The sequence below is a fragment of the Schistocerca cancellata genome, chromosome 5 (assembly GCF_023864275.1).
Source record: "Schistocerca cancellata isolate TAMUIC-IGC-003103 chromosome 5, iqSchCanc2.1, whole genome shotgun sequence".
Taxonomy (NCBI): Eukaryota; Metazoa; Arthropoda; class Insecta; order Orthoptera; family Acrididae; genus Schistocerca; species Schistocerca cancellata.
In genome coordinates, this window is record NC_064630.1 from 119,266,649 (window position 1) to 119,544,653 (window position 278,005).

At 40.6% G+C, this 278,005-nt stretch overlaps 1 protein-coding gene across 2 annotated transcripts; it reads right to left on the reverse strand.

Moving 5' to 3' along the window:
• Positions 1–29,899: 29,899 nt before the first annotated feature.
• Positions 29,900–149,015, reverse strand: LOC126187922 (PMS1 protein homolog 1-like). 2 transcript variants are annotated; one of them, XM_049929284.1, is made up of 14 exons: positions 148,736–149,015; positions 148,523–148,643; positions 132,937–133,101; positions 132,541–132,821; positions 117,307–117,432; positions 102,926–103,072; positions 76,367–77,332; positions 72,699–72,837; positions 72,307–72,616; positions 64,503–64,697; positions 43,688–43,815; positions 43,444–43,601; positions 43,041–43,139; positions 30,584–30,718 (listed from the first exon to the last, which is right to left on the reverse strand). In XM_049929284.1, the coding sequence occupies exons 1-13, from the start codon at positions 148,871–148,873 to the stop codon at positions 43,083–43,085; spliced, it is 2,931 nt and encodes a 976-aa protein (XP_049785241.1). In that variant the 5' UTR covers positions 148,874–149,015; the 3' UTR covers positions 30,584–30,718; positions 43,041–43,082. The 2 variants fall into 2 exon arrangements, with proteins under 2 accessions (XP_049785240.1, XP_049785241.1); XM_049929283.1 differs by lacking the exon at positions 43,041–43,139 and having other exon boundaries at positions 29,900–30,718; positions 148,736–149,014.
• Positions 149,016–278,005: the final 128,990 nt, after the last annotated feature.

Consider the following 278,005-nt stretch of genomic DNA (forward strand, 5'->3'; position numbering starts at 1 on the left):
ACAATACATTTTACTATCAATAAATCACTAGAATTAAGTTTTAAAAGACCAAGGAGCTCTGCTGAAATCTAACCTGATACATTTACCCAGGATACTTTTATAATCATCAGTTGAAATTTCCTTTAAAATATTGTTAGGCATATACAATTTACAGTGAAGATATTTACACTGAGCTTTTAATTAAAACACAATTCTGAGAGAGAGATTTAAATAACAACAATTAGAGCACAATACATACAGAATTAAGCCACCTCACTATCCAGTCTGTAGTAGCTGTCTCTTACCAAAATTGCTCGTTTTGGTTTGGGCGCTGAACATGAACAAGAAATTGGGTCCCTGGACATGCCCCTTATACACATAAAAAAGATTATCTTCTTAGTTAAGTGTAGAGTGTCTCTGAAGCACAAGTACTTTGGCATTAATTCAAGTGATTAGTTTATACATACCCACAACACAAGTTTCACTATAGATTCCTCCAACAAGTATCATACTCCAATAACTGGTCACCATTGCGAAAACAAAGCCAGAAAGAACATGAAAAAAACACACAGTTCATAATACTAGTCTAACAACGCTGCATCCATGTTGGAAGAATCCATAACTACAACTGCCCTACATACACCCATTAAATGTCACAGTGCTGAAAATATAAAACATACCATACAAATATGGACTCATGTTGAGTCCACTTATAATGTGCATCTGTCACCCAATGCTCAACACACCCTCACATGCGACAGATTCCCAAGGCTCTGCTTAATAGCAAATGTACTTTGTACTCACATCTTTATTTGCGGCTGTCATACGGGTTCCACCTGAAAGAAATTGCGCTCTGTATAATAGTCACTTCAGAAACATAGGTAATTCATGTAAACAACTGCCCAGCAGGTAACCTCTTTCAGCGTGAAGAATTATCACTGTTCCATCCAGACACTGCTGAACATAGGCGCCTCGTACACTACTACTCAGTCGCTGCCAGTAAAGAGAGACAACCACACCATGCGACTGCCCAGAACTACTAACTTTCCTCTTCACTCCATAGATATGCCCGCTCCAGTTGCATGACGCATTCCACCTCCCTGCATCAGCGATCCTTTTGCACAGTGGTGCCTAATTTTGGTGCATACAATACACATCAGTTTTTTTTATTATTATTACTGTATCCTTAGGTCCACTGTGTTCCTCAACTGAGCTAACTTCGAATAAACCTACCATCCAGCCACCTATAACCCTATTTTGCTTAATCTTTTCTTATCCCATTTCTACTCCAATAAACCCATACCCATGGGGAGAGCTGTAGGTCAAAGTGGATGACACTTTGGTGACTCAGTCACAGTGAAGAGAACCAAGCTGAACCACACTTGTGGCCTTATGGCCCCAGCAGTCTTAGCAGAGTGATCAGCTTACTTCTTTTAACTCAGAAGGACCTCATCCCCAATAAGTTTGCCTCATTAGTTGCTAACAAGATGAAAACCAACCTGTCAAACAAGGGGAAATATATGAGCTTCAGTTCTTGATCTGTAGCAGGCTGATGGTGAATTCTTCTTAAGCACGAAGTCGTTTTTTGTGGGGGAAATTGAAGACAAGTCCAGCAAGGTCACTTGAAGAATCAAAATTTGGAATGGATCCATACTGTTTAAAACTGCCTCCCACCACTCACTAACTTGCAACATCCCAGTCACAATTACCCCTCACAGGGATCATATAGAGGGCTACTCCAAAAGAAGGAACATATTTCAAACATTTATGGCTTCCAAACTACAAAAGATAGAAACACAGTTCCAATGTTCCTGGAAAGAGAAAAGTTCAAATTTATAGGCATTCAATGTGAGCACCATGTGTTACATAACAAATATCAAAATGATGGCTCATTTCCTATCACACTCAAAGCAGCTAGTCTCTCATTATCGAATTCACAGCTGCAATATTGTCATGTTCCAGACTTTCAAGACTGTCAGGCAAAGGGGGAGATAAAAACTAAAAGTCACAAGGTGTGAGGTCTGGCAACATCCTGGAATGGTGTCAGTCAAGTAACGTCGGACGTGCTTGGAGAATTTCTCTAAGGACATCCAACATTACCTGAATGACACCATTCCAGGATGTTGCATTAAAAGAGGAGGAGCAGAGAATTTCCCCCCTCATTGGAAGCCAATTCCATGGTAGATTGAAGAGACTGTAAAGACTATTAAGTGCTGTAGAAGAGCAATGTGACAGTATTAGTGCCATCTGTCAAAAGACACTCATATCATCATTAAAAATCTTCAAGCCATAGTCTACTACCTTATAAAAAGACAAAAGAAGGAATTGAAATTTGTATATTTCCCACAGACATGGACCAGATTCTGGTGTATCTTTGGTCAAGAAAGAATGACTGATATCACAAGCAATTGTAAGGATGGTATACTGATATCTTAGCCTACTGTCTTCACCAGCTATCTATGTCCAAGCTCCAGTGCCTGAAATCTACATTCCCCCTCCCTGCCTTCTGTCTCCACAAAAGGCTAGCAAGAAGTGCCACCGTGTCTTTAAACACAAAATGTTTGGCTCCCTAGATATACCCTTATTCTGAATAGGAACAACACAGTGCACTTAATAAACTGCTGAAATACAGTTCTGGACCTTGATCAAGTACAAGATGAAATGTTATGGCATCAAGCCATTAAATGCAAGCACTACATCCTTGCAGTTTCTAATCAAATCTGCCTTGAGGACCAGTTCCCTCCCCTGTGGAGGGAAGCATGATTACTCTGCTTTTCAAACCAGGGAAGATCTCACAGGAAGTAGATAGCTGCACACCAGTCTGTCTTATCAATGCCCTTCGCAAGAGGTTTGAGCACACGGTAAGCCAATGACTGGTGGGCCCTAGAGATGAAGAGTGTATGGCCTAACTTACAGTGTCATTGGTCTGCAAGTGGTCACCTAGTTTGCCTGGAGTCTGTTATATCTGCTTCTACCTTTTGTCCCATCTTATAGCTGTCATCTTTGACCTAAATAGGACCCATGGCACCACCTTACATGAGAGAGGCTTCCATAGCTCCCTCGCAATCTACAATTTTCTCTCAGTGATTCTTCACAGTCCAAGTTGTTAATTCCTACACTGTTTCTCATTTACAGGAAAATGGAAATCCACAAGGCTTTGTTGTGAATGTGACTCTCTCCTTAACAGCAGTCAACGAACTTACACAGACAGTGGGATCTATAGTATCACCATTCTTATATGACTTCTGTGTGTACTACAGTTCTCCCAACCTTCCAAAATAAGGGTTGCTGAACAAAAAATACAGAGCACTATCAGGAAAGCAGAATATCGGCATTAACTGAAGTGTTCAATACAGCTTCGCCAGCTCACAACCAAACTGCAACCTTTCAACCTAACCTAGACCTCAGACTGTGCTACAGATCAGTCAGTCACCACAACTTTCGTTCAAGAAAATAATATAGGTGCAACAGAAATATTGACAGTGATGTGTTCTCTTTCTTTTTGTACTTTAAAATGTTACGTAACACAACACCACTACTTTATGGGATGAAACTGACATCCAGAATAGGTAAGTTCAACGGCCCAAAATATTGGGCAGTTAACATCATGATGATCTTTCCATTGGCAAAATATTCTGTATTAGTCCTCCATTCATGTCTCCGAGAGGTTACTGCTAAAGGGGAGGTAACCCGGAGAAAAAGATTAATTATTCAATGAGAGGGTAACACTGTATGAGATGAAATGAGGAATGTCAAAATTTGAATGTTGTAGGAATGCAGAACAATATGAAAAGGGACATGCAGTTCTACTGTATGCCGTTCCAGGTTAACTTTTGCGTGATGCGCGACCAGGAAATCTAATCCAAGTATGACATCATAGCTGCTGCCAACAACTGGAAGAACTTCTACCTTCACCTGGAAGTAGTAGGGGTCATTGGAGTGAAATGGAGATAAGGATTTTTACTCTCATGGATATAAGGTAATATCAACAGCAGCAGAAAATGGTATAACAGGAGTTGGATTCATTATGAATAGTGTAATAGGATGACTGGAGCGGGTGACGTGGTTGGGGTTGTAGGGTGTGGCTACGTAGAAGAAGGTGGCTGTTTTTAGCAATCTTCCTCTTTACTATTGGTTCTTCCAATACATTTTCTGGTAGCTCAGCCCCACCGCTTGTGTCGTGGTGGAGACGCGCTGATGCGCGCAGCCCGGGGAACGCGACACCGTGCTTGGTCAGCGGCTGCGCAGGCGGTAGGAGGTTAGCAGCACGAGGCCCAGCCTAGCGCACCTCTTGCAGATGCTGCAGCTTGTGATGACGCCGGGAGTCACCGGTGCAGCAGTGGGCAACGCCCTCCGCCGGCCGGTCCTCGGGGATAGCGTCACTGATGACGACGACGTAACAGTGACTGAACGCCCAATCGTTCGAGCCGATGTCGACGCTCACCTCTGATGCCCTGAAATAGTGCAGACCGCTGCTGAATCTGCTGGTTACGCGGCGGCGCCATGTTGATTACAACGTTCTCAATGAGTTGGCTAACGCAACTGCGCCACATGCGGCCCGCGCCTGCGTAATTCTGCTAATGCTGCATTCTGGCTGTTGATGGCTGCCGCACACGTACACACATACCGACGCTCGTTGCAAAACTGTGTCACCTGCATAACGCGCCGGCCAACCTTTGTCCGCCGTCTGCCGTGAGGCTGGCGCATCGTACGCTGAAACACACTAAATCACAATTTCACACCATATTTCCTAAAAATAACCCCTTGTCCTCTACAATTCCTCCCTCATACGCAAAGAATTCGTCTCCGAATTCAACCAAAAAGTCAAAAGAACTACAGTTCACTTCACAAACATCACAATATGCAATTGATTCACTATTTACACTGTGTTCATTCACTTCTATCCGCAGTCTAATATTTGTTCATAAACATTACTCAGTGTTCTGCTGCAGTGCCTCACAACTGTTCAGTGATTTTGTCTGGACCCTTAGGTTAAAGGTTGGAAGGGGTGGGATTTGGGCTACCTTCCTCTTGAGCCGATAGTACACTGATCCTACGACAAAGATAAAAATACAGGTGGCGGTGGTTGATGATCCAATAACTAGTAACCGTTGCTTTTGCTCATTACAGTACTCATGCACTCATTGAAAAAGATGTTCCATAGTTATAAGTCTATCCTGAGATGCTAGCATCTGGCCCAAAGAGGCGAGCAAAGTCAGGTCTAATGTGCTATTCAAAAGAGTGAGATTTTCTTTTGTGACGAATTGCACCGGTTGGTCGGGTACATAGATCGATGTGCGTGTTATGTTCATGATTGTAGCTCCAGTAATCACGGCTGGTAAACGGAAAGTTGGCCCTGAAATGTCACACTGTGTGCCGTTAATTAACAGTCCCTGCCCCTGCAATTCTATTCTTTGCGTACTCCCTTGCTTACCCTGTTCGTAACAAACGCAAATAATGACTGTGTTTTCCATTACTGAAAATAGTCAGTGTGGACCCACTTGCTGAAAGAACTGCACCGTGCCTGCTATAATTTCCTTAGGGCACTCCGCGACTGGTTCTTCAGAGTGGAATAGAGAATACTCACAAGATTTGGGAACAGTGTGTAACAATTTTGCGGGGCAGATGGTAACTGGACCTATTCGACAACGCAGCAAGTCTTGTGCAGTGAGGAATGCGTGAGCTTGTCTGTTACGTGCCACTAACAGTATTTCCCATATGATTAATTGTATGAATTTCTGCAAAATTTACCACTTCGCTGGATACGTATGCAAGGCGTAACACTCAAATTTACAATCCGTACATGTTAATGGTATTATGATATGAATTCTGAGCAGGGTACCCATCCGCATACTGATAACAGTGGCCATTTTGTAGTACAGAGATAAGTGTCCGTGTGTTAATGTCACCAGTAGCTCCAGGGATGCGAGAAATTCCAATTGAACTTTCCGTAATCCTTCCCAAAGTTGTTCCGAAGGTAACAGTACCGGGGTTAGGTGCCCACGCATTGCGTGCAACAAAGCCTCCTGTAGTTCCGTGGCTTCTATGCGTGCTTCCGTAATACTACCAGCAAGAAAACGGAGCAGCTTAGCGATTATCAGCTGTGAATCAATGTTATCCAACCGTTACTTGATTGTACCCAAGTCGTGATTGGTTGTGTCGGCTGTGGCCTTAATGTGGAACATCAAGGTTGTGGCCAAAGCTCACAATTGGCGCGTATTATTAACTACATCTTTCTCCAAATTCTCTAATTGGGTTGTGTGAAGATCTAGCATTCCCTGATTGTTATTCACATTATCCTGTACCTGCCGTAGCGTTTCATTAATACTTTTAATATCTTCCATGTCAGCGGTCCCAAAAACAGTTTTTAGGATATGGCCACCTGAGTCTAACCATCCTCTTGTCCTACGGACGTGTGGGATTAACCCTGCAGTTTGCCGCAACTGAGCTTGTAAGCGTGCAAAACCTGATCATAGTAGCTGATATTCCCCCTGTGCGTCATTAAATCTTGACTGATTAGCCACCATGGAATGAAGTTCATTAAATGTATCCTCTAATTTACAGATTTCGTCTTCAAGCACCCAAATATTGCAGTCCACCCTTAAGGTCCATTGATGTCCGGACAGAATAACTATGCTGAGAGATAGTGCACACCTTCCCTCTTCAGCGCAACCCATGACGCTGGAACTGCTGGCCTTACCAGAACGTCATGCCTCCTGAGAAACAAAAGAAAAACAACTCACATTAGCTCTTCCTTTTTACGTGTGGCCTAAGAGCATAATAGCATGTCTGATCGCTTCCACAATTAACTTGGTTCTCTTGTTTATCTACTCCTTTCTTAGTCTTTTTCTTAGATTCATCTTTCTCTCCACTAGAAGTTACTGCAGACAGTGAAGGAAGTTCCTCAAAATTCCCCTTGAAAGGCCTAATTCGGCTCACATGCACAATAGTAGGGCGAGTTGGAAGCTGTAATTTTATATTCACCGGCGATGTCATCTCGATCACCTAGAAAGGACCTTGATAACGGGATACAAATTTTTTCGTTTTGCCTTTTGGCACATACGGATTAGTCGTCACCACCCATTGTCCTAAATGATATTTGGGTAAAGCCACCTTTCTATTGTGAACTTTGTTCTGTCTCTCTAATGCTTCAGTGATCATTTTTTTCACCTGCCGCCAGATTGTTTTCAACTTTGTGGATAAATCCTTAACAGCCGAAATATCGGTTCCTGGTGGGTCTTGAGCAATTCAAACAGAGATGGCATCTTCCGACTGAACAGTACTTCATAAGGAGACAATCCTGTACTTTCATGCACTTTTGAGTTATACGCCGCGGTTACAAACGCCAACAGGGTATCCCAATTGTTGTGTTGCGAATTTACATAATAACTTAACATCTTAGCTATTGTACGATGAACTCTCTCGGTCCAACCATTAGCCTGCGGGTGTAATGCGCTCGTTCTCAATTTCTTTACATGCAACAACTTGCATAACTGTTTCATCAAATTGGACATAACGTTTGTCCCTTTATCTGTAATTATAGTTTCAGGTGTTCCGAAGCTCAATATCCATTGATGTACCATGGCGTGAGCCACTGTTTCGGCTCACTGGTCCGGAATAGCTTTCATAGACACATAGCGTGAAAAATGATCTATTATTGTTAAAACATAGCAATCACCTGCTGGTGTTTGTACAAACGGTCCCAGGACGTCTAAGCCCAGTAATTGGAAAGGTCTATCTGCTCCCGGTAGTCATTGCAACACAATTTTCTGATGACCGAATTCTGCCCATTGAGCACACGGAATGCAATTCTTTACGTGCTGATCAACATCTTGCCTATGCGTTGACCACTGATAACTCTGTGCTACCCTCCTTTCCGTTGCTCTTTGACCCGAATGACCAGAAAACATTGAATCATGTGCTTGCCTTAAAATTTCACTTCCAAATTTTTCTGGCACGACTGTGTGAAGACCATTCCTAGTTTTACGGTACAATATCCAGTCTTCCACGACGAACTGTCGCTGCGAGGTAAATCGTTGACAATCTGTGTCGGCAGTTTGTGCCTCCTTCCATTCGTTCTCATTTATTCCTGTGCATTGCATGGCGCATACTTTACGACTCAGACAATCCGCGTTTCCGTGCGATTGACCCGGTCGATGAATCACTTCAAAATTGTACTCACTAAGACGCAAAGCCCACTTAGTTAATCTACTCATTGGGTCTTTAAGCCTTAACAACCACTTAAGTGCTGCATGGTCAGTAATCACCTTGAAACGCCGTCCATAGAAATAACACCGGAAATAGGTTATTCCGAAAATTAATGCCAATAAGTCCTCGGTTGTTGAGTTATTTTTTTCTGCATTGTTTAGCTGTCTGGAAGCATATGCTATCGGGTGTTCCTGCCCATCTATTTCCTGAGATAATACAATACCCAAAGCAAAATTGCTAGAGTCACAAGATAATATAAACTGTTTACTAAAATCTGGAAAAGCCAAAACCGGACTAGATGTTAACAAATTTTTTAACTTTTGAAAAGCCTCTTCGCATTCTGCTGACCAGTGCAATTTTTCTCCCTTCTTCAACAACTGCGTGAGGGGCCTTGCAATTTCCACAAATTTTGGAATATACCTCCTTTAAAAATTGGCGAGACCTAAATAAGACTGTAACTCTTTTACTTTTGTGAGTCGGAAAATTCATTACCGCCTCTACAAGTTTTGGATCCATGCGGACACCCTCCTGTCCTATAATATGACCTAAATAATGGACTTCTTGCAACAAAAAATGACGTTTTTCCATATGAAGAGTTAACCGCGCTGCTTTCAGATGATCGAAAACTTTGCGCAAACGGCGCACATGTTCTTGCACGTCCTTTGAGAAAACAATTATGTCGTCCAAATATACCATTCTGATTAGGTTTCAGTCTTCAAACACGCTATCTAGTAACCGTGGGAAGGTTGCTGGAGCATTTTTGAGTCCGAAAGGCATTCGCCGATACTGAAAATGACCTGTAGGTGTTGAAGAAACTGTCTTCGGTCGGTCTTCCAGGGTGACCTCTAACTGGTGGTACCCACTTCGAAGATCCAAGGTCGTGAAGTACCAACACTGACCCAAATTATCCAGAGTTTCAGTGATATTAGGCATTGGGTATGCATCCGATACAGTTTTTTGATTCAGGAAACGATAACCACAACAAAAACGATATGCCTTGTCCCCATCAGGTGATTTTTTACCCACTATTACGACAGGAGCGGACCAGGGACTACTACTGATTTCTATTATGCTACCCCTAAGCTGTTGATTAATAAATTCTTCCATGACAGGCTGTAAATTTTTTGGAACATGATATGGACGTTTATACACCGGTGCTTCATTCCCAGTGGGGATGTAATGCTGAACTAACGGTGTGGCGGACAGTGGACCATGAGAATTAAATAACTCTTTATATTCCGTCAAAAGGTTCTCCATGACTTCTCTGTCTTCCCCTTCTAAATGTGCTACTTTACCCCTCAGTGCGGACCAGCTGACAGACTCTCCCGGCATTGTGTAATCTGCTGAGAAATCCTTATCCAGTTCATCTTCCCCTGTTATCTACCCCGTGCTAACTGCACCTCTTCAAGGCCAAAATTATCAATACTGACAGGCACAACCTTTTTTCCTTCTGTCTCCTGCACATAGGACACGCTACGGCACGTAAAACACTTCATTTTATTCAGCGGCTCATTCTCAGACAAAGGTTCAACGACACACAACGAATTTACCGGCACACTAGCTCCAACATCAGCCCACATTATTTTCCCTGTACCCTTCGGTATAGTATCCCGCAAGTTAACCCTAAGGGACCTTGTACGCAGTTTAGGTGGCCCACCCGACGTCTGGGCAGTTCCTTGCGACAGTAATGGTTTTTCAGCGGCAGAACCTAGGTGAAATTGCAATCCGTCCAGTTCTACTGTACGCCGTTCCAGGTTAACTTTTGCGTGATGCACAACCAGGAAATCTAATCCGAGTATGACATCATAGCTGCTGCCAACAACTGGAAGAACTTCTACCTTCACCTGGAAGTTCCTCATTTTCACTCGGAAGTTTAACACTGCTGATCCGAGTGACTTCACCTGTCCCCCACCTACGCCACTTAACGCCCAGCATGGTGGTTTTAATTCCTCTTTACCGAGTACATTTCTACTCGCCACGGGTACCTGAGACCCGGTATCCAATAAAAATTTGCACGATCTGCCCCTCACCAAGCCGGTCAGAAAAAAGTCTGCCACTGAATCTGCATTAGCATTAATCCTTAATGGTTTCCTATCATGTTTCTGCCAGGACCCATTGCAATTATGCTCCCGATGCCCCAACGACTGCATTTCCTGCACTGCACTTCCTTGCAATCGCATATAATGTGTCCCATCTGACCACATCTGAAACATTTTATTTCTGGATTAAACACTGCTTTCCTGTCCCGCGTCTTTGTTTCTGCTTCAACTTCCTCTAATGCCACAGCGATTCCGACTGCCTCATTGAGAGTCTTACGGAATTCTATCCAAATCTTGCGGGAGGTTTCGGGTTGTATTCCCCGCAAAAATGCATCTAGTGCCCTCTGCTCAGCTTTCTGCAGAATGGCTTCATTAACCCTATCGGAATCCGTTAGCTCATAGGTATTAACATTAATTTTTTGAATTCGATCTACAAAAGCTTCTGTTGATTCCCCATTCCTTTGATACATTCTATTCAATTGTTCCCGATAATATCGAGACATATTTTTCCTCCGATACCTTTACAGGAACCCTTTTTTGAATACTTCAAATGTCCGAGCATCCCTTAATTCTTCATGGCATTCCCGTTACTTTCAACTTAGCCACATGCAAAAGTGTTTCTGCACCCCAATTTCGCAATTTAGCAGCCGTGCTAAGGTTCTAAAAAAAAATCATAACATTCTCCCCAGCTTTTCCCGAGAAAGGGGTGACCAAAGACGCAGAGTTAGTGTCAAGAATTACTGCATTAACAGAAACCGTTCCTTGCTTGCCTCTTTAGACCGAGCAAGCTCTATCTCTAATTCCAATACTCGCTCAAGTAGCTGCTGAATAGCCACCTCGGCTGACACAGACTGCTCTATCACTACCAGCTATCGAATCAAGACTACAGTAAGCCCAGAAAGAAGAACAGGAAGGGAAGACGGACTATGCTACAGGTTCAGACAAACCACCAAACGAAAAATTGTTACTTACTTGTCATGTTGCAGGAGTTGCTGATCCATTGTTGCCCTTCTCAGGTGCCACATATCCTCGTCGATTACCAGCCACAATTTCCTCCAAATTCAGGGAGTCCACGACTGTCACCAATTGTAACAGGAGTGTATGATGCGCAGGTTGCCCGACTGACACCACTTGTAATAGGATGACCAGAGTGGGTGATGTGGTCAGGGTTGTAGGGCGTGGCTGGGTAGAAGAAGGTGGCTGTTTTTAGCAAACTTCCTCTTTATTGTTGGTTCTTCCAATACATTTTCCAGTAGCTCAGCCCCACCGCTGGTGGAGACGTGCTGATGCGCGCAGCCCGGGGAATGTGACGCCGTGCTCGGTCAGCGGCTGCGCAGGCAGTAGGAGGTTAGCAGCATGAGGCCCGGCCAAACGCGCCTTCTGCAGACGCTGCAGCTCATGACAACGCCGGGAGTTGCCGGTGCAGTGGCGGGCAACGCCCTCCGCCAGCCAGTCCTGATGATGACGACATAACAGTGACCGAACGCCCAAGCGGTCAAACCAATGCCGACGCCCACCTCTGATGCCCTTAAATAGTGCAGACCACTGCTGAATCTGTTGGTTACATGGCGCTGTGTTTATTAGAACGTTCTCAATGAGTTGGCTAACGCAACCGCGCCACACGCAGCCTGCGCCTGCGTAATTCTGTTAATGCTGCGTTCTGGCTGTTGATGGCTGCCACGCACGTACACGCATACCGACGCTCGTTGCAAAACTGTGTCACCTCCATAACGCGCCAGGCAGCCTTCGTCCGCCGTCTGCCGTGTTTGGTGCATCTCGCACTGAAACATACTAAATCACAATTTCACACCATATTTCCTAAAAATAACCCCTTGTCCTCTACAATAGGAAGGTAGGTAAGAGAGTGAGTAAAAGTGAACAGTTCTGTGACAGGTTGTTATCATCAAAATTAACAGCAAACCAATGCCAACAACAATAGTTGAGGTATATATGTCAACACAACAAGCATAAGTTGAAGAGGTAGAAGTAGTATATGAGTATACTGAACGAGTAGTTCAGCATGTGAATGGCAATGATAATCTAATAATCTTGGAGTACTGGAATACAGAAGAATGAGTTATTGTAGAATGTGGGCTAGGAATGAGAAAGGCAAAAGACTAATTGAATTCTGCAATAAATTTCAGCTAGTGATAGCAAAAACACTATTCAAAAATCACAAGAGGAGGAGGTACACTTGTAAAAGGTGCAGAGACATGGAAAGATTCCCACTGGATAACATAATGGTCAGACAGAGATTACTAAATTAGTTGTCTTGTAAGGCATGCCCAGGGCAAAATAAAGACCCAGATCACAATTTAGTAACAATGAAGAGTAGACTGCAGTTTAAGAGGATCATTGTTGAAAAAAGTGGGACGCTGAAGTACTGGGGAGTGATGAAATGCATATGAAATTCATTAAGGTCATAGATGTTGTGATAATGAACATCGCAGTATGCAGTTCAGTTGAAGAGGAATGGACAGACAAATGTAGGTACAAGGAAGGCAGTGATGAAGAATCCTGGGTAACGTAACTGTTCCTTCTCACATTTTCTTGCAGGCATCCAACACATTCCAATAGTACCACTGATTAACAGTTTGTCCCTAATCCTGCAAAGTCAAAGAAAACTATCAGCATGACTTGAGAACCTTTCCTGACTCATTGTGAAGATCGAACCTTGGTTTCAACATCATAACCATAGACCCATGTCTCATCACCAGTTATGATTCTCCTGGGGAATATCTCGTTCTCATTTGAGCGATCCAAAAGCTCTTCACAAATTGCAAGGCGAAGTTCTTTCTGGTCTTTACTCATGAGTCATAGGACGAACTTGGCAGCAACACAGTGCATTCCAATATGCTGTGTCAGGATTTCACGACACGATCCAACTGAAATTTTACATTGTTCTGCAATCTCTTGTACAGTCAGTCTTTGATTGGCACACACAGTTTTGTTGACGTTCCTGACATGAGCGTTGTACGTAGATGTCGAAGGGCTTCCTGAACAAGCGTCATCTTTAACTTCTCTCCGGCCATTTTTAAACCGTGTGAACTATTTATAACTCATCATCGTAGACTTCCTGCATCATTTGGTGTGCCTGTGTAAAGGTTTCCTTGAGTTTCATGCAAAATTTAATGCAAACGTATTACTCCTCTCACTCTGCCATTTCGAAATTCTCAAACTGTGCATAACAATGTTCTGCTCAGTACAGCACTGAACAATAACTAACATACAACACTGAAACTTCCAGCAGTTACACATTAAACACGTATGCGGGGATACCAATTGCATTTTGCTCCATGAAATTACGGATGTTCCAGAATTTTTTGGACAGACCTCATTTTAAAGTTAGGAGCACTTGTTTGTCTTCACTATTGCGAAACAACAGCTCCCACATAGCTCTTAAGGTATGCATTGTAGAAACCATGTTCACCAGACAATTTTTTCTTGTTTTGCTTCATACTACCCCCTTCCAAACTATGGAGAGCAAAGAGCTGTATATAAATTCACTAACATGATTGAATATTTGTATTCCTGTTTAAATGCTGATAGAATTGTCTCATATGAAAACTGTTACTGTCACATTATGAAAATATCCTAACCAAAATGCAATGATTACTGTATGTTTATACTATCCTCTGATGGATTATGCGCTTAGGTGACAAACATCATGGGATACATTGTAATATCGTGTCGGGGTCTCCTTTTGCCGTGCAGCAGATTGATGTGGCATGGACTCAACAATTTGTTGGAAGTCCACTGCCAAAATATTGAGCCATGCTGCCTCTATAACTGTCCACAATTGTGAAAGTGTTGCTGGTACAGGATTTTGAGCATGGACTGACCTCTCAATTAAGTCCCATAAATGTTCAATGGGATTCATATTGGGCAATTTCAGTGGCCAAATCACTCACTCGAATTGTCCAGAATGTTCTTCAACCTACTCATGAACAAGTGTGGCCTGGTGAATTGTCATCCATAAAAATTCCATTATTGTTTGGGAACATAAAGTCCATTAATGGCTGCAAATGGTCCCCAAGTAGCCGAACATAACAATTTCTAGTCAATGGTCAGTTGAGTTGGACCAGAGGATCCAGTCCATTCCATGTAAACACAGCCCACTCCATTATGGAGCCATCACCCACTGGCACAGTGCCTTGTTGACTACTTGTGTCCATTCGTGGGGTCTGCACCACAGTCAAATACTACTGTCAGCTCTTACCAACTGAAACAGGGGCTCATCTGACCAGGCCACAGTTTTCCATTCATCTAGGAGCCAACCAATATGGTCACGAGCCCAAGAGAGGTGCTGCAGGCAATGTGCCGTTAGTAAAGGCACTCGTGTTGGTTACCTGCGGTCATAGCCCATTAAAACCAAATTTTGCCACACTGCCCTAATGGAAACATTCATTGTACCTCCCAGATTGATTTATGTGGTTATTTCATGCAATGTTGCTTGTCTGTTAGCAATGGCAACTCTACTCAAACGCCGCTGCTCTCGATAATGCCTGAAATTTTGTATTGTTGGCACACTCTTGACACTGTGGATCTTGGAGTATGAAATTCCCTAACGATTTCCGAAATGGAACATCCCATGTGTTTTGCTCCAACTCCCATCATGCAGCCTTAATAACATCGGAAACCCTTTTACATGAATCACCTAAGTACAAATGACAGCTCCGCAATGGCCCTTTTATAACTTGTGTAAGTGGTACTACTGCCATCTGTATATGTGCGTATCACTATCCCATGACTTTTGTCACCTCAGTGTATTATCTACATCTATTCACTACCGGTACAGGGTGCAAATTATGAAAACATTTCTTCACTCCTTATAAGTATTGTATTCTTTAGTGTGCAGTCATGAGCAACATATCCTTCAAAAGTTACCATCAGTTTTAAGCTATTGTTTAACCTTAGCAAACAGAAGAAAATTGATTCTGTTTACATTTTAGCTCCTATCGTGAATAAGTAAGAAATGTCTGTACTGTTCACTACATTTATACTTCGTGTCAACCACACGATGTCTACATGTGTGTATACCACAAAAACCATAGTAAATAAAGAAGTTACAACCAGTACTTACAAATTAGTAAGTGGCACATGTTGAGAAACTACTTGCAAGAAAAATAAATGTATTTAAAGATAGACAAGTATTATACACATTGTACAACACATTTTTATTGGACACACTGCTATCTTTATTGCTTGTGCACTTTACTTGAAAGAAAGAAATTAAACACATTGCTCTGCTTTTCATTCTTTCTGGTAATAATGCTCATAAATCACTTCAAATGTAATGTTTTGAAGTCAGGAGTACTGAGGAGGCTACTGAAATCTCTAATTAAACGGCACTGAGAATCCGCTGTCCTTTTATGTAGGCTGCCAACGTAGCTTTCGGGCTATCTTGAACATTGCATCACTTGTGAAACTTTGCCATCTGTTTCACTCCCTTCCAGGCACCACAGTGACATCTTGTTTGGGGAACGTAGCAGATGCAGTCACAGTCAGACCTCAGCCCCACACGCCGACAGACCATGAAAAAGTCACCCAATGTGCATCGGAACATTTGCTGTGTCACTCTGTATGCACATGCTCACAAGAATATAAAAAACTGTTCTGGACTTCACCTACTCTGTGAAATTAGTAAATCATGCAAGCACAGTGTGTCCTGGTACAGTCATTCATGTTGACTTTACAGCCTACAAAACAAACACTTATAATATCACTGCAGTTGAAGCACCTAAACTATTATAACATAACTCATTGCAGCTGAATACTGGCAGCATCTTGCAACATATGGGGTACATAGTTTATTTGTTGAATTAATTCACATTCTACAAATAAGTTTACATCTCACTAGTTTCTCTGGCATCCTGATATGCACTTCTCATCACTGGTGATACAACCTGATGTTGTGTACATGCTGAAGCCAAATTGTTTCCCCAATACAACATACTTTGCTTCTGCTGCATTCGTGTGTACAATCTTAATAATTTCAAAGTGAACCCTTATGAACTTGATGGAATTTCTGTATATTGTTGGTCAATTAAGACGAGTTACTATACATTTTGACTACAGTCTGATTAAAATTACTTGGTAGTTGACACTTCACGTGTTGGAGGTTTCTTTCTCCAACCAAGCACTCAACATCACAAATGAACTGTTTGCCGTTGCCAAACTGCCACAGCAAAAGGTTAACTTCCAATTCCTTGTGTGGCTTATTTTATTCTTGTGTTTGAAGTCCCAACCCTGGGTCCGGCCCTTTTATTTCGCATTTCATCACACACACACACACGCGCACGCGTAAACATGGTAATGAAATACGCACGTTTTGTACACACCACTAGCCAGAAACTACTGGATCCTTTTGCACAAGACACAATTCAGCTTCACATTTTCATTTATCATCACAGAGATCAGCCTACAGTAGGTAAAATTCATAAAACGTAGTGTAAAACTGAACTTTTTGAAGGCACAAAATAATTGTTACAACTGGTTGTTTGGATACACAAATATTACAATATAACCTGAAGGTTTTTCATAGTGCAATGGTAATTTCACAGTGTACAATGCAAAAGGATGTTTGTTCGAATATCACCAGGTGACAATTATTATTTTCACTCTGTTTTTTTTATGTTTAATCTTTTGTTCCATCATTATATTGATGTTTTTATTTGCTCTTATTTTTCTTCCTGTTTTTCTTTCTGTTGGAATTTGCCTGTGTCGCCTATAATCTGTACATGAGATGCAACTAGGACTGCTCATCGGTTGGTATTGCATCAGCTCGCATAGAAAAAGAGGGAAGTTACAATTTGCTTTTAGCGCTGAAACTGATTTTTTTTCTGTTCCTGGTTTTGTCATGCACATAAGCTTCAGTCACTGTGAGCAAAGCGAGCATGATTAATAGTTCTGCCGCAGATTGCTGACCGCTGTTTTCTCGGGTACATTGCATGTCAAGTGGTTGTGCTTAAGTTAGTATATGAGTGTAAATTCAGGGCTACAAGACAAGTTGTCTGCTGCAGTTCAGTCACTGGTCATTTAAAATCAGCTGTGGACAGAGCATCCCACATTCCCGCCATACCTGATGGCAGCATCTTCCAGCATTGCTCCGCCATACATGGGCATTCCAGCACTTGTGGACTGACCCTCTGTGTTTGTGTGTCACCTTTAACTGAGCAGTAGCTTATGTGGCACACTGTAGCAACAAGTGACAAATATCAACTATCAAGTAAAATCCAATTCCCCACGTGATGTATGATTGGCTTCAACAATTTATCATACCATTTCTTCCTCTCTTCAGCTCTTTTTCCTATCATCTTCAACATTGATTTAATCAACTCTTCTTTTGACATTGATGCTCCTGTTGGAAACTGCCCGTAAAAAAAAAAAAAAATAAAAAAAAAATAATAATAATAATAATAATAATAAAAAACTTAATTCATTTGATGTTCGATAATGTTTTCAAAACAGTCTTCTTGCAATTTCCTAATTATGATATCTGCATTATCCTCTCTTAACATATATTTTACAAATTTCAGAGTCAAATCTTGCACCACCATTATGTGTATAAAGATAACCGTAGTGGTGCATATTGATCAATGGCAATCATTTGTCCAAGCTGTTCGGGAAGTAAGTGATGCCTTAGTTCCTGGTGTCGCACAGGCAAAAGTGTGTTTTCCTGGCATTTGTCACACATTTGCAGTAGTTTTCTAATTTATTCCGACATATTATCAAAAATACAGTGTTCCTGCAGTTTGCATGCATTCATTAGGGCTAAACTGTGTGGACTTAAGGTGCATATATATTTCTAATTCATCTATGGTGTGATTGGGAATTCATACCTCTCATTTATCAAAAATACACACACACACACACACACACATATTCTCTCTCTCACTGCTTCAGAATATAAGTACTGTTAAAACTCATTTTACTTATTTTTCACATGTAATGACATATTCTCGAATAAGATTTCAAAACATGTTGGACACATATAACCCCCTAGCTTTCCTCTTCCTTTCCATTCAAAATAACATAAATAGGAGGGTACTGGTTATGACTCTACAGTGTAGTGTTCCTCTCATGCATTATGCAATCTGTAGAGGGACAAAAGTGAATGACGCACAATTGTGCATGCAAAAGGTTGCAAGCTGTACTGTCAGAAGGTCACAACTGAGTACTATCAGAATTATGGCCCAAACTGGCATGCGGGATTGGTTGCTGAGGCTGATATCACGCAAGTGTGTGTTTTTCTCCTTAAAATACAAGGTCAAGTTGGTGATGTCTCCCTATTAGATAATTATCACTCACAATGCTGGTGGTAACAACACTAACTTCTTTCTGTTTAGCTTAAAACATTGTAGCAATTTCTTCACACAGTATCTCTCTCTTCCAAACTTGGTAGTTACACTTTTTTCAGGGGATGTGCAGATTTGACAAATTTGTTGCTGTGAGTCACTACAGTGACTGAACTCTGCTGGTCATTTCAGTTAATGATTCTTTGTTTGCCTAGCATACACCTTTTGTTTCTGTGATTTTGCTGTTCAGTTTCTTATTCTGCATGGATAAATTTGTCGTTTTTATTCACACCACACTTAGTGTTATACAAATTCTCCTTTACAGACCTTGAACCTCATTCTCAATTTTTTTTGGTACTTTCCACTAAATTTTTCTCTAAGTTCTTTGTTACTTTCCTAAGCACTTCCATGACAGAAGTACTGATATTTTTCTCACTTGTTCCAATCAAATCTCTTTATTCTCAATGACTTTGGATCATTTCATGATGACAGTTTCCAACTCTGATTTGGGTCTGGTTACCTTCTTTAAGAGTATGCAGAATTTGCATTGGAAGTTAATTACCATCATTATCTGTTGTCAGTTCACAGCAACTCATGGGTGTTGAGGTTTATATTGTCGACTGCACAGTAATTACACTGCCATTTCCTATTCCTGGGTCACTTTCCTATCCAGTAAATTCAGAATGTACTAAAACAATTGCAGTTATTTGTACTTCCCAATTTTCTTCTCTCATGCTGTTCTGCCTTGACTGACTGTTGCCACCACAAGGCTATTAAACTGTCTCTCTAATTTCTAAACAATACTGTTAGCTGAAAAAATCATTGTCATAATCACTTCCAGTAGATCAAGATTTTGCTCGTCCATCCTTCTGGTTGAAGGTTTGTGGAACTTCAGCCATTCACTTATACCTTTTTTTTTTTTTAATAGCAATGTTTCCGTGACTCAATGCTTTATCTTCAGGCCTTAATTGACGCTGGGAGGGAACAGGGGGGGGGGATCCATTTGCATACTTGATCCCATCAGTGGCTTCCTTAGAATACTGTAACAGTGGTGAAGTGCCAGCAACCATCAGCCAACAGATTCACAGAGTCTAAATCTACAGCTACAAACATACTCTGTGAACCACTGTGAAGTGCATGCAGAGAGTACTGAGTGTGATAATACATTTTTTCTAATCATGTATAAAGCACAGAATGAATTACTGTATAAATGCCATAATTAGTTTAATCTTGCCTTCACAGTCACTAAGGGACTGATGCACATGGGGCTGAAGAATGTCTCTACAGTCTTCACTTAATACTGGCTCTTGAAACTCTGTAATCAGGCTTTCGTGAAGTAACAGGCATTTAACTTCATGCATCTGCCAATTCAAGTCTTTAACACTTGCGTAACACTTGCCTGTGTGTCAGATGAACCTGTAGCTGTTTGTGCCACCTTTCTTTGCAGACTTTCAATATCTGCAGTTAATCCTGCTTGGTATGGGTCCTGCACAGTTGAGCAACATTCTAAAAGGAGGGGCCCAACCGATTTGTAAACACTCTCATTTGCAGAATTATTGCATTTTTCCAGTATCCTACCAATAAACCAAAGTTTGCAACCTGCCTTACCTACTATTTAGCTCATGCGACCATTTCTTTCATATCCCTACAAATTATTACTCCCAAATATTTGTACCAATTTTATTCCAATGATTAATGTGTTGACATACCGGTACAATACTAAATATCTGTGTTTTGTGAACTATAGTTTTACATCTCTGAACATTTAAAAAGAGTGCCAATCAAACACCAATTTGGAATCTTACCATAATCTGACTGGGTATTTTTGTATAGCTTTCTATAGATAACTGCAAAAACTGAAATGTTACTTGTAAAACTTGTCTACCAGGTAAAGTATACACCATGAAAATCAAGGGTGTGTACGTAGTTTCCTGGGGCATGCCTAAAGTTACTTGTACATCTGTCGATGATTTTCCACCCCAGATAACATGCTACTTCCTCTCTATCGAACTGACTGTCACCCCATATAATTGTATTTTATTAATAAATTTTTATGTGATACCAACTTTACAATAAACCCATCTCTCTCTAGGTGTAAAATAGAATTCGCCTGTTAACATTGATGGCAATGCTATCAAAATAAATTTGTCTTCTTGTGCTTCCACCACACTGAACAGAAATCTGCATTCTCATGAAGTTATTCTTGCTAGATGAATCGAACAGCACAACTGTGATAGCAATACTTAAGAAATGACGTAGCAACCACTAACTGTTTTATTAAACTCTACCGGTTAACTGTTTCTGATGCTTTCGCATCCATCTTCTAAAGCTATGCGTCTCTTATGCCATCTTAACACATTTTAGATGTACTGAAACAATGGTTTCTGTTTGCCTCTGTTTCTTCATCTTCACTTAAACTGCAGCCCATTTCTTAACCTTTTAGTAAGCGGTTTGTGATATGCCCAACACTCCCAAATGGGTGTTGTGTTGGTTTTATTCCCTGAGTATGTAAAGCAGCATGTAAAAATGTTATAACGTGCACAGTGATTCCGCACTTAACATGACTGCAGCGTGCACAGTGATGGATGTTTCACCGCCAGGCCAGGCCCCGGTGCAAGGCTCTGCTGTGGCAGCTGGCAGACTCGTGACAGTCAGAGTGTTAGTCAACAAGCCTGAAGGACGAATAGTGACAGCTACATTTGGACAGTGCTAGTTTCTATTACTTGACAGTGAAGTCGGCTAGGTGCTGGCAGTGTATACCTGTTGTTCTCCTATTCAGGCAAGCCGTATTCCTCCCGATGTCTCTGTCCAGGAATCTTCGTGCACCACTAACTGCCATTCAGCCGAGTGCTCCCGAGACAACCAAGGGTGGCCGAAGCTGGTCTTCATTTTACTTCCCTGAGCCACGAGTGAAAAGAACCATTAATTTAGTAAAATAAAATAAAAATCTGCCTGAGGGCATAAAATAGCTAGGATGAATTACAGAATGTGCCTTTTTACTGATCTATTCTGTCAGTAGATCAAGGAAATAAATATTAATTTTTTCCAGTTGACTTTCAGTATCTTGACCAGAACAGCTAGTTTGCTGTGTGGAATAGTCTGTGGCCATAATTTTGCAGTGTGTGCGTTGCCTAAAACACTAATGTTTGCACCCCAAATGTGTAAATATACCATGAATCCTGTGGAACTGACAGTTTACTTTTGACATAAAGTGTGACTGGTGGATAAACACCTGCAAAGTTGTCTGTAGCTATGCACAGTGTGCATTACAGATCACAATATTTTGGAATTAGTGATCTCCTGAGTTGCAGCAATACAGAAAAAGTAATTTTGATTGTGGTTAGGTGTAACATAGCCAATAAAGAGCCTGACAGAAAAATGAATTTACAATCAACACAACTAAAGGTATAATAGCCAGTCAAGTACAAAACTATGTGTTAAAGAATGTGAGTAGCAATGACATGCAAAGATAACCAGAAGCAGAGGCAGTTTATCCATGCAGCATGCCACATACTGTCAAGAGGCCCACAGCTGCACTGCCGCATTTTGAGGTAAATTAACCATTTGCAGTTTTGCAGTAAAAATAATAGTACCATATATGAATATATATGCATGATTGTACAATATTTTTAAAGTACTTGGAATAATAAATTAAACAATGGAATATCCAGGATGGAATACTAACAACATTATGAAACGGTTAGATTGCTACACACCATACAGCAGAGATGCTGAGTCGCAGACAAGCACAACAAACAGACTGCTAAACAAGTAAGCTTTTAGTCAAAAGGTCTTCTTCTGAAGTAGACAATACATACATACATGCATAGAGTTGTGTGTATTTCTAAACAGTTAAAGAATACAATAGTTGTTCCACATTACTAAACTATATGTACACACTGATTTAAAGTGTATCACTTCAAGTTCTGTTACATGCTGCTCTGAAGTGCCATTACTACAAACTTGCAGCTCAATATTGTCAAAAGAGATTCTTTGCCATACGTTGTTAATACTTTGTACCTAAGAAATTTTTGTTAATATACCATCACACCAAATGACATAGGCCACTAAACTTAGCAATTGGACAACCAGAATACTTCTAAAGTCAATTTGAAATAAACTTTGCCATTTTGATTCCAATTTTCACCACTTCAGCACAATGCATATTCAATATTGTGAGGAATTCCCTTTTGTCTTTCCGCTTGCAAACAACACATTGTTATTTCCCTGCCATCAGATCCTTCTCTAGTTTCATAGCAGCTGGCAATTTTGGGTCTGTCTTTCTGGTATCGTGTAATGTTACAAACACACAGTTTCATCATAACTATAAAAATTGTCAATATAAAGGATTAAAACCTTTGTTGAAATAGGTTTTCATCAGGTACATAACAGTTTTGGATACATGCCACATCTCTTCCTTTTCCTCTGATTGGCTGTAACAGATTTTTGAGAGCAACATTATTACATTCACAACATACTTGGGCTTCAATGGTCTTCTTTATGTATGGTTCACAGCTGATGTAAATTTATTAAACTAAGAAATTTTTCTATATGGACAGTTTTACTTATTCTTTTTAAGATTTTGACATATATAATGTATTATGTATGCTACTATGGTGAAAAAACCATATACAGATTGCACTTTTAGATTTTTCTTATTATGCGATTTTACAGTAATATCTTATGATATTTATATTTTCTGGCTTTTTAGTGCAATTATGTTGACGTGCAAACAGTTTGCGTCCATACTTACGAGGGCAGTTCAATAAGTAATGCAACACATTTTGTTTCTGAAACAGGGGTTGTTTTATTCAGCATTGAAATACACCAGGTTATTCCCCAATCTTTTAGCTACACAACACTATTTTTCAACGTAATCTCCATTCAATGCTATGGCCTTACGCCACCTTGAAATGAGGGCCTGTATGCCTGCACGGTACCATTCCACTGGTCGATGTCGGAGCCAACGTCATACTGCATCAATAACTTCTTCATCATCCGCGTAGTGCCTCCCACGGATTGCGTCCTTCATTGGGACAAACATATGGAAATCCGACGGTGCGAGATCGGGGTTGTAGGGTGCATGAGGAAGAACAGTCCACTGAAGTTTTGTGAGCTCCTCTCGGGTGCGAAGACTTGTGTGAGGTCTTGCGTTGTCATGAAGAAGGAGAAGTTCGTTCAGATTTTTGTGCCTACGAACACGCTGAAGTCGTTTCTTCAATTTCTGAAGAGTAGCACAATACACTTCAGAGTTGATCGTTTGACCATGGGGAAGAACATCGAACAGAATAACCCCTTCAGCGTCCCAGAAGACTGTAACCATGACTTTACCGGCTGAGGGTATGGCTTTAAACTTTTTCTTGGTAGGGGAGTGGGTGTGGCGCCACTCCATTGATTGCCGTTTTGTTTCAGGTTCGAAGTGATGAACCCATGTTTCATCGCCTGTAACAATCTTTGACAAGAAATTGTCACCCTCAGCCACATGACGAGCAAGCAATTCCGCACAGATGGTTCTCCTTTGCTCTTTATGGTGTTCGGTTAGACAACGAGGGACCCAGCGGGAACAAACCTTTGAATATCCCAACTGGTGAACAATTGTGACAGCACTACCAACAGAGATGTCAAGTTGAGCACTGAGTTGTTTGATGGTGATCCGTCGATCATCTCGAATGAGTGTGTTCGCACGCTCCGCCATTGCAGGAGTCACAGCTGTGCACGGCCGGCCCGCACGCGGGAGATCGGACAGTCTTGCTTGACCTTGCGGCGATGATGACACATGCTTTGCCCAACGACTCACTGTGCTTTTGTCCACTGCCAGATCACCGTAGACATTCTGCAAGCGCCTATGAATATCTGAGATGCCCTGGTTTTCCGCCAAAAGAAACTCGATCACTGCCCGTAGTTTGCAACGCACATCCGTTACAGACGCCATTTTAACAGCTCCGTACAGCGCTGCCACCTGTCGGAAGTCAATGAAACTATACGAGACGAAGCGGGAATGTTTGAAAATATTCCACAAGAAATTTCCGGTTTTTTCAACCAAAATTGGCCGAGAAAAAAAATGTGTTGCATTACTTATTGAACTGCCCTCGTACTATGGCTCTGGTGAACTCTTACTAGGGACTCCGTTACATATTGTTTTTCCACGTTGCCTTAGGTAACATAACCTGCTGTGAGCTCAACATAATTGTAGGTGTGATTTAATTAACTGGGGTGAACACTTTTATGTTTTCCCACTTTTTTATAGTAATTATTTCTTAAATTACTTTGAAAGCAGCAACAGAACACACACACAAAAGTGGATTGTAATTAGGCAAACTTTCAGAACCAGTGGCTCCTTCTTCAAGCAGAAGGGTTGAAGGAGAAGGAAGAGAGGTGAAGGAAAAGGACTGGAGAGGTCTAGGAAAAGTGGTAGATTTTGTGAAAGTCATCCAGAGCCTTGGGTCAGGGGAGTTTTAACGCAGGGGACGAGAAGGAAAGACTGATTGTTGGGGACTGGATTGGACGAGATTTGAAAACCGGAGAGCTTAAAGGTTGAAGACAGGGTAATATGCAATACAGAGATTACTGCTTAAATATTATGTATGACATAATAAGAGTGAAAAGCTAAGCACATTTTACATAACAGAGGTGGGAGGTGACAAATAGATGGGTAAGACAACGAAAGCTGTAGTAAACTAAAATGGAGTGAAGAAAAGAGTAGTTATTGTGAAGGAATGTTGAGATGAAAGAAATTAAGGCCAGGTGGGTGGTGAGTACCAAAGACATGTTGTAGCACTAATTACCACCTGCAGAGTTCTGAGAAACTGGTGTCTGGGGGAAGACTCCAGATGGTGCGTGTGGTGAAACAGGAACTGAGGTCACAACTCCGATGTTGTAGAGCATGCTCTGCAACAGGATATTGTGTGTTGCCAGTATACACCCTCTGCCCATGCCCAGTCATCCTAACTGATAATTTTGTGGTATGTCTTGCCGATTTAAAAGGCAGAACAGTGTTTACATAACAGCTGTTATATGACGTGTCGTTTCACAGTTTTCTCTCCCTTTGATAGTGTTTGTTCTGCCAGATACAGGGCTGCTATAGGTGTTAGTAGGAGGGCGCATAGGGGAAGTCTTGCAACAGGGACAGTCACAGGGATAGGAGCCATAGGGTAGGGAGATGGGTGCAGGAGGAGCATAGGAACTGAAGAATATTGCGGAGATTTGGAGGGTGACAAAATGCTATTCTAGGTGCAGTGGACAAGATTTCAGACAGGATGGATCTCATTTCAGGGCATGATTTTAGGAATCATGGCCCTGTTGAAGTAGCTGATTAATACATTCCAGACCAGGATAATACTGAGTCACCAGTGGTGTGTTCCGAAGTTGTTTTTTTGGAGGGCTAAGCAGTGCCAGGATTAGATGTGATGGCCCAGGAAATCTGCTTTTGAACTAGGCTGGTGGGGTAATTACATGCAGCGAAGGCTGAGGTGAGAATGGTGGTGTCTGCATCTGAACAAATACATTTGTATTGAATGCCAAGGCTGTATGGGAGGGAACGTCTTACACGGAAAGGACGGCAACTGTCAAAATGTAAGTACTGTAGTTTGCTGGTGGGTTTAATGTGGACAGAAGTGTATAGCTGGCCTTTGGTGAGGACAAGATCAACATCAAGGAAAGTGGCATGGGATTCAGAATAGGACAATGTGAAATTTAACTGGGAGAAGGTATTCAGAGATTCCAGCAACTTTAACAGGCCAGCCTCGCCGTGAGTCCATATGGTAAATATGTCATCAAAGTATCTAAACCAAACCAGAGGTTGAAGACTTATGGATCTCAGGAAAACCCCTCCTAAGAGACCCATGAAAAGGTTGGCATAGCAAAGAGCCATCCTGGTTCCCATGGCCGTACTCCTGATCTGTTTGAAAGTCTGCCCCTCAAAGATGATGTAGTTGTTGGGAAGTATAAAGTTGATTAAGGTGAATAGGAAGGATGTCATAGTTTTGGAATCAGGTGGGTGCTGACTGAGGAAATGTTTAGCAGCAGACAGACCATGTATGTGGGGGATGTTGGCATCAGCGGTAACAAGCAAGGTGCGTGGTGGGAGTGGGATGGGCATTGATTTCAGACGATCTAGGAAATGGTTGGTATCTCTGATATAGGAGGGGAGTCTTTGTACTATGGCTTGCAGATGCTGATCAAGTAAGGCAAATACATGCTTGAAGGGTGCTTTGAAGCCAGCAGCTATAGGATGGCCAGGATGACTGGGTTTGTGGATCTTAGGAAGAAGGTAGAAGGTGGGAGTGCGTGGTTTGGGAGGGGTGAGAAGTTCTATGAACTGAAGTGTTAGTCTTTATGAGGGGCCTGAGATTTTAAAGAGCGACTGCAGGTCAGTTTGAATCACAGGGATTGGAGCTTGATGGCAGACACTGTATGTAGAAGTATCAGACAGCTGGTGTAGACCTTCACCAACATACTCCTTTTGGTCACGTACTACAGTGATAGATTCTTTGTCTGCTGGGAGGATAATGATGGAGTCGTCAGCTAGCCAGTTAAATTATTTTGCCAAAAATTCATTGTTTTCATTGTTAAATTACTTTGAGCAACCCATAAAGCCAAAGGAAGCAAAATTAACTAATCAGAAACAATGAAATAAGTTTTTATTTCAAATAAAAACTATCTTGCTGCATCAAATTAAGTAAAGAACTGGGCGAAATTTTATGGAGGAATTAGTTGACTTTGCATATGGTTGATTTTAGTTCACACATTGCCGTGAATGAAACATAGATAACATATACAAATTTAGATTGAAATTGAGAGCATAATGATATCTTATTTTGTTCTAGAGATACTGGTTTTTATATCCAGTGGACAGTGTGGCCAGTTCTGTCCATGTGGGCTTGCTGGCTTCTATGAAATATTTTCCCACTTTTAACAAAGCTATTCAGTGAAAAAATTTGATTTCTGCACACCTTACCATCTGATATCTTCACTCAATAAGGTACATAATTTGTCATAATTACTGTATTGCACCAAGTAAAGTAAAGCATCGCACAAAATTTTTGAGTTTGTAGATACACATTGCTTATACTTTACATATGATCGATTTTATCTCATACATTGTCAAGTAAGTATGATACAGAAATAATTTAAAATTGACAGTTGAACAATATCTCATCTCATTCTTGAGATATTGATTTTTATATCTAGCAGACAGGTGTGCACGGCACATCCAATTCTGTCCCTGTGCATCAGGAATTGTGTTCATAATGGATCAATGTATCAAAATGAGGTCTTTTGCAAATGATAGCAGCCAAGGAGGCACCTCTGTTGTACGATAAATACTCAAAACTTTTTTATTCACCGAAATATGGAAGTAATTCTTCTGGAACAGTGAGGTGGTCAGTGGAGTAGAATGCATAAACATATCAATAGCACTTAAGGAACACCCAAATGCCATGTTTAAACGTGTTGTCAGCACCTGGGGAGCGGCAGAGCATGACAAGTTAACTCATCCACAGCAGTCAAACTGTTAAACCACTGTTTTGCCAAAGCAGAACTTTTTACCTGAAATGTAAATATTACTTTTGATGCTATTGAAATAGTCAGTAACTCACTTAATTCTGTGAAATTGGTCACTGGATTGCAGTGGCACGTCTCAAAAGAGAAAATGGTTCAGTAATAGATTAAATTTATTCCAGTATACCATCAGACCATACAAGTACACATCAGTGGTGAACTCAAAGCTCTATTCTTTCAATGATTGTCTTCTACTATTCCAAACTTCACACAACGCCTGTTAACTTTCTACACTAGACTCATGACAGAAAAGATGGGGGACGGCGGTATGGCTGACCTACAAGGCCTTTTTCTGTGCAGCTTACTGTTTAAGTAAATGTAAAAAGGAAGCCGTGTATGTAATTTGAAAGAAATCCTAACTAGTTACACTAGGAATCAATTCGGTTTCCCAAAATCTAAAATTTTCTTCCAGATATTGCTAAAGCAACACAAAAAGTTAAATAAAAACAGCAATTTTTCACTATACAAAACGTGTTTCAAAAATTCAAGGTATTTCAAAACAAGCAGAAAGGGAAAAAGTAATAGGGACATTCAAACAATGGAAACGCCAGGTTGGAATATCAACACTGTAGGAAAAGCTATATTTTTACCTACCATAAAGATGACACATTAAGTTGCAGACAGGCAAAATCATGACACTTACACATAAGCTTTCAGCCACAGCCTTTGTTAAAAAAAAAAAGCAGCAAGCACACCTAATGCACGCTCCAGTAGTGTGGTGCTTGCTTGTTTCAGTGAATGGTGTGTGTTTCTTTTTCTGATGAAGGCTACGACCAAAAGCTTATGTGTAAATGTCTTTTAATTGTAGAAAAAGATTGCTACTTACTGTAAAGCTGGATTCCAGTCTGAGATGCTGGAGTTAGCGGTTGTGTGTGTGTGTGTGTGTGTGTGTGTGTGTGTGTGTGTGTGTGTGTGTGTGTGTGTTTCTTTACCGATGAAGGCTGTGGCCGAGAGCTGCATGTGAGTGTCTTTTAATCATGTCTGTCTGCAATTTGATGTCTCTTCTTTACGTTAAGTAGCACTCTATCTTTTCCTACATTGTTGATATTCCTACCTGGAGTTTCCATTGTTTGATCTGTCATTTAATTGTGCCTGTCTGCATCTTAACATGTCATCTTTACGGTAAGTAGTAATAGGGATATTATCTGGTAACAGTTTTTTGCCACAACAGGACAACTGTAAATTCTTATAGCTGCATTAACACACAGAATGATTTTGGTAGCAAGCATGTTCCCTTTGAATGCACTCTTAGTCCATTTCCTCCTTCCCCTTCTAACATACTACCATTTTCTGGGTAGTCTTGGAGGGAATACAAACAACGGAATGTGTAAAGGTAAGCATTAATAGTGTAGTCGAGGCAATGGATGCCAGAAATGCACATAAACAAGTTTAAGGGTTTTGGACAATGCCCTTCTCAGAACTAATGTGCTTTTCTGTCTTTCAAAGCCTCAATAATGCACTGGGTGGTTGCCTTCACTCCTTCCACTGTTTGAACTCAACCATTTTCCCTACACAACTCTTTCTGCAACACATAAAGCTTATGAATAATGTTATGAACTAGGAAAAGTGATAGTTGTATCATGTTGTCTAACTGGTCATCAGTGTACCTACAATTAATATAACAAATCACTAAAAGTACTAGTACTAGATGCTACTGAGAAAATGATGTTTCATTACAAAAAATATAGCATTATTGCACACATTAAAATATATAGCTAAGAGTGATAGGTGAATTTTATTAACTTGGAGGAGAGAATCAGAACTGTCACTGGCAAAATTACCAAACAAAATTTTATTTACACAATATACATTGTTTTTTATTTGCTTCCATAAAATTTGAAACACTGTGGGTGACCTTTTAACAGTGATACTAATGCTCCATTTTATTCTGACAATGATGCTTAAAAATAATCTCACTTGTAAATTATTGTAATTAATGAAATTGTGTGACATGCTCAAACATTGCAATTGCAGGCTTTCTTGGTGTATTCCATTGATGAACTCTTCTCAAGTGATAGCCGAGTGGTGGCATCATCTTGTTGCAATGTTTTGATGAGTTTTGTACCCAACATCATTGAAACCTTTCTACAAGACGACACCACTGCTCAGCTCATCACCCGAGAAGAGTTCATCAATGCTCCAACATTAATGCTGCTGATTTTGCTTTCAATTCTAAGTTTCATAAATGCCTCTTCTGAAAACTATTAGAAGTGATTTATGTGCACTACCCAAGATTAACTCAAATTACCATGTTTCTGGTGATCTTTTCTAGTACACCAAAAATATTGGTAGGTGAAATATAACATTCATGCCTAATCAAATATCTGACACTCACAGTCACACCTGTTTCACAAATATTTACAAAACAGTGTAATGTCAGTCTGGAACAAATTAGTTTAAATCAATCCCTGAGTATTGTATATCATCAAGTATTGTATACCATCCATTAATTTCAGAAATTTCTTCTGTTTGGTATCTTCAAGAATTGATTGTATGGAATGGCACAAAAATCAGTTTCCTGTGTAAGCATGATGAAGATTGTTCTTTTAAATATTTTTCCCAGTAGGTAAGATTAGTTGTCAAGTCACTGTAATTCATTGTATCTGCAGCTTTACGGCATATGGTTACAGCTTCACTCTGAAAATAAAGAAAGCGCTAATTAAAACCTGACATTTTCTTGGATTTCTTAATAGAGGAAACAACATATACTAGTTTGTTGACAATAATTCTCTACAATAAATAAAACAATTGGGATTTATTTTGCACCCCATAAGCACCCCCAAAATGTCAAAGACTCTGTGTTATCCTATGCAGTAACCACTTCCTTTTATTCTTGCGCTATCCTATTCTCTTATCATTTTGGAACTAAAACTAGCATAGAGCTTCCAGCTGCCTTTTTTTTAGTTTTTATTATCTATGATTTCTACCTAAACTAGTTGTCAAACTGCAACTGTCTGAGTGTGCCGGCCAAAGATGCTCATATTTACTTTCTCGTCTAACAACAACATCAACAACAACAACAACAACAACAACACAATGGCCACAAGGTATCATGAGAAGACGAAAGAAAATACTTTTTGTTTCTGAGCTCACATTGACCCATTACATCAGGTGTTCCAGATTTAAGGTGAAGTACAAATGAAATGTTTCAAAACTAGCGCAAAAAACTGTGATAATTTTGTTGTATCACTTCAAAATTTGTGAGAGCCCTGGACATTGGAATACCCATTACAAAATCGATTCTGCTTCATTTCCACTCACACTTTATTTGTACTATCCTATGTTGCACGAAACAATGCCTTGAGAGCCAGCAGAAAATAATATATTAGATACCATATTGGCCAAAACTTTAAGTAGGCTTCACTCCTAAAATCTACTGTAGAAACTAAACAAATGTCTGTTGATAAATTTTACACCGTTTTGCTCAGATGCACTACTATTGATGATAAAACTATGCAAGTACTCATTAAGTATTAAAATTTGCAAGGGCACCTACTTCTCAATCTAAGCCAAAATACATTTTCACATACTTAGCATTGCATACTAGTATTTATGTTGCCACTCATTGTCACAGAGACATGTACACTGAGGTGACAAAAGCCATGAAAACCCTTCTAATATGATTTTGGACCTCCTTTTGCCTGGTGTAGTGCAGCATAGTGACATGGTATGGACTCAACAAGTTGCTGGAAGTCCCCTGCAGAATCAGTGAGTATGCTGCCTCTGTACCCACCCATAATTGTGCAAGTCTTGATGGTGAAGGATTTTTTGCACAAACTGACCTCTGGATTATGTCCCATGAATGTTCAAAGGGATTCATGTTGGGTGATCTGGAAAACCAAATCATTCGCTTGAACTGTCCAGAATGTGCATCAAACCAATCACGAAAAACTGTAGCCCTGACCGGTGACGTGGCGCATTGTCATCCATAGACTTTCCATTGTTGTTTGGAAACATGAAGTCCATGAATGGCTGCAGATGGTCACCAAGTAGCCAAACATACCCATTTCCAGTCAATGATCAGTAAAGTTGGACCAGAGGATCCAATCCATTCCAAGTAAACACAGACCACACCATTATGGAGCCACCACTAGCTCGCACAGTGCCTTGTTGATAACGTGGGTCCGTGGCTTTGAGGGGTCTTCACCATACTCGAATCCTACCATCAGCTCTTACCAACTGAAATCAGGACATATCTGACCAGGTCACCATTTTCCAGTCATCTAGGGTCCAACCGATATGGTCATGAGCCCAAGTGAGGCACTGCAGGCCATGTTGTGTTGTTAGCAAAGGCACTCACGTCAGTCATCTGCTGCCATAGCCCATTAATGCAAAATTTCACCATACTGTCCAAATGGATATGTTTGTGTCTGGCTGCCAGGCCAGACTGGTGTTCTGCTTGCATCATTTATTCCATCTCCCTCACTGCCTCCCCTTCCTCTTCTTTCCCCCTCAGCCAGCACTTGTTTTTACATTGTCAGCAGTACAGACAGCTGCAATGAAAGAAGCTGCACAAAGCAATTCAGAAGATGACCGATTGCCTCACTGTTCAACAACAAGCACAGAGTGCTGCACATTATTAGGTCTGGAATTCTGCCACCACGGTGCAAAGATGCTGGCATTCTGAATGGAATGAATGCCACAATTTGTCCAGAGACAAAGAAGAATCGTCACAGAAAGTTAATGACCACCAGTGGACTCACAAAGTATGCAGTATGTCAGATCATGCATAAAGAATTGAATTACTGAATGTGAAGACCTTACTGCTTGCAACAGCTTGCACAATTTGTGGCTTATGCAAAGGAAGAAACTATTCTGGTTACACGGGCAACTTATAATTTGATATTGTAAACTAATATTGAACTGACAGCTTCCTACTACAATAACCGTAACAGTCAATGTGTGGTGTTACATATCCCTCCAGGAGAGTAGCGTGAACAGTATGTCTACCTAGCTGGTGAATGATGGATGGTCATCATATTTAAATCATATAATAGTTCAGTTGTTAGAAATGGGAAGCTGTTTAGGTATTTTTGTTATCTGTTTTGCATATGACGCATTGCAGTATTACCACTGAGTTGCATAACCGTGTGGGCTCACTGTATTCTCCGTGAGTCAGCATCCTGTACTGGAGTAGTGCAGTGCAAAAATGGTTCAAATGGCTCTAAGCACTATGGGACTTAACATCTGAGGTCATCACTCCCCTAGACTTAGCACTATTTAAAGCTAACTAACCTAAGGACATCACACACACCCATGCCCGAGGCAGGATTCAAACCTGAGACTGTAGCAGCAGTGGGGTTCCAGACTGAAGCGCCTAGAACTGCTCGGCCACAGCGGCCAGCTAGTGCAGTGCACCACCGAGTAAAATTGTGTGCCATAACAAAGCAGCATGATAAAAAAGAGAGGGAAAGAAAGAAAGAAACCAACTGAAATGTTAATTAATGTATTCTTAAGTATGAATTGCCCATGGCCTTGCTGCAGAGGTAACGCCAGTTCCCATGAAATCACTGAAGTTAGGTGCTGTCAGGCTTGGTTAGCATTTGGGTGGGTGGCCATCCGGGTGTTGGCAAGTGGGGTGCACTCATCCCATATGAGGCCTACTGAGGAGCTACCATATTCATCCAATTATGACACGAGGTTTTTTCCCCAATTCATCATTTAAAAAATAGAGGGTTGTCTTATATTCACTGATTAAACTATTGCTGCCGAGGTTACTGTAATATTTTTACGTTGTTTAATAAAGTATATAGGGGTTGTCTTACATTTATCCTACAGATGAAGCTCTGGCTATTGAGGTCATCTGTAGATTTATTTTTAAGAATATGGAATGTTAGGGCTGGGCAAATGATACTCACCTTCAAACAGGCTCAAGTTTCCCAATATGTCAAAACGTTCAATACAGTATCGATGTTGCTCAAATAATCGTGTGACATTTGGCTGGCACAGTGCTATTGCAAGGGATACACAAGAAACTATAAACTAGCCACTACAACAATCTATTGCCCTGCTTAAAATTTGACAATTTTGTGAAACATGGGAGGAAACAGCACCAAATTCTATCAGCTTACAAACTCTTGTTGTATTTTGAACAGGTTTGCAATAAAAGTTCTCATACATGTATGGATGCCGTCTACAAACATTATACTGCTTTTTAATTGAAGGTAACAGTCAACAGTGAAAATGTTACCCTTCAAAAAAACATTACTTGTTTCTGCAACCAGATCAATTTTTATTTGATTATGAGAGACCACAATGATTTACTAAGTGGGTTGCAAATGAGAAATTCAGCCGCTATCCATGTGTTAGAATATAGGATCAAAACATTACCAGCTTGCGATGCTGACATTGAGATGAAACACAAAGGAAAATTTGTCCAGAATGAAATGTCTATCAATCAAAATACACTGACTGTAACTGCTGCTGCGAGAATAAATTACAGCAGTAAGACTCACAGTCGGAGGTGGTACCAACAGATGGTGGGATGAATACAAGCATGTGAATTGGACTGGATCATGATTGTGATCTTTTATTTGTGTATTAGTTGCTGTTGTTACATATGACTTGCACCCTAGATTATATTGCAGTCTGTGTTTCACAGCTGCTCAAGCTTAGCACTCTGGTAGGATTGGAGGGAGTGGGAGTGGTGAGTGGGCAGCAAATTACATTGTTTTGCCAACCATGGGAATGTATACCATATACTTTGGCCTTTCAAGAACATTTACCACATTTAAACTAATCCATTTGTAGTTGTAATCACCTATCCCATCAAAGGCAGGGCTACCTGTGAAACCAGTCATGTGATTTACAAGCAAAGCTGCAACCACTGTGTTGCATTCTATGTAGGCATGACAACCAACAAGCTGTTTGTCCGCTGAATGGTCACCGACAAAATGTGGCCAAAAAACAAGAGGACCACCCTGTTGCTGAACACGCTGCCAAATATGATATCCCTCATCTCAATGACTGCTTCACAACCTGTGCCATATGGATCCTTCCCACCAACACTAGCTTTTCTGAACTGTGCAGGTGGGAACTTTCCCTGCAATACATCCTATGTTCCTGTACCCCTCCTGGTCTCAGCCTTCGTTAGTCACTGTCCTCACCCATCCAGACCCATCCCTGTTCCCATACCACCTTTCCGCTACTCCCCCCCCCCCCCCGCCCCCCTTCTCTCCTGCACTCCGTCTAAACTGCAACACTTCACTGCCCCCCCCCCATACTACCCCTCCCCCTCCCTGCCCTAGCCTCCTCCTTACACCCACCCAGTTGCCACTCCCATCATTCACAGGTGCTGCTGCTCACAGTGTGGTTTCAGTTATCTGAGACTGCAGATGAGTGTGCAAGTTGTGTTTGCGATTGCATTTGCCCGTGTGTGTGTGTGTGTGTGTGTGTGTGTGTGTGTGTGTGTGTGTGTGTGTGTGGGCCCTGGGCGCGTGTCTATTGTGTCTATTGCTGACAAAGGCCTTAATGGCCGAAAGCTATAATTGTGTGAATCTTTTTGTTGTGCCTATCGCAATGCAGTAAATGAAGCAGGCAAGAAGGAATACAAACGTCTCAAAAATGAGATCGACTGGAAGTGCAAAATGGCTAAGCAGGGATGGCTAGAGGACAAATGTAAGGATGTAGAGGCTTATCTCACTAGGGGGTAAGATAGATACTGCCTACAGGAAAATTAAAGAGACCTTTGGAGAAAAGAGAACCACTTGCATGAATATCAAGAGCTCAGATGGAAACCCAGTTCTAAGCAAAGAAGGGAAAGCAGAAAGGTGGAAGGAGTATATAGAGGGTCTATACAAGGGCGATGTACTTGAGGACAATATTATGGAAATGGAAGATGATGTAGATGAAGATGAAATGGGAGATATGATACTGCATGAAGAGTTTGACAGAGCACTGAAAGACCTGAGTCGAAACAAGGCCCCGGGAGTAGACAACATTCCATTAGAGCTACTGACGGCCTTGGGAGAGCCAGTCCTGACAAAACTACTATTTGGTGAGCAAGATGTATGAGACAGGCGAAATACCCTCAGACTTCAAGAGGAATATAATAATCCCAATCCCAAAGAAAGCAGGTGTTGACAGATGTGAAAATTACCGAACTATCAGTTTAATAAGTCACGGCTGCAAAATACTAACATGAATTCTTTACAGACGAATGGAAAAACTAGTAGAAGCCAACCTTGGGGAAGATCAGTTTGGATTCCGTAGAAATATTGGAACACGGGAGGCAATACTGACCCTACGGCTTATCTTAGAAGCTAGATTAAGGAAAGGCAAACCTACATTTCTAGCATTTGTAGACTTAGAGAAAGCTTTTGACAATGTTGACTGGAATACTCTCTTTCAAATTCTGAAGGTGGCAGGGGTAAAATATAGGGAGCGAAAGGCTATTTACAATTTGTATAGAAACCAAATGGCAGTTATAAGAGTTGAGGGGCATGAAAGGGAAGCAGTGGTTGGGAAGGGAGTGCGACAGGGTTGTAGCCTCTCCCCGATGTTATTCAATCTGTATATTGAGCAGGCAGTGAAGGAAACAAAAGAAAAATTCGGAGTAGGTATTAAAATCCATGGAGAAGAAATAAAAACTTTGAGGTTCGCCGATGAAATTGTAATTCTGTCAGAGACAGCAAAGGACTTGGAAGAGCAGTTGAACGGAATGGATGGTGTCTTGAAGGGAGGATATAAGATGAACATCAACAAAAGCAAAACGAGGATAATGGAATGTAGTCGAATTAAGTTAGGTGATGCTGAGGGTATTAGATTACGAAATGAGACACTTAAAGTAGTAGAGTTTTGCTATTTGGGGAGCAAAATAACTGATGATGGTCGAAGTAGAGAGGATATAAAATGTAGACTGGCAATGGGAAGGAAAATGTTTCTGAAGAAGAGAAATTTGTTAACATCGAGTATAGATTTAAGTGTCAGGAAGTCGTTTCTGAAAGTATTTGTATGGAGTGTAGCCATGTATGGAAGTAATACATGGACGATAAATAGTTTAGGCAACAAGAGAATAGAAGCTTTCGAAATATGGTGCTACAGAAGAATGCTGAAGATTAGATGGGTAGATCACATAACTAATGGGGAGGTGTTGAATAGGATTGGGGAGAAGAGAAGTTTGTGGCACAACTTGACTAGAAGAAGCGATCGGTTGGTAGGACATGTTCTGAGGCATCAAGGGATCACCAATTTAGTATTGGAGGGCAGCGTGGAAGGTAAAAATCGTGAGATGAATACACCAAGCAGATTCAGAAGGCTGTAGGTTGCAGTAGGTACTGGGAGATGAAGAAGCTTGCACAGGATAGAGTAGCATGGAGAGCTGCATCAAACCAGTCTCAGGACTGAAGACTACAACAATAACAACAATCGCAACTCAGCATCTCCACTATATGGTGAGTAGCAACATTCCTTCCTAATATGGTTTTCAGTATTTATTATTCAAATGGCTGTGGCTAAGTGTGGATCACATTATAATCCCAGTGACCATGAATTCAACATCTAGTTACTTCTAGACCTTTTCTGTCATCAAACGTGACTTAACAAGATATGAGAGCTGGTTCACAAATTATAGAAAGGACTATTATACAATCATGCTTAGTAAATAACTAGTTGTCAAACTGATCTATTTAATTTTTTTAGGTGATGCACACCTCAGCCCAAGAGATATGAGGACCACACGAAAATGTCAGTATTTACTAAACTGAGATATTGTGTCACACGAATTTCATGCAACACTAATATGGTCCAAGGTATTTATCTCACATGCTGTACTAATATATTTATACCTTTCACATAGAAGCCCACTGTCAGGTGTTGCGCACATCCCACATCACTGACCTGCAATTTCTCATTTATTGTGAAATGCTTCCTCCAAACTGCTACTTCAGATGTACAAACAGATTCAATCTACTTTTCATTACAACCAGGCTAAAGGAAAATTGTAAAAAACATCCAAATGAACTGGAGGCGCAGTTGCCATAGCAAAGGTGGAAATGGCTGGCTGAGTGTTGTTCTGAAGGAGGACCAAAACTAATGACAGCATCCATCCTTTGCATATTCTGCACAGCCCTCTGGATCAATTGTAATGGTTCAGCATGCTTCTAGTCAATAAGCAGCTCTCCTTAGCTACCCAAAACTCTGCGGCCAAGTAATTCTAGTCAGAGAAAATAAGATCAGATACACTGTTTGTTCTGTAGACTCATAGTGAGAAAATCCACAACGACACAGAAAATCCAGAAAACAAAAACATTTAATGCATATTTATAAAAGACCTGAATATGTTGATATTCCTTATGCAGACCCTAAGGGTGGTGAGCACCAACCAAGAGAAAGTAAACTAAAGTAGTAAATCACTAAGAGAGAAGGAAATCACTGTCTTCCATTAAAGAGTACTGAACTAAAGGAGTAAATTAGAAAATGAATTAATTTTTCATTTACTCTTGAAGTACTTATTTACTCCGTAACTGGTGGAGAGCACTATCAATGAGCACACTACTGCATTAGCAGCTTCAGGAGGAAATGAGGCCAAAACTTACTCGTAAGTTAGAAAGTAAGGTGTGTTCTTTGGTTTCTGTGTGTTAAATATCAAATCCTATGGATTACCTGCACTATGAAGAATATATGGAGATGGAGGAAGAGGTAGCATTCCAAATATGATGGTTTTAATGGGGAGAACACACACATTTGCGATGTACAACGACAATGGTTTTCATGAGCAGTTTCGTTTTGTGAGGAATCTTTTGAGTCAATGCTTGGTATGCTGGAGCCGTTAGTTTAGTTGTGATCTTCAGTCCTGAGACTGGTTTGATGCAGCTCTCCATGCTACTCTATCCTTGTACAAGCTTCATCTCCCAGTACCTGGAGCCGTTATTGCAGCATAATTTTGACAGGAACTGTGCTTTGTCTTCTAAGCTGCAAATTCTCTGTGGACTGTGAATCTTTTGCGCTGGTACTTATCAAATCACAGCAGGGGATCTCATTAACATCCAACATACTACTTCTGAAAGAGCTTTTAACAGTGCAATAAAGAGTTTAACTGCATTAAAGCCAATGTTTGTGTCCATGCCACAGATCCAAGACAATATATCAAAGAACAAAAGTGAATTCTATCGAACCGGTGGATTTCCGAATGTCATAGGAGTCATAGATGGTGTACAGATACCTGTACATTGTCCTTCGGGAGCAAAAGCAGAACTATACAGAAATTGCAAGAATTCGTTTTCCATTAAAATGTACAAATTGTCTGTGATTCCAATATGAAAACTTTGAATGTAGTAAGCTGCTGGCCAGGTTCCATGCATGATTCCCGCATTTGGGGCAATAGTAGAGTTGCAGCAGAATTTGAAAATGGACAATATGATGGGTTGCTTTTTGGGGATAGTGGATATGCTCTATCCAAACAACTTATGACTCCCATGTTTTGACCACACACAGGAATCAAAGGGCACTGCATTAGAGCCCATATTGTTGCCAGATGTGCAACAGAGCGTACATTTGGTGTTTGGAAGAAAAATTCTCAAACTCTCATTAAAACAATGTGATATATATGAAACAAGTGTGGGAATATTATTGTGGCTGCTGCAGTTCTGCACAACCTTGGAGTAAAAGTTGGAGATGTGTTTCACCCTGATGTTGTGGAGGTGAATGACACTGACCAACATTCATTTTAGCCATAAGCAGATGCTGCAGGCCAAGGTATCAGAAGGTTTGTTCTACTTAATTGCTTTAATTACAATTGTATTTAATTTGTTAGTAAAATAACAAGTTAGTATAGAGACTTTCCCTTCTTAAATGAATGAATAAGCACTGGATTGTTACTACTGCTGTAAAAGGTGACCCATTTTATTTATGATTAATTTATAGCCATGTTTCTCTATTATGTTTCGATTATTTCTAAGAAAAACAAGATGTCTACTTTCATAATCTTGCTAAATACAAATAAATATTAGAATGTAGAAAAATTAAATATACTGATGCTGAATCATAAACACGAATACTATGTAATGTGAAACAAGAACATATTAACCACTGGAAAAAATATCCAGAAAATAAAATTTGTTTTATACATATAAAACATATTCATACTCATTTACAAAAACCTAAATTTCTTGAGCACATTGCCTGAAGAATCAGTATCTACCGTTTGCTCCATTTCATTAATGAATTTATTCATAACTTCCATTTTAAGGTTATGCTCTTCTTTCGTGATTTTTCTTTGTCTTTCAAGTAACAACATTTTTGCATTATATTCCTCTCATATTAAACACATTTTTAATGAATGAAGTTCATCTGCTTCTTCCAACAACTCCCTGTTCTTCACTACAATTGCATGTTCTCTGCCTTTTTTTTCATTATTGTGTCTTCTGACGAGCTCCCACCAGAGAATGCAAGCCGAGGTTCATGACTACAGGATAAAGTTTCACATTCAGCAGTTTCGTCGCTATCTTCTGAGTACTTTTCATCATCGACGTTGCTAGAAATGATCACACTGTATTCAGTTGTGTCACTATCATTAACTCCAGCTAGGTCCTCAAAAACCTGTGGGAGTGTATCAATATCCATTTGGCTTATATCATCTATCTCCAGCTCGGCTACTCCACTGCCAGTTTGGAATTGTTCTTGATTACATTCAGGTTTCATTTCCTTTTCTTTCACTTTCATTTCTTTCCACATTACTTTAAGCTGCCCTTGTGATCTTATGTGTAAGAGCTTCTGCATTGTATTCAATGTGTCTTTTTCACAAGCATCTGTTTACCTTTTTAGCATGCTGACATCATGCTTTTTAAATTCAATAGTAGTTATGCACTTATTCATTATTTCAGCAGACTGCTCTTTTTCACTTTCTGTTTCCCTCCCCCCCCCCCCCCCCCCCTTAACACTTAAATTGTCCTGGGCTACCTCCAGGTTGCTGTTAGCTCATATCTCAAGCGGCAAAAATATTGTATATGGCGTCGCTTGAATAACACGTCCCCCCACCCCCAACAATGTACAGTGGTAGTTGTAGATGGTGGGGTTAAGGACTGAATAATATATTCATCCATTAACAGCATGTTTATTTTTCATAATACACCAATCTTATCATTAATGCAATAGCATTTAGCATTTTTGAATTTTAATAACCCTTTATAGATAGAATTGTCAAAAGATGATGCAATAATGTCTGCCGAGAATCAATATTTTCTGAGAGAAAACAAAATGCACATGCCAGCAGTGTGCAGAAATGACTTACTTCTTTAGTAAAAATGTGTTACTACTATAGTTATAACTAAAGAAGTAAACAGAAATTGAGCTCTCCAACAGTTACTATATTACTACAGATGTAATTTACTAACGTAGTCCAGACTAAAGACGTAAGAGTTACTAAAAGAGTAATTTATACTAGTCTGATGCTCACCACCCTAAGTCAAATGGTGCTCAAGAATGTGAAAAAAGTAAAACATTTCATAGATATTTCATTTAAATATTAATTAAAAAGCTTACCACAAGCAGTTAAACATATATACTTTAATGATCACACTGCTCCAACAAAGATGTGTCAAAGTCATTTGTCTTGTAGAATTTATGTTATGTGATGTGGTCAATAGAAAGTTCAAGTGGTTCTGCTAAGAAATTCATCACTTGAATAGAAGAGTTGGTTCCCAATAAATCCTTCAGGCTCCATTTTAAGAGCATGCTTTATTGGTTGCTAAGTTTTATGATCGCTGGTGGGAAACTGAAATTATAGGTTTCTAAATAATGGACAACTTTCTGGGAAAAAGCGAATGAATTTAAGTCCTTATAAAGAGAGTTCTTATTCTTGGCATTGATGCCATGAATTGAACTGTTGTTTTGAAAGAGAGTTAGGTTATTGATCTCTCTCTCTCTCTCTCTCGGTGTGTGTGTGTGTGTGTGTGTGTGTGTGTGTGTGTGTGTGTGTGTGTGTGCGTGCGTGTCACCCATACACACATATGTGCATAAATATGTAATGTGTACTCTAGCACATTAAAAGATTTGTCTGCACCCCCCCCCCCCCCCTCCTGCCCCCAAGGTTCTCCGTTATGATGCAACATGCAATAGAGGATCACTTTGGGAACTTCGAAATTGTCATCCAATACACGAAAACTTGTCTAATGAGGCATTTCTCCAAATGCCCTATCAATATGAAATCTTTGTCAACACAATTTCCCTCACCAGTTCACTTTTATTTTGATTGTCACAGTATCATACAGATCATAATTTGATATTTACACTCAAAGCCAACAGAACATACTTGATACGAGAGTACTGCAGAGAGGCAAAGAATAGAAGCAGACCATAAAAACTATCTTCATTTTAGATACATGTGTAAAACTAGTTACGAGTACCTTCATTATTTTTTACACGGGTACATGTCATAAGAGACTTTTGGAATGCATTAGTTTTTTGTTCTTTGTGTGGAGCTCCAAATGAGTTTGTGTAATATATATCAATAAAAATGGAAGCTTCCTATATAGAATAGAAAAAAAATAGTGGAAAGGCTTCGGTGTGGAGAGCAAAAAAATACTGAATTTATGGAGTGAGACCCCACTAGGGCTAAGTTCTCTAAGTTAAGTTAAGCTTATAGAAACAGGGGTTAAGAAATGGACTTCACTATTTTTCTGAATTTTTATTTATCACACTTCATCTTGTGAACAGCTCAATATCAGGGGCCATAATGCTGATAAGTGATTATAAGCTGAACTTGCTAACAATACAGGCTTCAATCACAAGAAAAATAGAATTTCTAATGGTCGCAACTGCATTAAGAGTAGTTGTATAAGAGTAATGTCTCAAACTTCTATTTTATGAGGACTGACTGTCAGAAACTGGGAGACTTCTATTTCAAGTTTCTTCTATGCTCCAGTTGCTCACTTACATGTATCAAAATTTATACTACATTATTTAACTATATCAAAAGAAAATTCAGTCAAGAAAACTAACAAAATTATGAGGCAGTGCTTACCTGCAGGAGCAGAAATATGTAGTACTGCTGAAACACTTCTTATCACTCAGAACTAATAGTTCCTTCCTCGGGGAAGAGAGAGGGATAGGTTGTAGAAGGCTGAAAAGGAAGGGCAGGTCAATCAGACCACCTGCAGTGAGAATAAGGATAGGCAGAGCTGAAGCTTCATCTGTCTCCTTCCAGAGGAAGGCACTATTAGTACCAAAACTAGGAAGTGTGTCACATTTATGTATGTCTACTGGCAGTAATTAATTTTTTACAAGGACTAATGAGGCCCACCACATTAAATCGGTTAATTCTTCAAATCAGTCATTCTCAGATTACTTTCAGCTTCCATAAAAGAATAAAATAAAGTACTACTGCCACCAATAATTCTAGTTTTATCTGATGTTTGGGTCATTACCTTGAAATAATTAACGACCTTTAAAGGTCGGCAGTGCTCCAAGGCACAATTTGAGCCTTTCACTTTCAATATTTGCAATATCTCTTTTAACTCCGTAACATCATAGAATCTAACAGTACTTGCAATGTGTGAAATGGAAGCAGAATCATCGTCTGGGCCTGAAACATTGTGAAATTCATACATACATTGGAACTGGTATCTGAACTTAAAAAAGCACGGCCAATCATGAAGAATGTAAACATACCTTCAGATATGACAATTCGGAATCCATTTTTACTTATAAATGGACTTGATACAACTATTTCACCAGATGCAGTATCAAAAGAATGCTCTAAAGATGTAAATATATTCCACAGTTCTGGACCTAGCAAACTAAGAAATACAGTATTTAATGTTAGTTTTGTTGGGAAATGGCAATACAAACAAAAAAATATTTAAAAAGAAAGCAAACAAATATTCTTATTAACTTGCAGAAAAATAAATATTGGTTGTTCATTAAGCATTCAAGTACTAATACAAGGATGTATTAGCAAGACTTGTAAATTTCTATTCAATAATGGGAAATTTTGCTCAGCAGCATGCTCACTAGTAGCTACGATTCTTGTTAACAGTGTCGTAAATTTCACTCTCAATAACTGCCTTGGATGGTCACCAAACATGATATTAGTAATTGAAGATTGGGTGAAACTGGAACGAGAAAGTTCAGAAATTATCAACATCTTGCAGAACATATGTTGGAAAGATGTATGGGGCTCTCCAGGAGGTGTGGGTGCATAGCAATAAGCAGGAACACTAGGATTAGCAATAGGGATGGCGGTTATCAGTGACACTACTGGTTTTCAGTTATATAGGTTTCTTCCAATGCCAGTTTAACCAGATTATTAAAACTGCACAAAATAACCAGTTTCTGAAATAAGTGTTTTTCAGTTTCTTATTTCTATTATTTCATATATTAAATGTAGAAATCACAGAAATATTCAAACATTATGACTTAAAGATACATAGAATCAAAATATTAAATTAAACAGGCTAATAAAAGAAAAGTTAGTCTGTCCACCGTTCCCTGCTTTTCTCGAAAAGTGATAAGCGGCTGACTACTACAAAAAATCACCTATTGATTCTAATTTTTTAAAATTCTACTCAAAAATCATGTTGTAATTCTGGACCACTCACTATCTGGACAAAGTCAGTGCTAAGGAGTGAAAATTGAGTTTGAAGGCTCTGTTTTTCATGTTAATATGCCCGTTTTCAAGAGCAACAAGCAGATAAAGGCATATGAGTTTCATTCGAATGAAACCTGGTCAGTGCGTCTGCCTTTGCCTTACACGTAAGGTGGCACCAAGTAACTGGGGGAATAGAGCCTGACACGTCGCACCGTTTGATGTAGCATAGCGACAGTGTGGTTTCACGCTGAAGAGAAGGAACACAAGTTATTGTCCACTACCAAACATGCAGGCAAGTCAACAGGAACAACGAAGAGTGATTCGATTTTTGGTGGCACAGGGAGTTGGAGACCATGAAATGTACCAACGGATGAAGGCTGTGTACAGTGAGTACAGTCTGGGTTGTTCAAGTGTTGTGGATTGGCGCAAACGATTCTTTGAGGGGCACAAGCCACTGGAAGACGATGCTCATACTAGACAGGCTCATTGTGTCATCACACCGTAAATGGTTGTGGAAGTGAATGCTTTAGTCTTGGACAACCGCAGAATCACCATGGATGAGACCCATCGGTTACTGGGTATTAGCAAGGGCAACGTCACATGGACAACGAAGTGTGTGACTGGGTCCAGGCCTGGATCCGACAGCAGCTTACTAACTTTTTCAAGGATGAAATCAACCGTTGAGTATCGCAATGGGATAAATGTGCTAACAGTTTTGGCGGCTATTTTTGAGTGTGTGTACTGTGTATAACTACATTTTTGAGTCAATAAAATCATTACCCTTTTTACTAGTGACTGGGATTCATTTGAATGCCTCTTCTATTATATAGACACAAGCAGCAGATCAGCTGCTTTCTATTTTCATTGCAAACTATGAATGAACTGCTAAATGTTACGATTCTCCTTATATTATATCACAAGTTTGTTGTGGTTCCTCCCATTTTAATCTTTTAAAGCAAATGGGGCATTGTACTTCACTAATACCACACTTTGAAAAAATTCCAGACTAGGAATGGTGCCATTCTCTAACACAGTTGATGACCGACTGTCATATAAACCAGATGTGGCAAGTCTTGCACACAGCATGTACATGCATCCCATGCAAAAGGTCACTCCACATGGTATCAGGTACATTATTGTCTCAGCAATGCTGTACCAATTCTTATGCCATGTGTTTGTTCCTTGTTTCTGCCGGCATTGTTATTAAAATCCATAGCTTCCCCATTTTCCATAATAATGCAATATTTCAAAGCAATGCTAATTTTACAAATAAAAATTACTCATTCCTTGAAAAAGGTTTATTTAAAATGAAACATTTCAGTACATCTGCTATGAGTAACTGATATTTTTACCTGGTTATTAGTAAAAAAAATACCGAAAAATACTGGTTATTCTGAACCAAAACCGGTCAGTTTTTACCCTACCTAGTTAGCAACTGCCAAAATTAATCATATTATCAGGAGTAACTGACTACGGCGACTCAGATTAATAATCAGATGTTTCTGGTGGCCCAACAGTCTTTCAAAATAATACTGAATGTATTTTATCAGAAAACTGCCTTAAACAACTAGCCTGAGGTACCCATATGAAAGAAATACTTTACAACTTTTGGCTACAGCCTTTTTGCTTTCTTCTTGGGGGTGCTTTCTTCTTGGGGGTGTCACCAATGAGAAAGAGTTTAGCAAACATAATATTACTATTCAAGAAGGTGAATTGGTATGTACTAAAAATAACATATAGATGCACTAAAATGCCAGAAATATTCATTAAAATCATGGAAATTTACAAATAAACATGGTGAATACGTATCAAAAATGTGTCAACCATGCATTTTAAATTAACATACCAGTATGAAAAGGGCACCCCTTACTGACTTAAACACTTTTTTAGCTTTTTCTAACATCATCTGTAGTAAGTACTCCTTTTTAACAGGTATTAGTTATATTTGGTGCAAAATGTTACTAGATATGTTTTCAAATTCACTGAAATATATGCCTCTTTTGTCCATAAAAACATTTCCCTAGTTTGAAAACGTCCTCTCCACTTCATATGACAGGAGGCATTAAAAGCGCAACACAACAATGTAACTAGCACAATATTCCTATAAATGTTTCTCTGAATTGCTATCGAGTACCAAGGTGACACAGCATATACAATGTAAGGTCAAAATATTTGCCTCTGTCTGCCAAAACATTGAGTTTCCAATGTCACTATGATGTTGCTCCTTGTAATGAAAGCATATAATTCCGTAAAATACCTGCCAGTCATTTGATTAATAATGCTAACCTGCAGAAGTGTGACTGGATGTATACAAGCTGATTCTGAATTCTTGCTTTCCCTCAAACTTTAATGGGAACATGGATGGGTTTGAGGCATGCAAAATACTTGTAAATGTTGTAGGAAAGTTCTTGTAGAATGTAATTATTTTAGGATTAGAGGAGACCATTGACTGAAAAGCTGAACCATTGTGCTGTCGATAAGCACATACAAAAGAAGGAAAACATGCTAGTTTTCAGTTATCCTTTGATGAGATAGAGTAAAACACACAAACACAACACACACACACACACACACACACACACACACACACACACACACACACACACACACACACAAAAAAAATCCTTTCGTCTTTCCCCTCCTTCCCTCTTTCCTGACGAGGCAACCGTTGGTTGCGAAAGCTAGAATTTTGTGTGTATGTTTGTGTGTCTATCGACCTGCCAGCGCTTTTGTTTGGTAAGTCTCATCATCTTTCTTTTTAGATATATTTTTCCCACGTGGAAGTTTCCCTCTATATATATATATATATATATATGGGTTTTTAGATATATATATATATATATATATATATATATATATATATATATATCTAAAAACAAAGTAGATGTGACTTACCAAATGAAAGTGCTGGCAGGTCGACAGACACACACCTGCCAGCACTTTCATTTGGTAAGTCACATCTACTTTGTTTTTAGATATATTTTTCCTTCGTGGAATGTTTCCTTCTATTATAACTATATATATATATATATATATATATATATATATATACACACACAAACGAACACAAACATACACACAAAATTCAAGCTTTCGCAACAAACTGTTGCCTCATCAGGAAAGAGGGAAGGAGAGGGAAAGACGAAAGGGTGTGGGTTTTAAGGGAGAGGGTAAGGAGTCATTCCAGTCCCGGGAGCGGAAAGACTTACCTTAGGGGGAAAAAAGGACAGGTATACACTCGCACACACACACATATCCATCCACACATATACAGACACAAGCAGCTTGTGTCTGTATATGTGTGGATGGATATGTGTGTGTGTGCGAGTGTATACCTGTCCTTTTTTCCCCCTAAGGTAAGTCTTTCCGCTCCCGGGACTGGAATGCCTCCTTACCCTCTCCCTTAAAACCCACATCCTTTCGTCTTTCCCTCTCCTTCCCTCTTTCCTGATGAGGCAACAGTTTGTTGCGAAAGCTTGAATTTTGGTGTGTATGTTTGTGTTCGTTTGTGTGTCTGTCGACCTGCCAGCACTTTCATTTGGTAAGTCACATCATCTTTGTTTTTAGGTATATATATATATATATATATATATATATATATATATATACCCACAACTTCTTCACTTTTGAAGGCCAGACATACCAACAATTAAAGGGAACAGCCATGGGTACCAGGATGGCCCCCTCGTACGCCAACCTATTCATGGGTCGCTTAGAGGAAGCCTTCTTGGTTACCCAGGCCTGCCAACCCAAAGTTTGGTACAGATTTATTGATGACATTTTCATGATCTGGACTCACAGTGAAGAAGAACTCCAGAATTTCCTCTCCAACCTCAACTCCTTTGGTTCCATCAGATTCACCTGGTCCTACTCTAAATCCCATGCCACTTTCCTTGACGTTGACCTCCACCTGTCCAATGGCCAGCTTCACACGTCCGTCCACATCAAACCCACCAACAAGCAACAGTACCTCCATTATGACAGCTGCCACCCATTCCACATCAAACGGTCCCTTCCCTACAGCCTAGGTCTTCGTGGCAAACGAATCTGCTCCAGTCCGGAATCCTTGAACCATTACACCAACAACCTGAGAACAGCTTTTGCATCCCGTAACTACCCTCCCGACCTGGTACAGAAGCAAATAACCAGAGCCACTTCCTCATCTCCTCAAACCCGGAACCTTCCACAGAACCACCCCAAAAGTGCCCCATTTGTGACAGGATACTTTCCGGGACTGGATCAGATTCTGAATGTGGCTCTCCAGCAGGGATACGACTTCCTCAAATCCTGCCCTGAAATGAGATCCATCCTTCATGAAATCCTCCCCACTCCACCAAGAGTGTCTTTCCGCCGTCCACCTAACCTTCGTAACCTCTTAGTTCATCCCTATGAAATCCCCAAACCACCTTTCCTACCCTCTGGCTCCTACCCCTGTAACCGCCCCCGGTGTAAAACCTGTCCCATGCACCCTCCCACCACCACCTATTCCAGTCCTGTAACCTGGAAGGTGTACACGATCAAAGGCAGAGCCACGTGTGAAAGCACCCACGTGATTTACCAACTGACCTGCCTACACTGTGAAGCGTTCTATGTGGGAATGACCAGCAACAAACTGTCCATTCGCATGAATGGACACAGGCAGACAGTGTTTGTTGGTAATGAGGACCACCCTGTGGCCTTGGTGCACGGCCAGCACATCTTGGCACAGTGTTACACCGTCCGGGTTATCTGGATACTTCCCACTAACACCAACCTGTCAGAACTCCGAAGATGGGAACTTGCCCTTCAGCATATCCTCTCTTCTCGCTATCCGCCAGGCCTCAATCTCCGCTAATTTCTAATTTCAATCTGCCGCCGCTCATACCTCACCTGTCTTTCAACATCATCTTTGCCTCTGTACTTCCGTCCCGACTGACATCTCTGCCCAAACTCTTTGCCTTTACAAATGTCTGCTTGTGTCTGTGTATAGGTGGATGGATATGTGTGTGTGTGCGAGTGTATACCTGTCCTTTTTTCCCCCTAAGGTAAGTCTTTCCGCTCCCGGGATTGGAATGACTCCTTACCCTCTCCCTTAAAACCCATATCCTTTTGTCTTTCCTTCTCCTTCCATCTTTCCTGACGAGGCAACCGTTGGTTGCGAAAGCTAGAATTTTGTGTGTATGTTTGTGTTTGTTTGTGTGTCTATCGACCTGCCAGCGCTTTTGTTTGGTAAGTCTCATCATCTTTCTTTTTAAATATATTTTTCCCACGTGGAATGTTTCCCTCTATTATATATATATATGAATATAATAGAGGGAAACATTCCACATGGGAAAAATATATTTAAAAAGAAAGATGATGAGACTTACCAAACAAAAGCGCTGGCAGGTCGATAGACCACAAACAAACACAAACATACACACAAAATCTAGCTTTCGCAACCAACGGTTGCCTCGTCAGGAAAGAGGGAAGGAGAAGGAAAGACAAAAGGATATGGGTTTTAAGGGAGAGGGTAAGGAGTCATTCCAATCCCGGGAGCGGAAAGACTTACCTTAGGGGGAAAAAAGGGGGTATACACTCGCACACACACACATATCCATCCACACATACAAGACACAAGCAGACATTTGAATGTCTGAAATGTCTGCTTGTGTCTTGTATGTGTGGATGGATATGTGTGTGTGTGCGAGTGTATACCTGTCCTTTTTTCCCCCTAAGGTAAGTCTTTCCGCTCCCGGGATTGGAATGACTCCTTACCCTCTCCCTTAAAACCCATATCCTTTTGTCTTTCCTTCTCCTTCCCTCTTTCCTGACGAGGCAACCGTTGGTTGCGAAAGCTAGATTTTGTGTGTATGTTTGTGTTTGTTTGTGGTCTATCGACCTGCCAGCGCTTTTGTTTGGTAAGTCTCATCATCTTTCTTTTTAAATATATATATATATATGCATATATATATATATATATATATATATATATGCATACACATGCCTTTGCCCCTACATGGTGCCAGGTAGACTGACAGTGTCAATGTTATTTTATGGCAGGTGGACTGGTTGTTGTGAGGTAGTGCCACATTGGTTGTGTAGAGGGAGAGGGATAGAGGATGCGGCAGGCAGGGAGGGAGACTGGGGCTGGGTGGCTAGTGGCTTGGAGAGAAGTGGCCAGTTTGCCTGCTAGGAACAGAGGATGGAGGGGCAGGTGTATGGGCTTGCATGATTGTAGCAGCTGGTGGGAAGTGGCACATGCTGAAGGTGATGTGGGGAAATGAAATGGGAGTGACAGAAGGGAGGACAGTGAAACTGGTGGGAGGAGGGTGCAGGGACAATGAGTTACCTGAGGTTGAAGGCAGGATGATTACAGTAGTGAAGGATGTGTTGTAAGAATAATTCCTATCTGTGCAATTCAGAGAAGTTGGTGATGGAGGGAAGAATCCAGATGGCTCTGGTTGTGAAGCAGGCGCTGAAATTGAGCATAGGATTTCCAGCTGTATGTTGTGCCATTGGGTGGTCACTTTTGCTCTTGACAACAGTTTGGCAGCGGTCATTCATCCTGGTTGACAGCCGGTTGGTTGTCACACCAAGGTAAAATGCTGTGCAGTAAGTGCAGTGGAGTATCGCAGGTGACCCGGCCTCTGATGGGATAGGATAAGCCTGTGACTGGGCTGGAGTAGGAGGTGCTGGATGAGTGGATTGGGCAGGTCTTGCACCTTGGTACACCACAAGGATATGAACCCTGTGCCAAGGGGTTGGGAGTGGGAGTGGCATACCGATGGACAAGGATGTTGTGTAGGTTGGGTGGGCAACAGAATGCCACTTTAGGAGGGGGTGAGAAGGGTCTTCGGTACGATGTCCCTCATTCGAGGTCAGGACAAGTAATGATCAAAGCCCTAGCAAAGGACATGGTTCAGTTGTTCCAGTCCAGGGTCATACTGGTTGACAAGGGGAGTGCTCCATTGCAGTTGCTTCTTGCAGGGGGGGAGGGGGGGGGGGGAGGGGGATGAGAATATGGTAAGGAAAATTTGGTTGCGGACTATGTGCGGGGAGTAATGCCTATCTGTGAAGGCCTAAGTGAGGCCTTCAGCATACTGAGCAAGTAAATTCTCGTCATTGCAGATATGCTGTCCATCAGTGGCTAGGCTGTATGGAAGGCATTTTTGGGTGTGAAAGAGATGGCAGATATCGAAATGCAGGTACTGTTGGTGGTTAATGGGTTTAATATGAACAGAGTTGTGGATGGTGGAGGTGGAGGTCACTGTTCAGGAAGGTGGTGGTGCATTGAGCAGAGGAGGACCAGATGAAGCAGATGGGAGAAAAGGTGTTGACGTTGTGAGGAATGTGAATAGAATGTCTTGGTTCTGACTCCCCTATCCTGTCACCCCCACCCAATTTATGTCCCCACTTTGCCTAGCGTGTGCCACTTCCCACGAGCTGTTACAATCCCATCTACCAACCCATATACCTGCCACCTCTCTCTCCCACATTCCTAGCCGGGAAATTGACAGCCTCTCTCCACGCCGCTAACCACCCACCCTCAGTCCCTCTCCCTGCCTCCTGCCACCCTCTCCCCCTATCCACCAACCTGACACTACCTCCACCACAACCAGTCCACCTGCTGCAAAACAGCATAAGCACTGTCAGTGTAGCAAAACAGCATAAGCACTGTCAGTGTAGCTGGGACCATCTAGAGACATAGGTGTGTGTGTGTGTGTGTGTGTGTGTGTGTGTGTGTGTGTGTGTGAGTTAGAGATCAATCTCATGATAAGAAATGCACACATGAATCGAGATTTTTTTTTTTTTTTAATTACCTACCCCATTTCCTTAAATGGGACAAAATGCATGTATTACACCTATAGCTTTATTTATTCCTATTAAAGAATTCATCTATGGTATAGAAGGAGTTGCCAAGGACATATGATTTCAATTTATTTTTGAAACTATTACTGCTATCTGTCAGACATTTTATTTCATCCGGTAATTTATCGAAAAGTTTTACAGCAGCATTTTTTACCTCTTTCTGTGCCAAAGATAGGTTAAGTAGAGGTTAGTGTAAGTCTTTCTTTCTTCTGGTATTATAATCTAGAATGCCACTGTTGTTTTTAAATTGGACCATGTTGTTGAGAACAATTTTATTACTGAGTAATGTACTGTGAGGCTGTTGTAAGAACTCCTAACCTTTTAAATGGATGCCTACAAGATGTGTGACTATGAGCCCCACCCATTATTCTAACCACTTTCTTTTGAGCAGTAAATACTTTTTGCCTAAGAGTTACCCCAGAATATTATTCTGTATGACATCAGAGAGTGATAGTATGCAAAGTATGTTAGCTTGCTAATTTCTATATCCTCAGAATTAGCAATTATACAAATTGCGAAAGTAGCTGAACCTACTCGCTTTAGGTGATCGAAAATATGAATTTTTCAATTAAGATTCTCATCTATATGTACACCTAAAAATTTAGTATGCTCTACCCTGGCTATTGACTTCTGTTGATGTGTTATATTTATTGAAGGGACTGTACTTCTTACAGTAAAAAATTGGATGTATTGTGTTTTTTCAAAGTTCAGAGCAAGCCCTTTCGCAGAAAACCAACTAACTACTTTTCCAAAGACATTATTTGTATCATTTTCTATTAGAGTTTCTTTTACTGGCTTAATAGTGATGCTTTTATCATCAGCAAACAGTGTGAGTTTAGCCTTCTTGTTTCAGATAAGAAGGGAAGTCAGTCACATACATCAAGAACAGAGGGGGACCCACAATCGAACCCTGTGGAACACCTTATGTATTTCACTCCAGTTACAGCAAGTGGGAAATTTTCTTAAATCACTTAATCCATATAAAGAAACTTTTTGCTTCGTGTTCTGTAGATATGACTTAAACCACTCATATGCTGTTCCATTTATACCTTAGAAATGTAATTTCTGTAGCATAATGTCATGGTTCTCACAACCAAATGCTTTGGACAAGTCTCAGAAAATTCCTATTGGTGACATTTTACCATTTAAAAACCCTATTATGTGGGCAGTGAAATTGTATATTGCTGTTTCAGTAGAACAGCATTTTTGAAATCCAAACTGTGATTTAATAAGTATCCCATTACTGTTGAGATGGCTAACCACTCTTGACGACATTAATTTCTCAACAATTTTTGAAATGCTGTGAGCAATGATACTGGACGGTAATTATTGACATCTGTGGTACTCCCTTTCTTTTAGAGAGGCTTGACAATGGCATATTTTAACTTGTCTGGGAAAATACCTTGAGTTAGTGATGCATTACATATGCGACTCAGAACATCAGCTTAACTGCTCCACATTATTTTTAACATCTTGTTAGAGATGTCATCTACTCCAGCAGAACATTTATTTTTCAAAGATTTAATGATATTCCTTATTTCACAAGAGGTTGTTAGATAAAACCTAATGTGACTATGGTTTTTCAAAACCGACTCTTCTGTGTATTGCAAGGCTTTTTCTTTTAAACTATTCGCGCTAATTTTTTCACCTACACATAAGAAATCGTTGTTAAGTATATTAGCTACTTGTGTACTGATGGTTAAGATGGTCTCATTCTCTTTAATAGTATACTACCTACCCCAGAGGTTACTTTTCATGTCTCTAACAACATTCCATATTTATTTGATTTTATTGCCTGAGTTGTTAATTTCATCTCTAATATACACATTTGTTTTTTATTTTCTGACAACTTTTCTCGGTTTGTTCTCTAGCTCGTCAAAGGATAACTTGAAAGCTTTCCTCCTTTCCTGTGTACCTATTGACAATTCAGCACTTCTGATTTTTGCTGAGGGCTCTCCTTTAATCCTAAAGTATTTACAAAATACATATTTAAAAATTGAAAATTAGAAAACTATAGATATATATAGTGTAATCAACTGCTTCAATGTACACAAAATTCATTAGATGATCAGCACTGTTTACTCCAGAGATAATTTTGCAGTTCTGATTAGAAAAAGTTGGGGACATGTGACATCAAAAATATTTTTAAATTGACAGTGTGGACAGCTTTAGGGTTGTACAATCTGACTGACTGCATACATCTGTAAGAAGGGCCATGTATGATGCTTTCAGGTGAGAGTAGGTGAAAGATTTATCAGAAAATCCACTAGACATTGGATGGAAGGTTTGGAACCAGTCTAGTGTTGAAACTGAGGACATCAGACAAAAGACAATTACTGAATTCTGGATTTTAAAATATTTTTACACGTAAGGACATAACAGTATAAGTGTTTGACCATCATAAATGAGATATACTGAAATAACCATAATAAATGGTATTGAAGAGTAATTAAAGACCACTCACAGAAAATAAGGCACAGGCTCTGTGGAAATTCAATATGTTGTAGAATTAGCCTCGTTCCTCACTCACATTTATCAAAAATCTGAAACACAGTAAATATTCCTGCACAACTGGAAAAGAGAACTGGTCACTTCTGTTTCAAAACAAGTTAAAATGATGTATGCAGAAAAATACAGACCAGTTATTTGAAATTATCAGCATGGGTACATAAAGAAACACATGTGTGAAAAACAGCTTGCACTACTCACACAGAATATTTTGCAAATAGCAGATGCAGGTGAACAACTAAGTTCCCTCTTCCTATATTTATACAATGCAATGAATATTCAATCACACTAATTATCTTCATAGATATTTGATTAGCTTGAAGAATTTTTGACTAGTAGAACTGTTAAGAGTTAAAGTTAAGCAAGTGGATAACAGCTCCTATACTTGTTCTGATTTTGTAACTAAATTATGTTTGACATTTCTGTTATTTATAAGGCAGTGAAGAGACAAGAAGCTTTCATTCTCTTAAAAGGTGTAGTTAGTTTCTCTTCTTTAATGGTGAAAACAGTTTTTCTTTCAACAAATGTTAATGTGTGTAATATGACTGTTTTTTCCACTATAACAATAACCAAGTGTACAATAATGGACAACAAATATTCAACAGAAACAAAACATTGGGCATATGTCAACAGAAACATAAGAAGAGCACTAATATTCTCAATACAAGTAAATAATTTCTCTAGAAGAAAGAAAATGTTGATAAGTTTTCAGATGGGTCCTTGTTCAGAACTAAGAAACAACATACACCTGCCGGAAGAATATAGTTACACAGGTGTAATAGTGTGTAGTGTATCTTCTTAGTCTTGAAGGAGGAATCTTCCAAAAGCTTGGCAACACTTCCTGTCTTGTTTATGTGCTAATTAACCACACAACACCTAAACTACGAGGTGCATTCAAGTTCTAAGGCCTCCGATTTTTTTTCTAATTAACTACTCACCCGAAATCGATGAAACTGGCGTTAATTCTCGACGCAATCGCCCTGCAGACGTACACATTTTTCACAACGCTGACGCCATGATTCCATGGCAGCGGCGAGGGCTTCTTTAGGAGTCTGTTTTGACCACTGGAAAATCGCTAAGGCAATAGCAACACGGCTGGTGAACTTGCGGCCACGGAGTGTCTTTCATTGGTGGAAAAAGCCAAAAGTCACTAGGAGCCAGGTCAGGTGAGTAGGGAGCACAAGGAATCACTTCAAAGTTGTTATCACGAAGAAACTGTTGCGCAACGTTAGCTCGATGTGCGGGTGCGTTGTCTTGGTGAAACAGCAGACGCGTAGCCCTTCCCGGATGTTTTTGTTGCAGTGTGGGAAGGAATTTGTTCTTCAAAACATTTTCGTAGGATACACCTGCTACCGTAGTGCCCTTTGGAACGCAATGGGTAAGGATTACGCCCTCGCTGTCCCAGAACATGGACACCATCATATTTTCAGCACTGGCGGTTACCCGAAATTTTTTTGGTGGCGGTGAATCTGTGTGCTTCCATTGAGCTGACTGGCGCTTTGTTTCCAGATTGAAAAATGGCATCCACGTCTCATCCATTGTCACAACCGACGAAAAGAAAGTCCCATTCATGCTGTCGTTGCGCGTCAACATTGCTCGGCAACATGCCACACGGGCAGCCATGTGGTCGTCCATCGGCATTCGTGGCACCCACCTGGATGACACTTTTCGCATTATCAGGTCGTCGTGCAGGACTGTGTGCACAGAACCCACAGAAATACCAACTCTGTCGGCGATCTGTTCAACAGTCATTCGGCGATCCCCCAAAACAATTCTCTCCACTTTCTCGATCATGTCGTCAGTCCGGCTTGTGCGAGCCCGAGGTTGTTTCAGTTTGTTGTCACACGATGTTCTGCCTTCATTAAACTGTCGCACCCACGAACGCACTTTCGACACATCCATAACTCCAACACCACATGTCTCCTTCAACTGTCGATGAATTTCTTTAGAAAACGAATGATTGCACGCTGTTCAAGTAAGGAAAACGTCGCCATTTTAAGTATTTAAAACAGTTCTCATTCTCGCCGCTGGCGGTAAAATTCCATCTGCCGTACGGTGCTGCCATCTCTGGGACGTATTGACAATGAACGCGGCCTCATTTTAAAACAATGCGCATGTTTCTATCTCTTTCCAGTCCGGAGAAAAAAAATCGGAGGGCTCAGAACTTGAATGCTCCTCGTATGTCATGATTTGCTACCTTTAGTCCTTCCATTATTTCCATTCCATCAAGGACTTTCTACTGTCCTATTTATGCAGTTTATCACATACTGCAATAGCACTGTCAGATCACTCACTGGATCATAATAAGAAAACAGAAAATAACTTGACTTTAACAGCTTCTCCAGCTGGTGTAGTAGCAGCTCTCTTTAAATTTGTATAAATATAAGAGAATTCCAGTAATAAATAGAAAAAACCCAATAGTATTCAATGACAAGATTAGTGGAATATTCCTTGTGCTTGTTGCACTGTTGAAATAGTAATAGATTATACTCTGAAGAGACATGAAATCTGCCAACCACACAAAATCAACTGTAGGGAAGGTGAATAGAGTGCTAGGATTTGTTAGAAGAAGTTTGGGAAAGTGCAGGGCATATTTATAGATAACTACATATGAAGTACTACAGGGTAGTGTGACCTATTCTAGAGTACTGCTCCAGTGTTTGGACCCTTTAGCAAGTAGGCAGACGACAGACATTGTATAAATACAAAAATGCGTATTTCAGGTTGCATCTAGTTGGTATAAGTCCATATCCTCGGGGAACTAACTGAGATCTTTGGAGGAAAAGCAAGGCAAATGTTGGGAAGTGTTTTTTGATGAAGATTGCAACATTTCTGCTGCCACCAAGATATATCTTACATATGAATTAGTGCAAATACGTAGTATACTGACAAGGGAGGTCTTCAGGGGTGGGAACAACTTTTTGAAACCACCTATGTGGTGTAGTTCAGTGTCCCAGTTATCAGGGTGGGATCAACTTTTTGAAACCACCTATGTTGTGTTGTAGTTCATGTGGCTCTGAGCACTATGGGACTCAACATCTGTGGTCATAAGTCCCCTAGAACTTAGAACTACTTAAACCTAACTAACCTAAGGACATCACACACATCCATGCCCGAGGCAGGATTCGAACCTGCGACCGTAGTAGTCACGCGGTTCCAGACTGAAGCGCCTTTAACCGCACGGCCACACCGGCCGGCTGTGTTGTAGTTCAGTGTCCCAGTTATCACACCTTGCAAGGCTGCAACCATTTACCCTGGTGGGCCACTATTTGTTAGTAATCTACTAAACTCATTTCTCATGATCCAGTAGCCTATTGGTTAAGTTATTTGGCTGGTATATTCAAGGTTGTGGGTTTGATTCCCCCGGGATTTTCTATCAAAATGACTATAATGATTTTTTTTTCTCGAATTAATTGGTGTACACACACACACACACACACACACACACACACACACACACACACAGGGTTACACACACACACACACACACACACACAGGGTTAGGTGTTAAAGTCAGTAGTAATGAAATAACTAAGATTACAGTAGATGATAATGTTCTTGTAAACCCAGGTCAAATATCAGAGTGTTTAAATGAATTCTTCATAAATGTTGCAAAGTCGGAAGTTGATGTAGCAGGATATCAGAGTAAAGTAATCCCCTTTGGACTCGACCATGAAGCTGAGTATCTCACAGATTTTAAAAAAGTCACAATAAAGGATGTGAAAAATGTTATATTGTCATTAAAAAATAAAAATTTTGCTGGGTGGGATGGGACACCAAGTAAAGTGATTAAAGCAGTATATGACATAATAGCACCCCTGCTAGCTAAAATAGTCAACCAATCTTTTGAACAGGGATGCTTTCCTGATGTGTTAAAATATGCCGAAGTGAGACCTCTGTCCAAGAAAGGGTCGAGGGAAGATATGGGAAACTATCGTCCTATTTCTATTCTCCCAATCCTGTCAAAAGCGTTAGAGAAAGTAGCTGCAAACCAGATCAAAAATTTTATCGTAAAAAATGATATTGTCGTAAGTAGCCAATTTGGATTCCAACAAGGAAAAAACACACTGGATGCAGTAAATAACTTCATTGAGAAGATATGCAAATCATTGGATCAGAGGAGTAAAGTCGCACGTATCTTATGCGATCTTTCAAAAGCATTTGACTCGGTGAACCATGACTTGCTTATCTACAAATTAAACAAATATGGGGTTAAGGACAAAGCTCTGAAATGGCTCACATCATACTTGCACAACAGAAAGCAAAGGGTAAGTGTCACATCAAATGCAGTGAATTATTATTCTAAATGGAGTACAGTATCACAAGGCATGTCTCAAAGCTCCATTTTGGAGCCAATCCTGTTCCCATTCTATGTAAATGACTTGCCCATAAATATAAATTCCCAATCAGTCCTGTTTGCGAATGATACTTCTGTTTTAATTGAAGATGATGCAGAAAAAATTCAGAGCTCCATTGTGAGCACAACTGGTACTCTAGAAAACTGGTTCCAGTTAAATGGCTTGAAACTGAACATTGCAAAAACCAATATGGTACATTTCAAAACCAAGCATTTGGAATGTGTGGATCTTAAAATACATCATCTCAATCACCCTATGGAAGAAGTTAACATGGTCAAATTCCTAGGACTAAATGTGAACAACTTAAACTGGAGTACACATACTGAGTTCCTATCAAATAAACTAAGCAGCTTTGCATTTGCAGTGCAAATACTAGCAAACTCTACTGACATGAGTACACAAAAAACAGCATATCATAGTTATTTTGAATCTGTCATTAGGTATGGTATCATTTTCTGGGGAAATTCAAGTAGTGTATCTCGAATACTGAAACTGCAAAAGAAAATTATAAGATACATGTGTAGTGCACAACAAACAGAATCTTGTTGCCCATCATTTCGGAACCTTAAAATCCTAACAGTTCCCTCCATATACATTTATGACATTATAATCTTTGTACACAGCAGACAAAAATTATTTGAGGAAAATCATTTTAACCACACATACAACACAAGAAATAAAAATAATTTTTTGTTACACACACACACCATTTGAAATTATATGCACAAACTCCACAGTATATGGGGATGACAATATATAAAAAGCTAATGGGCAAAAATATATTTAATATGAAACCAGAGAGTCTAAAAATAAGGCTACAGCAGATTCTGTACTTACTTTGATTTAATTTCTTCCTTTTCATTATGTTATATTTGCTTCTGTGTTGTTGCAATCATTATTTGTAATATTTGCTTTTTTTTCATTTTATTTATAACACCTTGTTTCATTTAAATCTACAGCAGCATTATTTTGTATGAGGCAAGAAGAACTTTTATGATAATAACCATCCAAAAACATGTACATGTTGTAATGAAAAACAGTTCGATCATCGTTTTAAAACTTTAAATATAACGATAGATAAACAAAAATAGTTAAAAATACATTAATAAAGATACTAACGGAAAAACTATGAAAGGAATTAAAAAATGAAAGTGAATAAAAAGTTTAACACAACGATCGCGGTCCTCTGGTTTGGAGCCGAGTGGAAGGCTTAAACCAGAGGCTCAGACGATTCTGCGGAGATTTGGGGTGCAAATTTCTCGACCTCCGCTATCAGGTGGAGAAATGTAGGGTCCCCCCGAATAGGTCAGGCGTGCACTACACGCCGGAAGCGGCTACAAGGGTAGCGGAGTACGTGTGGAGTGCACATGGGGGTTTTTTAGGTTAGAGAATCCCCTCCATAGGCCCAAGAAGACGCCTCCTGAGACGCGGCAAGGTAGGAGTGGGCAAAATGCAACAGGGAATAACAATATTAATGTGCTAATAGTAAACTGCAGGAGTGTCTATAGAAAGGTCCCAGAACTGCTCTCATTAATAAACGGTCACAACGCCCATATAGTACTAGGGACAGAAAGTTGGCTGAAACCAGACGTAAACAGTAATGAAATCCTAAACTCAGATTGGAATGTATACCGCAGAGACAGGCTGAACAGTGAAGGGGGAGGCGTGTTTACAGTGATAAGAAGTGCAATAGTATTGAAGGAAATTGACAGAGATCCGAAATGTGAAATTATTTGGGTGAAGGTCACGGTTAAAGCAGGCTCAGACATGGTAATTGGATGTCTCTATAGGCCCCCTGGCTCAGCAGCTGTTGTGGCTGAGCACCTGAAGGATAATTTGGAAAATATTTCGAGTAGATTTCCCCACCATGTTACAGTTCTGGGTGGAGATTTTAATTTGCCGGATATAGACTGGGAGACTCAAATGTTCATAACGGGTGGCAGGGACAAAGAATCCAGTGAAATTTTTTTAAGTGCTTTATCTGAAAACTACCTTGAGCAGTTAAACAGAGAACCGACTCGTGGCGATAACATAACAGACCTTCTGGTGACAAACAGACCCGAACTATTTGAAAAAGTTAACGCAGAACACGGAATCAGCGATCATAAAGCGGTTACGGCGTCGATGATTTCAGCCGTAAATAGGAATATTAAAAAGGGTAGGAAGATTTTTCTGTTTAGAAAAAGTGACAAAAAGCAGATTTCAGAGTACCTGTTGGCTCAACACAAAAGTTTTGTCTCAAGTACAGGTAGTGTTGAGGATCAGTGGACAAAGTTCAAAACCGTCGTACATTATGCGTTAGATGAGTATGTGCCAAGCAAGATTGTAAGAGATGGAAAAGAGCCACCGTTGTACAACAACCGAGTTAGAAAACTGCTGCAGAAGCAAAGGGAACTTCACAGCAAACATAAACATAGCCAAAGCCTTGCAGACAAACAAAAATTACGCGAAGCGAAATGTAGTGTGAGGAGGGCTATGCGAGAGGCGTTCAATGAATTCGAAAGTAAAGTTCTATGTACTGACTTGGCAGAAAATCCTAAGAAATTTTGGTCTTATGTCAAAGCGGTAGGTGGATCGAAACAAAATGTCCAGACACTCTGTGACCAAAATGGTACTGAAACAGAGGATGACAGACTAAAGGCCAAAATACTAAATGTCTTTTTCCAAAGTTGTTTCACAGAGGAAGATTGCACTGTAGTTCCTTCTCTAGATTGTTGCACAGATGACAAAATGGTAGATATCGAAATAGACGACAGAGGGATAGAGAAACAATTAAAATCGCTCAAAAGAGGAAAGGCCTCTGGACCTGATGGGATACCAGTTCAATTTTACACAAAGTATGCGAAGGAACTTGCCCCCCTTCTTGCAGCGGTGTACCGTAGGTCTCTAGAAGAGCGTAGCGTTCCAAAGAATTGGAAAAGGGCACAGGTCATCCCCGTTTTCAAGAAGGGACGTCGAACAGATGTGCAGAACTATAGACCTATATCTCTAACGTCTATCAGTTGTAGAATTTTGGAACACGTATTGTGTTCGAGTATAATGACTTTTCTGGAGACTAGAAATCTACTCTGTAGGAATCAGCATGGGTTTCGAAAAAGACGGTCATGTGAAACCCAGCTCGCGCTATTCATCCACGAGACTCAGAGGGCCATAGACACGGGTTCACAGGTAGATGCCGTGTTTCTTGACTTCCGCAAGGCGTTCGATACAGTTCCCCACAGTCGTTTAATGAACAAAGTAAGAGCATATGGACTATCAGACCAATTGTGTGATTGGATTGAGGAGTTCCTAGATAACAGGACGCAGCATGTTATTCTCAATGGAGAGAAGTCTTCCAAAGTAAGAGTGATTTCAGGTGTGCCGCAGGGGAGTGTCATAGGACTGTTGCTATTCACAATATACATAAATGACCTGGTGGATGACACCGGAAGTTCAGTGAGGCTTTTTGCAGATGATGCTGTGGTGTATTGAGAGGTTGTAACAATGGAAAATTGTACTGAAATGCAGGAGGATCTGCAGCGAATTGACGCATGGTGCAGGGAATGGCAATTGAATCTCAATGTAGACAAGTGTAATGTGCTGCGAATACACAGAAAGATAGATCCTTTATCATTTAGCTACAAAATAGCAGGTCAGCAACTGGAAGCAGTTAATACCATAAATTATCTGGTAGTACGCATTAGGAGTGATTTAAAATGGAATGATCATATAATGTTGATCGTCGGTAAAGCAGATGCCAGACTGAGATTCATTGGAAGAATCCTAAGGAAATGCAATCCGAAAACAAAGGAAGTAGGTTACAGTACGCTTGTTCGCCCACTGCTTGAATACTGCTCAGCAGTGTGGGATCCGTACCAGATAGGGTTGATACAAGACATAGAGAAGATCCAACGGAGAACAGCGCGCTTCGTTACAGGATCATTTAGTAATCGCGAAAGCGTTACGGAAATGATAGATGAACTCCAGTGGAAGACGCTGCAGGAGAGACGCTCAGTAGCTCGGTACGGGCTTTTGTCAAAGTTTCGAGAACATACCTTCACCGAAGAGTCAAGCAGTATATAGCTCCCTCCTACGTATATCTCGCGAAGAGACCATGAGGATAAAATCAGAGAGATTAGAGCCCACACAGAGGCATACCGACAATCCTTCTTTCCACGAACAATACGAGACTGGAATAGGAGGGAGAACCGATAGAGGTACTGAAGATACCCTCCGCCACACACCGTCAGGTGGCTTGCGGAGTATGGATGTAGATGTAGATGTAGATCAAAATGCTACTACATACGAGTATAGATGAAAAATAAAAATATTTAAACCAGTTAACTGAATAAAAATAATGATCAAAGTCATGTTGATAAATGTGTAAAAACAATGAAATTTTAAATGGTGCCTGGCTGGACTCAAAGCCACAATGTTTAGCATTCTAGCCCATCAACGTGTCTGCTACGCTACACTACCATTTCAAAACTTGGTACTACTTTCAAGGCTCTAGCATACTATGAAAAATTCATTGTTGTCAATTACTAGAAAATGAAACAAGTTGATCCCAGCCCTGATGATCTCCCATAGTGAGTCATACACACAACCATTTATTCCTCATCCTGTAACCAAATAAAATAGGATAGAAAATCGCTGATATTAGTATAAACTATCTTCCATCATGCATAGCAATGTGAGTAGTAGTGCTATGTATGTATATAAAGATACAAATCAAAGCATGCAAACCTTACCAATACATTCTACATTCTTTCTCATTTTATGCTGGAAGTACAGTATTTTGATTTAATAGTCACACTGTCATCTCATATTCAAAAGAACACAAGTACTATTTAAGAGCCTCAACAACGTAACTAGAGGATATTGCATGTACATTTAACTCAACAAGCTGAACTCTTCATTATACGATGATGTATTGCTTTTAGTACACAAACTGAAGCCTCAAATCAAAATCACTTAGTACTGATCATATTATACTTTTATAATTAAAATTGTGTCTACACTGGCCCTGCCTTGTCCATTAATGATCTGCTTCTGAAGACAGTAGTTACTTTTACACTGCTACTATTTCGGTTTACATTTTGTGGTTACGGCTACAAACAATAAAACTCATACTACTTAAATTTGCTTATCTCTTTCATGCGATATAGAGTGTGACAGACTGTTGCATCATACACATAACATGCGAAGATAAGATTATTACCTAGGTCTAAGAGGTATATTGTTCATAACTGGAGCCAAGGGCACTGCTGTCTCCTTCATCATTTTATGAAACTCGACAGTCTCCTGCAATGCCCAATGCCTGATTATCCCAATTTCTCTGTTTTTCATATATAACCACACACCATGTGGTCGTATCTGGCCAATCACAAATATTTCACCAGATCCTTTGCCTGAACTGGAAATTAAATATATTAAATGAAATAATGCAATAAGACTAATGTCACTGAAATGAAAATAATCTTAAAAATTAAAAGCACCTGCAATTATTTACACCCACACATGAGAAGAAACTAAGTATAACAGCATGATATTCAACAGACTCAACCATTCAACATGAATAAAAAGAAGAAAACAGTGAAGTCTGAACTGAGTATCTGGCACATTTTCGAACCAAATATTTCTTCAAAATACCATAGCCATACAACTTGAGTTGTTGAAGAAAAGAACAGTGGTCTGTGATTAAACCACGACCAAACATAGATAAAACAACACAATAAAGATTATTGTCTCACATATATTTTAGCTTAACGTGGAGACAACAGATAATAGATGTTGACAGACTCTCAAATGTATAAAAGCTGGTAGAGTCAATGCCTTTCAAAGTATGTGCCTACTTCATAAATTTGAGAAAAATGTGAACTAACAATGGTTAAGCAGAAAAGTCACCCAGAATTCCATACCACAAGAGAATATGATATGAGGAAAACCATTGTCTCTTGCTGGCAACTCATTGCTGATTTTATTCTTGCCCTGTCCTGCAGCAGCACCTTGGTAAAGGGTACTTGGTTACAATCCTGCTTGGTCTTTGTTAAGTCTCACTGCATCTAAGCCTTTACCCTCTCTCTTTCTCTTCCTTTTGCTGGACACAAGAACTCGGAGCTATGGATCATACAGTTTGCAGCATTACTGTTTCAATGAGTACCATTACTTGGGCATATACAACAAACTTAATGTCAGTCTGAAAAGTTCCAACATCAAAAAAATGTGTTCATATCACTTGTGAATGGTATTTCTAGTAAGAATTTAATACATGACATACATCAAAAAAGTGTATACTACTAATGATCCCAAAAAGTTTAATCATTTGTTATTGATCAGGTACCATTACAGTGCAACTATGCTCCACTGAGAGGGTGATGAGAGTGTCCAACACTTTTGAGGACACAAAGACCTGTTTCTCTGTTGAATAAGCTGAAATTCACACACTTGCCAAATCACTGACATGTAAGAAACTGGACAGAGGTCCTCCATAGTGAGTCAAACGAGCTGTCAACTAGCTGATAGGTATCTTCTATTTGCCTGAACAACTGAGAAAGCCTATGCAACTTGTAAGTCCTCCCACATCGGCTGTCTGAGTCACGGAAGTTCCACATAAAGAATGTACCATTAAGATATGTCTTAAGTGCTTTTGACCTACTGACATTTTCTGTGGTACATTTTGGAAATAGGAACTTTGTTAGATACTCTGCAGTCACAAAGTATGGTACAGATGTATTAAGAGTACATTCGAACAATGGAAAGTCCAGGTTGGAACATCAACAATGTTATGTAAAGAATTGATTGCTACTCACCCTAAAGATGACACGTTGAGTTGCAGACAAGCATGACACAAAGACAGTTACATGTAAGCTTTTGGCCAATGTCTTCTTCAGAAATGAAAACACACACACACACACACACACACACACACACACACACACACATTCAAACAAGCAAGCACACCTCACATTCACACATGCCACTATCTCTGGCTGCTCTGACCTGAATGGTCAGAGATAGCCAACGTGTGTGTGAGATGTGCATACTTGTGTGAACATGTGTGTGCTTTTTTCCTTTTAATGGTACATTCGTTACATGTTACATTCCCACATGTCCTGATACTCAGCAGACCTCAGTGAAATGGGACTATAAAAGGGGCAATAAGGTCAAGATGCGAGTTCAAAAGGGGCAGATAGACCAGGCCCTGGGAAATGACACATAATTTCGGCACAAATAGGGCACGGTATGACAGTCATGCACGCATGGAACTAGTCAACTGAAAAGGTCATACACAGCAATAACTGACAACTGGCCTACACAAACGTGATCGCAAGTCTGGACGACAGCCATCTTGTCCACAAAAGACTGTACAACATCACCCATGAAAGTCACTCAAAGACCAAGCAGCAATGGTTTGAACCCATCTGCTGTGAGCTGGACTGTAGCATGGTTGCCACTGCATTTGATTCATTGTACAGACACCACAAAACCCACAGATTGCGATGGATTTATCAACACCATCACTGCAAGGGTAGGCAGCAAAATGTGGGATTTTCAGATAAGTCCCCCTTCAATGTGTCCACTGTGATTGTGTATCAACAAAGATTCCCCAGATGAAAATATCCAGGTCCTCTGTTATATTACGAGGCTCTGTTCATAGCATATGAGGGCTGCACACCATACTCAATTATCCACAACCGAGATCTTGAAGAATTCTGCAATCCCTATCATTTATGTATTGTCCTGTACCTAATCTGTTATATAAAGCTTATTTCAGTCATCTGCATTCTTCTTGGTGGTGTCATACTCACAAAGGTTTGTGAACATTCAGCAGTGCTCCAACAAATATAAAACAAGTGTGAGTCTCCTGCACAACCCGTATTATAAATAACCCCAACCTTGGTTGAGGACTACCATTAAAACCACACCAGTCACCACTAGCTTCATAGAGCTGTAATGGTGTTTTTCCCTATGGTTTTGTTCTGGAAGTTCATTCTATTGGTGGGAGACAAATTAAACTGAGTGCTAGTAATAGTATAACTAACAATACACTTTATGCTTGATAAGTTATGAATTGTTACCACAGAAGGCTAATTTAAGATCTGGCATTTAAACACTGCCTTGTGCAACATAAAACCTGCATGATGAATTGTATCTATAACTTTCAAGAAAGAGAGCTTTGGTGATCTGTATACACTGCATCCATAATCAAGAACACGAACGCCGGTAAAACTGTAGCAAGTGTGTTCTATGTGCTCTCATTGCATTTCCATGGCCACACCCTTTTATTGGTTCAATGAATGAGACTCAAAGAAAATTATATTGAAGATTAAGATCATTCTGAAGAGCCAAGTACAGCCTCAACTGAAGTAAATTTAAGGCACATTTGGAGCATGACTGAAAAGTACGTCCACCCAATATACTAATACATTCAATGCACCTTTAGCAAAAGCGTTGAAGTGGTAGTCATTTGTTGCCCTCTTCCCTAATGATATTATCCAATAAGAGAAAAGATCATGAGGAATGTGTGCAAAAGATTGGTACCACATAAACAGCAGCAATGACACAGCACATATACTAACCCTCATTAAGGTTGATTCCAACACAAGCTAGAAAGCTGATGGTTTATTTTACAGTATTATGTAGTAACATACTGATAAAATTTTTATCAAATCTAACTTTAGTGAGAAAATCTTAAGTTCAATGTAGGACACTACACTTAACACAATTCAGTAGAAGATATAACATTTTTCACCTGATGAGTACGTCAAATGCTATAACGGCATTCATCATAGCATTCAGTTCATTATCAGTACAGCTCACTATTTAACCCATCTTGAGATCCAATTTTGGGGAATGGAGTCGCGGTATAGCCAACAGATGGCACATGTGTTAAATCATTTTTCACCATTGTTAAGACCAGTTTGGATGATGCAAATTGTATGAATGGTGATTCTCAGGCTAAATATAAAAATACTTTATTCACAGCAAAAGTTCTCAATGAAGTTAAGCTCAGATAACAACTGAAAGATCATTCATGACCACTAGAAAGTAACAGGAACAAAGTCCGCTGGCGTTATACTATTTCTGAGGGAAGTCTCATGCCAAGTGGCTATAGGAATGGTGTCCAGGTGGATGTGCAGTGTGGCATACTGTGAAGCAGTACAGATACGGTGCAGTGTAGAACAGAGTGTCTGGGCTGATCTCGACGAGTTCTGATTGATGACATATGAGGTGTAGCCAGCTCCTGGCCCGGAACTGAGCGAGCAGTTAAATGCTGTTGCAAGAGGTTGATTCAACAATGTGCCAGTGTGAGACGGTACGGCGCTGGCGAATATGGAGTGGCAGCAAAGGTGGAGGTCTTGGAGGTTCTGGGAACCCTGTGGCTTGACCAATGTGGTGACAGCATGGTGGTGCTGACGTCAGGTGCAGTGTCAGTGTGTGCTGATGAACCTGTGGACAGCAAGATAGCATTACTTGCTGTTAGAACAAGGGGGAGGGGGGGGGGCAGAAATGTGAAAGTGTGCATAAGGAGCATGTGAGGCCCACATGAGAAGTGCAGTGATGTAGGAGTAGCGTAGAAGGCAGTGAGATGCCACTAGGAACAACAGAAATGGCAAAAGCAGAAGGGAGACCACAGTGGCAGAAAGGTCTTTGCTGCAATGGACACAGGAGCACAGAAACAACTGAATGGAAGGAGACCAGAAAGGCCGAAAGTTTACTGCTGCTGGGTGCAGAAGAGCAGTACCCAGAAGCAGGGGCCCTCGAGAGGAAGTAAACCATGGCAGCTTTGGGCAGAAGCAATGGTGCGTGTTGACATCCAGTGCTGGGATCGACTATCGGAGTACAGCATTTGGTTTTACTGTAGTGGAGCCAAGGAACAAAACTAGGACCATAAACTTCTTGCTCAGTAACATATTCCTGGTTTTACTTCTTGTTAGTGAAAAGGGTTTGCTATCGAAGAAAGGCAAACCTACGTTTCTAGCATTTGTAGACTTAGAGAAAGCTTTTGACAATGTTGACTGGAATACTCGCTTTCAAATTCTGAAGGTGGCAGGGGTAAAATACAGGGAGCGAAAGGCTATTTACAATTTGTACAGAAACCAGATGGCAGTTATGAGTCGAGGACATCAAAGGGAAGCAGTGGTTGGGAAGGGAGTGAGACAGGGTTGTAGCCTCTCCCCCATGTTATTCAATCTCTATATTGAGCAAGCACTGAAGGAAACAAAAGAAAAATTCGGAGTAGGTATTAAAATCCATGGAGAAGAAATAAAAACTTTGAAGTTCGCCGATGACATTGTAATTCTGTCAGAGACAGCAAAGGACTTGGAAGAACAGTTGAACGGAATGGATAGTGTCTTGAAAGGAGGATATAAGATGAACATCAACAAAAGCAAAACAAGGATAATGGAATGTAGTTTAATTAAGTCGGGTGATGCTGAGGGAATTAGATTAAGAAATGAGACACTTAAAGTAGCAAAGGAGTTTTGCTATTTGGGGAGCAAAATAACTGATGATGGTCGAAATAGAGAGGATATAAAATGTAGACTGGCAATGGCAAGGAAAGTGTTTCTGAAGAAGAGAAATTTGTTAACATCGAGTATAGATTTAAGTGTCAGGAAGTCGTTTCTGAAAGTATTTGTATGGAGTATAGCCATGTACGGAAGTGAAACATGGACGATAAATAGTTTGGACAACAAGAGAATAGAAGCTTTCGAAATGTGGTGCTACAGAAGAATGCTGAAGATTAGATGGGTAGATCACATAACTAATGAGGAAGTATTGAATAGGATTGGGGAGAAGAGAAGTTTGTGGCACAACTTGACTAGAAGAAGGGATCGGTTGGTTGGACATGTTCTGAGGCATCAAGGGATCACCAGTTTAGTATTGGAGGGCAGTGTGGAGGGTAAAAATCGTAGAGGGAGACCAAGAGATGAATACACTAAGCAGATTCAGAAGGATGTAGGTTGCAGTAGGTACTGGGAGTTGAAGAAGCTTGCACAGGATAGAGTAGCATGGAGAGCTGCATCAAACCAGTCTCAGGACTGAAGGCAACAACAACAACAACAACATCGAAGAATTGGACTTAATACTAAGAGATTCGTTGCAGTTTCATATTTTTCCTGGTTAGATTACTACTGTGCATCTGCAGCGTGGTGAAACAGAGTCACAACATCAACTATATGAGAAATAAAAGTCCTTATCTAATACAAAATCTGTCATAGAAAGTCTGTAGTCGACATCAGGAACAAGTCAGAACAATGCACATGGCAGCACTGGCACAGCTGAAATGAGGGGACATGGAGGCCAGACAGGACAACAACAGCTGATGATCCCAGGAGCTTCAACAAAAGCGGACTCAAACCTCATCACCAATGGATATCCAGATGATGCCAACCTCGGAAGGGCTGACCACAGCTGCAATGGACAGAACAGTGTCGGGCAAGGCTGGAGATGGGAGGCGGTTAAGTGGTGGACGAGATGAAAAGTCAGTGAAGCCACAGGAGGTACTGGTGCAAAGTCTGAGGCTGGATCAGCCCTGACCCATGGGCAAGGAATACCAGCCATCTCTCACAAAGTGTCCCTGTTGACACTGTTTCGCCATGGTAGTGACTCCAGAAACACAATAGAAATAGCAACAAACAACATGGTATTCAAGTACACAACGTGCAAAAATGTATACATAGTGGGACGTCGTCATACAGGTAAAGTATCCAACCTGGGTAATAAAGCAATGTCTCCTAAAATGGCAAGAGAGCATGGCAGAAAACATATCTTTATCCTCGTTATCACTGTTAAGTCCCGTTTTTATCCTCTACGAAAATTATTTAATCCTCCACTGACACGGTTGAAACTCTTTCGGGTGATGCTCATTGATGAATCATGATACCAAGGTTGAACTTAAGAACACTTTATTAACAGCACAAGTTCACAATAAAGTTAAGTTCGGATAAGAACTGAGAGATCACTTGTTATCAACTGAAAGCAACAAAAATAAATTCTACTGGTGTTACAACAATTCTGAGGGAAGCCTCATTCCAAGTGGCTATAAGAACAGCGTCCAGGAGGACCACATGGTGTGGTATACCTTTAAGCAGTGTGGAGACAGTGCAGTTTAGAATGGAGCATCCAAGCTGGTCTCAGTGAGTTCCAATTGAAGAGGTAAGAGGTGTAGTTGACTCCTGGCCCAGAACTGAGCTAGAAGTTGAATGCTACTGCTGGAAGTTGCGCTCCACCTTAAGTATCCAGCAGGTGGAGGTATGACTGTGATCATGTGACATGCGGATGGTATTCGATAGCAGCGCCACCAGTTTCCTGAGGTGCAAGCTGCTCGCAAGCATGACTGGTGCCCCTGCTTGTGGCCGTAATGAACAGTTCATCAACAGACTGTTCGTACATAGTATCATGTCCACAACACGCAATGCCTTTCTGGTGTTTGTAAGCAGCCTCTGGAAGAGGGAGGCCTTTGTAACAAGAGTAAGCAACCTACAGGGCGAAAGCGGTTTGCAGGAAGCTTAATATAGTCATCCAACAGCCAATATACATTATCAATATCTGTAAAGGTTTTATTCCGGAAATATTATTAAGATTTAAGGTGAAAACCAGCATTTCATGGCTTAAGAGTGTGGATTTCATACAAAACTAACACAAGCCTATATTCTGAAAAAGAGATTTGAACAGAAAATTCTACCACAAATGCCATTAGGGACCACATGCAAGAGTGAAGGCTTCCGTGGCGTGTCAGTGCAATAAAATATGCACAAGTTACTAACTGCATCAGTCCACAACATTTCAGGAAGCTTATTCTCTCATCCAAACGTTGCTAAAGTACTGGAATGTAGAATATGCTACCAAAACATCGCTGATAGTGTGGATTGACACAGTAATGTAAGAAAATTTTATTACAGGTAGCACTATTTCATTGATGTTATTAACATTGTTACAAATAACTACCATCTGATCACTGAAATTTCATGCACAGTACATTTAACAGGTTATTAAAACAATAGTACACGCAGGTTTACCTTTTGTGCTTTAATGCTATTTCTTCCATTTTTTGATTAATTTCTGTCATAGAACAAGGCACACAGCCATCTACACTATGGAGATCATCCAATGGAGGTTTCCTCTTTGGTGTGGTATTCAGCATTTCTGCTACACTTGGAGAACATATTTTTTCAATACTTTTCCTAGTGGGAACATTGTGCTTCCTCTCTTCCTCCTCTCGTGCTATTTCTTCATATTTAGACTTCTCTTCATCTGTCAGTTGTTTCCAGTGCTCAACCAGAAGGCTAGCAACTTTTGTGAATGCAACACCAGGGTTTTCTTCAAGAACTACAAAATTTATATAAAAAATGTAATTAAGTTCTGAAATACACATTAAGGGGGACACATGCATAAGACAACAAGTACATACGTTTTGGACGCATATGTCTTGAAAATTTTGTGAATGCACTCTGCTCTTTACAGCCCATTTGACTGCTGACACTGTGCAAGGACAGATCAAAAAAATCCTTTTTACTCTTGTTCACTTTTGGCAGTAAGAGTTTAGCACCCTAAAGAAAACATAATAAAGGCTCAAAATATACAAAAATTTAAGGTTCAAACACTATCACAACTGAAAAAACGACCAATATCTCACACCAAAAGACGGATGGGTTACCAGGCTTAATACATACCTGTGTAGGAAACTCACCATCAACAAAATAACAACACTGATATGTAGATGCAAATAATACAAAGAACAGTGTCAAATGCTTTTTTGTTACCAAACTTAGTAGAATATGTGAACTTCAGCACAACAGCCTTTCAAGAATGTGTGTGCAAGTCCTTTACTTCTGGCAGATGAAACATCTGTTACAGACAGTGAACTCAAGAATCAATACAGATATTCAGTGGTGTAGGCATTTGCTATTTAAATTATTTTCATTTTATTATTTTGCAAGATTATTTCCATCTACTTAAAGAAATTCACATTACACCATAAGCTGCTTTTAGTGAATGACATTTAGTGATTCCTAGTTCCAGAAGGACATAGTGTTTTCAAATAGATGTAAAAATACAGTACATCATCATCTTGGTAAGATAGGTTAATACAAAAAATTTCACATCCAAGTTAGCTGTGTTGGCCATGAAAATATACATCAAAACTTTCTGTACTGCTATCAGTTGCTCCACATGATGTATCAACATAGGTCTGTCACAGTTGTTGTACAACAGACATCGTCTTTTCCAGTTTTCCTGCAGTTTTTTTTTCTTCAAATAATAATAATAATAATAATAATAATAATAATAATAATGATGAAAAGAAATATTTAAGTTCTAAGCTTCCTTGCCAAGGAATATAATGTAGTAGATATACTCGGAGAGTAGTATTTGCCTTAAGAATGATCCATACAAAGAGACAGTTCCAGTGACCACATAATAGCGAGTTTGGTGTAAAGTGGGAATGAGGTCACACAAGAATAAAGAATTGTATTCAACACTGATTACTTAAATGAAAATGACTTCATTATAAATATCACTGAGTACAGCTAATACCTTAAAAATTTAAGTACATATGATGCATGCCATAGAACACTTTTGTGTTATAATATGGCCTGTGTGACAGGCAATTGAATAATTTTCTCTTTTTTAAAATGTCAATAGCTTCTTCTATCTTGTACAATGTTAATGAGGCACTAGTTCCCACAGGACTAAGACATATAATTAGAGGAGCCTGATTTATGTGATATGGAAGTGATCACTAATATGATGAAGGCCCTGAGATCTTTTTACAGAAATTATGAAACAGCTTTTCAATCAGTTTTTGAGTCAGTATGAATTCTTGGAAGTATGACATTTTTAATTTCTATATCCTCAGGTGAATCTAATGAATGCTGTTGAGTTTTGTCTGGATTGCAAAGGAGTTTACTAGCTCCAAAATAATTCAATACACAGTCAAGTAATTCCTGCACTGTCCTGTCAAAAACTGAGATGTTATGATAAGAAGTATACAAGGTTGTACCATTGGCGTAACAGAGTACCCGGAATGGCAGATCAGACGCGCTCTCCGACTCACCACTACAGCACAGCGTGTGGAGATTGAAAAAGTCACAGAGAAAGAGATAGCCAGTGCCTATATACCATATACTGGAGCACTATGGGGGAAGATAGGATGAATATTGAGGAAACACTGAGTAGGAACTGTCTTTTGCCCACCAAATAAAACACGAGCATTATTGGGAAGTGTCAAAAACGATCTCGGTTTGTGGAAGGCCGGCATATACCAGATTCCGTGTCAATGTGGGAAGACTTATATTGGACAGACAGTGTGCACCATCGAAGATCGTTGCTGAGAACATCAGACGCACACCCGACTTGGGTACCCCAACAAGTCAGCGGTCACAGAGCACTGTTTGTCCGAAAATCACGAATTGGACTACCAACATACTAGGGTCTTGGCACAGACATCTAAATACTGGGACAGCATCATTAGAGAGGCTAATGAAATTCGTACCATGGGCAGACTCATCAACCGAGATTGCGGCTACAACCTCAGCAGGGCATGGGAACCAGCACTGAGTCTAATTAAAAAGACACTCAGCAAGGGAAAAGAATGGGCAACTAGGGCGGACGAGGCAATTACACCAATGCCACCACAGATGCCAGCGTCTCAGTTACCGCTGACGCGGACCGCGGAGAGAACACCTCATGAGGGGAGGGGATTTATTACAGCTGCCCGCCCTCAGGAGCTCAGTTCATCAGCGCACCTGACGATGGCAACGTGTCTGATTGCCAAAATATTGTGCCCGTTGGACACTTTGGACCGGCAGTACACCCGTGGACTGTTTGAGCAAGAAAATTTATAATTTTCTACGAAGAGTAATGGTTGTGTATGTGAATGAAGTGAACAAGCATGTTACCAGAAAAAGTGTCATCCAACACTTGATTAGAACAAAGAATTGTTTGCCTTTATGTTCTGTAGACTTTTAATATCCAGTCTCTGCAAGTAAGATGTGGCCTGAAGGATGATTGCAATCAGGTACATGACATGAAGCAGGTTTTGCACCACTTCTCTGTTTCGGCATACCCTTTAAAATTACGGGAAGAAAGAAACGCACCAGTGATGTACCTCATATTGGGATAAAAACTCTAAAAATCCTATGATATGAAACCAAGACAAAGAAACGAAACAGTTCTATTACAAATAAGCTCTTGCTGTTACATGAAGAAACTCATTTATACACTATGGACATTTCTGTATTGCCTCAGCCCAATCAGCTGGGAGTGCAGTGATGTCAGCCACCAAGCAATAAATCTAGACTGGGTTGAAAATCAATGGAAGAGCAACTGTTCACAAATCTCTCAATCAATGTAACATAACATAAAATGGAGATCTAGAACTTTCAGGAATGCATATGTAAATCATTGTTAGGCAGCAGAAATAAATACAGATGCATTTTTAAGACAAAATTGTGGCTAGGAAAGGAAATACTCGGAAAAGAAGAAACTCATAACACGATTTATTGCAAATTATTAAGTTTTGTATACTGTAAGTGATGGACCATTGATAAATGGATCAATGAGGAAATGTCAATGCAGTGGAAGAAATGGACCTGTAGCTACAGAATGCACAGACAACAACAAAGATTCCCTATGACACCAAGCCTGCGAGAGGTAGAACAACTGAACAACAAACAATGCACTTCTTCACCTTTCCTTGCCTAATCCCATAACTGATTAATTCTGAAATAGAATCTCAGAATGACTTTTAACAAAATGACTCAGTAGATTTCTTTAATTCAAAAGTCATTCATAATCCCTGAATCTTCCAAAATTTGCTGAGAATTCATGACTTTCCAGGTTTTGTTGCCACCCTGCCCTCAACAGCCGTAATTATGTTGTACAGACAGAACCAATAACCATAATACTAATATGCTACCCATTGATTTTTGTTAGCTGACAACATGGCAGTAACTGACAATGTTGACAAAATACAAAAATTAGATTCAAAAGTGTTAATAACCACAAACCATTGTATAATAATACACATGTAAACTAATAACGAAAGTGATTAAACACACAAAAATATGCTGTGCATACCTCAACTGTACAGCCATTTTTTGTTTTAATTGAGCCTTTGCTCCACTGTTCCTTGTTCAAATCTTCCAAATTAGCAGATTTGCCCATTTTTGCAGTTTCTACAGATTTTGCTGCTTCTAATGCCTGTTTTGCTCTCTCCCTTTCCATCTGACTAGCATCTTGCTCAGGTGTATCAAACCCAAAAAATACATCCTCTATATCATCAAGCATGTTGAAAAGACTGCTTTCAATTCTGAGAGAAGTATCATTATGTATTTTAGTATGTTCTGTCATATCTGTTACTGTTTCATGTCCAACACTGTCTTTAGACTTACTAATTTGCATGTCACCTCTCTGTTCGGGACCAACAGAATTTATTTGCCCAGTTTCTCTCTCCAACTGAGTAGTTAGTACCTCTCCATTGGTGACTGTAGAGTTCTTTGGCAAATCTAGTGAGCTGTGCAGAAAATTGTATCTTGATTCACCAGTTTTCAGTTCATTATCTCCATCATGGAAAGTACTGTCTTTTATTCCTTGCAAAACATCACAGTGCTCTGTTTCTTTATTCTCAGCACTATTCAAAAACTCAGTCATTGCAGACTCTTGGCACACACGTGCCAAACTTTCAAGCACTGTCCTGTCTCCATTGCAATCTACAATATTTCCTTTTGCATTTTGCGGATTCTCTGACTTCTTAGAATGTGCACCATGATCTACAATATTTTCATTTCCAATTTGGAGATTCTTTGATTGTGTAGGAAGTGCAGTGGTACTTATACTCGGGTTTTGTGAGGATTCTAATGTACTAGGACACTCAGCGATCAATTTTGAGCGTTTAATTGGCCTATCCTCTTCAACAGTGGACTGAGGTTTAAGCTTCCTGTTAATTTTGGACACGGGTTGCTTACAATTTTCTGTGTCCTCTTCTTCGTTCTGAAGTCCATAATACTCAATAAGCATTTCTTCAATAGATGACAGGATTGTGTTCTGCAAAGGACAACCATGCATTAATACACTAATCATTTATGATATAGTCAGAGTTTGAACTTACACAAAAAATAAAATACTTTTATTTTCTCTAAATAATTTAATTATTTACATTTTGCTCTAACTTTCAATATCACACTTACTTTCACTAATATGTTTAGATTACACAAAAAGACTATATATACACCACTGAAGCACCAAAGAAACTGGTATAGGTATGCATATTCAAGTACAGAGAGATGTAAACAGGCAGAATACGGTGTTGCGGTCCGCAGCGCCTCCATAAGACAACAAGTGTGAGGGGCAGTTGTCAGATCAGTTACTGCTGTTACAATGGCAGGTTATCAAGTGAGTTTGAACGTGATGTTATAGTCAACGCACGAGTGATGGGACACAGTATCAACGAGGTAGTGATGAAGTGGGGATTTTCTGGGGATTTTCCCGTGCGACCATTTATCAAGTGTACCGTGAATATCAGGAACCCGGTAAAACATTGCTGCGGCTGAAAAAGATCCTATAAGTATGGGACCAACAATAACTGAAAAGAATTGCTCAACATGGCAGAAGTGTAAACTTTCCGCAAATTGCTGCAGATTTCAATGCCGGGTCATCAACAAGCATCAGCGTGTGAACCATTCAACAAAACATCATTAATATGAGATTTCAGAGTTGAAGGCCCACTTGTGTACCCTGGATGACTGCACGACAACAAAGCTTTATATCTCACCTGGTCCGATCAACACCGACATTGGATTGTTGATGACTGGAAACAGGTTGCCTGGTAGGACGAGTCTCATTTCAAATTGCATCAAGCGGATGGATGTGTACACGTATTGAGATGACCTCATGAATCCATGGACCCTGCATGTCATCAGGGGACTGTTCAAGCTGATGGGGGCTCTCTAATGGTGCGGGGCTTGTGCAGTTGGAGTGATATGGGACCCCTAATACATCTAGACACAACTCTGACAGGTAACACATATGCAAGCATTCTGTCTGATCACATGCATCAATTGTGCATTCCGACGGACTTGGGCAATTCCAGCAGGACAATGCGACACCCCACACGTCCAGAATTGCTACAGAGTGGCTCCAGGAACACTCTTCTGAGTTTAAACACCTCCTCTGGCCACCAAACTCCCCACACGTGAACATTATGGAGCATATCTCAGATGCCTCGCAACATGCTGTTCAGAAGAGATCTCCACCGCCTCATACTGTTACAGCTTTATGGACAGCCCTGCAGGATCCCTGGTGTCAATTCCCTCCAGCACTACTTCAGACATTAGCCGCGTCCATGCGACATCATGATGCGGCACTTCTGCATGCTTTCGGGGGCCCTACACAATATTAGGCAGGTGTACAAGTTTCTTTGGCTCTTCAATCTATAAAGGGTGAACAAACAGCCAAAACACAAAACACAGATTAATGCACCAACTCTCCTCGCAAAAGTACTGTGATGCGGTTGCTGTCAGTGTAGGAACAGCTCACGATTGTGTCCTCGTGCCATTCTTCTATTGCATTTAGTGGTGTAACATATCATTTTTGGTAAAGTGATGTGTAGGGAAGAATGGAAACTGTCTCTTCAGAATAACATGCTGATCAAACAATGGAAAATCCAAGATGGAATGTAACAATACCAGAGAAGGAAAGTTGCTACTCACCATATAGCGGAGATGCTGAGTCACGATAGGCACAATAAAAAGATTGTGTGAATCTTTTTATTGCGCCTATCGCGACTCAGCGTCTCCGCCATATGGTAGTAGCAACTTTCCTTCTCTGGTATAGAATAACATGTTGACATTCTCACTATGTCCACCACAGTATAGGGTGTGGAAATGAATCAGAAAACTACAAGAGGCAGGGATATTCAATAACTTACAACATAAAGAGTATAGAAGAGGGTTGCCACCTGTGATCACTGTCTGCAAGTCAGGGCTGCATCTGTACCTATTCAAATGGATTTGCAATGGGTCATGCCTACCTGGGACCCAGATAGGTTACTGCTGTAGATCTCTTTGACGCATTGTCTGTTTCCAGTGGTGGGTGTTCTTATATTTTTATTGTATTGGACATTTGCTAAAAATACATAGGATTTTATCCCATTGGGAGGGCTACAACAACTGTGTTAGTAGGTAAACTAGAAGGGGATTATTTTATGTATATGGGTTTGACATCTATCAGACATCTGGCTGAAGTTTGTTCCACTTGAAAGAAAGCAGATTAAATAAGTTTGCATTTTGCCAGATTTTTCTCAAGGTAACCCAAGTGAAAGTGTCATGAAGGAACTGAACCGGCTCTGAAGGACCTGTCACCATAAGTGTAAAATTTACGAAATTGTGGATAATTCACGACACGAATAGCAGAGTTTTGCCCAAGTGAACTGACTTTTGGAGAAAAGCCTACTAACATCAGTGGGGAGGATTGAATTTTCCATTCCTGCAATTATTAACAATGGTGCAAATGAAATATGAAGCCGAGAAAGGCCACTGCAGAAGTTAAAAAGTTTCTCCTAGTGTACCATGGACCATACATGATTGAGAGCTCACCATATCCTAACATGTACAGGCTGGACTAAACTCAGTCCAGAAAAGGATTTGGTTATATAACATAACTGACTTGGAGCCATATATATTAGCCAATTAAAGGTTTACTTTAGTTACCATTACTGCCAGACCTGTTGAGAAGATAGAAGCTTGATGTAATGCTAATCAGTGCATGTGTCTTATGTACAGCTGAAAGAGTTCAAGTGTGAGCAATGACAATTACATTTTTATTTTAGATTTGAAATTTCTAGCCATGAAGGCAAGCATTATTTTTAAGGTAATAGTGGTGCACTCTTTAAGACTGTGTAACTGTGAGTACTGGAAGTAAAAAAAAAAAAAAAAAAAAAAAAAAAAAGATGAAGAATTTTACTTTTTCAACACTTATAGCTATTGAGATTAGTTATAAAAAAAGGAGAGATTTTATTTTCACACAAGAGTTAATCTTTATCTCCGTAGCATTAACATAATACTGATTTCAATAGTTTTCATACATAATAACAAGGTGCCTATTGGAGCACATTTATACTTTCCAAAAAATATAACAACTTTTATTAAACATACACGATGTGATCAAAAGTATCCGGACACCTGGCTGAAAATGACTTACAAGTTCGTGGTGCCCTCCCTCAGTAAAGCTGGAATTCAATATGGTAATGGCCCACCCTTAGCCTTGATGACAGCTTTCACTCTCGCAGGCGTATGTTCAATCAGGTACTGGAAGGTTTCTTTGGGAATGGCAGCCCATTCTTCACGGAGTGCTGCACTGAGGAGAGGTACCAATGTCGGACAGCGAGCCCTGGCATGACGTCTGCGTTCCAAAACATCCCAGTAGTGTTCTATAGGATTCAGGTCAGGACTCTGTGCAGGCCAGTCTATTACAGGGTTGTTATTGTTGTGGAACCACTCTGCGACAGGTCGTGCATTATGAAGAGGTGCTGATCGTGTTGAAAGATGCAATCACCATCCCCGAATTGCTCTTCGACAGCGAGAAGCAAGAAGGCGCTTAAACATTACTGTAGGCCTGTGCTGTGATAATGCCATGCAAAACAACAAGGGGTGCAAGCCCCCTCCATGAAAACCATGACCACACCATAACACCAGCGCCTCCAAATTTTACTGTTGGCGCTACACACGCTGGCACGACATTCACCAGGCGTTCACACCATACCCACACCCTGCCATCGGATCGCCACATTGTGTACCGTGATTCATCACTCCACTTTCCACTGTTCAGTCGTCCAATGTCTACGCTTATTACACCAAGCGAGGCATCGTTTGGCATTTACCGGCATGATGTGTGGCTTATGAGCAGCCGCTCGACTATGAAATCCAAGTTTTCTCACCTCCTGCCTCACTGTCATAGTACTTGCAGTGGATCCTGATACAGTTTGGAATTCCTATGTGATGGACACCCCTTCTCTGCAAAACTGGAACTGCCCATTTTTCCGGGCAGGGGAAAGACACAAAGTAGTGGATAGCTTTTTTAGATCTGACAACATCTTTTTTTAGAGCTGCATAGCAAGACTTGAGGCATGGTGCAAGAATTAACTTTATTAAGCTCCTTAGGTACTCACAGAAAAAAATCTAGTAAAAGTAATGGTTACTTCCCACTGTACCAAGGTTATGAATAGATGCACCTTCTGGTTTTTGTGGAGAAGGCACTGGGACCAACCATTTGGAAGAAGCATGTGTGAGTGCCTGATGAAAACAATGACACAGATGAAAAGATATTGTGAAGCTTATCACGAAGAGGTATAGAGAAGCTACCAGTCCCTCTTTCATGCTGTATTACAATGAGGAAGAATCTGGCATTGGCGATTCATTCCAGCAGCTGTAACACCATTCCTTGGTGTTAGCATTGGCAACACTACTCCGCAGCTTGCCTCACGTCTTACCTAACAAGCTAGCACCTTCTGTTTGTGACTTTCTGTGAATAAACGAAACTGCTGAGAATCACTGGGCCATGATAAATAATATAAAATGCTCTAACATTATATGACATTTTGTGACGTGGAATAATGTGTAATGGCCATAGCTCTCTGCTCCGTTAAGTGTTTTGTATTGTTTTAAGAAGCCACTAAACTTCAAAATAAATGGTTTCCTGTCAAAAATTAAAATTTGTTCTGATTTATCTTTCAATCGAAACATTTCCTTAACAAAGGGAAGTATTTATCCCTGTATTAGCCATGTTACAGAGACTGCACATCATGTGTTTACAATTTTTGTCAAAGGCAAGTAGGTGAGTGTTGCAGGACTCCAGCCCTTCAGTTGGCAGGATATAAGCATTGCAAAGGTAAGCTTGTATAAGTGGAGTCCATTAACATGCCATCTGGGCATCGGCAAAAGATGTGGGGTTATGTGGCACCCCCAGTCAACCTAACGCACAGGGCAAAGCATGCTGTGGTCAGAGAAGAATGTTCCTTTACAAATGAAAATCCAGGAGAATTGCCACAATTTAACCCTCGTACCACTGAAACAACAAGTGGAATCAGTATGACGGTCAGTGGTGTTAAGAACAACTGAAATGGATAAAACTGAAAACAGCTCCAAGGCCCAATGGAATTCCTATTAGATTCTACACTGAATTTGCGGCTGAGTCAGGCCTTCTTCTAACTATAATCTACCATAGCTCCCTTGGACAAAAAACTGTTCATAGTATTTGGAAGAAAGCACTGGTCAAGGTTAGTAAAAGTGATCCATAAAACCACCATCCAATATCCTTGTCTCAATTTCTTGCAGAATCTTAGAACATATTTTCAGCTCAAACATGAGGTATCTAGAACAGAATGACCTCCTCCATGTCAACAAGTAAGGATTCCAAACACGTCAATCATGTGAAACCCAACTTACACTTTTCTCACATGACACACTGAAAACTTTGAATTAAGGAAATCGGGTAAATGCAATATTTCTTTATATACAAAAGACATTTGACTCAGCACCGCGCCTACACTTATTGGTAACTGCTCGATCATATAGTGTATGAAGTGAAATTTATGACTGGACTGAGGACTTTTTGGTAGGGAAGACACAACATATTATCTTGGATGGAGAGTCATCATCAGATGTAGAAATAACCTCAGGTATGCCCCAGGAAACTGTGTGGGACCCTTGCTGTTCATGTTGCATATTAATGACCTTGTAGACAATATTAGCAGTAACCTCAGAATTTTTGCAGATGATGCTTTAAAGGTTCAGAAATGTAAAACTGTGCACTTCACATAATGGAAAAACATAATATCTTATGACTGTAATATCTATAAGTCAGAGTGGGAATTGGTCAACTCTCACAAATACCTGGGTGTAACACTTTGTAGGGATATGAAATTGAATGATCACATAGGCTCTGTTGCGGTAAAGCAGGTGGTAGACAGCAGTTTATTGGTGGAATTGCAATACGTCTATAAAGGAGTCTGCTTACAAATCACTCATGCGACCAGTTTTAGAATATTGCTCAAGCATATAGGATCTGTACCAAATAGGACTAACGGGGGATACGAAATGTATACAGAGAACAGCAGCATGAACATATGTGAGTGCAGGCTTTCTCGGCGAATTTCATATATGAAGTCTTCACGGGTTGTCACCTACGAGACAACGACACTACTCGGCTGACAACCCATGAAGGCAGCATGAATGATTGCAGGCTTGTTTGACCCTTGGGAGTGTGTCACAGAGATGCTGAAGCAATTGAATTGGAAGACTCTTGAAGGCAGATGTAAACTATCCTGAGAAAGTCTACAAACAAAATTTCATTTAAATGGTGACTAGTAATATACTACTACACCCTACGTACTGTACACATAGGGATCATGAGGACAAGATTAGAATAATTACAGCAAGCAGAAAGGCATTCAAGCAATCGTTCTTCCCACACTCCATATAGGAATGGAATGGGAAGAAAACTTAATAATTGGTACAATGAGACACATCCCCTTCCATGTACTTCACAATGGTTTGCAGAGAATGGGTGTAAATGTAGATTCAGATACAGAAGCTTGTCATGGTACGGAATGCACATAATAAAAACATTACACGTTCATTGAAACAAGTCATTTTCCCTTAGTATATCTTGTGTCTCTCTTCCTCATCTATCACTGTTCACAGTACAATGCTACTGTTCTGGTTGTGAATTAACGCTGTGAGAAATTGAAAATGTTACACCTGAAGTGCCAATCCAATATTTATCAAACTTTGTGGACATGTTCATTAAATAATGAGAATTAAACGATTAAACTTTCATTTCATTAGGAACTGAGGTTCATCATTAACATTACCATGAGGAGTGATCCCATTTGGGCATTAATACATTCTTGCATTTGTGTCATGGAAGCAATAGACCTCCAGACATCATCTTGAGGAATGTATTGCCATATATGAAACACATGCTATGTCAGTTCATGAAGATTGCTGGCTGGAGGCTGCTCTGGCACTACAAGTCTTATTGCATTCCAGACAAACACCATGGGATAACAAATCTGGAAATAAGGTAGACCAGTCATGGATCTACACATTCCAAACGGCATCTGTGGCATTAATTGCAATGTGGGCTCTTGCATTATCCTGCTGGATTATACCATTTGGTATCCTGGTCTCAAAAGGTATGAGAACAGGATATACCATCCTTGGCACATACCTTTGATTATTTACCCTTGCTTCAACAATTACAAAAACAGTTCTGTTAACACACTGTATTTGTGTGAATGTGAGCTGCATGTGAATGTAGGCCACACATAAACTTTTGTACCGAGATTACTGTAAAAAGTACATCTCGAATATAGGCCACCCTACTAAATTTACTTCTGATTATGAAATAGTACTACTATGTAAATGATGCAGACATTAAATTATGTTGCCAACCTTAAATAACAACTTCAAGTTATAGACTAAGCATTATACAAAGGTACACACAAAGCAGGAAGCTAGAAATAAATTTCATGTAGATGAAAAAAACTTCGTCAGTTATGTGCAAGTGACAAGAAACTCTTATATAGTTTGAAATGTTTGTGTTCAATATGATGGCAAAAGTACAAATATCCAGATGTGGAAAAAGACTTGTTTGATTTTGTGGCTCAACAGAGGAAATATCCATGTGCTGCTACAACTGAAATGATTCAAACTGAAAGCTGCAAAACATCAGTTAAAAGAAACATTTCACCAATGAAATTTAAAATTTTGTATGGGTGGGTTTGGTGATTTACGCAACAAAATAATCTATCTGTTCATCACAGGACACCAACTGCACAAAAACTGCCTCAAGTTTATGAAAACAGTTTGATATCTTTCCAGCATTACACAAGCCAGCTTCAAAAATTTTTATTCATGTTCCCAAACAGGGAATGCAGACCAAATAACAGTTTATTTTGATATGCTTTACAGCATTACAGTAAGCAGTGTAGGGGAACATACGGTAATGTGCAAATATGTACATGTGGTGCTGAAAAGCAGTGTTGCAGAGGTTTCTTTTTTCAACAACAGCTATTGTATTTGCGAACAAGGTATAAGTTTTTCTGCTATTTTCTACTTAAGTCTTTGATGGTTTACAAAAATAACTGCAATAATTTATGATGATATTAACTTCAACACACAAGATACATGTCCATGTCATTTTGAAACTGACGATTGGTGAGCTGAGAGGAAAAAATCTCATTTATCGGCTGCGCCATGATTTTTCAAGCCAAAATCTAGGGAAAAAAAATTGTCCTATAGTTGCTCAAATTGGTATCCATGATTCTAGGAATGGAGAGGTATGAGACTCAAAACTTGTTGCTTCCTATGTCCATTCATCAGGTTACTAACAGATGTACTGACATGAATCAAACTGCCATAAACAAAAGCAGGACTCATCACTGAACACCACAGAGTTCCACTCAGTGTCCTAGATGACTTGGTTCTACACCAAGTAAGTCTTTGTTATCTGAGGTATGGTGTGAGTGGTAAATGATGCACAGCAACTTGAGATCTCTGTGTAGCTTCCGGTACTATGTTCCCAACAGTCTGTGGCAACATTCCACTTGTAACCCTCACTGCATTTTAGCTGTTTTCCTCTGTCTATTTGTCGGAGCCAGTCGAACTATCCTATGATCATCTTGTGTCATAGTCCATCTGGAATGACTTGTGCATGCTCTTCTTGCCACACTATTATCCTGGGTACACCTTGTCACCACTCTTCTGCAGTCATAGCTCCACAACCAACTGTCTGTCCTATCTTTCAGTATGAAGCTCCCATGTCCCTCACGGCAATAATTCAGCCTTTCTCAAAGTCTTAAAGATGAAGAAAAGTTGAATGTGCACATCCTCTCGGTATGCATGTTGCTATCTCCAACTGAAAAGTCCCAGGAACGTCAGACAGGCCCAACAGCCATTGTGTATTCACAATATTCTTCATCTATAGTAATGACTTTTTTCTGCCCTAAAAATAAGCTTACATAAGGATGAAATTTTAATCACTGAATCACACAGACATGTAAATAATACTGGAGTATCAGTTTTGTAGTATCTGGTCATGGTGTTTATAGTCTAACACGGTCCATTTCCATCACTGAGTATCTGCTATTACTATCAAATTGGCCTTTGTTGCATAGTTGGCAATTCTGCTGATGGCCTCAATAGAGGTTCCCATTTCATGTTTGTTTGTTTATTTATTTATTTATTTATTTGCAACATGCTCCATTACAACTTTTTGTAATTCTACATGTATGTGTGTGTGTGTGTGTGTGTGTGTGTGTGTGTGTGTGTGTGTAATGTTTGCATTGTATTATTATTATTATTATTATTATTATTATTATGAAAGAAGGGATAGGATGAAACACAGTGCCACTGCATAGCCTATTCCTTGCAAATAGCACCAAGGGGTCCGCCAAGCTTAATGTCCCCATCCACTGGACAGATCATCAACAGTCTCACATGCCCTCACTATATGAGACACTGCAGAGGGGTTGGTATTTAAACCAAGACACTGGTGCAAAGTCTAAAGACCTTGAAGTTTACAACACCACTTCTCCTCCCATTACCGATGAAATTATGGTGGTAAAAATTTTTTCCACCACCAGGATTCAAACTGGCTAACCCCTGGGTCGAGCAGCACTGCACAAGCATGCATTTCATGATAGTGTGTTGCGCGCAAAGATCATATGCCTTCAATGTAGTAAATTTTGGATTGGTTAGTATGGTTGCCTTCATAGCATTACAAAGCTTCACTACGAATCTAACATCAGGTGGTATTCTCGTCGTCCAACTATTGAGGGTATAGTGTTTCTAGAGCCATACTGCAGCCTCTATCACTTCCTCTGCCATTGCTCTGGGTTCTGCACGCACCACTGAACTCTTCACTGCATTTAGCTGTAACAGCTTGACACTAGGAGTACCATGTGATCCATAGAATTTCACAGGTGGCTAAGCATGTCAAAGTCTTAACTACCTCTCTATGATATTATTGAGATTCCATCCTTTGGATTGCCATAAATAACTTTTTCAGAGAAGTCAGAGTTCTCTGGTATTTGTTGGTAGGTTATAAGACCAAAGGAGTATTCACTTGGTACGTTCTTTTGAACAGAAACAGATGGAATCATTCTTGTTAACAGCATTTATATTCTATCTATCTGTTTTAGCTAGGTGGCTCTAGTGTTTAAAGAAGTTCTCATCTCCACTACTATCCATGGAAAGTATACTGGCAATTCATAAATGTGCCTCATCAGCCATGTCACTGTTGTCAATGAAATTTGCTTTTGTGTGCTTGTGTGTGTGTGTGTGTGTGTGTGTGTGCACACGATCAACATGCATGCATGCATATTAATATCTGAACTGTAAACACAAAGAGTTACCAGTGATAGTGCAGTGCTCAGTGACAAACTTATGCACTTTTTAACATGACAGAAAAGGTAATGAAAGCAAAGAATTCAGTGATGACATTCTGCTTATTGACTACGTGTTCATCAACACTCATTTCGAAAATGATACCCATGCAGTGAAAAAAGCCAGTGTTGCTCCCACATCTGGCAACAACCAACCTATGGTAAACACTCACCACATGAACTCAGATATTTACTAACATTAAATTGTTAAGTTCCTAGTAACAGTAAGTTAGGGATATCTATGGTGTAAAACATTATACACTGAAGAGCCAAAGAAACTGGTAAACCTGCCTAATATCGTGTACGGCCCCCCGTGAGCACGAAGAAGTGCCGCAACATGACGTGGCGTGGACTCGACTAATGTCTGAAGTAGTGCTGAAAGGAATTAACACCATTAATCCTGCAGGGCTGTCCATAAATCCCTAAGAGTATGAGGGGGTTGAGATCTCTTCTGAACAGAATGTAGCAAGGCATCTTAGACATGCTCAATAATTTTCATGTCTGGGGAGTTTGGTGACCAGTGGAACTGTTTAAACTCAGAAGAGTGTTCCTGGAGCCACTCTGTTGCAATTCTGGATGTGTGGGATGCCACATTGTTTTGCTGGAATTGCCCAAGTCCGTCGGAATGCACAATGGGTGCAGGTGATCAGACAGGACACTTACGTTCGTGTCACCTGTCAGAGTCATATCTAGACGTATCAGAAGTCCCCTATCACTCCAGCTGTCCCCCCCCCCCCCCCCCCCCATTACAGAGCCTCCACCAGGTTAACAGTCCACTGCTGACATACAGGGTCCATACCTGAGTACATCCATCCACTCAATACAATTTGAAACGAGACTCGTCTGACCAGGCAACATGTTTTCAGTCATCAGTAGCCCAATGTCAGTGTTGATAGGCCCAGGCGAGGTGTAAGCCTTTGTGTAGTTATCAAGGGTACACAAGTGGACCTTCGGCTCAGAAACCCCTTATCTGTGATGTTTTGTTGAATGATTTGCACGCTGACATTTGTTGGTGTCCCAGCACTGAAATCTGCAGCAATTTGTGGAAGGGTTGCAATTCCGTCACACTGAACGATTCTCTCCGGTCTCCGTTGGTCCCGTTCTTGCAGGATCTTTTTCCGGCCGCAGCAATGTCGGAGATTTGATGTTTTACCGTATTCCAGATATTCACAGTACATTCGTGAAATGGTCGTAAGGAAAAATCTCCACTTCATCTTTACCACAGAGATGCTGTGTCCTGTCGCTCCCTCGCCAACTGTAACACCACTTTCAAACTTACTTAAATCTTTATAACCTGTGGTTGCAGCAGCAGTAACCGATCTAACAACTGTGTCGAACACTTGTTGTCTTATATAGGGATTGCCAACCACAGCACCATATTCTGTCTGTTTACTTATCTCTGTATTTGAATATACATATGCATGCCTATACCAGTTTGTCTGGCACTTTAGTGCATAATTAGTACTGAGAAATTTCACTGTTCCAGCAGCACATGTACGATGTTCAGAACTAGAGCCATGCCTAAAGAACTATGCAATCGAAAGAATTCTCTTGGAATGTACATAATCAGTTATGAGGCGTAAGACATAATTAGGCCTACAATGAAGGCCACCCAGCAATTGTTGCTCTAAGACAGATGGCAAAGTGGTACGACACTGGTCTCATATTCAGAAGGAAGGCGAGTCAAATTCAAATCTAGCCATCCAGATGCAGCAATATTATGAAAAGGAAAGTTGTCACTCACCATATAGCAGAGATGCTGAGTTGCAGATAGGCACAACAAAAAGACTGTCACAATATAAGCTTTCAGCCAAAAAGGCCTTTGTCAAAAATAGACAACAGACATGCAAGCAAACACACACACACACACACACACACACACACACACACACACACACACAAATGCAATTCACACACATGACTGCAGCCTCTGGCAGCTGAAGCCACACCGGGAGCAACAGCAGCAGTGCATAATGGGAGTGGCAACTGGGTGGGGGTAAGGAGGAGGCTGGGGCGGGAAAGTGGAGGGATAGCACGGTAGGGGTAGGGGACGGTGAAGTACTGCTGCAGAGCACACAAGGATGAGGTGGAGAGAGGGTAGGGCAGTTAGATGCAGTTGAGAGGTCAGACAGAGGGTACAGAGAGGTGGGTGGGGGAGGTTAGCAGAAAAGGAGCAAAGTAGCAAGAAGACTGGATGCTTTGGTGGAATGAGGGCTATGTAGTGCTGGAATGGGAACAGGGAAGGGGCTGGATGGGTGAGAAAAATGACTAACGAAGGTTGAGTCCAGGAGGGTTACAGGAACGCAGGATATATTGCAAGGAGTGTTCCCACTTGTACAGTAAAAGCTGGTGTTGGTCCCAAGGATCCATATGGCACAGGCTGTGAAGCAGTCATTGAAATGAAGGATGTTGCGTTGGCAGCGTGCTCAGCAACAGGATGATCCACTTTTTTCTTGGGCACAGTTTGTAGGTGGCCATTCATGCAGACAGTCAGCTTGTTGGTTGTCATGCCCACATAGAATGCAGCACAGTGGTTGCAGCTTAGCTTATAGATTATATGACTGTAACAATACGAGAGAAGGAAAGTTGCTACTCACCATGTAGCAGAGATGCTGAGCCGTGTTAGGCACAGTAAAAAGATTCACACAGTCATAGCTTTCGGCCATTAAGGCCTTTGTCAGCAGTACACACACACACACACACACAAACACACACACACACACACACACACACACACACACACACACACACACACTCTCTCTCTCTCTCTCTCTCTCTCTCTCTCTCTCTCTCTCTCTCTCTTTCTCTCGCTCTGAGACTGCAGATGTGTGTGCCAGTTGCGCTTGTGTGTGTGTGTGTGTGTGTGTGTGTGTGTGTGTGGGTCTACTGCTGACAAAGGCCTTAATGGCCGAAAGCTATGATTGTGTGAATCTTTTTATTGTGCCTATCGCGGCTCAGCATCTCCACTATATGGTGAGTAGCAGCTTTCCTTCTCTCATATTGTTACATTCCATCCTGGATTTTCCATTGTTAGATTATATGACTGGTTTCACAGGTAGCACTGCCTTCGATGGGACAGGTGATGTTAGTTACTGGTCTGGAGTAGGCGGTGGTGGGAGGATGTATGGGACAGGTTTTGCACCTGGGTCTATTACAACATGGCCTCCTTCATTTCAATAACTGCTTTGTTACATTCCATCCAGATGCAGGTTTTCTATGATTTCTCTAAATGACTTAAGGCAAATTCCAGAATAGTTCCTTTGAAAGGACATGACTGATGTACTGTCTCATCCTTCCCGAAACAAGGTTGTGTGCTTCATTTTTAATGAATCAATATGATGTTAAACCCTAAACTTCCTTCCTATCTTTCTAATCTTCCATCGTTCCTTCCTTCTGAGGTCTATATTAGAGCATCTAATCCACATCTCCTACCTTCTGTTCTCTGGTTAATAAATGAGTAGCACATCTAATGTTTCCATGCTCCAGCAATATTAATGTATGCATCACAGTTCTCACAACTTTGATTTTCCTTATATTTTAGGTTAGGTTCGATTAAGTAATAAGAGGATGAGTTACACATGAAAAGAACACCTACTGCTCAAACTGTGATTTTACATTCAAAGTATTAATGTGTGTTAGGATAGTATACAGTAATATTTAAATAATGATTGAATATGTGACTTTTATGAAGGGAATGTATGACCTGCCATACTACCTAAACAACACATCATAAAGTTCCTGCAGAAACGTGTTACACAGTTATGAATTAAGTTATCTCTTGGAGCACCTGAGTGGTATCTGACATAAGGTCTACACTATACCATCACAATCAACTTGCATTTAACAAACTTAAAGGTGCAAACCACCAGCATGGTTTCCGCATACAACACATTCTCATAGTATCCTGCAACTTCATCCTGATGGAATTACTGAAAGGAAACTAGGGACGGATTCTCCACTGGAAGGTATGCTCTCGAGATAACGGCCCTCATAACTGTCACACAGCAATCTTTTGAAACCTCAGCGGCAACTATGAAACCCTGTATCACTGTTTAAAGTCTTACAGCCCGTAATGGCCTGTGCAAGGAGTTTCGTCCTTGCACTCACATGACATTTCGTATGCTCTTTAATTGGATTTTGACTAATAGTGAAATTATGGTACGACAGATTTAAAAAGCAAGTTTTTAAACTTCAAACATTTCTAGGTATCAATGCATACTCTGAGCATAATTTATTAGTCATGAAAGGCAAAGAAGCTGCAGAAAGGTAAGAAATTATAGAAATGGGGTCTGTATAAGGATTTCACAAAGAGCACAGACAATAACTGAGAATCAGAGGGGGAAAAATGCAATAGAATATGAATGTGTAACTTTGAGAGATGAAATACTGAATGCAACAGAGAAACAATGGGATGAAAAGACAAGACACAGAATTAATCCTTGGATAATATAAGAGATGATATAAGTACACAATAGTGTCCTGCCCCTCCAATCCCTTCCCCCTCCCCCTCCTCCCCCAGACACATCATGCCAGTACTGAGTAATACTGTCTCTAACCTTGATACTAGCCACAGTTAGGCAAGAAAGAGAGTCCACAACTCAGGTACGCCAATATCCAACAGAATCCACTTGCTGATGATCAGATCCTGCAGAGTTAAAAACTGTAAGAATTATGATTGCTATGTTTCACCAGCTATTCTGTTCAGTTCCAGGTATTTTCTATGGAATTAAGCTTGTGGAACCTAGCAATAATGGAAATTCCCTAGTGGAACAATATGTAAAATAAGAGAAAGGGGACCTCATATATAGTCACTGTTTTGTTACATGTGCCTATGCACTACACATCAGTCTACTTTAGGTGAGTGGTTGTGTTTTTCTTATTTTTCAGATTGGGTGATTTGGTAGTTTCGTCAGGCTGTGATAAGGTGCTCGAGTCATGGGAGCATCCAGCAACTTACTCGGCATGAAGATGTAGACAGAAGGGAGATACCGGTCACAAAGAATGTTGAAATAAACAGGTCACGATAACCTGAATGAGTGAATCTAGGTCATGGTATGAAAAACACACCCAAAACATTCTAGAAACACCTCCAGCCTAAACTGCACACTCCACTTACGCTGCAGTTTAAACGCTTTTGTGGGCTGTTGGTGCAGTCACCACCTTGCATCATTTGAAAAAGGGACAAAATCAGACCATACTTCCTGTCAGCTGCTATCCAGTTTCTGTGCTGTTGTGTGTAACTTTATGTGTCACTATAAGCAGGGGTCTTTGGTGAAGTTCATGGTTCTAAATGTTTGAAGTATGCAGTTTCCTTCCAATGTTTGACTGGAAACTAAATGACACAGACATACATTTACTGGGAGCAGCAATTCCTGTTAGAATTGAAACCTTTTGTCATTGAAAAGGCATGACATGATCTCCAGTTCCTGTTGGTTAGGATACTTTTACAGCCACTCTTCTTACACTATTACACACAGCTGCAAATGATATCACATTCCTCATAGACAAATTGGACAGTTTGCATAGATACATCAACAAACTGGATATCTTCATTCAGATTATTGTCATGGGCATGTCCAAATACAATGAGACACATACACATTACTTCACTGCCATAACCCATGCCAGCAGTAGAAAGTCACATGCCACCACGTACCAGCTCTACACCCTTTCCAGAGCACCAAAACTAACAGTGTTTTTTTAATGAGATGACTAATATTTTGTTCCACAATCTTGTTTAATAGATGGAAGGAGAAAATATAAAAATGTAACAAATGAAGCAGATAAAATGGAATAAGGTTGTCTAGAAAGAAAAAATGACACAAAATACAAAATGGCAAAGCAGAAATTGCTAAAGGAAAATGCAGAGTTGTCAAACAATGAATGACTAAAAGAAATATAGGTGCACTTACAGAAAAATTAAAGCAACAGGAGAAGCAGCTAAATGATCATCACGCTCTCAGATGGTAAGCAGCACTAAGCAAAGAAGGGAATAACAAAACTGGACAGAATACTTAGGAATCCTATACGAAGGAAAGAAACAGGACAACAAGATTATAGAAAGGGAACAGGAAGCAGATGAAGATGAAATGGGCCACAAGCAATAGTACAAAAAGATTTGATGGTGTACTAAAAGATGTACATCAAAACAAGGCAGATGGAGCACACGAGATTCCCTCAGTAGAATTAAGACCTTAGGCAGAACCACTCACGACAAAATGGTTCTTCTGATACATAGGATACATGAAACAGGCAAAATACCCTACGACTTCAAAAGGAATGTAATAATCCCAATACTACAGTAGGTATACGTGACTATCACTAAACCATCAGTTCAATAAGTCATAGTTACAAAATATTAACACAAACTACCTGCAAAATAATGGAACAATTTGTAGAAGCTACTTGACCACACAACTTATCTTAAATGATTGAGAAGAAAGACAAACCTGTATTTATAGTATGTGTAGATTTAGAAAAAGAATTTGACAATTTTGGCTACAACACACTACAGTCAAACCTTGATATAACGAATTTCATGGGACCATGAAGATTAAATTGTTGTACCGGGGTTATTGTTATAATGAGGTTTTGTTATTGTAACTCGGAGCAAGGAGCCATGTTTTCGTGGCTGAGAAGTACATTACTGTAGTATTTTTTCTGATGAAAAATAATGTTAAAAGACAAATAATGAAATACATTTTGTTCACTTTATTTATTAATACTGTACCTGTAGAATATCTTACTTTTGTGTACAGAAAAATTCACTGTTTCTTTTTTCTTAAAGATTATCTTGTGAATACTGTCTTTACCTCCTGTAATGCAATCAATTGCTGTGCTGAAACACTGGGGACTGAAGATGCTACTTGCTGAATGGTTTTCAACTGACCTATTAGCTCCATCAGAGGAAGGGGATTCAAACTTATCACATCACTGTCATTGTCAGAATCTTCAACAGGTGTATTACCCTTTAACTCCTCGATGATAGATTTGTCTGGATATGCTTCAAACACTAATGTCTCATTATCCACTGACAAGTATTCAACTACTGTAGCATCTATGGTGTTACCAGTAACTATTGGATAAATCTCCAGATCACTTTGAATATCATCCTGCATTATTTCATCCACCACAACATTCTCACCAACATCTTCACTTTCAGAAAGTCTTGCATTTTTCTAGCAGTTCGCAATCACATTCGGCTGTACACTGTTCCAGGAACTAGCAATCATGTCACAAGCCTGCTTCACACTGAGACTGTAGGGATTGCTCACCTTTCTTTCAATGTTTGCTATCACATGTTGAAATAAATGTGAATGGTATTTTGTTTTAAGGTTCTTAATTATCCCCACATCTAGTGGCTTACGAATCAAAGTATAGTTGGGGGGACAGTAGCATAGTTCAACGTTCTTCAACACTGGCATGTTGTTATGCACACTACAGTTATCCACCAGCAATGTAATTTTCTTATTCTTCAATGACATCTCTTTATCAAGCAAAAGCAGCCACTAATTAAAAAGAGTAGACGTCATCCATGCTTTTTGATTTGTCTTTTAACTGACTGCAATGAAAGAAATCACATTTACAATATGACTGTAGCAAAACATTACGGCTGAAGCTACACTGTACTGAATAAATTGAAGGAATTTATGTACCGTCTTACTGGTAAGTTTCTTACATTTTTGAAGCACCGTGGTTTGCTGATCGTCAGATCACCAGTGGTGTCAATTTGTGTGTCCCTGACGCGTTGCTGCAGAGAACAGTTAGGCATACTTTAGACTACTTTCCTCTCCTTTACACTTTTCTCCTCTAAAGGCCATCATCTTCTCTGGCATCAGTTGATAAAATAGTCTCATCTGATCTGCATTGTCCAAGCTTTAAGGATTGTATTTTTCTAACAGTTTACACATAGTGTTTTTCCTGAAAAATTCTGCATCACCTAAAGGTGCTGATTTTTCTTCTCCTGAAATCACTTTAAAAATGATACCATGCCTGTTCTTAAATCTTTGCAACCACCCATTACTTGCCTTAAAATTTGAATCAGCAAGCAACTTAGTGAACTTTAAGGCTTTTTGACAGACCATTAATTGGTACATTCTGCGGACGCATCTCTTTAAACCACCGCAGTTTAGCACTGTTCACATCGTCAGCAGCAGCCGTCTTCATTCTTTTTCTTGAAGGGTTAAATTTGCCACCCACAAAATTTTCTTCAATTTCTTTTCGTTTTTTAGGGACGGTAACCAACATTGATTGTGCAAGTCCATAATTCCTTGCCATGTCTATTTGTTTCATTCTGTTATCAATGTCTTTGAAAACCTCAATTTTTGTCTCCAACCTTATTTGTTTCCGAGTTCTAGCCATTGTCCAAATTAGGGAAGTCCAAATCATTTACATCAACTAAAAACATTCACAGATTGCAAAAATCATGAAGATAAGCTGCATATGAGCCCAACAAAACACTTCTCTCTACTATTGAAGCTCAACAATGGACAAACTAAACACTCTTTCACACGAAGGAGCTCTTTGATGTTTGCCACTCAGCACAGCTCGCCCACGGCTGTACGCTATTCTCTTTGCTGCTTGAATAAATACAGTATTGTAGTATGCAGCGAAGTTTCTGGAAATAAAGTGCCAAAATTCTAGTAGCTAAATAAACAATACCTACTGCTGTAGTGAGCTTCTTAGAAGTAGGAAATGTAAATTCCTCGAAATTTTGTCTTAGGTATAACAGGGTGTTGCTAAATTTACTTCATTGTTGTAATGAGGGGTAATTAACATAGTACATATAGGAAATCAGCCAGGGCCATATAAAACTACACTGTACCCAGGAGTATCATTGTATGGGTAATCGTTATACAGAGGTTTGGCTGTATTTGAAATTCTCAAGACATACACGATAAAATATAGGGAATTAAAGGCTATCTACAGCTTATACAGAAATCAAGTTATATAATAGCTGGAGCAGATGAAAAGGAGGTAGAAGTTACAAGGCCGAGAGACAGAGTTGTAGCCTACTCCTAACAAGATTTAATCTGTAGAGACCAAGCAATAAAGGAAAACAAGCACAAATCTGGAACAAGAATTAATTAAACTTCAAGAAGAAATGGAAACTTCAAGGTTTGCTGATGCCATCATAATTCTATCAAGTATGGCAAAGGGGCCCGGAACATCAAATAGAACAGATTATTATTTCCTGTTTATTCATGTCTATTGTATTTATTAATGACAAAATTTTCTATATGGACTTTATTAATTGTATTTATTTATGATCACAATTTTGTCAGTTGTGTCACTCTCAAGCAATAGCTGCAATGACACACAATTGCTAAAGCAAACGAGAACAGATTGTATCACTACATTTGCTTTTTTTTTTCTTTTCTTTTCTTTTTTCTTTTTTTCTTTTTAAATAGTACGTTGTTTCGGCTGTCACTTGAGAATTCACAACTGACAAAATCACAATTGCAAATGAGTTAAATTAAGAACAGTCTACAAAGGAATTGTTGTCATTTCTAAAAAGGAATGGACAATGTCTTGAAAAATAGGTTATAACAAAATCAAATAATGGAAACTCCAGGTAGGAATATCAACAGTGTAGGAAAAGGCAGTTTGGTACTTACTATAAAAAAACACATGAAGTTGCTGACAGGCACAATTGAAGACAATTGCTGATGGCATCCCACATGACAGTTGCATTCCGGCCAGAGCTGCTGGAGCTGGTGGTCATGTGTGCAGAGAGAGAGAGAGAGAGAGAGAGAGAGAGAGAGTGTGTGTGTGTGTGTGTGTGTGTGTGTGTGTGTGTGTGTGTGTGTGTTACTGATAAAGATTGGGGCTGAAAAATTTATGCAAGTGTCTTGTGCCTGTCTGCAACTTAACATGTCTTCTTCATGTTAAGTAGCAATCTGTCCTTTCCTAAATTGTTAAACGAGGTTATAAGATGAACAGAGAAGTAAAACAAAAGTAATGGACAACAGCTAAATTAAATCAAGTGATGCTGAAAGAATGAGATTAGGAAATGAGAGACTAAAAGTTGTAGATAAGTATTTCCATTATGACAGCAAAATAAAAGATGACTGAAATAAAGAGGTTATAAAATACAGACCATTAACACCAATAAAAATGGTTCTGAGAAAGAAAAGTATTTTAACACTGAATATAAGTTCAAGTATTAGAAAATCTTTTTTTCTGGAGTTTGGCACTTTAAGGAAGTGAAATGGGGAAGATAAGCAGTATAGGCAAGAGGATAATAGAAGCTTACAAAATGTGGTGCTACAGAAGAATGCTGAAGACTAGACAGATTGAGTAACTAATGAAGAGATACCAAATTAAAGAAAGAGAAAAAGAACTTTGTGCCAGAACTTAAATAACAATTATCAAATTAAATTTCAAGTGAACTTTGGCACAAAGAATACAAAATAAGTTTCATATAGCCTTTAAAAAAATCGCAACCTACTGGTAAGAATGCTTTGCAGCATGTAGGACTTGAAGAAGTTACTCGGAGTTACAAAGCAAGAAATTTAGAAATAACACTAACACAATAAATTATTTTTATCTATAAATTATTTTTATCTGAGTTATCAGGATTCTGAAGCTAAAAATCCCTGTTGAAAACAGTGTCAATACTGAAACTGAAGCCTGTTCTTACAATTATTATTGTTTAGTAAGTATTAACACATTTAAGAAATGTGAATTACTTAATGCACAAAGCCACAACTATACTGCCCCACCACTGCTGCCCAACTATTCAGTCAAGAAGAAAAAAGGGAAGCAGACAGAGCACTTAGAGGAAGATACAGACAGAGAAAAACTGTAAATAAAACTGTGGAAAGCGAGCAAAATGAGGAGAAAGAAACAAACATAGCATACAAGAGCAATGTAAGTTACAGCCACGTGAATGGCAACAGCTTCCACAAAAAATACAAAATAGGCTTCTACCCTTCTTTGTTCATTTGATCCAGGAATCATTTTTTAGTTTGTTGTTTGTACATATGATATAGGACAAGTGTAAACATAATTAATTTACAATGACAACAGCCACTGTGACTACACAGTCAATACAATCAAAGTGCATAATAATACAAACTGACTTACCACACTGCTTCTACATGTGATGGTGGTAGTAAGTGAGACTACATGATCAACACAAAATAAATTATAGTATGAAATGACACAATAAATAATTAACCTATCTGACAAACGAGGTTTACTTACTATGATGTTTTAGAAATTCAGAACCAGAGCAGAAGCAGTGGTCAAGAAAGAACTGTTTCAACTTTACATTAAGTGCATTTAATGCCGTTACGTATTTTAAGTACGAAGGCATATGGTTATATAATTCTGGTGTGATACACCCCTCTTCTGCATTAGCTTGTACTTGCAGTATTTATATGTAGGTTCAGTTTCTGTCCAGTTTTACATGGATGTATATCATAGTTATGTTTGAAGAGACACTCCCTTTTGTAAACATTAGAATTTCATATATATACAAACAAACCAGAGACAGTATTTTCATATTTTTAACAAGAGATCTACAGGAATCCCTGCATTTAGCTTTCTTTATTACCCAGATAATCTTTTTCTGCTTTTTAAATGGTCAACTGGGCCAGCTAGCAAAAACCATCATAGTTTTGGTGGATTGTTAACATTACTGTAATGCATAATATATATTCAGTACACTGAAACACAAATCAATTTTATACATCTACACTTCTGGTCATTAAAATTTGACCAGGAAAGACAGCTAACAATGAAATTTTACTTATTATAAGTATACAGTGAGTACGAAGAATACAAGTTTCAGTTTGTCAGTGATTTGGGTTTATTCTACTTGGAGCCTCCACATACTTATACACTAATCATTATGCTGGATGCAGAACCTGGACTCATCCTAAGATGCATCTTGGTGCCACACCTGTGCCCAGTGTTGTTGTTTGGTGCACTACTGTCAGTGGCCGAGCGGTTCTAGGCACTACAGTCTGGAACCGCACGACCGCAACGGTCGCAGGTTTGAATCCTGCCTCGGGCATGGATGTGTGTGATGTCCTTAGGTTAGTTACGTTTAATTACTTCTAAGTTCTAGGGGACTGATGACCTCAGAAGTTAAGTTCCATAGTGCTCAGAGCCATTTGATCCATTTTTTTCACTATTGTCAGTCCATCTTTCTCTGCTAACAAGTCAAGGGAAGCTGCAACAATTCTCACTGTGCTAACAGTTTTTAATGCTCCACATTTTGTCATGCTCTTTGTATGGATACTCTGTAAACAACCCCTTTTCTTCTGAAGGTACTTAACATGACTGTAAAATACTGTATGGATGAGCAAATAATACGTCTCTCCTTTTAGCCACATGTCAAATGGGGCCACAGAAATCCTGCATGCGACAGAATATAGTTCTCCTAAATCCATGGATCCCATACTTAAATGACAGTCTTGGGATCTCGACCAATGCAAGCAGCAATACCGCAGAACGATAAACTGCAGCCTACTTAGATGAAAATCCTGCCACTGTTAAAGTCAGGCACATGCTGATAAAAGTTCCTTCCCCTTACATAAGTTGTAACAAGATTTTTTCACGAACAATCCACACTCAAATATAATTTCTGAAGTAGAAAACAAATGTATAATCTTTCCCTGTGCATACAGAATGTAGGTGGTTTAATATCTACCTACATTTTGCGGTTTTACTGAAATGATAACAATTTTCATATCCAAGCATACAGTAAACATCAAGCCAATTTGATGTTCATAGCATGCTGCTGTCATGGTGCTGCAATTTTTAGCCTCTAAATGTAGTTCTACTCTGACGGATGTAATATTCTTGAACTAAATAAAGGTCTTGAACATTTTAAATGACATTCATCAACTAACCCTTGCAATGCTAATGCAGTAAAACAATACTTTGTTGGATTACCAACAATACAACGAAAATGATAGATTGCTCCTTACTATATAAAGGTGACACGTTAAGCTGCCGACAGTCACACATAGAGTTTTTGGCTAAAGCCTTTTTCGGAAAACAAAACACACACACACATTCACATTAGCATGCACACCTCATGCGAACGACTGCTACCTCTGGATACTGTGGCCAGAATGCAATTCTCGCATTGAATGAAAGCAGCAATCCGTAGAGGGGAGGGGAAGGGAGAGGGATAGTATGGTACTGGTAAGGCGGATGGGGAGAGAGAAAAAAAAGAAGAGTGCTGTCTGGCAGAGATTGCACAGATTAGATGGCAGCAGGGCAATGCTGCCAAGTGCAGTGCCAGGAGGCTGTGGGGGAGGGAGGGAGGAGGAAATGGGAAGGAATAGGAGCAAAGAAAGGAAAAAATAAAAAATCAGTGAGTGCAGTGGCACAGAGTCGCGCACAATGAGGGTGAGGGGACATGAATTGGGAGGAGGTGATAGGACAGAGGCGGCGCACATTGTTGAGTGAACAGTGTGGGGATACGAGTGCATTCAAGTTCTAAGGCCTCCGATTTTTTTTCTAATTAACTACTCACCCGAAATTGATGAAACTGGCGTTACTTCTCGACGTAATCGCCCTGCAGACGTACACATTTTTCACAACACTGACGCCATGATTCCATGGCAGCGGCAAAGGATTCTTTAGGAGTCTGTTTTGACCACTGGAAAATTGCTGAGGCAATAGCAGCACGGCTGGTGAATGTGCGGCCACGGAGAGTGTCTTTCATTATTGGAAAAAGTCACTAGGAGCCAGGTCAGGTGAGTAGGGAGCATGAGGAATCACTTCAAAGTTGTTATCACGAAGAAACTGTTGCGTAACGTGAGCTCGATGTGCGTGTGCATTGTCTTGGTGAAACAGCACACGCGCAGCCCTTCCCGGACGTTTTTGTTGCAGTGCAGGAAGGAATTTGTTCTTCAAAACATTTTCGTAGGATGTACCTGTTACCGTAGTGCCCTTTGGAATGCAATGGGTAAGGATTACACCCTCGCTGTCCCAGAACCACCATCATTTTTTCAGCACTGGCGGTTATCCGAAATTTTTTTGGTGGCGGTGAATCTGTGTGCTTTCATTGAGCTGACTGGCGCTTTGTTTCTGGATTGAAAAATGGCATCCACGTCTCATCCATTGTCACAACCGACGAAAAGAAAGTCCCATTCATGCTGTCATTGCGCGTCAACATTGCTTGGCAACATGCCACACAGGCAGCCATGTGGTCATCCATCAGCATTCGTGGCACCCACCTGGATGACACTTTTCGCATTTTCAGGTCGTCATGCAGGATTGTGTGCACAGAACCCACAGAAATGCCAACTCTGGAGGCGATCTGTTCAACAGTCATTCGGCGATCCCCCAAAACAATTCTCTCCACTTTCTCGATCATGTCGTCAGACCGGCTTGTGCGAGCCCGAGGTTGTTTCGGTTTGTTGTCACACGATGTTCTGCCTTCATTAATCTGTTGCACTCACGAACACACTTTCGACACATCCATAACTCCATCACCACATGTCTCCTTCAACTGTCGATGAATTTCAATTGGTTTCACACCACGCAAATTCAGAAAACGAATGATTGCACGCTGTTCAAGTAAGGACACTGTCGCCATTTTAAGTATTTAAAACAATTCTCATTCTCGCTGCTGGCGGTAAAATTCCATCTGCCGTACGGTGCTGCCATCTCTGGGACGTATTGACAATGAACACGGCCTCATTTTAAAACAATGCACATGTTTCTATCTCTTTCCAGTCCGGAGGAAAAAAATCGGAGGCCTTAGAACTTGAATGCACCTCGTAGTAGGTTACTGTAGGTTTAGCTTCAGATAATTTCAGGAGCAGAGAATGTGTTTTAATGGTAACTCCCATCTGTGCATTTCACAAAAACTGGTGGTGGAGTGGAAGATCCAGGTATACCAGGTTGACAAGTAATCAAGAATGTTACATTCAGCTGCATGTTGTGCCACAGGGTGGTCCACTTAGCTGTGTAACACTTTTCATTGTGCCTGTCTGCAATTCAATGTATCACAATGTATCCTTTTATGGTGAGCAGCAATCTATCCTTTTCATAATAGTGTTAAGTTTACAATAATGATTTTATATTCTATCATTACAGATAATTTTCATCTCTCTGAATATATAATAACATACAACAGAAAGTTATGTTCTGCTGAATAATTATAACGCATTACAAACGATGTAATCAAATGTATGTGTTTTATCTGTTAAAAGGATTATTCTTACCTCTTCTTTGCAGAACACTTTTGTTTTATTTGGTTCCAAATTTACATCTAAAAGGTCTGCAGGAAGAGTTACAGATACAACACAGATAGGATATTTCCTCTGAGGAAATTTTGGGCCAAAATACTGTTTGATGATTTTTGTGGTTACCTGCAACATTCAAGAAAACTTGTATAAATTTATGTACCTTTGGCAGCACAAAAAGCGGACCACCCCTGAATTCTAATGTGTAGGCTGCACCTGAGTGTATGCAACAAAAATAGCATGGCTGTGTTATATGTCATCTAAACCCTCTGCAGTACAGTCTTTTGACTATACACAACGGGTACCACAAGACAATGTTAGAGAACACTGCTCTTTATGGCAGTCAGTCCAGAAGTAAACCAATACCATCATACAATAAATGTTAGAAAACGTTGTAAGAGAGGAGACAGTCCTTAATGCTTGTAAAATAAACATCATTACAAAGTGACACTGCAGAAGTCTCATCACAATCATTAAATGACAAGACAAGCTGCTGTTCATGATACTAACTTGAACTCATTGTTAACCAAACAAAGCTCGCACATCTGATCGAGACTCGACTAGGCATAAAGAGACGTAAAATATCAAAGCGTTCACCAGTATCAGTTTACAAGGCTGAATATCTGAACCAGGAAATAATGACTATACGTTTAGTACTGCATTGGGAACTACATAAAGCTTATATTGCTCCTGAGAAATAACCGCAAAAGGTATGTAAAAATAGGCTGTGCACAAGTGTGAAACGCCATGAAGTAAAGCTGTGGTGATGGACAGGAAGTAGGACCAAGTACCTACCATATTTACTCGAATCTAAGCAGCACTTTTTTCCGGTTTTTGTAATCCAAAAAACCGCCTGCGGCTTAGAATCGAGTGCAAAGTAATCGGAAGTTCTGAAATATGTTGGTAGGTGCCGCCACAACTAACTTCTGCCGTCGAATATATGTATATACACAGGCATGCTTTACAGGCACAAAGATAAATACTGGCGCCAAAACCTCTGTGTCAGTAAATGAATTTAAAAAAAAAAGATGGAGACGAGCTTTTTTCTCCAACGCGAATTTCGACCACTGCATTTTCATACATTATCCAACGACGTAAATACAAATTCCGTATTGTTCATCTTCGAATGTAGCAGCTTTTCAATGCACTACGAAAATCCGACTGGCAAGACCGTTTGCGATGTTTGTCAGTATGGCCAATTCTACGTTCTGATTTTTTTTCTACCTGTGAGAAGAGATGGTTGCTAATGGGAACTTTTGTGAATTCTGAATCACATGCAGTATTCTCTTCACCATAAGAATAATACGAATATAAACATTTTGCCATGTATTCTTTCGTGTTTGCTGCTATCTCATTTAACTCCTGTCTGCCTAATAAACTACGAAACTAGAGTGAGACAACACAAATGCGGAAGTATACACATGTCATGTTCATATTCGTATTATTCTTTTGCCTAATAGTGATACAGTCAGAAATGAAGCGCGCGCGGCAATTGACTAGATTTTTAAATCTAAGGTGGTGACTAATTTCTGTGCAGAAAATAATGTACTTAAGAGGCGTCTGCAAAGATTTTCAAACGGAGAAAAATTGTCGCTAAACTCTCGTTCAGAACATCTTCTATCATACGCAGTTTATTATTTGGTTCTTGTTGATCATTATCAAAGAAAGCAGCAGTGTAAATAACAACAAATAGCAGTCTCTTGCCATTGTTACGCTACTGAGACAATTACTCCCCTTTTTTTTATTGTAAGCGGCGGTAGCACGCACAAAAGCAAACCATGCCGCGAGCGGCGACAGGTCGTGAACATTCATTATCGGAATGCGACAAACAATGCATGACACAATACAGTAATGCATTTTCAGCTTAGAGTGACGAAAACACCTATAACAAAGAGAACAGCAATTATCAGATCAAAGAAAAATAAGCAATCAATTCAAACCAGACGAAGCACGTGAAAAACGAAGGGTACCCGTATAAATAAGGACGGAGCGCCTGACGCATAGCAATGGCTACCTGGTAAAGCTTAACTGCTAAGCTTACGGCTCGAACCAAACTACTGTAGCTGTATCGTCATTCATTTGACCTGAATTGTGTCTCATATTACAATGGACCAACTTTGTTTCGATTTGGAGGTGCGGCCTAAAACTTTTCTCTCCCCTTGAATTTCGAGTCTCAAATTTCAGCTGCGGCTTAGATTCGGGATTTTTTTTTTTTCCTTTATTTCGAGTCTCATTTTTCTGGTGCGGCTTAGATTCGAGTGCGGCTTAGATTCGAGTAAATACGGTATATGTATTGTTAACTAAGCACAGTCAGATGTCAGATATTAAATATGTCCACCAATAGCAGTATATTGGAACCTAAAATGATGATACAAATGATTTCTGCCTGTCAGAGATACAAACCCGGCACCTTCCGCTATTTTCTCATACCTATGAATAGACACAAAGTACTTATTGTTTCTTCACCAGTAGTGAGATGTGCACGTTTTGCTAAAGGTAGGCAAATAGTTCTGTGCTGCCTGGGACTCCAACTCACTCTGCGCATATAGTCATCGTCGACCCCGTACGAAGAATTGTCAACTATCAAATTCCCTTTCATTAGCAGTTAGGATCATGCCATTTGTATATACCTTGGCCTCATGAGCAAACAACGACATGATGGGATAGTATCATCTCAAAGGGTTTAAATCCACAGAAGAATTGGAATCAGAGCTCCAACTGCAGTCCTGTGCCAATATTTTCAGAATCTCGAGGTCACTTAAAATAAGAAATGAATGTTGCATGGCCTTACATGAAGACTGGTTCATGAACTAAAATAACATTACCAGTGTAAGAAAGCTTACTAGAGACGGAGTTTCTGCAGGCAGCGACTTCCACCTCTGATGGTCAAAACTAATCCAACTCTGTTCCACTCAGTAACAAACAGACATATTTAATGTGCTTTGGAAACATGGCACTGTCCTGTGTTCTTTACCTGGTGTTCCTGGAGGTGAAGAGGGTATGTTTGTATCTCTTAAAAACTGCTACCCCCAGCAGCTATTACAAGCCATTACAAGCTAGGCTCTGCCCAACCAACCATTGAATTTCACATCGCATGTTTTCATAATGGGGATGCAGCACATGGTACGAGATCTGTTGACTTCCACTTGAGCTGTTGTTGTGAATAACCTATCCAATGGGCAAGTGTTCTACCATCTGGGCTACCCAAGCATGACTCACAACCCATCCTCACAGCTTCAGTTCCAGCAATAACTCATCTCCTTCCTTCCAAACTTCACAGAAGCTCTCCTGCAGACAATGCAGGACTACAAGGTGTACAACTTTGCTTCTGCCGTTTTCTGATAGGTGACGACAACGGTAAGTAGCGGTCAAAAGAAACAGATCACAGACATCAGGCAGTTAGCTTGGACATCGGTCAACATAACCTCATTCAAACATTAGACGATTTGTGTCTGCATCATAAAGTTGGTCTTTATTTAAAATATCAGTTTACAAGCCTAATTCTCGTCATTCATGAGAGGTGTTACTGTTTTGTTTCAATATGAAGAAAACAGCAGCTGAGTCTCATCGAATGCTCTCAAGTACATACGATAAGGACGCTATTAGTGAAAGAACGTGTTGTAAGTGGTTTAAAAGCTTCAAGAACGGTGATTTTAACAGCGTAGACCAGCAAAGTGGTGGAAGAGAGAATGTTTTCGAATATTATGCAGAATTGGAGATATTTCTGAGTGAAGATGCATGTCAGACTCAAGAAGAATTGGCATGATTAGTGGGAGTGACACAGAACGCCATTTCAAAATGTCTCAAGGCTATGGGCATGATTCAGAAAGAAGGAACTCGGGTCCCATGTGAGCTGAAACCAAGAGACGTTGAATGGCGTTTCTGTGTTTGTGAACAGTAGCTTCAGAGGCAAAAACAGAAGGGATTTCTACATCGCATTGTGACCGGGGACGAAAAATGGGTTAATTACGATAACCCTAAATGCAAAAAATCATGGGGATATCCCGGCCATGCTTCCACGTCAATGGCCAAACCGAATATTCACGGCTCCAAGATCATACTCTGCATTTGGTGGGACCAGCTTGGCGTCGTGTACTATGAGGTGCTAAAACCAAGTGAAACAATCACAGGTGCTCGTTACTGAACGCAATTAATGCGTTTGAGCAGAGCATTAAAAGACAGACAGCCACAATACAGCATGATAAAGTGATTTTGCAACATGACAATGCTCGACCTCACATTGCAAAAGAGGTTAAAATGTACTTGGAAACGTTAAAATGGGAAGTCCTACCCCACCCGTTGTATTCTCCAGACATTGCTGCCTCTGACTATCACCTGTTTAGATCAATGGCGCATGGCCTGGATGACCAACATTTCCGATCTCATGAAGAAACCACAAATTGGATCGACTGTTCAAAAGATGAACAATTTTTTCGACGTGGGATTTATACACTGCCTGAAAGATGGGAGAAAGTAGTGGCCAGCAATGGAAAATACTTTGAATGATACATGTGTAACCAATTTGTTTCATTAAAGCCTCAAATGTTGGGGAAAAAATGGCGGAAGCAAAGTTGTACACCTTGTAGCACTCCTGGAAGAAAGGATATTGTGGAGACATGGCTTGGCCAAAGCCTGGGGGATGTTTCCAGAATGAAATTTTCACTCTGCAGTGGAGTGTGCGCTGATATGAAACTTCCTGGCGGATTCAAGCTGTGGGCCAGACCAAGACTTTAACTACGGACCTTTGCCTTTCGCGGGCAAGTGCTCTATCATGTGAGTTACCCAAGTACGACTTACGACCTGTCCTCACAGCTTCAATTCCACCAGTACCTTGTCTCCTACCTTCCAAACTTCACAGAATTCCTGGAAGAAAGGATACTGCAGGGACACAGTTTTAATCTGCCATAAGTTTCATATCAGCACACCCTCTGCTGCAGAGTGAAAATTACATTCTGAATAAGCTATTTGTTGTCTTGTAGTCAACGTCATGCAGTGCCAATGTAAAGCCATGATATCAAACCCACCCTTTTCCTCTCTTTTTAAGCCATATTCTATCTCTCTAGTAAGATCATCAGTCTGACAGATGGTCAGAGACAGTTTTGTTCATTTTCTAACCAGCCTGTAATAGAAACACATGTTTGTAAAGGGATCGTGGGTGTCTGTCATGGTAAGACCAATTTCAGCACCATCAGCCAGAGGCCACTTGATACAGACCGCCAAAGTATGCTTCAGCATGCTCCTTGCCAATTTAGTATGGCATGTTACTATAAAGCATATTTAACTATGGTCTTATTTTCTTCAAGTTTGTAGTATAGCTCATGCCGAGACAACTGGAATATTTCTCATTTTTGACATTATGAGGAGCGTTGTTTATGCATTAGAAAGCACAGCCTGAAATGGAGTAAAGATTAATATTTATGACATTATGTTCTGTCTGTGTTTAGTAAAAGGCTGAAATCAATGTAGGCAATTAGAAATACCTGTGGCCTCTGAGAAGTGAGTGCTATTAACGAAGTCAGGTCGTGTCGTTTCAAGTATGATCATTTTTAGATAAATTAATCACCATGTTCATGAAGACAAATAGGCATTGATTAAAAGACTTTTCTGCGATTTACTACTATGGTCAATGACAGTGTATCTCATAATTCACAGATGTGATGATCAATTAACCTTCATGCAACATTTGCATTCAGTAGTCATATTGAGATTAAAAGAAAGGAAGGAGGATTATTGTACAACATCTCATCGAAAACGTGATTACAAATATATAAATAAATAAATAAATGGCAATGTGAAGCACTGTGTGGTAACTTCATAAGGAGAACATCAAAATGGCAAAAATGTGAAATACTTATGTTGTCATGGCATGAGCTATACTATAAATTTGAACAAAATACGAACATAGTTTATATGCTTATAGCAACATGCCATACAAAATTGTCATGGAGCATGCTGAAACATAGTGTTGTATCATCTGCAATGTTACATAATGTTATACTTGCTAATTCAAGTGCAGTGCTGGAGATCACAGGCTCTATGCCTAATGCATCATGATCACTTCAGCGGACACCGATCTGCGTGAAACAGCTGGGCGCTGAAATTGGTCTTACTATGACAGCAACCCACGAACTATTTCACAAACATATTTCTGCAAGATTTTTCTATTACTGGCTGGTTAAAAAATGAATGAAACTGTCTCTGAGCTTCTATCAAATTGAAGCTATTAGCAGACAGATGGAATATGGCTTAAAAAGAAAGAAAAGGACGGGTTTGATATCATGGCTTTTCATTGGCACTGCATGATGTTGGCTACTAGACCACAGATATGTTATTCACAACAGCAGCTCAAGAGGAATTAAACACTTTTTGTACCAAGTGCTGCGTACCCCTTATGACAAAAATATGATGCTAATACATGTGAAATTCGATGCTTGGTTGGACTGACGGTAGATTGTAATAGCTAAGGCGAGGGTGCCGGGCATACCAGTTTTTAACAGACACTAACACATCCCCTTCACCTCCAGTAATGCCAAGTAAAGAACACAGGACAGTGCCCTGGTTCCAAATTAAATATGTCCATTCACTACCAAGTGGAACAGAGTAGGATTAGTTTTGGCTATCAAAGGAGAAAGTCACTGCCTGCAGAAACTCTTGTCTCTAGTAAGATTTCTTACACTAGTAACATTATTTTAGTTCGTGAAACAGTCACCACATAAGGTCATACAACCTTCATTTCTTATTTTAAGTGAACTTCAGATTTGGAAAATATTGACATTGGACTGCATTTCGATCTCAGATTCCAATTTTTCCATGGATTTGAACCCTTTGAGATGATACTGTCCCATCGTTTCATCATTTCCTCATGATGCCAAACACCTCCAGGTCTCTACTTGTGAAAGAGAATTTGACAGCTGACACCTCTTCGTGTGGAGACAACGACTACATGTGTGCGGTTGGAGACCCAGGCAACACAGAATTATTCATTGCATTACCTCTAGCCAAAAATGTGCACACCTCACTACTGGTGAAGAAACAAAAACGTTTCATGCCTATTTGTAACTATAAGACAATTGCAAAAGCTGTCTGGTTCGAATCACTGCCAGGCAAAAATTATTTGCATCATCATTTCAGGTTCCAATATCACCCTATTGGTGAACATATTTGATATCTGACATCTGATTGTGCTTAATTAACAATACAAATATGTACTGGGTTCTACTCCTGTCCTTCACCACAACTTTACTTCATGGCGTTTCATGCTTGTGTGTGTTGTAACCGGAAAGTGTAGAACAACAAAGATTGAAGGCTTGAGTTGAAAAAAAGAATGTTTAATCTCTCAATTGAAGTTCATATAAGATCTGAATGCAAACACTGTCAGATGGAATTGTGCACTAAGTCCCTATCACAATCAAACAACACTGTCACATGTCCATAGTTACAAGTGGTGTATCTAAACAGTTCACGAGACTGCAGCCTGACTTTGCACCTCCGTCCATGGCAGGGTGTGTACTTTTAACAAGTCCAGGTGCATATAAGTACAGAGGCTGCTGGTGAGACCATAGTGGCATGGCATGGTGCGATTAGCCCGTAGTTGGTAGGTTGTTATTTTCCTTATGTACCCAAACTGGCATTGTTGGGGTTACTGCGGAAGCAGCTTAGGAGTGATTGTGCCTGCACTTTTAAGACACGGTGGTGCCATGAGCTGAATACAGTCTGATTCCTGGCCATGAGGCACTGTGCGCAATGGTGCGGTCATTGATGATACTGCAGTGCATTGCACAATATTACATACCTTTTCTGGTTACTTCTCAAGAGTAATATAAGCTTCATGTGGTTGCCAGTGCAGTGCTAGAAGTACCGCCATTATTTGCAGATTTGGGCATTTAGCCTTGTAAACTGACACTAGTGAGCACTTTGATATTATACATCTCTTTACGCCTAGTCAATTCTCGATTAGACAGACAAACTTGGTTTGGTTATCAGTGGGTTCAAATTTGGATCATGAACAACTCTTTGTGTCATTTAATGAGTGTGATAAGACTTTTGAAGTGCCACTTATTGTAATGAAGTTTAATTTACAAGTGTTAGGGATGGACTCATCTCTAATAATGTGTTTTATAATATTTGTTGTATTTTGGTATTAGTTTACATCTGGATTGAACACCATATTGAGCATTTTCCTCTTGTCTTGTGGTAATCACTGTGTATAGTCAAACAACTGTACCCCACAGGGTTTCAGCATTTAGTGGACCTAGGACACAGCTACAGTATGTTAGTTGCATTCAGCAGTGGCCCACTTTTTGAGTTGTCAAGTCTACATGCTTCACATAAAAATCCAAAATTATTAGAAACTAGAAATATTGTTACTAACAACCAGACATTTCTCACTTATTGTCAAAGAAAACAACCAAAACGTAACAGTTGAAGTTCTGTACGCACTGGTAGAAGAAGTACCTACACATCTGACATCTCACTGTATTTGTTTCAGACTAGTTACTCTTTTAAAATATGCCTCAAAACACAAATTAAGTTCAGCACCTTTCTGACACATTATCCCAAATCACTATTAATGTCTCATGGACAAGTGAACATCTGTTTGAATAAGACTTCCTTTGCTAACAGTGGTGTCGAAGTTCATCATGCTTGTGATTATTTCAGCTCATAACACCATAGTTTGAGCGCTACGCATCCAGTCCCCCCCACCCATTTGCTTTTCTCCAGCGTTTTCTTCATCATTACAAAGTATGAAAGGGGCTGCAAACACTGAAAAGAAAGGCTCCTTTCGCCCCCACATCTTCGTTTTTTAACATTAGGAGAAACAGCAGGCCCTATTTTCCTCAGTCTTTCATAATTTTCCCTGTACGGAGGCACCTAGAGATGTGACATGGCACTTATTGGCTGAGCAGAGCTCTGAAGCACAATCACATGAATTAAGTCCAACAGTTGGGATGTTTTATTTCCCTCATCAGTTGACTGATATGATTCCCAATTCTGGATACTACTGATATCAGCTGCAGGGTGGGGGATTGGGGGATGAGAGGGGGGGGGGGGGGGGGGGGGGGAGCAAAGGGACCCATGCATATATAACACAGCACTCATTCAATTTAACATCATTTGCTGGGAAGAATCAGCTTTGCACGTTCATTTGCAAATACGAGGTCTGTCTAAAAAGTAATCGACTTTTGATTTTCCCACGAAAAATAGAGATGATAGCGCAGCACCACTGTACACAATAAAGGAAGAGACCTTTACGCACATGTGTGAATGTTGTCCCCGCCTTCCAGGGCATCAGTCGCTGCCTGTTCGTCGCTGAGTGAGGTGCTACACGACGTGTTCGTCAGATTACCGATTCTCTCAAGATGACTGAGCAAAGATACTGCATCAAATTTTGTCAAAAACTTGGTGATTCCCAAAGCAAAATAATTTGTAAGATTCAGCAGGTGTTTGGAGAAGATGCGATGGGTGTAACACAAATTAAGGAGTGGTTCAACCAATTCAAAAATGGCCGCACATCAACGGAGAGCGACTATCATTCTGGCAGGCTACAAACTGCTCGGAGTGCAGCTGTTGTTGAGAGGGTGCAAAATTTGGTGATGGTAGATTGTCGTTTGACGACGCAGTAGATTGCCCAAGAAGTTGGAGTGAGTAAAGATTCTGCACATGCAATTTTGCGTAATGATTTGAATGTGCACCGAGTGGCTGCGAAATTCGTGCCCAAGTTGTTGTCGTCGGAACAAAAAGACCTCTGTTTCAATGTTGCACAGGACCTTCTGGACACCACCAACACTGATCCTGGGATTCTGAACACCGTGAAAACTGGAGGTAGTCATGGGTGTACGGGTACAACCCAGAAACAAAAAGACAGTCATCGCAATGGAAGCATCCTGAGTCTCCAAGGTCAAAGAAAGTGCAGCAGGTGTGAAGCAAAATCAAAGAGATACTGACTGTCTTCTTTGCTGTCCATGGAATTGTGCATCACAAATACGCACTGGGACGACAAACAGTGACAAAGGAGTACTATCAAGCTGTTCTCCGGTGACTACATGACGCAGTTCGGCACCAAAGACTAGACATGTGGGAGGCAAAAAACTGGCAACTGCATCACGACAACTCCCCCACATATTCATCTCACTTGATCCAAATTTTTCTTGGCCAAACATGGAATTACAGCCATTCACCAACCTCCCTACTCTCCAGACATGGCTCCTTGCGACTTCTGGTTGTTTCCAAAATTGAAGACGCCACTGAAAGGATCCCATTTTGAGAGTAGAGAAGAGATAATGCGGAACACGACGATGGAGCTGAACACAATTCCAAAAGAAGACTTCCAGAGGTGCTTCCAGCAGTGGAAGGATCGGTGGGCTGTGTGCAACCACAAGGGGCCTACTTTGAAGGGGTTAGGGTCCCAACCCCGTCATGCCAAAAGTCGGATACTTTTTAGACAGGCCCTCGTACAGGAGCTGATGGTGGAATTATTTGGATCGGTACATAAATGATAACATTTCATTCAGGTCTCTTCTAGATCATGACAAAGAATGTAGAAAACATAGGCAGAAGAGGTGCTTTACAACTCCATACCACTGTCACCACCACCATCAGCCATTCAACATCCCCAGCTAAATGAAGGACTCAACCAGATGCCCCATTCAAAGTTTTTTTTTCCCTATATGCACTGCTTAGCAAGAAAAAGGTGAAGCACCTAAAGACAGGGCGAAAGTTAATGTAATTTCGATCATGTACACACCATCGATTGGTATGTAAGAGTTGCAGTTCTTTCTGACAGATAGAATGGCCACCAGAGTTCATCAGAGTTGTTACCAAAGCTGGTAGGGTATAAAAGAGGCATGAACAGTGTCAAATGTTAAGCGATAACTGTAAAAGATACCCAGATCATGGATGTAGAATAAGACAGAAATCTGAAACATACTCTTGTTTACATGGTATTATCAAGCTTGGGCTCAGTCTAGATCAGGGACAGTAGCAGTCACAGTGGTGTTTCTCTACTGCTCACAGATTGACAATGCATCAGTTTCAGGTAGTTGATGAGATGATATTGTCACCTACCCAAGCAAAAGGCAAGAAAATGAATGTCTAGCACTGAAAAGAGACCATTCTCTTCTTCGCTGTTGTCACAAATGTCCCCCCCCCCCCGAACATATGAATTACTATGTTGTGATTGTGTTGGGACCTAATAGCACAGCTCCAATAGTAGCAGTCCAATAGTAGCAGTCAAACATAAGAAAGATTATAAACTTCACTGTAGTTAATGCATGCAGCAGTGAAATTTATATTCTTGCTTGTCACAAACATTCAGCTATTTTTTTTCTGAATATGTTGCAATTTCCAAGAGTGTAGTTATGCTCAGACCACAGGGTACAGTTAAATTTATGATATTCGTCGTCAGAAATATTTGACTCCTCCCCCTTCCCTCCAGTATGTCACGAATTATGGAGTTAGCCGTTGTTAGTTAGAATGTGACAGTGTGGTTGTACGTTACACAAGCGAATGAATGTGAAAGCTATATACCTCATTGCAGTGACATATTGATCTGTAGTGTGGCATTTGGCTTAGGCTAAGTTGGAATGTGATAGTTTTATTTCCAAAAATTAAATTAAAAATCTGAGTTATAGCCTGAGCCAAGATTTTATGTAATTACATATTCTGTCCCTTTATATGCAGTTATAAGAAACACTGAACAGTCAATGACTTACACTGAAAGGCCATTATTTTAATGTTTTAAATTACATATTTTAGATATAATACATATTTCACACTTAACTAAAAAGATTTACATATTTTAATATTATTATGGGATTATTATACATTTTTGTAAGTCCCATACACTTTCTTTACATAGCAAGAAAGGACAAAAAATTTTTTTAATAACATGTTTCTCACACTGTCATCAATCCCATTACACTCAGAGCTAAATTGCACAAGTTCAAGTGAACAACAATGACTCATTTTAAACACTTTCCTTTCCTGTTCTCAAATGCTTCACAATGTGTAACAGTCACTTGCATTTAAGTTAACCATGGTACCAGTTGCATCTTCATTGTCATCAAAGCTGAAAACATGGATTTCAATGCCATACGATGATTTCATTTTCATTTCTATTGACAGTGCTTTAACCACTGATAGTAAAATAGTCCCCTGCCAAACTTGCGATAAAAGAACTGTGGTTCGCATTGATTACAGTGAACAGACCTTGGAACGAACTTCAGGTACCTGAATTCAAACATTTCTTAAAGGAATACTGCAACCACAACATTCCTGATGAGACCACCCTCAAGAAGAATTACCTGGATTCTTGCTATGTTGATATATTACAAAAAATCAGGGCTCACATTGGAAAATCAACTATATGGATTTCTGATGATGTGACGACGGCCATTTCATCGCTAATCTAATAGTGGGAAAGTTGGAGTCTGAGGCTGCATCTAATTAATTTACTGTAAACCTTTGGAGGCAACAAATAGTTCAGCAATTGTTACGTTCATTAATGATTGATTCAAGGTACTATGGCCCAATGGCATAAAAGAAGAGAGGGTCCTACAGATGTACATACATGCTTGATAGTGGGGAAACTGCTTAATGTATTTTATACAAACTTATTGCATGTTACATGTATGGCTCATACACTGCAGCAATTGGCAGAGAGAGTTAGGCACCAATTCCCAGAAGTAAATACATTGACAGCAGCAATGAAGAAGGTTTTCTTGAAATGTCCCTATGTACAATACTACAAGCAGCAGCTAACTGATGTATCTCTGCCTTCGCAACCAGTGATAACAAGGTTGACAATATGGACTGAAATTGTGATTTTCTACAGTAAGCACTTTGAAGCTGTGAAGTCAGTGATGAAGATTTTCTTCTGATTCTGCAGAGTCTGTGAATGAATTCATGTCAGCATTCAACAATTCTAAAGTGCTCAGTTCAGTTTCATACATTACAAGTCCATTCAGTTGGCTTCCTGAGAGTATCAATAAACTGGAGACTTCAAGTGTGGCTCTCCAAGAAGCTATGGGAATGACAGAAGATGCTGTTCTGAAGGTGAGTGTTGAATCAGGAGAAGTGGATGGTGTAACTTCCAGTAAACTGCAGTCCATGTTGAATAAGAATCCTAGGTGTTCACACCTTGTTATTTTGTATCAGTGAAATTCTAGAACCTTTTAGAATATTGTTCCTAGCAAACTCCCTCTGTATAAATATGCACAGTTTACTTCTTGCGAAGTTCAGCAACTTTCTCAGTTTATAAAAACATATTGTAAGACGGAAGACTGTACATGGCAACAGAACATTTGGATTCGTATTTTATAATTAATTGTGCGTCCCATTCCAGTGTGACGTAAATGCTGGAATAGGAGACACTTTTACTTCTGTACTTCGTAGCAGAAGTGAACTGATTATGAATTAACGTAGATATTTGACTACCCTATCTGTGAAATTTTATACCTATAAAACATCTGGATTTTTTACATATTACTGCATCATTACATATGTCATAATTTTGGTAGCATATTTGTGTACATATTTCTTAATTTGATATTACATAAAAGCCAGGCTCTAGTTATGACACATATTTGACTTTTTCTTCAGAATATCATGAACTACAAGAATGCAGTTAGGTTGGAAATTAATAGCATAGCATAAATTAATTAATAATCTCGGTTGTCAAAATATTTCTCCATTTCTTCCACATGTGTTATAACTTTAATTTTGGAGGTTGTGGTATACTGACATGAGAATGTGCAAATATTACTTCGAAACACTGTCTGTCCACTACTCTCTCATTGGCTGTGCAGACCCATCAGCTGACATACCCCTGTCTTTCCCATCATACCTCACAGCAATTGCTGATAACACTGCTGCGTGAAACATACGCCACTAGCCTTGATCTAGACTTTTACTCACAAATATGTAAATTTATGTACATTGAAGCACATAAAATAATGCTTGGGCTATTGTAGCCACACACCATCAAACATAAAGCAGCTTAAAAAATACTTATTTACATTAATCACACTACAACACTGAAGATGTTCACATTTTCTCAAATAATACATACAGAATATTGAAACACATAATAGGAGACTTAAACCACACACTAATATACATGCTTACAAGATAAGCTGTACTGAACTGTCTGTTATTACAAGCTAAATAAGTTAACTTTATAAAGTCACTAAACAGCAAGGAGTAGCTCGAAACTACATTATTTATGCATAGTCACAACATATCACCAGATATTTTTCTTGTGTTCTGGAGTTTTTCAAAACAGAAAAAAAACATGCCTGAATTTACTACTAATGTAGCTGAATTTAATAAAGATAAAAATATCTCACTAATACTGAGCTCACCTTCTCAATTTTTGCGTATTTTACAGGGCGTTTATTAAAATACGTCATAATGCTGTTTGAACTGGCTTGACACAGTGCTGAAATATCAGTGCAGTTCTTCAAAGGAACTAATAGTTCAAAGTTCACCTGAAAGAAAGAAGAGCTGCTAGTGTAAGGCTTTTTGTCTATTTTTTTAATAATAGGTTTTAACAGCAAGGTGATGGCAGTTAATCAACAACAAATACACATCAAGATAAAATAATTTTGAGCTTTTAAAATAAGTGATCCATCCACCAGCAAAGTGAGAGGGAATAGTACTGAGACCTCGGGCTGGCCTGCTTATTGTGTGTGAGCAAGCAACAACTCATTTCTGCTGTATCCTAATTCACTTCTGTTTCTACACTGTCAAAATAACATGACAGTCCCACAATTCCAAATTACAGGTGGACAACAAACAGTTAGGTGCATTCTGACCCAAGAAAGAATGAGATCACAAAATGTTTTTACTGGCATGCAAGTATACTGGTTTCATTGAAAACTGACAATCCTTCAGGATCAGATTCCTCATGTAAACATAACAGAAAAGTCAATGTAAAAATTCATAGTTTGCAAAGATTGTGATGTCAAATGTAGCATGTTAGCTGAAGGAACTACACTTGCCACTTGCTTTACTTTACAAATGGTTCATACCACTTCACAAACAGTGTCCAAGATGTTCATAATATACCTGAATACAAGCTTCAGCTAGCCACTGCAGTGAGTTTTGAACATGCATATATTGTCTATTGATATAACCTGATATACAGATGTAAGATAGTCATGGAAATTGTTCACCTCTACCTTCCAATGATGAGGGTAATACTATGTAAGCATAACATAAGAAGAATATAGAAATCACCACAATTACAATAGCTGGATACAGATAGATGTAGGCTGCTCTTCAAAAACTTCATATTTTAACTTTCTGCAGTATGTATATATACAAAATACTTCGGTTTGCATGCAAACATAAAAACAAATTTAATAAAAATTAAGATAATCATAATCAAGCTAAGAGAAACAAAATAAAGTTAAGAGTTCTACAGCTTGACTTGGAAGAAGTAGTGCTATATGACATTAAAGCTGTAAAAATGTTTACTGTTTCATATTTCAAATATTTGCTTGGAAGACAAATTTAAATAAACCACGAAACAATTACTTATATAAAGTCCTTTCTATTCAGTTAATGAGTAAATATTAAATACAAAAAATTGGAAACAGGCATACAATGCAATATAATTAAAATGTGCATAGATCGATAGGTAGTAGATTCAAGATGTGTTCTTATGAATGGGGGAATAGAAATAAAATGTGTAATTATGTATGATGTCATCACATTTATGATATACCTGTTGCAGCGGTGATTAGGATTGCTCAGCTTTGTTCATGTGTATCTTCCAATCCTGCTAGTGTGTGTAAATTACCACAAACTGAATTACGTAGAACAATAACTTCATTTATCAGAAAAGTGAACACCGGCATTCAACTCAGTTATGAACAGCTGGGAGACTTTTACACGAGTGTAGAATCATCTCTTAAATGGCCGAAACAGTTAACAATGAGTCAGCACTTAAGCTATATGTAACTATGTGCAGTCCCTCTGAGAGTAAGTGAAAGGCAAGGCATAAATAGCACTGTAGCTGCAACATTATCTGTGGCAGCGTGCACAATTCCACTCGACAAATACAATAAAAACACAAAGCAGATAATGATGAAGTGTCGTTACGTCAGTCCTCACAGTGGAAGTGGAGTGGCATCTCTGAAATGTGCAGGAGAATGCACCAGCTGTCAACAGCAGATCATTCTTACTGGTTGTGGAACTGAGTCAGACGGTCATTGCAATTTCGGTTGAGTTTGAGGTCGTGTTCCCTTGAAACATCAGCTGGCAATATGCCATGAACGATGTACACCCATTTGACACGGTCAGTGGAAACAGTCATGGTCTTGCTATTGAGGGAAATATCTAACGTCCATGCGTCTCTTTGTAACACATGATGTGTGCTCGTGTATGGAGCTTGTACAGAAGATATCACGGAGTCTGCGTGAAGTGTTAAGTGCGAACAGCTGACCAAGTTGTGATACAAATAACAGTGCAATGTGCCATGTCTGGAACCTTCATGCAGATGAATACAAGTGATGCACTCACCCAAGTGACACAGAAAATCTGGCTGATCTCACCTCGTGGACTGCAGAGAATCGGTGTTGATGAATTCACCCGGAAGATGTATCGCTATGCTGAAAATCAGTTCTGGTGACGAAGCATCTATGTCTGGTTCATAAGCATTTCACTGACCAAATAACATAATTGGCAGAGCAGTCGTCCAAGTTGTGCTGAGGCACGTGAGAGCAGCTTTGACTAAACAGTGTCTTCACTCTATCTGACCCTTGCTTGCTGGGTGGTAACTCGTGGTTTTAAGATGGAGCTAACTGCTGAAAATTCAAGATTGGGTAATAACTCTGATTCAAATGGACTACTGCAAGCTTTTGTTATGCACAGTGGGAAACCAAATCTTGATAACCTTGTGAACACGAAGGCGGAGGCAAATGTTTTCACAAAATCGTTGTCCAATGGTATTTTTTCCGGAAATCATGTGCAACGATCTCTGACAGTCAACAAGTATTGCTGACTACCTGATGGACTTAATCAACCCACAACGTTGAGATGTTTAAGATGTACATGCACAAAACATGAGATAATGTTGGGAAATTTGTCCACTGGTGCATGTATGTGGCAAGATATTTTGCTGCATTGGAATGGCATACACATGTGTGTCCACTTGTGGCAGACTTTCTCCATTTCTGACCAGACAAACTGCTTCAACATCAGAGGGAAAGACTTCAGGATCAGACCAGCTGTGTAAATTCTTTGTGAAACTGAATAAGCACAAAAGGTTGGGATTTTCCTAGTGAAACACCACAGTATATTTTATCATCTGCACCAGAGACACTAACAAGTTGCAACTGTAATACTGAGTCAGCATCATTCAGGAAAGTGTTAAGTTCTTGGTCACTCTGCTGCACCTGGGCGATCATATTGAAGTCAATTCGATTCCTTGGGACTACAGCCCATATAGGGCCTTGGCCTCTCTGACAATCACAGCCCAGTCGTGATTATCTGCTGCTCATTTCCTCCATCTTCTTACTCCCATGTTTCTCAGATCATTTTCCACATCCTCCAGTCATTGTTTCCATGATCTCCCCTTGCACCTTCTGTCACCTGGGTGTCCTCTGTAGACCTTCTTCACAGATTATTCTATGATTTTCGCTCTATGTGGCCCAGCTATCTCAGACTGTTACACCTGATTTGCGTACCAAGTCGGCTTTACTGTACATTTCTTTCAATTCCTTGTTCTCTGTATTCTCCATGCCTTGTCTCACTCACAGCTCCAGAAATCTTTCTTAATATTTCCCACTCCCGTCTTCTCAAGAAATCCTCCTCTACTACTGTCACTGTCCATGTTTCTAAGCCTTACGACTATTCGATAGACAGTCACCTTTGATTTTCTACCCATGCTACATAACTGAAAATTCTTAATCAGGGCCCAGTAAGCTTCTGCAGCAATTCTTGCTTTTATTTATTCTCTTATACTGTTCTCCTCCATAACCAGCACTCCAAAGTATTGGAATTTCTCACATCGTGCATAATTGCCTCCGTTCAGCTTAATATATTTCTCTTTAAACAACAGTATTTTTCCTCGAAGCAACAAGATACTGTGTTTTGGTGTTATTTACTCGGAGTCCCAATTGTTCTGCCTCCTCTTCTAGTCTGCCAAATCCTTCTCCCAATTCTTTCAATCTTCTAGACAGCATACACACATCAGCAGCATATGCTACATTTCGGTTCATATGGTTAAAATGGGTGCCACTTAGGTTATCTATCTCCACCCATCGTATAACTCTCTCCAACACTATGTTGAAGAGTAGTGAGGATAATACAGCACCCTGTCATAACCTTTGGCTAACCTCAAATTCTTTAGTGTTTTCCGTCTACTTTTAATTGGCATTTTGTGCTGGTGAGGGTCATTCATGCCAGTCTGATTAGTTTTTATGGAAATTCCATTTCCATTAGGGTATGATAATGCTTTTTTCCTTTAACACTATCATAGGCTTGTTTGAAGGGTACAAAAGCTGATGTACATCCACATTATATTCATAACACTTTTCCACTATTTGCCTTATAGTGAAGATCAGGACAGTAGTTGATCTGCTCTGTCGAAACCCATACTGGCAGTCTCCAAGTACTACTTCTGTAAATTGAGCAAGTCTCATAGGAATGACTTAGCCAAATATTTTCACTTCCTTTTACCATATTTCAACTCAGTTGATGGCCATGTCAGATGTTCACCTCCACCCTTAATCATTTCTAGTGAAAAGTTATCATTACCTGGAGCCTTATTATTCTTTTGGCTTTCTATTGCCTGTCTAACTTCCTCTGTTATTGGTGTGGGTACAGGTAGTTCATCACGACTAACATTTTGCCATGGTTGGTCGCTCTATTTCATTTTCTCCCATTAGCTCCCTCTCTGTAGTGATGTTCAGCAGCTCATGAAATATTCAGCCTATTGATCTAAAATATGTTCTCCATCTCCTATAACATTTCCTTCTTCAGCTCTACGGAATTCAGTACATGGCTGAAAGCCTTTCTTCAATTCCTGAACTCTCTTCCAGAATGTCTTTACTTCTTGGTCGTTATATTCTTCTTCTAGCTCCATAATCCATTTCTTCTCTAATTCTTGTTTCTTCCTTCTACAAATTCTATCTGTCCCTTTCCTTTTCTTCAAGAATTCTTTGGTATTAGCTCTTGTTGCTCTGTTTATCATTTTCTTTCTTGCGTTATTTCTCTCAGACACCACCTTTTTACAATCTTCAACAAACCATCCTGCCTTTTCCATCCTTTCTTCTGTAACTAAAACTACTACTACTACAGTTTCTTGTAGGACATATTTCAGTGTACTCCACTTCCCTTCAACACTTTCCACATCCTAGCTTCGTGTAGCCTCAAACTTCTTCTGCAGTTCTGCTTCATACTTTTCAGATATTCCCTTCTCTTTTTATTTGGAAACATTGTATCTTTGTGGAGCTTTTCTCTTCCCTCTGGATCTAAAGAAAGCTATGTGTTGTCTGTACTTCAATCTTACCATATAATGATCCGAATTGCAGTCAGCTCCCCCCCCCCCCCCCCCCCCCTGCAATTAACAACCTCAAGGACATCCAATGCATGTCTCCTGTCAATTATTACCTGGTCAATTTGATTAAAAGTTGTGTCATATTGCGAGCACCATGTGGCTTTCCTTACATTCTTTCTATGTAGCCATATACTCTTCACTACCATTCCATTGCTCAAGGCAAAGTCTATAAAAGTCACTGTCCATTTTTATTTGACGTCTCATGCAGATTTCATTTTCTACTGCTTCTCTAAAGCCTTCTTTTCCCACTTTTGCATTAAAGTTGCCTATCACTGTCTTCACATCTTGCCTTGGTATATCTTCTAATCCTTGTTGCAGTTGACCATAAGACTCATCTTTCACTTCGTCTTCACCATCATCATAATAATAATAACAATCTTCTGTAGGTGCATGCATACACACTAGACCGATGTTGAAGAAGTGGGCCTTCATTCCTAAAGCGTACATCCTTATATTTACTGGGTTAAAATTTATGACTGCTTCTTTATACTTATCATACTCAAGAAAGCCTGTGTCCCCTCCACTAAACAATTACCACTTCTTAAGCTGTGTCACACAGAGGGATTTATTGAGGAAATTTGTACCCAGCACAAGCCACAGAGGAAAGTATCTTGGCAAATGTATATTGTGACTTAGTTCAGGGTCATGTGACTGGCACAAGCAGCCAGAAAGAGTGTTCTCACTGGTGACATGTAACCCGACAGTTTCATAGAACATGGTGTCCGGTGCAAAATTTATATTTATTTGTGCTAGCTCTGTGAATAAAACTGTGAAAAGGGAGAATAATAAGAGAAGGGAACATAGGTGGTGGGTGCATAACTTTCTTAGTAAAAGGTGTAGTCATGGAGCTTACAGTTCAGTAATGATTGACCTACAAGTTCATGACACATGGGTTTTCAAAAATTTTGTTCATTATGTTCACGTCAGACTTTAAAGTATCACTAAATATGACAGCACAATACTACACATTGAAGAACACAAATTTTCATAAAACTGCAAGACCTGCTGAACAACTTGCCCTTACATTACGCCTTTCAGCTACTGGAGATTCATACAGCTCCATGATATGTACAGGGTTATTACAAATGATTGAAGCGATTTCACAGCTCTACAATAACTTTATTATTTGAGATATTTTCACAATGCTTAGCACACACATACAAAAACTCAAAAAGTTTTTTTAGGCATTCACAAATGTTCGATATGTGCCCCTTTAGTGATTCGGCAGACAGCAAGCCGATAATCAAGTTCCTCCCACACTCGGCGCAGCATGTCCCCATCAATGAGTTCGAAAGCATCGTTGATGCGAGCTCGCAGTTCTGGCATGTTTCTTGGTAGAGGAGGTTTAAACACTGAATCTTTCACGTAACCCCACAGAAAGAAATCGCATGGGGTTAAGTCGGGAGACCGTGGAGACCATGACATGAATTGCTGATCATGAACTCCACCACGACCGATCCATCTGTTTTCCAATCTCCTGTTTAAGAAATGCCGAACATCATGATGGAAGTGCGGTGGGGCACCATCCTGTTGAAAGATGAAGTCGGCGCTGTTGGTCTCCAGTTGTGGCATGAGCCAATTTTCCACGGGCTACGTGTGAAACTTGCCCGCACGCGTTCAACCGTTTCTTCGCTCACTGCAGGCCGACTCGTTGATTTCCCCTTACAGAGGCATCCAGAAGCTTTAAACTGCACATACCATCGCCGAATGGAGTTAGCAGTTGGTGGATCTTTGTTGAACTTCGTCCTGAAGTGTCGTTGCACTGTTATGACTGACTGATGTGAGTGCATTTCAAGCACGACATACGCTATCTCGGCTCCTGTCGCCATTTTGTCTCACTGCGCTCTCGAGCGCTCTGACGGCAGAAACCTGAAGTGCGGCTTCAGCCGAACAAAACTTTATGAGTTTTTCTACGTATCTGTAGTGTGTCATGGCCATATGTCAATGAATGGAGCTACAGTGAATTTATGAAATCGCTTCAATCATTTGTAATAGCCCTGTATATGCATTGGATTTCCAAATCCAAAAGTCAATGAAATAATATCAAAATATGTCAGTCTATAATAAAGGCTCTTCAGAGAGAAATTGCAGTAGGGACTGTTATCTTTATCGATTTTCTATTTAAAACTAAAAATTCCATACACTGCATTACGTAACAATGTTATCCTCTGTTAAAATACAAACATTTTCTGACTGCCCCTCATTAAAGTTTAATTCAGGAATTGTACTTGAAGACTCTTTCAAATTCATCAAGCTCCTCAATTTTAGCTACAAAGATTAAGTCTTGCATCTTCTTTTGTAGAATAGCAAGACCTTTTTGTTATGAATTTCTTGAAGTTCGCATTCTACATACTTCTGAAACAACGTGAACCTATCCTTTTTCTCAAGAATGTCTTCACTAGTACATTTCAAAACTTTGAATGCATCATCTGCCGAATTTTGGTTTTTAACTTTAGCCTTCTTCTGTGGCGGATTGGTAGGCTCCAAATTAGTATTTGAAGTACTTTGTTCATCTTCCAGTGGTACTGATGGCTCCTTGCATCTTTCTTACAATATACACTAAAAGGAAAGGAAAAAACATTCTTCAGATTTTTTGTTTATCTTTTTTCATGTATCCAAATTCCGAAGCACAATGTGAGGAAATTGCATGAGAATTTGAGATTCATTGGAACTTTCCTTACTGCATAGGACTTAAGATGGAAAACATGTACAAATTGTTACTCTTGCTCATGCTGGAAGCATTTATCACAACAAAAAACTTTCAGCATTGTGTTAATGGCATTAGTAGATGCCGATTACCAATTTCTGTATGCAGATGTGGGAATGTAAGAAGGTATTTCAGAGAGAGGTGTATTTAATCATACAGCCTTCAACAAAGCCCTTCAAGGAAGTGAGTTGCACATGCAAGAACTAGAGCCTCTGTCTGGAAGAGATGCACCCACCCCCTACGTAATTGCTGCTGACAATGTCTTTGCACTACAAGAACATGTCATGACACCCTTTCCAGGTAAACATAACAAAGGCAGCAAAGAAAGAATATTTAATTATAGGCTCAGTCTCAATGAATTACTGAAAATGACTTTGGCATACTATCATCTGTTTCTAGTGTTCTACAAAAACCTATTCACCTTGATCTGCATAAAGCAACTACTGTAACTGTGCTGCATTTACCTACACAATTTCCTACGAAGAAACTGAGAAGCTCACCTAATTTCTTCACCATCACACAGTTTTGATTTTGAAAATCTAGAAAGAGGGACTGTAGAACCGAGGAGGGGGAGAGACCACCTACCACTTCCATCACAATTCAGAATCAACAGAAAAGCTGCCAAAGACGTTAAGCAAGTGAGAAACTAATTTTTAACATATCTTGTCACTGTCAAAGGACAATTGGAGTGGCAATATTTGTTTGCTTAGTGTCGAAGATAGTTCAGTGATAACTGTCAAGTTCATAGAAAATGCTTTCTCTTTTTTTTTCATGTGCAACTGTAAACAACACATTTACATTCTTCATTGCTATGTAAATAAATATTTGTGTTAAAAATCATGTAAAATAAATATGGTCCAACTTACCACAAACATGGATAAACTTCTTCTCTGTCTGCTTACATCCTTCAGGAAAATGAACGATTCTTTGGCATACCATTTAGAAAAAGATACCTTTTCTCTTGCTGATCCTGATGTCTTCGACAAAACACATTATTGAATTCACGAAGGAATTGTGACCTCTAGTTATTAAGTTTAATGTCCAATTCTTCATCAGAAATACTGAATAAACATGCTAGCTGGCAAACTGCATCATGTTTGGTGTTCCAGTTTTTACAATTGGGGAATGTGTTCAATTAATTTTATGGTATTATTTTTTGGCTGCTCCACCGAGGTGGCCTGTGAACTACGCATGTGCAGTAGAAAAAGTATCTGAGATTTGTGCCGTGTATTCAGTGAGCAAACAGATATAGGCACATGTGCCAGAACAGCGTATTTCTCGGAATTCTAGCATCAATGTTGCAGGTATATGTCACAGGAACTTTCAACTTATGCCACACTGCATTGGCTACATGTGCCAGGCACAAATCTGTGACAAATCCACCAATGTGAATGTAGCTTTATGATACCATCTCCTTTCCATCTGACATCTTGAACTGCTGCTACTCGTACACAGTATTTCTCCATCTCTTGTTTGAGTCCACGTAGAGCTCCTGGTTTGCTCAAAGTTTTTACATTCCAAGTATCAAAGTATATACACTATGTGATCAAAAGTATCTGGACACCTGGCTGAAAATGACTTACAAGTTCGTGGCACCCTCCATCAGTAATGCTGGAATTCAATATCGTGTTGGCCCACCCTTAGCCTTGATGGCAACGTCCACTCTCGGAGGCATACGTTCAATCAGGTTCTGGAAGGTTTCTTGGAGAACGGCAGCCCATTCTTCATGGAGTGCTGCACTGATGAGAGGTATCGATGTTGGTCGGTGAGGCCTGGCATGAAGACGGTGTTCCAAAATATCCCAAATATGTTCTATAGAATTCAGGTCAGGACTGTGCAGGCCAGTCCATTACAGGGATGTTATTGTCATGCAACCACTCTGCCACAAGCCATGCATTATGAACAAGTGCTCAATCGTGTTGAAAGATGCAATCGTCAACCCCAAATTCCTCTTCAACATTGGGAAGCAAGAAGGTGCTTAAAACATAAATGTAGGCCTGTGCTTTGATAGTGCCATGCAAAACAACTAGGGATGCAAGCACCCTCCGTGAAAAACATAACTACACCATAACACCACTGCCTCCAAATCTTACTGTTGGCACTACACACACTGGCAGATGACATTATCTGTGCATTCGCCAACCCACACCCTGCCATCGGATCACCACATTGTGTACCGCGATTCGTCACTCCACGCAACGTTTTTCCATTGTTCAATAGTCCAATGTTCATGCTCCTTACACGAAGTGAGGTGTCGTTTGACATTTACTGGCATGTTTTTTGGCTTATGAGCAGCCGCTCGACCATGAAATCCATGTTTCCTCACCTCCCGCCTAACTGTCATAGTACTTGCAGTGGATCTTGATACAGTCTGGAATTCCTGTGTGATGGTGTGGTAAGATGCCTGCCTATTACACATTACGACCCTCTTCAACTGTCGGCAGTCTCCATCAGTCAACAGACGATGCGGCCTGTACACTTTTGTGCTGTACGTGTCCCTTCACCTTTCCACTTCATTATTGCATTGGAAACAGTGGACCTAGGGATGTTTAGGAGTGCGGAAATCTCGCAGATGATGACACAAGTGACACCCATCATCTGACCACGTTCGAAGTCCTTGAGTTCTGCGGAGTGCCCCACTCTGCTCTCTCACGATGTCTAATGACTACTGAAGTCGCTGATATGGAGTACCTGGCAGTAGGTGACAGCACAATGCACCTAATATGAAAAACATTTGTTTTTGGGGGTGTCCGGATACTTTTGACCACATAGTGTATCATTTTTCTGTTTAACATGTTCTTTTCCTTGTATGGGTCATTAATCAGCATCATCAGTCTGGTTATTCCTGTCTTTGAGTTTCATAACAAAATGTTTTTTTCAATATGCGCTTCTTAACCCCACGATGAACCCCTAACTTGGAGGACCAGGCTTTGTGTCAGCTCCCTGGCTTCATCACACCTCTAGAGCCCTCCCTGCCCTATGTTGTGGGACACATTACATCAGACTCCTCTGACAAGACCACTCCGACTTGGGTGACCCTGCCAGTAGCTACGCTATAAATGACGGCACAGTTCCTGATGTTGAAGTCAATGGGGATCGAAACGCTGTGCCACTACTCTATCAGACCAATGCTTGCTAGCTGGTAACTTGTGGTTTTATGATGGACATACCCACAGAAAGCTGTACGCTTGTCTAATAACTCTGATTCAAATGGCCTGCTGGAATCTGTTATCATAGGCAGTGGGCAACCAAATCTTGATAACCATGTGAACACGAAGGCAGAGGCTAATGTTTTCAGGGAGAGTTTGCCCAGTGGTACTGTTTCCTGCCATTGAGTGAAACAATCTATGATAGTCAACAGGTAGTGTTGATCATCTGAGGACGTAATTGACCCATAACGTTCAGATGTACATGCACTAAACATGTGATGATGTTGGGCAATTTGCCCGCTGGTGCATGTATGTGACAAGATCCTTTTCTGCATTGGCATGGCATACACATGCATGTCCACATGTGGCAGACCTTCTCCGTTCCCGGCCGGACAAACCACTTCGACATCAGTCAGATCGTCGAAAGGACTGCAGGATCAGACAAGCTGTGTAAATTTACACAGCTTGTCTGATACTGAAGTCCTTCCGATGATCGATCTGATGTCGAAGCGAAACTGAACTGACAGGAAAGGTTGGAATCTTCCTTGTGAGACGATGCAATATATTTGAACATCTGCATTGGGGACTCTTAATGAGTGCAACTGTAATACTGAGTTGGCATCGCCCAGGAAGCTCTTGGTCAGTCTGTTGCACCTGGGTGATCATGTTTAAGTTAATGGGGCTCAAAATACTGTTGACCCACAAAAGGCAGTCAGCTGCTGTGTTGTCCATACCAGAGATGTGCTCAATGTTGGTGCTAAACTGCACGATAAATTCCAGATGATTATACTTCCGCAGTGAACAGTTAATGGTATTCTGCCTGAACACAGGTGTTCTGCATCTACATCTACATAGGTACTCAGCAAGCCACTGTACGTGGTCCATATAGATAGCCAAATCTCTCGCGTCTACCTACAGCACGATGTATCTGATGGCTTTGTACATGGCAAGAAGTTCTCATTCATATGTACTCCACTTTTGTTGCAATGGCGACAGTTTATGAGACGAACAGGCTAGAGACTGCCATTAGCCATCTGTCCACTGTTGTAATATGGCACCTATGGCTGTTAGGTTTGCACCAACCACCATCACTAAGGGCGCATCAAGCTTAGGACGCAGGATTCGCCATATTTTGTTGAACAGTGTCAAAGACGGAGCTCACTGCCTCAGTCCTTTAACTTTATAGACAGAAAGTGTTGCAGTTAACTGTTCTTGTAGCTCTGCTGCCAGTGGTAGATGACGGTGATAAAAATTTAGCTTCCTGAGGAAATGACGTAGCTCTTTGATGGTGCTTGGCTTCTATATTTACGGAATAACTACAACCTTGTCCAGTGGATAGGGGTGCAAACATCTGGCTGTTTTCAAAATAACACCATATTGTTCCAATTGATTGAACACATCTTTAACATGTTGTTGATGTTCTTCTTTGGTGGTCAAGAAGGTCAAGATATCATCAGGGAGCAGAGCAGAAGGGTAGACCTTGTAGTACAGATTCAACAAATCTTTGCCAGGTTTGGAATGCATTTTGTAAACCAAAGTTCATAAACATGCTCTTGAATAGCCCAAATGGTGTAACATTGCTGTTTTTGGTATATCTTCTCCTGCCACTGGTATCTGAGTATAACCCTTGGCACAATCTAAAGACCATTGCACCACATAAGACATGGTTATCATCTCACAACAATGGAACTGGGTAAAGTCTGATTTGTCTCATGCATTAAGCATTCTATAATCACCACATGGACGACATGCTCCACTCTTCTTAGGAACCAGGTGCAGCAGAGATGACCATGGGCCACTTGATGGTCGGATAATGCCTTCTTTTAACATGTGGCAACTTGACCTTAGCTACTACCATTTGGTTTGGTGCCAAATGTCTAGGTCTACATGATACTGGAGGGCTGTTCATGGTTTTAATAAAATCCACAGTATTATGCTGCATCTGATTTGGAGATCCAGGGGGCCTAGACAGTGCTGGATATTGGGATAATATAGTAGCATAATTACAGTCCTTCATTTGCATTAGTTTGGCACTCTGTGTGGTCGTGCCGCAGCAGAACCCAATTGAAGCCACGCCAGTCACCCTGTCCACAAGTCAGGAATTCACCACATCCAGCATCAGCTAGCAGTATGCTGGGGAATCCATGCTCATGACTGGCTCTGAGACATCAGCGAGAGTGAAGTGCCAGACCAATGCACAGCATGGTGCAAAGTCCAATTCCACACACTGAGTTCCATTATTGATATCTTGGAATTGTTAGCAGCTGACAAGCAGAAGGTGGTCAGTGGTCAACAGAGATGAACCAAGGTCCACGGCAATATCTTCAAATCCAAATCTCTATCTACTAGATACTTTAGTCCAGACCTCCTGTAACTAATACAAATGCACTGTGATCCTGTCCAGCAGTCAGCTGCACTTAAGCTCGACTGCAACTGGTATTTCAGAACAAGCTCAGACTTGTGCACTTGTGTACCTGCTCACCAAACTTCTGATGGTACCAGCATACTGATATTCCTAACTTAGAAGACGAGATGTTATTCAACGATCGGCTCCTGTATCTGCAATGATTACGTCTTCTGACCCTGCTGGTACCTCATCGAGACAGTAGTTCACTGAGCTGTTTGCACAGAATGTCTACCTTCACCACCAGCAAATCAATCAGTGTGTGTGACCGCTGCTTGGCCCTAACATGGTGCTAACTTGTGTGAGAATGATAGTCTCCTATACATGGTCCACAATTTCTGTAGTGGTGTCCAGGGACATCACAGGTTGTAAGGAACAGTACCAATGTCCACTTGCTCTGCAAGTGCCCAAAGTACTGAGGCAGCTTACAATCCCCCGACATCATCTTGTGTGAGTACTTGTTGGATGCTTTCTTCTCATCAAGCAGCTGCTCCTCGGATCAGCTCAGTTTTTAGCTTCCTATAAGATTATTCCACCAGTGGCGTGGTTATATCTTGAACTTCCTAAGCACATTTACAGTCTAGTTGGTTCACTACCAAGGAAAACATTGTTGAATCATCTGCATCATGAAAACTCGCCTCCACTTGAGAAAACCGAAGTACAAGACTGTATGACCACAACAGTAGCAAGAACATGGCTAATTGCAATACTCTGGAGTGTTCTTGCATTTTATGGTCATTTTTTCTGTTTAGTTTTTTAGGCTCAGATTACGTTGGGGTCACCAGTTGTCAGTGCAGCTGTGATAAGGACTTTTACACTTTGTTAGGCCTGTACCTTCCAAGCCTGCTAGTCTGTGTAAATTATCCACTTTCTGAATTACATGGAACAATAACTTTATTCAATGGAAAACTGAACAGCTGCATTCAACTCACTTATTAAAATTTGTGAGACATTTTGCTTGAGTGTAGAATCACCTCTTAAATGGCTGAAACAGTTAATGATGAGTAAGTAGTTAAGATATAAGTAACTACGTACAGTCTTTTCAAAGGTAAGTGAAAAGCAAGGAATAAAGAGCCTTGTCTACACAACATCACCTGTGGTGGTGCGCATAATTCCACTTGACAAACATGAAAACAACACACAGTAGATGATGGTAGATAATGTGTAATTACTTACCTTGGTAATTATGTGGTGTGTGTTATCATTAATGTGTTCAGCTGACAATGTAAATGTGTACTTGGATCTGATCCATATACGTACAACCAAAGCTGCTCCCCTAAACTAGACAGATAAGTCTACGTCTACAACTTCCACAGAAGAGGTCACTGGTCAAAGCAAAATGGTAGTATCGCAACCTTCAACACACTTGCCATTTCCAGTAGACTCATACAGATCTAGTACACAACACAATGTACGCCACCATTCACAAGAGGAAAAAAAAAGAAGTAATATACTAAACATACACGACATCTACAAATGTAAATTACAAATGAAATCACCAGAGACACCATCCATGTAACAGAACCATACATTGTTTAGCAGACTGTTACTGGCATATCATGTAAGAAATACCAGTTACAATATTTCATGAATTTTGTACAAGCAACTGAAACATACACACAAATGAGACAGTAGCCACTGTCAATTCTGACATTAAGCATTTGTTGACTCTCTTTGGAAGATATCTTCCTTTACTAATAAATTATCTCATGTCCACTAAAATAATATACAGAAAAATCATTAGGTAATAAAGATGCATAAATATGTCACCTGTTCCTTGCGAAGGGCCAGCTGTTCTAAATTGCTTGAAATACTGTAACCAAAAATTTGCATATATGATTCTTGTAGTGTAGCCACCACTGGTTTCTGCCACAGACTGCACTTATTATGGCAAAAAGTAATTCTCACTTCCGGATGGATTACTGCAATGCTTTTCACAATTTGTTCAGTTCTTCTAATGTCTTCAGCAGCATTTCGTGAATTGCTTAGATATTGTTTGCGTACAGGCAGATTCTTAAAAAGATCTGTCACCACAATGTGGGTGCCTGAAACTTAAGATTAAGAGATGAGTGTATAATTATGATGCAAAAACTACCTATAATCAGTCTGTATGGGCACTTTTCATAATAAGAGTACAATAAGATGACACAATCGTTCAGAATATACCATTGCCAAAATGAGAGGGTCTTGAGTTTAAGATACTTCCATCTTGACTGATCATATAGGTCATCGCAATGTTGTCGCTGGCAGTCTTTGTCGTGATTGTAATACTTGACACCTGGCACAAAGAAGAAAGTGCCTCTCCTCTAAATCCATATGTAGAGAGTCTACCTGCAACAACAGTCACAATTGTTTTCAGCAAATATTTGCATCCATTCACTGGCCACAGAAATGCCGGCTGGAGTAACTATAATATTTTCATACCACTACTTGTCTAATAATAAAAGCAGTAACATGATAATTCTGTCAATGTCCTTGTTGCCACACACTATTTCCTTAGATTTGTACTTCTCCCTACTTGCATTACCGTGTTATCTTCGTTTACAAATTTCAATAGCATTCTAGGGAGTTTTCTTGCTCCCTAGGTCTTCTTTTCTTTCACTAGTTTCTTAATGGTCTTCATACACTCTGAAGCCACATCCTCCTCCTCCTATTCACCCACACTTTTTTGAGTACTTCGCTACCAAGTCCAAACTCAGGCCAGTGGGAGTCGTACCCGCAAATACTTTATGGTTCCCTCTTGCTAACCTTTGTTTACTTATATTCATTTCCAAGTCCCCCCCCCCCCCCATGAACCATGGACCTTGCCGTTGGTGGGGAGGCTTGTGTGCCTCAGCGATACAGACGGCCGTACCGTAGGTGCAACCACAACGGAGGGGTATCTGTTGAGAGGCCAGAAAAACGTGTGTTTCCTGAAAAGGGGCAGCAGCCTTTTCAGTAGTTGCAGGGCAGCAGGGGCAACAGTCTGGATGATTGACTGATCTGGCCTTGTAACACTATCCAAAACGGCCTTGCTGCGCTGGTACTGTGAACGGCTGAAAGCAAGGAGAAACAACAGCCGTAATTTTTCCCCCGAGGGCATGCAGCTTTACTGTATGATTAAATGATGATGGCATCCTCTTGGGTAAAATATTCCGGAGGTAAAATAGTCCCCCATTCGGGTCTCCGGGCAGGGACTACTCAGGACGGCGTCGTTATTAGGAGAAAGAAAACTGGCGTTCTATGGATCGGAATGTAGAATGTCAGATCCCCTAATCGGGCAGTTGGTTAGAAAATCTAAAAAGGGAAATGGATAGGTTAAAGTTAGATATAGTGGGAATTAGTGAAGTTCGGTGGCAGGAGGAACAAGACTTTTGGTCAGGTGAATACAGGGTTATAAATACAAAATCAAATAGGGGCAATGCTGGAGTAGGTTTAATAATGAATAAAAAAATAGGAGTGCGGGTAAGCTACTACAAACAGCATAGTGAACGCATCATTGTGGCCAAGACAGACACAAAGCCCACACCTACTACAGTAGTACAAGTTTATATGCCAACTAGCTCTGCAGATGATGAAGAAATTGAAGAAATGTATGAAGAGATAAAAGAAATTATGCAGGTAGTGAAGGGAGACGAAAATTTAATAGTCATGGGTGACTGGAATCCAATAGTAGGAAAAGGGAGAGAAGAAAACATAGTACGTGAATACAGATTGGGGGCAACAAATGGAAAAGGAAGCCGCCTGGTAGAATTCTGCACAGAGCATAACTTAATCATAGCTAACACTTGGTTCAAGAATCATAAAAGAAGGTTGTATACATGGAAGAAGCCTGGAGCTACTAGAAGGTATCAGATAGATTATATAATGGTAAGACAGAGATTTAGGAACCAGGTTTTAAATTGTAAGACATTTCCAGGGGCAGATGTGGACTCTGACCACAATCTATTGGTTATGAACTGTAGATTAAAACTGAAGAAACTGCAAAAAGGTGGGAATTAGGAGATGGGACCTGTACAGAAAGCAGATGGCAGTTATAAGAGTCGAGGGACATGAAAGGGAAGCAGTGGTTGGGAAGGTAGTGAGACAGTTGTAGCCTCTCCCCGTTGCTATTCAATCTGTATATTGAGCAAGCAGTAAAGGAAACAAAAGAAAAGTTCGGGGTAGGTATTAAAATCCATGGAGAAGAAATAAAAACTTTGAGGTTCGCCGATGACATTGTAATTCTGTCAGAGACAGCAAAGGACTTGGAAGAGCAGATGAATGGAATGGACAGTGTCTTGAAAGGAGGGTATAAGATGAACTTTAACAAAAGCAAAACGAGGATAATGGAATGTAGTTGAATTAAGTCGAATGATGCTACAGGAATTAGATTAGGAAATGAGACACTTAAAGTAGTAAAGGAGTTTTGCTATTTGGGGAGCAAAATAACAGACGACGGTCGAAGTAGAGAGCATATAAAATGTATACTGGCAATGGCAAGGAAAGCGTTTCTGAAGAAGAGAAATTTGTTAACATCGAGTATAGATTTAAGTGTCTTCGTTTCTGAAAGTATTTGTATGGAGTGTAGCCATGTATGGAAGTGAAACATGGACAATAAATAGTTTAGACAACAAGAGAATAGAAGCTTTTGAAATGTGGTGCTACAGAAAAATGCTGAAGATTAGATGGGTAGATCACATAACTAATGAGGAAGGATTGAATAGAATTGGGGAGAAGAGGAGTTTGTGGCACAACTTGACTAGAAGAAGGGATCGGTTGGTAGGGCATGTTCTGAGGCATCAAGGGATCATCAATTTACTACTGGAGAGCAGCATGGAGGGTAAAAATTGTAGAGGGAGACCAATAGATGAATACACTCAGCAGATTCAGAAGGGTGTAGGCTGCAGTAGGTACTGGGAGATGAAGAGGCTTGCACAGGATAGAGTAGCATGGAGAGCTGCATCAAACCAGTGTCAGGACTGAAGACCGCAACAACAACAACGGGACCTGGATAAACTGACTAAACCAGAGGTTGTACAGAGTTTCAGGGAGACCATAAAGGAACAATTGACAGGAATGGGGGAAAGAAATACAGTAGAAGAAGAATGGGTAGCTCTGAGGGATGAAGTAGTGAAGGCAGCAGAGAATCAAGTAGGTAAAAAGACGAGGGCTAGTAGAAATCCTTGGGTAACAGAAGAAATATTGAATTTAATTGATGAAAGGAGAAAATATAAAAATGCAGTAAATGAAGCAGGCAAAAAGGAATACAAACTTCTCAAAAATGAGATCAACAGGAAGTGTAAAATGGCTAAGCAGGCATGGCTAGAGGGCAAATGTAAGGATATAGAGGCTTATCTCACTAGGGGTAAGATAGATACTGCCTACAGGAAAATTAAAGAGACCTTTGGAGATAAGAGAACCACTTGTATGAACATCAAGAGCTCAGATGGAAACCCAGTTCTAAGCAAAGAAGGGATAGCAGAGAGGTGGAAGGAGTATATAGAGGGTCTATACAAGGGCGATGTACACTCCTGGAAATTGAAATAAGAACACCGTGAATTCATTGTCCCAGGAAGGGGAAACTTTACTGACACATTCCTGGGGTCAGATACATCACATGATCACACTGACAGAACCACAGGCACATAGACACAGGCAACAGAGCATGCACAATGTCGGCACTAGTACAGTGTATATCCACCTTTCGCAGCAATGCAGGCTGCTATTCTCCCATGGAGACGATCGTAGAGATGCTGGATGTAGTCCTGTGGAATGGCTTGCCATGCCATTTCCACCTGGCGCCTCAGTTGGACCAGCGTTCGTGCTGGACGTGCAGACCGCGTGAGACGACGCTTCATCCAGTCCCAAACATGCTCAATGGGGGACAGATCCGGAGATCTTGCTGGCCAGGGTAGTTGACTTACACCTTCTAGAGCACGTTGGGTGGCACGGGATACATGCGGACGTGCATTGTCCTGTTGGAACAGCAAGTTCCCTTGCCGGTCTAGGAATGGTAGAACGATGGGTTCGATGACGGTTTGGATGTACCGTGCACTATTCAGTGTCCCCTCGACGATCACCAGTGGTGTACGGCCAGTGTAGGAGATCGCTCCCCACACCATGATGCCGGGTGTTGGCCCTGTGTGCCTCGGTCGTATGCAGTCCTGATTGTGGAGCTCACATGCACGGCGCCAAACACGCATACGACCATCATTGGCACCAAGGCAGAAGCGACTCTCATCGCTGAAGACGACACGTCTCCGTTCGTCCCTCCATTCACACCTGTCGCAACACCACTGGAGGCGGGCTGCACGATGTTGGGGCGTGAGCGGAAGACGGCCTAACGGTGTGCGGGACCGTAGCCCAGCTTCATGGAGACGGTTGCGAATGGTCCTCGCCGATACCCCAGGAGCAACAGTGTCCCTAATTTGCTGGGAAGTGGCGGTGCGGTCCCCTACGGCACTGCGTAGGATCCTACGGTCTTGGCGTGCATCCGTGCGTCGCTGCGGTCCGGTCCCAGGTCGACGGGCACGTGCACCTTCCGCCGACCACTGGCGACAACATCGATGTACTGTGGAGACCTCACGCCCCACGTGTTGAGCAATTCGGCGGTACGTCCACCCGGCCTCCCGCATGCCCACTATACGCCCTCGCTCAAAGTCCGTCAACTGCACATACGGTTCACGTCCACGCTGTCGCGGCATGCTACCAGTGTTAAAGACTGCGATGGAGCTCCGTATGCCACGGCAAACTGGCTGACACTGATGGCGGCGGTGCACAAATGCTGCGCAGCTAGCGCCATTCGACGGCGAACACCGCGGTTCCTGGTGTGTCCGCTGTGCCATGCGTGTGATCATTGCTTGTACAGCCCTCTCGCAGTCTCCGGAGCAAGTATGGTGGGTCTGACACACCGGTGTCAATGTGTTCTTTTTTCCATTTCCAGGAGTGTATTTGAGGAGAATATTATGGAAATGGATAGCGTTCTGTAGTCGTGGTGAAGACATGCTATCTACGGGGTAAGGCCCTGAAATAAAACCTTGGCAGGTGTCCAGGCCATGAGGTGGCAGCCCCACCAGGACACTCGGGGGCTGTGGGCTGATAACCCGCACTACCAAAAAACACATATCACAGAAACTAAAAGGAGAAACAGCCGGATGAATCTTAAGGATATGACCTTTGGCCTGAAAAGGAAAACCCGTATTGGTTTTTGGAATGTAAGGACGTTGAGAGAGGCAGGAAGGCTAAGACAAGTTGAAAAAGAGATGGAGAACTATCGACTAGATATATTGGGACTAAGTGAAGTAAGGTGGCCAGAATCTGGGGAATTCCAAACACAAAATGGTGGAGTGTTGCTGTATGCGGGTCAGACCGGTGAGGACGCGATGCACAAGAATGGTGTAGGGCTCTTACTATCTAAAAGCAGCAAGAAGAGCTTACTGGAGTGGAAACCAGTCTCAGAACGGATAATAACCACACGCTTTAAAACAAATGTGCGATATGTCACTGTAATTCAATGCTACGCACCTACTGAAATAGCTAAAGGAGAATTAAAAGATGCATTTTATACAGAGCTTAACGGAGTTCTTCGACAGATAAATTCTAGGGACATAAAAATTTTAATGGGTGACTTGAACGCAAAAGTTGGTTCAGAAAATGAAGGGCTTGAACATATCATGGGCGTGCATGGCATGGGGATCAGGAATGTAAATGGTGAACTGTTGATAGATACATGCGCTCAACATGACCTAGTCATTGGGGGCACATTGTTTCCACATCGTAACTGTCATAAGATAACATGGGTTTCTCCAGACCACGTTACCGAAAATCAAATAGACCACATAGTCATAAGCCGCAAGTTCCGACACTCTCTGTTAGATGTCAGAAATAGAAGAGGGGCAAACGTTGGAAGTGACCACCACCTAGTTTTGGCGGAATTCAGACTGAAGATAGTGGCAAATAGAACCAAGCTCAATCATAGGTGCAAGAAAATAGAGGTGGCAAGATTAAAAGACCAACAGATCAAAGAAACATTTGCCCTTGAACTACAAAACAGATTCCAGGTCCTCTCTGAAGAAAACTTTATGGAAGAGGGAATTGAAACATGCTGGCAAAAAAATCAAGAACTGTTATTTAGATGTGGGAGATAAAATCCTAGGATTTAAGGCACATCAAAGGAAGGAATGGATCTCCGATGCTACGTGGAATGAAATCAGCCACAGGAAAGAACTAAAACTTAAGTTAAATTTTTGTAAGACAAGAGCGCAGAAGAGCGAAGCGCATAAAGAATACATGGAGGCAAACAAAAAAGTGAAAACATTGCTACGTCGAGATAAAAGGAAATGGATAGATGAGCAAGCAAAATTAGCAGAAGAGGCAGCAAGACAAGGAAATATGAAAGACCTCTACAACATTACCAAACGGTTGTCAATGAAGAACTTCAGACATGAAGGACCAGTTAAGAACAAGAATGATGTGATGCTTACAACTCAACAGGCACAGCTACAGAGATGGGAGGAACACTTCAGGGAACTGTTAAATTGTGAAGACAACCAAGAGAAACAAGTACGAGATGTTCCAGAGGAAGTCGAAGAAGACCAAAATATAAATTTGCAGTGCCCCACAATGGACGAAATTAGGATTGCCTTGAAAACACTAGAAAATACAAAGGCTCCAGGCCTAGACAACATAGCACCGGAGCTCTTAAAGGCCGATACTGAAAGTACTGTTAAAATGCTCCATCCTTTGCTGAAGCATATTTGGCTTGAAGAGAAATCTCCAAAGGAGTGGAAAAATGGCTTGGTGGTAAAGCTCCCAAAAAAGGGAAATTTGCCAGACTGTAACAACTGGCGTGGTATTACATTGTTGTCAGTGCCCAGTAAGGTCCTCACCAGAATTATTTTAAACAGAATTAAAGAATCCCTTGAAAAGCGACTGCGTAAAGAACAGGCCGGTTTTAGGGCACAACGCAGCTGTGTTGATCTTATTACCACTCTTAAGATCATCTTAGAGCAAAGCAAAGAATTCCAAGCAACCATGTACCTGGCATTCATTGATTTTCAAAAGGCCTTCGATTCCGTGAAACATAAAGTGCTCTGGCAGGTGTTGCGGAAGTATGGCATACCACAGAAGATCTTAAACATCATAAAAGATCTATATGATGGCTACGAATGCTGCATACTCCACAAGGGAAATATGACAGAGCCCATAAAAGTAACAACTGGAGTCCGGCAGGGTTGCATTTTGTCACCAACACTTTTTCTACTCATTCTAGACTCTGTTATGAGAAGAGTCACAGCAGGCAGGAGACGAGGAATCCAGTGGGGGATCCACGAACGTCTGGAGGATTTGGATTTTGCAGACGACATAGTTTTATTAGCTCCAAGGCTGACTGATATGCAAGCTAAATTAAGCCTGCTGAAAGAAGAAGCAGAGACTGCTGGCCTCAAGATAAATACAGGCAAAACATAGGAAATGAGAGTAAATTCAGGTAACATGGAGATGCCACTGTTAATAGGTGAGCAGCGAGTGGAGACTGTCAACTCATTCCTGTATCTGGGTAGTATAGTGGCGGAAGATGGTGTAGCTGGCGATGACGTGAAAAACCGCATTAAAAAGGCAAATGCTGCCTTCATACAATTGTATCCAATATGGAAAAATAGAAATATCACATACAAAACAAAAATCCGTATTTTTAATACAAATGTGAAGGCTGTCCTTCTGCACGCCAGTGAAAGCTGGAAAATGGATAAAAAGATAACAACCCAGTTACAAAGATTCATAAATAGATGTCTTCGACACATCATGAATATCTGGTGGCCAGAAAAAATATGTAATGAGGAGCTCTGGCGAATAACAAACCAGATACCTATAGAAGACCAGATACGAGAGAGAAAGTGGGGCTGGTTGGGGCACACCTTGAGAAAACCAGATGGAGCCATCGAGAAAAAAGCATTGGAATGGAATCCCCAGGGAACAAGGAAGAGAGGAAGACCAAGGGGCACATGGAAGAGGACAGTGGAAGGGGAAGCAAAAAGAGTTGGCAAGACCTGGGCAGAATTGAGGCAAATGGCCAAAGACAGAGGCGGATGGCGAGTTCTCCTGGATGCCCTATGCCCCCATAGGGGCCAAAGGAATTAAGTCAAGTCAAGTAAGTCAAGTAGAAATCCTTCGGTAACAGAAGAGATACTGAATTTAATTGATGAAAGGAGAAAATATAAAATGCAGTAAATGAAGCAGGCAAAAAGAAATACAAACTTCTCAAAAATGAGATCGACAGGAAGTGCAAAATGGCTAAGCAGAGGAAATACGGAAGCGTCCAATCCCGCCCGTCTGCTTTGACCCATGACGTCACAAATATGGTGGAAACGACCATAAACCACGATTCCAATATGGCGCATATAAAGTCGTTACGTACACATTATGAAGACGAAAATACATTGAGAAACAAACACACACATGTTCCACAAAAAGCCTAATGACACTCATGGGACAAGCGCGGGAAATGGGGGACTTTTGGGTGGAGACAAACTAAATATTATTTACTCAGGCTTGTCTGACATTTAGCATTACCCCCAAAGGCCTCACACTTAAAGTTCCCATCTCTGGCTGTAACCCTTCTTTCCATCAGTCCCTATACCAGTTCCAAACTGAACAATCCATTGCCGTCACCCACCTAATCCTTCACCTAGACATCAACTCAGCCAATGAACACACCCGTCAACTCCTATCCTTAATAAAAGTCCTCAATCTTTCCTCTCCCACATCCACACCGGCTGTTCAGAGCATCCTCCTACAGGCCAACCGCAAATTAGAACAGCATGCCACCATCCACCTCAAAATAAAAAAAAAAAAAAAAAAAAAACCTATCCACTCTCCTGGTTTCCCACCTCCGGAAAGGCAACTCACTCACCCTCCACAACCTTTCCAGCAAACCTCAACCTCCTCTCATTGCACACAGACCCAGTCTCTCCCATCTACTCAATCTCACACTTCCAGCTCCACTCCCCCCAAAACCACAAAATTCTAATCAACACAATCTGGAACCACAACACCCTAATTCAGTAGTTAACCTTTCCTCCAAACCTCTCTCCCAATCCGAAACCTCTGTCCTATCCAAAGGCCTCACCTTCAGCCCTACTCCCAGATTCAACCAAACAGCCCTCGTCAAAGATTTACTGTCCTACACTCGTACTCTCTGCTGGAGATATCACTTTGCCACGAAGAAAAATAATCCTAATCCTACTCCTAATGATCCAACTCCCCAAGACACTATCCAAATTGAACCTTGCCTGGAACTGTTACGTCCTCCATCACAGCGGGACCCATCTCGTCTTCCTCAAAATCACCCTCTCCAAAACTTCCAGGAATTTCTCCCTTCCAGCCTTGCCTCTCAATCCTTCTTAAAAAACCTTAATCCTACTCCCAACATCACCACTGCTGAAGCCCAGACTATCCGTGATCTGAAGGCTGACTGATCCATCGTCATTCTTCCGGCGGACAAGGGTTCCACGACCGTGGTACTCGATCGTCGGGAGTATGTGGCTGAGGGACTGCGTCAGCTTTCAGACAATACCACATACAAAGTTTGCCAAGGTAATCCCATTCCTGATGTCCAGGCGGAGCTTCAAGGAAACCTCAGAACCTTAGTCCCCCTACAAAACCTTTCACCTGACTCCATCAACCTCCTGACCCCACCGACACCCCGCACCCCTACCTTCTACCTACTTCCTAAAATTCACAAAGCCAATCATCCAGGCCGCCCCATTGTAGCTGGTTACCAAGCCCCCACAGAACGTATCTCTGCCTACATAGATCAACACCTTCAACCCATTACATGCAGTCTCCCATCCTTCATCAAAGACACCAACCACTTTCTCGAACGCCTGGAATCCTTACCCAATCTGTTACCCCCGGAAACCATCCTTGTAACCATTGATGCCACTTCCTTATACACAAATATTCCACATGTCCAGGGCCTCGCTGCGATGGAGCACTTCCTTTCACGCCTATCACCTGCCACCCTACCTAAAACCTCTTTCCTCATTACCTTAGCCAGCTTCATCCTGACTCACAACTTCTTCACTTTCAAAGGCCAGACATACCAACAATTAAAGGGAACAGCCATGGGTACCAGGATGGCCTCCTCGTACGCCAACCTATTCATGGGTCGCTTAGAGGAGGCCTCCTTGGTTACCCAGGCCTGCCAACCCAAAGTTTGGTACAGATTTATTGATGACATCTTCATGATCTGGACTCACAGTGAACAAGAATTCCAGAATTTCCTCTCCAACCTCAACTCCTTTGGTTCCATCAGATTCACCTGCTCCTACTCCAAATCTCATGCCACTTTCCTTGACGTTTACCTCCATCTGTCCAATGGCCAGCTTCACACATCCGTCCACATCAAACCCACCAACAAGCAACAGTACCTCCATTATGACAGCTGCCACCCATTCCACATCAAACAGTTCCTTCCCTACAGCCTAGGTCTTCGTGGCAAACGAATCTGCTCCAGTCCGGAATCCCTGAACCATTACACCAACAACCTGAAAACAGCTTTCGCATCCCGCAACTATCCTCCCGACCTGGTACAGAAGCAAATTACCAGAGCCACTTTCTCATCCCCTCAAACCCAGAACCTCCCACAGAAGAACCCCAAAAGTGCCCCACTTGTGACAGGATACTTTCTGGGACTGGATCAGACTCTGAATGTGGCTCTCCAGCAGGGATACGACTTCCTCAAATCCTGCCCTGAAATGAGATCTATCCTTCATGAAATCCTCCCCACTCCACCAAGAGTGTCTTTCCGCCGTCCACCTAACCTTCGTAACCTCTTGGTTCATCCTTATGAAATCCCCAAACCACCTTCCCTACCCTATGGCTCCTACCCTTGTAACCGCCCCCAGTGTAAAACCTGTCCCATGCACCCTCCCACCACCACCTTCTCCAGTCCTGTAACCCGGAAGGTGTACACGATCAAAGGCAGAGCCACATGTGAAAGCACCCACATGATTTATTAACTGACCTGCCTACACTGTGAAGCTTTCTATGTGGGAATGACCAGCAACAAACTGTCCATTCGCATGAATGGACACAGGCAGACAGTGTGAGGATCACCCTGTGGCTAAACATGCCTTGGTGCATGGCCAGCACATCTTGGCACAGTGTTACACCGTCCGGGTTATCTGGATACTTCCCACTAACACCAACCTGTCAGAACTCCGGAGATGGGAACTTGCCCTTCAGTATATCCTCTCTTCCCGTTACCCACCAGGCCTCAACCTCCGCTAATTTCAAGATGCCGCTGCTCATACCTCACCTGTCATTCAACATCTTTGCCTCTGTGCTTCCGCCTCGACTGACATCTCTGCCCAAACAATTTGCCTTTACAAATGTCTGCTTGTGTATATGTGCGGATGGATATGTGTGTGTGTGTGTGTGTGTGTGTGTGTGTGTGTGTGTGTGTGTGTGTGTGTGTGTGTGTGTGTGTGTGTGTGTGTGTGCGCGTGCGTGCGTGCGTGCGAGTGTATATCTGTCCTTTGTTCCCCCTAAGGTAAGTCTTTCCGCTCCTGGGATTGGAATGACTCCTTACCCTCTCCCTTAAAACCGACATCCTTTCGTCTTCCCCTCTCCTTCCCTCTTTCCTGACGAAGCAACCGTTGGTTGTGAAAGCTTGAATTGTGTGTGTGTTTGTGTTTGTTTGTGTGTCTATCAACATGCCAATGCTTTCGTTTGGTAAGTTACATCATCTTTGTTTTTAGATACAAATATAAACAAATTTAGACACCCACCATCATACAAACCCACACAAAACAACGAATAAAACCAACATCACACAACTCCCCAAATACCACTAAACACAATATCATCTGGAATCGCACACTACCCTTGACCTATATAGCTCAACAGCAGCTCCCGATCCCATAAATTGGGATCGGACACTTCCATTGACCTACATAGCTCAATAGCTCCCGATCTCATAAATTGGGATTGAACACTTCCCTTGACCTATATAGCTCAACAGCAGCTCCTGATCCCCTAAATTAGGACCTAACACTTCCCTTGACTCATATAGCTCAACGGCAGCTCCCGATACCGTAAATTAGGATCAAACACTTCCCTTGACCTATGTAGCTCAAAAACATCTCCCGATACCAATACCAACATTCACAGCCACACATTGGAATCGAACACTTCCCTTGACCTACATAGCTCAATAGCAGCTCCCAATCTCATAAATTGGAATCGAACACTTCTCTTGACCTATGTAGCTCAACAGAAGCTCCCGATCCCATAAATTAGGATCAAACACTTCCCTTGACCTATGTAGCTCAAAAAAATCTCCCGATGCCAATGCCAACATTCACAGCCACACATTTCAATAAAACACTTCCCACTTCCCTCGACCCCAACACACTAAAAAAAAAAAAAAAAAAAAAAAAAAAAAAAAAAAAAAAAAAAAAAAAAAAAAAAAAAGGACGACGACAAAAAAGTTCCGGCCACAAACTAGGTTGGCCACCACAATCACACACAACCAAAAGAAAGACCCGACCCACCCACAACTCAACCTCCCACCCCCCCCCCCCAACCAACCCAACCTCCCCCCAAAATATAAAACCCATAAACAAAAACCAAATGCAACATAAAAAATCTCAATCACACACTACAACTCAACAAAAAAAAAAAAAAAAAAAAAATTCAACAAAATAGATCCTCCACAACTAAAACACAAACCAACACACTCCACCCCCCCCACAAACACTCTAACACGAAATAAGCCACCCACCCACCTACCCAAACCACCCCAACCAACCAGTTTCGGCATATACATTTTACTAACAGCCCTTAAAAAAACCCGAAAAACACAATAGCCCCCAGGGACACTCTTCCCCCTACTGCACTCATCTAAATGAGACTGAAGGTTGGAAGAGTGCCTCTTCCCCCTCCCAAGAACTGACTTAACAGACCCCCCACATCCTCTCTATTGTATTTGTGCAAGCCCCCGTCTCATAATTTTTGAACTCTAAGCTATGGTTAACGACTAAATGATTGTATCCCCTCTCACCCAACCCCCTATATGAAGAAAATGCATCTGAAACTACTGTGGACCCCAGTTCTATGTACTCCTCAAGTAACCCCACTAATTCCGCCTTAGACTTCCCTTCCACAACCCTAAAAACACATTCAGAACACCCATCCCCCGGAACACCAGCCCCCCACACCAACCACAGACTTACCCCTACCATACTTCCTTTTCCCAAACTGCGACTCGTCCACCTCCACAACAACACCATGCCCCCTCCCCCAGCTTACCCCTGTACTTAATGAACTCTGAACACACTTCACGACAAACAGAAAACCAATCATGAAGACTCCTCTCACTCACACCAGTCTCACGCACGCAAAAACTGTGTGGGGATCTATAACAAAAATGATAAGTCACCAGTACAATCTCGCATATGCCCAACCTAGACTTCTCAAACCAGGAACCACGCCATATGGAATGCCAAATGTCATCCTTTCGACAGCGCCACATATAACCGTCCCTGGTCCGAGACGACGGAAGTTAGCGAACTTCATTTCTTCGCCACAAATAGAGCACTTCACGACCTTGGCAATTAAAATGAACAGCTGCAAAAACGTTATCAGTGCCAAAGTGGTGCTCCCCATCATTTCCCTCAGATGCACACTATTAATTTTATCAGTCATATCCATTTCTGAATAAAAACCACAACTGATTAATTTTGCTAAAATTACCCCACGATGTACACCAAACAACACTAAATTAACCTTCACAAAAAAAATCGTTAACTCACTGAAACGAATTCCACTACAAACGCAGCAAATACTCAAAAATTCTGTATAATGAGCAAGAGCAAACTGAGCCCATTACACCACACAAATGAAAGCCCTGAACATACCACCAGAGGGCACAACAAACCACAACACGACAACAATTAGAAACACGCCACACTCGCAAACCAAACTCCGCGCCGTCATCCCATCACACACCACAATACCCTTACATCACGGGTCAAAGCCGACACGTGGGTTTGGACACTAGAGGACAAATGTATGGATGTAGAGGCATGTATCATTTGGGGTAATATGGATACTACATACAGGAAAATTAAAGAGCTCAGATGGCAACCCAGTTCAAAGCAAAGAAGGGAAAGCAGAAAGGTGGAAGGACTATATAGAGGGTCTGTACGAGGGTGATGTACTTGAGGACAATACTATGGAAATGGAAGAGGATATAGATGAAATGGGAAATACGATACTGCGTGAGGAGTTTAACAGAGCACTGAAAGACTTGAGTCGAAACAAGGCCCTGGGAGTAGACAACATTCCATTGACAGCCTTGGGAGAACCAATCCTGACAAAACTCTACCATCTGGTGAGCAAGATGTATGAGACAGGTGAAATACCCTCAGACTTCAAGAAAAATATAATAATTCCAATCACAAAGAAAGCAGGTGTTGACAGATGTGAAAATTATCGAACTATCAGCTTAATAAGTCACAGCTGCAAAATACTAACGCGAATTCTTTACAGACGAATGGAAAAACTGATAGAAGCCGACCTCTGGGAAGATCAGTTTGGATTCCGTAGGAATGTTGGAACACTTGAGGCAATACTGACCCTACGATTTATCTTACAAGAAAGATTAAGGAAAGGCAAACCTACATTACTAGCATTTGTAGACTTAGAGAAAACTATTGACAATGTTGACTGGAATACTCTCTTTCAAATTCTAAAGGTGACCGGGGTAAAAAACAGGGAGCAAAAGGCTATTTACAATTTGTACAGAAACCAGATGGCAGTTATAAGAGTCGAGGGTCATGAAAGGGAAGCAGTGGTTGGGAAGGGAGTGAGACAGGGTTGTAGCCTCTCCCCATTGTTATTAATCTGTATATTGAGCAAGCAGTAAAGGAAACAAAAGAAAAATTCGGAGTAGGCATTGAAATCCACGGAGAAGAAATAAAAACTTTGAGGTTCGCCGATGACATTGCAATTCTGCCAGAGACAGCAAAGGGCTTGGAAGAGCAGTTGAACGGAATGGATAGTGTCTTGAAAGGAGGATATAAGATGAACATCAACAAAAGAAAAACGAGGATAATGGAATGTAGTCGAATTAAATCGAGTGATGCTGCGGGATATAGATTAGGAAATGGGACGCTGAAAGTAGTAAAGGAGTTTTGCTATTTGGGGAGCAAAATAACTGATGATGATCGAAGTAGAGAGGATATAAAATGTAGACTGGCAATGGCAAGGAAAGCGTTTCTGTAGAAGAGAAATTTGCTAACATCAAGTATAGATTTAAGTGTCAGGAAGTCGTTTCTGAAAGTATTTGTATGGAGTGTAGCCATGTATGAAAGTGAAACATGGACGATAAACAGTTTGGACAAGAAGAGAATAGAAGCTTTAGAAATGTGGTACTGTGGAAGAATGCTGAAGATTAGATGGGTAGATCACATAACTAATGAGGTGGTATTGAATAGAATTGAGGATAAGCGGAGTTTGTGGCACAACTTGACAGAAGAAGGGATCAGTTGGTAGGACAAGTACTGAGGCATCAAGGGATCACCAGTTTAGTATTGGAGGGCAGCGTGGAGGGTAAAAATCGTAGTGGGAGACCAAGAGATGAATACATTAAGCAGCTTCAGAAGGATGTAGGTTGCAGTTGGTACTGGGAGATGAAGAAGCTTGCACATGATAGAGTAGCATGGAGAGCTGCATCAAACCAGTCTCAGGACTGTCACTTTTAGAGGATGACAAACAAGTAACTCACCGAGGTCGGAATAGTTCTGTATTTTGGAAGTATAAGATGAAAGGCAAACATTTGCAACATCAGATGGTTTGATTCCACAACCATTATCCTTTATCTCTATTTTCTCCAGACCGTTTCTTTCCTGAAATCAATAACGAAGCGTCATTGTCGTGACCGTAACAGCAAGATGAATGTACTAGTTATTGTAAAACAAGAGTTTAAGCGATCACTTGCCAATCTAACTTCTATATTTGTAGCACCAGCATCCAATGAATTTTCAATTAATTCCTTCACAACACTCGACACCGTTGTAATTATTTGTGTCGTGGTCACTAGCCTGATGGTAGACGATGGCAAAAGTGCTACTGACATGGCAGAATGATCTGCACATTCCTGTACGAAAAACTCAACAATTCAAAACATCACAATCAAAACACTAATTTTCTGAACTTAGCGCCAAACACTGTATTGTGACTGCCCGTGTCAAAGATGTTCTCGAGCCCGCAATGGTGCAATACGTCGCAGCTGACTGCAATACGACCAACTAAAATGAGTATTGTACAATTGGCGTCTGGCCGAAATCGCCCGATGGTATGGCGCGAATGAAAACATATAGGTCTCTCTGTTATCACACCCTTTATTTGGCATTCACATTCGTTGGCTACTCCAACTCACAATCAGATTATCTACTTTCAACTTACAGTTAACAGAAGAACTTTCAACTTAATCTATGCCACTGATTTTAGTACCGTGTTAATTTGAAGACATAACGTAAAATGGCTCTAATGATGCTAGATTTCATAAGGCACATATTGTCAGATTTACAATAAATAATATATTTTAGAGTAGTGTATTTCTTCTCGAGCGTAGCTATTAAAGGTTTCGCTTTCCTGACCTAGTGACCTTATTTGGATCGAAAAGGAAGTATTTCGTGAAGGCCGGTAGTCGGTAGCTTTATTTACGTGTTTTAGGCTTAAATTTCGTGCGAGTGTAGATTTTCGTTTTTGAATAGAGTTATCGCTTCAAAGCCAAATTAATTCGTGTCTGCCATGCAGAGTTTAGAGAGTTAAAACTTTTGGAAGTAAGTTTATAAGTTGGTTTTCATTAGTGCTTATTTACGGATTATTACAGATTACGAAACTGCTGTGGTCTTCTGCCAACTTATTCTCTGCTTTTGTGTTAAGTTTGTCTTTGAAACCACATGCGACAAATGTGGTGGTTGCTGAGGAAATTTGAAAGAGGGGGTGTTCCGTGTAGAGTGTAAGTATTGGTTTAATTGGGGGAAATGTAGTGGCGAGGAAACGAGGGTAGAAAATGAGGCTCTTCCATGGCTTTGTAGGTTATGTAGAAAGGACAGAAAAATCGCTGAACGGGAGACAAAAATTTGTGCCCTTAAGGCTGACTTAGAGAACGCGAACTTGGAGTTATGTAGGTTAAGGGAGAAAAAAGAGCCTGGGAGCTGGGAAAAGGTAGCAAGCAAAGTGCGAAAAAGGGAAACACTTGAAAAACTCCAGAAATCCAAATAGTAAATCAGTTTGGCTTGCTATCTGAAGTGGAGGAATGGCCTCATCCAGATGTAGTTGAAAGTAAATTGAAGCAGAGTATTAGCTTAAAGAAAAAAGAGAGGTCGGGATCAAATCAGAATAGGAAAAGAAGAATTCTGCTTATAGGCACCAGTCATGGCAGGGGTGTGGGCCAGGAGCTTCAGGAGAAATTAGGTCACAAGTTTTGTGAAAGCAAGTGCTAGCCTTAGCCAGGTGACAGAAAACTTAGGCTAGCTATGCAGGGACTTTGAGAAGGAAGATCAGGTAATTATAGTTGGGGGAGAAGGAAACAGCCTGGCCATGAATCCAAGATACAGAATTAGGATTGACCTGGATAATATAGGAGCAGTAACTGGGCACACAAATGTGGGGTTTGTGGAGGTCTTTCAGCGCCATAATCAGCCCTGGGTAAACACTCCTGTAAGGCATGTTAACACTAAGCTGAACAGGATGCTCCAGACACCAGCAAAATCTCACATAAGTGTTGTTGCATTTAATGCTATTGGTAGGTGGGGAAACACTACACATGGCCTCCACCTGAATAGCAAGGGGAAAAGTAAGTTAGCTTCTCTATTAGCAGAAACTGTAAGAGGGGCAACAGTCTCACAAGGAGTGACCCTGTGGTTAATGGGTACAGGCAGACAGGTTTTTAGATAAATGCCAAAGTCCAGACAGACAACAATCAAGATAAAATAAAAGAAACTTCATGTATAGTAAATAGGGGCAAAGCCAAGGGAGTATCAACTTAGTTCATCACTTATCAGTGGAATAAAAAATAAAGTAGATGAGTTATTAGTGTGTCTAGATGATCTCAAAAATAAGAATGAGATTGATATACTCTGTCTGTCTGAACACCACGTAACTGTGGGGATGGATAGTGTCAGTATAAAGGGGTACAATTTAGCATCTTTTCTCTTTTAGATCTAGGATGGATAAAGGAGGAGCTGCCATTTTCATAAAACAAGGGTATAAATATAAAACTGTAGAAGTAAGCAAATTTTGTGTTCATCAGTACTTTGAGGTTTGTGCACGTGGAACTTCAGCTAGATAATGTAGTACTGATGTTAGCAACAGTGTACAGATCCCCATGAGGAAACTGGGAGCTATTCATAAAAAAGTTTGACTCCCTATTATGCTGTCTGTCGGACAAAAAGAAGAAGTTATTAATCTGTGGTGATTTCAATGTAAACTTTCTAAGTAATTCTGATAGAAAACGTGAACTAGAAGTGTTATTAACAACATATAACTTAGAATCAGTGGTCAATTTTCTTATACATATAGCTCAAGATAGTAGCACTCTAATAGACAATGTATTTGTACAGAAAGAGGATGTAAAACAAACACATGCCTTCCTGCACAACTGATTAACTTACAACATCTAACAGTGTGTACAGCTCAGAAACCATTAAGTAAAAGTGTGAGGTTGCTCAACCTGGAATCTATAGAACACTTCAGAGGAAGTTTAAGAAATGTTAATTGGGGAGATGCATATAACGAGCCAAATGCTAATGATAAATGCAACACATTTCTTGATAAATTTATACCCCTTTCGAACATTCGAGAAGAATAATATTACTTCTGGATGTCAACATGGCTTCAGACCACAGAGATCAACTGAAACTGCCACTTTCAATCTGATAAACCATGTCTTAAATGCAGTGGACAACCACAGAAATATCTCAGGTCTATTCTTGGACCTAACAAAAGCTTTTGATGTGATTGATCATTCTATACTCCTGAGGAAGCTCGAATGGTATGGTGTAAGAGGTGTGCCAAATCAGTGGATTCAATCATATTTGGAATGTCGCTCTCAGGTAACTGAAATTAAGTACACGGAAGGAAATGAACTCCAGGTACACCTTTCAGAACCTTGTGGACTAAGTCATGGTGTTCCACATGGCTCCATTTTAGGTCCCTTTCTTTTTTTGGTCTACATTAATGATTTCCCATCACACGTTAGGGGTTCTGAACCAGTACTGTTTGCAGATGGCACCAGTCTATTGATTGAAGGGAATAATGAAGAAAATCTTACTGCATCTGCAAAAGATATTACAAAAGTAATGTCTGAATGGTTTACCAGAAACAGGCTAATAGTTAATCCCCAAAAAACAGTACTCATGAATTTCAACACTGATCAAAATAAAAATCTGGCACAACCTGTAATATGTATAGATAACCAAAACGTTAGTGCTGTCGATGAAACTAAATTTCTTGGTATTCATATCCAGGAAAATCTTAAACGGAACACTCATATCACAGCCTGAAATTCAAAACTATCAAAAATGAGCTATTTGGTAAGAGTTATCTGCAACAGTACTAGTGCAGAAACAGTTAGTGCTGTATACTTTGCTCATGTACATTCAATACTGAAGTACAGTATCATTTTCTGGGGAAATGTACATCAGGCCATAACAGTTTTCAGCAAACAAATGGCAATTATAAGAATAATGAAACAAGTGAGCAGCAGAAAATCATGCAAACTTTTCTTTAAAGATCTAAAGATTCTACCCCTTCCCTGCATTTATATACTGGAAATAGTCACGCACGCCAAAAAAAGCATACTGAAAAAAGAATTATGCCAAAAAGGTGTATATCATGCAGGACAAAAATTTAAAACAGATTACCAAGGCATATAAAATCTCTTACTGAACTACAAAGCTTTAAAAAGTCTGTGACATCCTACCTTCTGAAAAACTGCTACTATTCAATCTCACAGTATCTTATGCAAGAAAAATGTAATTTGTATCTTTAATTGTAGAAATAAGTTATAAATATACAGTATTTTCAAAATTTGTAATTATTAACTATAAAGATCCAGTTCGTCATAAAAATTTATAAAATGTATGTTTGGCATTTGAAAATCCAATAGCTAAAAAGGTTTTCTGTCCAATATCCTGTGCACAATATATGTACTTAAAAAGAGATTAATAAGGACAAATAAATAAATAAATAAAAGAAAATTACTAACTGTAACGCCCCACACTCTTCAAAGAAACCTTGGATTACTACAGGTATTAAAGTGTCTTCATAAAGTAAAAGAAAGCTATATGAGACAGCAAGAACTAGTAAAGATCCAGAAGTAATTTTAAACTATAAAAATTATTGTAACACACTGAGAAAAGTTTTAAGGAAATCAAGAAATATGTATGTTAGAGAATAAATTAACAACTCTGGCAATAAAATCAAATCAGTATGGAATGTTGTTAGAAGGGAGACAGGAAAAGTAACCACTGGGGTAGATAGTATTACTATTAAAGGGAATGAGACCATCCTAACCAACAATACACAAGTAGCTAATGTATTTAACAACCATTTCTTAATGGTAGGAGAAAATTTGGTGAGAATAGTTCAAAAGAAAAAGCCAGGCAGTACATAGAAGAGTCAGTTTTGAAAAATTTTAGTAAGATTAATTTTCACCTAACTATCACTTGTGAAATAAGTAAGATTATTAAATCTTTGAAAAACAAATGTTCTGTTGGAGTAGATGACATCTCCAATAAGATATGAAAACAATGTGAAGCAGTTACAGCTGTTGTTCTGAGTCACATCTGTAATGCATCACTAACTCAAGGTATTTTCCCAGACACGTTAAAATATGCCATTGTCAGGCCTCTCTACAAAAAGTGAGACACCACAGATGTCAATAATTAGCGTCAAGTATCCTTTCTAACAGCATGTTCGAAAATCTTCGAGAAAGTAATGTACTCAAGAGTAGTTAGCCATCTCAACAGTAATGGAACATTTAGTAAATCACAGTTCGAGTTTCAAAAATGCTGTTCCACTGAGACAGCAATATACTATTTCACTGTCCACATTAGAGAGTCTTTTATCAGTAAAATGTCACCAGTAGGAACTTTCTGTGACTTGTCCAAAACATCTGATTGTGAGAACCATGACATTATGTTACAGAAATTACAATTTATGGTATAAATGGAAAGGCATATTAGTGGTTTCAGTCATACCTACAGAACAGGAAACAAAAAGTTTCTTTGTATGGGTTAAATAATTTAAATAAGTTTGCCACTTCATCTAAATGGGGTGAAATTACATTAGGTGTTCCACAGGGTTCAATCATGGGTCCCCTTCTGTTCTTGATATATGTGAACGACCTCCCTTCTTATCTGAAAAAAGATGCTGACCTGACACTGTTTGCTGATGATACAAGCATCATTATCAATCTAGTAAAATAAACTCTAATAGAAAATGATACAAATAAGGCCTTTGAAAGAGTCATTAATTGGTTTTCTGCAAATGGGCAAGCTTCAAACTTTGAAAAAACACAGTACATCCAATTTTCTGCTGCAAAAAGTACGGTTCCTTCAATAAATATAACACATCAACGGAAGTCAGTAGACAGGGTAGAGCATACTAAGTTTTTGGGTGTACACGTAGATGAGAATCTTAATTGGAAAATTCATATTTTGTATCTCTAAAGCGACTAAGATCAGCAATTTTTGCATTAAGAATAGTTGCCAATTTTGAGGATGTAGAAATTAGTAAGCTACCATACTTTGCATGCTTTCACTCTCTGATGTCACACAGAATAATATTTTGGGATAACTCAACACTGAGGCAAAAAGTATTCATTGCTCAAAAGAAAGTTGTTAGAATAATATGTGGGATTCATAGTTACACATCTTATAGGCATCTTTTTAAAAGATTGGGAATTCTTACAACAGCCTCACAGTACATTTACTTACTAATGAAATTTGTTCTCAACAACATGGACCAAATTAAAAACTACAGTCACATTCATGATTATAACACGAGAAAAAAGAAAGTCTTACACTATCCGTTACTCAACCTATCTTTGGCACAGAGAGGGGTAAAATATGCTTCTATAAATTTTTTTGACAAATTACCAGATGAAATAAAATGTCTGACAGACAGCAGTAATAGCTTCAAAAATAAACTGAAATCGTATCTCCTTGACAACTCATTCTATTCTGTAGATGAATTGTTGAATATGAATAAATAAATCTATAAATATAGTATATGCATGTTGTGCCAGGTCATAGAAGGGGTAAATAATAGAAATAGTAATCTTTAACACCGAACTGTAATACATACATATTTAAAAAATCTTGTTTCATATGTGCATTTCTTGTGCACATCATAACAGCTACCATACCGTGCGATTTATCAATGGAACATGCAGCCATCTAACTAACTATCTAGCTATGCCTAGTAAAACATTTTGCTTACGGTTTATGGACTTCACCTCTCAGATCATTCATTCAAGGATATGCTATTACTGAAAAATAAGTCAGTAAGAATTATTAAATTGTGTAGAAGACAGGAAAACAGTGGTCCATTATTCATAACATTGCAGCTAATGATTGTTTACAGGCATTACGTATTTTTGTGCCTTCTTCATGTTAAGAAAACTCTAGATTCCGTCATCAAGAGACATGAGATACACGATCACAGCACCTGAAACAAAGGGAACATGAATATAACAACCTGTTGACTGTCCAAAACAGGAGACAGTTTCCTGACAGTTGGCCTGAGAATGTTCAGATCACTACCCATTTAAGTGCAGGTGTTGCCACTTGGTGAGATCCAAGGAAAAAAATTTCAAAAGACTTACAACTATGTTCGCTATACTCCATTCAGGAATTTCTTAACTGCGAGGAAAGTGAACGGCTTCATTGAACTTCCTCCTAAATTAGTAAATCTGTCAGAGAACTAAAATAAAGTGTCAATGGCAGATACGAGGGTCACTTCAAAAGAAATGCACACTATTTTTTTTAAATCCATCTTTTATTCTACATGTTTGAAAGTTTTACTGTGTGTGTGTGTAGAGACAACCTTTAGGAACAATATTTTCATTTCTCTACATAATTTCCATGTCTCTCAACTGCCTTACACCATCATGGAACTAGCGCCTGCTCCAACCTGTTGGAGCTTCTGTTTGGCAGCGTGCACAAAGGAGTCATCATTTTCAAACCTTGTTCCTGGAAGGGAGTCTTTCAGTTTCCCAAAGAGATGATAGTCACATGGAGCCAGGTCAAGACTGTAAGGCGGGTGTTTCAGTGTTGTCCATCCGAGTTCTGTGATCGCTTCCATAATTTTTGACTGACTTGTGGCCGTGCATTGTCGTGCAACAGCAAAACATGCTGCTTTTGTCGATGTTGTCGAACACGACTCAGTCGAGCTTGAAGTTTCTTCAGTGTCATCACATATGCATCAGTATTTATAGGGGTTCCATTTGGCATGATGTCCACAAGCAAGAGTCGTTCGGAATCGAAGAAAACCGTAGCCATAACTTTTCCAGCAGAAGGTGTGGTTTTTAATTCTTTTTTCTTGAGTGAATTTGCATGATGCCACTCCATTGATTGCCTCTTCGTCTCTGGTGAAAAATGATGGAGCCATGTTTCATCACCTGTCACAATTCTTTCAAGAAATTCATCTCTACCATTCTCCTACTGTTCCAAAAGTTCGCTGCCTACCGTTTTTCTTGTTTCTTTGTGAGCCACTGTCAACATCCTGGGAACCCACCTGGCACAAACCTTTTTTAACGACAACACTTTCAGTATTCTGCAAACAATTCCTTACCCTATCCCAGTGTAGCGTGACAATTCGTTTACTGTGATGCGTCTGTCAGCAGTCACCAATTCGTTAACTCTCTGCACATTGTCTGGAGAGTGTACAGTAGAAGGTCTGCCGCTGCAAGGACAATCCTCAATATTGCCGTGCCCGCTTTCATCACATAACCTGCATACCCACTGACTAACTGTACTGCGATCGACAGCAGCATCTCCATATATCTTTTTCAGCCTCTTGTGGATGTTTCCCACTGTCTCGTTTTCACAACACAGGAATTCTATGACAGCTCGTTGCTTCTGCCTGACATCAAGTGTAGCAGCCATCTTGAAGACATGCTGTGACGGCGCCACTCACCGGAATAGGTTGAACTAAGTTTGAAAACAAGCGGTAAGGATGTATCTACACACTGTAAAAACTTTCTCACATGCAGAATGAAAACTATATTTCTACAAAAATAGTTTGCATTTCTTTTGGAGTGCCCCTCGAAAATGTATCTAGAGTAAAACACTTAATCTCATAAGATTTTTGGGAATTTTACTTATTATTTGTATTGCAATATATCAATTTTATAATATTTGACACAGTCTATTGAGCATACATGGAAATAAACTGCAATAATAACTGGTAAATCTGCTGGTGCAGGTTGCGAGTGTGTCTTGTGCAGATGACTGAGATACAATTTACTGTCAAAGGAAAGTGTTAAGAGCACTCAAATGATATTTATATATAAATTTCATACAAACGATGAATACAGTGTGCATCTCAGTAACAATTGTTATTGTGTCCAAGACTTATTTTGAACAAGCACACCATTGGACAATGGGGCACAAAAATTATGCTATTTGGTCACAACCTAAGATATGGATATTTGCCACAGTTCAGTTATATTTAATTTTCTATCGATTATATGTACCCTTATGTGTTAGAACATGTATATGTATTACAATATCAATACATTTTGCAAGTACTTTTACTGCTGCTTCTCTTGTTACCAGCAGGCCATTACAGAAATGTACTGTAACACATTTACCTTATGTTTATGATAACAGGAAAGAATTCTGTGTTTTACAAAATACTCAAAAAGATTCACCAATATATATATATATATATATATATATATATATATATATCCTTTGTAGATCCTGTATCCACCTGATTCAAATGCATATATATATATATATATATATATATATATATATATATATATATATATGCATTTGAATCAGGTGGATACAGGATCTACAAAGGAAAACCAGCCATTAAAAATTCAAATAATACGACTATATTAGGGACCGCATTTATGGTCAAACAGCAACTTAAGGAATCAATAACTAATTTTAGCTCCCCATCAGAACGAATTTCATTTCTGACGTTCAAGTCAGGCAATAAACGCTACACTATTATAAATGCACATGCACCTATTAACCAACATAACAGAACAAATGTTGACAAAGTGGAAGATTTCTGGGAAATGCTTGAACACGAAACATCCATATTACCAAAAGAACATATAAAAATTTTAGTGGGAGACTTTAATGCACAAGTTGGCAAAGAAATAAAATTTAAATCAGTAGTTGGAGATTATCCAACACATCCAAGAACCAATAGAAATGGGGAAAGACTCATAGATTTTTGTAGACAGTTTAATCTAAAATTAATGTTGACATGTTTCAGGAAACTTGCAAGAAAGAAAAAAACGTGGGTATCACCTAATCCAAATCAAGGTGAATATCAGTTGGACCATGTGGCAATAACGACTCGCAACTACAAGGAAATCTTGGATGTCAGAGTGAGGAAGGGCCTAAACATAGACTCAGATCATTATCTGACAGAAATAAAGACCATGTTCCAACCAAACAAACCTAAACCAAAACCAAGAAGATTTCCAAGAGTAAACACTAAATTTCTCCTGCAAAAGCAGGACAAATTCTGTCATATACTAAACACAAGAAAAATGGATAATTGGGAAGAAATTAAAGAAACAATGATAGAGTCAGTTAAAGAAATGGGACAGCCACGAAGAATACCAAAACACAGATGGTGGAATGAGCTGTGTGATGAAGCAATTGACAATCGACTAAAGGCATGGAAAAAATGGAACAGCAATAAGAAACACGAATACTGGGAAGAGTTTAAAGAAGAAAGGAAAAAGACAGCAAAAATCATCAGATCAGTGAAAAGAAAATATGACAAAGACAGATTAGAAGAAATGGATTCTGACTTCAAAAGGAACAACACTAGAGACTTCTATAAGACTTTCAGAGAAGTTTTAACAGGATTCCAGTCACCAAGTTTACATTTTAAAGATAAAAATGGAAAAATGGTTTTAAGCAATAAAGAGAACTGCCAAATCTTAGCTGAATACTTTGAAAATCTATTAAATTGTGAGGAGCCTAATGACAGGTTACAATTTCAAAAACCACAACATGAAAATCCACCGTCTGAACCACCTGCAGTAGAAGAAATAGAAAAGATTATCAAAGCATTGAAGAATAACAAAGCACCAGGTGAGGATGGGATAGTGGCAGAAATGTGGAAACTAGGGGGCTTATCCGCATGTCAGAAAATTCACAAAGTAATTAAAGACATTTGGGCAAAAGGAATCATACCCAGTGACTGGAAACAAGCATTGATCCGCCCTCTCCATAAAAAAGGAGATAAAACAGATACCAACAACTACAGGGGCATATCCTTGTTACCAGTGACTTACAAAATACTTTCTAAAGCACTTTTAAATAGAATAGAGGAACAAGCAGGACCTAATATAGGAGATTATCAAGCAGGATTTAGAAAAGGTAGATCATGTGCAGAACAGATTCTTAATTTAAAAACAATTTTGAGAGTGAGAGCTATACAAAATAAAAATTCAGTAGTAACTTTCGTAGACTTCAAGAAGGCCTACGACTCAGTTGACAGACAAACACTATTCCAGATACTTTATGAATCAGGGATAGATGAAAACACCAGAAGACTTGTTGAACAAACGCTCACAGATACAACATCAAGAATTAAGTTTCAAGGCGAAATTTCTGAACCATTCAAAATCAAAACAGGAGTTCGACAAGGTGACGGACTGTCCCCAATTCTCTTTAACTTGGTTTTAGATAAAGTAGTAAAAACATGGGAAAACGCATTAAAAAACAGAGGCACAAAGGGTATAAGCATGGGCCAAGGAAAGAACAAATTTGAAGTAAAATGTTTAGCCTTTGCGGATGATATGGCATTGATAACTGAAAACCGAACAGACGCAACAGTTATGCTTGATATGTTACACGAGATTGCTGAAAAGACTGGGCTAAAAATATCCTACGAAAAAACCTAGTATATAGAACACAAACATAATACAGAAAAGTTTATGAAAACAAAGTATGGAAAAATTAAAAGAGTTGATAGATTCAAATACCTGGGGGAGTGGATCCAAGCCAATGGACTGGATAACACAACAAATAAAGAAAGAATAAAAAAGTTGGAATTTGCATATAAATTAACACAAAACTACTACAATAAGAAATCAATATCCATACAAGCAAAGATTAAACATTATAATTCAGTTATTAGGACACAAGCAACATATGGATCAGAGTGCCTAACATTGAATAAGAAAGGCGAATTAAGAGAACTAGAAAAAAGAGAGAGAAAAATATTAAGAAAAATTCTAGGTCCTGAGAAAAACAAGGAAAACAGGTGGATTAAAAGGAGAAATGAAGACCTATACAAAAATACAGAAAAGATCATAGATACAATGAGGAAGAGACGTCTAAAATTTTATGGACATTTAAAAAGAATGGAAGAAACACGAATTACAAAGAAAATTTTTAATTACGTTAGTAAGCTGAAGAACACCGTAGGATGGATAGAAGCAGTAAAGAAAGACGCCAACAAAATAGGTGTTACAGAAGAAATAATACATGACAGGAATAACTTTAGGCTACTTATAGAAAACGCAAACTATGAAGAAGATGCGCCAAAACCTCGACCCAAGAGAGTGTGGACAGATGAGCAGAGACGAGCAGTTGGCGAGAAAATGAAGAAGTACTGGGAAGAACGGAAGAAAAAGAAACACCAGAAGTCTTAAGTTGTATGCGGTCCATAGCTGGCCAAATTCATAATTAAAAAAAAAATTATAAATATATATAATATAAATTGTTAAGAAATATTTCTGTGTTGTTAATAGATTTACCATTCCTAATTTATTATTGTCATTAATTATTTATATCCAGTTCCATGTCATGGCTAGACAGACTCATCGAAATTACAATAATATTACCACAATAAAATGAATAAAATATAGCAATTAAGCACATTAGTGACCTTTTGTAACACAGAGACTTTCAGGGCCGTTTAGAGCATGTTGCAAAGTCTCTATAGCTGCCTAGTCCAGCCCTATTATAAAGAGAGAGAGAGTAAAATTAAATTAAAACCGCGTTTACAGCCACAGATTCGGTATTATAATGCAATTATGAGTTCAGTGGTAGGAGGGACAGGGCTATGCACCATTTAATTAAAATTTCGACATATTTAATCTACTGATTTATACATTAAAAGTAATTCTCCCAATTGAAGTCATTAATAGTTTGTCTCACTAGAGGACTATCAATTGACAGGGGTGGAGTCATGTTTGTCACACTGTCCCTGTCTACATGCTAGCTACACATGCCTACTCTTGGCGAATTACCTTCGTTTGTGATTCAGATCTTATCTCTAATTAATGCTTCAATACTCTCTCTAGGGACTGGACTAGTTATCATTATTTATGTCATGTTTTATATGATTTTATGTACTTTTGGCTTAGCTCATAGCAGGCCTGTGGATTGCCTGTGTAGTCAAGTTATGGACTGGCAAGTTTCGATTTTTCTTTGTAACGAGACTTCATTACATTCTATGCTTTTTCAGGATGTATCTAGTTTTATTTGAGCTGTCTGACTGCTATTATTCTGTAATATCCCGTGTTCCCATCATTAAACAATTAATTTTCATCAGTATTCCTGCAAGACATGAAGATGTCCAATGGCACCACAGTTCAGGCATTTTATTCTGATAGTAGGGAACACTGTAATAGGCAGAAAACATTGCTTTTACAATTCCTATGAAGCGTACACTCTACAGAGTTGGCACTCAGGGTAGGAAAAACAGAGATTTTATTAATTACAGATGTGTTATACAGTCCTGATCGCGAGTGATGAACGTGGATTTCGGAATGATCCGCCTTAGTAGGACTTCAGACACATTTTCCTGAGTCTTTAGTGGTGATGGGAAATACTTTTCATTCCCAATAATCCCTTCTAGTACTGTGGGTGGCGACCATTTTCCTGGTATCATTGTATCACAGTAGAAAGAGTCAATTTCCAATTGGTTGCTTGCCGCAACCATGAGTGAACGTTTGCATAGTCAGACAGACAGCTTAATGAACAGCGAGAGAGAGACAGGGAGAGGACAGATCACCTTGCAAGGTACCACTTCCCATCCCACTGCTTATGGAGAGACCAGGCCCCTTTGCCATGGCCCATCCCACTACATGTACAAAGCCAACGGCCCATGCCGAGCATCCACCCGCCATCCTGAGTGTCATGCCAGGCAAGAATCCATGTGGCAGCATCTCACAGGCCATCACTGGCAAGTTGTCTGTTGGCGAGACTCATGCTAACACTGCCCCTTCCCTCATGGCATCTTAGCTGCAGCCACCCCCAATAACTCCCCTGCCGCCCCCGACACTAACGATCGTGATGACGCCACCACCATCGATACTGAAGCACACTGAGGTCGAGTTAAACACTGCCTGTCAGTCGACGCTGCCTTCTACTGCAGTTGCAAATCATCAAAAGGCAAGTTTGGCCTTGCACCAGCTGTTGTTGCTAGCGACATGCAAGCTATGTTTGAACAGTAGGTGACAGAATTGAAGGTAGAGATATCCAAAGCTTTTGAAGCCAGTTTATCAAAAAAGTTAGAGGCACAGAGGTCGTAATTAGAAGTATAAACAACTGAGAACACGTTTGCTGAAGCTTCCCAGGCTCACAGCAATGATGTTCAACCCACGTCGAAGGTCAGGCTCTAGCAAGGCGAGATTTATTAACTAACATTATTTCAGATTGGATACTAATCAGGGTGGATGAGAAGATGGCCACCCTGGAGTCACTGAACGAATGGGTAGGAGAGATGAACACTGTCATTTCTGTCCACACCAAGTTGTTATGTGATATTAAAACCAAGGAGTGACTCGACTGAGATACAATTAGAGAAACTCAAAGCAGTTGTAGATAGTAAGTTCGTTATGCATTGCTTAGAATTAGGAAAAAATTTAACAGGTAAGTTATGTGGTGAAATTTTAAATGTCGCGACAGACTGGCACTTTGATGAAATTGGTGCAGACCGGTCATAGTCAGTAAAGCTGCAAACCGTGTCCCAATGCCATGAAAGTACTTCAAGTACCCCTCTGTCCCCTTGGCCAGGGTGGAGACAGTTGACTCGCGTACTGCGCCTTTGTGGCCTATGCTGAGAGTGATGCCCTTTAACTGGGTTCCTTTCATGTGGCCTGAGAGCCAAAGAGCATGAACAGAATAGAATATTCCACATCAATAGAGAGAGCTATGGCAGTTCCGTTGAGTCCAAACCACAAAATTTCGAACTGCAAGAACTGTCGCATTTCAATATGATGAACAGCTGTCAACTTTGGCCCTGCTTTTTCCGTTTATTCCCTGGTAGGGAAATATTCAGTAATAACTATCGACTGCCTGACCATAATGAAAGGAGTATTATGTCAGTGCAAGTCGGAAACCACTGAGGAAGGAAAGATCTCTTCCTATGTGACATACACACTGTTGTATGGACCAGAAAAGGTTGAGTTGCCAGTAGCAACACCGAATTCGGGAAGCTTAGTGCAGTCAGACGAAAGATCGAGAAACAGGGTAGCTAACAAGAATTCATTAGCACATGAACCACTCCAAATGGGCAGAGTATATTTCGCAGATTGAAGAAATTATGAATAATCTTGTCTGTGACCATACTGGTTATTCCCTATCTGAGCTGATGTTAAACAGGCCCATAATAACGCCAGTAAGACAACCAGTGAGATTACCCCCTTCCCCTACTGCTGACCTGTATACAAAAGTGACAACTGAATTCAGGAGAATCAGATGGCTGGAAACTTTGAGGAAAGAGAGAGAGGACTGTACCTCAAAGAAACCAACTATCAAAGAGGAAGACCTAATACTATTCCAAATCACCTTCAGTCATACCTGGTCGAGAAGAAAATGTCCAAGTTCTATTTTATATAAGGTGGCCATTACCAAGTGGAGAAGGTCCTAGGCGATCACTCATAATGGTTGTAGACCCAATACTTGCATTAGAAGGGTATTAGAAACATCGAAACATTTATTAGTTATGTCCTTCCCTTAGTATTTATATCGACAAATAATTTTAAGTTGTAGCAAGTTAATGGGCAATACCAGCCGATTCTGTATCATAATATGATTGCAAGTATGAACTATCAAGCTAAGTTTTCTTTTTATTGTAGTATTGGTATTGTGTTCAGTTTGTTTCAGACGCAAGTCCTTAAATTATTGCTTAGCTACTGGCAGTTCCGCTAAGAGAACCAAGAGAAAAAAGTTGAGGAAATACTCTTTCAATGATGAATTGCTGAAATGGCTGAGAAAGACAAGAGTCAGAGAGACAGAAAATGTAGTGGAAGTATGGACACATGTTCCTGAGTATTATGAGCTATTAGCAAGAGTGTAAATACCAGAAGAGCTGTACCCCTCGCTACACAATACACCCTTCAGGCGGCTGCCACATGTGACTGTACGTAACCGGTGCACTGACGAAATCCCTTGACTCAAATATTTGCCGAAGTGAGATCGGATCAGGGGATAAGTATGTGATTATGAAGTGTTTCACCAAGTGGGCTAACTCCAGATGATTCAGTTAACCACTAGACAACAAGCACACACGTTTGAGGCATGCACTAAAAGCAACAACAGAGCAAGGAGGAGTTTCATATTACATAACAACAGTTACATGCTGTGAAAAGGGCAGAGGAAGTCTTTGCAACTCCAAGCATAAGGAGTGTATGCTACAATCACAAAAATAATACTTGATTATGGTATTATCAGAAGCCAATATAGTAATCAGCAGAGTCTGACCAGACACTGAGAGAAGAAGTGAGGTAAAACATTGGTTATTAAAACATGGGAAGGACGCACTGAAAATCCACAATGACCAAGTAGACGGTACATGGTTTCTCCTCTAATTCAGCCAGCGACTCTCATCATTACAGCAAAGGATAATAATTTATGGAAAGAAGAAAGGCAATCACTTATCCTCTGATAGACATTCTGTCTGATAGCTCCTACTTAAACAGCGAATTTACAAAAGTGAGAGTCCTTTGTAAATATGAGAAAGAGGAAGAAATAAGGCGTAAAAAGGGAATTGAATGTTGTTTGTCGAGAAGAAAGGGGAAAATCCTGAAAAGTAATATAAATAAACATCAAATTTTAAGTAGTAGTCTAAAGAAAGTAAATTTGTCTGTATGTATGTCACCAAACAGAATGAGAGCAAGAGATCGAGAATTTTGAATAAAGGCGGTCGTGGGAGTTGAAATTTCAAGCAGAGTCTGCTTGCTGTCGCAGCTTGGAAGACCATTTCCAATACACTACTACAACAACAGTACGCCATGATTAAAGAAATTGTGGGAGTCAAAATTAATTCTGCGGAAGCGGTTGTGCTGACAATGGATGGGTGGACCTCAACCACAAGTGAGAGTTATTTGTCGGTGACAGCACACTACGTTAAAGACCTGGAGCTGGAGTCTTCCCTCCTAGGGTGCTTTAAATACGACGAAAGGGCACACGTCAGAAAAAGTCTCCGAAGAACTGCGACGTGTCACAAGGGAATAGGGCATTCAAGAAAAAGTCGTGTGTGTTATTAATGACAATGCTGCTAATGTTGTGGCAGCTATAAGACTCACAGCCTGGAAACACATCCGCTGCTTTGCGCACACACTCAATTTAATTGTTTAGAATGGGCTTCTACACATTCAACCCATTCTGAGTAAAGTAAAAAAAAAATGTTGAATTTTTTAAAAGCAGTTCGCAGGCCTGCACTAAACTGAAAAAGATGCAGGAACAGTTAAAAGAGCCAGTTATGACATGGTTACAAGATGGAATTCAACCTATGATATGCTGCGAAGAATAATCAAGGTTAAGAATTCTCTAATGACAGTTATCACACTGAATTATCTGGATCTTCCAAATCTGACTGCAGAGGACATTGCAAGTGTAACACAAGCCTGTGACCTGTTGAAAGTTTTCAAAGAGTGCACTGAGGAAATGTCAAGTGAACATGTCACTGTTTCTAAAGTTATACTCCTTAGTCGCTCGTTGAAAAAATGGTGCTGCAGGTTTGTTAATAACACTGAAATTCATGTAGACGTGCAACAGATGGCCGAAAAGTTAGCTGAAGACCTAAAACGACGATTTCGAAATATGGATAAAATTCCATTTTCGCAGAAGCAACTTCATTGGATCCCCAGTTAAAATTACATGGTTTTTCTGATAAAAGTTTTGTTGAGAAGGAGAAATTAAACCTGATCAGGAACTGTGAGAAATTTGTGACGAACACATCGACTGCTACTTCAACAATCTCAGTTCCAATCAATGAATCTACTTCTAGTCTCTAGGGCTCGAATTTGATGAAATGTTTTCCAGGCTGCAGAGTAATCCAATCCCGAGAGATGCTGCAATAGTGGAAGTGGACAAATATTTACAAAAGCCCCTGATACAGAGACAAGGCAATCCACTTCAGTGGTGGTCTGAAGGACTGTCAGTGTACCCCTCGCTCTTTGAACTTGCAAAAATACGACTGTGTATTGTTGCAACCTCCACGCCATGTGAAAGAGTGTTCTCGAAGGCAGGACACATTATAACTGACAGAAGAAATCGCCTCACAGGAAAAAAAGTGAACAAATCATGTTTTTAAACGGAAATCTTTAAACATTTGCCAAATCCGTTGATGTTTATTCATAAATATATATGTATTTTTTTAAATTTAAATAGGACAATCTTCAAATTGACATTTAGTGTAATTATTTCAATAATGTGTACGAGATAAACATTCCTACATGAAGGATTATCTTTCAAGCGTGGGTTCCAGACTCACAAGGTAAGCATTTTATTTTCATGTTGGCTGTGCGTGCTCACACATCCAGCCGCTTCGTTTGTATCTTTAATATTCATTTGTCTGCAAGCACTGCCAACAGTAGGCTACCCGTAGACGCGGAGTATAACTATTCGACCATAGATATTATTAGTATATATGGTCGAAGGTATAACTGCACAAATTGTCACGGGTAATGATGTCAGCGCTGCAGGAAGCCTTCCCCTCGTCTCTCACCACCACAACCACTCCTAAACCTATCGTTCCCTACAAACACCGCGCGATTCGTCAACAGGCAGTAGAGGGAGGACTGAAGTGAAGGGAGAATGAGTGACGTAGCGCCGGTGTAGTGGGGGAGGGGAACAGAGTGAGTGAACTAGAAAAAAGTGTAGAGTATGCTACTGTGCTATCTGTGAAGAGTTTTAAGTACCATTTCATTGAAATTGAGTGGGTAGGTCACACTTCATTCTCTCTGGAGTGAAGCGTTCATTTGAACGACTCATTCATGAGCCCATCACTACTTTGAAGATGAAATTTTTGGCGGGCAGAAAGATCTGTGTTTATTATTGTATTCGTCGAGATGGTAGATGCCGCGTGGAACTTTTCTGGTAACTCAACTCAACTCTAAACTCAGTAATAGGCTTTGTGGTATTGTGAGTTCTAAGAGACGAAAAGCGGAACGCAAAATTGTTTGAGAGAAAACAGGAAACGTAATACACATTCGCATTCTGGGAGGCAAACAAGTTAATCGGTTAAATGATTGTAGTTAGAATATCGTATTTTCCTCTAGAATATAAATATATAGGATTTATTTAATACTGTGGCGTATGTACTCAAGCTGCATGTGTAGGGTTGTACTCATGAAGGTTGTAAACGGCAGGTATAGCTCCATAGCTGTATTGTATGCAACTTAGTACTGTTGCAGTGGCTGCTGGAAGGCTTCTTCAAATGTAACTCTCATTTAAACATGCTGAGATGTTAATTAATGAAGTTGTTGGACTTTATTTAATCACTGAAGTATGTAGCGATGATACTCGCTAAAAACAGGAATAGAAATGCAGCAAAACTGGAGATACTCTGAGAAATTCGCATTTGCAAAATAAGACGCTGCATCTGCAAGTAAGGGTTCATATGAATGTCTCGCCCGACATTCATAAAATTCTTAAATCAAACCAGTGTCTAGTAAATTCACTCTTCATTATTAATCATAAGGACCATTAGGAAGTAAATGGTTTGGGTGTAAGTATAAGAAAGAATAGAAAGGAATAGAAAAGCAACTGGAATCACTCAATAGTGGAAAGTCCACTGGACCTGACGGGATACCAATTCGATTCTACACAGAGTACACGAAAGAACTTGCCCCACTTCTAACAGCTGTATACCACAAGTCTCTAGAGGAACGGAAGGTTCCAAATGATTGGAAAAGAGCACAGGTAGTCCCAGTCTTCAAGAAGGGTCGTCGAGCAGATGCGCAGAACTATAGACCTATATCTCTGACGTCGATCTGTTGTAGAATTTTAGAACATGTTTTTTCCTCGAGTATCATGTCGTTTTTGGAAACCCAGAATCTACTATGTAGGAATCAACATGGAAACTGTGATCGTGTGAGACCCAACTCGCTTTATTTGTTCATGAGACCCAGAAAATATTAGATACAGGCTCCCAGGTAGATGCTATTTTTCTTGACTTCCGGAAGGCGTTCGATACAGTTCCGCACTGTCGCCTGATGAACAAAGTAAGAGCCTACGGAATATCAGACCAGCTGTGTGGCTGGATTGAAGAGTTTTTAGCAAACAGAACACAGCATGTTGTTATCTATGGAGAGACGTCTACAGACGTTAAAGTAACCTCTGGCGTGCCACAGGGGAGTGTTATGGGACCATTTTCACAATATATATAAATGACCTAGTAGATAGTGTCGGAAGTTCCATGCGGCTTTTCGTGGATGATGCTGTAGTATACAGAGAAGTTGCAGCATTAGAAAGGAAGATCTGCAGCGGATAGGCACTTGGTGCAGGGAGTGGCAACTGACCCTTAACAGAGACAAATGTAATGTATTGCAAATACATAGAAAGAAGGATCCTTTATTGTATGATTATATGATAGCGGAACAAACACTGGTAGCAGTTACTTCTGTAAAATATCTGGGAGTATGCGTGCGGAACGATTTGAAGTGGAATGATCATATAAAATTAATTGTTGGTAAGGCGGGTACCAGGTTGAGATTCATTGGGAGAGTCCTTAGAAAATGTAGTCCATCAACAAAGGAGGTGGCTTACAAAACACTCGTTCGACCTATACTTGAGTATTGCACATCAGTGTGGGACCCGTACCAGATCGGGTTGACGGAGGAGATAGAGAAGATCCAAAGAAGAGCGGCGCGTTTTGTCACAGGGTTATTTGGTAACCGGGATAGCGTTACGGAGATGTTTAACATACTCAAGTGGCAGACTCTGAAAGAGAGGCGCTCTGCATCGCAGTGTAGCTTGCTCGCCAGGTTTCGAGAGGGTGCATTTCTGGATGAGGTATCGAATATATTGCTTCCCCCTACTTATACCTCCCGAGGAGATCACGAATGTAAAATTAGAGAGATTAGAGCGCGCACGGAGGCTCTCAGACAGTCATTCTTCCCGCGAACCAGACGCGACTGGAACAGGAAAGGGAGGTAATGACAGTGGCACGTAAAGTGCCCTCCGCCACACACCGTAGGGTGGCTTGCGGAGTATAAATGTAGATGTAGATGTAGATTAGAATTTCGGTGTTAGAATGGACAATTTTTGGATCTTAGCTGCGCTGCTTGGAAAGAAAATGCTGTAGGACAGATTCAATAAAAGTATTCTGTTTGTGGCCAGTACAGTGGGTCTTTGTATTTGTAGATTGTGTGTTGTAGTATTTGGTGGCTCTCTGTTGTGCTGTATGTTTGCTAGTGAGTAGTTTGACATGAATTCAGTATTTCATGTTGGTATTGAAAGAATTTGTGCTGGCTCTCTGGTGAGTTACTTTGAAATTGCATATTTTAGCTGATGGATTCATTTTTATGTTTGGAAATATTAGTGGCGTGTGTTTCTTTTGGTCGGAGATTTAATATTTCTCTTTTTTAACTGTTGTGAAGAAGATACAGATATTTATGAGTAGCTCATTGGTTGTTGCAATGGGAGAAGTTGTTTGTGTATATTGAAATTGGCGGTGGTGAAAGTTTTCATGTATTTTCGGGATTTTCTTGTTAGTGTTCGGTAATCGTTGAAATGTTATTGCTAGGTATCATGGGTACTGATGTACCATCGTTGTTTAGGATACATTTCTGATATTACTCATGTGAACATGGTTTGGTTTGTTGTACTGAGAACTTTGGTTTAGATAGAGTAAGTGAAAGTGTTGTATCTAGGGCTTTGTTTGAGCTATGTGGATGAAGTGAAATTTGCAACACCATGTTTTAGGGTGGTTGGTTCGTGGTATCGAGGGCTTTGTTGGTGCTGTGTAGGTCAAGTGAAAATTGTGTTGAGTTTTTGGTTTTGTATGGGTTACTGGTATTGAGGTCTTCATTAGAGATATATAGGTCATGTGAAATTTACAACACCAATAGTTTTCATTTTTGTAACTTTTTTGTTAAGTTCTGAGGATTTTGTATGCTTGATTTTTGGTTGATTATTTGTTTTGCAGTGATGTCATTATTCTTACTATCGTTAATTTAGTTTGTCCTCTTCATTTGGTTGTCCTGTTAGTTTCATTCTATTGATGAAGTTAAATACTTCACATGCTATTTATGTTTGTTCGCAGGTGTAATGAGTGATGTCGTGGTCACCATATTGTATGTGAAATAGTGTACATCATGTTGATGGCATTACTGGTCAAAACAGGCAGGTGGAGTCATGACTTTACACCAATCTCCCTTTTATAATTGAGAAGTAGATCACTTTATAAAAACTGATTTTGTTCTTCGGATATAATTTGTGTGTGTTTTGATTAGTTAAAAATAATGCTGTATTCCAAGGACCATTGGTCTGTCGCTATCAAAATGGTGTAGATTACTTTGGATTTACACTCTGTGTCTTTGTTTATGGGTACATACTGGCTATTTACAGATTACCAGCTAGCTTATTGGCTGAAAAGTAATGATAATGAACATATTTGTCTCTGTAACTGCTCATGTTACTGTTAACGAATGTTTACATCTACTTATAAGTAGCACAAGCAATCATTGTAGTCTTTTTATACCACAAGGTTTTTGTTAAATATCCATCTTTAAAGCAGAAGTTGCCAGAAGAAGCAGTTTCAGTTCAGATTTAAATTTTTGTAAAGGTTTGCAGCAGCCAGTCGCCTTTGGTTTTATTCTTCAGTTTTTATTTTAAATTAACAAGCGATTTATCATCAGATGGTACATATTTATTGCATATTTGCAGCATTCTTGTGTCTCATGTATTTATGGCAAGAGAACAAAACATATACGTACCAAATGTGGTTGGAAGTATGTACAGTCCACACCTGGCCACAGTTATTATGTTTTCTTGTAAATTTTGATTAAAATAACCTCTTGGTTGACAGACAGCTATGGTGGCATGGGGTCGTTCGTTATATACATCATTCTACATACTTAGAATGAACAAGCAAAGCATGCAATGCAAATAGAGCAAAAGATACATTCAGATTACTTTTATTGTTGTCATTGTCAGCAGCAGTGGGCAGAGTAGATAGGGCAACAGTTGGCTCTCATTTTAGCGGGCGCATAGGTGTCAAGAAAGAACGGCTGTTGGCCGACTCTTAGCCACTGCCACAATCACAGAGTTATTTTAATTAAGATGTAGTGTAGTTGTGAAAAAATGAGTTCAAGCTCAAATTTGATCTGCACTATCAATACAAGACAGAAATATAACTTTTGTGTAAACTTTGCATCCTTAACTAGGATTTAACAAATTTATGTACTATGGTATGAAGATATTTGAGAAGCTCCCATCTAATGTACAACAAGTAATTAGTTATCTCAGTAAATTCAAAGGAAAATTTAAAACACATCTCGTTAGTGACTCCTCCCACTGATTATCTTAGTGCAAGGATTTCATTCCTTCTTTAGATGGATGGCAGGTAGTGTGTTGTAAACTGTCCTTTGTAATTTCATATCTAGGTTACTGTTTTCTTTGAAAAAATACTTGATTAACGAAGTAAACATTAAGTTTCTTATAAGACATCCTGCACCTAAGTAATATAACTGAAGTAGCAGCAGCTTTCTTTCTAATTCACTAGGACACATTTAACTGGCGTAAACAGAACTAGCATTAAGCAGTATTGTGATAGTTTCTTGTTAATATAATGTACAGCTTAAGCAAAGTTTGGTTGTCTTTTGTTAATGTTTACCTTTACTTGTTTCCTGTAGCTTCACCTTCTTGGCAGCAGAGTAGAAGAAATTTCTATTCCTGTTCACCTTCCTGGTGGGATGTACAGAATATGATGAATGAGTGGAATAAATGTCTGTTGTAGTAGTTGTTGTTGTTGTTGTGGTCTTCAGTCATGAGACTGGTTTGATGCAGCTCTCCATGCTACTCTATCCTGTGCAAGCTTCTTCATCTCCCAGTACCTACTGCAACCTACATCCTTCTGAATCTGCTTAGTGTATTCATCTCTTGGTCTCCCCCTACGATTTTTACCCTCCACGCTGCCCTCCAATACTAAATTGGTGATCCCTTGATGCCTCAGAACATGTCCTACCAACCAATCCCTTCTTCTGGTCAAGTTGTGCCACAAACTCCTCTTCTCCCCAATCATATTCAATACTTCCTCATTAGTTATGTGATCTACCCATCTAATCTTCAGCATTCTTCTGTAACACCACATTTCGAAAGCTTTTATTCTCTTCTTGTCCAAACTATTTACCGTCCATGTTTCACTTCCATACATGGCTACACTCCATACAAATACTTTCAGAAATGACTTCTTGACACTCAAATCTATACTCGATGTTAACAAATTTCTCTTCTTCAGAAACGCTTTCCTTGCCATTGCCAGTCTACATTTTATATCCTCTCTACTTCGACCATCATCAGTTATTTTGCTCCCCAAATAGCAAAACTTCTTTCCTACTTAAAGTGTCTCACTTCCTAATCTAATACCCTCAACATCACCCGACTTAATTCGACTACATTCCATTATCCTCGTTTTGCTTTTGTTGATGTTCATCTTATATCCTCCCTTCAAGACACCATCCATTCCGTTCAACTGCTCTTCCAAGTCCTTTGCTGTCTCTGACAGAATTACAATGTCATCGGTGAACCTCAAAGTTTTTATTTCTTCTCCATGGATTTTAATACCTACTCCGAATTTTTCTTTTGTTTCCTTTACTGCTTGCTCAATATACAGATTGAATAACATCGGGGAGAGGCTGCAACCCTGTCTTACTCCCTTCCCAACCACTGCTTCCCTTTCATGTCCCTCGACTGCCATCTGGTTTCTGTACAAATTGTAAATAGCCTTTCGCTCCCTGTATTTTACCCCTGCCACCTTTAGAATTTGAAAGAGAGTATTCCAGTCAACATTGTCAAAAGCTTTCTCTAAGTCTACAAATGCTAGAAACGTAGGTTTGCCTTTCCTTAATCTTTCTTCTAAGATAAGTCGTAAGGTCAGTATTGCCTCACGTGTTCCAGTATTTCTACGGAATCCAAACTGATCTTCCCCGAGGTCGGCTTCTACTAGTTTTTCCATTCGTCTGTAAAGAATTCGCGTTAGTATTTTGCAGCTGTGGCTTATTAAACTGATTGTTCGGTAATTTTCACATCTGTCAACACCTGCTTTCTTTGGGATTGGAATTATTATATTCTTCTTGAAGTCTGAGGGTATTTCGCCAGTTTCATACATCTTGCTCACCAGATGGTAGAGTTTTGTCAGGACTGGCTCTCCCAAGGCCATCAGTAGTTCTAGTGGAATGTTGTCTACTCCCGGGGCCTTGTTTCGACTCAGGTCTTTCAGTGCTTTGTCAAACTCTTCACGCAGTATCGTATCTCCCATTTCATCTTCATCTACATCCTCTTCCATTTCCATAATATTCTCCTCAAATACATCGCCCTTGTATAGACCCTCTATACACTCCTTCCACCTCACTGCTTTCCCTTCTTTGCTTAGAACTGGGTTTCCATCTGAGCTCTTGATGTTCATACAAGTGGTTCTCTTATCTCCAAAGGTCTCTTTAATTTTCCTGTAGGCAGTATCTATCTTACCCCTAGTGAGATAAGCCTCTACATCCTTACATTTGCCCTCTAGCCATGCCTGCTTAGCCATTTTACACTTCCTGTCGATCTCATTTTTGAGACGTTTGTATTCCTTTTTGCCTGCTTCATTTACTGCATTTTTATATTTTCTCCTTTCATCAATTAAATTCAATATTTCCTTTGTTACCCAATGATTTCTACTAGCCCTCGTCTTTTTACCTACTTGATCCTCTGCTGCCTTCACTACTTCATCCCTCAAAGCTACCCATTCTTCTTCTACTGTATTTATTTCCCCTATTCCTGTCAATTGTTCCCTTATGCTCTCCCTGAAACTCTGTACAACCTCTGGTTCTTTCAGTTTATCCAGGTCCCATCTCCTTAAATTCCCACCTTTTTGCAGTTTCTTCAGTTTTAATCTACAGGTTATAACCAATAGATTGTGGTCAGAGTCCAAATCTGCCCCTGGAAATGTCTTACAGTTTAAAACCTGGTGCCTAAACCTCTGTCTTACCATTATATAATCTATCTGATACCTTTTAGTGTCTCCAGGGTTCTTCCATGTATACAACCTTCTATCATGATTCTTAAACCAAGTGTTAGCTATGATTAAGTTGTGCTCTGTGCAAAATTCTACCAGGCGGTTTCCTCTTTCATTTCTTAGCCCCAATACATATTCACCTACTACGTTTCCTTCTCTCCCTTTTCCTACACTCGAATTCCAGTCACCCATCACTATTAAATTTTCGTCTCACTTCACTATCTGAATAATTTCTTTTATTTCATCATACATTTCTTCAATTTCTTCGTCATCTGCAGAGCTAGTTGGCATATAAACTTGTACTACTGTAGTAGGTGTGGGTTTCGTATCTGTCTTGGCCACAATAATGCGTTCACTATGCTGTTTATAGTAGCATACCCGCATTCCTATTTTCCTATTCATTATTAAACCTACTCCTGCATTACCCCTATTTGACTTTGTGGTTATAACCCTGTAGTCACCTGACCAGAAGTCTTGTTCCTCCTGACACCGAACTTCGCTGATTTCCACTATATCTAACTTTAACCTATCCATTTCCCTTTTTAAATTTTCTAACCTACCTGCCCAATTAAGGGATCTGACATTCCACGCTCCGATCCGTAGAACGCCAGTTTTCTTTCTCCTGATAACGACATCCTCTTGAGTAGTCCCCGCCCGGTGATCCGAATGGGGGACTATTTTACCTCCGGAATATTTTACCCAAGAGGACGCCATCATCATTTAATCATACAGTAAAGCTGCATGCCCTCGGGAAAAATTACGGCCATAGTTTCCCCTTGCTTTCAGCCGTTTGCAGTACCAGCACAGCAAGGCCGTTTTGGTTATTGTTACAAGGCCAGATCAGTCAATCATCCAGACTGTTGCCCTTGCAACTACTGAAAAGGCTGCTGCCCCTGTTCAGGAACCACACGTTTGTCTGGCCTCTCAACAGATACCCCTCCGTTGTGGATGCACCTACGGTACGGCTATCTGTATTGCTGAGGCACGCAAGCCTCCCCACCAACGGCAAGGTCCATGGTTCATGGGGGGGGGGGGGGGAATAAATGTCTATTAATTTGAAATTGTGATGGTTTATTTATGTCAAGCCGTGTTAGTAAATGTATATAATGTGAAGGTGCTATTACGATGCTTAATGCCTTGAACATGCACCTGTATAATGACTGTCAGTAAATTTGTAGCATTACTATCTTCAGCTGCCCAGTTACAATGTGGATGCAATACATGATCAGATTAGCTGATTATATGTTCCACCAGTTAACAACTTAATATGTGCTCAAATGTAGGAGTTTTTACTCCTAGGTACTTCATTTGAGATCGATTTGCACCTCTTTGGCGACAGTGTGGTGTATTCTACATACAAAATTCATGTTACTGATCAGTACGTACTTAATTCTTTTCTAATTTGACATGTAGTGATGTTGTTCTAATTTGACATCTAGAGATGTTATTCTACTTGTGTTTGTTCTTTCCATTACTGCCAGGTTCTATTGAAAAAATATTCAATAATTAATTCAATATATCTTTGATTCATTTTCAGAAGCACATTGCAAATCCAGAACCACAACAGAGTGACTACAGGATTGAACAACCAAACGTTCTCTTCCACCACCCTATATTTTCTGGGATGGTTTCTATGGATAGGCAACAGCCAGTACCCAAGATCATGATTTTTGTTTAACCATCTGTGACAAATTAATGTGTGTGATAATATACTAATGTTATGTCATTGTCTGTAGTAGTATCATAAATAAACTTTAAGAAAATGAAATGATTTTCTGTGTGTGTGTGTGTGTGTGTGTGTGTGTGTGTGTGTGTGTGTGTGTGTGTGTGTGTGTGTGTGTGTGTGTGTGTGTGTGTGTTGCTTACATTTCTTCAAAAGTAAAATGTTTTGTGATTGGTTCTGCATGGAATGTTTAATGTTTTGTTGTAATATATTCAATTATTCAAAATTTATTCACTTACTTTAACCATTAGATATCAGCTGTATTAGGTATATTAGTGACATATGAAAATTTCTGCCAGACTGCAGCTTGAGCCTCAACAAAGATTCACTATGTGTATGTTTAGAATAAGGTATAATGAGCCCATTGTAACACATTCGACCAGTGATACACAGCTTCTTATTTCGCAAGTGTTCAGTTCTTTTTCTTTGATTCCTTCCACACATCACATCACCTCTCCTCTGCTTGTAACTTTAGATTGATCAGTCTGTGAGAGAACATAATGGGCTATGAAAAGAACACTTATTTACAACCGTTTCTTCTAGATATGTTCAGTTTGGTTTGACCTTTGGGTGTGACATGAGCTTGAAGAAATAAAACAAGTAGAAGTTGTAACAGTTTTGACCAGTGCTTGATTTATAAAAAAGAAGAGGTACCAGTACTGTGACTTACCAGAGGTATCAGTATGGCATACCATCACAAATCGAGCACTGGTTATAACAAAAAAAGCAGTTGTTTGGTTTAAAATAGTTATGCAAGTAACTGTACCTGGATTGCTTTGCCTTCTCACAGCAATGAGAAAGGCAGATTTATGTTTGACAATATAATGAAAAGGATAGTTGCTACCCACCCACCACACAGTGGAGTCACTGATTCGCAGATAGGCACAACAAAAAGACTGTCAAACATAGCTTTCAGCTAAAGAGGCCTTCATTAGATTTAGATAGCACACAACACAACACAACACATGAACACAACATGTGCAGACGTGGCCAGTCTTTGGCTGCCAAGGCAAGACTTTGAGCATCTTGCACTGCTGGTCACAGTCTGGCCTTGGCAGCCAGAGACTGTGGTAAGGTATGTGTGTTTGAGTTGTGTTTACGCACACTGCCATGGCCACCCAAAAAAACTGATAAACAAAATTGGTCTTACAAGTTTTTGTGTGGGGGAGGGGGGGTTGGAGGTAGAGGGGAAGGTTTGCTCTGCTCACATGGAAAAATCTATCTTAGTATGTGTTAATTAAGAAATCCCAACCTAATCATGGATCTGCCATTACAGATTTATCGTTGAGTCAAGATAGCAGAATTAAAAAATAATTTGAAAGTGATGAATGAAATCAAAATATTTTGTGATTGGCTCTGCATGGGATCTGAACCCTGTCACATTTGTCTTTTTTGTTGTAATATATTTGGCTACACTGATGCAAAACTTCAGAAAGAGCACACAAGATGAAAGGTCCATGAAAACAAGACTGATGGAAAAAAGTAAGTCAACTGTTTAGTATTTCAAAAGTAATCACCAGAGCTGTGAATACATTTATGCCCCTGTGAGACAAGATGGTCAAATGCTTCATGGAAAAATGTTTGTGGTGTTCTACGCAATCATCGTTGTACCCATATGTACACCTCTCCTTCATGTGAACTAAATGAATGGCCAAGAATGTTTTTTTAGAGCTCCAAAAATGAGGAAATCATGTCAGGAGAGATTGAGACTATATGGAGGTTGTGTGAAGGCTTCCCAGACAAAACTCTGCAGCATAGTTTAAGCTACCTGCGAATAAAACACCTGCCAAGGCTGTATAAAGTACATTGTAGAAGTTTCACTGGGAAACACGTTCTCCATAAAGTCCCAATTTCTCCCCATCTGACAGGAACTGGAGTTACCACTGCGGCAAGGCCACTGTTTTTTTTTTCTTGTACACACCGGGCTTTTGTACAAGATCCCTTGCCACTGTGGGAAGGCTTATATTGGTCAGACAATCCGGACCATTCAGGACTGATGTGTTGAGCATCAGCAGCACACATGGCTGCTTCAACCTGAGAAATCTGCAGTGATGGAGCACTGTCTCACCGAGGGACACAGAATGCTCTATGACGAGACACAAATGGTTGTCCCTGCATCTCGCTATTGGGACTGTGTTTTAAAAGAATCCATAGAGATTCGTTTATCTGACAATCTTATTAATAGAGACAAGGGTTATCTTTTAAGTAAGACTTGGGACCCGGTGTTATCTGACATTAAAAAACAATGGTCTGTGTTTCGATCGTCGGAATAAAATTTTTTTAATTTTTGACAGCGATCTCTCGATTTCGCCTATTTCCACCACTGGCAGTGCGGTATGTTTACTGCACTAGAGGGCAGTTACGGCACCTTCTCGCGCACGTGTTGTGGGTCTTCTGCGGCCTATATAGGGGCCGCTGCTTGCGCTAGGAAGTCAGTTCCGGTGAGATCGTGCACTAGCACACTCACCTGAAGATGGCGGACAGTTGGACCGCAGAAATATTGTGTCATGAAGATGTTATGATCCGGCTGCATACCCGAGAAGAATATTATCAGCTGGTTGATAGTCATACAATACAGAAAGCTGTGCAGTGATTGCACCAGGTATATGATGGCTGCTTTCACAAGTGGCCCAGCCTCTGATTGGGTAGGATAAGCCAGTGACATGACTAGAGTAGCAGGTGCAGGGTGTGTGGATTAGTACTTTGGATTAGTACTTTGGTCTGACACATGTTTATGATCTCTGTAATAAGCAGATGAGAGTGAGAGTGGCACAGAAATACCCAAGGATGATGTGTAGGTTGGGTGGGCAAAGAAACACCACTTTAGGAGGGGTGCAAAGAATCTTGGGTAGGATGTCCCTCTTTCAAGGCAGGAAGAGAGATAAAGACCTGGTGATGATATGGATCACTTGTTCCAGTCCAGAGTAATATTGGGTGATGAGGGGGCACTCCTTTTAGCTGATTTTTGGGGATGTTGGGAGGATTGCAGGTGTGTGAGGATATGGCATTGGAAATTTGTTTGTGGACTAGATTGGGGGAATGTTGCTGTCTGCAAAGGCCTTTGTGAGCCCTTCAGCATACAGGGCAAGAGAGTTCTCCTCAGAGCTGATATGTCGTCCACAGGTGGCTAAGCTGTATGTGGGGGAATTTTTTGTGTGTGAAAGGGATGGCAGCTGTTGAAATGCAGGTACTGTTGGTGGTTAGTGAGTTTGATGTTGACTGAGGTGTGGATAGAGCCATCAGAGAGGTGGAGGTCAACTTCCAGGAAGGTGGTACATTGTGTAGAGGAGGACAAGGTGAAGCAGTTAGGAGAAACGGTATTGAGGTTCTGAAGGAATGTGGATAGGTTGCCTTGGCCCTGAGTTCAGATCATGAAGATATATCATCAATGAACCTTAACCAGACTGGGGTTGGGAGACAGATCATTGAATATTTGTGGAATGACTCCATAACTGTAATGTACTACAGTCAATTTGTATTCTAATCATTTTTATAGTAACTGTATCTCAGTCTGGGAGTCATTCATTGACTTTCTACAATAAATCATACACTGAAAATTGGGATTTCTCTGAATAATCTAGAAAATTGCATACTTCTTGCAAAGTGGCATCAAACTTGGTACCAAGAGTGCGGTCCCCATTTCAAACTGAGGAGGGGTTTGACACTAATTTAGCATAGCAGTCTTTATGATAACAGTCGTCTGCAGCTACTGAATACAAAACATTGTTGATACGTTCAGTAACTTCTCTGCAAAAATCATAATTACATTTCTCTGCTTTCTCAGGCAGTTTGTGTTTCAAAGTTAATGGTATCATTGTCATCAATATTTTAGTGAAACTCTTGTGAATGGGATTCAGTGCTCAAGAAAATTGCCTAACACCAGCAGCCAGATGCGTGTCAAAAGATGTTGCTGAAGTCTCCCATCACAGCACTGCATAGCAGGAGAGTTTTCAGCCAGACATTGAAATTTCACGTGACCTATATATCTCTAATGAAGACCTCAAAACCAAAAACTCAACACAATTTTCACTTGACCTACACAGCACCAACAAAGCCCTCGATACCACGAACCAACCACCCTAAAACATGGTGTTGCAAATTTCACTTCATCCACATAGCTCAAACAAAGCCCTAGATACAACACTTTCACTTACTCTATCTAAACCAAAGTTCTCAGTACAACAAACCAAACCATGTTCACATGACTAATATCAGAAATGTATCCTAAACAATGATGGTACATCAGTATCCATGATACCTAGCAATAACATTCCAACAATTACTGAAGACTAACAAGGAAATCCTGAAAATACATGAAAACTTTCACCACCGCCAATTTCAATATACACAAACAACTTCACCCATTGCAACAACCAATGAGCTACTCATAAATATCTGTATCTTCTTCACAACAGAAGAAAAAAGAGAAATATTAAATCTCCAACCAAAAGAAACACACGCCACTAATATTTCCAAACATAAAAATGAATCCATCAGCTAAAATATGCAATTTCAAAGTAACTCACCAGAAAGCCAGCACAAATTCTTTCAATACCAACATGAAACATTGAATTCATGTCAAACTACTCACTAACAAACATACAGCACAACAGAGAGCCACCAAATACTACAACACACAATCTACAAATACAAAGACTCAAAAACCTCAAGGCTCACTATGGCATTACAGGTCAAAGCAGATGCGTGTGGCATCAGCACCTGACCTTGTGCGAATACCCTCAAGTAGGAAATAGCGATGAGGCAATGACTGCCAATTGGCAAGAAAACACGACTAAATTATCAAGAATGAAACTTAATTACTGTTTGAACATTTGTTTAGAGTTTGCATCTTTTTGGTACAAACCAAACCAAAAAGGCCAGCACTACCTGCTTTGAGCTTAGGAGATCTTTCCCACTGTACTGGCCCACAAACAGAATACTTTTATTGAAACTGTCCTACAGCATTTTCTTTCCAAGCAGCGCAGCTAAGATCTAAAAATTGTGTAACATCAAAATTCTAAAACTTACATCCTAAACCATTTACTTCCTAATGGTCCTTATGATTAATAATGAAGAGTGAATTTACTGATTTAAGAATTTTCTGAATGTCAGGCAAGACATTCATATGAACCCTTACCTGCAGCTTCAGCATCTTATTTTGCAAATGCGAATTTCTCAGAGTATCTCCAGTTTTGCTGCATTTCTATTCCTGTTTTTAGCAAGTTTCATCGCTATATACTTCAGTGATTAAATAAAGTTCAACAACTTCATTAATTAACATCTCAACATGTTTAAACCAGAGTTACATTTGTAGAAGCCTTCCAACAGCCACTACAACAGTACTAAGTTGCATACTATACAGCTATGGAGCTAAATCTGTAGTTTATAACGTTCATGAGTACAACACTACACGTGCAGCTTGAGTACATACGCCACAGTATTAAATAAATCCAATACATTTATATTCTACAGGAAAATACGATATTCTAACCACAATCATTTTAACCGATTAGCTTGTTTGCCTCCCAGAATGCGAATGTGTATTACGTTTCCTGTTTTCTCTCGAACAATTTTGCGTTCCACTTTCGTCTCTTAGAAATCACAATACCACAAAGCCTATTACTGAGTTACTATGAAAGTTCCATGCGGCAATACCTCCTCAACGAAAACAATAACAAACACAGATCTTTCTGCCTGGTGCCCGCCAAAAATTTCGTCTTCAAAGCTAATACTCTCAGCGCCTTCAACTGGATGTGTTAACTTCTGTGAACTACGTCACTTCCCGTGTTTCGTTGTCGCTAGTCCTTCGACCATAAATATAGTATCTATGGTCGAAGCTAGAACAGGCGTCTAAAGTTAGCGAAATGAGGGATGCTCAACTACCGGACCTACCGATAGATGGATCTAGCGCGTGCCAGTCAAGAGATCATATCATTGAGTGTCCGCCATATCTGAATTTGACAAAAAGCGAAGTGTCAAAACACGGATGAAAATGTTTTTCGTTCTGCGCCCTCATAAGTATTTTATGTTGGATGTTCTAGATATCTACACATGAACATAATGAAGTGTTTCTAATCTATCGAGAAAAAACAGTGACAATTCTGCTATGAAATTCCTAAATTCGAGTGTGTTTTTAAAGTTTGACAAGCTGACCTATAAATTGTTTACTATTAATTTTACGAGTGCTTTGTTTATTTGCCCGTTTTAAAACACTATTTAAGATTCAATGGAGGTCAACAAATTACCTTACTTGCCAAAGCTTTTAACTACAGGTATAATTCGGAAAGTCAAATGTGGAAAATAGTGAAGACGTCTCTTGAAAAAAAGTTGACATCGTTTGCTTAGGGGTATCTTTACTGACAACAGAAATTACAACTGAACTATTAAAGTATTACTTACGTATAAACGGGAAAAAATCATAATTTTTTTTCTTTATCTGAAGTGATGCATTACCGATCTGCATATATGCTGACACTGTAATTGCAACACGCACTTACGAATTTGGCTCTCTCTTTGATCAGAAATTTAAGTGCCATGATTTTATTAACGCCTGTACATGACACTGTGTATTTTAACTGAGTGATATGGTAGAAGCACCAGTTTTTAACAGTGGTTCAGTCTTTAATACGAGACAAGAAATACATTTAAATGAGACAAACACAAAGGCCAATGTTAAGGCTCCTCTTAAATGCATGACTTGTATCATTTGGAAGTTAAGTCTAGTAATAATATTATATTAGACTGATCCATGATGATGTAGGAAGTGAAGGAACGTGTTGAAATTAACCTCAATCACAGCTGTTAATTTTAAGGCTGGGGTGTCTTTAAAACTGTAATTTTCCAGTCTGACACCCAAACAATGACTGGTACCATGGTTTTATTTTAAAATTGAATTCAAAACATGTCAGTAAGCAAAATTAATTACACTTTGAATTACAACCATGGAATTTTATTTCTGTGAATGTTAGTTCCAGTCTTTGACATGGTGTCAATCACTGGAATGACTGGTTGTCAGTATACGGCCCAAGCAAAAAACCAACGTGGAAGTGAAAGCTGCAGAAGCTGGCCAGACAGACACCCCAATGGCTGCTACAATCTGTGTGAGACAAGGGTGACATTATAATGCAAATTTAGTGTAAAAAGTTCCATATTGTCTGAATTTGTCCTATACTGACAGGACATTCTAGTCCAGTCGATTTTCTTATCTGCAAAAGTACACTAGCCAATACCAGTGGCACAAAGGTAGTGCCACATTACAAACTATCCGGTAACAACAGAATTATTGGTAACAATGTACAGTAAATAATATGTAATAACCTGAGAAATTCAAAATTGGTTTGAAGAAATAGAACAGTATTTGGAAAGAGAGTAACATTTTGAAAATAACAAATGACGCAAGTAGAGTTTTCAGTTTTTGTGAAAGCTCACTTAATTTTTTTTTCTCCCCCTCTCTCTTCTCCATTATCAAGGGAAAAATGTGATAACATAAAAGTGCAAGAAAGTTGTGTACAATGTTGGAAATGATGAAAAAGAAAATCTCACTATGCTTCCTCCTCCATGTGAAGAGTATTCTTGTAATAATAGCTAATAGCATACCAAGAACGTGAGGGTGTCACAGTGGAGATTTGTTTTCTGGTACAGACATCTGATACAACTATTCCACAGCAAAATATGCTTTCAATAGGTGTGGTACCAGTGCACTCCCGTAGGATAACAGCATATTATGTCCTCTAGGAATCACATTGGGTACACCACATACAGTATAAACTGTACAGCAACTACAATGCTTTGTGAGCAAGTAATAACAGTCAGTATCTTTAATTTTAACGTAACTCTTAACTCCCATAATTACCTGCTTATAGGTGTGCTTGTACTACAGGTTATTGGTAAAGCAAATACTAATTGAATAGGTCTTCACACTTTTAATACTTAGCAGAAATTCTGAAAAAAGTAAATTGTTTTATTACTTTATCACCTCTATGGCGAATGAAGAGGTACTGACTGGTTTCTTTGAACATTTAATAGAAGCCTTCTTTTTACCTGCAATTGATAAAGAGCCATTCCAAGTTCTGTACAGAACAATCTCTCACATTTTTCATGAGGTTTGTTATTCTGTACACTAATATTTCTTCTTCTAAATGGTAAATAATGCATTCAGACAGTGTTGGTATTATAGGTAATTCATGAAATAAATTATATTTAAACCAGAAAATTAAAGGTTCCACATGGCACATGAAAAGTACCATGCTACACACATGTATGTACAGATTCCAAAATGTCTGTGAATTTGAGTGACAAACTTTTTTAAATAGAAATATGAAGATCACAATACTTTGGGTCTGCAATAACACAAACGTAAAATACTTTAGTTCCTTATGGGAAGCTTTGTTCTTTACGTGACTCGTGCAACTGCTTTCACTCTTAATGGAAAACTAAATGGTTTATGTTAAAGTTAACTAGCAGAAAGTGTAACCATTTTTGCACAATTTCTGTGAAGTAGGATTCCTTAATGTTATTTCCTTCCGTTGTCATCATAACTTGATAATTTCAGTTCCGTATGGGACATATGAACTAACAAAATGAAATGCTTTTATTACTATGACCAAACAAAATCTTTTTAACATGTAGTACACAGTTCAAATCAGCAAAAAGTGTAACTGTATAATTAAGGTAAATGTTGATGAAAATTAAGCATGTAACATGAATACTGAAATTTCCTAGATTTCCAAGTGTACCTGTAATCACTGTATTCTGTACTTTGTAGTGCTAGAAAGATATTTGCATTCCCCCCCCCCCCCCCCCCCCTTTCCTCAACACAGCAAAATATAATAGAAAGACATCCTAGCAGAATAAAGACAAAATTCAGGAAATTAGGTTCTAAAGTAATAAGAATGCTTACGATCAATTGGAACATTGTGTTCGTTCTACGAAGTATTAAAACAAGAATTAACAGAGTAACAATTTTATTGCTCTTATGTTGCAGAGTATCCACAAACATTACTGTTTGAAACATAGGGCCACTGCATACTCCACTAGATTACACCCATCCTGTGATTAAACTGTTCTTAAAGTGAAAAATTCAAGTTGAAATAGCTATTGAGGGAAACATTTTGTCACACTTAAAGCCATCTGTCAAATAAGTCTCAGAAAATTTTTTTTTCATTAATTTCGCACAAATCACCTGTTTTTAATGCAAGTGCATATTTTGTAACACCAAACATCTTAATATAAGCTTGTATAATAAACAATTATAATTTTGTTACAATATCTACACAGGACGTAAAGAGTTAATTTTACTTCAATGTGATTCATCTTTTGAAGTTCATCATTACACAACAACAAATCTATGGACAAAATAGTTCTAAAAATCTGTCAAAATGTCACACCCATCTGCATGGAATGTCCCATTACATAATATATTCCAATTTTAGCACTATACATGATTAAACAATATGAGTTTATTTAAATTCTGCCTTATACTTGATTTGTTCTTTAAAATTTTCTCAGCTGCTTTTTTTTCATATGTTTTTAAGCGTATGCGGGAGTATAGGGATGCAATCTTACGAACAAGTTGAGCCTGATGTAAGTTCCTCAATCCTAATTTCATAATGGTAATCATGACAAAGAGCAGGAAATGGGTAATCTACAAATTTATTTTTAACACAATGCAAAATCTTGGCCTGTACATATTTCTGTCGCATATCCCCAGCAATCAGAAACATCTGCAACAGTTTCTGAGTATTCTACAACGGAGTACACACAGTCACTTGTTTTAACCAGTTTTCCCCGGTTAACAAAATTTACAAATGCATTTTTATTGGCCATATTGGGAAAAGCATAGAGATAATCACATTCTAATGCAGATTTAACTACTGGTGGCTTCAGTATGTGAAGACAGTCTTTGCATGTGATCTCCCTTGAAAGGCGCAATGACACATACCCTGCAATATAATACAGTATGTTTTGCTTGTAAAATGAGAACTTAATCATCAACTTATCATCAAGAAGTGCATACCACTTCTCAACTTCATTTTCTGCAGCACTTTCATCACTTTCTACTACATGCTTTCTTGCATGAAAATCATAAACAGGTGGCAAACAACACACATTAAAATTGGAGCAATTCCCATTCATTGCAGCGACACTGTTATCCAAGAGCAACTTTCTCATGGCACATTTGAACTAGTATGCATTTGTATTGTTCCAAACACCTCTGGACCGAATGCAGGAAAAAAAAAGCTCTATGTGGTCTTGTGACAGTTTATATGTTAGAAAATACTTCAGAGGAGATTCAACACAAAGCATACTTGCCAGAGCTATGTGCCTGACTGATTGCATATTGAAAATTATCCCAAAAGCAAAAGTATTTCTTGCATGGGGCAGCAACGGAACACCAATGATTTTGATATAATTTTCAGTGTGTGTGAAAATAGCAAGCCAATAAGATTTGTTGTCATCTCTCAGGAGGCTCTTATACCCTTTACCTAATGGATTTCTGGAGTTCAGAATATCAAAAATCCTATCAATATTATACAAGAATTCTACTGTTGCTTCACTTCCTTTAAAATTTGGATCACCAGCCCTCCTCAAAAACTTTATACTATCTGCCACACTAGAACTCAAAGTCTGTGGAGCTAATGAAACAGTCATTTTTCTATTTACATAACTTATATGTTGTCCTGATAGTTTGTTGGCAAATGTCATACCTTCTTCTTGTTGTACCTTGTTCAATTGCTGAATGAAATGCCATCTAATAATGCCAGTTGGAGAGTCAATAGCAGATACTTCTGCTAGAGCATTTCTGGCAAACTTAATCATATGACACATGTCCAAGATACAATAAACATTGTATTTTTCCACAGGATGAGGAAAGTAGCTTTTAAAATCACCCTTGGAAAAATTTAAAGTACAGCCAAGTGAACATGAAGTGCTTATATTTACCTTGCAGCCATCACATGTAACACACCAAACCCTAATGCCAGAACTATGCAGCCTCTCTACAGCAGATTTTATCAATGTGGCCTGATTATTTGCCTTCACACCGTTGATAAAGAAATATGCAATCGGGCATTTAAATTTGCCTTTAATAGAGACAAGCATGAAAACCAGAGCCTAAGATGCCTCTATTACTTCTTTTGACTGAGGCACTTCCCTACCAAAGTCTAAAAAACCTGTGTATTGCTTAGTTCCTTGGTCCCAAAGTACTTGCTTCCTAATTGCCATACTGTCTACAATTAGACATGAATCGCTGAACTGCTCCCTTACAATTGGGTTCAAATCAATGTACTTAAAAACATCTTTTAAGAAGCCAGTTTCACATTCTACACTTGCTACCCATTTGGAAATTAATGATTTATGGGGCAGAGGCATTAATTTTTGCAGGTATTCATACGGTTCTGGTGAATAAAAGTACACAGTCATCGCAAACATTTTCACATTTGTTGTGTATCTATTACCCTTTGACGAGAGAGAGAGTTGTTCACTAAATTGCACACTAATTCCACTTGTGTTCCTTTCTGATGATTGAGGAAGTTATGTAACTTCTCAGGAAGATGCCCCTTCTCCTTCAATGAACTTATGATGTCATCCTTGGAAAACACTTTCTTCTCTCTTCTTCGAAGTTTTTCACGGGCGCACTTCAGTTTACGTTTTAATTCGTGCACAATGTCTGAGAAAAAATTGCGTTTCGGTCGCCTTGTCTTCCATTTCTACTTTCGACTGTATACCACAATCAATTACTTAAGAACCAACTGCACTCTGAAATAAACAAATAATTTCGTTATATATGATTGAAATAACTCAAGGTTTGATGAAAAAATATTATAAGAAAACTTTGGGGATGTGAAAACATCCTTATACTAACTTTTTCGACACAATTCGCAGCTTCTGCATTGGATAAATGGGACATGCTTTCCACAGAAGAATTCTCATTGACAACATTCTCCATGCAATCAGTAGCTTCTGCAGTGGGCAAATCGAGCACGGATTCCAGGACAGAACGCTAAAAACAAAAATATGGACCTGTATTACAACACTGCTTAGATCTATGTAGCCCATTTGTGTCCGTACGAAATAAATTCACAAAAGTCAAAAAGCACACACATAACAAGGAAATTCATTAGCTACCTCAAGTGGAGGAGAAGCATCGTCGTGGCTGTTTATTTGGTGGCATCAAATGTGCCGGAAAGTCAAAAACTGATGGCACTGCTTCGGGTCTGAAACATTTCTTCCATGTTCCAGGGCTCACTACGTAATCATCTTGCCGGAAAAGTTTTCCACACAGAAAACTGCAAGACATAGGATTAAAATCTTTCCACTTCACGGAAGTAATCCCCTTCTTTAGCGGCTCTGGGTGCTTCAGAGGAAACCTGTTCAAAAACATCGAATTAGCAAACGCACTAAGTCTGTATTATTATCGTATTGTATCGGTAGTCCTATTACCTGTGAAATGGTAAGTCACTTTCCTTACTCCATCGCTTCGTACAATTGAAAGCGGAACAAGAAATCGCCATTTCGATAATCCTTAATTCCTTATACACCGTACAGACCGAGAGAAACTTCTTGGCAAATTCGAATATGGCGGGCAATACAGACGACAGTAATCAGCTGGTAGAGCCATCTATCGGTACGTCCGGTAGTTGAGCATCCCTCATTTCGCTAGTTTTAGACGCCTGTGAAGCTAGAGTCTAGTAAAGGACACATAGAAAACTTTTTGGGGAAGACTAACCAAAGACTGCGTTTAAGTGGCAGGACAATTAGAAAATGTAACAGATCTACTAATGGACTGCCTACAGTACACTACACTTGGAGTACCGCCGCATGGTCATTACCAGATAAGATTAATGGGGTACATTGAGAAAGTTCAAAGTAGATTAGCACGTTTTGTATTATCGCGAAATAGGGGGGAGGGTGTCACTGATATGATACAGGATTTGGGGTGGACATAATTAAAACAAAGGCGTTTTTTGTGGTGGAATGTTCTCACGAAATCTCAATCACCAATTTTCTACTCCAAATGCGAAAATATTTTGTTGACATCGACTTACATAGGGAGAAACGATCACCATAATAAGAGAAATCAGATTTCGCACGGAAAGATATAGATGTTTCTTATCGCGCGCTGTTCGAGAGTGGAATAATAGTTATTGTGAAGATGGTTCGATGAAGCCTCTGCAAGGCACTTAACTGTGATTTCCAGAGTATCCATATAGATGTAGATGTACAGCGTCAGTACTCTTTCTGGAGGCTGGACTAGTTATCATTATTTATTTTGTGTGTTACATGGTTTCATGTACTTTTGAATTGGTACACAGCAAGGTTGTGGATGACCTGTGTAGTCCAAAATTCTGGACTGCCAAGTTCAAACTTTTCTCTGTAACGAGACTACGCGGATTCTAAGTTTTTTGAGAATATATCCGGTTTTGGAACTCCCTGCCAGATTGAAACTGTGTGCCGGACGCCCTTTGCCTTTCGTGGGCAAGTGGTAGAGCACTTGCCTTCAAAAGGCAATGGTCTCGAGTTCGACTCTTGGTCTGGCACACAGTTTTAATCTGCCAGGAAGTTTTCATATCGGTGCACACTCCGCTGCGGAGTGAAAATTTCATTCTGTATCCGGTTTTGTTTGAGATGTCTGATTGTTAGTGGCCTGTAGACTCCCCCACATTCCCTTCATTAATCAATTACTTTTAACTGGCAGTCGAAACTTCTGCTAAACACTAAGAAGCCTTTTCAAGAAATACTACTGAGGAAATTTTAGAGAACTGGCATTTGAAGCTGTCTGCAGAACAATTCTACTGCCGCCAACATATATTGCACTTAAGGACCATGAAGATAAGATACAAGAAATTAGGGCTCATGGAGGCATATACACAGTCATTTTTCCCTTGCTCTGTTTGAGAGTAGAACTGGAAAGGAAATGACTAGTAGTGGTACAAGGTACTCTCAGCCATGCACCATATTATGGCTTGTCGAGTATCTATGTAGATGTAGATGTCTCTATGTGGTCGTGAAACAAAATATGTGATAAATTTGTAAACATAACTGCAAAATATTAACATCACACTATCTTGTCTTTACTTAATTAGTTGAAAAAGACTAGCAGCCTGGGAATATTACACAGACTGCACTGCAATCTATACCTGGAAAGTTCCAATGATGTTCAAAGTACTCAGTATCACACACACACTCATACCATTCTTTACCTAATAGGAATTGCTTTAGTTGTATTGAAAATAAGTTAGCCTAAACATGAAATTTTGCCCTCAGGTATGGAAATACTGGAGCATCAGTCTGGTAGCTTTTGATCAATGATTGCTGGTGTAACAATTTCCATCAGTGTATAAGTGCATAACTATAAGATAGGATAATGGGAAATGGAGAGGGGGGGGGGTGTTTTTCACAACAGCAAGAAATTCAAATTCACTGAGACAGAAATTGACACTGATTGCAAGTTCACTTGGACAAGACACAGAATCAAGGGTGTGTATAAACTTCTAATTGGGTCCTTCTGTTAACCCCCAGACTCACACCCAAATGGCACCCAAAACTTAGAGAAAACTGCTGCTCGCTAATACATGTCTCCCAATATTATTTGCGGAAGAGAGTTTTATCACCCAGCAATCAGATGGGATATTTACAGTTTTATAAGTGGTGAACAGAATGGGACACCATACAATACTAAATACTGTCTCTGAAAGCTACTTAGAATAGATGGTCCAGAAGCCCACACAAAGTTAGTGCCACAACAGTGGCAAAACATTGCCCATTGTTATCACATGAGTGGTACTCAATTATGGAAATTAGTTCCAGTATGCAGTGATGGGGAGGGGTCTGTGGAGAGCTAAAGGGGTATGTGAGGACAGCACATTCCATTGTTCATTGATTTCTAAAATGATTATTATAGTGAGCTGCTTGAATTCATTCTACCTGACTGTCCCCTGTATCTCCTCATCCCCCTTTGTTAGGATAAAAAAATATATATCCAACCTCTAAATGATTGTACAAAGATTTATTAAAGTGCCAGAACTTAACCTAAGATCAACAACAGAACAACTATATATTATTTTAAATCTTCACAGATCTCTAATACAAAGAACAAATACATCAAACATTAACTTTGCATCAAAGATACTTGCACACATATAACAGAACAAAATATGATCTTGTAATATTATTTACAATCCTTTAACACTCTTCTGCAAGTTCATATTTCATCTCCAAATCAAGAATTTAACTCAGTCTTTATTTTCATTAGTTACTTCCATCCCAATCACAGTTTTCATTCTTGATAGCTTCTTTGCTGATAAGCCCTTAGTAAAAATGTCAGCTGCCTGATCTTGTGTTGAAACACTTGACACTGATCTTCTCATTGACTGACTGTTCTACATACTGATAGCGTGGTTCAATATGCTTGGAGCGTTCATAGAATCCTGTGCCTTTTATATATTTAATAGCACTTTGATTGTCAATGTGTTAAGTAGGAATTGAACTCTTTTCAACTATGTCAATTTCTTTCAATAAAAGATCAAGCCATACTAAAGATTTACTTGCCTCACTGACAGCAACAAATTCAGCTTCCCTTGATGGTTGTGTGACACATTTCTGTAGTTTACTTTTCCACATTACTGGTACACCACAAAACTTCATTAAAACTGCACTTGTTGAATGGATAGTCAATTTTTAACCTGCATAATCAGCATCACTATAAGCTTCTATAGCAGAATTGTTCATTTTCCTAAACTTAATTCCGTCATTTATTGTACCCTTCAAATAGCGAAGAATTTGTTTAATTAATTTTAGGTGTGCTTCGGTAGGCGAATGTTGTGCTCTTGAAGCAACATTATAGCATAAGCTAGATCTGAACGTGTCCCCATTGTTAAATATATGAGACTGCCTATATTTTCTCGGTAAGTGTCGGTATCAGTAGCTGGTGGTGAATTACCAGGTATCCATCCAGGCTCAATTGGTAATGATATTGGCTTTGCATCAGCCATATGATACCTGGCTAACATTATTTTTACATATGCGGTCTGATTTATCTTCATAAAATCATTAAATCTTTGGACTTGAAAGCCAAGATAACAACCCACTTCACCAACTACCATATCAAACTCTTCATGTAATTGTTTTGTGTAATTATGAACTGTTTCACTCGGTCCCATTATCAATCCATCATCCACATGAAATAAAACAATTAAATTTTCATTAAAATACATACAAGGATCAGCACTACTCTCCTGCAAATTTGATTTCTTAAGGTATAACTTTAAACACTCACACCAACATTTTGCTGCTTCCTTCAGTCCATACAAGCTTCAAAGCAATCTGCAAACATGGCCTGTGCCATCATCATAACCTTGTAGTAGTTGCACGTAAATTTCTTCCTCCAGTTTACCATTCAAGAATGCTGTTTTAATGTTGAATTGTTTGATTTTCCAATTTATTTGAACAGCAATACACAAGAGGGCTCTCAGAGTTTGAAACCTAACCACAGGACTGAAAGTTTCAGAAAAATCAAGCCCTGGCCTTTGGCTAAAACCTTTTCTAACTAGTCTTGCTTTGTACCTGAGCCACATACCCCTATCTTCTACCTATTACCCAAAATCCACAAAGAGAACCATCCTGGCCGTCCCATTGTGACAGGCTTCAAAGCCCCAACAGAACGTATCTCAGCTCTGGTAGACCAACACCTCCAACCTGTCACTCGCAGACTCCCATCCTACATCAAAGACACAAACCACTTCCTAGAACGCCTCAAATCCATTCCCACTCCCCTCCCACCTGAAACCTTTCTTGTCACCATAGATGCTACATCCCTTTACACAAACATCCCACATACCCATGGTCTCTCTGCCCTTGAACACTGCCTCTCCCAACGCCCACCCGAAGATCTTCCAAAAACCTTGTTCCTTATCACACTTACCAATTTCATCCTCACCCATAATTACTTCACTTTTGAAGGCCAGACCTACAAGCAAATCAGGGGAACGGCCATGGGAACCAGGATGGCTCCATCCTATGCCAACCTTTTCATGGGCTGCATGGAAGAGGCTTTCCTGAAGACCCAACAGATGCTTCCCCTGGCCTGGCATTGGTTTATAGATGACATCTTTGTGGTCTGGACTCATGGCGATGAAACACTCCTTAATTTCCTCCATAACCTCAACTCCTTTTCGAATCTGAATTTCACCTGGTCCTTCTCCAAAACCCAAGCTGCCTTCCTGGATGTTGACCTTCATCTTGTTGAAGCTTACATCCACACCTCTGTCCACATCAAACTCACAAACAGACAACAGTACCTTCACTTTGATAGCTGCCATCCATTCCACATCAAATGCTCCCTTCCCTACAGCCTAGGTATTCGTGGCAAACGTATCTGCTCCAGTGACGAATCCCTCAACAATTACACCAGTAACCTGACCAGTGCTTTCCTCTCCCACAACTATCCTGCAGACCTTGTCCACAAACAGATCTCCAGAGCAATACATTCCTCCCCTTCCAACAACAATGTTCCTACCCCCAGACCACACAGAAGCATCCCCCTTGTCACCCAATATTATCCTGGCCTTGAATACATCAACAAATTACTCCGCCAGGGATATGACTTTCTCAAGTCAAGCCCTGAAATGAGATCATCCCTTGACAATATTCTCCCCACACCACCCAGAGTTGCCTTTCTTCGGCCCCCTAACTTCCGTAACATCCTTGTCAAACCCTACAATATTCCCAGACCACTTTCTCTAACCAGCGGTTCCTACCCCTGTAACCCACCCCGCTGGAAAACCTGCCCCATGCATCCCCCCACAACCACCTACTCCTGCCTCACTACTGGTAAAACATACACAATTCTAGGCAGGGCCACATGTGAAACAACACATGTCATTTATCAACTGACATGCCTGCACTGCACATCCTTTTACATTGGTAGGACGACAACTAAACTGGCTGAGCGGATGAATGGACACAGACTAACTGTCCACCTAGGAGATGTCCAATACCCAGTAGCAGAGCATGCCCTCCAGCATAATTCTAGGGACCTAGGAACCTGCTACACCGTGCATGCCATTTCGCTTCTCCCACCCGACACCAGTCCCTCAGAACTGCGGAGTTGGGAACTTGCACTCCAACACATCCTTTCATCCCGCCATCCCCCTGGACTGAACCTACGTTAACCAACCTCACTCCCATTTACTCTTCAGTCTTCTCCTCTTTCCCTTTCCTCTTTAGCCATTCACACATCTTTTCATCCTACATAGTTGTGTTTATCTTTATACTATATACCTCGTTACTTCTGTATGTATCCTCTTTGGTTTGAAGGTGACACAGTACTTACAGTAGAATATCTTTGGCTTCCCTCTGACACCCATGCCTCCATCTTCGCTACCCTCCCTGTTTACCTTTTGCCCATTGCTTCATAACCTGGGTTGTGAGTAACAGAATCCATTTTCCCTTCTTCCCCTTCCCCCCCCCCCCCCCCTCTCCTCCCTGACACAGCAACAACCTTCTAATTGTTTGTCTGTTCCTCAAAACTAGATGACCATCTGCATTTGCAGTCACATCTATATGATGATGATGATCTAGACTTGTAATATTTTATTTTGTTTGTCTGTTCCTCAAAACTAGATGACCATCTGCATTTGCAGTCACATCTATATGATGATGATGATCTAGACTTGTAATATTTTATTTTGATATTTCATCATCATTAGAATCAGATGTTTCTGTATGATTCATAGTTGATATGTTAACTAGTTTGGTAACATCACTCTTCAGTGATTGCTTCAATATTTCATCCTTGAATTTTACATCTCGGATAACAATAACTGAATTCCTATTTGGAAGGTATACACAATAGCCACAGTCATCATAACCAACTATATAACCTTTCAAAGATTTGGTATCAAACTTTCTCCGTTTCTGTGCTGGAATCCAGACAAAACATTCTGTCCCAAATACTTTTAGATGATTAAACTGACTCTTCCTTCTCAAAAATAATTCTATTGGCGTCCTTCCTTTAACCTTTTTTGGCCCAGTTTGGTTCAGAGTCTGAGTAGCTGCAAGTACAACTTCTCCCCATAAAGCTTTTGGAATATGCTTTGCTGACTGAAGCCATGAATGTACCATTTCACAGATAATCCTGTTTTCGTGCTCAGCAACTCCATTTTGCTGTGTTGTATATGGCACAGTTAAAGAATGTCTCAATCCAATTGACTCAGCATATCTTCTCACATCATTATTGTCAAACTCCTTGCCACCATCAGTCTGCAGTTCTTTAATGGTACATTGAGTTTGTGTTTTCACCATCTCAATAAATATTGGCAACTTCTCCTTTACTCCAACCTTTTTCCATAAATGATATGTCACTCTGAAGCTTGAGAAGTCATCTTCAAAAACAAGAAAATATCGATGGCCAGCTAAATCGTTTTCTTCCATTGGACCAGACATCAGCGAAGATTAATTCACCTGGGCTGGTTGACTTGTCAACTCATGAACCAAAAACTAGCCTATGATGTTTACCTAGCATACAACATTCACATAATTCATTGTCTAACCTTACATTGATATCATGAGCAGTCAAAAATGATTGTACATGTTTGTTCTGGTGCCCAAATGTTTCATGCCACAACTGAAGAGGATCAGAAGCTTCTTTTACTACACAGGACTTTCCTTGCTTAATCACTTTCACTGCCAAGCGATAAAGTTCATTCTTGCTTTTAGATAGAGCAATAGCAATTGGAATATTGTCTCTATAAAATGACCATATTTTAGCATCATTTTTGATACTTTGATCAATAGCTTTTTCTCCAGCCTTTTTAACAGAAAATAAATTACAAGCACCATACATCTTCAAAATATCCTCTGGTCCACTCTCTTTCATTAAAAGTTTCAAGATCAGTGCGACCACTCCCAAATCCTTCAATATGCACATTACTTTTAGCACTGTCAATTTTCTGTGGTACATCAAACGGAGTGTATAAAACATACCAGTCTTGATAATTTGTAACGTGAAGTGTCATGCCACTATGAATATACCACTTGTCACATTCTGATACATCTACATTTGTAGGTAAATTACATACTTTAAACAAAGTTTCTTCTGCAATTTCTTGTGACAATGTTGTCACAGTTGATAACATTGCAGAACCACCACCACCACTAGGACAGTTCCTGGAGATATGACCTTTGCTTTTGCATGTAAAATACACTATGCCCGTTTTGCAGTCTTTCAAAATGTGTCCAATCTTACCACATGAAAAACATTTCCTCACATTGTGGTTGCTTGAATTTTGCAACTTTTTCACATTACCCAATTTAATTTTGCTTCATTGCTATGTAGATACACTTCCTTTGGTTCCTGAAAACATTGCAGCAGCTACATTTGTTTCTTCTCTGTCTTGTATTCGCAGCTCATAATTCAAACACCTTTTCTGTAGTTTATGCCATGTTTTATCAGCTTGTGGTAGATCATGACAAGTTACGTAAATATGATCAAATTCTTTTGGCAGTGTCTGAAGCAAACGTATACACAAATCAGCTTCATCTATTGGTCTATTTGGCATAGACACCTTTATTTGTACTTCGTCAAATTTTGCTAAATGACCTTACATACCACCTGACCATTCCCATTTGATATTGTGAAACTTATGTCACAACAAGTTGATATTTTCAGCAGACTGAATATCATAAATCTGGTGTAATTTATCCCAAACATCTTTTGCAATTTCACATGTAGCTACTCGAAGTAGCGGTTTTGTTTCTAATGACAAAACAAGACATTTCTTCACTTTTGAATTCACTTTTGTCCAAGCACTTAATTTCATTAGATAACCTTCAACATTAGTTTCCAGGTTCACAAAAGATCCGCATACAACATTGTAAACAGCATCACATTCCAAGACAACCGTCATGAGAATACACCAGGTAGCCCAATTTTCTTCACAATTCAATTTTTCAACTGTTGTTTTTCTTCATTCATGATGTTTTGCCCTTATTTTCTGTTTACGCTTACAAACACGTCAAATAACTTCGTAAACTGTCTGCAAAAAGGGTGATTGCGTCACACGCCGTCTGCTTGAATTAGTCGCTGCTGACACTATTAAACACATCTCAATTATACATCAGATCAATGCTAATCGGAACCACACTCCTCTGCTACCATGTTAGGATGAAAAAATATATATATCCAACCTCTAAAGATTTATTGAAGTACCAGAACTTAATGTAAGAGCAACAGGAAAACTATATATTATTTTAAAAATTCACAGATCTCTAATACAAAGAACAAATACATCAAACATTAACTTTGCATCAATGATACTTGCACACATATAACAGAAACAAATACGAACTTGTAATATTATTTACAATCCTTTAACACCCTTCATCCAAAATCTAATTAAGTCCTTGTAATGCTACTGATCCTGGAATTCCATGTACAATTAAATCTTAAAATATGCATGCATTCATGCATAATTAAAGGAAAAATATGGAATACCTGAATCCCATCTTTTTCTGATACATTTTATTTTATTTTAAAACAATGTAAAACAGTCAGTTTTTTCCAAATTTTCCATTGATTGGAATAACTCTGCGCGTTGAGGAGCTGAGTTGAGTTGTGGTAAATCTGTGAATTCAAGAGGCAAGATTGTTCGAGTTGTAATCTTACCCTCCCACACATTCACTGTCTGAGTATCTTCATTATTTTCAAAAGCTTCGCGAGGTGTAAGATATACAAAATAATAACTTTTTATTTATCTTGATTTTCGTTGTTGTTGTTGTTGTTGCTGGCTCAAAAACTTGTTGTGTATAGGAGTCATTCTTGCTGCTGAAAATTTTTATTTAATGTTGCGGGTTATTGTTGCACTAAATAAATCATGAAGATTTGCCATTTGTCTATACCACACTGACTTCACAATCTCCATTTTTGTGACAGCACAAATTACATTATTAGAGACAAGATTAGCATAATATGTGCATTTCCATCTGAGGCATGCCCACCACTACCTACATTCTGCAGTACACACACAATTCCAAAGAGTTTACAAAGCAAAAGAGTTTACAAAACAAAAGATTTTACAAAACAAAAGATGAAACATCACTAAAATATATCATTATTTTATAACTGAATCCAGAAATAAATTTAATAATTAGCCTTAGATTGTACAATTGATAATATGAATTTTAAGTACACCAGAAATTTTAACTGTTAGTACATAATGATATTAATACATTAATTCCTTTTTATAGATTTTAGCCTGGAATATAATACATCATATCCAAAATCATATTTAATTCTTTTAGTGAAACAGCTGAGATAATTTTAACGTATGCAAGAATCGATAGTATACATGGTATCAGTTATCTCTATAAAAAAAAGGTAATGTTAGGAGAGGGTGACTTGTTATAATATCCCCCTCACAAAATTTGGAAACAGAGTGTTTACAATATTTTGTGACAGACTATAAGGTTTGCCAAACAGTGTACAAAATGATGCCCAGGATTGCAGATGGATTTATAGAAGTAAGCGTCTAGCTTCAATCAATGTTGTACATTCTCTTTGAGTATACAAACACACAGTCGTGATGACCAGGGGTACCCAAAACAGAGTTAAGCATAAGCCTCTTCACAACTCAAGATCCAATCAGATACAACACTGCAACACTCAGGAGATAAATTCAGGTAAACATAGATATAAATTAGCTCTGAATGATGACATGACCCAGTAGCTTGACAACCAAAGTCAGAGTATGAAAGCAGACATGTATACATCCTATTATATTGTCCATACTGGTAAATGTCGTCCACACTAACCTACGCACACAAAGATCTAGAAGATTCATGTACAATTAAAGAAAAATAAATAAATAATACTGACTGAAAGTTACATAATGATTGGAGAGTCAATCCCCCAATAAAAAAATTGCATTTATGCTGAATAACACTGTCTTTAGCAGTCTTGGTTAACAATTCACATTAAAAATCAGACAATACACATGCCAGTCACAGATGCTCGAGTACGTTACCCAGCACCTACGATCTCTTGCAAGATGACTGGTTCAGCAGGGTATAGCCACACAGCAGTGTGCGGAGTGGATCTCCATACATATTTCAGCTTCCTCCTTAGAGTTATCGTCACACGCTCCAATGGATAGGTAACTTGCTCTCTAGCATTCACATCAAATCCTGAAACACTGTTTTGTGTACTAAATGTGTTGTTCAATACATCCTTCATATCACATGAGGTGTGTTCCCGTTAGTAACTTTTAAAGTCAGTTACATGAGATTTATGTCCGGTGAAATTAAAAAGTGTTCGCATATGAAACATTAATAAATAAAGGTAAATGTAATGAAAAAATGGACTAATAAGGACATGCACACAGATATGCTCAGATAATGACACCTGGTGGTCAAGGAAGGCAGGATTCGGTTACGATCGTGGACAGGACTGTAATCAGTTACTATTGGTTAGCTTTTCTTTTAATCACACACAATTTATTTAAAATCAACAACAAATTAAAATATTGTAATTAATTTAAGAATTGTTTCACAGCTGAAGGCCTTAAGGGCAATAAATTAAGAATTGATTAAAGTTGCTGCAAATTACAATTACACTTATTAAAACATAAAAGACATCTCACTGCAAAAATACAATTGCCAAATTAAAATTTTAAGACAAGTAACGACACTCACAGCTGAAGGCCTTAATGGCAATAAATTAAGAATTGTTTTAACTTGTTGCAACTTCCAAACTACTGTTATTAAAATATTGAAAACAAATCACCAAGGTCTTAAAGGTTAAGCTAAAAAACTACTGCCACATTAGAATTTTAAGACAAGTAGTGACAGTCATGGCTGAAAGTCATACTGTCAAACAGCAAGGCAATAGCAAAAGTTAAATTTAAAAGACAGGCAACTGATCACCACACAGGTGAGAGAAAATTATAGTAAACTTGGTAGTGTAGGGAAGCAGCCTACTCACGCCGTATAAAATTCACACCAGTCTTTCCATTGTGTGCCAGCCTAGTCCGCTGTAACTAGCTCTGACGTCATAAATGTTGCGCAATACTTTGAAAATCAAGTAAATAACCTGAAATGTTTCTAGCATGTCAGGAGTAATACTAAATCAATATGTGTAGAATATCAGTTCAATAACTTTAACCAGTTTCAAAATTTGGATGTTTTTCTGTAAAAATCATTGGCACAACAGAAAAGAGCTAGAAACTTAAAAATTTATATTTAGATTCCTTTTGCATAATAATTTAGTAGAAACAGTATTCTGGATCTCACAAATTAAAATTTTAGTTGAAATTCATGATTTTCTGGTTTTTGTCTTAAAAATTAAGGAAGCAAGATAGATTAAGTAGGCGAATAAATAAAGATAGGATGTTTAAATTTAAGTAGAAGGGAGATCCGCTATAATCATAAAGATGTGAGAAGTTTCAACTGAATAACTATAAAACTATAGTGATAGCGTATCTCCAAAGGCCAAGTTCAGAGCTCGTCTACTGCGTGTAGTGTAATTAAATTAATTCTCTCGCCCAAAATATTTGACTTAGCCATGTCGGACTTTTATTATGATTACTTACCTGTGTGCCGATTGCACATTTAAATTAAGAGCTTCATCGGCCATCAGCAAAGGAAGCAATGATTTATTCGACAGCTTAAAGTGGTGCATTACTAGCCCAGCGGCTAGTCGGGAGAGCGGATTTGATCAGGCGTTCCTTTAGCCGTCCGCACCGCGGCTTTATATGTAAGAACGCTGTGCGAGAAGAAAAGGCCCCAGTTCTCTCCAGACACTGATTAGTGCACCACCTGTGCCGGGAGTCACGTCGCGTCGGTATCATTGCTATAAACAGCCTCGGATGCCGTAATAAGTTACTCGGGATACGCGTAACCATGAAATCATTTTCGAGTGAAGTGTTAATTCTGGAATGACTTTAATGATCTATCTTCAGTTTGCGTATGTCGTATTTTCACGTGCCGCTGCAGGACAGACATTCTAATATTATTTAGCGTGGCGTTTGATGAGCATTATCATCAAATTATGGTGAGCATTCACTTAAACATTTAATTTGAACAGTTATAGTTGCATCAGCGCATTAGACTCTGAACTGCTCCGGTAGTTGGATTGTGTGGATTCCTTTGGTCTGTGACTTTCAGAATATAGTGAACATTTTAGAGAAAATAGTTTTTGATTATGAATCCCAGACAATCTCCTAATTCCTCAGAGCTATAAGCTGTAACTATAAATGTATTTCTCAGATGAAGTGGGCACTAGGAATTCTAATTACAGGCTTCACGTTTTGTTAATCACTTTCTGGTTGCCAATATTGTAGTTAGAGAGCCAGTGTTGAGAACGGCAAATAACAGCATAAATACTAAACATTTATAACCAATTATTCCACCCGCCGCCCCACATATGGTGCATCGGCTGGGAAAATACAAAACAATATATATCCAATTATTCCACCCACCGTCCCACATATGGTGCATCGGCCGGGAAACAAACTGAGTAAAAGTGAAAGTGATTTTTAAATATTCGGATTCGGGAGTGAAATGCGACATGCAACTGAGTAATAGAACAGTGATAGTGTTACGTGTGCATGTGGACGATGCAATTGGATTAACAACGGATCTGGATTGACGGAGCTGGCACTGAGTCTAGCGGCGCTGCTGGCATCGCGAGAAGCCAGTTTTGCCTCACCGCAGTTGTCTGCCGCAGCAACCGGAGCCGCGCCTGCAGTTGCGGGCCACACAGCAGCCATCGAAGTGCCGTGTTGCATCAGTAATCCTGGTATGCCACGCCGGCAACGCCATACGTCGTACAGAAGGAACTAAGTTAAGTGAAAAGCTGTTAAAATTTTTACTAACCTGCACTAAAAGACTGTCGGTGATGGAACCGCCAGAAGAAACTGAGGTTAAACTTAAATCAGAACCTATGTCTGTTGAGGGAACTGTAAATCCAGACAACGGTTCAAGTGTAAATATGCATGAAAATAGTAATGTTAAAGTGAAATATTAAGTATTGTCTCCTCACAGTAGTGTGAAAAGGGGCAATGATTCAATAATAGAGACCCCTGTAGTAAAGCAGAAATCAGAAATTGTTAATTTACTGGATGACAGTTTATCTGATGAGTTAAAAACAAAACAGTCATCAGAGGTGGTAGAGTTTAAAAAGGATAAGTTAGATATGACTGATCGATCAGAAGTTTCATTTACTTTGGATGATTCTGGTATTGGAGCTAGTTTTTCGTCACCTGAGTGTGATAAAAAGCCAGCTAGTGAGCAACCCAAAGATACTGGGGCTATTGATTTAAATGTAGTATTACAAGCAATAGCTTCCAGTAATGCAAAAATGTCAGCCAGTAATGCTAAAATGACAGCTGAATTAAAGTCTGAAATAACTGAGGTCAAAAGCAGTAATGCTGAATTAAAGTATGAGATTGTAGCCAGCCAAACTAATTTTAATAAACGATTGGAGGAAATGGACAATACCTTCAAGGCTGGTTGCAATAAGTTGAAAGAGGATCTGGACAGTTTGAATTATAAAATTGATTACAATCATGAGGATATTAAGAAAAAGGTTGCTCAACAATTTTCTGAAATGTATAAAACAGTAAAATCCAAAGTTGCTGAGGTTCGCAGAGACTTCCAAATGGAAGATGTGAAGCTGGAGCACAAGTTAACAGAAAAGATCGAGGCGGAATCTGAACTGTGCTCAGATAGGTTTAAAGATGTTAATATGTCAAGCAGAAGTAGACGCAATCAAAACTGATACTACTTATATTGTGCAAAGAGTAGATAATGTTGAAATGAGAGTAGAAAATATTAGTACTAACATTGAGAGTAAAGTAGCTTCAGTAACTTCTGGTAATGGTAGTATGCAACAAGTTGTAGCTGCAAACGCCGCTTTTATCGGGTGTTGGCAGTTCTTGCGGTTCGATCCAGATAAAAATATCCACCCGCTAGATTTCTGGAATGATTTTGAAGATGTGATTCCACCAACTTGGTCTGAACAAGAGAAAATCTCATTTATTGGAAGCCATTTAGCAGGTGACGCCATGCGTTGGTCAGCTGATGTTATGTTGAAGTGTAAAACATTAGCAGAATTTAAAACAGCTTTCATTAATGAACATTGGTCTAGCAATAAGCAAAATGAAGTGTTGAGAGAATTTTGGAGTGGAAAACACTTCAATGCAGGCAAGGAATCTATTAAAGAGTTTGCCAGGTCATGGATCTCACGTTTGTCACATTTGGCCAAAAAGCTAAAACCTGAAATGATAATACTAGGTTCTGAAGCCAAACTGCCATGGTATTGGCAAACTAGAATTATATCTGCCCCTAGAGACAATCTGGATCGTTTCATTGAATATTTGGAACGTGTAGAGCGTGTGGCTGCCAATGAGGAGCAAGCACGTAATAACAGAAATGCTAATAACACTAGTAGTAATTTTAAGAACGAGCAGAATGGCAATGTAAACATCAGAACAGTAGGTGTTCGCCATACTAAGAGAGGTAGGAATTGGAGAAATAATTATCAGAACCAACAATGGCATCCAAATGATAGTAATTTTGTTCCAAACAAAATTATGCAGGTAAACAACAGTGCGGAAAGCAATGCTGTGCCAGTTAACTATAATGGAAATAAAGGAAACAGTAGTAGGCCAAGGCAGGAAAACTAGTTCTCATCTATGAGGACACTGGCGCTCACCAGGCGGTTACTTTTCCTAAGCCAGTAGTTACAGTAATTGGTAAGACAGATCAGAATACTCAGACTGAACATGTGGATGAGGGGTTGGTAGCATCTAAGGATACAGCAGAATTATTAGATCACTCACAGTATTTAATAGATACCATGTTAGAGACGCTTTCTAAGTGGGAAGAGAAAGAGAAGGCGCAGCAGTGTAATGGTAGGGAAGAGCTACAAAATTCTAAATTGTCAGGTGAAGAAGCAGAAGAAATACATGCTTATATTTACGATGAGGATGATGTGCTCTTATCTAAAGTGCCTGTGCAGGATGGTGATACTGTACTAATAGATTTAGGACAGGAGGTAAGTGAGAATGTAGAGGATAGCCTGTTGGGGGTCAATGAACCCAGTAGCTGTGACCAGTTGTCACTTGAGAAGGAACCCGACGATAATAGTGAAAGTGATTTAGCTGTAACTAGTGTTATATCCAGTCTGGAGGCGCAGAATCGATCAGACTACAGTAATTTGGGTCATGTGCAGCAAACTAAATGTAACGAAGTCGTGCAGTGTTTCGATTTGAAATTAATAGACCGACTGGGAAAGGCATCTGAAAATGTAATTCAGGGAACCCCTACACACTTTGACCTAAATGTAATGAAGACAGATGTCGATCACTTTAGTTGGAGACAAATCCAAAAGGAACTATTGGATGAGTTTGAGGAACCACCTGTACAAACTAGAATAAGCCACCCTATAATAATAGTGAATATGTTGGGTATCAATGTACGTTGTCTCTTAGACAGTGGAAGTGAGGTGAGTGCGATGTCAGTCCTTCTTTGATGCATTACCTGGTAAAGACAAGCTTACAGTAATGAGGGTATCAGGTTTAAGAATAATTGGTGCTACTGGCAAGGTGTCAAAAATGGTAAAGCAAGAAGCTTTGCTGCCCTTTGATATTAATGGTAATTTAATTGATCATCCATGCTTAATTGTAAATAATCTCAGTATTGAGGTTTTAATTGGCATAGATTTCTTGTCAAAATATCAGAGTGTTGTTGACTTTGAAAGAAGCCAGTTAAAAATGGTCTTGCCAATAACCGGAGTAATTACGGTACCTTTTATTGATAAACATGTAGTAACTAATGATGAAACTTGGGAGCTGCCTACAAGTTCTGAAAAATAGGAGATATTGGGACGAAGGTGTAAATCTTACTAAAAGTAAGCTAAACACAGAAAAAGAAGAAGCCGGTCAGTTAGTCCTTGTCAAAACCAAGGAAAAATCAAAGAAAATAAATGCAAAAACAAAGAAATTCATGTTTGTATACCAAAGACCTTTCACATGCCAATGCATATAGGCTAGAGTACCCTAAAAGTAAAAAGCTATTAGGTCTCAGGAACGTGATCGACCTAAAGAAGTTCATAGGTAGTGAATGAATTCTGTAGGGAGGAGGTTGTTCTGTAACCTCTACACAGTGTGGCAGCTGTGCAGTCCCAGCTGTGTGAGATCTTCTTTCCTTTTCAGATTTCACTCTCTCTTCATCTTTCCTATCCACCTAAAATTTCGACCTCTTCTTTCCAACACATTAAATTTTCCGTTATGGTTATCAAGCCAATAATAAACTAATGAATTCTGTGGGGAGGAGGTTGTTCTGTAACCTCTACACAGTGTGGCAGCTGTGCAGTCCCAGCTGTGTGAGATCTTTCCTTTTCAGGTCTCACTCATTCTTCCTATCTACCAAAGTTTCGACTCCTTCTTTGCAATACAAAAATTTTCCGTCATGGCTATCAAGCCATGAGTTCTGTAACCATTCTATCCACCGATTAGTGAAGAAAATACCTGATGTGACAAACCTAACAGTGACATAAACAGTAGAGAAGTATGGTGTAATTAAGATACAAAGGTATTTGAGTAACAAGTATGTATAGAACCCTGGCAATATTATAAGTACAAAATTGTTGTTTTATTGGAAATGGTCCACCAACAGTAATTTAAAAGATATACAAATTCGTGTACAAGCAGGATCTGAAGTGGCAGTGAAACCTATTGTATGCTGTAGAGCTAACTAATTAATAGTAAAAGAGAGTGATTAGTGTTATGAAAAATATGCAGATAAGTTGTAAAAATGAACTCACCTTGTGTAGCAAGGAATGGCAGTGTAATAGAATTGAACAGTGTTTGTGGTTGAGACGTGAAGGACACGTCCTTGAAATATTTATAAGGTTGGAGCTGGCCGTTATTTGGTGTAGTGTGTGACAGGACACACCTACACGTATTGAGGTTATGAGAAGGAGGCGTGAATGCGACCATAGGTACCCTCATGTTAGATGAGACAGAGCAGCTCATGGTGTCCTATAGGTTTAAGGAATTTAGCATTACGCTCGTCCATAATTACTTAATGCACTTTAGTGGTAGGTCGAGAGAGACTACCTGTGGTTTCAGCGACCGATCGAGTGGAAATGGATTGCCACGTGAGCAAACTGATCAACTGCAATACACTATAGATATGAAATAAATGTGCTATCCTATGCTTTAAATTTTAATGGAGTGACTATTACTTAAGTTCATACACTAGCAAAGTAAGTAAGTACATAAATGCAGATGTGGAACTGACACAGCAGCAGAGGACCAATAAGTGGATTTAGTAGTCAACTAAACGTAGTGTGTTTTGAACACTCAGAACTGTACTATTACCACAAGTTACTCACATGTACAAAGAAGCTGAGAAGACAACTACTAATCAAATATACTCATACTATCTCTAAGAATAAGGTAATCGAAGATGAGTCAGTTAAGTAAATAAAATACAGATTTGTCAGGAATGTACCGAGAATTGGTTCAGTGTTCCGGCCCAGAAATAATAAATTGAGATTAAATAGGATTTATGATAGTATGCCATGAGCATCAATTTTCTCTAGTACGTGAATAACTGCGTTTTGAGCCATTTGTTTATCGATTTTATGACAGTTAAGTAACTGCAAGAGTAATATTGAAAAAGTTCTGTTAACTTTGTTCCAGTAACATATTGAAAGATAAAATGTATATATCCCCATTTCATTGTGACCCACTCTTAGATATTAAGTGAACAGAGTCTGAGGCACTCTTTTTGTTTGTTCTACAGGACAAACCAGATAATGGCAGCCTGGTAGCTGCGTGAAAGCATGGAGTGACTTGGACACAACTCACAGTGACCCCTCCCCTTTCCCCATGTAATTTAGAGTGAACATGAAGGACGCACACCATAGCAACTTCCCCTCCTCTACCCTTGTGAATGGAAGTGTAGAATGCCAGCCAAAGTGGCTACAACCACGCGTGTAAAAATGAAACTGTCATGATTTGTGAAATTTTCTTTCAGATTTAGAAAAGACTGCTAAGATATAATTATATTAAAAAAAAAGATTCCATGACTTACCAAACGGGAAAGCGCTGGTAGATAGGCACAATAAAAAAAACACAAACACACACACAAAATTTCAAGCTTTCGCAACCCCCAGTTGCTTCGTCAGGAAAGAGGGAAGGAGAGGGACAGATGAAAGGATGTGGGTTTTAAGGGAGAGGGTAAGGAATCATTCCAATCCTGGGAGCGGAAAGACTTACCTTAGGGGGAAAAAAGGACAGGTATACACTCGCACACACACACATATCCATCCACACATACACAGACACAAGCAGACATATTTAAAGGCAAAGAGTTTGGGCAGAGATGTCAGTCGAGGTGGAAGTGCATAGGCAAAGATGCTGTTGAATGACAGGTGAGGTATGAGTGGCGGCAACTTGAAATTAGCGGAGACTGAGGCCTGGTGGATAACGGGAAGAGAGGATATATTGAAGGGCAAGTTCCCATCTCCGGAGTTCGGATAAGTTGGTGTTAGTGGGAAGTATCCAGATAACCTGGACGGTGTAACACTGTGCCAAGATGTACTGGCCGTGCACCAAGGCATGTTTAGCCACAGGGTGATCCTCATTACCAACAAACACTGTCTGCCTGTGTCCATTCATGAGAATGGACATTTGTTGCTGGTCATTCCCACATAGAAAGCGTCACAGTGTAGGCAGGTCAGTTGGTAAATCACGTGGGTGCTTTCACAAGTGGCTCTGCCTTTGATCGTGTACACCATCCGGGTTACAGGACTGGAGTAGGTGGTGGTGGGAGGGTGCATGGGACAGATTTTACACCGGGGGCGGTTACAAGGGTAGGAGCCAGAGGGTAGGGAAGGTGGTTTGGGGATTTCATAGGGATGAACCAAGAGGTTACGAAGGTTAGGTGGACGGCGGAAAGACACTCTTGGTGGAGTGGGGAGGATTTCATGAAGGATGGATCACATTTCGGGGCAGGATTTGAGGAAGTTGTATCCCTGCTGGAGAGCCACATTCAGAGTCTGATCCAGTCCCGGGAAGTATCCTGTCACAAGTGGGGCACTTTTGGGGTTCTTCTGTGAGAGGTTCTGGGTTTGAGGGGATGAGGAAGTGGCTCTGGTTATTTGCTTCTGTACCAGGTTGGGAGGGTAGTTGCAGGATGTGAAAGCTGTTTTCAGGTTGTTGGTGTAATGGTTCAGGGATTCAGGACTGGAGCAGATTCGTTTGCCACGAAGGCCTAGGCTGTAGGGAAGGGACTGTTTGATATGGAATGGGTGGCAGCTGTCATAATGGAGGTACTGTTGCTTGTTGGTGGGTTTGATGTGGACGGATGTGTGAAGCTGGCCATTGGACAGATGGAGGTCAATGTCAAGGAAAGTGGCATGGGATTTGGAGTAGGACCAGGTGAATCTGATGGAACCAAAGGAGTTGAGGTTGGAGAGGAAATTCTGGAGTTCTTCTTCACTGTGAGTCCAGATCATGAAGATGTCATCAATAAATCTGTACCAAACTTTGGGTTGGCAGGCTTGGGTAACCAAGAAGGCTTCCTCTAAGCGACCCATAAATAGGTTGGCATACGAGGGGGCCATCCTGGTACCCATGGCTGTTCCCTTTAATTGTTGGTATGTTTGGCCTTCAAAAGTGAAGAAGTTCACCTTAGCCAGCTTCATCCTGACTCACCCTGTGGCTAAACATGCCTTGGTGCACAGCCAGTACATCTTGGCACAGTGTTACACCGTCCAGGTTATCTGGATACTTCCCACTAACACCAACTTATCCGAACTCCGGAGATGGGAACTTGCCCTTCAATATATCCTCTCTTCCCGTTATCCACCAGGCCTCAGTCTCCGCTAATTTCAAGTTGCCGCCACTCATACCTCACCTGTCATTCAACAGCATCTTTGCCTATGCACTTCCGCCTCGACTGACATCTCTGCCCAAACTCTTTGCCTTTAAATATGTCTGCTTGTGTCTGTGTATGTGTGGATGGATATGTGTGTGTGTGCGAGTGTATACCTGTCCTTTTTTCCCCCTAAGGTAAGTCTTTCCGCTCCCAGGATTGGAATGACTCCTTACCCTCTCCCTTAAAACCCACATCCTTTCATCTGTCCCTCTCCTTCCCTCTTTCCTGACAAAGCAACTGGGGGTTGCGAAAGCTTGAAATTTTGTGTGTGCGTTTGTGTTTTTTTTATTGTGCCTATCTACCAACACTTTCCCGTTTGGTAAGTCATGGAATTTTTGTTTTTAATATATTTTTCCCATGTGGAATGTTTCTTTCTATTTTATTTATATCACTAAGATATAATTATCTGTTTATGTATAATGAATAACTGTGTTATTTTCTTTGAATTTGTATATGTAAAAATGTATTTATTGGATTTAATATTTTCATATTTGTACATATTTTATGTGTTTGTCTATCTAAGGCAATATGTATGTCAAAGTGTTTCATTGATTTTGCTTAAATTTTGAGTAATAATGTTGCTTAAGAGGCAGTGAACATGCCAGCAATTTAAATAATTGAAGTAGGTAATCAGTTTTCTTTTAATATTTCTATATGTTTACATTTAAATTTTAATTTTTCACAGGGAGTTAAGCTGTACTCTTGCTTCCCTTTTTATAATTAATTTTTTTTTTCGTTCTTTTTTCTTTTCCATTTACATTAAAAAAAAATTAAGTAGAGGGTGATGTAGGGAAGCATCATGCCGTATAAAATTCACATCAGTCTTTCCATTGTGTGCCAGCCTAGTCCACTGTAACTAGCTCTGATGTCATAAATGTTGCGCAATACTTCGAAAATCAAGTAAATAACCTGAAACGTTTCTAGCATGTCAGGAGTAATACTAAATCAATATGTGTTGAATATCAGTTCAATAACTTTAACCATTTCGAAATTTGAATGTTTTTCTGTAAAAATCATTGGCGCAACAGAAAAGAGCTAGAAACTTAAAAATTTATATTTAGATTCCTTTTGCATAATAATTTAGTAGAAACAGTATTCTGGATTTCACAAATTAAAATTTTAGTTGAAATTCATGATTTTCTGGTTTTTGTCTTAAAAATTAAGGAAGCAAGATAGATTAAGTAGGCGAATAAATAAAGATAGGATGTTTAAATTTAAGTAGAAGGGAGATCCACTATAATCATAAAGATGTGAGAAGTTTCAACTGAATAACTATAAAACTATAGTGATAGCGTATCTCCAAAGGCCAAGTTCAGAGCTCGTCTACTGCATGTAGTGTAATTAAATTAATTCTCTCGCCCAAAATATTTGACTTAGCCACGTCAGACTTTTATTATGATTACTTACCTGTGTGCCGATTGCACATTTAAATTGAGAGCTTCATCGGCCATCAGCAAAGGAAGCAATGATTTATTCGATAACTTAAAGTGGTGCATTACTAGCCCAGCGGCTAGTCGGGAGAGCGGATTTGATCAGGCGTTCCCTTAGCCGTCCGTACCGCGGCTTTATATGTAAGAACGCTGCGTGAGAAGAAAAGGCCCCAGTTCTCTCCAGACACTGATTAGTGCACCACCTGTGCTGGAAGTCACGTCGCGTCGGTATCATTGCTATAAACAGCCTCAGATGCCGTAATAAGTTACTCGGGATATGCATAACCATGAAATCATTTTCGAGTGAAGTGTTAATTCTGGGATGACTTTAATGATCTATCTTCAGTTTGTGTATGTCGTATTTTCACGTGCCGCTGCAGGACAGACATTCTAAAAAATACAAAACAATATATATCCAATTATTCCACCCGCCGCCCCACAGTAGCACAACCATTTAAACTTGCTGTAGTGCCAAGAATGGCAATTATATTAAAAAAATTAAGAAACATACAGTAAAACAGCAAATATAACAGGGTTAATTCAAAAGGACAAGCAACTGATCACCAAACAGGTTAGACAAATGGTGGTAACTTGGTAATACAATAATAAAATAATAACACAATAATAAAACACAAGGGCTACTCGACCTCTGAGTAGGTGAGGCCAAAAACATTTTCGTGAGCAATGCGAAAAGTAGCCAAGAGTCGCATTCACTTCACAAGATGGTAACTCAGACTAGTGGCAGTCTAATGAATGGCTAATGATGATCTGCTGAAGCTACCTAATGTCCGATAATCAATGCAATGATGGAGCACCATGCCAAAGCCGGAACCAGCGGTCAGCACCACGTCCTCAGAATGCTGTGTTTAGAGCATCCAAAAGGAGAAAGGTACCACTACTACCAGAGTAGAAGAAACATCAACTGACCTACAAATCAAGGAAACTGTCAAAACAACACACCTTACCAGACAGCAGCAGCAAGGTAAGGAAATGTACACTGCCATTACATACACTAATCCCAAGGGCAGGTCACTGGGGCGTTAGTGGCCACTAGGCAGGAAAAACACCGCTGGTTGAACCTAACAACTAGTAACACATAGAATGCAGTAATTAGTAACAAGAAGTCAAGAAAAGCTAATTAAATGCCTTCCCCAAGCACTCTTCGTCTTGGCAACACTGTGAGCAGCAACATGAACCCAAGTCACTGGAGAATCGTGAGATCTCACAATGGTGGAGGTTTCACTGCTAGGATTAAAATCCACACAACTTAAAGCTTGTTGGATCCAGTTGATGACTAGTTCGTGCACAGTCTCGACCACGGCTCTTCCATCTGGCAGTGCATGTGTGCTGCCAGCGGTCCCAGCCTGTTCTTGCACTGTCCTCTTGGCTCCTCCAGTGTCCCCAACCAAACTGCCCACTCACACGATCTGGAAGAACAATGATGTCACCCCAAAGGTAGGGCCACAGTTACTACATATCAATAACGCCGCTGCTGCACTAGTGAACAAGCAATATTTGCGAAACCAAATGGTGCCAGTCAGCACAAGTAGAATACAAACAACCGCAACCATGTCAACCAAACGATACAGTATGGCCTCCAACAGAGGATGTAAACCTACAACAGACCTACACAAGGGGGGAGGGGGGGCCCATGATGTGGTGTTAGGAGACCCAACAAGCGGCCTAACCAAACTTAATTTGATTAAGGTGGACCCAGTTTTGCTTATCAGTACTTGGCCTAAAATCCATATAATCATACATGGACCCAGAAAATGGTGTGTATACTTACCAAGTTTGCCAACACACACACCTCCCTCCTGGGATAATTATAGACATACACCTGATCTCCCAGCTTACCCCTGAAGGCTCGCCGATTACTGTTATATCTGGCATGATTCCAGTTTTCCTTGACAACCTGAGGGGTAATCTCCACAGGAATTAGGTCTTGAATCCCCCATAAATTCGAAAGGAAGGAATTAACAGGATAAGCAAACACCAAAGAAACCGGAGTAGCCTTCAAAGCCTAATGGCTGGTGGTATTGAAGGCAAAACTAAGTCAAGGGAGACTACAATCCCACTTACTGGGAGACTTCTGATGAAAGATAATAATCAGTGCAGATTTAAGGTTACGATTTACCCTTTCCGCAAAGGACCCCTGCGAATAATACTGAGTGGAAGTTACATGCGTAACACCACTTTGAAAATAGAACGCCTTGAAGGGAGCCAAAAGAAAGGCCGGTGTATTATCATTAATGATTTGCTTGGGGGGTCCAAACACACTAAATACGTTAGTTAAACGCGCAATGGAGGTGGCAGCAGTCACATTACAACTTGGAAGAAACCAGGTAAACCTCAAAAATGTGTCAATAATGCATGTGTGCTACCAGCGGTCCTGGCATGTTCTTGCACTGTCCTCTTGGCTCCTCCAGTGTCCCCAAGCAAACTGCCCTCTCGCACGACTCAGAAGAAACCAGGTAAACCTCAAAAATGTGTCAATAATGACTAATACATACGAATGGCCTCTTTTGGTGTGAGGTAAGGGCCTCACATAATCAATATAGAGTTTGTCCATGGGGCAAGATTCACACTCAGAACTAAGGAACCCCTGGAGTGTTGTTCGGTTTGGCCACATGACACAACTGACACCGAGAAACTATTTCTCTAATCTCTCGGTCAATAGTTGGCCAAGTCAGATGCTCCTTTATCTTTTGCAATGTCTTATAGGTTCCTAAATGCCCGCTAATCAATGATTTGTGAAAAGAATGGAAAACTGGGCATATTAGGGTGCTTGGTAGACAGATCTTAACATCATTGGTATGTCCCACCCTTTTACACAAAATGCCCTTCCTGATAATGTATTCATCCAAATGCTCACCTGCCGAAAGCCATTTCTTAACTGGCCCCCAAGTGGGGTCCTGATCCTGATGGTCAGCCATGTCACTAAACAAATGAGGAATACCGTCTTAACACACACAACTAAGATTGCATTCCCCAGTTTCTTGGGTGCCCTCACTAGATGGTTGTTCAGTATACATATGGCTGAGGACATCCGCGAGCACGTTCTCAGTGCCTCTAATGTGCTTAACCTTGAACTGAAATGCTGAAATGCATACCACCCACCTGGCGATATGGCCAGTTTTACACGGCCTGACTAGCACCCAGCTTAAGACTTGATTGCTGGTCTCTATTCAAGATAAAACTGGTACTTATCCAGTGTGAACAAGATGGCCAATGCCTCACATTCATAAACAGAATATTTAAGCTCAGCACTGGTTAACTGACGAGATGCTTATGCTAGTGGCTGCCTTTCACCTTCAAATTCCTGGAGGAGGACTGCCGAAATTCCCGCATTCGATGTGTCGATTTGGACAATAAATTTCTTATTAAAATCAGGCGCTCTGATAACAGGATTGGCTATGGCCGCCTTAATATGCTCAAACGCAGCCTCTTGAGCAGGTCCCCACTCAAAACGCACCCCTTTTCAGTGCAGTTCATTTAGAGGAGCCGCCAACTGAGCAAAATTAGGAACAAAACGCCTAAAATAATGTGCCATCCCTATGAACTTGGCAATCCCTCGCTTATCAATGGGTGGTGGAAGGGCTCTCAAGGCCTTAGTCCACTCCTGATCGATCCAAATACTCTTGCCTGATGCTAGGTGACCTAAGAAGGATACCTGCTGTCTGGCTAGTGTCACCTTATTGTGTTTAACAGTGAAACTAGCCCCTGCAACGTAGCAAAAACTTACTGGATATGTTCGAAATGCTCTTGAAAAGAACAACTATAAATTACCAAATCATCCAGGTAATTGTAAACACAGACTAATTTCAAATCTCCAAGAATATTATACAGGAAATGAGTGAGGACAGCTGTGCCAGTACCCAAACCAAAGGGAACCCTATTTAATTCAAACAGATTCCAGTCAATACAAAATGCTGTAACATGTTTACATTCTTCGGCTAAGGGAATCTGATAATAGGCTTGATTCAGGCCGAGCACTGTAAACCAATTAGCCCCAGCAAACCAAGTAAAGGAGTTATGAAGATCAGGTAAAGGAACCAATTCAAGGGCAACCTTCTTATTTAGGCGACAGTAGTCAACAACAGGCCGAAAGTCCCGCCCCTGATCCTTAGGAACGAGGAATACAGGCGAAGCATAAGCACATGTAGAAGGCCTAATAATTCCCTGCTCAAGCATTTTGGAGATCTTTTCCCTTAGTATCTTCATCTTAGGCAGTGAGAGGCAATATGGGGACTGCCTGATGGGAATATGGTCAGATAGATGAATATGGTAGTCAAGAACATTAGTAACCCCGATTCTATCACAGAGAAGCTCTGGGAATCTCTCTAACAAATCCCTTAGTTCAGAGGCCTGCTGGGAAGAAAGATGGGTGAGATCAAACTCACTAACCTTAGCATCAACTGCCAGCATTACCACATCTCAATACACCTTACATTTAGTAAACTCACAGAACCCAAATTTCTGAAGAGAAGCGAACTTAAAGAAAAAGGTGTACCCTGAATAATCCAAGACAAGACCAGTTTTACTGATAAAATCACGTCCCAAAATCAAATTGACCAGCAGCTCATTAACCAAGGACAAAGACAAGGGCCACAAGAAATCACCAACCAAGATATTCCCTCGGACCCAACCATGCAGAGGCAAAACCTGCCCATTGGCAACTCAACATCTCTGCACCGAAGAAGGGATCGGCCTAAGTCCCGCAAGATTCAAGAAACCATTCCAAGCTCAACAATGAAAAGGAGCTACCAGAATCCAAAAGGGCACAAACAGGTTCACCACCTACTCAAGAACAAATATAAGGCAGTGAGAGTGATGACCAAGCAGTGACACGGGCACACCAGGGTTTAAAGCCTCGACCCTGGGGTTGCTGCCCAGCCAGGTGGCATTTATTGACTCTGGGTGTCCACAGCTGAGTGCAAGTACAAACTAAATGGCCTGTTTGACCACACCTAAAACAACGCCACAATTCCCCTTTAGCAGACTCAGCTGATGTTGGTAATCCAGAGTTCCCCTCAGCGACGCCCATGGGCTGAACCTTAACTTTATGGTATCTATCATCCAAGAGGGGCAACGCAGGTACTGCTACAACAGCGGCACGAAGTTCCTCCCACGTAGAGGAATGACCACAAAAAAGAAATTGTGACTTATCCACCTCTTGCATTTCCTTCAGGACAATTGAAACTAACTCCAGTTCTGGCAAATCAACTAACAAGGCCAAGCAGGCCGTCTTAACTCTTTCCATGTATTGATGTCACTCCTCTTTATCTTGCTGCATCTGCCAAATATAGCAACACTTAAGTTGTTTGCGAGCTCCTGTGGTCAGTCTTTCCCTAATCATAAGCTCCCTCAACTGCTGCAAGGATAACCCTCCTGCCATGGCCCTGGATACCAGGGTCCTCAATTCGCCTCTAATTAAAGGATACAATAGAGACAAAACTACTTGATGGAAAACACCAAACGCATCAGCCTGTTGCTCAAAGCAAACCAGTAACCATAACAACCTTTCAATTTGCTCGAGTTGGTCTATAACTAATTCCGTGATGTCTCAAAACAGATGCACCAGGGGATTACGTAATTTAGCAAATACCCGTCAAACCTCTCAGAAGACATAAGGGTGTTATTCCCAGGCTTGCTAGTGCACCATCCAGAAGACAGCAAATCTTGCTCCCCGATCGTCTTCCCGTCTAGCTCTAAACATGTGACCTTAAACTGCAATTTATTAACCAAGGACTCCAACACAGCGGTTCATTCCTTATCACGATCCTCTAACTTTAATCCCCTTAAATCAGATATCCGGTTGGTTAAATGTATCAACTGTGCCCACAACCTGTCTAACTGACTGCCACTAGGTTGAGTGCCCTCTAGAAACTGATGTTGTCCTCAAGACTCCTAACAGCTTTAAACAAAAACTCAATGGCTGCCTTGTCTCACCCACAACATCCGGCATGACGTCAACCGGCTGAAGCACGGTAGCATGCAAGGGGGCTGCTAAGTCCGGAACACTACCCTCAATAGGCTGGCATCTTATTGCCAGCTCATAAGTGAGGTGGTCCTTCCTCAATAGGCCGATCCTGGGGCACTGCCTGACCGCCATTACAGAATTGATCACCTAAAACAGAACACAATCCCAAAGATAAAAATCATATAACACAAACAGAGTTAACAAATCAAACCAACAGTAACTGAAATGGCAAACTTACAATCGCAACCAAGCTCTGCTACCATTTGAGACCTGGTGGTCAAGAAAAGCAGGATTCAGTTACGATTGTGGACGGGGCCGTAATCAGTTACTATTAGTTGGCTTTTCTTTTAATCACACACAATTTATTTAAAATCAACAACAAATTAAAATAATGGCAATAATTTAAGAACCGATTCATGGCTGAAGGCCTTAATGGCAATTAATTAAGCATTAATTAAACTTACTGCAACTTACAATTACAGTTATTAAAATATAAAAGACAGCTTGTTGCAATAATACAATTGCCAAATTAAAGTTTTAAGACAAGTAACGACACTCACGGCTGAAGACCTTAATGGCAATAAATTAAGAACTGTTTTAACTTGTTGCAACTTACAAACTACTGTTATTAAAATATTGAAAACAAATCACCAAGATCTTAAAGGTTAACTGCTAAAATAAAATTGCCTCATTAGAATTTTAAGACAAGTAGCAGCAGTCATGGCTGAAGGTCTTTAATGCCAAGAATGGCAATTATTAAAAAATTTAACAAACATACTGTCAAACAACAAGGCAAGAGCAAAAGTTAATTTAAAAGACAGGCAACTGATCACCAAGCAGGTGAGACACAATTATAGTAAACTTGGTAGCACAACTGTTGAAACTTGCTGTAACGCCAGGAATGGCAATTATATTAAGAAATTTAGAAACATACTGTAAAACAGCAAATATAATAACAAGGTTAATTCAAAAGGACAAGCAACTGATCACCAAACAGGTTAGACAAATGATGGTGATTTGGTAATACAATAATAAAATAATAACACAATAATAAAACACAAGGGCTACTCACAGACGGTGCTCCAGGACTTGACCTCTGAGTAAGTGATGCCAAAAACACTTTCATGAGCAATGAGAAAAGCAGCCAAGAGTTGCATTCACTTCACAAGATGGTAACTCAGACTAGTGGCAGTCTAATGAATGACTAATGATAATCTGCTGAAGCTACCTAATGTCCGATAATCAATGCAATGATGGAGCACCATGCCAAAGCCGGAACCAACGGTCAGCACTATGTCCTCAGAATGCTGTGTTTAGAGCATCCAAAAGGAGAAAGGAACCACTACTATCAGAGTACAAGAAACACCAACCGACCTACAAATCAAGGAACTGTCAAAACAACACACCTTACCAGACAACAGCGGCAAGGTGAGGAAACATACACTGCCGTTAAATACACTAACCTCAAGCGCAGGTCACTGGGGCGTTAGCAGCCACTAGGCAGGAAAAACACCGCTGGTTGAACTTAACAACTAGTAACACATAGAATGCAGCAGTTAGCAACAAGAAGTCGAGGAAAGCTAATTAAATGCCTTCCCCAAGCACTACACTCACTGCTCTTCATCTTGGCGACACTGCGAGCAGCAACATGAACCCAAATCACTGGATAATCATGAGATCTCACAATGGTGGAGGTTTCACTGCTAGGATTAAAATCCACTCAACTTAAAGCTTGTTGGATCCAGTTGATGACTAGGTCGTGTACCCTCGCGACCACAGCTCTTCCATCTGGCAGTGCATGTGTGCTGCCAGTGGTCCCAGCGTGCTCTTGCACTCTCCTCTTGGCTCCTCTGGTGTTCACAACCAAACTGCCCACTCACACAACCTGGAAGAACAATGACATCACCCCAAACGTAGGGCCACAGTTACTACATATTGATAACACCGCTGCTGCCACTAGTGGACAGGCAATATTTGCAAAACCAAGTGGCGCCAGTCAACACAAGGAGAATACAAACAACCGCAACCATGTCAACCAAACGATACAGTCTGGCCTCCAACAGAGGATGGAAACCTACAACAGAACCAACAAGAGCCACAGCACGGTTCAGATAATATTCCTAATTTTGGCAGTGCAAATTACGAATATTGTCCTATTTCAAAATAGTAAAAAGCTCTATGCATTTAGTCTCATGGCATCTATATATTAAATTGTAAAGCACAAATCTATTACAGAACATAATTATTTAGTGTATCATAGATTTTAACCCAGTCAATAGATAAGAGAAAACTTTAAAAATCACATCTTACATACTAAATTACAGAAAACAAAACACAGTTATCTAGTCTTATGCATATATAGATAGATTTAAACTCAGTCAATGGATAAAATAGAACTCTAGAAATCATATCATCGTACATACTAAATTCATGACAATGGGGGGGGGGGGGGGGGGGGGGGGGGAGGGGAAGGTACTTATGGATCATGTCTCTATGCTTTCAATTCAGTGATATTGCATAATCCAGACTACTACTTAGATTTTGTATACACAAGTCTGTATGCATTAGGATGTGGATTTTCAAGAACTTCGAATGGTCCAATATTTCCAGGTAGAGGAAGGTGTAAGTAGATGAATGATGAACACTAACTTCACTTAACGAAGGTTTATTCAGCACTTGCACATACAAGAGTGCGGAGCGAACTGCCTCTGACCAGAATACATATGGTATATATACAACTACAGAACATTCCAGTATAATTATTCTTGCCATTTGTGGATACTTCTAGAATGTACTCGAACTGAATATAGAAATTAAAATTTTTCAGTTCAGGTGAGTATTGGACTCACGACCCTCCACGCAACAATCTAGTATCATAACGACTACACTATGGCAACTGCGCTACTTGGCTTCTTCTGCGACATTGCTCCCTCCTTAAGAGAACAGCATCTTGGTGTTATGTCCTCCTAGTCCGGGAATGAGCCATCAGTCCTGCATACTCCGACTCCCAATGACCGATGTTTGCCCTGGGATCTTCTTAGAACTTCCCCTGCCACTGCATTCTTCGTACCTTTCCACTTGTTGCCTGTCACTGGAGCTTCGAATTTACCCTGGGTTGCAGGATCCTTATAGGGCTTCATTCGAAGGACGTGGACCATATCTCTGATCTTTTGTCGTCTTGTGTCGGGGTTGAAATCTTCAACTTCATAAATAACATCAGACAACTGTCTTACAACCTTATAAGGTCCAAAGTAGTGCCTGAGGAGCTTCTCAGAGAGACCAACCTTCCGAACAGGAGTGAAGATCCAGACAAGGTCACCAGGCTGGTAGACAACAGGGCGGTGGCTCACATCATACCTTTGGCGATCATTTTCTTGAGCCTGCAGCATGTGGAGTTGAGCTAACTGCCAAGCTTCCTCAGCTGTGGTTAACACCTGGCCGATGTAGTCATCGTCCACCTCATCAGGATGTAATGGAAACACTGTTCATCATCGTCGTCGCCTCACACCCATGCACCAGGAAAAATATTGTAAATCATGTGGTGTCTTGTCTGGTGGTGTTGTAGGCAAACATCACAAAAGGTAGTACCTCATCCCAGTTGCTCTACTCAACATACAGACCAAGTACCGGGTCAGTCGTCAGAGCTTTTCACAGCACATTGAAAGAATCTTGTTGAGCACCACCCCAGATAAATTTAGCATTGGCTTTTAGCAACTCTTGGAATGACCTTTGATACAAAAGTCTTTGATAAAACGATGGTTGTAAGAACACAATCCGAAGAAGCTCCTCACATCTCTGATACTTTTAGGAATAAGAAATTCCGTTACAGCTCTCACCTTTTCTGGGTCTGGCCGCACACATTCGTTTGACACAAGGTGCCAAAGTACTTTGATTTCTTTTGCTCCAAAGAGACACTTTCTCGGATTAAGTTTCAGTGTGCCTTGCTGGAGACACTTAATAATGGCCCTCAGTCTTTTTATGTGTTCATCAAATGTCTCTGAGAACAGTATAATGTCATCTAAATAACAAAGACACATCGTCCACTTCAGGTACCTTAGAAGACTATCCATCATTCGTTCAAAAGTTGCTGGTGCATTACACAAACCAAACAGCATTACCTTAAACTCATACATGCCCTTAAGGGTGATGAATGCAATTTTCTCATGATCAGCCTCATCTACTTCGATTTGCCAGTATCCCGAGTAAATGTCCATGGTTGAGAAAAACTTAGCCCCCTTCAGACAATCTAGTGTATCGTCAATTCGTGGAAGAGGGCAAATGTCCTTTTTAGTTATCTTATTAAGCTTCCTGTAATCAACACAAAAGTGCCAACTGCCATCCTTCTTCCTGACGAGAACCACTGGTGATGACCACGGACTCTGAGAAGGCTGAATGATGTCATTCTTCATCATTTTCTCTACCTCGTCGCGAATTATTCGACATTCCATTGCTTTCTGGCTTATTGGTTGATGGTCTCCAGTGCTAATCCAGTACTTCACCGTCGATTTGTCTAATTTGCTCTTCACCTGTGGATTGAAGCAGTCAGAGAACTCTTGAAGAATGGCAAGTAACTTATTCTGTTGTTCCTTAGTGAGATCTGTTGATAGTTGAGCTAGAAGATCTTGTCTCGTAGTGGTAGTGCTAATTTTGCCCACAGACTTGGCATGGGAGGTTTCTATGATGCTCAGCTGCTCTGCAATTAATGGCTCAGCGTTTGCTACGCACATGTGTCTTGGAAGGATCTGCAGTTCTTGGCGACAGTTAACTATCCACAATTCACCAAATCCATTCCTAAATGAGATGACAGAGGCTGGGATGACCAAGTTATTCTTCAGTGGTATGCTTCTCTTACATTCCACTCCAAGATCTATGGGTTGATGCATGGCATGACACATGACAGCTACCTTTCTAGCACTGACTGCAGGAATGATCATTTCATCCAGCACACATAGTCTCCACACACTCAGATGCACATCTTCCTGTCCGCAGTATCTCATCTTGTCGAGCATAATCTTCGAGCAACCACAATCTATAATTACTTGAGAAGCTTTCAAAAAGTCCCATCCGAGAATGAAGTCATGACTACACTCTTGTAAGAAGATGACATCCAAGGTCACTTACACCCACACGAATTACACGTTCCTGTAAGTTTTACATGTTTCCAATTAGCCACCTTCACCAGAAATGTTTTGTTGTCGACGAATACGGTTTCCTGCAATTGGTGACGGTACTTCTCTAAAATGACTGAATATGATGCTCCAGTGTCCACAAGAGCTTGGGCTGGTTGGCCACCCATGAGGATATCGATGTAGTTTCCTGTCATTTTTGTAGTGATCGACAGCGGAGGATTTTTCTCTTCGGCGGCCTCACCTCCAAGGGAGGTCGCACCCTTTAGTATTCCAGGTTGTTGCGGCTAGGTGATCAGCTGGAGCTTCCAAACAGTGATGGCGACCTTGATCGGCGTGTTGGGGAGTGTCCTTTCCAGTGGCTAGCTTGTGGCGGTGGTGACCTATGTTGTGCTGCACCCACATCTTCTTGTTCATCTTCTTCATCCCGGAGTTGGCGTCAGCTAAGATCGGTCTGCTGTCTTCTGGCACGGGCATCATCAAATACCCACTGCCTTTCTCGACAACACTGCACCACATGTCCTGGTCATCCACAGTGGAAACATATTGGTTGGTTATCCGGGGTCCTCCAGACATCAGTCTTCCTTGGTGCCCAAACAGGTTCCTCATTTGGCATTGTAGGAATGTAACTTCACCTGGGTGTCGACTTTTTTACCATTTTAAAGGGAAATAAAGGACGAAAGATTGGGTTCAATGTCTGTTCCATTTCCTTCCTTATGACCTCTTGAAGCGTCTTGGTTTTTTGCTCAGTGTGCAGTCCAAATGCCTTCTGAACTTCCTCTCTCACTATCTGACAAAGAACACTTGTGAAATCAGTTTCTTCCTCCATCACAGACATCAATACGACGTTTGGAAGCCGTTCAAACTTCTTGCGTATAATTCTTTTTTGATGCATTTTCTTGGTATACTGGCACCATTTTCGTCTGCTGTCGAAACCTCTTTCAGGAGTTGGGCTTGATACATGTCCTGAGCAGCACCCTTTATGAGATGTGCAACCTTATCTTCCTCCTACATTCAAGGATCCATTATTTTACACAGCTCCAAGATGTATTGAATGTAGCATGCTGTTGTTTCTCCTGGACGCTGTGCCCTGCACTTCAATTTATCTTCAGCCTTGCACTTCTGTCGTTGTGTGTCGCCGAAATATTTGCGCAGTTCTGCCTGGAATACTTCCCAGCTTGTGAACTTCTCCTTGTTGTTCTCATACCATTGCTTGGCAGTGCCCTCCAAGTAGGAAAATACGTTAGCCAAACACATGGTGTCATCCCATTTGTTAAATCAGGCTATACACTCATATACCTTCAGCCTTGGTTTGGATATTGGCCATCATTACCAGAGAAGCCGGAAGGATGTCTCATGTGGTGGCACACAGTTGCTGTCATTGTGACGTCCTCTTCTTCTTCTGTCTCCGATAGATTGCGATCTGTTGAATATGGCTCGAACTCGGGTTTCTCGCCACGTAAACAGCGGTTCTGTCATGGCCTGATGGGAGCCACCATGTCGTTGATAATGTGTGTTATCACAAGTTCCAATGCCCAGCGCCTCCACCAGAATAATTTTATGTAGAGGAAAGTGTAAGTAGATGAATGACGAACACTAACTTCACTTAACGAAAGTTTATTCAACACTTGCACATACTAGACCACGGAGCGAACTGCCTCTGACCAGAACACATGTGGTATATATACAGCTACAGAACATTCCAGTACAATGATTCTTGCCATTTGTGGATATTTCTAGAATGTACTCAAACCAAATACAGAAATTAAAATTTTTTAGTTCCGTTTGAACTCACAACCCTCCATGCAACAATCTAGTATCATAACCACTACACTATGGTGACTGCACTACTTGGCTTCTTCTGCGACTATATAAATATTGAAAAATTTCTTGATTTCAGGTGTCAACACTTTAGATTTCTCTTTGGCTTTTACAAACACAAGATCTCCTACTTCAGACTTAGAAAATCTACCTTTACCATCATGTCTCTTCTCTCTCCTATACCCCAGTTTTTTCATCATATCCCTAACACATTCTTCCCTCTCTTGTGGAGACAGAATTTTACATGGTGGAAACTCAATGTTTTCAGAAATAAAGTTAGCTGGTCTGTGATTAAACATGATTTCAAATGGTGAAAAACCTGTTAAAGAATGTTGTAATCTGTTCATAATATCCTTAAAGTCAATGACATAATCTATCCAACTGGTATGATTCTTACTTCAATATGTTCTAAACAGTCTTCCAACCTCTCTCATATATCTTTCTGCAAGGTTACTTGAAGGATGGTACACCAAAGTTAGAATATGCCTTATTTTTGCGTGGTCAACAAAATATTTCCAAGCTGGTGATGTAAATTGAGAACCAGTATCAGATAAAATTGTTTTGAGGATAGCCAAGTGATGAAAATAGGTGTTTTCAAACTTAGAGGTGATTTGCTTACTGGTAGCTTTCTTGAGAGGAAACAACTTTATGAACTTTGTTTAGTTATGCTGGGCACCTTAACAAACTTTGTACAAAAAGGATTGTTTTCCACTGAGACGATAGTCATCAGGCATCCTCTTAGGCAATTAAAAAGGCCCTCAGTAATCTCTGTAGTTTGGCTATTCTTGATTTTGGGCGCCTGTTTGTTGTCCAAAAGGACGCTTCTGCTTGTGGAATAGTGGCTGTTCTTCTGCAAGAACAAAATGGGAGTGACATCCCATAGTTTATGCTTCTAGGAAGTTGTTACATGCAGAAACTAAATATTCCATTTAAGAATGGGAAACATTGGCAATTGAGAAATTTAAGTTTTATCTTGAGCGTAGGAATTTTCTTCTAGAAATGAATAACCAGACCCTATGTTGGATTCTGACACATCCCCAGAAGACTGAGTGAATAGCACATCGGGCAATTCAGATTTCCGTCTTCTGTTTTAAGGCCATGCATATTAAGGGTCCGGTCAGTTAGGTGGCCTTAAGCTAAGTGTTTGATGGATAGGTCCAGGTTCATCAGGATCAGAGGGAGAAGGGGGGGGGGGGGGTGGTTCCGAGGACTGGGCAATCCCGAACTCTTTATTAATTTGAGGGGGAAGCAATATCTTGACCAACAATTACTGGGATTAAATGGAGGTTGTTATAAGGGGAACAGGTCTCTGGTTATAGCCTGCACATAGGACTGCTTTGTTATAGTTGTTGCAGCAAGATCAGTTTTTCCATGAAACTTGTCAGTCCTGTATTCCATTACTTTCATGATACTGTGGTGGGTAGCCACTTGGGTATTCATAAAACCATTCCTAATGTTCAGGAGCATGTTACTTGGCCTACCATTTGCAAAGATATTTGGAGATTGGTGGGAGTTTGAAAGCTGCAGGAGTGCTAAGCCCAGTACTCACTTGCGTAGAGCCTTCTACAGTTGACAAGGAGGATTGTCCTGTGGAGAAACCTTTTATTAATTACTTAGGACCCATTTGTCATACTTGTGCTGGGAACAGGTATGTCCTGGTGGTTGTCGATGCCATTTCCTGTTTGCTGGTTGATTCTGAGCGGCGGGTTTACAGGGCCTTTGACCATCGAAGTAATTTTTTCCACCTTTGGACCACCTAGGTCTCTTGAGAGTGATAATGCTTTGCCTTTCATTTCCAAAGTGTTTAAAAGGTTTTGTTTTGAGAACGCTGTTAACATATCACCACCTCTCCATACTATCTGCAACCCTCCTTTGTGGAGCAAGTTAACCGTAATTTAAAGGCACCACTGATCATTTTTGATGGTAGGTCTCAAAGGAAATGGGATCTTTTGATACCGTGACTCAATTTGGCATTCAATATGTTCCAACATGCGACTCTTAAGGCCTTCCCAGGTGAATTCCCCATTAGCTAACTTATGGTCTATTAATGAACTTCTTCTGGAGCAGGTTAGTCCGGACATTATTGAGTGGAATTAGAGGAGGGTGAGATACAACATCCAGCACTCCCATCAGAAGTTAGTAAGGCTTTACAATTGTGGTCAAAGGAGTTTAAAGATACAGTAGGGGAATGAGATTTTGTGTAGAACCCCAACATCGCCTTAAAAGGGGAGGTGGATTATGCTAGTAATTTGGCTCTGCAGTTCCTCAGTCCTTGTAGATCATGCAGAAAATAAGTCTTGTTAATCTTCTTTTGCAGTATTTCTGCACACACAGTGTGTTGTGGGCTCATGTGAGCCAAGTCAAGGAGAATAGCTAATTTTATCAAAAGGCAAAAAAGGAGAAAGCACTCCTCTCCCCCTTTTTCCAGTATTAGTTGGGGGAGGTTGAGTCTTGTTGGTTTCTTTTCCTTTTACAAATTGTCTGCCTTGTCTTTACGAGTTTGCAGCAATGTATAGATTGCACTGCTTATCTAGGGGATGTGGTGGTGGTGGTGGTGTCGCGATTTGGAAAGCAAGGCATTACCGCGGCGAGCATTAAGCTGGGACCAGTGTGCTTGGGTGGTGACATCCTTCTCTCTCACCATGTCGGCCTGCAACATCTTTGCTGAGAAGGTTGCCACTCACTAAGTTATGTAATTGTTAACTGTTAACTGTTTCATGTAACTGCCATTTTCCTCATTCTAAAGGCCTAAGCAGGCAGTGGAGGTTGCCACTCGCTAACTTTCATAATTGCAATCTAGTAGCTCTTTTATGTAACTGCTGTTTTTCTCATTCTAAGTGCCTAAGCAGTCACTTCCTGTTTGGTACCTCTTGTTTTAGCAGTGTAATATGTTTTTAAACTTCAAGTTTTTTTTTTTTAAATTGCCATTGGAAACTGTTGTAAACTGCTCATTCTATTGGTTTGGTAGTTTATTTAATGTGGTAGCCCAAGCCCCTTTTCTTTCAATGTCAGGGGCTTTAATTGCAGGGACCTCATGCATGGTTTGGCCACAGTTGACTGTATTTCACAGATGCGGTGCCTACCATAGGTGCTGTTGTGACTCGCCGATTATTCAAAGTGCCGCCGCGCAATTACGCACGTCCTCTACGTGCGGCGCTGTCTGCCAGCCACGCAGCAGCTGCGCCACCTAAGCGGCCAGCCGAGCAGCGGCCGCTAGACTGAGACTCAGTGTTTAATCGAATGCCGACTTGTACACAGGTCAACTTACTCAGTGACTTATATGTGTTGTTGTCCGAAATATGTGTCAAATTTGAAGATATAAAAATTGGCGACGAGGATGGGATTTTTCCTTTTCACCGTTGACTCACACGGTTCCATGGCTACTGTCGAGCAGCTCTTGCAAAATCTCCTTGAACAGCAAACGCTTCTAACGACGGCGATTCGTGATCAGCAAACGCTTCTAACAGCGGCGATTCGCGATTTCGGCGCGGCGTCAAATGCGGGGCGTTTCTCGTCGTTGGCTGTACCTCCTTTTCCACCTTACGACGAGACGGTGGAAGACTGGTCTGATTATGAAAAACGTCTTCGACAGCACTTCTTGGCATTTCATGTCACGGACGAACAACCATGTAAGTCTCTGTTCCTTTCCTGGATTTCACCTCAAATGTATCGGTTGTTGTCGCAATTGGCTCCTTTGAAGGATCCTGCATCTTTGTCCTTTGCTGAAATGTGCTCCCTTCTGTCTGTCTATTTTCAAAAGCAAACGCATGTGGTAGCCTCTTGTGTTGCCTTTTATCATTGTCAAAAACAACCAAATCAGTCCTATCGCGCTTGGGCTGCTGAACTTCACGGCCTCAGTCGAAAGTGTCAATTTGTTACTGACGTTCACAAAGAATCCTATGCCGATTCCATGGTACGGGATGCTATTATCCGGTCGGCGCCCGACAAAGAAGTTCGGCAATGTGCCCTTCAGTTGGCGAATCCGACTCTAGATGAAGTTCTCTCCATTGCGCAGTCTTTTGAAATTTCTCGCGCCGCTGGGGCGCAAATAGAAGCGTGGGGTGTCGTCGGGGAAATACAACCTCTGTGCGCTGTTGACGACGCGTGCGGCGCGTCCCCGCCAGCCGACGTGGCCGCAGTGCGCTCCCGCGCGCAGCCTCGGCCTAGCCGTAAACAACCCACTAAGAAACTGCAGCAAAATCCCTGGCAACTTCCTTCATGTCCGCGGTGTTTTACGAAACATTCACGCGAGGATTGTCCCCAACGTTGGGCTGTGTGTCACACTTGCAAAAAGAAAGGTCATGTGTCTTCCGTTTGTAAATCCGACCGCATACATGATGTTCATGAACATGACGCTGATTCTGATTCTGTGTTGTCTGTCAATTGCACTTCTTCCCTTTCAGGGAAGTTATTCCTCACTGTCCAAATCCTTGGTCGAGATGTTCGCATGCAAGTGGATACCGGTTCTGCTGCCACTATAATTAATTCTCAGACGTATCTTCAGCTGGGTTCTCCACTCCTGTCCCCTGTCACTCGGCAATTATGGACGTACAATAAACAGAAGATTTCTCTCTTGGGACAGTTTAATGCTGAGGTATCTTACAAATCCGTCGTTCGCACTGTTCCCATATTTATGGTCGACCAGAGCACCGCAGAAAATCTTTTTGGTTTCAATGCCTTTCGCGTTTTTGGGTTCTCCATAGATGACTCTGTCAATATTGTCTCTGACGCTATTCCTTAGGCTCAACTGGATTCCTTGTCGACGACATTTTCGTCCCTTTTTTCTCCTGGGTTAGGCCGTGCAAACGACTTTGAAGCTCATATCACGCTCAAACCCACTGCTCGGCCTAAGTTCTTTCGGGCCCGGCCCATTCCTGTGGCCCTTCGTGATCGGGTAAAATGGGAGTTGGATCGTCTCACTGCTTCAGGGGTCTTGCTTCCTGTCACTTCCAGTGAGTGGTCCTCTCCTGTCGTTGTAGTTGCTAAGCCCAATGGTGATATTCGTCTCTGTGGCGATTTCAAAGCCACTGTAAATGCTCAATGCCTCATCGACACTCAGGCATTCGATAGGGACGAACTTTTGTGTTTCCACCTGGATGTTGCTGAGCAGCGGGTTGTGGACGGGTTCCCCATCACTGGGGACAGGCTGGCGGCTGCTACGTGTTCTGACCCTACCCTCTCCCGGGTTTTACGCTGTATTCAGAAGGGTTGGCCAGATCGCCCGTCCGCTAACACTTCTGATCCGTTGCGGAACTACTACACTTTGCGCTACCGCCTCACGGCTAGGGATGGTGTTATCCTCCTCTCCACTGACAATGCTTCGCCGCGTGTTGTGGTACCTGCGTCTTTGCGTGCTTCGGTCTTGCGCCTCCTTCACCAGGGGCACTGGGGTGTGTCTCGCACAAAATCTCTGGCACGCCGTCATGTGTACTGGCCTGGCATCGACTCTGACATCGCACACATGGTCGCTGCCTGCGGCCCTTGTGCGTCACAGGCCGCTGCCCCGAAGTCATCTTTGTCACCGTGGCCTTCGCCTGAGAAGCCTTGGGAGCGCATTCATGCTGACTTTGCGGGACCCTTTATAGGTACTTATTGGCTCCTCGTAATTGACGCCTATTCTAACTTTCCTTTCATTGACCGTTGCACGTCGTCTACCACCGCGGCAACCACCAGTGCTCTGGCCCGCATTTTTTCTTTGGAAGGCCTCCCCTCTACTCTTGTTACTGATAATGGTCCGCAATTTGCCTCTTCCGACTTTGTGGATTTTTGTGCTCGTCACGGCGTTACGCATGTCACGGCCCCACCGTTCCATCCACAATCCAACGGTGAGGCTGAACGACTGGTCCGCACATTTAAGGCTCAGATGCGGAAACTTCTGACTTCTTCTGCTGCTGATGACGCGCTTCTCCAGTTCCTGGCGTCTTACCGTTTCACCCCCATGGGCGATCACAGCCCGGCTGAGCTCTTACATGGCCGACAGCCCCGTACGCTACTTCATCTTCTGCGGCCTCCCACCTCACGGCCGCGGGTGCCTTCACTTGGCCAGTTCACCGCCGACGACCTCGTCTGGGTGCGGGGATATGGCAGGCGGCCAAAATGGAGCCCGGGCCGCATCTTACGACACCGTGGCAGATGCCTGTATGAAATCCAGACGGACACGGGCGTTGCAGTGCGTCATTCGGACCAGCTTCGGCCTCGGGTGCCAGCAACGCCTGTTCCGAATGCCGCCACACCACCTTTGGCTCTACCTGATGCTCGGGATCTTGGCATCTCTCAATACTCACATCGCAGCCCTCTCACCATCATCGCGATGCCAGCACCAGAACGGACGCCACCAGGAAACGTGCCCATGCAGGAACCGGAGGACCGTCCTCTGTCAGAGTACATCTACTCGCCTCCTCCTCCAACAGACGCCGACACATCGCCCATGTCTCCTGTCATATCAACTGGACTTGCCGCAATGGGCAGATTGGTGCAGGGGGCCCCAGCAGATTCAACTCCTACGTCTCCTGTCATCTCAACCCTTTATCATCGGGGACACTTCCGTCCGTACGGGAAGCCTCCTCCTCGAGACTTTACGGCGAGTCAAACAACGCCTATGGATGTTAGCCATCTCCAGGACACCTCCATCAAGACCAGTGCAACAATTTCAAAGGGGGGAAAAGTGTTGTGACTTGCCGATTATTCAAAGTGCCGCCGCGCAATTACGCACATCCTCTACATGCAGCGCTGTCTGCCAGCCACGCAGCAGCTGCGCCACCTAAGCGGCCAGCCGAGCAGCGGCCGCTAGACTGAGACTCAGTGTTTAATCGAATGCCGACTTGTACACAGGTCAACTTACTCAGTGACTTATATGTGTTGTTGTCCGAAATATGTGTCAAATTTGAAGATATAAAAGGTGCAAACAGACTGTGTTTCGTTATTCCTTATTTTGTCAGATCATTGCCCTGCTGGGCTCTATTTATTGTGTTTGGTGATACAAGTCAATCTTGCAAAAGTAAAAACACATAATCTGCATTTAATGGCTTAAACCTCATGCTTAAGGGATTGATCCCCAGTAAAACATTTTGGCCGCGCATTGTTAAAGGCCAGTTCGCAATAGCCATCACAGGACTGTCACGTCATGGCACCATCACTTCAAGATGTATTCATACCGTCCATCAGATCACGGCACGTCAAGTCAGTCATGCTCTCAACTGGCATGGATTTCCTCAACTGCCTCTTTTTTATTTTTATTTTAATTTTATTTATTTATTTATTTTGCACAATGCAATAACTTATATACATGGATGCTGGAGTCCACATTTGTACGAAAATGACATTTATTGGACTCAATTGCTTTTCAGTTTGTAGGGATAGCCTGTATATCAGAGAAGGAAGATGGAAGTGCAAAACAACACAAAAAAAGAGTATGAGTCCAAAAAATGTCATTATGTGGTACAGAAGGGGAAATTCACACACTATACAAGGAGCTCAAGGCAGAGGAATTTGTATTTTATATTTTAGAAAGTTGATGTATCAGTTTTTCATTTGTTACATCAAACTGCATGCAGAATTCTTAAAAGCAACACAGTGCTATGAGCTGCCATCACATCCTGTGAAAAACTGATTTGTTTAGGGTTACGTTTAGTTGCTAGTCCACTGCAAATTTTTGTGCAATGGTCATATCTCCCCCCTCAATACCTTTCCCTTCAATAGTTATAGGTTTTCTTTACATTTTGTATTTGGCTTTTAATAGTTCAAGTGCCTTATTTTTACTGTGGATAGACAGTGAAACCTCATAAATATTGATGACTGATGCCTGCAAAACTGTTTCACACACAATCCAGAGAGCTACTTAACAATAAATAAGCTGACCACAAACACGTATGTAAACAAACAACTTGCAGTGTCTGAAGGCTTCTGTCCATTTCCTTATGAAACACTACCAATGCCTGGCATACAAATAAATTCCATGTACCAATCAGTCTGATTCTAACAACAGTACTTTTTTAAGTTGCAGCCCCATTGCAATCCATTTCATTGTAAAATATTAAATACAGTATCAGTGTAAATAAAAATCCACTTTATAAATGTACTAGAGGGCAAGCAATTTAGTATGATCATGTTGTACAATTCAGATTGCTGCCTCACTGCTTCAGTTAATCTTTCATCATTTATTATAAATTTTATCAAAAGAGGTACCATAAAATGGGGTGACTTGGAACATTTTAAATTCTATTTTGTAAATTAAACAGAAATTTCTCAAGATATTGACATGAAGCATTTTGGGAAGTTGCAAGAGGTGTTGCTGAATATGATAAAGCATATTATACATTTTCATCCCCCATGCGTAGCTTTTTTTTTTTTTTTTTTTTTTTCACTGTTCAGTTTCATCCCATGGGTTGGGATTACTTTGAACATGGAAACATTTGCCTATTCTGTGGGAGTCATGTCAATTGCTGTTAAATGACACACCTATCATCTGAAACAGCATGGTATTTTGTATATAAATACAGTTTTGAAAATAACTATTTTGAAAAATTTGAGTATTTTTTATGTGTTTTCTTTAATGGCCTGAAACTGTTCGTATGATTACGGCTTAATTTTGCTAATAATGGAAATGGGTGCTAAGTTACTTATGAAATAAGAAAATTAATTGAAAACAGATTTTTTCAAAAGTCTATACGACTTTAACAAAAGTAATGAAAAAAAAGTTACCGCATTTTGAAGAAATACATCTGTAAACACTCTACAGGAAAGGAAGTTGCCAGGAAAGAGTGTCAACTCTAGGAGATGTCATATACATCAAGTTCAAACTCAAAATGAAGTCTTCCCCTTCTGTCTACCTTAGGAATAATCCTACAAATGTCATCTTTCTCAAAACTTGATACATTGGGAACATTAGGCCGCACAAAAACAACATCATCTCATTCCAACTTCGAGTGTCATTTCCTCAGAAGTGTAATGCCATCATCAGTGATAACATGTCCAAAATAATATTTTACACTTCTCTTTGAAGGAAACTTCACTAAAACATATTTTCCACAGAGCGGATGTGTCAAAGAATAAGGAAGGTGCTGTTCAAAGTCACCTCTTTAAAGACAAGCCTTCACATTTTATATTTTTATGTCACCGAAGAAAAAATATAACATTTTATGCTTTCTGTAAATGTTCACTCAAGTGTAAACCTTGCTCATAGAAATTCGTTTCAAATTCTAAACTAAAAAATGCTTCTAATAATAGGCAAATGTTTTTGCAGTTGTGAAGGAACTTACATTTCCAGAAAATTATGTTTTCTGGCGTTGGTATACAACGTATTTCATATCGACTGTCATATCATCTGAAAGTATTGATTATTGGTGATATTTAATGACTCTGACCTTAGTTCAACATTTACACATTACTTTGAAAAGACGTTAAATTGCTGTTCAAAGTCACCTTGCCATTCAAAGTAACCCCACTTTATGTTAACAAAATGAAACAATTTATAACAAATAACAAACAACTGATGTCAACCATAATGAAATGAAATATGTAGATCTATGCATGGCCGTGTATTGGGAGGAAATGAGCTTGGGGTTCATGAGATCAACAACAAACGGATGACATTAGTCATCAAAACTTTCTTCTGGAGAAACCTCGATGGTGTCCTGACTTGATGTGATGGGACGGGACGGCCAACATGGATGCTGCCATTTGAAATACATTGCAGAATGTTTTGATGTGACAGCATGTGACATGATGGCCACTGTGAGCCATTGTGTCTTGGCTTCATGGCTGTTTAAGGGGAAATGACAGGGTGATGGACGAAAATATTGCTCAAATTCAGGATTTTTTTCTCCACACTGGAATGTAGTAGACAAATGGGGTTTGCTGCAATGATTAAAGCATACATTGAACTTGTTACTGTTTTTTATTGAAAATATTAATATCTTCACTATGTTATTGGGATTTTCCCAAGGCAGCTCTGAAAGGAGGTAGATCGTTAGTTGTCGCTTAACTCCAATTGTGGTTATCTGAAACATGAAATTAACATATCTTCCTGATCCTTCCAGATGTAATTTTAGTTCATCGTAGGGATTTGGAAAAAAAAATATCAATAATAAAAATAATAGAAAATAAATAAAAATAATAAAAAATTGTGAAATTATAAGTATTTGAAAAAATGGCCATTATTTGACCGCTCTTTTTTGGCCAAAAAAATTACTAAATATCAACACAAAAAATCAGCAATGATGAACTGAAGAGAATTCAACTTGCTTCAAGGCAGACAAGAAATCATTAAAATCAGATGAAAATTGTAATGTGGATGACAACAACCATGCTGAAAAACATAGCTCCGAGAAAAACACGTCTAAAGTTTGACAAGCATTTATCATAAAAAAAGGGACAAAGCTTACAGGATATCATCGATTCCTGGTCCATAATAACTATTGCCTTGGCTACTGGATGGTCACTTTCTGCTACTTTGACCTGATAAGCCCTCATTTTCATCCTCAAAGCCCTTTTCATCGCTGAGCGCATCGCTGCTGGTGCCTCTATCTTCACAGAATCAGCACATTTCATCACTGATTTTGATTTGAAGGGCATTTCCCACATCATTAATGCAGTATGTCCTACTTTGAATAGACATACGGCGAAATTTAAAGCAATGTTGACAATTTTGCTTCAGCTGGATGTTAGTTTTGGAGTGTATCTCCAAATTATACTATTAAAACTTTCATCACTTTTTGAGTAAAACTGCCCAAATAACACTCCAGCACATCAGGTTTACTCAAATCAGTATAAATAGGGGTGGTGGCATCAATAACAACTTGTGGCAATGGTGTTTTGTGTTGTGCATGCTTGGCTTCAAACGTACACAGAATGATTACTTTTTGGAGTTTGCATATAATATTTTGGGGAATAATTCTTCAATGCATATACATTTGACCTCCATAATAAAAAAAATTTTGAGTTTTTTCAACTGTCACCCCGTCGTTCCCATTTAATGTTGAGTCAGTCCAGTGGGGCATGTGAGAATTTATAATCTATGCTTTTACTGTGTATATATCTTCTGTGTTGTTATGGATGCTGTTATTCTTTGTTCTGTGGACTGTATGATACAATAGTTTGTGTAACTGTATTAATGTGTTAATGTGTACACTAAATCTTACAGTTCCAACCAGATACGGCCGGCAAATTACTGCGATAACAGGTTATGGGCCAGAATATACAATTCAGCATAATATTAATACAATACCAGATGATTGGCCAGCAGAAACTAGCAGCAGCACCGGCAATTTGGAACCATGAAATAGCTAATACAATGAATTCTGTAAATAAAAATTCACTGCCTCTGATTGCGAAACTGATGGGAAAAGAAAACTATAGTACACGGCAGTTCACTGTGCAAATGTATCTAGAAGATGAACAATGGTGGGCTTGCATCAGTGGCGAAACAACGGATGTAACTAATGTTTGCACAGCGAGAGCCAAAATTATACTCTCCAGTCATACATGTTCATTTTCAAGACATGTCTACAGCTAAAGAAGAATGGGACAAGCAAAAGCAAGTTTATGAAGATCCTCTCCTCTTCCAATAGGTTTACTATAGACACTGCCAACAACCAGACTAGAAAATTTTTCTTGAGTTGAAGAATACGTGTCAAAGATAATTTCCACATCACAAAAATTACATGGCTTGAACTTTGAAGTTAAAGAAGAGTGGATTGGGTGTATTCTACTTGGAGGAATACCAGATTAATATAAACCTAAGATTATGAGTTTAGAAAATTCAAACTAGCCAATCACAGGAGACTCCATAAAAAATAAGTAACTGCATAAAATAAATGATGACACCTGTAATAAACCAAGAAGCGACACTGCTCTTCAAGTCACCAAGAAAAAAGTGATGTTTCATTCAAAAAAAGGTTCACAGTGCTATGACTGCAACAAGTATGGGCATCTGGCAAAAAATTGTTGCAGCAAGAGCAAAAACAATGCAAAAACTTTGGCCAAGAAAGTGAGCTACCAGATGTTTTTTTCAAATGCAGCTACATGTAAAGATGCATGAACAGAATGGTATGCAGACTAGCGCACATGTCTAAATATCCATGTGATGAAAATAACTGTAAAAACAGTGATAGGCTCACAAGTTTTAGTAGCAAATAGTGATAACTTACTTGTTCAAGGTATGGGATCTTCATTTGTAGATGTTCTCATGGGGGAAATGAAAGACAAAATTAAAGTAGATGCTGTCCCGTATGTGCCTCAGTTATCTACTATATGTTAGTAAAATAGTAGAAAAAAGTCACTCGGTTTTATTTATCAAACAAGGCTGTCATATTTACAACACACCCAAAAATGTGGTTGCTAGTGCTGTAATAACTTCAAGCATAACAAATATATTTCAAGGAAGACGCAATACATGAAAGTCACAGATCAAGTAAACAGAGTAAGACATGTGTACACTTTAACAGTCAAATCATAACTGAGTCCAAGTTTAGCGACCGCTGGCTGGCTGGCCGCTTAGGTGGCGCTGCTGCTGCATGGCTGGCAGACAGCGCCACATGTAGAGGATGCGCGTAACTGCGCGGCGGCACTTTGAAAGATCGGCGAGTCACAACAAGTGCGTCATTAGCAAATGGTATATACCAACTGTACCAACCAAATGACCTAATCTATACATTTTTTTGAGTGGCCATCTTCTGCAACAGCTATTAAAATCTGCTACTGTAGTTTATCTGTCTTGAGCTGACTGCAATTTAATTAAAAAGAAAGATTCTGCAATCTGAAGTATGCATACACTTCGCAAAGGCCTGACTAGTGGAATTTCATTTGAGGAAGCAGCTAATACTACTTGTAGGGGAAACAAACAAGACTTTCTTTTTCATGATCTGGCTCAAGAGCCTTGGAAACTCTTGACCTAATTTACTCAGGTTTGTGTGGACTGTACAAAATAAGTCAACTGGAGGAACCAAGTATTACCTTACCTTAATTGCTATTCCAGGGAAGTATTTGTGTATAATCTCAGAAATAAAAATCAAGTACCACACCTGATTCGATACTAAAAATCTAGTTGAAAGGCAAACTGGAAAAATGATCTGTACTCCACATGCAGGTTATTACACACAGAAAATTTCAATGATAAACTGATAAACTTTTTCAGACAGGTAGGTATCCAACATCGGACTACAGCACTGTATATACCAGAACAAAACAGAGTTGATGAGCATAATAACACTACAATAGTAGAAAAAGCAAGATGCCTGATCTTCGAAGCAAATTTGCCAAATAAATTCTGAGCAGAAGCAGTCTCCCATGCAGTCTATGTAATTGAGAGATCTCAACTAAGACACTAAAAAGCAAGACTCCAGAAGAAGTTTAGATAACCAAAAAGGTGGATCTTCAGTATCTCAAAATATTTGGAAGCAAGGCCTATATTCACATTCTGAAAGCTACTCGACGAAATTGGGACAAAAAAGCATTGGATGTATCTTGGTAGGATACTGTGAATAATCAAAAATATACAGGCTTTTTGAAAATCGCCAGAGAATCATAAAAACAAGGGACATTATTTTTTATGAATGTACTTTTAAACAGTGTAAAGAAAAAAACTGTGTTGCAGGAACCAAGTCTATTGTTTCTCCCATTGATGCAAAAGAAGCAAAATCAAATAATTGATAACGAGCATCCACAGCAACTTGAGTCAGTACAAAAGTCATCCAGAATTCCCATGCCAAAGAAGCTATATGACTTTGTAACTTATCAGTCTAAACAGTCATCCGACACTGAGTCTTTGTCACTGGAAGAAGTAATGATGTCAGACAATGCTAAAAACTGGTTGAAACCAATACAAGAAGAGCTACAATCACAAAAAGAGCACTACACATGGGAGTCTGCTATTTCACCTTCAGATAAGAAACCAATAAATGGGAAATGGGTGTCTCAGTCAAAGAAAGATTTGAAAGGTCACATTGTACACTATAAAACATGGCTAGTAATAGAAGGTACTGCTCAGAAGCAAAGCCTGGATTACGGTGAAACATATGCCCCAGGTATAAGATATAACTCATCAAGATATTTATTTGTTGTGGCTGCTAAACCTGATCTTGACATTGATCATCTAGATCAGGGGTGGGCAAACGTTGCACGCGGCTCATGAGCGCACAGCGCTGCACATGTGCTGCTCGCGTGCAGGCGTCGACCGGGGCTGTGGCGACAGCCGGCAGGTTGCGGCAGTGTAGTGCCAGGCTAAGCTGCGGACGTTGATGCGAAGCGAGCACTATGTAGCGAACGTTGTATTTCAAGAAACAGAGAAGTGGAGATTTGCTATCTTTAAAAAGTAATGGGAGAATCATTTTTTCTTTGTGCAAAAACGTGAAAATTCGAAATGTTTAATATGTGGCAGTATTCTCGCTGGTCAACGGAAGTTTAGTATTGAAGGCCATTATAATAAATTTCACAAGGACGAGTACAATTTATTGTCGGATTCTGAGTGGATGGGGAATTGACTGAGCTTAAGAAGAGCGATCTGACAATACCAGATGAATCTGTCGTAGTTGGACGGCCAGAGTGGCCGAGCGGTTCTAGGCACTACAGTCTGGAACCGCGCGACCGCTATGGTCGCAGGTTCGAATCCTGCCTCGGGCATGGATGTGTGTGATGTCCTTAGGTTAGTTAGGTTAAAGTAGTTCTAAGTTCTAGGGGACTGATGACCACAGCAGTTAAGTCCCATAGTGCTCAGAGCCATTTCAATTTGTTGTAGTTGCTGTTGTCACGAGAGATCTGAGACTTTCTCTCGTCATGTCTCTCATCTAACTGATTTAACATTTTATGGAGCACTGTTTTCAAGTTTTCAGGACGACAACAATAATAGCCCAGCGGTATGTGCAAGTTATAAGATTGCGCTTAATATAGCGAGAGCTGGAAAACCATTTGCTGAATTAATAAGTCTCGGTTAAGAGCAAACATCAGTGATGAAAATTTACGTAACTGTTTGTGTTTGTCTGTATGTAGAAATTTTGTTCCATATATTAAACTTATTGTAATCTCCACCTGTGATAATTAAATAAAACGTATCGTAGGTAATAGGTACTCTTTCAAACCATGATTTCTTTCAAGCACTCCTACTAACCTCATTCATTCACTCAATAAAGCAAGCTAGGAAACAAAACGCATTACAGAGGAAGGAGCGGACAGAAGGTATGGTGGGGATGGGAGATAAGCGGGTGGCCAGCTTGCCCCTGTGTGCAAGCGGAACACCTGTTAACTGCACGCATGCAAGTGCACCGCACATGTGCAGGATTCCTGCCCGCCCCTGATCTAGATGCTGCCACTGCTGTCCTACAAGGTGACTTACATGAAGAGATTTACATGAAAGTGCTAGAGGTAGACTCTGCTACAGAGACAGTGAAAAATATTGGTATTAAAAGACTGAAAACGGCAGAATATGGATTAAAGCAAGGTGGTCACAGATGGAACTTGAAAAACTTCAAGAGATCAACAGTTGACCCTTGTGTCTATTACAAAAATTAAAGTTCAGACATTTTAATAGCTGCTGTTTATATGGATGATGTGCTAATTTTCAGTAACAATTCATAATAGAAAGAAGTTTTCAAAAAAAGTTTAAGAGAAAAATTTTTGCTGAAAAATCTTGGTGATTCTGCAAATTGTTTAGGTATCTAAATCACTAGGAACCATAAAGAAGATTGTATATGGATGTACCAGACACACTATGTGAAGCAGATTTTCAACAGAATTAATATGAAAGAGTGGAACCCAATATCTATGCCACTGGACAGTAACCAATTGCTCATTCATGACATGAGTTCAAAAAAACAGAACAGGAGCAAGAAGCTATGAAGAACATACTCTATCAAAGGAATAGGAGATTTAATGTAAGCTCAGTTAGGAAAGAGGCCAGACCTAGCTTATTCGATACGGATTGTCAGTCATTTTTGTAACAATCCAAGCATGCCATCCTGACAAGCAGTCAAAAGAATTGTTAGATACCTAAAGGAACCAAGGATATGTGACTATTGTTTTCTAAAAGACAGGACTGCCACAAAACAGGTTACTATGATACAGACTAGGCCAAAGATTTCAAAGACAGGAAGTCAACAACTGGATAACTGTTTAAATCTCAAGGAGCAGTAAAATCCTGGCAGAGGAAGAAACAGCCAGCCATAGCCTTATCCACAACTGCAGCAGAATATATGGCCCTGACCTCAGCAGGTCAGAAGGCTCTGTGGCTTCAACGGTTAGACAATCAAATAGCTCAAATCCCCAAGAAGGATCCTATCAAACTATTGTGTGACAACAGAGCAGCAATTGCCTTATTTAAGACTAATGGTTACAGGAGTCAAACTAAACATATAAATGCTAGACACCACTTTATAGGAGAAAAACTAGAGTCAGCCCAAGTCACTGTGCAGGACATATCTTCAAACCATAGTAGCAGACATGATGACAAAACATCTGGTTTTATTTCTTTTATTTATTTTTTATGCTTGATTCTAGTGGGGGGGTGAGAGAATTTAGAATCTGTCCCTTGACTGTGTATATATCTTTTGGGTTGCTATGGACAGTGTTATTCTTTATTTTGTGGACTGTATAATACAATAGTTTGTTTAACTGTGTTTAATATGTTAATGTGTACAATAACTCTTACATTTCCAGTCAGATACCACCAGCAAATTACTCTGCTAAAAGGTCAAGTATGTAACATTCTCGTCAAAAGTAAACGGAAAACTGTAATTAACTTATTTGCATCCATTACTGTTTTCTCAAGCTGTGCCCTTGGTTAAAATATTACAGTTTGTGGTTTAAATTATCATAACATTTGGATGTGATTTGACATTAAATATTTCCAGTTTATTAAATTGTCTACAAAAGGTTGTAATTTGATGAAAGGCCCTGTTTCATTTCAAAACAGTTGTTGGTACCCAAGTTGTTGTTTCCTTTTTAATTGTTGTTTAAAGTGAATGTTGCTGATCTCAGAAACTGTTTCTCTTAGTATTATATAGTTTTTAAAAAAAAACAATCCAGTTTGTCAAATAGTGAATGATGTGTACTTAAAATCCCGGCTCAGTCCTTTTGCATGTTCGATTTTGGTTAAGCCACATTTCTGTAAGGTGGCATTTAAAACCATAGCATAACTTTGCTCGTGCAAAATTAAGCTTGTCCTTTTCTTGTATGGTATCCTGTGAACCCTGGATGAAGGGCCTGACCAGCTCACTACCATGAGACAGATACTGTAGTCAACAATTTAACTGTCTTCCTCGCGACCAAAGTGTATATCGCTTATGTATAAATGGTGTAGACAATTCCACTATTGGTAATAGAAAGAAGAAGTTAATTTACTAAACTTCTTCTAGCAACTGTTGTCTAGGGGCAGCAAAAATCCCTTCAACATTCCAAAATTCAGGTCCAAGTTTACATTGTATATTACATCACAGTGTGGGTTTTACATGGTGTTGAACCGTAATAACACACTTTTAGGATTGAAATGACGTTTATTTCGTCACTTGATAGAGCGAATACAGAAAGATGGCTGTCGAACATAGCGGGAGAACACAAAGACTAGAAGATAAAGCTAAAGAGCATAGTCAAAGAACTGTCACTTCGCATCAGAGAAGCCACAGCGGAGCCTCCCCTCTCCCCACCCTGGTAGTGCGAAGTACGGCGGGGCCGAGCTAGCACACACCCACAAAAAAATCTTCGTGCCAGCACGGTGGGCGGAGGCGGCGTCTGGCGCACGCAGTGTGTGGCTCGAGCGCATCGTCGTCAGGGGTCCTGTGCCTCGGACAGCTGTGCAGGCGATGGCGAGTTGAAGGGGATGTGGCGGTGGCAGGTGAGGTGTTCGTGGAGGCATGTCAGCAGGTTGCAGCGAGATGTGGCTCCAGGAGAGACCACGCAGGCTTTAAACATTGTACTGAAACTGTACTTGGGTGGCTGTTGAGCAGAATCATGAATGTATTGATCCTGCAGTGTTATGTGCGGCGCAGGCCGGAGTATGGAGGTTGCATAGCTGCATGAACAGTGTCATCTCGTAACGTGATGAAACTGCATGATTACAAGTCTTTATGAACAAACACCTGCGGCGTGGTGTGAGTGCAAGGTAGAGGCGGATGAAGGTGGGCCACGTGAGCACACAGCCATTCGATGAGGGCTGGCAGGTCAGTAGCATCCGTCGTAGAAGTGTCCTCGACGCATTCAGCAGGCAGGATGACCGGTTCACCATACAGGATCTCTGCCAATGAAGCATTGAGGTTCTCCTTGTGTGTGGAGCGGATTCCCAGTAATACCCACAGCAGAGCCTCACACCAGAGCCCGCCATGGCACATGAGCATAGCTTTTAGCGTTCTGTGCCATCACTCCACTAGACCATTGGCCTGCAGATAATATGCAGTTGTGTGAAATTTCGTCACCCCGCACAACTCACACAGGTGAGTGAAAAGCGATGACTCGAATTGGCGGCCCTGGTCCATGGTAAGTGACAGGCCACCCACACCAGAATGAACATGTGAGCGATTGTCTCAGCCGTAATGTCCACCAGGGGTAGCGCCTCAACCCAACGGGTGACATGGTCGATCATGGAATGGATGTATTTGTATCCATCGGACGGGTGAAGAGGACTGACCACGTCAATGTGCACATGGCACAGGCAGCCCCTGGGGACGTCAAACTGTCCTAAAGGTGGTTGCACATGTCTGCTCACCTTGCTCCATTGACACGGACTGCACGCACATGACCACGAGTGGCAATCGTGCTGCATGCCTGGCCAGATGAAATGTTTGATTACTAGTCGTGTCATTGCCCGCATTCCAGGACGGGTAATATCATGTGACACGACACTGTGTGTCCACGTCTTCAGCCTGAAGCCATGCCATTTCCTCTAAGTTCAACAGGGTGGAGAGCATTTAAATGCAGGAGAGGTATTCAGCAACTATGTTTTCTGCACTGCAGATATAACAAGTGTCGAAGAATGTTGGCAAATAAAGTCCGTGTGCCAGAAGCAGCATGTGGGAGATCTGTTGCTGGGCTACAGATTGCATCAACAAGAGGTTTATCATCCGAACAGATGGGGAAAGCACGTCCTTCAACATCACTCCTGAGGTGTTTGACTGCCTCATAAACCGCGAGGAACTCGGGGTCGAAGGTCGACCATTTACACTGACTCCTTGTTAGCTTTCTTGAAAAGAAATGCAGTGGCTGGTTGATTCTGCAGTGTGTTGTTGGAGGACAGCGCCTCCCGCCAACTCGCAAGCATCAATTGTGATAGAAATCTGCACCTCAGGTTCGGGGTGCACGAGAGTGATAGCCTACGTGATGGTCAATTTCAAATTGTCGAAAGTGTCCAGCATGGGCCTAGTCCAGTCCAGTTTACGCTTTCCCATTGTATTTTTACCAGAGACGGCGTTGATAACAGCTGGCTGGATGGAGGCAGCCCAAGGTATATGTCGCCAATAAATGTTCACCATCCCTAGGAAACCACACAGTTGTGCATAGTCCTCGGGGAGAGGCACAGTGAGGATATTCATGATTCGTGAATCAGTAGGGAGGAGGCCCATCAGATGAGACTGTATGCCCAAGGAAAGTATCAGATGTGGAACAGAGCTGCAATTTGTCATGGCTGATAATCACACTGTTGGCCACAAGAGCCGCACGAACTGCATCAACGTGAAATTTGTGTTCCTCCACAGACGAGAAAAAGATAAGTATGTAATACAATTAGGCAAAAGCGAAAGGAAGTGGTAGCAAAATCGAATCATGAAATGTTGCCACGTCTGCGCAGAGTTTTTTAAACCATAGGGCATGAAGCAGTATTCGAAAGGCCAAAAGGCATAATGACCGCTGTTTTCGGAATGTCCAGCAGGTGCATTGGAATTTGGTGATATGCCTTCGAAAAGTCCATGACAGAAAAGAACTTTGAGCCATGCAGAACCTGCGTGAAATCCTGGATATGAGGAATCGCATAGTTGTCTACAATAGTCCTAACATTAAGAGACCTGTAGTCACCGCACACGTGGAGCGAATTGTCTTTCTTAGGCACCAGGTGGATGGGAGAGGACCAGTTGCTGTCTGATGGTCAGAGCACACCTGAAGCCAGTAAATCCTGCACTATCTCTTTCACTTGCAACAATTTCAAACCATTTAGATGTCGAGCTTTGTGACATACAGGAGGGCCGACCATGATGCAGACTCGTTGTCAGGTGCCGTTGCTGATTGCCAAGACCTGTGGAGGGACGCACGCATGGTAGGGCGAGAGGGGGGGGGGGGGGGGTGCAAGCGCTAGTGGTTGACTTACCTTGGTCTGCCAGGATGGCATGTATGAAGCATTGGAAGTATGCGACGGCTGAGCATGCGGCATGGTAGCCACGGAAAGCGAGCGATCCCATGAAGCGGGAACATGAGCATCCGAGCTGGGCCAGAGTGACGTGGGCAGTGCCTTGGCGGGAGATGGTAACAGTGGGCGTGGCGTGACGGCCACGCGATGCAAAGGATCCTGCGAAGTGGGGGCAGGAGTGTCCTGCAGGTCCAACTGCATCCATGTGGAACTGGCATCAGGAAAGGTGCAGCTCGACACAGGAGCGAAGCAGCATGAAGACACTGTAGGAGAGGGAGGCTGCGTTGACAGGAGCGGCTCTGCAGAGAGGCAGTGTAAGGTAATCCGTACCTGAGCCAATTCAGCAGAGGCAGGAGGAATGCAGGAGTGTAACTCCACGTTACGAGTGCCTAATCCATCGATCTGCTTGCAGATGTCTGATAAATCAGAGAGTTGAGCTATAATATGTTCGAGCAGAGAAGCACATGTGGAAAGTGTGGCCAAGGACGTGGAGAGCAGGGAAGTGCTGCACTCGTTTGAACACAGAACGGTAGAACAAGATGCGTGGTGGAGTGTAGCCGCTTCAAATGGCTCTAAGCACTACGGGACTTAACATCTGAGGTCATCAGTCCCCTAGACTAGTACTTAAACCTAACTAACGTAAGGACATCACACATATCCATGCCCGAGGCAGGATTCGAACCTGCAACCATAGCAGCAGCGCAGTTCCAGAGCATAGCAGCCTGTAGGTCCACCAAAAGCTTGTAATGGTGTAGAAAGTCCAACCTAATCACAGGTTCGTCCATGTCGGTCCAAGGAAATGTCGCGCCCAGGGACAGACGAAGCAACATCTTGATGCCTAGTCAACAAGAAAGTGTGTGCCCGACGACAAGTCCGTGACATAGAGGAGTCGCGCTGTTGATGCAAGCAGTGTGGCGTCCAAAGGTAGGCACCATTGATGATCATGGCAGGATGTGGCGCCTAAACACGCCCGCCAAAGTCTTTTGGGTATGCACAAGGCTCATGGCAGTTGCGAGCAGAGTCCCCGTGGGTTGCATGGTACCAGCAAAGTGGGTAAGCTTGGAGGCGAGGCATAGCGGGGCGGGTGAGGGATGAAGCTAGCTGCATCAAAGCTCAACGAAGCTTGGGCTGCTGCTCAGACGAGGTCGGCTGCTGTTGGGAGGGTGCAGGTAGTACCTCCTGTAGGCTGCCAGGAGGCAGCTCTTGGCAGGTTGCTGAGCTGCTGAGGCACATGCGGTGGCCTCTGCTGGTGGCGCGTGGAACCGGCGAAGCAGGGGTGCCAACTGAAGGTGAAGGTGATGTTGTCCATGACAGGCGGTGTCTGTGACGAATTATTGCGTAGGCCCAATCGGCCTCACATAGGCGGACCTCGAGAGGGTCGGCGACATGTGATAGCAGGTGAAGCCGTAGGTCTGATGGAAGTCTGACTATCCACAGCAGCATCAGGTAGTGATTGGTTATCAATCAACATACGAAAGCACTGCCACAGCTGCGAAGGTGTGCGGTCGTTGAGGTGCTGGTCACGGATATGTGGTGGATGGCCTCGGTCAGAGGGTGAGAAAGGTGTTTGATAAGCAAAGTTTTCACCATCAGATACTTGTGCAAAGTGGGTGGCGAGAGTAGTAGATCACTGATTAGGTCAGGATGGTCGTGGAGGTGGCTCACCAGGTGGACAAAATGGGCATTGTCATCCGAGATCCCGTGGATATCCAGTAGATGGTCCATCAGAGTGAACCAAGTCTTAGGGTTGTCCTTTTGCAATGCATACAGCTTAGGAAATCTGCTGGGTAACACATGTTGATGTAGTACAGGCTGGTGAAGATCCGTGTCAGTGGTTGAGGGAGCTCCCAACAACGGGAGTGCAGTAGCAGTGGACGATGCATCGCCCGAGGTCTGCATGGGGGGGCAGCCACAAGCAGCACACAAAGAGCAGTGGGCCGGCACACAAAGGCTGTTACTGATGAAAATAAGCACAAAATAATTCCTGAATGCACAACGTTGAAGTCAGTGTCATCACTGTGGGTTTTATGTGGCACTGAACTGTAATAACACACTTTTAGGATCGAAACGACATTTATTTCATCACTTGATAGAGCGAATACAGAAAGATGGCCATCAAACGTAGCATGAGAACACAAAGACTAGAAGACAAAAACCAAAGAGCATAGTCAAAGAACTGTTGCTTCTCGGCAGAGAAGCTGCAACAGTTTATTCTGTCGATTTTTTAATTTATTCAAAGTTTTTCATTCAAAGTCATGTTAACATATCCGATTTACAAATATTACACTTCTCTCTCAGCCTTCCAACAGTTACAACAAGGAACATACAAATTTTTAACTGTATGATTACAGCATGTCTGACACTAGTATTTCACTGCACCATGACTTACTCAGAACAGCCAGTTCACCTCATTGGGTCCCATTACATACTACTCAACAACGATATTATTGCACTTGGCCTGTCGTGGCTGTTACTGGAAACATGCTGTGACTTAATAATAAATAAGTACAATGATGATTACGGAAAGTGCATTACACTGTGAATGCTTTCAGGACACTTGTGCTTATACTATCAAGTGACTCAGCCTGTCCTCATGAAACACGTAATAAAAACTCATGATAAGCTGACTGAAGCACCCTAACTCCAAGGTGCAATAATATTGTGGTTGACTAATACAAACAAACAAACATAAGACAGTACAGGTAAACTTTAATGGAATTACAAAGGTTTAAATATAAAGCGTAACAATATTATGAAATGGGAAGTTGCTCACCATATAGTAGAGATGCTGAGTCGCAGATAGGCACAACAAAAAGACTGTCACAAATAAAGCTTTCGGCCATTAGAGCCTTTGTCAATAATAGACGGACACACACACACACACACACACACACACACACACACACACACACACACACACAACAACTGAAACCACACTCAGTTGCCAGAGACTGCAGTTGTGTGTGTGTGTGTGTGTGTGTGTGTGTGTGTGTGTGTGTGTGTGTGTTTGTTTGTGTATTCCATCCTGGATTTTCCATTGTTAGATATAAAGTGTGATATGTGTTGTGTGAAGCATTATACATGCTGTGTGAGGTGTGATATACATTGTGTGTAAATTTATTTGTTATAGTCGTACAGAGGAATAAAATTTGTGTTAACTATCTTAAGTAGTATTTGTATCATTTATAGTTTAATTTAACCACAAAAGTACCAGAATGACTAATTTTTCAGGGTTTTCATATACTTGGATTCTGAAAGCATGAAATATCTACAACAGCTTCAAAAAAGATAACAAAATAGTAACAACCGAAAAGTACAATAATGCATCAAGCTCCTCTTCAAACCAATAATTGTGAAATACAAACAAAAGTTATACTGGAAGCATCAGTGGAGAAAATGAACATCAAAAAATTCAGTTTGGATCAGAGATGGTTACAAGGCAACAGACAAATTCCATTTTCCTAGATTTCTTGAAAGCATTTGATATGGTACCCGACAACAGAATGTTAACGAAGGTCCAAGCATATGGAACAGGTTTCCAGATATGGGAGCGGTTCAAGGACTTCTTAAGCAATAGAACACAATATATTGTCCTCAAGAGTTAGTGTTCATCAGAGACAGGGGTATCATCAGGAGCTTCTTGGGGAAGTGTTATGGGACAGCTCTTGTTCGCTATATACATAAATGATCTGAGGAGTACGACCAGCAGCAATTTGTAATTGTTTACTGATGATGCTGTAATGTACAGGGAAAGTGTCAGCATTGAGTGACAGAATTTATATTTCTTGTAAGTAATGATAGTTTGTCCTAAATATAGTTAAATTGAAGTTAATGCAGCTGAGTAGGAAAAACAATTAAGTGATCTGCTGCTTGACACAGTCATTTTGGTTGAACGTCTAGGTGTAACACTGCAAAGCGATATGAAACTGAACTAGCATGTAAGTTTGGTAATTGGGAAGATGGATTGTTGACTTCAGTTTACTGGGAGAATTCTAAGTAAGTGTAACTCATTTACAAAGGAGACCACATACAGAACACTATGTCTATGTCATACTCCACACACCATGTAATGGTTTGTGGTGAAGGGTAGTGTTCTTATTGCCAGAAGATCCCTCTTACTTGTTCTAATCATGAATGGTATGCGGGAAGAATGATTGTCAGTAAGCCTGTGTATTAGCTGTAATTTCTTGAATTTTCTCTTCCTGGGATGAGTTCTCTCAAAATTTCAATAAAAAGCTTCTCTGTGATCCACAATGTCCCTCTTGTAATGTCTGCCACTGGAATTTGTTGAGCTTCTCTGTAATTCTCTCACGCTGACTAAATGATACCATGATGAAATGTGCCACCCTTTGTTGGATCTTCTCTGTTTATTCTACCAGTCCTACCTGGTAAAGGTCCCATATTGACACACAGTACTCAAGAATTGGTTGAGAAAGCATCTTCTAAGCCACTTCTTTTATAGTTGAGTTACATTTCCGTAAGGTTCCTCCTATAAATCTCTTTTTAGCATCAGCTTTTCCTACTATTTGTTTTATGTGGTCATTCCACTTAAGATCACTCTGTATGGTTACTGCTGTACATTTTGTGGCTGATACGATTTCCAGCAGTTTCTCATCAATAACTTTGTTTTACACCAGTTGACTTCTTTTTGTCAGTATGCACAATATGTTACATTTATTCATGTTCAGAGCCAACTGTCAGAGCCTGCATCATTCATCAATCTTCTGCAGGTCATTCTGCAACACAATACCGCCTTCTGGCATTACAACTTCCCTAAAGGCAACTGCATCATCTGTGAACAGTCTGAAAGTGCTTCCAACACTTTCTACTAGATCATTCCTATACATTGTAAAAAGTAACAGTCCTACCACACTTCTTTGGGGTACTCTCAAAATCAGCTTTACACATGTTGATTTCATTACATTAAGACCAACATGTTGAGTTCTGTTCACGAGGAAGTCTTGAATCCAGTAGCAAGTGTGGTCTGGTATTCACTAAGCTCATATTTTTTTCATTAGCTGACAGTGCAGAACAGTGTCAAATGCCTCCCCCCCCCCCCCCCCTCCAAAGTCATGGAACACAGAATCAACTTGAGAGTCGGATCTATAGATCTCATGGAAGAACAGAGTGAGCTGAGATTCTCAAGATCTCTGCAGAATGCATGTTGATTTTTACAGAGAACATTTTCATTCTCAAAAAAGGACATAATTATTGAACATAAAACTTATTCCATAATTCCATAACAGACTGATGTGAATAATATATGCCTATAATTAGTGCATATGTTCTATACCCCTTTTTGAAAAATAGGTGCCCCACACTTTTTTTCCACTTCCTAGGTACCCTTCACTGATCCAGTGACCTACAGTAAACTGCTGTTAGAAGGGGAGCAAGTTCTTTTGCATAATCTTTGTAGAATCTTACAGCTATATCATCTGGTCCTGACACTTTTCCGCTAAGAAACTGTACTTGCTTTTATATTCAGTCATGAGTTGTCTCAATAACTGTCATTCCAGAATTCATACAGCAATTTAGAGGAGGAAACACATTATGATGTTCCATGATGAAACAATTATGGAAGCCCAAATTCAGTATTTTGGCCTTCTGTCTGTAATCTTCTGTTTTGGTGCCAGTAATCTGTTCGTACTTTCTCAGTTCGTCCTGACTGCTTTGTTTGTATTTTTTGAGATCTTATTCAACTTCTTTACACAGTACAATATGGCTAAGGACTGTGCTTGGCATGGGTGGACAATGGTAAAGGTCCCATATTGACACACAGTACTCAAGAATTGGTTGAGAAAGCATCTTCTAAGCCACTTCTTTTATGGTTGAGTTACATTTCCGTAAGGTTCCTCCTATAAATCTCTGTTTAGCATCAGCTTTTCCTACTATTTGTTTTATGTGGTCATTCCACTTAAGATCACTCTGTATGGTTACTGCTGTACATTTTGTGGCTGATACGATTTCCAGCAGTTTCTCATCAATAACTTCGTTTTACACCAGTGGACTTCTTTTGTCAGTATGCACAATATGTTACATTTATTCATGTTCAGAGCCAACTGCCAGAGCCTGCATCATTCATCAATCTTCTGCAGGTCATTCTGCAACTCAATACCGCCTTCTGGCATTACAACTTCCCTAAAGGCAACTGCATCATCTGTGAACAGTCTGAAAGTGCTTCCAACACTTTCTACTAGATCATTCCTATACATTGTAAAAAGTAACAGTCCTACCACACTTCTTTGGGGTACTCTCAAAATCAGCTTTACACATGTTGATTTCATTACATTAAGACCAACATGTTGAGTTCTGTTCACGAGGAAGTCTTGAATCCAGTAGCAAGTGTGGTCTGGTATTCACTAAGCTCATATTTTTTTCATTAGCTGACAGTGCAGAACAGTGTCAAATGCCTCCCCCCCCCCCCCCCCTCCAAAGTCATGGAACACAGAATCAACTTGAGAGTCGGATCTATAGATCTCATGGAAGAACAGAGTGAGCTGAGATTCTCAAGATCTCTGCAGAATGCATGTTGATTTTTACAGAGAACATTTTCATTCTCAAAAAAGGACATAATTATTGAACATAAAACTTATTCCATAATTCCATAACAGACTGATGTGAATAATATATGCCTATAATTAGTGCATATGTTCTATACCCCTTTTTGAAAAATAGGTGCCCCACACTTTTTTTCCACTTCCTAGGTACCCTTCACTGATCCAGTGACCTACAGTAAACTGCTGTTAGAAGGGGAGCAAGTTCTTTTGCATAATCTTTGTAGAATCTTACAGCTATATCATCTGGTCCTGACACTTTTCCGCTAAGAAACTGTACTTGCTTTTATATTCAGTCATGAGTTGTCTCAATAACTGTCATTCCAGAATTCATACAGCAATTTAGAGGAGGAAACACATTATGATGTTCCATGATGAAACAATTATGGAAGCCCAAATTCAGTATTTTGGCCTTCTGTCTGTAATCTTCTGTTTTGGTGCCAGTAATCTGTTCGTACTTTCTCAGTTCGTCCTGACTGCTTTGTTTGTATTTTTTGAGATCTTATTCAACTTCTTTACACAGTACAATATGGCTAAGGACTGTGCTTGGCATGGGTGGACAATGGTAAAGGTCCCATATTGACACACAGTACTCAAGAATTGGTTGAGAAAGCATCTTCTAAGCCACTTCTTTTATGGTTGAGTTACATTTCCGTAAGGTTCCTCCTATAAATCTCTGTTTAGCATCAGCTTTTCCTACTATTTGTTTTATGTGGTCATTCCACTTAAGATCACTCTGTATGGTTACTGCTGTACATTTTGTGGCTGATACGATTTCCAGCAGTTTCTCATCAATAACTTCGTTTTACACCAGTGGACTTCTTTTGTCAGTATGCACAATATGTTACATTTATTCATGTTCAGAGCCAACTGCCAGAGCCTGCATCATTCATCAATCTTCTGCAGGTCATTCTGCAACTCAATACCGCCTTCTGGCATTACAACTTCCCTAAAGGCAACTGCATCATCTGTGAACAGTCTGAAAGTGCTTCCAACACTTTCTACTAGATCATTCCTATACATTGTAAAAAGTAACAGTCCTACCACACTTCTTTGGGGTACTCTCAAAATCAGCTTTACACATGTTGATTTCATTACATTAAGACCAACATGTTGAGTTCTGTTCACGAGGAAGTCTTGAATCCAGTAGCAAGTGTGGTCTGGTATTCACTAAGCTCATATTTTTTTCATTAACTGACAGTGCAGAACAGTGTCAAATGCCTCCCCCCCCCCCCCCCCCCCCTCCAAAGTCATGGAACACAGAATCAACTTGAGAGTCGGATCTATAGATCTCATGGAAGAACAGAGTGAGCTGAGATTCTCAAGATCTCTGCAGAATGCATGTTGATTTTTACAGAGAACATTTTCATTCTCAAAAAAGGACATAATTATTGAACGTAAAACTTATTCCATAATTCCATAACAGACTGATGTGAATAATATATGCCTATAATTAGTGCATATGTTCTACACCCCTTTTTGAAAAATAGGTGTCCCACACTTTTTTTCCACTTCCTAGGTACCCTTCCCCCCATGAACCATGGACCTTGCTGTTGGTGGGGAGGCTTGCGTGCCTCAGCAATACAGATAGCCGTACCGTAGGTACAACCACAACGGAGGGGTATCTGTTGAGAGGCCAGACAAACATGTGGTTCCTGAAGAGGAGCAGCAGCCTTTTCAGTAGTTGCAAGGGCAACAGTCTGGATGATTGACTGATCTGGCCTTGTAACAATAACCAAAACGTTCTTGCTGTGCTGGTACTGCGAACGGCTGAAAGCAAGGGGAAACTACGGCCGTAATTTTTCCCGAGGGCATGCAGCTTTACTGTGTGATTAAATGATGATGGCGTCCTCTTGGGTAAAATATTCCGGAGGTAAAATAGTCCCCCATTCTGATCTCCGGGCGGGGACTACTCAAGAGGATGTCGTTATCAGGAGAAAGAACACTGGCGTTCTACGGATCGGAGCGTGGAATGTCAGATCCCTTAATCAGCAGGTAGGTTAGAAAATTTAAAAAGGGAAATGGATAGGTTAAAGTTAGATATAGTGGGAATTAGTGAAGTTCGGTGGCAGGAGGAACAAGACTTCTGGTCGGGTGACTACAGGGTTATAAACACAAAGTCAAATAGGGGTAATGCAGGAGTAGGTTTAATAATGAATAGGAAAATAGGAATGCGGGTAAGCCACTACAAACAGCATAGTGAACGCATTATTGTGGCCAAGATAGATACGAAGCCCACACCTACTACAGTAGTACAAGTTTATATGCCAACTAGCTCTGCAGATGATGAAGAAATTGAAGAAATGTATGATGAAATAAAAGAAATTATTCAGATAGTGAAGGGAGACGAAAATTTAATAGTCATGGGTGACTGGAATTCGAGTGTAGGAAAAGGGAGAGAAGGAAACGTAGTAGGTGAATATGGATTGGGGCTAAGAAATGAAAGAGGAAGCCGCCTGGTAGAATTTTGCACAGAGCACAACTTAATCATAGCTAACACTTGGTTTAAGAATCATGATAGAAGGTTGTATACATGGAAGAACCCTGGAGATACTAAAAGGTATCAGATAGATTATATAATGGTAAGACAGAGATTTAGGAACCAGGTTTTAAATTGTAAGACATTTCCAGGGGCAGATGTGGACTCTGACCACAATCTATTGGTTATGACCTGTAGATTAAAACTGAAGAAACTGCAAAAAGGTGGGAATTTAAGGAGATGGGACCTGGATAAACTGAAAGAACCAGAGGTTGTACAGAGTTTCAGGGAGAGCATGAGGGAACAATTGACAGGAATGGGGGAAAGAAATACAGTAGAAGAAGAATGGGTAGCTTTGAGGGATGAAGTAGTGAAGGCAGCAGAGGATCAAGTAGGTAAAAAGACGAGGGCTAGTAGAAATCCTTGGGTAACAGAAGAAATATTGAATTTAATTGATGAAAGGAGAAAATATAAAAATGCAGTAAATGAAGCAGGCAAAAAGGAATACAAACGTCTCAAAAATGAGATCGACAGGAACTGCAAAATGGCTAAGCAGGGATGGCTAGAGGACAAATGTAAGGATGTAGGGGCTTATCTCACTAGGGGTAAGATAGATACTGCCTACAGGAAAATTAAAGAGACCTTTGGAGATAAGAGAACCACTTGTATGAACATCAAGAGCTCAGATGGAAACCCAGTTCTAAGCAAAGAAGGGAAAGCAGAAAGGTGGAAGGAGTATATAGAGGGTCTATACAAGGGCGATGTACTTGAGGACAATATTATGGAAATGGAGGAGGATGTAGATGAAGATGAAATGGGAGATATGATACTGTGTGAAGAGTTTGACAGAGCACTGAAAGACCTGAGTCGAAACAAGGCCCCGGGAGTAGACAACATTCCATTGGAACTACTGACAGCCTTGGGAGAGCCAGTCCTGACAAAACTCTACCATCTGGTGAGCAAGATGTATGAAACAAGTGAAATACCCTCAGACTTCAAGAAGAATATAATAATTCCAATCCCAAAGAAAGCAGGTGTTGACAGATGTGAAAATTACCGAACAATCAGTTTAATAAGCCACAGCTGCAAAATACTAGCACGTATTCTTTACAGACGAATGGAAAAACTAGTAGAAGCCGACCTCGGGGAAGATCAGTTTGGATTCCGTAGAAATACTGGAACACGTGAGGCAATACTGACCTTACGACTTATCTTAGAAGAAAGATTAAGGAAAGGCAAACCTACATTTCTAGCATTTGTAGACTTAGAGAAAGCTTTTGACAATGTTGACTGGAATACTCTCTTTCAGATTCTAAAGGTAGCAGGGGTAAAATACAGGGAGCGAAAGGCTATCTACAATTTGTACAGAAACCAGATGGCAGTTATAAGAGTCGAGGGACATGAAAGGGAAGCAGTGGTTGGGAAGGGAGTAAGGCAGGGTTGTAGCCTCTCCCCGATGTTATTCAATCTGTATATTGAGCAAGCAGTAAAGGAAACAAAAGAAAAGTTCGGAGTAGGCATTGAAATCCATGGAGAAGAAATAAAAACTTTGAGGTTCGCCGATGACATTGTAATTCTGTCAGAGACAGCAAAGGACTTGGAAGAGCAGTTGAATGGAATGGATGGTGTCTTGAAGGGAGGATATAAGATGAACATCAACAAAAGCAAAACGAGGATAATGGAATGTAGTCAAATTAAGTCGGGTGATGTTGAGGGTATTAGATTAGGAAATGAGACACTTAAAGTAGTAAAGGAGTTTTGCTATTTGGGGAGCAAAATAACTGATGATGGTTGAAATAGAGAGGATATAAAATGTAGACTGGCAATGGCAAGGAAAGCGTTTCTGAAGAAGAGAAATTTGTTAACATCGAGTATAGATTTAAGTGTCAGGAAGTCATTTCTGAAAGTATTTGTATGGAGTGTAGCCATGTATGGAAGTGAAACATGGACGGTAAATAGTTTGGACAAGAAGAGAATAGAAGCTTTTGAAATGTGGTGCTACAGAAGAATGCTGAAGATTAGATGGTAGATCACATAACTAATGAGGAAGTATTGAATAGGATTGGGGAGAAGAGAAGTTTGTGGCACAACTTGACCAGAAGAAGGGATCGGTTGGTAGGACATGTTCTGAGGCATCAAGGGTTTACCAATTTAGTATTGGAGGGCAGCGTGGAGGGTAAAAATCGTAGGGGGAGACCAAGAGATGAATACACTAAGCAGATTCAGAAGGATGTAGGTTGCAGTAGGTACTGGGAGATGAAGAAGCTTGTACAGGATAGAGTAGCATGGAGAGCTGCATCAAACCAGTCTCAGGACTGAAGACCACAACAACAACAGTTACCCTTCACTGATCCAGCGACCTACAGTAAACTGCTGTTAGAAGGGGAGCAAGTTCTTTTGCGTAATCTTTGTAGAATCTTACAGCTATATCATCTGGTCCTGACACTTTTCCGCTAAGAAACTGTACTTGCTTTTATATTCAGTCATGAGTTGTCTCAATATCTGTCATTCCAGAATTCATACAGCAATTTAGAGGAGGAAACACATTATGATGTTCCATGATGAAACAATTATGGAAGCCCAAATTCAGTATTTTGGCCTTCTGTCTGTAATCTTCTGTTTGGTGCCAGTAATCTGTTCGTACTTTCTCAGTTTGTCCTGACTGCTTTGTTTGTATTTTTTGAAATCTTATTCAACTTCTTTACACAGTACAATATGGCTAGGGACTGTGCTTGTCATGGGTGGACACTATGAGTACTGGCAGCTGTCCGTAAACAACTGGAAGCTGCAATGGCTATGGTCAACTGGCTTCTGCTCGAAGTTGTGATAATGGGGTGCTAGTAATGAGCCCTACAACATCTTTGGTGCCATTGGAATCCGCTGGTGACCTGATTGGCACTGTGTCTTCTGACATGCAACATCAGGGTAATCTGTCCTCATTTGAGAGGGAATGGTGGGTATGCATGACACTGGATGATGGCGAAAGAGGGAATGGACCACATGGCTAGCTCCTTAAACCTTAACAACATGTATGAGGTGCTGCTCAGTGTTGATAATACTCCTGAACCAGCAAAGGCCAGCAGCAAATTTTAATGCCCAATCTGGACAAGTGCAGAGGGCAGATATGCTAGTCATTGGGAGCACCAACGTCAGGCAGGTAATGGAGCCCCTCTGGAAAATAGCATGCAAGGTGGGGAAGAATGCCAGTGTGCAATCAGTTTGTTCACCAGGGGTCTCATCTGTGACATGGAGAAGACCCTCCTGGCAGCTAACAAGTGAAATGGGTGTGACCAGCTACAAATAATGGCACATGTTGGCACGAATGATGCCTGCAGCTTGGGTTCTGAAGCCATCCTCAGCTTCTTTCGGCAGTTGGCTGATTTGGTGACGGCAACAGCATTGCAGGTGGGGTGCAGGCTAAGCTGTCTATGTTAGCTTTGTACTAGGATCGATCATGTTCCTCTGGTCTAGAGCAGAATGGAAGATCTAAACAAGAGGCTCAGATGACTGTGCAGTGGTATCAGAAGCAAATTTTTCAACCTTGTCAGGTACAAAATTGTAGGGTTTCCCATAATAGGTCAGGTGTGCACTATAAGTAGGAAGCAGCTATCAGGGTGCAAACCATTCTTGAGTACTGCTTGACTGTTTGAGACCCCACCATGTCATGTTAAAGGAAGACATTGAAACAATTGAGGGGCATGCTGCTAGATTTGTAAACGGTAGATTTGATCAACATGCAAGAATTATGGAAATGCTCCATGAGCTCAAATAGAAATCCCAGGAAACACTGTTGATAAAGTTTACCATTTGCTGTTTACTGCAGAACAATTCTACTACCAATGTATATCTTGCAGAAAAGCCACAACAACGTGGTATGAGAAATTAGGGCTCGTATGGAGGTACATAGACAGTCATTTTCCCTTGCTCCATTTGTAAATGGAACAGAAACAGAAGCTAGTAGTGGTACAAGGTGTCCTCCACCATGCACTGTACAGTGGCTTGTGGAGTGGAATTTTTGAGAAGGTAGGAAACAGAATATTGACCTTTCTTTATGACAATACCCCTTCAACAACTGCTCAGTTTGAGTTCTGTGCATATTTCTCTGTAGAGAAAGCAACATATGATCCCTTAAACTCTATACTGGTAGGATGAAGTATAAAAATAGCCATGTTGGGATTTTCTACAACGCTGCCAAGACCTCTTATCAGTGTAGATAATAAAATTCTGTCACAGATAGTACAACATTGTGGCACTAATCACATTCCCCTTGGATGGACTGAGTCATTACATAACAAAAGGAAATGGAGGATCACATTAATAAATAATATCCAAGGAATAAAAATAAATTTGAAGTTGGGAAACATCTATTATAGTGTCTGCAAGGTTTATCACTTGGGCCACTCCTCTTCTTAACTTACGTAAATGATTTTTTCAAGACATTGGAGGATCATTCAACAACTGTGATGTTTAATGATGGTACTTAGTATGATAATAACATCTGAACCAGAAAAAGCCATGAGAATAATGGAACAGGTTTAGAACTGGTTCAAAATAAACAGTTTAACTCTTAATGGTGCAAAGGCTCATATTACGCAAATACAAACAAATAAATAAATATGGTTTCCAGGTCGAAGAATTAGAGATCAATGGGAACACCCTGAATGAAGCTCCAGGCATGAAGTTCTCAGGTACAGAACTGAGGTGGCAACAGTACACGGATAAGTTAATGAAAAGATTCAGTTCTGCCTGATTTGAACTTGGAGATCTCTCTCAGTTGACCCACAGACAAGATTCCTAGCATAATTTTACTTGACACTATACTATGAGATTATGATTTGGGGAAATGATACTAACACCAAAAATGTATTTATTCTACAGAAGTGTGTTGTAAGAGTACTACGTAAAGTTGGCAACCAGACATTTTGCAGAAGCCCCTTACACTCAAATGAAAACCTATGTCCTTTCTTAATGGTGTTGTGGTTAATAGTAAAATCACAGTTGGGTGAATTGAGAAATTCAGAACCACAATATTACAAGTAAAACTAATTCCCATTTAAACTGCTCCATCCCTGTCTATGATTTAGAACGGAGTTTTATATTCTGATGCAAAAATATTACACAACCAAGCAGTTTCCATACTGGTGGGCCAAAAATGGTTTTGATCCCGTGCCTCTACAAAATTTGTCTAATTTTTCTGGACATTGTCTCACTATGCTGGAGAAACATATTAACTACAGTCTTTTACAAATCTTTAACATATTGCAGCGTGTCAGCAACTGTGAAATGTACAGCAAATAAACAATGTTTTCAGCCTTCAGTTGCAAGGTAATTTTACTCGTTTACCTAGGTTTCGATTCCAGTAATGGAATCTTCTTCAGAACAACAATGAAATTATTTTGTGAGCCAAACACTGGCCATGTCACAGATTAAAAATTAAAACATTAAAGACGCATAATCATAAGATTATGTCAGTCAAAATTAAAACCATTAGGGCGAACGTAGACAGAGCTGCGCCGGCCATAAATCAGGACCACATGTAAGCGGCTCGAAAACTAGGCCTAGTTTTCGAGCCGCTTACGTGTGGTCCTGATTTATGGCCGGCGCAGCTCCGTCTACGTTCGCCCTAATGGTTTTAATTTTGACTGACATAATCTTATGATTATGCGTCTTTAATGTTTTAATTTTTAATCTGTGACATGGCCAGTGTTTGGCTCACAAAATAATTTCATTGTTGTTCTGAAGAAGATTCCATTACTGGAATCGAAACCTAGGTAAACGAGTAAAATTACCTTGCAACTGAAGGCTGAAAACATTGTTTATTTGCTGTAACTACAGTCTGCTCATGTTCCTATTCTTTGCTCTCACTGTACTGTCAATGTTGGGTATAGCACTCACCAAATCTGTTGTTCCATGCAGCAGCTGCTGTTAAGAAAAATGGCCTAATATTTTGTAGTTCCTTTGTGCAACTCCTTCTGTCACAGAGGGCACAAGCCATGTGAGCTAGAGTTTCTATTATGCTAGCATGTGTCTGCAGATGCTCTGCCTTGCCCCTACACCTACTGGTCTGAAGTGTTCTGACATAAAGTATATAATACTTTCAATGCAAGAGCTTAATCTTTTTATGATGAAGTATCTGTTATCCTGATCCATGAGGTTTTGCAAAAAGTAAACTTCCACAATCTCTTTGATGATGCTGTCCCAGTACGAAAAGGGCTGTCTCACAATGTGTGTTTCTTTGTACTGCATAGCGTGTTTACGTTCCAGCAGGTGTTCTCATTTGTTGGTTGGAGTAGCCTGATGTGGCACATGGGTCTCTTGCATGTCAGTGATGAGGGAAGAAAGTCACTCACATAATGTGGACCATGAGTAGGAGAAGAGAGGTATATATGTATGGAATGGAAAAACAATAGCACTTCGGTACATTATCTAAGTATGATGCTGAAATATCTTGCAAATACGACACTCACATCTGGTGTGATGACCAGGTATTTTTCCTTTAAGCTGTACAGCAGAAAAAACTTCAGTCCAACAATAAAAAAGCTAAAGGTCAAGGGACTTACCATTAGACTTGTAAAATTACCTTTTACTGTACAAGAAATTACACATTATGGCACCTAGTGGGTATACATTGAATACACTTGATAGGATAGAATGGGATGTGGCAACATAGTGACTATTTATCATCTCTCAGTGTAAATATTGAAGTTGCTCCCCTGAGCAGCAGGTAACAGTAATGTCGTTGACTCTGAGTTCAATTCTCGGTACCTCTGACTTGAGTGTCATGGTGTATTTTCTACTCTGCTAATAAAGTATGAAATTGTCTACTTAGTACCAATGTATATTATTCCATGTACGCATCTAACAGTACTGCAGTTCCTACATTGGTGACCCCATTTACTGCACCACATCACGATTTTGTGCAAATCTATCATACTGCTTGGGTACATGAAAATGCTGCCATTGTCCGCGGTTTCACCTGACTGCCTCCACCATGGCACCAAGGCTATTTTGTATACAGTGCCACGGCGTGTTACAAACATTCCATGTGACATTCTGCAAAATGACCTTTGACCTGGACCAAGTGAAATTCAGTGCAGTGAAGGGAAAAGTTAGTTAGCTTCTCTATAGCAGATACTGTAAGGGGGGCCACAATCACACAAGGGATGATTCCTGTGGTTAATGGGACCAGGCATATAGGTTTCTTAGGTTAAATCCAAAGTCTAGATAGACAAAAATAAATTAAAAAGAATAAAAGAAGCTTCATGTACAGTTAATAGGGATAAAGCTAAGGCTAGTATCAATTTCAAACAATGGAAAATCCAGGATGGAATATAATGTATTTTGTTGTGCCTGTCTGCGACTCAGCATCTCTGCTCTAAGGTGGGTAGTGTCAATTTACTTCATCAAAATATCAGGGGAATAAAAAATAAAGTAGATGAGCTGTTAGTGTGTTTAGATAATCTCAAAAATAAGAATGAGATTGATATATTTTGTCCGCCTGAACACTGTGTAACTGTGGGGATGGAAAGTGTCAGTATAAATGGATATAATTTAGCATCTTACACTTGCAGATCTAGCATGGATAAAGGAAGAGTTGCCATTTACAAAAAACAAGGGTATAAGTACAAAAACGTAGAAGTAAGCAAATTTTGTTTTGATCAGCATTTTGAAGTTTATGCATGTGAATTGCAGCCAGATAATGTACTGTTGCTATTAGCAACAGCATACAGGTCCCCATAAGGAGATCGAGAGCTATTCATAAAAGAGTTTAACTCCCTATTATGCTGTCTGTCAGACAAAAAAGAAGAAGTTATTAATCTGTAGTGATTTCAGTGTAAACTTTCTAAGCAATTCTGATAGGAAAATTGAACTAGAAGTGCTATTAATGACATATAACATAGAATCAGTGATCAATTTCCCAACATGTATAGCTCAAGACAATAGTAATCTCATAGATAATGTATTTGTGCAGCACGAGGATGTAAAACTAACACATGCTTTCCCTGTGATAAATGGATTATCAGACCATGATGGGAAACTTCCACTCATTGATGTCATATACTATCATATTCTGGGGGAACCAACCACTTGCAAAAAAAGTTTTCACCATCCAAAAAAAAGCAATCAGAATAATGTGTGGGGTCCATCTTGCAGGCACTTGTTTTGGAAGATAGGTATCCTAACAACTGCCTCACAGTATATTTTTTCTTTGCTGACCTTTGTGTGCAAAAATTATTCTATCTACCAAGACAACAGTAAATTCCATGGTTATAACACCAGAAACAAAAACAATCTACATTTCGAAATTAAACGTCTCACTCTGGTACAAAAAGGAGTTTACTATTCCAGCATTAAGCTGTTCAATGCTCTACCACTACATATCAAATGTGTTCATACAGAACTGCCAAAATTTAAACAAGTTCTCAAAGATTACCTGACAGAGAAATCTTATTATACTGTGGATGAATATCTGAAAGAAAATGTATACCATCACTAAACTTATTGTGTCTAGAAGTAGTTAAATTGATTTTATTGTGCATTTGGGCATTAGCACACTTTTTGTAACAACAAATTGGCTGTACCTGTATTTACTCTTGTAGGCCTAATATCTGATTTAACTTTGTGCTCTTATCTTTAACCCTTATTTGAAACTCCTTTTTCTGTTAAATGGTTGTTATGTTATCTAGCTGACATTGTATCTGTTACTGTATTTATAGTATATAATAGAGGGAAACATTCCACGTGGGAAAAATATATTTAAAAAGAAAGATGATGAGACTTACCAAACAAAAGCGCTGGCAGGTCGATAGACACACAAACAAACACAAACATACACACAAAATCTAGCTTTCGCAACCAACGGTTGCCTCGTCAGGAAAGAGGGAAGGAGAAGGAAAGACAAAAGGATATGGGTTTTAAGGGAGAGGGTAAGGAGTCATTCCAATCCCGGGAGCGGAAAGACTTACCTTAGGGAGAAAAAAGGACAGGTGTACACTCGCACACACACACACACATATCCATCCATACATACAAGACACAAGCAGACATTTGAAATGTCTGCTTGTGTCTTGTATGTATGGATGGATATGTGCGTGTGCGAGTGTACACCTGTCCTTTTTTCCCCCTCAGGTAAGTCTTTCCGCTCCCGGGATTGGAATGACTCCTTACCCTCTCCCTTAAAACCCATATCCTTTTGTCTTTCCTTCTCCTTCCCTCTTTCCTGACGAGGCAACCGTTGGTTGCGAAAGCTAGATTTTGTGTGTATGTTTGTGTTTGTTTGTGTGTCTATCGACCTGCCAGCGCTTTTGTTTGGTAAGTCTCATCATCTTTCTTTTTAAATATGTATTTATAGTATGTCTTACTTAAACTATGTACAATTTAGCATTGAATTGCCCTTGTATTTATTGTAAGTTTAAATTGAAACCTGTACAATTTGACACGTTCCATATCCTTGTGATTGACTCACTAACTGGATCTATGGAACAAGAAATAAATAAATAAATAAATAAACAACTGATTAACTTACAAAACTTAGCATGGTGTACAGTCCAGAAGCCATTAAGTAAAAGTGTAAGGCTGGTCAACCCGGTATCTATAGAGCAAGTCCAATGAAGTTTAAGAAATGTTAATAGGGAAATGTATATAACAAGCCAAATGCCAATGATAAATGCAACATATTTCTTGATAAATTTAACAGTTTTCAAAGAAACCTTGGATCACTACATGTGTTAAAGAGTCCTCAGAAAGTAAAAGGAAATTATATGAGACAGCAAGAATTATTAAGGACTCAGAAGTGATTTTACACTATAAAAATAATTGTAACATACTGAGAATAGTTGTCAGAAAATAAAAAAAAATGTTTATATTAGAAATGAAATTAACAATTCGGGCAATAAAATCAAATCGGTATGGAATGTTGTTAGAAGAGAGAGAGGAAAAATAACCACTGGGGTAGGTAGTGTTACTATTAAAGAGAATGAGGCCATCTTAACCAACAGTACACAAGTAGCTAATGTATTGAACAACCATTGCTTAAGTGTAGGTGAAAAAATTGCTGATAATAGTTCAAAAGAAAAAGCCAAGCAGTACATGGAAGAGTCTATTTTGAGAAATCCTAGTCAGATTAGTTTTCATCTAACAGCCTCTTGTGAAATAAGGAAAATCATTAAATCTTTGAAAAATACATGTTCTGCTGGAGAAGATGACATCTCTAACAAGATATTAAAACAATGTGGAGCAGCTAAAGCTGATGTTCTGAGTCACATCTGTAATGCATCACTAACTCAAGGTATTTTCCCAGACATATTCAAATATGCCATTGTCAAGCCTCTTTACAAAAAAGGGGACACCACAGATGTCAATAATTACCACCCAGTATCCTTGCTCACAGCATTTTCAAAAAGATGTCAAGAAAGTAATGTACTCAAGAGTGGTTAGCCATCTCAGCAGTAATGGGATACTTAGTTAATCACAGTTTGGATTTCAAAAATGTTGTTCCAATGAGACAGCAATATATAATTTCACTGCCTACATTATACAGTCTTTAAATAGCAAAATGTCACAAATAGGATTTTTTTGTGACTTGTCCAAAGTGTTTGATTGTGTGTACCATGACATTATGTTACAGAAATTACAGTTCTATGGTATAAATGGAACAGCATATAAGTGGTTTTAGTCATACCTACAGAACAGGAAGCAAGAAGTTTCTTTATATGGTTTAAGTGATTTAAGAAAGTTTCCCATTTCATCGAACTGGGGTGAAATTACATTAGGTTTTGCACTGGGTTCAATCATTGGGTCCCCTTCTGTTCTTGATATATGTGACTGACCTCCCTTCTTATCTGAAATAAGAAGCTAAACTGACACTGTTTGCTGATGATTCAAGCACCATTATTAATCCAATAAAAGAAACTCCAATAGAAAATGATACAAATAATGTCTTTGGAAAAGTTATTGATTGGTTTTATGCAAATGGGCTTGTTATGAACTTTGAAAAAACACAGTACATCCCATTTTCTACTACAAGGAGTACAGTTCCTTCAATAAATATAACACACCAACAGAAGTCAGTAGCCAGGTTAGAGCATACTAAGTTTCTGAGTGTTCATATAGATGAGAATCTTAATTGGAAAAATACATATTTTCCATCTCCTATAGCGATTAGGTTCAGCAACTTTTGCAGTCAGGATAACTGCTAATTTTGAGGGTATAGAAATTAGCAAGCTAACATACGTTGCATACTTTCACTCTCTGATGTCATACAGAATAATATTTTGGGGTAACTCAACACTTAGGAAAAAAATATTCACCGCTCAAAAGGAAGTGGTTAGAATAGTGTGTGGTGCTCATAGTTGCACATCTTGTAGGCATCTCTTTAAAAGGTTAGAAATTCTTACAACAGCCTCACAGCACATTTACTCGGTAATGAAATTTGTTCTCAACACATGGTCCAGTTCAAAAACGATAGTGACATTCATGATTATAACACCAGAAGAAAGAAAGACTTACACTATCTTCTATTTAACCTATCTTTGACACAGAAAGAGGTAAAATATGCTTCTGTAAGACTTTTCGATAAATTACCAGATGAAATAAAATGTCTGACAGACAGCAGTAACAGTTTTAGAAATAAATTGAAATCATATCCCCTTGACATCTCCTTCTATACCATAGATGAATTCTTGAATAGGAATAAATAAATCTATGGGTATAATATATGTATTTTGTGCCATTTAAGGGAATTGGGCAGGTAATAAAAATTTTAAGCTTAAAAACACCTTCATTCAAGTGTGCATTTTTTATGCACTTGACATGTTCCACTTCATAATGGTTACCGTGAGACTGATCAGTGGAACATGTAACTAACTGTGTTTTTCACTGAACAGACTCCCATGCTATTCACAGACTACTGAACCATTCCAGTGACTTTTTGAGTGAAAATCTCTGACCACAGTGCTATATAGATGATCCTAACAGTGCCTTTGTAGTAGCCACCAGAAAGATCGCGGGAGGCGCACATTGGCACGGCGCGTCACGGACGGTAGTTGCCGCAAGTAGAGTCCCGTCCACCAGAGGGCACGCGAGAATTCGGACGCGACCTCTGCCGGCGTAACAACAAGAACAACAACAACTCCGGCAGGACAGGCCGTGTGCAGTCAGTCAACTTCAGGCATGCCTAGGACACAGTCCCGGTCTACGCTAAGTGAAGTGCGACGTAACGTGAACAGTGTTACTACACAATTGGCGACGAGTAGGGTCGTTCTTTCGTGTGTTGCGTCATTGTTCCGGTTTCGCAGTTTCTCCACGGCATGGAGGTTTGGTGCGGGTTTTGGTTGCGCAGCAGACGGAGCTCATGGCCACCATGAAACAAGTGCTTCCAGCATTGCTCTCCACGCCGTCTGCTCCGGCGCAGTTCCCTCCTCCCTTTCCCCCGTATGACGAGACGGCGGAGGATTGGGACGCATATGAACATCGCCTTCGGCAGCATTTCCAGGCGTTTCATGTTGCCGATGTGGAGGTATGTCGTGCTCTCTTCTTGTCTTGGATATCTCCCTCGCTGTATCAAGTTTTGCAGCAGCTAGCGCCGTTGCAGGAACCCTCGTCCTTGTCTTTTGACGCATTGTGTTCATTGCTGTCTTCATATTATCGCCGCCGCACGCATGTTGTGGCAGCTAGGGTCGAGTTCTATCAATGCAAGAAACAGCCCCATCAGTCTTACCGGGCGTGGGCCGCTACCCTGCACGGTCTTAGTCGCAAGTGTCATTTTGTCACGGAGCAGTCGCGGGAGTCGTATGCCCATGTTATGGTACGCGACGTCATTGTTCGTTCGGCCCCTGATAGGGAGGTCCGGCAACGGGCCCTGCAGTTAGAAGACCCTTCCCTCGAGGAAGTCCTGTCCATTGCTCAATCGTATGAAGTCTCTCACGCAGCAGGTCAACAGCTGGAAGCGTGGTGCGACGTCGCGGAGGTTCAGGGCGGCGCGGCCGCGTCCACTGTGTCCAGGGTGGACGACGTGCGAGCGGGACAATCTGGCCGTTACGGACGCTCCCGCGCGGCGCGTAAACAGAATTCCGGCCACCGGCCCCTGTTGCTGTCCTGTGCGGCGTGCTATATACATCACGATCGCTCAAAGTGCCGCCAGCGTTGGGCCGTTTGTCGCAAATGTAATAAAAACGGTCACATTGCTAAAGTTTGCCGCTCAGCCTCAAAGGACTCGAAGGAAGCAAGTACAGAGGACATGGACGTTGACATTCAGGAAGTTTCATCAGGCCAGGCTCCCGACGCATCGGCACGCAAACTCTTTATCGAGGTGTCGGTTCGGTCGCGCCGGTTACACCTGCAAGTAAATACGGGCGCAGCAGTTTCGTTGTTGAATGCACAAACATATTCCGACCTTGAATCGCCCCCGTTGGCGCCAGTTTACCGGCGTCTACGCGGTTATGGTAAACAGTTCATTCCCCTACTGGGTCAATTCACTACCGACGTGACTTACAAATCAGTCACTCGGCCTATTACTTTTATTGTTGTCAGTGATGCGAGCTCCGCTAACCTTTTTGGCCTGGATGCCTTTCAAGCTTTCGGTTTTTCTATCGCTGACACCATACAGTTGGTCTCCGAAGACGTTCCCTATCACTCATTGGAATCTTTGATCTCAGACTTTCCAGATATTTTTGAGGAGGGCCTGGGGCGTGTTTCAGATTTTGAAGCTCACTTAACGTTGAAGGCGTCGGCTCACCCGCGTTTTCTACGCGCAAGGCAGATCCCCTTGGCTCTCCGCCCTCAGGTAAAGGAAGAGCTAGACCAGCTGACAGCCCTAGGGGTCGTTCTTCTCATTTCTTCCAGTGAGTGGGCTTCGCCCCTCGTTATTGTCAAGAAGCCCTCGGGAAAATTACGTCTTTGTGGCGATTTTAAGGCCACCATTAATTCCCAATTGGTGGTGGACACCTATCCTTTGCCTCGTGCTGATGAATTGTTCTCTGCCGTGGCGGGAGGCCACTATTTTTCGAAAATCGATCTGTCAGAGGCTTATCATCAGATACCACTTGATGAGGATTCCAAACGGCTGGCAGTCGTCAACACCCCGTTTGGCCTTTACCAATACCAGTGGTTGGCTTTTGGAATATCCAGTGCCCCGGCGATATTCCAGCGTTATCTTGAGCATGTCACGTCGACAATCCCTCATTGTATTAATTACCTGGATGACATAATTGTCACGGGCCGCAGCACGACGGATCACTTGCACAACCTTCGTACCCTCTTTCTCAAATTCAGGTCTGTGGGCTTGCATTGCAACCTGCATAAGTCAACCTTCTTCCAACCGTCCATTGAGTATGTGGGCTACACCATATCTCGGCACGGCATCCAGCCACTAGGAAGTTTAGTCCAAGGTATTGTCAACCTTCCTCGGCCCATTTCGCTGAAGGAGTTACAAGCTTTTTTAGGCAAGATAGCCTATTACCACCGGTTCATTCCCAGGGCTTCCACTATAGCCCACCCCCTGTACTGCCTTCTGCACAAGGATGTTCCTTTTGATTGGTCGCCTGCATGCGAGCGAGCGTTCACCTCATTGAAGGGCCTCCTCAAGTCAGCCCCTTGTTTGGCTACTTTTGATCCCCATAAGCCGTTGGTCCTGGCTACGGATGCTACGCAGTATGGGGTGGGGGCGGTCCTGGCCCATCGCAACGCAGATGGTTCCGAGCAACCACTGGCGTTTGCGTCGAAAACGCATAGTCCCGCGCAGGCCCATTACTCCCAGGTGGAAAAAGAGGCTTTGGCCATTGTCTACGCTGTTACCAAGTTTCACCCTTTCTTGTATGGCACGAAGTTTCAGTTAATCACTGACCATATGCCGTTAATATCGTTATTTGGCCCCGCCTCTCAGATTCCGGATAGGGCGGCCCACAGACTACAGCGCTGGGCCTTGTTCCTCTCTAAGTCCCATTATGACATTCGTTTTCACCCTACAGGCCAGCATGCCAACGCCGACGCTCTTTCCCGTCTTCCGGTGGGCCCGGACCCTACATTTGATCGAGAGGAGATTATGTGTTTTCATTTGGATGTGGCGTCCCGCTAAGCGGTTGATGGCTTCCCGATCACTAGTTCTTGAGTCGCCAGGGAAACGGCGGCTGACCCGGTTCTCCGGCAAGTAGTTCGCCTCATTCAGCAGGGGTGGTCGTCCCGCCCTCCGGGCCGGGCCTTGGACCCTCTTTGTAATTATTTTCTTCTGCGAGACCGCCTCTCGGTCTTGGAAGGAGTTCTCCTTCTGGCTACCGATGATACAGCTCCTCGCGTGGTTGTTCCTGCAAGTTTACGAAGGGAGGTCCTCACGTTATTACATGCGGGGCACTGGGGTGTTTCCCGTACTAAAACCTTGGCTCGCAGACATGTGTACTGGCCCAGTATTGACAGAGAAATTGAGCACTTGGTGGCTGCCTGTTCCCAGTGTGCGAGCCAACAAGCATCTCCCAGGGCAGCGTTCTCTTCATGGCCGCCGGCAACCCAGGCGTGGGAACGTGTTCACATCGATTTTGCGGGCCCGTTTCTCAATGGCTTTTGGCTCATTGTCATTGATGCTTATTCCCGATTCCCATATGTGGTTCGCTGCTCCTCAACCACTTCAGAAGTTGCAATCCAGGCACTAGCAAAAATCTTTTCTGTGGAAGGTCTGCCAATCACCCTGGTCTCGGACAATGGACCGCAGTTTCTTTCGCAGACCTTCCAGGATTTTTGTAGGCGCTTCGGTATTCGGCACGTTTGCTCTCCCCCCTTCCATCCACAATCGAATGGGGAAGCTGAGCGCATGGTGCGCATCTTTAAGACGCAGATGAAAAGGTATGTGCACGAATTTCCTGCAGAGGAAGCATTGATGTTTTTCTTGACGGCATACCGGACCACACCAATGGGAGACCGCAGCCCTGCAGAGCTCCTCCATGGGCGTCAACCTAGGACTCTGCTGCACCTCCTCCAGCCTGGTCCTTGCCAGTCTTCACAAAACGGAGTACCTGGCTTTCCACTGGGTATGTCAGTCTGGGCCCGTGGGTTTGGTCGCAATCCACATTGGATACCGGCGGTGGTCCTGCACCGATATGGCCGCCGGCTCTATACCTTGCAGGTGGGGGACCGGGTGGTAAGTCGTCACCAAAATCAGCTACGTCCACGTTTGGGCACCCACCCTCCAACCTCTCGGACACCAGCTTCCCCATTACCGGCACCTGTATTGGTTTCACAGGGAACGTTACCTCCTCTCCCCGCTGTGACTCTGCCGCACTGCGATGGTTCTCAGCCTTGGCAGCCTCCAGTGGCTCCAGCACCGGCATCGCCGTCATTCAAGATGCCCCAGCGAGAGCCGGCCCCCCTAGCCAGCCTGGTTTCGCAGGGGGCTAGTTCCCCTGTGGTCGTCCCTTCCCCTTCGTCCCCGCCACTGGGTCTTGCCCCTCCTGAGGTGGAACAGGATCCAGAGTTCGACAGCTTGTCGCCCGTTCTGTCCCGGGCTCCGGTTGTGGGACGACGGGGGCCTCTTCATGTGGGTCACTTCCAGCCGTATTCGAAGGTTCCGGCTCGAGGGTTGGCAGATCCCCTCGACTCCGGCCATCCAATGGATGTGGAGGTCATCGCTCCTGCCCGACGCTCCACCTTCCGACGCAGTGAATCACAGTGGCTTCACCTCCCGAAGGAGGAGGAGTGTAGTAGCCACCAGAAAGATCATGGGAGGCGCACATTGGCACGGTGCATCACGGACGGCAGTTGCCGCAAGTAGAGTCCCATCCACCAGAGGGCACGCGAGAATTCGGACGCGACCTCTGCCGGCGTAACAACAAGAACAACAACAACAACTCCGGCAGGACAGGCCGTGCGCAGTCAGTCAACTTTGGGCATGTCTAGGACACAGTCCCGGTCTACGCTAAGTGAAGTGCGACGTAACGTGAACAGTGTTACTACAGCCTTTACCACACATCAACAATGGACTCTGTCAAACAATCTTACCATTATCTCATCCAGCTATTCAGTTTACGGACATCAAATTCCATTGGTTCATCCCTCCATGGTGTCCAAGTCTCACATCATCCATTCCACTTAAATGTGATCCTAGTGCAACTAAAAAAGGACGTCCACCCCGTTCCAGTAGTATCGTTCACTGATTTCAATCTCACCACCACCGCCCATCTCACATCTCATGCCCATCAGGTGCATTCTGTGTACAGTGTAAACATGCTCCACAAGCCTGAACTCTCACAGCCTTCGCCTCTCAGTTTTTGCCTCTGCAGAGCCAATCTATGTCTGATATCACACCCACATTAGCCATGCCATTCACTTTTGACCTCTCATATGCCACCCATTGAACAGGGATCTATGTGTTGTACTGACCATACCCAATCCCTTCTGTGCCTGCTGCTTCGGTTTTTGAGCCATGCTCCTATGATCGTCTCAGCAGTATGGTACATTGCCCAAGGTCTGTACTTCAGAAGACGTAATGTCCATCCCACTTGGGTCACACGCCTTTGTGCTCGTGCCTGGCATGCACTTCTATGAAATGCAGCAACTTCATACTACATGATCCACTGCTCCCATGCCAGTTAACACTTTGCTCTGGCCAGTACTGCATCCACAGCCCAAGAACAGTCATAATGCCACCCAGCCTCGTTTTAAACTGCCCCCATTCTGTACCAATTTCCTGGCAGTATGGTTCACTTTATGTGAGTGCCTGAAGTCTGCTGATGGCATCATCACAATGATGTGGGATTTATAACTTTGATCAGTCATCTCAGTGATCTCTTCCTGGCAGCGTCCATTCACAATAAGTGCAAGACAGCCAAGGTCCTGTTGCTCCGGAACCACTCACACTCCCTGGAGCAGCAGCTACACCAGATTATACATGAAGAAACTCTCAGCGACAGCTCACCTTCCTCACTCTGGCACCAACTCCGTTCAAAGATTAATCCTACTCTTATACCTTACAGCACTCTCTGGAAACTGTGGCTTCTTAAACTTCCGACACACAACCAAACTGCAATGCTGTCTCATGGGGAAGACCCCCTTGACACCGACTGCCTCGTCGAATGAATCCACACCCTGGCGCAGCATCATTATCTCATTAACAGCCAGTCTGATGCCATCAAGGGCATCATATAGCTCAGCTACAGTGCGACCACAGACAGTCGACTCCTGCTGAATCAGTCTGAGCTCCCACCCATAACGCCAGATATCACCACTGCCTTCACACCACACAGCTGCAAAATGACCGAGGACAGCCAACTCCCTCCAAATTGGCCTGAGCTCCCACCCCCTGCCTCCCTGCGAGAGTTTCACTGTGTGGACAGCCAACAAATGCTGAATGCTACAGTGAATATGCTTGCACCTCCTCCCCTCAGCCTGCCACTCCTCTAGCACAGTTTACATACAAATTCAAGACAGAAAACAGTGTCACTTGCCTTGCTGCTTCAGCAGCCAAGCGATACTGTTGGTTCCATAGCAGATTTAGACAGGAGGTAAACAACTGCAGGATGCCTTGTGCTCACCCAAACATGTACAGAAACATGCTGTGGGTGCACCAGGTCTACAACCAGGAGACACCTTAACCAACTGGACCAGCACAGCTCTTCCACCCCACATCAGCCCTCCGACAACTCCCGCTTATTTGTTTATGACCATCTCACATGAGCCTTCTTATTCATTAACACAGGAGCTGATACCACCACTCTCCCACCACCTCAAACGCCGCTTATTGTTGCTTCAATTACATGCCCCTAATGATATCATCATAGCTGTTGCCGGCATTACCTAGACTTGAGGATAGAAAAACACGTTTCAGGCCTTCTTTGTCAAACAGACTGTCGAGCCAATCCTGGGATCGGACTTTCTACATCATTATCAGCTGCCTCCTGACCTCGCCCATTGTTTGTTGATTATGCCACAACTGTCAGCATCCCATCGGTGGAGTTATTGGCAATGTTGACACCGAGCAAGCTCCACCGCCATCCACTCTATCATCACTGTGAGATAGACCATTAGACCTTCCCCTTAAGTGTTCTCCACTGTTCAACAAACTTTGCTCTCTGATGTTGGACTACTACTCACTATGCATCACAGATCACATTACGAGACACGATAACACAAACCTCCAGACCTCCAGTAGTGCATCACCAACCTGCTGCCACACTACACATAGCCAAGCAACATATTGCTGTCCTAAAATGTCTGCAACAGTTCTGCCATTCATCCACTGGCTCACAGGATGCCAACATACAACCAGATCCCATTCACAAGGACTCTGAACAGGTCAGTGAAGTGTTGTGTTCAACTATAACACAAGATTCTGACAGTGTACCAATCACTCCTCCAGTGATTTCTATCTACACCGTGCTGTGCTCTCAGCCTCAGATGTGCTCTCTGTAAGTACCAGGTGGTTATAATTAAACTTTCCTATTTAACACATTATAACAGAGAAACTAATTACCGTACGAGTACCAAAACTGGTAGCATTTATATCCAGATTATGGGGTGCACGATTTCCAAGCATCACAGCGCCACTGTCCACCAAGTTGCATAATCAGTCATCGAGATTCACATGCCTGGCCACTCACAGTGCACTTGTTGATGTGTCAACACGAGCTTGGACAAAAGGAGCTGGACATTATTGGTGAAGCTCTATTATCAAAACAACAGTAATGCTGCAGCTGCACTTCGAGAATATCGCTGGCTGAAAGGATTGCCGAAAGGTCCTCTTTCTCCACCTGCTGTGCGTAGAATGAAAAAGAAGTTCAAATCAACTGGAGAACTGGGCGTCACTCCGAGAAGAGGCTTATGACCAGTTGCATCACAGGCGGTTGATGAAATCACTGTTGTTATGGCAGACAATGCTGCGTGCAGTTCCTGACCATCAGGCAGTGCATGTGCTGTGTCATGACAGTTGAACATCCCATGGTCCACTGTATGGAAGGTGCTTTGAATCATTCTCAAATGGTATCTGTACAAGATCCACATCATACAGCAGCTTGCACCTCAGGATGCACAGTGACATGTTGACTTTGCTCTCCACTTTCTCGCAAGGAATGAAGTTGATAATGGTTGGCCCTGGACCATCCAATGGACAGACAAATCTCATTTTTCTCTGACAGGTGAGGTGAACACACAGAATTGCCAAGTGTGGGAATCTTCACCTCAAGTCACTGTGCATGAAGTTCTCTGAATGGTGAACATTTCACCATATGGTGTGGCTTTACGGATACATTGATCATTGGCCTATTCTTTTTTGAACAGGTTGGTGCTCAAGGTCCAAAGACATGCAGTGTGACTGGCCAGCATTACTGTGATATGCTTCTCCAGCATGTCATACCCACCCTACAGGAGAGGGACACATTGAGCTTAACAGTTTTCATGCAATATTGACCCCACTGCACATCGCTCCTAAAGTTCACCTGCTTCTCTGAAACACATTTTGAAATGATCGAATTATCAGCTGATCGTTTCCAAATGCTTGGGGCACTATCACCTGATCTCACTCACTGTGATATCTGGCTGAGGGGCTACCTGAAGGACAGGGTTTACCAGAGTAACATTCACACATGTGCTGATCTGAAGTGCAGCATATCAAGAGAGGTAGCCAGAGTACCTATGGATATGCTTCATTCTGCTGTGCTGAATGCAGTCCTCCACTTTCAGACTTTTCTGGACATTAATGGGCACCATAATGAGGCCCTTTTACAGCAGTAATCATGTGAAACCCAACTCATATTTTTCTCACATGACATCCTCCTGAAAGCCATGGGTCAATGCAATCAGATAACTGCAGTAGTTCTTGACTCCAAGAAGGCATTTGACCCAATATCACACATATGCGTACAATCAAAAAACAATCACATGTGGTATCATGTGAGATTCATGATTGGACTCAGGATTTCTTGGAGGAGAATAAACAGGACATTACCATGGATGGAGAGTCATTGATAGATGTAAGAGTAGCTTCAGGTGTGCCCTGAGAAATTTTGGCTGGCCGCTGTGGCCGAGCAGTTCTAGGCGCTTCAGTCTGGAACTGCGCAACTGCTACGGTCACAGGTTCGAATCCTGCCTTGGGCATGGATGTGTGTGATGTCCTTAGGTTTAAGTAGTTCTAAGTTCTAGGGGACTGATGATGATGAGGTCCCATACTCCAAGGAGCGTAGGGGATGATGCGGGAGACCCACACCGCTGACTAGGCAAGGTCCTAGCGGAGGTGGTTTGCCATTGCCTTCCTCCGACTGTAATGGGGATGAATGATGATGATGTAGATGACACAACACCTAGTCATCTCGAGGCAGGGAAAATCCCTGACCCTGCCAGGAATCGAACCTGGGACCCCGTGCGTGGGAAGTGAGAACACTACCGCAAGACCATGGGACTGATGACCTCAGATGTTAAGTCCCATAGTTCTCAGAGCCATTTGAGAAATTGTGCTGGGACTTTTGGTGTTCACATTGTATATTAATGACCTTGCAGACAATATTAATACTAACATCAGCCATTTTGCAAATGATGTTGCTACATAGAATGAAGTACTGTCTCAAGATTGCTGTAAGATCATTCAAACGGATCTTGATAAGATTTCAAAGTGGCGTAACAATTGAAGTTTGGCTTAGATGTTCATAAATGTAAAATTTTGTAGTTCACAAAATGTAGTACACAATGACTGCAAGACCAGTGATCCGCATTTAAAATCAGTCAACTCATACAAATACCAGGGTATAACAACTTGTAGGGATATAAAATGAAGTGATCATACAGGCTCAGCCACAGGTAAAGCAGGTAACAGACTGTTTTTCATTGGTACAATATGACAGAAATGCAATCAGTCTACAAAAACGATCACACATAAAACATTTGTGTGTCCAATCCTAGAATATTGCTCAAATGTGTGGGATCTGTAAGAAATTGGACTAACAGTGGATATTGAATATATACAGAGGTGGGCAGCACAAATGGTCACAGGTTAGCTCAATGCATGGGACTGTGTCATGGAGATGGTAAAAGAACTGAACTGGCAGACTCTTGATGATTAATCTACGAGTATACTACAATCCCCTACGCATTGCTCCCATATGAACTGTGAAGACAAGATTTGATCACTTACAGCATGCACAGAGGCATTTTAGCATCCTTTCTTCCTACGTTCTATATGTGAATGGGACAGGAAAATTCCCTAATAACTCGTAGCATGGGATTTTGAGTCAAGGTGCAGGTGAAAGGTAACAATGTGGTTGAGAGTTGGCACCAATGAATGGGAAAGCAAAACACCTGGTTGCAGTGACACACTGATGTATACCTGAGCCTGTTTCAACAAAATAGCCTCTAATATTATGTTACAATTGCCATGGTGTTTATGATTTTTGTTGTAAGCTTCCTGTCACTTGTCAAGGCCAATGACTAGTACTGAATATTCCTATTTATCCCAATGGGAAGTACCTTCCACCATGCAAATGTAGATACGGATGTATCAGTAGGTTTACAAATAAGTTACACTGTCTTTGCGAAAACACAGCCACATCCTCTTCGTTTACGTAACTAGATTGTTTTAAAAATTTGAAACAAAATTTGACTTGTATAACCCAACCACTGGCAGCTACTACATATTTAAAAATTCATGTATGGTGTATGAGAAGTTGATGAGAAGTTATGAAGTAGAAATTATTTCAGTTAGTTTCTAAAACATTCGGGTCAATGGAAGCGTCCAACTCCACCCACTTACATTGACCCTTGATGTAAGGGTGTTGTTGTGTGTGATGTCATTACGGCAAAGGGTTTATGAATTTGTTGTGTTTTTAGAAGTCATCTTGTTATGTTTGATGGTGCCCTCTAGTGGTGTGTGTGTGTGTGTGTGTGTGTGTGTGTGTGTGTGTGTGTGTGTGCACTGAGTGTAATGTGTTGTACTGGGATCATTTGAGTCTTGGTGTTGGATATGTGAAGTTGTTGGCAGTGTTTGTAGTTCCACACGTAAAGTTCGGAAGTTTTTTCAGTGAGTAATCAATTAAATTTTGTTTTGTTTACATGTTTGGTGTTTTCGTTACATTTTATTGGTTTGCTGTTTCTGGTGTGGTAAGACTGTAGCTTCTGTTGTTAGGTATGGATATCACGATGAAATACACACACCAAAAATGTTTTGCATCACCCCGGTTCCCAAAATCCTTGAAGATAGACGTTGACTGTGGATATTTTATCACAGACACAGTCCCTTTGACTGTTCAGAGATGTCACTAAACCTGCCCAAAGATGTAAACAACCATGCATGAGCAGCACCTTTTAGATGGAGGGAGTCTGACAATTGATCAGTTCCAGTCATTCCACCAGGAAAAGGGTACATGGCTCGTGTTGTCTGTAGTTCAACCATGCCTAGACGGCCAATACCGCGGTTTGATCACTTCCGCATTGTTACTTTGTGCCAGGAAGGGCTCTAAACAAGGAAAGTGTCCAGGCATCTCGGAGTGAACCAAAGCGATGTTGTACAGATATGGAGGAGATACAGACAGACAGGAACTGGCGATGACATACCTCGCTCAGACCGCCCAAGGGCTACTACTGCAGTGGATGGCCGCTACCTACGGATTATGGCTCAGAGGAATCCTGACAGCAATGTCACCATGTTGAATAATGCTTTTCGTGCAGCCACAAGACATCATGTTATGACTCAAACTCTGCGCAATAGGCCACATAATGCACAACTTCACTCCAGACGTCTATGGTGATGTCCATCTTTGCAACCAGGACACCATGCAGCGTGGTACAGATGAGCCGAACAACATGCTGAATTTACCGCTCAGGGTTGGCATCACATTCTCTTCACTGATGAGTGTCGCATATGCCTTCAACCGGACAATCGTTGGAGACGTGTTTGGAGGCAACCCGGTCAGACTGAATGCCTTAGATACATTGTCCAGCGAGTGCAACAAGGTGGAGGTTCCCTGCTGTTTCGGGGTGGCATTATGTGGGGCTGACATACGTCGCTGGTGGTCATGGATTGCGCCGTAAAGGCTGTACAATATGTGAAAGCCATCCTCCGACTGATAGTGCAAGCATATCAGCAGCATGTTGGCGAGGCATTCGTCTTCGTGGATGACAATTCACGCTCCTATCATGGACATCTTGTGAATGACTTTCTTCAGGATAACAACGTTGCTCAACTAGGATGGCCAGCATGTTACACAGACATGAAACCTATTGAACATGCCTGGGATAGGCTGAAAATGGCTGTTTATGGATGATGTGACCCACCAACCACTCTGAGGGATCTACGCCGAATCGCCCTTGAGGAGTGGGAAAATGCGGACCAACAGTACCTTAATAAACTTGTGGATATATGCCACAATGAATACAGGCATGCGTCCATGCAAGAGGACGTGCTACTGGATATTAGAGGTACCGGTGAGTACAGCAATCTGGCCCACCACTCTAAAGGTCTCGCTATATGGTGGTACAACATGCAATGTGTGGTTTTCATGAGCAATGAAAAGGGAGGAAACGATGTTTATGTTGATCTCTATTCCAGTTTCCAGTACAGGTTCCAGAACTCTCAGAACCGAGGTGATGCAAAACTTTTTTTGATGTGTGTAGTTTCCTGAGGACCCTGGGATGTAAGCAACTGTACATTACAGGACAGTTTATTTATGATTCTCTTGTAATGTATACACACTTACTGGATATTGTTGGTATCCAATAATAACAAAAAATTGCGAGCATATACGAGAAGGCCTCCCCTTTTACAGAAGGTATCGTATATCTCTTCAACAAATCAAGAGTTTTGTTTGCTACACTTTGAGCCAAACCAGTGAATGTGGAATGTACGAAACATGTATGGAATGTAACACCTACTTCATTTAACGTACCAAATAAGCCAACACAACTGTAGCCTAAGGGAAAATCACACAAATGTGATGATAAATCATCAAAAGCAATAAAACTGTTTCCCAACATAGGAGAAACCAGTTCCACAATTATTGCTAAATCTGAGCTCCAAATGGCAAGAATCTTCAACAGATTCGCTTCTGAGGCAAAGGCAATTACATTTACAAAAACATTCGTGTATTGAAATGTTGAGTGAAGCGCAAGAATGGGCGAATCATTAGACTCCACAAAAACTTTTTGATTGTTAAGGAAAGTGTCTGTGGTAACAACAGATAACAAGAGAAATATATG

What these genes read in the sequence shown, in the direction of transcription:
- LOC126187922 (XM_049929283.1), bottom strand. Translation starts at nt 148,873, where the DNA reads ATGTCAGTAGCACTTTTGCCATCGTCTACCATCAGGCTAGTGACCACG. An exon ending in TGGCCCTTCGCAAGGAACAG is followed by an intron (nt 117,433 to 132,540) that starts GTGACATATTTA and finishes TCTTTCTTTCAG; the next exon opens with GTGAACTTTGAACTATTAGT. An exon ending in AAAATGGCTGTACAGTTGAG is followed by an intron (nt 72,838 to 76,366) that starts GTATGCACAGCA and finishes TGTTTTCTTTAG; the next exon opens with GGTGCTAAACTCTTACTGCC.